The sequence below is a fragment of the Tribolium castaneum genome, chromosome 2 (genome assembly GCF_031307605.1).
Source record: "Tribolium castaneum strain GA2 chromosome 2, icTriCast1.1, whole genome shotgun sequence".
In the NCBI taxonomy this organism is placed as follows: domain Eukaryota; kingdom Metazoa; phylum Arthropoda; class Insecta; order Coleoptera; family Tenebrionidae; genus Tribolium; species Tribolium castaneum.
In genome coordinates this window covers 26516986-26792584 of record NC_087395.1, presented here as the reverse complement: position 1 = coordinate 26792584, position 275599 = coordinate 26516986, and the positions used below count along the sequence as shown (strand labels likewise).

Genomic DNA, 275599 nt, shown 5'->3' with positions numbered 1-275599 from the left:
CGAAAACTAAAAGTCGTAGAGCAATGCGGTTTGTTCCATTGAATTCAGCGGCTCATTTTCTGTATTATACCAACTTTTCACGAGATTTAAAATTTTCAATTTTTTTGCTAAAATTTCCTGAGTAATAATACACTTAACTTCAAAGAGGTGAAAAAAAATTTTTTTTTAAACTCACTCCAGTAAATTTTTATGGACTTCTACATGTCTTAACAACCCACAAAAGTTGTTAAAAGTCCACAAAAAGTCCATATGTTCGATTTTTAGAAGTTTGATTTTTCAATTTTCGTCGCAGTTTTTGTCGATTTTGGGTACCCGGAACTTTTGTCAAGCAATAGCTCCGGAACTATCAGAGTTAACCCTATGAAGTGTATTATCGTTGGAAAGCTCTTTAAATTATCTATCTTTTTCAAAAAAAATTATTGTTCTCCGACTAATAGTTTTCGAGCAAATTGGAGACAAATGCAAAAATTGGTAAAATTTTAAAAAATTCATAACTAAAAAACTATTGGGAATTTGGCAATTTTCTCGATGCCAATCGATTCCCCGGATCATTTTGCATAGGAATGGATCAAAATAGTTCCACTTTTTCGAATAGTTTAGCCAAAAATGAGAAAATAAAAAAAATTAAAAAAAAGTTAACACCCCCCCCTTAAAATCGGTCAATTTTTAAAGTGTCTCTAAATCAAATAAAACCGATTCTATCTTATAGATTTTGATGTGCTCTATCCAATCTAAAAAAGCATTTTCTCCTAGCTCTTTTAGTTTGGCCGTAATCGGCGTTTGAAAATTGAAAAATTTTTTGCGAGATATCGCCTTGAGTCCTATGCCATTTTGTAGAGTTTTTTATTCCGGTTGTCCTCCATTTTTCCGTTTCTCGATAACTCTAATAGTTTCGCCGTAATTGGCGGTTGAAAATTGAAAAAAAGTGAAAATGGAAACCTTTTTTTGCGTTTTTCTCGGAAACTGTAAGACTTAGAGCAACGAACAAAAAAACATCTGATAGCGCTTAATTTTATCTATTTTTTCGACCAAACCCGGAGCCGCTCCGGGCAACGGTTCCGGCTACAGAGACGATCAAAGTTTTTCACTAAAAAAATTCATAAAAAAAAAACTAAAAGTCGTAGAGCAATGCGGTTTGTTCGGTTGAATTCTACGGCTCATTTTACATAATATATCAATTTTTCACAACAATTAAAAATTTAAAAATTTTTGCCTAAATTTAGGGTAGCCATTTGTCATAGTGAAAAATTTTATTCATTAAAAAAATTCATAACTCGAAAACTAAAAGTCGTAGAGCAATGCGGTTTGTTCCATTGAATTCAGCGGCTCATTTTCTGTATTATACCAACTTTTCACGAGATTTAAAATTTTCAATTTTTTTGCTAAAATTTCCTGAGTAATAATACACTTAACTTCAAAGAGGTGAAAAAAAATTTTTTTTTAAACTCACTCCAGTAAATTTTTATGGACTTCTACATGTCTTAACAACCCACAAAAGTTGTTAAAAGTCCACAAAAAGTCCATATGTTCGATTTTTAGAAGTTTGATTTTTCAATTTTCGTCGCAGTTTTTGTCGATTTTGGGTACCCGGAACTTTTGTCAAGCAATAGCTCCGGAACTATCAGAGTTAACCCTATGAAGTGTATTATCGTTGGAAAGCTCTTTAAATTATCTATCTTTTTCAAAAAAAATTAATGCTCTCCGACTAATAGTTTTCGAGCAAATTGGAGACAAATGCAAAAATTGGTAAAATTTTAAAAAATTCATAACTAAAAAACTATTGGGAATTTGGCAATTTTCTCGATGCCAATCGATTCCCCGGATCATTTTGCATAGGAATGGATCAAAATAGTTCCACTTTTTCGAATAGTTTAGCCAAAAATGAGAAAATAAAAAAAATTAAAAAAAAGTTAACACCCCCCCCTTAAAATCGGTCAATTTTTAAAGTGTCTCCAAATCAAATAAAACCGATTCTATCTTATAGATTTTGATGTGCTCTTTCCAATCTAAAAAAGCATTTTCTCCTAGCTCTTTTAGTTTGGCCGTAATCGGCGTTTGAAAATTGAAAAATTTTTTGCGAGATATCGCCTTGAGTCCTATGCCATTTTGTAGAGTTTTTTATTCCGGTTGTCCTCCATTTTTCCGTTTCTCGATAACTCTAATAGTTTCGCCGTAATTGGCGGTTGAAAATTGAAAAAAAGTGAAAATGGAAACCTTTTTTTGCGTTTTTCTCGGAAACTGTAAGACTTAGAGCAACAAGCAAAAAAGCATCTGATAGCGCTTAATTTTATCTATTTTTTCGACCAAACCCGGAGCCGCTCCGGGCAACGGTTCCGGCTACAGAGACGATCAAAGTTTTTCACTAAAAAAATTCATAAAAAAAAAACTAAAAGTCGTAGAGCAATGCGGTTTGTTCGGTTGAATTCTACGGCTCATTTTACATAATATATCAATTTTTCACAACAATTAAAAATTTAAAAATTTTTGCCTAAATTTAGGGTAGCCATTTGTCATAGTGAAAAATTTTATTCATTAAAAAAATTCATAACTCGAAAACTAAAAGTCGTAGAGCAATGCGGTTTGTTCCATTGAATTCAGCGGCTCATTTTCTGTATTATACCAACTTTTCACGAGATTTAAAATTTTCAATTTTTTTGCTAAAATTTCCTGAGTAATAATACACTTAACTTCAAAGAGGTGAAAAAAAATTTTTTTTTAAACTCACTCCAGTAAATTTTTATGGACTTCTACATGTCTTAACAACCCACAAAAGTTGTTAAAAGTCCACAAAAAGTCCATATGTTCGATTTTTAGAAGTTTGATTTTTCAATTTTCGTCGCAGTTTTTGTCGATTTTGGGTACCCGGAACTTTTGTCAAGCAATAGCTCCGGAACTATCAGAGTTAACCCTATGAAGTGTATTATCGTTGGAAAGCTCTTTAAATTATCTATCTTTTTCAAAAAAAATTAATGCTCTCCGACTAATAGTTTTCGAGCAAATTGGAGACAAATGCAAAAATTGGTAAAATTTTAAAAAATTCATAACTAAAAAACTATTGGGAATTTGGCAATTTTCTCGATGCCAATCGATTCCCCGGATCATTTTGCATAGGAATGGATCAAAATAGTTCCACTTTTTCGAATAGTTTAGCCAAAAATGAGAAAATAAAAAAAATTAAAAAAAAGTTAACACCCCCCCCTTAAAATCGGTCAATTTTTAAAGTGTCTCCAAATCAAATAAAACCGATTCTATCTTATAGATTTTGATGTGCTCTTTCCAATCTAAAAAAGCATTTTCTCCTAGCTCTTTTAGTTTGGCCGTAATCGGCGTTTAAAAATTGAAAAATTTTTTGCGAGATATCGCCTTGAGTCCTATGCCATTTTGTAGAGTTTTTTATTCCGGTTGTCCTCCATTTTTCCGTTTCTCGATAACTCTAATAGTTTCGCCGTAATTGGCGGTTGAAAATTGAAAAAAAGTGAAAATGGAAACCTTTTTTTGCGTTTTTCTCGGAAACTGTAAGACTTAGAGCAACGAACAAAAAAACATCTGATAGCGCTTAATTTTATCTATTTTTTCGACCAAACCCGGAGCCGCTCCGGGCAACGGTTCCGGCTACAGAGGCGATCAAAGTTTTTCACTAAAAAAATTCATAAAAAAAAAACTAAAAGTCGTAGAGCAATGCGGTTTGTTCGGTTGAATTCTACGGCTCATTTTACATAATATATCAATTTTTCACAACAATTAAAAATTTAAAAATTTTTGCCTAAATTTAGGGTAGCCATTTGTCATAGTGAAAAATTTTATTCATTAAAAAAATTCATAACTCGAAAACTAAAAGTCGTAGAGCAATGCGGTTTGTTCCATTGAATTCAGCGGCTCATTTTCTGTATTATACCAACTTTTCACGAGATTTAAAATTTTCAATTTTTTTGCTAAAATTTCCTGAGTAATAATACACTTAACTTCAAAGAGGTGAAAAAAAATTTTTTTTTTAAACTCACTCCAGTAAATTTTTATGGACTTCTACATGTCTTAACAACCCACAAAAGTTGTTAAAAGTCCACAAAAAGTCCATATGTTCGATTTTTAGAAGTTTGATTTTTCAATTTTCGTCGCAGTTTTTGTCGATTTTGGGTACCCGGAACTTTTGTCAAGCAATAGCTCCGGAACTATCAGAGTTAACCCTATGAAGTGTATTATCGTTGGAAAGCTCTTTAAATTATCTATCTTTTTCAAAAAAAATTATTGCTCTCCGACTAATAGTTTTCGAGCAAATTGGAGACAAATGCAAAAATTGGTAAAATTTTAAAAAATTCATAACTAAAAAACTATTGGGAATTTGGCAATTTTCTCGATGCCAATCGATTCCCCGGATCATTTTGCATAGGAATGGATCACAATAGTTCCACTTTTTCGAATAGTTTAGCCAAAAATGAGAAAATAAAAAAAATTAAAAAAAAGTTAACACCCCCCCCTTAAAATCGGTCAATTTTTAAAGTGTCTCTAAATCAAATAAAACCGATTCTATCTTATAGATTTTGATGTGCTCTTTCCAATTTAAAAAAGCATTTTCTCCTAGCTCTTTTAGTTTGGCCGTAATCGGCGTTTGAAAATTGAAAAATTTTTTGCGAGATATCGCCTTGAGTCCTATGCCATTTTGTAGAGTTTTTTATTCCGGTTGTCCTCCATTTTTCCGTTTCTCGATAACTCTAATAGTTTCGCCGTAATTGGCGGTTGAAAATTGAAAAAAAGTGAAAATGGAAACCTTTTTTTGCGTTTTTCTCGGAAACTGTAAGACTTAGAGCAACGAACAAAAAAACATCTGATAGCGCTTAATTTTATCTATTTTTTCGACCAAACCCGGAGCCGCTCCGGGCAACGGTTCCGGCTACAGAGGCGATCAAAGTTTTTCACTAAAAAAATTCATAAAAAAAAAACTAAAAGTCGTAGAGCAATGCGGTTTGTTCGGTTGAATTCTACGGCTCATTTTACATAATATATCAATTTTTCACAACAATTAAAAATTTAAAAATTTTTGCCTAAATTTAGGGTAGCCATTTGTCATAGTGAAAAATTTTATTCATTAAAAAAATTCATAACTCGAAAACTAAAAGTCGTAGAGCAATGCGGTTTGTTCCATTGGATTCAGCGGCTCATTTTCTGTATTATACCAACTTTTCACGAGATTTAAAATTTTCAATTTTTTTGCTAAAATTTCCTGAGTAATAATACACTTAACTTCAAAGAGGTGAAAAAAAATTTTTTTTTAAACTCACTCCAGTAAATTTTTATGGACTTCTACATGTCTTAACAACCCACAAAAGTTGTTAAAAGTCCACAAAAAGTCCATATGTTCGATTTTTAGAAGTTTGATTTTTCAATTTTCGTCGCAGTTTTTGTCGATTTTGGGTACCCGGAACTTTTGTCAAGCAATAGCTCCGGAACTATCAGAGTTAACCCTATGAAGTGTATTATTGTTGGAAAGCTCTTTATATTATCTATCTTTTTCAAAAAAAAATATTGTTCTCCGACTAATAGTTTTCGAGCAAATTGGAGACAAATGCAAAAATTGGTAAAATTTTAAAAAATTCATAACTAAAAAACTATTGGGAATTTGGCAATTTTCTCGATGCCAATCGATTCCCCGGATCATTTTGCATAGGAATGGATCAAAATAGTTCCACTTTTTCGAATAGTTTAGCCAAAAATGAGAAAATAAAAAAAATTAAAAAAAAGTTAACACCCCCCCCTTAAAATCGGTCAATTTTTAAAGTGTCTCTAAATCAAATAAAACCGATTCTATCTTATAGATTTTGATGTGCTCTTTCCAATCTAAAAAAGCATTTTCTCCTAGCTCTTTTAGTTTGGCCGTAATCGGCGTTTGAAAATTGAAAAATTTTTTGCGAGATATCGCCTTGAGTCCTATGCCATTTTGTAGAGTTTTTTATTCCGGTTGTCCTCCATTTTTCCGTTTCTCGATAACTCTAATAGTTTCGCCGTAATTGGCGGTTGAAAATTGAAAAAAAGTGAAAATAAAAACCTTTTTTTGCGTTTTTCTCGGAAACTGTAAGACTTAGAGCAACGAACAAAAAAACATCTGATAGCGCTTAATTTTATCTATTTTTTCGACCAAACCCGGAGCCGCTCCGGGCAACGGTTCCGGCTACAGAGACGATCAAAGTTTTTCACTAAAAAAATTCATAAAAAAAAAACTAAAAGTCGTAGAGCAATGCGGTTTGTTCGGTTGAATTCTACGGCTCATTTTACATAATATATCAATTTTTCACAACAATTAAAAATTTAAAAATTTTTGCCTAAATTTAGGGTAGCCATTTGTCATAGTGAAAAATTTTATTCATTAAAAAAATTCATAACTCGAAAACTAAAAGTCGTAGAGCAATGCGGTTTGTTCCATTGAATTCAGCGGCTCATTTTCTGTATTATACCAACTTTTCACGAGATTTAAAATTTTCAATTTGTTTGCTAAAATTTCCTGAGTAATAATACACTTAACTTCAAAGAGGTGAAAAATTTTTTTTTTTTAAACTCACTCCAGTAAATTTTTATGGACTTCTACATGTCTTAACAACCCACAAAAGTTGTTAAAAGTCCACAAAAAGTCCATATGCTCGATTTTTAGAAGTTTGATTTTTCAATTTTCGTCGCAGTTTTTGTCGATTTTGGGTACCCGGAACTTTTGTCAAGCAATAGCTCCGGAACTATCAGAGATAACCCTATGAAGTGTATTATCGTTGGAAAGCTCTTTAAATTATCTATCTTTTTCAAAAAAAATTATTGTTCTCCGACTAATAGTTTTCGAGCAAATTGGAGACAAATGCAAAAATTGGTAAAATTTTAAAAAATTCATAACTAAAAAACTATTGGGAATTTGGCAATTTTCTCGATGCCAATCGATTCCCCGGATCATTTTGCATAGGAATGGATCAAAATAGTTCCACTTTTTCGAATAGTTTAGCCAAAAATGAGAAAATAAAAAAAATTAAAAAAAAGTTAACACCCCCCCCTTAAAATCGGTCAATTTTTAAAGTGTCTCTAAATCAAATAAAACCGATTCTATCTTATAGATTTTGATGTGCTCTTTCCAATCTAAAAAAGCATTTTCTCCTAGCTCTTTTAGTTTGGCCGTAATCGGCGTTTGAAAATTGAAAAATTTTTTGCGAGATATCGCCTTGAGTCCTATGCCATTTTGTAGAGTTTTTTATTCCGGTTGTCCTCCATTTTTCCGTTTCTCGATAACTCTAATAGTTTCGCCGTAATTGGCGGTTGAAAATTGAAAAAAAGTGAAAATAAAAACCTTTTTTTGCGTTTTTCTCGGAAACTGTAAGACTTAGAGCAACGAACAAAAAAGCATCTGATAGCGCTTAATTTTATCTATTTTTTCGACCAAACCCGGAGCCGCTCCGGGCAACGGTTCCGGCTACAGAGACGATCAAAGTTTTTCACTAAAAAAATTCATAAAAAAAAAACTAAAAGTCGTAGAGCAATGCGGTTTGTTCGGTTGAATTCTACGGCTCATTTTACATAATATATCAATTTTTCACAACAATTAAAAATTTAAAAATTTTTGCCTAAATTTAGGGTAGCCATTTGTCATAGTGAAAAATTTTATTCATTAAAAAAATTCATAACTCGAAAACTAAAAGTCGTAGAGCAATGCGGTTTGTTCCATTGAATTCAGCGGCTCATTTTCTGTATTATACCAACTTTTCACGAGATTTAAAATTTTCAATTTTTTTGCTAAAATTTCCTGAGTAATAATACACTTAACTTCAAAGAGGTGAAAAAAATTTTTTTTTTTAAACGCACTCCAGTAAATTTTTATGGACTTCTACATGTCTTAACAACCCACAAAAGTTGTTAAAAGTCCACAGAAAATCCATATGTTCGATTTTTAGAAGTTTGATTTTTCAATTTTCGTCGCAGTTTTTGTCGATTTTGGGTACCCGGAACTTTTGTCAAGCAATAGCTCCGGAACTATCAGAGTTAACCCTATGAAGTGTATTATCGTTGGAAAGCTCTTTAAATTATCTATCTTTTTCAAAAAAAATTATTGTTCTCCGACTAATAGTTTTCGAGCAAATTGGAGACAAATGCAAAAATTGGTAAAATTTTAAAAAATTCATAACTAAAAAACTATTGGGAATTTGGCAATTTTCTCGATGCCAATCGATTCCCCGGATCATTTTGCATAGGAATGGATCAAAATAGTTCCACTTTTTCGAATAGTTTAGCCAAAAATGAGAAAATAAAAAAAATTAAAAAAAAGTTAACACCCCCCCCTTAAAATCGGTCAATTTTTAAAGTGTCTCTAAATCAAATAAAACCGATTCTATCTTATAGATTTTGATGTGCTCTTTCCAATCTAAAAAAGCATATTCTCCTAGCTCTTTTAGTTTGGCCGTAATCGGCGTTTGAAAATTGAAAAATTTTTTGCGAGATATCGCCTTGAGTCCTATGCCATTTTGTAGAGTTTTTTATTCCGGTTGTCCTCCATTTTTCCGTTTCTCGATAACTCTAATAGTTTCGCCGTAATTGGCGGTTGAAAATTGAAAAAAAGTGAAAATGGAAACCTTTTTTTGCGTTTTTCTCGGAAACTGTAAGACTTAGAGCAACGAACAAAAGAACATCTGATAGCGCTTAATTTTATCTATTTTTTCGACCAAACCCGGAGCCGCTCCGGGCAACGGTTCCGGCTACAGAGACGATCAAAGTTTTTCACTAAAAAAATTCATAAAAAAAAAACTAAAAGTCGTAGAGCAATGCGGTTTGTTCGGTTGAATTCTACGGCTCATTTTACATAATATATCAATTTTTCACAACAATTAAAAATTTAAAAATTTTTGCCTAAATTTAGGGTAGCCATTTGTCATAGTGAAAAATTTTATTCATTAAAAAAATTCATAACTCGAAAACTAAAAGTCGTAGAGCAATGCGGTTTGTTCCATTGAATTCAGCGGCTCATTTTCTGTATTATACCAACTTTTCAGGAGATTTAAAATTTTCAATTTTTTTGCTAAAATTTCCTGAGTAATAAATAATACACTTAACTTCAAAGAGGTGAAAAAAAATTTTTTTTTTAAACGCACTCCAGTAAATTTTTATGGACTTCTACATGTCTTAACAACCCACAAAAGTTGTTAAAAGTCCACAGAAAATCCATATGTTCGATTTTTAGAAGTTTGATTTTTCAATTTTCGTCGCAGTTTTAGTCGATTTTGGGTACCCGGAACTTTTGTCAAGCAATAGCTCCGGAACTATCAGAGTTAACCCTATGAAGTGTATTATCGTTGGAAAGCTCTTTAAATTATCTATCTTTTTCAAAAAAAATTATTGTTCTCCGACTAATAGTTTTCGAGCAAATTGGAGACAAATGCAAAAATTGGTAAAATTTTAAAAAATTCATAACTAAAAAACTATTGGGAATTTGGCAATTTTCTCGATGCCAATCGATTCCCCGGATCATTTTGCATAGGGATGGATCTAAATAGTTCCACTTTTTCGAATAGTTTAGCCAAAAATGAGAAAATAAAAAAAATTAAAAAAAAGTTAACACCCCCCCCTTAAAATCGGTCAATTTTTAAAGTGTCTCTAAATCAAATAAAACCGATTCTATCTTATAGATTTTGATGTGCTCTTTCCAATCTAAAAAAGCATATTCTCCTAGCTCTTTTAGTTTGGCCGTAATCGGCGTTTGAAAATTGAAAAATTTTTTGCGAGATATCGCCTTGAGTCCTATGCCATTTTGTAGAGTTTTTTATTCCGGTTGTCCTCCATTTTTCCGTTTCTCGATAACTCTAATAGTTTCGCCGTAATTGGCGGTTGAAAATTGAAAAAAAGTGAAAATGGAAACCTTTTTTTGCGTTTTTCTCGGAAACTGTAAGACTTAGAGCAACGAACAAAAGAACATCTGATAGCGCTTAATTTTATCTATTTTTTCGACCAAACCCGGAGCCGCTCCGGGCAACGGTTCCGGCTACAGAGACGATCAAAGTTTTTCACTAAAAAAATTCATAAAAAAAAAACTAAAAGTCGTAGAGCAATGCGGTTTGTTCGGTTGAATTCTACGGCTCATTTTACATAATATATCAATTTTTCACAACAATTAAAAATTTAAAAATTTTTGCCTAAATTTAGGGTAGCCATTTATCATAGTGAAAAATTTTATTCATTAAAAAAATTCATAACTCGAAAACTAAAAGTCGTAGAGCAATGCGGTTTGTTCCATTGAATTCAGCGGCTCATTTTCTGTATTATACCAACTTTTCACGAGATTTAAAATTTTCAATTTTTTTGCTAAAATTTCCTGAGTAATAATACACTTAACTTCAAAGAGGTGAAAAAAAATTTTTTTTTTTAAACTCACTCCAGTAAACTTTTATGGACTTCTACATGTCTTAACAACCCACAAAAGTTGTTAAAAGTCCACAAAAAGTCCATATGTTCGATTTTTAGAAGTTTGATTTTTCAATTTTCGTCGCAGTTTTTGTCGATTTTGGGTACCCGGAACTTTTGTCAAGCAATAGCTCCGGAACTATCAGAGATAACCCTATGAAGTGTATTATCGTTGGAAAGCTCTTTAAATTATCTATCTTTTTCAAAAAAAATTATTGTTCTCCGACTAATAGTTTTCGAGCAAATTGGAGACAAATGCAAAAATTGGTAAAATTTTAAAAAATTCATAACTAAAAAACTATTGGGAATTTGGCAATTTTCTCGATGCCAATCGATTCCCCGGATCATTTTGCATAGGAATGGATCAAAATAGTTCCACTTTTTCGAATAGTTTAGCCAAAAATGAGAAAATAAAAAAAATTAAAAAAAAGTTAACACCCCCCCCTTAAAATCGGTCAATTTTTAAAGTGTCTCTAAATCAAATAAAACCGATTCTATCTTATAGATTTTGATGTGCTCTTTCCAATCTAAAAAAGCATTTTCTCCTAGCTCTTTTAGTTTGGCCGTAATCGGAGTTTGAAAATTGAAAAATTTTTTGCAAGATATCGCCTTGAGTCCTATGCCATTTTGTAGAGTTTTTTATTCCGGTTGTCCTCCATTTTCCCGTTTCTCGATAACTCTAATAGTTTCGCCGTAATTGGCGGTTGAAAATTGAAAAAAAGTGAAAATAAAAACCTTTTTTTGCGTTTTTCTCGGAAACTGTAAGACTTAGAGCAACGAACAAAAAAACATCTGATAGCGCTTAATTTTATCTATTTTTTCGACCAAACCCGGAGCCGCTCCGGGCAACGGTTCCGGCTACAGAGGCGATCAAAGTTTTTCACTAAAAAAATTCATAAAAAAAAACTAAAAGTCGTAGAGCAATGCGGTTTGTTCGGTTGAATTCTACGGCTCATTTTACATAATATATCAATTTTTCACAACAATTAAAAATTTAAAAATTTTTGCCTAAATTTAGGGTAGCCATTTGTCATAGTGAAAAATTTTATTCATTAAAAAAATTCATAACTCGAAAACTAAAAGTCGTAGAGCAATGCGGTTTGTTCCATTGAATTCAGCGGCTCATTTTCTGTATTATACCAACTTTTCACGAGATTTAAAATTTTCAATTTTTTTGCTAAAATTTCCTGAGTAATAATACACTTAACTTCAAAAAGGTGAAAAAAAAATTTTTTTTTAAACGCACTCCAGTAAATTTTTATGGACTTCTACATGTCTTAACAACCCACAAAAGTTGTTAAAAGTCCACAGAAAATCCATATGTTCGATTTTTAGAAGTTTGATTTTTCAATTTTCGTCGCAGTTTTTGTCGATTTTGGGTACCCGGAACTTTTGTCAAGCAATAGCTCCGGAACTATCAGAGTTAACCCTATGAAGTGTATTATCGTTGGAAAGCTCTTTAAATTATCTATCTTTTTCAAAAAAAATTATTGTTCTCCGACTAATAGTTTTCGAGCAAATTGGAGACAAATGCAAAAATTGGTAAAATTTTAAAAAATTCATAACTAAAAAACTATTGGGAATTTGGCAATTTTCTCGATGCCAATCGATTCCCCGGATCATTTTGCATAGGAATGGATCAAAATAGTTCCACTTTTTCGAATAGTTTAGCCAAAAATGAGAAAATTAAAAAAATTAAAAAAAAGTTAACACCCCCCCCTTAAAATCGGTCAATTTTTAAAGTGTCTCTAAATCAAATAAAACCGATTCTATCTTATAGATTTTGATGTGCTCTTTCCAATCTAAAAAAGCATTTTCTCCTAGCTCTTTTAGTTTGGCCGTAATCGGCGTTTGAAAATTGAAAAATTTTTTGCAAGATATCGCCTTGAGTCCTATGCCATTTTGTAGAGTTTTTTATTCCGGTTGTCCTCCATTTTCCCGTTTCTCGATAACTCTAATAGTTTCGCCGTAATTGGCGGTTGAAAATTGAAAAAAAGTGAAAATAAAAACCTTTTTTTGCGTTTTTCTCGGAAACTGTAAGACTTAGAGCAACGAACAAAAAAACATCTGATAGCGCTTAATTTTATCTATTTTTTCGACCAAACCCGGAGCCGCTCCGGGCAACGGTTCCGGCTACAGAGGCGATCAAAGTTTTTCACTAAAAAAATTCATAAAAAAAAAACTAAAAGTCGTAGAGCAATGCGGTTTGTTCGGTTGAATTCTACGGCTCATTTTACATAATATATCAATTTTTCACAAGAATTAAAAATTTAAAAATTTTTGCCTAAATTTAGGGTAGCCATTTGTCATAGTGAAAAATTTTATTCATTAAAAAAATTCATAACTCGAAAACTAAAAGTCGTAGAGCAATGCGGTTTGTTCCATTGAATTCAGCGGCTCATTTTCTGTATTATACCAACTTTTCACGAGATTTAAAATTTTCAATTTTTTTGCTAAAATTTCCTGAGTAATAATACACTTAACTTCAAAGAGGTGAAAAAAAATTTTTTTTTAAACTCACTCCAGTAAATTTTTATGGACTTCTACATGTCTTAACAACCCACAAAAGTTGTTAAAAGTCCACAGAAAGTCCATATGTTCGATTTTTAGAAGTTTGATTTTTCAATTTTCGTCGCAGTTTTTGTCGATTTTGGGTACCCGGAACTTTTGTCAAGCAATAGCTCCGGAACTATCAGAGTTAACCCTATAAAGTGTATTATCGTTGGAAAGCTCTTTATATTATCTATCTTTTTCAAAAAAAAATATTGTTCTCCGACTAATAGTTTTCGAGCAAATTGGAGACAAATGCAAAAATTGGTAAAATTTTAAAAAATTCATAACTAAAAAACTATTGGGAATTTGGCAATTTTCTCGATGCCAATCGATTCCCCGGATCATTTTGCATAGGAATGGATCAAAATAGTTCCACTTTTTCGAATAGTTTAGCCAAAAATGAGAAAATAAAAAAAATTAAAAAAAAGTTAACACCCCCCCCTTAAAATCGGTCAATTTTTAAAGTGTCTCTAAATCAAATAAAACCAATTCTATCTTATAGATTTTGATGTGCTCTTTCCAATCTAAAAAAGCATTTTCTCCTAGCTCTTTTAGTTTGGCCGTAATCGGCGTTTGAAAATTGAAAAATTTTTTGCGAGATATCGCCTTGAGTCCTATACCATTTTGTAGAGTTTTTTATTCCGGTTGTCCTCCATTTTTCCGTTTCTCGATAACTCTAATAGTTTCGCCGTAATTGGCGGTTGAAAATTGAAAAAAAGTGAAAATAAAAACCTTTTTTTGCGTTTTTCTCGGAAACTGTAAGACTTAGAGCAACGAACAAAAAAACATCTGATAGCGCTTAATTTTATCTATTTTTTCGACCAAACCCGGAGCCGCTCCGGGCAACGGTTCCGGCTACAGAGGCGATCAAAGTTTTTCACTAAAAAAATTCATAAAAAAAAAACTAAAAGTCGTAGAGCAATGCGGTTTGTTCGGTTGAATTCTACGGCTCATTTTACATAATATATCAATTTTTCACAACAATTAAAAATTTAAAAATTTTTGCCTAAATTTAGGGTAGCCATTTGTCATAGTGAAAAATTTTATTCATTAAAAAAATTCATAACTCGAAAACTAAAAGTCGTAGAGCAATGCGGTTTGTTCCATTGAATTCAGCGGCTCATTTTCTGTATTATACCAACTTTTCACGAGATTTAAAATTTTCAATTTTTTTGCTAAAATTTCCTGAGTAATAATACACTTAACTTCAAAGAGGTGAAAAAAAATTTTTTTTTTAAACGCACTCCAGTAAATTTTTATGGACTTCTACATGTCTTAACAACCCACAAAAGTTGTTAAAAGTCCACAGAAAGTCCATATGTTCGATTTTTAGAAGTTTGATTTTTCAATTTTCGTCGCAGTTTTTGTCGATTTTGGGTACCCGGAACTTTTGTCAAGCAATAGCTCCGGAACTATCAGAGTTAACCCTATGAAGTGTATTATCGTTGGAAAGCACTTTAAATTATCTATCTTTTTCAAAAAAAATTATTGTTCTCCGACTAATAGTTTTCGAGCAAATTGGAGACAAATGCAAAAATTGGTAAAATTTTAAAAAATTCATAACTAAAAAACTATTGGGAATTTAGCAATTTTCTCGATGCCAATCGATTCCCCGGATCATTTTGCATAGGAATAGATCAAAATAGTTCCACTTTTTCGAATAGTTTAGCCAAAAATGAGAAAATAAAAAAAATTAAAAAAAAGTTAACACCCCCCCCTTAAAATCGGTCAATTTTTAAAGTGTCTCTAAATCAAATAAAACCGATTCTATCTTATAGATTTTGATGTGCTCTTTCCAATTTAAAAAAGCATTTTCTCCTAGCTCTTTTAGTTTGGCCGTAATCGGCGTTTGAAAATTGAAAAATTTTTTGCGAGATATCGCCTTGAGTCCTATGCCATTTTGTAGAGTTTTTTATTCCGGTTGTCCTCCATTTTTCCGTTTCTCGATAACTCTAATAGTTTCGCCGTAATTGGCGGTTGAAAATTGAAAAAAAGTGAAAATGGAAACCTTTTTTTGCGTTTTTCTCGGAAACTGTAAGACTTAGAGCAACGAACAAAAAAACATCTGATAGCGCTTAATTTTATCTATTTTTTCGACCAAACCCGGAGCCGCTCCGGGCAACGGTTCCGGCTACAGAGGCGATCAAAGTTTTTCACTAAAAAAATTCATAAAAAAAAAACTAAAAGTCGTAGAGCAATGCGGTTTGTTCGGTTGAATTCTACGGCTCATTTTACATAATATATCAATTTTTCACAACAATTAAAAATTTAAAAATTTTTGCCTAAATTTAGGGTAGCCATTTGTCATAGTGAAAAATTTTATTCATTAAAAAAATTCATAACTCGAAAACTAAAAGTCGTAGAGCAATGCGGTTTGTTCCATTGAATTCAGCGGCTCATTTTCTGTATTATACCAACTTTTCACGAGATTTAAAATTTTCAATTTTTTTGCTAAAATTTCCTGAGTAATAATACACTTAACTTCAAAGAGGTGAAAAAAAATTTTTTTTTAAACTCACTCCAGTAAATTTTTATGGACTTCTACATGTCTTAACAACCCACAAAAGTTGTTAAAAGTCCACAGAAAGTCCATATGTTCGATTTTTAGAAGTTTGATTTTTCAATTTTCGTCGCAGTTTTTGTCGATTTTGGGTACCCGGAACTTTTGTCAAGCAATAGCTCCGGAACTATCAGAGTTAACCCTATGAAGTGTATTATCGTTGGAAAGCTCTTTAAATTATCTATCTTTTTCAAAAAAAATTATTGCTCTCCGACTAATAGTTTTCGAGCAAATTGGAGACAAATGCAAAAATTGGTAAAATTTTAAAAAATTCATAACTAAAAAACTATTGGGAATTTGGCAATTTTCTCGATGCCAATCGATTCCCCGGATCATTTTGCATAGGAATGGATCAAAATAGTTCCACTTTTTCGAATAGTTTAGCCAAAAATGAGAAAATAAAAAAAATTAAAAAAAAGTTAGCACCCCCCCCTTAAAATCGGTCAATTTTTAAAGTGTCTCTAAATCAAATAAAACCGATTCTATCTTATAGATTTTGATGTGCTCTATCCAATCTAAAAAAGCATTTTCTCCTAGCTCTTTTAGTTTGGCCGTAATCGGCGTTTGAAAATTGAAAAATTTTTTGCGAGATATCGCCTTGAGTCCTATGCCATTTTGTAGAGTTTTTTATTCCGGTTGTCCTCCATTTTTCCGTTTCTCGATAACTCTAATAGTTTCGCCGTAATTGGCGGTTGAAAATTGAAAAAAAGTGAAAATGGAAACCTTTTTTTGCGTTTTTCTCGGAAACTGTAAGACTTAGAGCAACGAACAAAAAAACATCTGATAGCGCTTAATTTTATCTATTTTTTCGACCAAACCCGGAGCCGCTCCGGGCAACGGTTCCGGCTACAGAGGCGATCAAAGTTTTTCACTAAAAAAATTCATAAAAAAAAAACTAAAAGTCGTAGAGCAATGCGGTTTGTTCGGTTGAATTCTACGGCTCATTTTACATAATATATCAATTTTTCACAACAATTAAAAATTTAAAAATTTTTGCCTAAATTTAGGGTAGCCATTTGTCATAGTGAAAAATTTTATTCATTAAAAAAATTCATAACTCGAAAACTAAAAGTCGTAGAGCAATGCGGTTTGTTCCATTGAATTCAGCGGCTCATTTTCTGTATTATACCAACTTTTCACGAGATTTAAAATTTTCAATTTTTTTGCTAAAATTTCCTGAGTAATAATACACTTAACTTCAAAGAGGTGAAAAAAAATTTTTTTTTAAACTCACTCCAGTAAATTTTTATGGACTTCTACATGTCTTAACAACCCACAAAAGTTGTTAAAAGTCCACAAAAAGTCCATATGTTCGATTTTTAGAAGTTTGATTTTTCAATTTTCGTCGCAGTTTTTGTCGATTTTGGGTACCCGGAACTTTTGTCAAGCAATAGCTCCGGAACTATCAGAGTTAACCCTATGAAGTGTATTATCGTTGGAAAGCTCTTTAAATTATCTATCTTTTTCAAAAAAAATTAATGCTCTCCGACTAATAGTTTTCGAGCAAATTGGAGACAAATGCAAAAATTGGTAAAATTTTAAAAAATTCATAACTAAAAAACTATTGGGAATTTGGCAATTTTCTCGATGCCAATCGATTCCCCGGATCATTTTGCATAGGAATGGATCAAAATAGTTCCACTTTTTCGAATAGTTTAGCCAAAAATGAGAAAATAAAAAAAAATAAAAAAAAGTTAACACCCCCCCCTTAAAATCGGTCAATTTTTAAAGTGTCTCCAAATCAAATAAAACCGATTCTATCTTATAGATTTTGATGTGCTCTTTCCAATCTAAAAAAGCATTTTCTCCTAGCTCTTTTAGTTTGGCCGTAATCGGCGTTTAAAAATTGAAAAATTTTTTGCGAGATATCGCCTTGAGTCCTATGCCATTTTGTAGAGTTTTTTATTCCGGTTGTCCTCCATTTTTCCGTTTCTCGATAACTCTAATAGTTTCGCCGTAATTGGCGGTTGAAAATTGAAAAAAAGTGAAAATGGAAACCTTTTTTTGCGTTTTTCTCGGAAACTGTAAGACTTAGAGCAACGAACAAAAAAACATCTGATAGCGCTTAATTTTATCTATTTTTTCGACCAAACCCGGAGCCGCTCCGGGCAACGGTTCCGGCTACAGAGGCGATCAAAGTTTTTCACTAAAAAAATTCATAAAAAAAAAACTAAAAGTCGTAGAGCAATGCGGTTTGTTCGGTTGAATTCTACGGCTCATTTTACATAATATATCAATTTTTCACAACAATTAAAAATTTAAAAATTTTTGCCTAAATTTAGGGTAGCCATTTGTCATAGTGAAAAATTTTATTCATTAAAAAAATTCATAACTCGAAAACTAAAAGTCGTAGAGCAATGCGGTTTGTTCCATTGAATTCAGCGGCTCATTTTCTGTATTATACCAACTTTTCACGAGATTTAAAATTTTCAATTTTTTTGCTAAAATTTCCTGAGTAATAATACACTTAACTTCAAAGAGGTGAAAAAAAATTTTTTTTTAAACTCACTCCAGTAAATTTTTATGGACTTCTACATGTCTTAACAACCCACAAAAGTTGTTAAAAGTCCACAGAAAGTCCATATGTTCGATTTTTAGAAGTTTGATTTTTCAATTTTCGTCGCAGTTTTTGTCGATTTTGGGTACCCGGAACTTTTGTCAAGCAATAGCTCCGGAACTATCAGAGTTAACCCTATGAAGTGTATTATCGTTGGAAAGCTCTTTAAATTATCTATCTTTTTCAAAAAAAATTATTGCTCTCCGACTAATAGTTTTCGAGCAAATTGGAGACAAATGCAAAAATTGGTAAAATTTTAAAAAATTCATAACTAAAAAACTATTGGGAATTTGGCAATTTTCTCGATGCCAATCGATTCCCCGGATCATTTTGCATAGGAATGGATCACAATAGTTCCACTTTTTCGAATAGTTTAGCCAAAAATGAGAAAATAAAAAAAAATAAAAAAAAGTTAACACCCCCCCCTTAAAATCGGTCAATTTTTAAAGTGTCTCCAAATCAAATAAAACCGATTCTATCTTATAGATTTTGATGTGCTCTTTCCAATCTAAAAAAGCATTTTCTCCTAGCTCTTTTAGTTTGGCCGTAATCGGCGTTTAAAAATTGAAAAATTTTTTGCGAGATATCGCCTTGAGTCCTATGCCATTTTGTAGAGTTTTTTATTCCAGTTGTCCTCCATTTTTCCGTTTCTCGATAACTCTAATAGTTTCGCCGTAATTGGCGGTTGAAAATTGAAAAAAAGTGAAAATGGAAACCTTTTTTTGCGTTTTTCTCGGAAACTGTAAGACTTAGAGCAACGAACAAAAAAACATCTGATAGCGCTTAATTTTATCTATTTTTTCGACCAAACCCGGAGCCGCTCCGGGCAACGGTTCCGGCTACAGAGGCGATCAAAGTTTTTCACTAAAAAAATTCATAAAAAAAAAACTAAAAGTCGTAGAGCAATGCGGTTTGTTCGGTTGAATTCTACGGCTCATTTTACATAATATATCAATTTTTCACAACAATTAAAAATTTAAAAATTTTTGCCTAAATTTAGGGTAGCCATTTGTCATAGTGAAAAATTTTATTCATTAAAAAAATTCATAACTCGAAAACTAAAAGTCGTAGAGCAATGCGGTTTGTTCCATTGAATTCAGCGGCTCATTTTCTGTATTATACCAACTTTTCACGAGATTTAAAATTTTCAATTTTTTTGCTAAAATTTCCTGAGTAATAATACACTTAACTTCAAAGAGGTGAAAAAAAATTTTTTTTTAAACTCACTCCAGTAAATTTTTATGGACTTCTACATGTCTTAACAACCCACAAAAGTTGTTAAAAGTCCACAGAAAGTCCATATGTTCGATTTTTAGAAGTTTGATTTTTCAATTTTCGTCGCAGTTTTTGTCGATTTTGGGTACCCGGAACTTTTGTCAAGCAATAGCTCCGGAACTATCAGAGTTAACCCTATGAAGTGTATTATCGTTGGAAAGCTCTTTAAATTATCTATCTTTTTCAAAAAAAATTATTGCTCTCCGACTAATAGTTTTCGAGCAAATTGGAGACAAATGCAAAAATTGGTAAAATTTTAAAAAATTCATAACTAAAAAACTATTGGGAATTTGGCAATTTTCTCGATGCCAATCGATTCCCCGGATCATTTTGCATAGGAATGGATCACAATAGTTCCACTTTTTCGAATAGTTTAGCCAAAAATGAGAAAATAAAAAAAAATAAAAAAAAGTTAACACCCCCCCCTTAAAATCGGTCAATTTTTAAAGTGTCTCCAAATCAAATAAAACCGATTCTATCTTATAGATTTTGATGTGCTCTTTCCAATCTAAAAAAGCATTTTCTCCTAGCTCTTTTAGTTTGGCCGTAATCGGCGTTTAAAAATTGAAAAATTTTTTGCGAGATATCGCCTTGAGTCCTATGCCATTTTGTAGAGTTTTTTATTCCGGTTGTCCTCCATTTTTCCGTTTCTCGATAACTCTAATAGTTTCGCCGTAATTGGCGGTTGAAAATTGAAAAAAAGTGAAAATGGAAACCTTTTTTTGCGTTTTTCTCGGAAACTGTAAGACTTAGAGCAACGAACAAAAAAACATCTGATAGCGCTTAATTTTATCTATTTTTTCGACCAAACCCGGAGCCGCTCCGGGCAACGGTTCCGGCTACAGAGGCGATCAAAGTTTTTCACTAAAAAAATTCATAAAAAAAAAACTAAAAGTCGTAGAGCAATGCGGTTTGTTCGGTTGAATTCTACGGCTCATTTTACATAATATATCAATTTTTCACAACAATTAAAAATTTAAAAATTTTTGCCTAAATTTAGGGTAGCCATTTGTCATAGTGAAAAATTTTATTCATTAAAAAAATTCATAACTCGAAAACTAAAAGTCGTAGAGCAATGCGGTTTGTTCCATTGAATTCAGCGGCTCATTTTCTGTATTATACCAACTTTTCACGAGATTTAAAATTTTCAATTTTTTTGCTAAAATTTCCTGAGTAATAATACACTTAACTTCAAAGAGGTGAAAAAAAATTTTTTTTTTAAACTCACTCCAGTAAATTTTTATGGACTTCTACATGTCTTAACAACCCACAAAAGTTGTTAAAAGTCCACAAAAAGTCCATATGTTCGATTTTTAGAAGTTTGATTTTTCAATTTTCGTCGCAGTTTTTGTCGATTTTGGGTACCCGGAACTTTTGTCAAGCAATAGCTCCGGAACTATCAGAGTTAACCCTATGAAGTGTATTATCGTTGGAAAGCTCTTTAAATTATCTATCTTTTTCAAAAAAAATTATTGCTCTCCGACTAATAGTTTTCGAGCAAATTGGAGACAAATGCAAAAATTGGTAAAATTTTAAAAAATTCATAACTAAAAAACTATTGGGAATTTGGCAATTTTCTCGATGCCAATCGATTCCCCGGATCATTTTGCATAGGAATGGATCAAAATAGTTCCACTTTTTCGAATAGTTTAGCCAAAAATGAGAAAATAAAAAAAAATAAAAAAAAGTTAACACCCCCCCCTTAAAATCGGTCAATTTTTAAAGTGTCTCCAAATCAAATAAAACCGATTCTATCTTATAGATTTTGATGTGCTCTTTCCAATCTAAAAAAGCATTTTCTCCTAGCTCTTTTAGTTTGGCCGTAATCGGCGTTTAAAAATTGAAAAATTTTTTGCGAGATATCGCCTTGAGTCCTATGCCATTTTGTAGAGTTTTTTATTCCGGTTGTCCTCCATTTTTCCGTTTCTCGATAACTCTAATAGTTTCGCCGTAATTGGCGGTTGAAAATTGAAAAAAAGTGAAAATGGAAACCTTTTTTTGCGTTTTTCTCGGAAACTGTAAGACTTAGAGCAACGAACAAAAAAACATCTGATAGCGCTTAATTTTATCTATTTTTTCGACCAAACCCGGAGCCGCTCCGGGCAACGGTTCCGGCTACAGAGGCGATCAAAGTTTTTCACTAAAAAAATTCATAAAAAAAAAACTAAAAGTCGTAGAGCAATGCGGTTTGTTCGGTTGAATTCTACGGCTCATTTTACATAATATATCAATTTTTCACAACAATTAAAAATTTAAAAATTTTTGCCTAAATTTAGGGTAGCCATTTGTCATAGTGAAAAATTTTATTCATTAAAAAAATTCATAACTCGAAAACTAAAAGTCGTAGAGCAATGCGGTTTGTTCCATTGAATTCAGCGGCTCATTTTCTGTATTATACCAACTTTTCACGAGATTTAAAATTTTCAATTTTTTTGCTAAAATTTCCTGAGTAATAATACACTTAACTTCAAAGAGGTGAAAAAAAATTTTTTTTTAAACTCACTCCAGTAAATTTTTATGGACTTCTACATGTCTTAACAACCCACAAAAGTTGTTAAAAGTCCACAAAAAGTCCATATGTTCGATTTTTAGAAGTTTGATTTTTCAATTTTCGTCGCAGTTTTTGTCGATTTTGGGTACCCGGAACTTTTGTCAAGCAATAGCTCCGGAACTATCAGAGTTAACCCTATGAAGTGTATTATCGTTGGAAAGCTCTTTATATTATCTATCTTTTTCAAAAAAAAATATTGTTCTCCGACTAATAGTTTTCGAGCAAATTGGAGACAAATGCAAAAATTGGTAAAATTTTAAAAAATTCATAACTAAAAAACTATTGGGAATTTGGCAATTTTCTCGATGCCAATCGATTCCCCGGATCATTTTGCATAGGAATGGATCAAAATAGTTCCACTTTTTCGAATAGTTTAGCCAAAAATGAGAAAATAAAAAAAATTAAAAAAAAGTTAACACCCCCCCCTTAAAATCGGTCAATTTTTAAAGTGTCTCTAAATCAAATAAAACCGACTCTATCTTATAGATTTTGATGTGCTCTTTCCAATCTAAAAAAGCATTTTCTCCTAGCTCTTTTAGTTTGGCCGTAATCGGCGTTTGAAAATTGAAAAATTTTTTGCGAGATATCGCCTTGAGTCCTATGCCATTTTGTAGAGTTTTTTATTCCGGTTGTCCTCCATTTTTCCGTTTCTCGATAACTCTAATAGTTTCGCCGTAATTGGCGGTTGAAAATTGAAAAAAAGTGAAAATGGAAACCTTTTTTTGCGTTTTTCTCGGAAACTGTAAGACTTAGAGCAACGAACAAAAAAACATCTGATAGCGCTTAATTTTATCTATTTTTTCGACCAAACCCGGAGCCGCTCCGGGCAACGGTTCCGGCTACAGAGGCGATCAAAGTTTTTCACTAAAAAAATTCATAAAAAAAAAACTAAAAGTCGTAGAGCAATGCGGATTGTTCGGTTGAATTCTACGGCTCATTTTACATAATATATCAATTTTTCACAACAATTAAAAATTTAAAAATTTTTGCCTAAATTTAGGGTAGCCATTTGTCATAGTGAAAAATTTTATTCATTAAAAAAATTCATAACTCGAAAACTAAAAGTCGTAGAGCAATGCGGTTTGTTCCATTGAATTCAGCGGCTCATTTTCTGTATTATACCAACTTTTCACGAGATTTAAAATTTTCAATTTTTTTGCTAAAATTTCCTGAGTAATAATACACTTAACTTCAAAGAGGTGAAAAAAAATTTTTTTTTTAAACTCACTCCAGTAAATTTTTATGGACTTCTACATGTCTTAACAACCCACAAAAGTTGTTAAAAGTCCACAGAAAGTCCATATGTTCGATTTTTAGAAGTTTGATTTTTCAATTTTCGTCGCAGTTTTTGTCGATTTTGGGTACCCGGAACTTTTGTCAAGCAATAGCTCCGGAACTATCAGAGTTAACCCTATGAAGTGTATTATCGTTGGAAAGCTCTTTAAATTATCTATCTTTTTCAAAAAAAATTATTGCTCTCCGACTAATAGTTTTCGAGCAAATTGGAGACAAATGCAAAAATTGGTAAAATTTTAAAAAATTCATAACTAAAAAACTATTGGGAATTTGGCAATTTTCTCGATGCCAATCGATTCCCCGGATCATTTTGCATAGGAATGGATCAAAATAGTTCCACTTTTTCGAATAGTTTAGCCAAAAATGAGAAAATAAAAAAAAATAAAAAAAAGTTAACACCCCCCCCTTAAAATCGGTCAATTTTTAAAGTGTCTCCAAATCAAATAAAACCGATTCTATCTTATAGATTTTGATGTGCTCTTTCCAATCTAAAAAAGCATTTTCTCCTAGCTCTTTTAGTTTGGCCGTAATCGGCGTTTAAAAATTGAAAAATTTTTTGCGAGATATCGCCTTGAGTCCTATGCCATTTTGTAGAGTTTTTTATTCCGGTTGTCCTCCATTTTTCCGTTTCTCGATAACTCTAATAGTTTCGCCGTAATTGGCGGTTGAAAATTGAAAAAAAGTGAAAATGGAAACCTTTTTTTGCGTTTTTCTCGGAAACTGTAAGACTTAGAGCAACGAACAAAAAAACATCTGATAGCGCTTAATTTTATCTATTTTTTCGACCAAACCCGGAGCCGCTCCGGGCAACGGTTCCGGCTACAGAGGCGATCAAAGTTTTTCACTAAAAAAATTCATAAAAAAAAAACTAAAAGTCGTAGAGCAATGCGGTTTGTTCGGTTGAATTCTACGGCTCATTTTACATAATATATCAATTTTTCACAACAATTAAAAATTTAAAAATTTTTGCCTAAATTTAGGGTAGCCATTTGTCATAGTGAAAAATTTTATTCATTAAAAAAATTCATAACTCGAAAACTAAAAGTCGTAGAGCAATGCGGTTTGTTCCATTGAATTCAGCGGCTCATTTTCTGTATTATACCAACTTTTCACGAGATTTAAAATTTTCAATTTTTTTGCTAAAATTTCCTGAGTAATAATACACTTAACTTCAAAGAGGTGAAAAAAAATTTTTTTTTAAACTCACTCCAGTAAATTTTTATGGACTTCTACATGTCTTAACAACCCACAAAAGTTGTTAAAAGTCCACAAAAAGTCCATATGTTCGATTTTTAGAAGTTTGATTTTTCAATTTTCGTCGCAGTTTTTGTCGATTTTGGGTACCCGGAACTTTTGTCAAGCAATAGCTCCGGAACTATCAGAGTTAACCCTATGAAGTGTATTATCGTTGGAAAGCTCTTTATATTATCTATCTTTTTCAAAAAAAAATATTGTTCTCCGACTAATAGTTTTCGAGCAAATTGGAGACAAATGCAAAAATTGGTAAAATTTTAAAAAATTCATAACTAAAAAACTATTGGGAATTTGGCAATTTTCTCGATGCCAATCGATTCCCCGGATCATTTTGCATAGGAATGGATCAAAATAGTTCCACTTTTTCGAATAGTTTAGCCAAAAATGAGAAAATAAAAAAAATTAAAAAAAAGTTAACACCCCCCCCTTAAAATCGGTCAATTTTTAAAGTGTCTCTAAATCAAATAAAACCGACTCTATCTTATAGATTTTGATGTGCTCTTTCCAATCTAAAAAAGCATTTTCTCCTAGCTCTTTTAGTTTGGCCGTAATCGGCGTTTGAAAATTGAAAAATTTTTTGCGAGATATCGCCTTGAGTCCTATGCCATTTTGTAGAGTTTTTTATTCCGGTTGTCCTCCATTTTTCCGTTTCTCGATAACTCTAATAGTTTCGCCGTAATTGGCGGTTGAAAATTGAAAAAAAGTGAAAATGGAAACCTTTTTTTGCGTTTTTCTCGGAAACTGTAAGACTTAGAGCAACGAACAAAAAAACATCTGATAGCGCTTAATTTTATCTATTTTTTCGACCAAACCCGGAGCCGCTCCGGGCAACGGTTCCGGCTACAGAGGCGATCAAAGTTTTTCACTAAAAAAATTCATAAAAAAAAAACTAAAAGTCGTAGAGCAATGCGGATTGTTCGGTTGAATTCTACGGCTCATTTTACATAATATATCAATTTTTCACAACAATTAAAAATTTAAAAATTTTTGCCTAAATTTAGGGTAGCCATTTGTCATAGTGAAAAATTTTATTCATTAAAAAAATTCATAACTCGAAAACTAAAAGTCGTAGAGCAATGCGGTTTGTTCCATTGAATTCAGCGGCTCATTTTCTGTATTATACCAACTTTTCACGAGATTTAAAATTTTCAATTTTTTTGCTAAAATTTCCTGAGTAATAATACACTTAACTTCAAAGAGGTGAAAAAAAATTTTTTTTTTAAACTCACTCCAGTAAATTTTTATGGACTTCTACATGTCTTAACAACCCACAAAAGTTGTTAAAAGTCCACAGAAAGTCCATATGTTCGATTTTTAGAAGTTTGATTTTTCAATTTTCGTCGCAGTTTTTGTCGATTTTGGGTACCCGGAACTTTTGTCAAGCAATAGCTCCGGAACTATCAGAGTTAACCCTATGAAGTGTATTATCGTTGGAAAGCTCTTTAAATTATCTATCTTTTTCAAAAAAAATTATTGTTCTCCGACTAATAGTTTTCGAGCAAATTGGAGACAAATGCAAAAATTGGTAAAATTTTAAAAAATTCATAACTAAAAAACTATTGGGAATTTGGCAATTTTCTCGATGCCAATCGATTCCCCGGATCATTTTGCATAGGAATGGATCAAAATAGTTCCACTTTTTCGAATAGTTTAGCCAAAAATGAGAAAATAAAAAAAATTAAAAAAAAGTTAACACCCCCCCCTTAAAATCGGTCAATTTTTAAAGTGTCTCTAAATCAAATAAAACCGATTCTATCTTATAGATTTTGATGTGCTCTATCCAATCTAAAAAAGCATTTTCTCCTAGCTCTTTTAGTTTGGCCGTAATCGGCGTTTGAAAATTGAAAAATTTTTTGCGAGATATCGCCTTGAGTCCTATGCCATTTTGTAGAGTTTTTTATTCCGGTTGTCCTCCATTTTTCCGTTTCTCGATAACTCTAATAGTTTCGCCGTAATTGGCGGTTGAAAATTGAAAAAAAGTGAAAATGAAAACCTTTTTTTGCGTTTTTCTCGGAAACTGTAAGACTTAGAGCAACGAACAAAAAAACATCTGATAGCGCTTAATTTTATCTATTTTTTCGACCAAACCCGGAGCCGCTCCGGGCAACGGTTCCGGCTACAGAGGCGATCAAAATTTTTCACTAAAAAAATTCATAAAAAAAAAACTAAAAGTCGTAGAGCAATGCGGTTTGTTCGGTTGAATTCTACGGCTCATTTTACATAATATATCAATTTTTCACAACAATTAAAAATTTAAAAATTTTTGCCTAAATTTAGGGTAGCCATTTGTCATAGTGAAAAATTTTATTCATTAAAAAAATTCATAACTCGAAAACTAAAAGTCGTAGAGCAATGCGGTTTGTTCCATTGAATTCAGCGGCTCATTTTCTGTATTATACCAACTTTTCACGAGATTTAAAATTTTCAATTTTTTTGCTAAAATTTCCTGAGTAATAATACACTTAACTTCAAAGAGGTGAAAAAAAATTTTTTTTTAAACTCACTCCAGTAAATTTTTATGGACTTCTACATGTCTTAACAACCCACAAAAGTTGTTAAAAGTCCACAAAAAGTCCATATGTTCGATTTTTAGAAGTTTGATTTTTCAATTTTCGTCGCAGTTTTTGTCGATTTTGGGTACCCGGAACTTTTGTCAAGCAATAGCTCCGGAACTATCAGAGTTAACCCTATGAAGTGTATTATCGTTGGAAAGCTCTTTAAATTATCTATCTTTTTCAAAAAAAATTAATGCTCTCCGACTAATAGTTTTCGAGCAAATTGGAGACAAATGCAAAAATTGGTAAAATTTTAAAAAATTCATAACTAAAAAACTATTGGGAATTTGGCAATTTTCTCGATGCCAATCGATTCCCCGGATCATTTTGCATAGGAATGGATCACAATAGTTCCACTTTTTCGAATAGTTTAGCCAAAAATGAGAAAATAAAAAAAATTAAAAAAAAGTTAACACCCCCCCCTTAAAATCGGTCAATTTTTAAAGTGTCTCCAAATCAAATAAAACCGATTCTATCTTATAGATTTTGATGTGCTCTTTCCAATCTAAAAAAGCATTTTCTCCTAGCTCTTTTAGTTTGGCCGTAATCGGCGTTTAAAAATTGAAAAAAAGTGAAAATGGAAACCTTTTTTTGCGTTTTTCTCGGAAACTGTAAGACTTAGAGCAACGAACAAAAAAACATCTGATAGCGCTTAATTTTATCTATTTTTTCGACCAAACCCGGAGCCGCTCCGGGCAACGGTTCCGGCTACAGAGGCGATCAAAGTTTTTCACTAAAAAAATTCATAAAAAAAAAACTAAAAGTCGTAGAGCAATGCGGTTTGTTCGGTTGAATTCTACGGCTCATTTTACATAATATATCAATTTTTCACAACAATTAAAAATTTAAAAATTTTTGCCTAAATTTAGGGTAGCCATTTGTCATAGTGAAAAATTTTATTCATTAAAAAAATTCATAACTCGAAAACTAAAAGTCGTAGAGCAATGCGGTTTGTTCCATTGAATTCAGCGGCTCATTTTCTGTATTATACCAACTTTTCACGAGATTTAAAATTTTCAATTTTTTTGCTAAAATTTCCTGAGTAATAATACACTTAACTTCAAAGAGGTGAAAAAAAATTTTTTTTTTAAACTCACTCCAGTAAATTTTTATGGACTTCTACATGTCTTAACAACCCACAAAAGTTGTTAAAAGTCCACAAAAAGTCCATATGTTCGATTTTTAGAAGTTTGATTTTTCAATTTTCGTCGCAGTTTTTGTCGATTTTGGGTACCCGGAACTTTTGTCAAGCAATAGCTCCGGAACTATCAGAGTTAACCCTATGAAGTGTATTATCGTTGGAAAGCTCTTTAAATTATCTATCTTTTTCAAAAAAAAATTATTGCTCTCCGACTAATAGTTTTCGAGCAAATTGGAGACAAATGCAAAAATTGGTAAAATTTTAAAAAATTCATAACTAAAAAACTATTGGGAATTTGGCAATTTTCTCGATGCCAATCGATTCCCCGGATCATTTTGCATAGGAATGGATCAAAATAGTTCCACTTTTTCGAATAGTTTAGCCAAAAATGAGAAAATAAAAAAAATTAAAAAAAAGTTAACACCCCCCCCCTTAAAATCGGTCAATTTTTAAAGTGTCTCTAAATCAAATAAAACCGATTCTATCTTATAGATTTTGATGTGCTCTTTCCAATCTAAAAAAGCATTTTCTCCTAGCTCTTTTAGTTTGGCCGTAATCGGCGTTTGAAAATTGAAAAATTTTTTGCGAGATATCGCCTTGAGTCCTATGCCATTTTGTAGAGTTTTTTATTCCGGTTGTCCTCCATTTTTCCGTTTCTCGATAACTCTAATAGTTTCGCCGTAATTGGCGGTTGAAAATTGAAAAAAAGTGAAAATAAAAACCTTTTTTTGCGTTTTTCTCGGAAACTGTAAGACTTAGAGCAACGAACAAAAAAACATCTGATAGCGCTTAATTTTATCTATTTTTTCGACCAAACCCGGAGCCGCTCCGGGCAACGGTTCCGGCTACAGAGACGATCAAAGTTTTTCACTAAAAAAATTCATAAAAAAAAAACTAAAAGTCGTAGAGCAATGCGGTTTGTTCGGTTGAATTCTACGGCTCATTTTACATAATATATCAATTTTTCACAACAATTAAAAATTTAAAAATTTTTGCCTAAATTTAGGGTAGCCATTTGTCATAGTGAAAAATTTTATTCATTAAAAAAATTCATAACTCGAAAACTAAAAGTCGTAGAGCAATGCGGTTTGTTCCATTGAATTCAGCGGCTCATTTTCTGTATTATACCAACTTTTCACGAGATTTAAAATTTTCAATTTGTTTGCTAAAATTTCCTGAGTAATAATACACTTAACTTCAAAGAGGTGAAAAATTTTTTTTTTTTAAACTCACTCCAGTAAATTTTTATGGACTTCTACATGTCTTAACAACCCACAAAAGTTGTTAAAAGTCCACAAAAAGTCCATATGCTCGATTTTTAGAAGTTTGATTTTTCAATTTTCGTCGCAGTTTTTGTCGATTTTGGGTACCCGGAACTTTTGTCAAGCAATAGCTCCGGAACTATCAGAGTTAACCCTATAAAGTGTATTATCGTTGGAAAGCTCTTTATATTATCTATCTTTTTCAAAAAAAAATATTGTTCTCCGACTAATAGTTTTCGAGCAAATTGGAGACAAATGCAAAAATTGGTAAAATTTTAAAAAATTCATAACTAAAAAACTATTGGGAATTTGGCAATTTTCTCGATGCCAATCGATTCCCCGGATCATTTTGCATAGGAATGGATCAAAATAGTTCCACTTTTTCGAATAGTTTAGCCAAAAATGAGAAAATAAAAAAAATTAAAAAAAAGTTAACACCCCCCCCTTAAAATCGGTCAATTTTTAAAGTGTCTCTAAATCAAATAAAACCGATTCTATCTTATAGATTTTGATGTGCTCTTTCCAATCTAAGAAAGCATTTTCTCCTAGCTCTTTTAGTTTGGCCGTAATCGGCGTTTAAAAATTGAAAAATTTTTTACGAGATATCGCCTTGAGTCCTATGCCATTTTGTAGAGTTTTTTATTCCGGTTGTCCTCCATTTTTCCGTTTCTCGATAACTCTAATAGTTTCGCCGTAATTGGCGGTTGAAAATTGAAAAAAAGTGAAAATGGAAACCTTTTTTTGCGTTTTTCTCGGAAACTGTAAGACTTAGAGCAACGAACAAAAAAACATCTGATAGCGCTTAATTTTATCTATTTTTTCGACCAAACCCGGAGCCGCTCCGGGCAACGGTTCCGGCTACAGAGGCGATCAAAGTTTTTCACTAAAAAAATTCATAAAAAAAAAACTAAAAGTCGTAGAGCAATGCGGTTTGTTCGGTTGAATTCTACGGCTCATTTTACATAATATATCAATTTTTCACAACAATTAAAAATTTAAAAATTTTTGCCTAAATTTAGGGTAGCCATTTGTCATAGTGAAAAATTTTATTCATTAAAAAAATTCATAACTCGAAAACTAAAAGTCGTAGAGCAATGCGGTTTGTTCCATTGAATTCAGCGGCTCATTTTCTGTATTATACCAACTTTTCACGAGATTTAAAATTTTCAATTTTTTTGCTAAAATTTCCTGAGTAATACACTTAACTTCAAAGAGGTGAAAAAAAATTTTTTTTTTAAACTCACTCCAGTAAATTTTTATGGACTTCTACATGTCTTAACAACCCACAAAAGTTGTTAAAAGTCCACAAAAAGTCCATATGTTCGATTTTTAGAAGTTTGATTTTTCAATTTTCGTCGCAGTTTTTGTCGATTTTGGGTACCCGGAACTTTTGTCAAGCAATAGCTCCGGAACTATCAGAGTTAACCCTATGAAGTGTATTATCGTTGGAAAGCTCTTTAAATTATCTATCTTTTTCAAAAAAAATTATTGCTCTCCGACTAATAGTTTTCGAGCAAATTGGAGACAAATGCAAAAATTGGTAAAATTTTAAAAAATTCATAACTAAAAAACTATTGGGAATTTGGCAACTTTCTCGATGCCAATCGATTCCCCGGATCATTTTGCATAGGAATGGATCAAAATAGTTCCACTTTTTCGAATAGTTTAGCCAAAAATGAGAAAATAAAAAAAATTAAAAAAAAGTTAACACCCCCCCCTTAAAATCGGTCAATTTTTAAAGTGTCTCCAAATCAAATAAAACCGATTCTATCTTATAGATTTTGATGTGCTCTTTCCAATCTAAAAAAGCATTTTCTCCTAGCTCTTTTAGTTTGGCCGTAATCGGCGTTTAAAAATTGAAAAATTTTTTGCGAGATATCGCCTTGAGTCCTATGCCATTTTGTAGAGTTTTTTATTCCGGTTGTCCTCCATTTTTCCGTTTCTCGATAACTCTAATAGTTTCGCCGTAATTGGCGGTTGAAAATTGAAAAAAAGTGAAAATGGAAACCTTTTTTTGCGTTTTTCTCGGAAACTGTAAGACTTAGAGCAACGAACAAAAAAACATCTGATAGCGCTTAATTTTATCTATTTTTTCGACCAAACCCGGAGCCGCTCCGGGCAACGGTTCCGGCTACAGAGGCGATCAAAGTTTTTCACTAAAAAAATTCATAAAAAAAAAACTAAAAGTCGTAGAGCAATGCGGTTTGTTCGGTTGAATTCTACGGCTCATTTTACATAATATATCAATTTTTCACAACAATTAAAAATTTAAAAATTTTTGCCTAAATTTAGGGTAGCCATTTGTCATAGTGAAAAATTTTATTCATTAAAAAAATTCATAACTCGAAAACTAAAAGTCGTAGAGCAATGCGGTTTGTTCCATTGAATTCAGCGGCTCATTTTCTGTATTATACCAACTTTTCACGAGATTTAAAATTTTCAATTTTTTTGCTAAAATTTCCTGAGTAATAATACACTTAACTTCAAAGAGGTGAAAAAAAATTTTTTTTTTAAACTCACTCCAGTAAATTTTTATGGACTTCTACATGTCTTAACAACCCACAAAAGTTGTTAAAAGTCCACAAAAAGTCCATATGTTCGATTTTTAGAAGTTTGATTTTTCAATTTTCGTCGCAGTTTTTGTCGATTTTGGGTACCCGGAACTTTTGTCAAGCAATAGCTCCGGAACTATCAGAGATAACCCTATGAAGTGTATTATCGTTGGAAAGCTCTTTAAATTATCTATCTTTTTCAAAAAAAATTATTGTTCTCCGACTAATAGTTTTCGAGCAAATTGGAGACAAATGCAAAAATTGGTAAAATTTTAAAAAATTCATAACTAAAAAACTATTGGGAATTTGGCAATTTTCTCGATGCCAATCGATTCCCCGGATCATTTTGCATAGGAATGGATCAAAATAGTTCCACTTTTTCGAATAGTTTAGCCAAAAATGAGAAAATAAAAAAAATTAAAAAAAAGTTAACACCCCCCCCTTAAAATCGGTCAATTTTTAAAGTGTCTCTAAATCAAATAAAACCGATTCTATCTTATAGATTTTGATGTGCTCTTTCCAATCTAAAAAAGCATTTTCTCCTAGCTCTTTTTTTAGTTTGGCCGTAATCGGCGTTTGAAAATTGAAAAATTTTTTGCGAGATATCGCCTTGAGTCCTATGCCATTTTGTAGAGTTTTTTATTCCGGTTGTCCTCCATTTTTCCGTTTCTCGATAACTCTAATAGTTTCGCCGTAATTGGCGGTTGAAAATTGAAAAAAAGTGAAAATGGAAACCTTTTTTTGCGTTTTTCTCGGAAACTGTAAGACTTAGAGCAACGAACAAAAAAACATCTGATAGCGCTTAATTTTATCTATTTTTTCGACCAAACCCGGAGCCGCTCCGGGCAACGGTTCCGGCTACAGAGGCGATCAAAGTTTTTCACTAAAAAAATTCATAAAAAAAAAACTAAAAGTCGTAGAGCAATGCGGTTTGTTCGGTTGAATTCTACGGCTCATTTTACATAATATATCAATTTTTCACAACAATTAAAAATTTAAAAATTTTTGCCTAAATTTAGGGTAGCCATTTGTCATAGTGAAAAATTTTATTCATTAAAAAAATTCATAACTCGAAAACTAAAAGTCGTAGAGCAATGCGGTTTGTTCCATTGAATTCAGCGGCTCATTTTCTGTATTATACCAACTTTTCACGAGATTTAAAATTTTCAATTTTTTTGCTAAAATTTCCTGAGTAATAATACACTTAACTTCAAAGAGGTGAAAAAAAATTTTTTTTTAAACTCACTCCAGTAAATTTTTATGGACTTCTACATGTCTTAACAACCCACAAAAGTTGTTAAAAGTCCACAAAAAGTCCATATGTTCGATTTTTAGAAGTTTGATTTTTCAATTTTCGTCGCAGTTTTTGTCGATTTTGGGTACCCGGAACTTTTGTCAAGCAATAGCTCCGGAACTATCAGAGTTAACCCTATGAAGTGTATTATCGTTGGAAAGCTCTTTAAATTATCTATCTTTTTCAAAAAAAATTAATGCTCTCCGACTAATAGTTTTCGAGCAAATTGGAGACAAATGCAAAAATTGGTAAAATTTTAAAAAATTCATAACTAAAAAACTATTGGGAATTTGGCAATTTTCTCGATGCCAATCGATTCCCCGGATCATTTTGCATAGGAATGGATCAAAATAGTTCCACTTTTTCGAATAGTTTAGCCAAAAATAAGAAAATAAAAAAAATTAAAAAAAAGTTAACACCCCCCCCTTAAAATCGGTCAATTTTTAAAGTGTCTCCAAATCAAATAAAACCGATTCTATCTTATAGATTTTGATGTGCTCTTTCCAATCTAAAAAAGCATTTTCTCCTAGCTCTTTTAGTTTGGCCGTAATCGGCGTTTAAAAATTGAAAAATTTTTTACGAGATATCGCCTTGAGTCCTATGCCATTTTGTAGAGTTTTTTATTCCGGTTGTCCTCCATTTTTCCGTTTCTCGATAACTCTAATAGTTTCGCCGTAATTGGCGGTTGAAAATTGAAAAAAAGTGAAAATGGAAACCTTTTTTTGCGTTTTTCTCGGAAACTGTAAGACTTAGAGCAACGAACAAAAAAACATCTGATAGCGCTTAATTTTATCTATTTTTTCGACCAAACCCGGAGCCGCTCCGGGCAACGGTTCCGGCTACAGAGGCGATCAAAGTTTTTCACTAAAAAAATTCATAAAAAAAAAACTAAAAGTCGTAGAGCAATGCGGTTTGTTCGGTTGAATTCTACGGCTCATTTTACATAATATATCAATTTTTCACAACAATTAAAAATTTAAAAATTTTTGCCTAAATTTAGGGTAGCCATTTGTCATAGTGAAAAATTTTATTCATTAAAAAAATTCATAACTCGAAAACTAAAAGTCGTAGAGCAATGCGGTTTGTTCCATTGAATTCAGCGGCTCATTTTCTGTATTATACCAACTTTTCACGAGATTTAAAATTTTCAATTTTTTTGCTAAAATTTCCTGAGTAATAATACACTTAACTTCAAAGAGGTGAAAAAAAATTTTTTTTTTAAACTCACTCCAGTAAATTTTTATGGACTTCTACATGTCTTAACAACCCACAAAAGTTGTTAAAAGTCCACAAAAAGTCCATATGTTCGATTTTTAGAAGTTTGATTTTTCAATTTTCGTCGCAGTTTTTGTCGATTTTGGGTACCCGGAACTTTTGTCAAGCAATAGCTCCGGAACTATCAGAGTTAACCCTATGAAGTGTATTATCGTTGGAAAGCTCTTTAAATTATCTATCTTTTTCAAAAAAAATTATTGCTCTCCGACTAATAGTTTTCGAGCAAATTGGAGACAAATGCAAAAATTGGTAAAATTTTAAAAAATTCATAACTAAAAAACTATTGGGAATTTGGCAACTTTCTCGATGCCAATCGATTCCCCGGATCATTTTGCATAGGAATGGATCAAAATAGTTCCACTTTTTCGAATAGTTTAGCCAAAAATGAGAAAATAAAAAAAATTAAAAAAAAGTTAACACCCCCCCCTTAAAATCGGTCAATTTTTAAAGTGTCTCCAAATCAAATAAAACCGATTCTATCTTATAGATTTTGATGTGCTCTTTCCAATCTAAAAAAGCATTTTCTCCTAGCTCTTTTAGTTTGGCCGTAATCGGCGTTTAAAAATTGAAAAATTTTTTGCGAGATATCGCCTTGAGTCCTATGCCATTTTGTAGAGTTTTTTATTCCGGTTGTCCTCCATTTTTCCGTTTCTCGATAACTCTAATAGTTTCGCCGTAATTGGCGGTTGAAAATTGAAAAAAAGTGAAAATGGAAACCTTTTTTTGCGTTTTTCTCGGAAACTGTAAGACTTAGAGCAACGAACAAAAAAACATCTGATAGCGCTTAATTTTATCTATTTTTTCGACCAAACCCGGAGCCGCTCCGGGCAACGGTTCCGGCTACAGAGGCGATCAAAGTTTTTCACTAAAAAAATTCATAAAAAAAAAAACTAAAAGTCGTAGAGCAATGCGGTTTGTTCGGTTGAATTCTACGGCTCATTTTACATAATATATCAATTTTTCACAACAATTAAAAATTTAAAAATTTTTGCCTAAATTTAGGGTAGCCATTTGTCATAGTGAAAAATTTTATTCATTAAAAAAATTCATAACTCGAAAACTAAAAGTCGTAGAGCAATGCGGTTTGTTCCATTGAATTCAGCGGCTCATTTTCTGTATTATACCAACTTTTCACGAGATTTAAAATTTTCAATTTTTTTGCTAAAATTTCCTGAGTAATAATACACTTAACTTCAAAGAGGTGAAAAAAAATTTTTTTTTTAAACTCACTCCAGTAAATTTTTATGGACTTCTACATGTCTTAACAACCCACAAAAGTTGTTAAAAGTCCACAAAAAGTCCATATGTTCGATTTTTAGAAGTTTGATTTTTCAATTTTCGTCGCAGTTTTTGTCGATTTTGGGTACCCGGAACTTTTGTCAAGCAATAGCTCCGGAACTATCAGAGTTAACCCTATGAAGTGTATTATCGTTGGAAAGCTCTTTAAATTATCTATCTTTTTCAAAAAAAATTATTGTTCTCCGACTAATAGTTTTCGAGCAAATTGGAGACAAATGCAAAAATTGGTAAAATTTTAAAAAATTCATAACTAAAAAACTATTGGGAATTTGGCAATTTTCTCGATGCCAATCGATTCCCCGGATCATTTTGCATAGGAATGGATCAAAATAGTTCCACTTTTTCGAATAGTTTAGCCAAAAATGAGAAAATAAAAAAAATTAAAAAAAAGTTAACACCCCCCCCTTAAAATCGGTCAATTTTTAAAGTGTCTCTAAATCAAATAAAACCGATTCTATCTTATAGATTTTGATGTGCTCTATCCAATCTAAAAAAGCATTTTCTCCTAGCTCTTTTAGTTTGGCCGTAATCGGCGTTTGAAAATTGAAAAATTTTTTGCGAGATATCGCCTTGAGTCCTATGCCATTTTGTAGAGTTTTTTATTCCGGTTGTCCTCCATTTTTCCGTTTCTCGATAACTCTAATAGTTTCGCCGTAATTGGCGGTTGAAAATTGAAAAAAAGTGAAAATGGAAACCTTTTTTTGCGTTTTTCTCGGAAACTGTAAGACTTAGAGCAACGAACAAAAAAACATCTGATAGCGCTTAATTTTATCTATTTTTTCGACCAAACCCGGAGCCGCTCCGGACCACGGTTCCGGCTACAGAGACGATCAAAGTTTTTCACTAAAAAAATTCATAAAAAAAAAACTAAAAGTCGTAGAGCAATGCGGTTTGTTCGGTTGAATTCTACGGCTCATTTTACATAATATATCAATTTTTCACAACAATTAAAAATTTAAAAATTTTTGCCTAAATTTAGGGTAGCCATTTGTCATAGTGAAAAATTTTATTCATTAAAAAAATTCATAACTCGAAAACTAAAAGTCGTAGAGCAATGCGGTTTGTTCCATTGAATTCAGCGGCTCATTTTCTGTATTATACCAACTTTTCACGAGATTTAAAATTTTCAATTTTTTTGCTAAAATTTCCTGAGTAATAATACACTTAACTTCAAAGAGGTGAAAAAAAATTTTTTTTTAAACTCACTCCAGTAAATTTTTATGGACTTCTACATGTCTTAACAACCCACAAAAGTTGTTAAAAGTCCACAAAAAGTCCATATGTTCGATTTTTAGAAGTTTGATTTTTCAATTTTCGTCGCAGTTTTTGTCGATTTTGGGTACCCGGAACTTTTGTCAAGCAATAGCTCCGGAACTATCAGAGTTAACCCTATGAAGTGTATTATCGTTGGAAAGCTCTTTAAATTATCTATCTTTTTCAAAAAAAATTATTGTTCTCCGACTAATAGTTTTCGAGCAAATTGGAGACAAATGCAAAAATTGGTAAAATTTTAAAAAATTCATAACTATAAAACTATTGGGAATTTGGCAATTTTCTCGATGCCAATCGATTCCCCGGATCATTTTGCATTGGAATGGATCAAAATAGTTCCACTTTTTCGAATAGTTTAGCCAAAAATGAGAAAATAAAAAAAAATAAAAAAAAGTTAACACCCCCCCCTTAAAATCGGTCAATTTTTAAAGTGTCTCTAAATCAAATAAAACCGATTCTATCTTATAGATTTTGATGTGCTCTTTCCAATCTAAAAAAGCATTTTCTCCTAGCTTTAAAGAGGTTCAGGAGAAGCTTCACAGCCAACCCCCGGGTCTTTGGTGTTCTAAGCGACCCGAGGAGTGTGGGCCTTTAACCCACTAAACTCCCTTTCCTCTGCCGTGATTCCAAAGCGGTGATCACCCGATGGGTATTAATCCGCGTACGTAACGTATCCAGCGTACAATCATGCAGGCTGGATCTTTAGGTACCAAATCGCCAAACCCTATAGTAGTCATAGATATAAAAAACGAAATAGAAAGCATCAAAAAACTCCCAGTTTTCCCAAACAGAATGACCTGACCTGACCTGACCTGACCTGACCTGACCTGACCTGACCTGACCTGACCTGACCTGACCTGACCTGACCTGACCTGACCTGACCTGACCTGACCTGACCTACACCGGTTCAAAAAGCTTTTGAACACATTAAACTACACAATGAGGTAATTATCCTTTTTTTAACGGTTAAAATAACAATATTAAATATAAAATAAATATTTTTATTTATAAAAACATTATTCAAACAAAAAAACACAAAAAAAATGTGTAGTTGTATTTTTGTGCTACTTAATTAAATTGAGTTTGTTATTTCACTCGACTCCTGCTTTATGACACTTAAAGTATTTTCATGTACTTGTGGTAATTCGACATTTTGCGGCGGTACAGTTATAACACTTCCATCGTCTTCGGCAACTGTAATACCAATCGTGGCTCCAATTTTATTGGAAGCTTGTTTAAATGTGTCACTTAATTTAACCTGTACCACATTTATACACATAGACATTAAAGCCAATCCGAAAACTAGGTAGGCAATAGAAACAATCATGCAGGCTGGATCTTTAGGTACCAAATCGCCAAACCCTATAGTAGTCATAGATATAAAAACGAAATAGAAAGCATCAAAAAACTCCCAGTTTTCCCAAACAGAATAAATTACAGCACCAAGAAAAATATAGACAACAAGAATAAAAATAGCCAAAGATATTGGCAAATTAAATTCATCATCAATTTCAAAACTAGATATTGCTGGTGTGACAGGAGTTTCCATCTGGATAGATGTCAAATGTTCTGGATCAACGACAGCTGAAGGACGACGAAAAGTTGCTATTTCGTACATTTTTTGAGCACCTTTAAATATATCCTAAAAACAGTATTTGAATACAATATTAAAAACAAATGGTGAAAATAGTTACTTCAACATGAGCAGTTTTACGAGCTCTTCGACAGCTTCCAGTATAGTACAATCGGCGAACAAATGACCAAAAAAATTTTATACAACGTGTGAAAAGCTTACCAAAGTCCGTTAGTGCAATAAGAAAAAGGGGAAGTCCAATAAGTGCATAAACAATTGTAATAACTTTGCCAGACGTGGTTTTTGGAAAAATGTGACCGTAACCTAAAAAATAATACATTTTTTAGCTTTAAGCTAACAATATTTTTAACACAGTTTAACCCACTTTTAGATCAAAAACCAACACGTATGTCCCAAATTAGTTTCGCTATTGCGAAAGCCTAGTCAGAATTCAATTTGTGACAAAATGTGATGTTACAACCGTGGGTTTAAAATATTTTTAACTGGTACATAGATTTTGTTTCCAGCTTTTTCGAGAATGAGATAAATATCTACTCTGTATCTATAATCGTAAACAAGACATACCTATGCTAGTGTACACGGTACCGCAATAAACAATTGCATTAAAAAATGACCACTGTTTTTCCTCTTCCTTTTCTTTATTAATTTTTCTCTGTTCATTTTCAATCAGCACTTCCTTGTGACGCTCGAAGAGCTCTTGTGCTTCTTTAGTCCATTCCTCATCAGATGAATTTAAAGGCATTCGTAGAGACAAGTTTCTCAAATCTATAATCAATCTGTGTCTGGAAGCTCTCACATCAATGGCTTGAACTTTACTTTCGTTAATTTGTTTGTTTTCGTGGGCGCCTGAATTTATAAATGTTTAAAAGAGTTGTACGAATTCTACAAAACCTCACCTTCGATTGCCATAAAAACAAAAGCACCACCGATCGTATATAAAATCAACACCAGAGTTAAAAATGTATGCGTAAACCACTTTCTACTCCATTGTTTTAGTTTGTTGTATAGCCAGAACGCACACTTTTCGCCGAAACCTAAGCCTGATTTGGTCAAATCTTTAATACCGTGCAACTGATCGAAAATAAAAACCGACTGTCTCTTGAAATAAGCAGGATGTGGTGTAAGGCCAGCAGTTTCTGCAGTTGCAGTAAACTGATGAGGATATCTGTTGCATTCTTGAGGAGACGGTATTATTAAATGTGGTCTCGCTTTTGCAAAATCAACTTGCTTCTTCAAGGGATTTAAACTTTTTACTGATGTTGATTTGACAGAAGTCGATTCATTGGGAGTTTCCATTTTATCATTTTCTGTTCACTATCACATTTTAACAGAACGTTTTTCGGCGTACAACTGACGCGACTGAAAAGCCAAAAGATACAAAACGCCGCGACGACTTGGACAAGTTTCCATTTTCTCTCTCTGTCTCTCTCGGTTATGACGCCGTTTATTTCTTCGTCCAAAATTATAAATATCTCGGTGGAACTGACCCGTTGTTCGTCTTCCTCGAACACCGATTTTAATTTTAACAACTCACTGCTCTATTTATAAACTAGAAAATTTATTTAAAAAAAGGATTTAACATCAAATAATGACAAATGTATTTTTAATAGTAAAATTTATTATTGAAAAAAAAATAGGTATACAAGTAGTTGATGAATAAATAGAACATGTCAAAAATTAATTATTATTTTGGAAATGTTATTCAGCTGTCTTTAGTCGAAATTTTGGCCTTGTCGTGAACCGGAACCACTTCAACGTTGTCGGGAACCGCTGTAGTGATGCTGCCGTCATCTTCGGCGACGGAAAGTCCAATAGTGGCACCAATTTTAGTAGAAGCTTGCTGAAAAGTATCACTCAGTTTTGCTTGTACCACATTGATACACATCGACATTAGAGCGAGGCCAAAAACTAGGTACACAATAGAGACCATCATACAAGCGGCGTCGTTCGGTACCATATCTCCAAATCCAACTGTTGACATTGAAATAAAAACAAAGTAAAAAGAATCAAAAAAGTTCCAAGCCTCCCACAGCCAATAGATAAGAGCGCCGACAAACATATAAACGACAAGAATAAAAATGGCTAACGTAACGGGAAGATTAAATTCGTCGTCAATTTCAAAGTTGGACATTGCAGGAGTTGTTGGTGAAGGGGTGTCGGCTTGTTCGCCCTCGGCGAACACTGAAGGGCGACGAAATGTCGCAATTTCGTACATCATTTGTGCTCCTTTGACAATTTCCTAAAACGAAAAAAATTAAATTGTGCGTTTGGGTTGTGTCAGACTAACCTTCACGTGTGCTGTTTTTCGCACTTTTCGACAGCTTCCAGTATAATAAAGTCGTCTAACAAACGACCAAAGAAATTTAATGCATCTTGTAAAGAGTTTGCCGAAATCGGTTAATGCCAGAAGAAAAAGGGGGATACCGATAAGAGAGTAGACGATGGTCAAAGCTTTTCCAGTTCTTGTTTCAGGATAAATGTGACCATAACCTGAAACAACAAAATTTATTTTAATTAAGGGTGTTACCCAAAATATTTAACAAATTATACCAATGGTTGTAACTATAGTTAGACAATAAACAACGGAATTTAGAAAACTCCACGACCTTTGACCACTGTATGTTTTCATTCCGGCTTCGTGTGCAGTATGGAGCTCTTCTTCAAACGTCCTCAATTTATTTCTTGCTAAACTTTTCCATTCTTCTTCTCTAAGATTATGACTTTTAAGCCATAACATCTCGATAAAGTCGCGTTTAACTCGTTTAACGCCGCATTTGTAAAAATGCTCAAAACTTCCTTCAACAAATTTAAATAAAAATCCACCCAGACCACAAAAAGTAATAATAAGAAAAAGTTCGCACATACATCGATTTCTTAAGATACGAATCTTTCGACATTCGTCTTTCATATCGGACTTAAATGCACGAAAATACACCAGCAATTCTTTAATCGTAAAAAGTCGAACAATATCAAAAAGTTGCCTTATATGAAAATCTGCTTTTATCACTGATTTAATTGCAATCACATTCGATGTTTTTGGATCTAAAATCTCTACAATTTTGGAACAATTTGTGGTGCGTTGTTTTTTTCTTTGGCGCACAAATTCTTGCACCTCTGGTCGAAACTGTTTCGAGACAGAAATATTGTCGCTTTCGTAAACATCATAGATTTTCGTTTGGAGTTGTACATTAAATTCATCCAAAAGTTGTGCTTTGCGAAAGCTTTCAATCAATTCTTCTTGTGTAAATGCGTGAGGTGCTGATTGACTTCTTCTCACCTGTTCCTTGTCCAACTTTTTAAATCTCTCGCGGCCTCTTATTGCAGCTGCAGTTAGTCCTTTTTTGGTTTTATTAAAAAAACTAACAACTTCGGCCTGGGCTAACTCACTCAAGGTTTCTCTTTTCTTGTACTCATCTATGACTTGTTTGGAAAAACTGTGTGATTTTTTTATAGTAGCAGATTCCATTTTTTCAGTAAACTCCGGTTCAGATTTCGATTCGTCTTTACTCACGATTTTTTTTCGACGTCTTCTTTCCGGTGTTTTTGGTCGTTGCTCTGGAACATCTTCGTCTGTTGTCGTTTTATCGTCGAGTTCTTTAAGAGGTGTTTTATCTCGACGGCTAGCTCGTCGTTTCGTAAAGTTTCGCCGTTTTTTTGCCACAGAAGCACTATGCATTTGTTCAGGTGTAACCATTGCTTCGATTCTAGCTATATCTACTTCTTTTTCTTCTCGTTTTGAATCATCGTAAATTTCTGAAGGTGCTTGTGATGCCATTTTGTCGAGACTAAGTTAAATTTAGAACTGGTGAAGCTAAGAGTATGGGAGATAGATCGAGCATTGCTGCGAAAAGTATTTTTAAATACAGACCTCGACCAAAATTTTTCAAACGGATGAGATTCATCGATATATTCGACTTATTCGAGACATATTTTTACAGAATTATATAATAACAATGTAATAATAATAAAAAGAAGTACTCATAGATATTTACCTGACCAGCGCCGAAAGCGACATATAGCATAACGAGGCGGAGCGCTGCATGTACTATCCGTTTTTTTATAAACAATTGTCAGTGTCAAAATGTGGTATAAAACTAGGTAGTTCGTATCGCTTTAAAATGGAAGCCCAGAATCTTTTTTCTTCTATATTTGAACCATACTAGAGTAATTCTCTACATCAGGGTTCTGATTTAGAAATTCGCCAATTATGAAACACCTGTGTGGATCATTTTTCACTCATTACAGTGAAATAATGTGAAACGAAAATTGACATTTTCGGTTATTGCGACACAAAGTATATTCTTATAAAAAATGCAAGTGCTTATGTACAATAATTTTCAATTATTTCGGTAATAATATTACAAATCTTCAAAGAGATATAAAATATGTATAATAATCCTTAACTATGAAAATTAATCCAGACAACTTATTATTAGTCTTTAATACATATTTAGCAAAAATGTCAAGGTAGTTACACAATGGCAAAACGAATCGATGACAAAAATTCGTATCTCGAAAATGCATTGTTTTCCCAAAAAATAGTTTTGAACATATACTCCCAAATTTTAGAAACAGCAAACGTAAATAAACTTCTTGGTCCACTTCGTAACTGCTCCATTTCAATTTGTGTGAGGTATGTTATTAAATTTTTTTTACTCCAGAACCTGGATTCGAACCTCCCTCACAAATAAACAAGCTAGCACCACAATTTAAAAATTCTCAAAATTCTCCTGTACTACCAAAATCATTATTTGTCAGCAAAACGTAATCAAAATTGGTACTTTTATTCATTATTTTTTATAGGTATTTAGAGCCGCTTTTACAATCGTCGGATAACTTTATAATTGAGATACATTTTAAAAAATACATTGTTGTAACAATTGTAACTATAATATTAAATTACACCACGAATAACTTATAGGGAGATTCTCTGATCATTGTAAATTGAATTCAATTAAGCTATTACTTGTATCAGTAACAAAAAAGCTTTCACTTGGGCCTACACTCACTTAGGATGTGCCTAAAGTAAAATTTTACCAAACTATGTCACATTTTTCATATTCGTAAAAGCGAAGGTGAAACACCATTGTATTTATAGAATATAGTGGGCTCCACATTTTGTACATGACAATTTTATTAAACGTTTTTGATAAATACAACATTTTTTTACAAAATATTTTCGTAACAGCATAAATGAGAAAATTTAAATTACCTATACTAGTGTACACAGTACTGCAGAAAACGACGGAATTCCAAAACGTCCAAATTTTCTTTTCAATACCGTTAGTAACGGCAAGCTTATGATGCGAATAATAATTTTCTAGTCTACTCTCGTAGCGTTTTTGGATATGTCTTGATGCCTCTCCTATCCATTCGTCGAGAGATTTCTCAACAGGAGTTTGGAGAGAAGTCACTCGAAGTTCTCTAAGAAGTTCATCTCTGGAATCTTTTAAATCTAGTTCTACCGTTGATTCCGCTCGGCCTAAAAAAATAATAATACAACAATCTTCATGTATATCATGTATATATTAATAAAAAAAAGTTTACAAGCGTAATAAAAAATTTTGTAGATTGAAATAATTCGTTAAATAATAAATTCATTATCGTGAGTCACCATGTGTGAATCTGTGTTTTATTTTTGATATAAAATAATATGTGGCGCTTTTCCAATTGTCACCTCATACGTTTGATGTGTACCTAAAAGACGCCGTCACGAATTTTTTAAGTATGTACCTACTTTTTAAAAGCTTTTATTTAACTCACTCCATTGTCTCTCAGTCTGATTTTATATTTTCGGAGGCAAATTTAAAATAAACAAAAACAAACAACAAAAATAGAAGGTAGAAAAAATGGTATATTACCGTTTTATACAACTTAATTGTGGCACTCATTCTTTTGGAACAAGACGAAAGATTCGTGCCACAATAGGACGTTTTATAAAACTCGTATAATAATATACTATTTATTATAACACTCCAAATTTGTATTTTTTCTTAGTTACTTTGAGTATATTATTATTGTTAGGCACGTTCTGTTATTAAATCAAATTATTCTTGGAACATATCAATTTAAAAAGAAGTGTTAACGTATGCGTGTGCTTTTTTAAGTCGATTCGTTTCTCCAAAAAATACTTAAAATAAGCTATAATTTCAAATAGTGCAACGATGGAAATTAGACAAATTATCAGGCGATGTTTTAAAATCTTCTGTTCCGGATTAACTATGATGAAACAATTTTCAAACAAACGTCACCTAATAATTAATTTTTTATAAGAAATGTGAATATTGTTTGGAAAAAGTTATTTTCAGCGCCTTTATGTTTAGATTTTGACTTTTGGAAATTATTCATTGCCAAATCATAAACAAATTATTAATAAACCTATTGCATGATATTCTTACCTTCAATTACCTCGAAAATTAATGCTCCACCAATAGTGTAAAATATAAGCACAACGGTCAAAAACATGTGCGTAAACCATTTTTGACTCCAAAGTTTAAGTTTATTGTATAACCAATAAGCACATTTTTCCCCAAGCCCCAAGCCAGACTTTGTAAAATCTCTGATTCCGTCGATTCCTTCGTAAAAAATTGATTGTTTTCTTGAATAGTCTTGTGGAGTCCTACCGGAACTGGCTGATGTGTATTGAGTCCATTGATCTTGTGGTGGAGGAATAACTAAAGTAGGTCTGGCACGACTAAAGTCCACTTGTTTACGCGATGATATTGAATTTGGTGTTTTTAAAACCGCGTTTAAATCACTCGGGAATTCCATCACATCTCAATATCGATCAAAAGTTAAACTAACATAGCATCCCGGCACAGTTGCACTCTGCTGGTCGTGACGCCGTTTGTTTTCTACTGTCTTATAAATATTTCCGACGCCAGTGATGAGATCCGATGGTTTACGCAGAATTTTGAGACTAAGGTAGTTAGTGGCACAGCCAAAATTATTTAAAAATAGGGCAGTTTAGGTCAAGAATTCTTCACAAATTACTAAAGAAAGAATATTTCTAACGTACTTAGTTTTACCCAACAGTATATTCCTGGAAATTGTTTTATGTAATTTTTGTCTGTATTAAATTTATTATTCACGGAGTTATTTATGTGCATTAAAATATTATAGGGCATTAAATCAAAGCAGCATAACAGATACGGGTTCATGTTGTTTAAATATTGTCGATATAAATTTAGATATTTACGAGCTAGTTTCCTACCAAGATGAAAAATCATTTTTGCTTATTCTACAACGTCATCTTTTCTGCCAGCTGTTTATAAATAGCAACAATGTGCTAATTTCTGTGGGAAGTTGAGTGACTCTATAGTTATTACCTATAAAATCAGTGACATCTTTTTATCGTCATAACAATGACGTACAGTTGCTAAAAATACAAGTTATTTATTTTTATTGTGAGTGATGTGAGATGTCCCATTAAGGATGCTATAATAGGAGAAGTTGTGTTCGACTACCAACTGACAGATGGAGCTCCAAGTTACTTTTTCTTCTTGCCTTTTTTACCTTCAACTTTCTTTTTCTGTTTTGGTTTTATCCAATGTTCAAAAATAGAATGAAAAAAATTGTCATCGGTAGCTTCTTTTAACGGAAATAGCATTCGACGGTTTTCTTCAGCCCTTCTGAGTTCTTCCTCAAGTCGTTCTTGTTCACGTTTTTGTCGGAGCAATTCAGCTTTTTCCTCTTTTGTTAATTTCTTCTTTTTTTGTTTAGCGTTCTTTTTTGCTTTCTTTTTACTTTTCTGTTTCTTACGCTTATCTTTTTTGCTTTTTGTTTTTTTAGTTAGTTTCCTTTTCTTTTTCTCCTTTTTCTTTTTTTTCTTCTTTTCCTTCTTCGGTTTAGGTTTCTTTAATTCCTCTTTCAACACTTTGGGAACGTTCCACTGGGTGTTGATATTCTGTGTAATTGAAGAAAAGTTATTAATCAATGCCAGTTGGATGACAGTATATTGGAAGTTTTCATAAAAGCTAAAAAATTATTGAAAATTACTAAAAATACAACAAATAAGTTTCCGCGTACTAATCATGTACAAATTGTTTAATTGCAAATAGGGCACAACTATTTATCATAATGTTCCTTTCCATATCTTGGATATAATAATCGTTATGTTCATCCAAATAATTTGTCCATTTTTCTGTTATAGTATTAGGAGGAACTACTCTTTGTGAAATAGATGTTCTAAAAATATTTCTTTGTGTCGAACAAGGCATAGAAAACTGTTCAGAAGAAAGTAACGAACGTCTCCATAGAAAATCTGTAAAGCAATATTTATTTATAAACAAACACAATTTTGCAATAATAATATACCAAGTTTGACTGAAGGTAAACCGTCTTCATATGGAATAGAGTAAAATGATGAGAACGATGACGAAGACAAAAATCTCTCAGGAGTATTATTATTTGGTTGATAAAAATCGACAGAATCCTCACATCCACACAAAAAATCTTTAGAGACGTTTGCATCGATCAAACTGTTATCAACTGAAAAATCATCTAAAAATTTTTTTTTACACTTTTTTGGAACAAATTAGTACATAATAAATATACACTTGTAACATTTAGGAACAGGTTTGGGTAATTTAAAAATTTCAGTGTTCTCTTCGATACCAATGGCAACATAACTTTCACCACTTGATGTTAATAAAATACTTGAGCTTTGTCCACTTTGTGAAGGAAAACTTATTTCTTCTCCTTCTTCTTGTACAGCATTTACTAAATTTTCCGGTGTTGGCAACAGTTCGCTTCCAGCTTGAACTCTTTCATTAGCTGCACACACTGCTTCATTAAAAATTTGGAAAAACTGATTTCTAGACAGATTTCTTTGTGGGTCTAAAAAGAATGTTTAAAATCTTGCACTTGCTAAATATTCTAAAAAAAACCTCGTATTAAGTCAAGAACGTAGAGAATCCATTCGATAATAATCTTCTGATAATGTTGGGGAAAATGATATTCATCTTGCAATTTCCAAAGACAGTCTGTAAGAACGTCCAAAAACCAATACTGTACAGTATTCTGAGTATAATCTTGACATGAGAAGTACACACTCAGGATTTCCATACAGCTTTTAATACCAACTTCGCGAATATAGGGAAACTTGATATTATCTAATTTGGGAAAAGGATACACTATAGGATTGATAATGTGCGAGAAGGAGAATTGCGCAGCTGGAGTTGTGGGAGGAACAGTGAAAGGGAAACTGCATTCGGAGGACTCTCCAGTTGAAGCATGTGATAGTGGCAAAGAGGGCAAATTTATTGTTACTTTACTGAAATCGGTCCCTTTTGCTACGTCGAAGCTGTTTTGGAGAGAAGGCTTTGTTGAACCTAGTAAAGCATTCAAAGACACCGTTACGACTTCCATTTTATGATCGATTTCAAATTTAGACATAAAACTACTAGATTCATCAAAAACTCGGTTAGTCTAGGGCACATTCAAATTATACAGCTAAGCATTTTACATTATGCTACTAATTAAAAACTAATTATAATTAGCGTTCCAATTAAGCAAAGCTCGAGTCTAGCTTGGCAAAATACATAAATAAAAACTGCAAAAGAAAATTTTCACGTTTATACGTTTATTATAATGAAATTAATTATTGGATTTTAAATGTAAAGTAAGAGAAAAAGATTTAAAAATCATAAAAACCATAATAAAGTAATTAATGCTTTAATGCACTATCTCAAAGTTTGTAGGTGAAGATGATCCTTTTTATTAGAAAGATAAAAACGGTTGAAACTTTAAGCAAAAAATAATAGAAACAAATACATTTTAATACAACTGCATTAGACAAGCTTGCAACATAATCTACATTTATATAAATACAAGATGTGAATCATCATAAATAATAACAAAAGGATGCCTTTAGAATATAATACCAATAAACCACAGCATGCGTCAGGTATCTTGTGTATCAATCGAATAAAAGTGGCTGAAGTTACCTATTCTATAAATCTTATGGGCGTCAACGAACACGTTTCCGCCAACAATCGTAATAATAGAACAATTAGAAAAGTAAAAATCATCAATCTTAACAGATCACGGAATGAAAATCGAACATCAATTTGTTACCCACTGTTTCAGTTCATTTATTTTCCTATTCAATTGCAGAAAACAGATCGATAATTTGCGACATAGAACCTCACAACTTTTCTCTCAAGAATAAAGAGATGTCAATGTAACAGTCTGCAATCTCTCCTTTTTTCATCTAACAGAGTATTTTCAGACAGACATCCACAATAAATTTCATGCAATAAATGATATTTCCAGTGATATAATCTCGGTAATTCGCTCAACAAAATAACGTCCTTCTTTACTACTTGCCGCGTTTTTTGTTTTTAATTTGTTTTATTATACTTGCTTATGGTATATAACCTCGTTGTCGAGCTTTCAATCGATATTGAGCAAAACGTGAGCAGTAATATAATAAATGTGTTAATGGCGAAATTAATGCGATAGCAAAAAACCTCCTTTTTCGTATAATTGTTTTCTTAATAATTGGACTAGTGTTTGATACTGTCGTGACCTATAACCTGAGCCACTATTTCACTCACATTCATGCGGTGTTTCAGATATTACATAGTCGAATAAAGCACAGCAGCACACGAAACATTGCAATTGTGAACTATATCTTAAGAACGAATTTAATCTCATTCAACACACAACCACCAGCAAAATCGATAAGTAATTTATATAGCTAGAATATACAATGGTTTAGTTCATTCCACCGTTGTTAGGAAGCTTTCTGGCTTTAGGAAGTCGTCTGAAAATTACACTTTGATGGATTAAACCACTTTACACAATGCACGTGTTGGCCGACTTTACAAGTTATTAGAAGATATTCTCACTTTTAAAATTCTCACCCTTACAACGATTTAAATTTTTTAAAAGTAATTGATATCGAAAGAACAACACATGACAAACATTAAAATACTTTCTCGGCAAATTGAGAGTATTAGCTTAATTGTTCAGAAAAAAACGATAAACTTTTAACAATAAATCAATCCAAAATACTATTATACATATAAATTTATAAATAAAAAATTATTATAAATAAGAAGCTTTTTTATAGTTAAATTAAGTAAGCATGTGACAAAAGCTTGTTTTAAATCTGCATGTTATCTTTGGTTTAAACTTACTGTAAAAATTTAGACGTAACGAGATATTTTTACGCGTCACAGTTTGATTAATGGTAAATGGTTGGAAGGAAAAATCCAAGCAACCTTGTGAGGAATCGATTTATTATTACTAAAGTTTAAATACAAATAATTTGTGCCCTTCTAGGTTTTCTAAAAACACAATTTAGTGACTCAAAACGTAAACTTCGATGAAATTCGTTCTAACAGACAATGGTTTTGTTACTTGTGGTCTAACTGAATGAAGCGAGCAAATGATAAAGTGTACGGGTGTTAGGAGCACGTTCATACAGTTAGATAACTACCTCCGACCACAGTTTTAGGCAAAGGAGCAAGTTTGTAGCATATAATGCAAATATTATGTCTAGTTATGCGGTTTGTCTTGGAAACAATGGGGGTAAGAGAACAGATGGCGGACACGGAAATGAACTTAAAAAATCAAATTACTTCAAGCGAGAAATTATTAGACATTGTACGTTTTCATTAATTTTTATTAAGTGTAGTCTATTATAAAATACACGTAAATTATTTTTTCTTCACAAGTTACATACCTTTACCAGCATTCTCAATTTTACAAGTTGGCACTCTAATAACAACAAAATATACTTTACAACTCTCCCATAAAACATTTAAAGTGTAAAAATGCAGTTTCCAAAGCAGATTCTCCATTCAATTTCTTTTCTTCGCATTCCGTTATAGTCTTGTCAATATTTTCTGTTTGAGAAAAATCTTTATGAAACGAAGATTTTATTGCATCAAAATGCATTACGCCGTTCTCGTCTTGAAAACCTGACTTTTTGAAAAAACAGTGAATGTAAGTTTTGAATTTCATATCTTCAAAAACGTCACCCTCGTAGATTGTTTCTAGAAGAGTTTCATCCACTCCAGAGAGTTTTACACATGCCTCGTGATTACTGAGGTAAACAGACTCATCTCCTGTGGCATAAAAATCCTAAAATGTATATAAATAAATAATTGTAAGACTATTTGCTCAACATTAATATTATTACTATGTAATATACTTATTTATTATCTACAGTTTCTTGTAATAAAACATTTTTATTTTTAAATGAAAAATATGATGTTACTTACCAAATAAAAAAAAATTACAAAAATGAATACAGTTTTACTCATGGTTTCTGTAAATATCAGGTAATCAAAAAAGAGAACATAGCTTTATACATTTCTAAATAAGCGAAACGTCATAAACTCAAGAAAATTGTTAGTTATTGTTGTAATGTTTATATTTGATAAAATGAGGTATGTATATGTTACACACTATGTATTATGTTTGTCTAAAGTGCACTTCCAATAACGATTATTCCGTAATTTCACAGTTCCTCTTGTTATGCTAATACCGGGTATTTTGATCCACCCAAATGATTATTAATTTGAATTAATCGTATATAGCGGCTAAAAAAACTCTTGTGAAAATGTGAGATATTTATCCAGAAAACATACTCTTATATTTTCTCAGAGAAAATCTTATTTGTTGTGTGTAATTCGTCAATTCTTTAGCATATTGTTTGCTCACAAAACCCAACACAATATATCTGAGACATCATTTCTTTTAAAAATTAAAAAAAAAAGAATTTAATTTATTTTCAAATCGATTTTCAATATTTCCAAGTTAGACTTAACTAGGTACTCGTATAACATGAGGTAAAGCAGGATTATTTAATGATAGGTACAAGATTACAAAATTATGTTTTAAGTTACAATAATTATTATCATCACTGTAAAATAGAATATTTGTAACAGATTACACTTGTTTGGTGAACATAATCATATTGACATTCATCAAAACATACTAAAGTTACTATATGTTTTGAAAATTTTCTTCATTTTATAGTCGGATATTATGAGTGCTATGTAAAATAAAACTCTAATGTAACTGAATACGGAACACGAAAACTTATTAGCGCAATATTGAATTCATCGCTTTTATTATTATTAACTTGTCAATCGATCCTAATATGATTTTATTTACAGTCAAAAATTACTTTTTTCTGTCATACGCATATTATGTAAAATAGTATTGCATACTTATGACCGGTTTACAGAACGTTTTAATTGCAATTAACTTTTAATTTCGGATTAACTTGACGTTTGTCAATGCAATTTAAACGGTAAATTAATCTAAATTAGTTTAACTCATAATATTTTTGTTTAAGTACGAGAAAGTACACTTATTTTACTTACACTTTAAATCAAAGTTAAAATATAATTATGTAAAATAGTTCGTTAGCCATTAACCGTATTACAATCATATGACAAATTTTTAGCATATTTTTGGGAGCCTCTTCAACCATCCCCTTGATCCCAAAGGTAATAACAAGCAAGTCAACTTTCAACATGAATAATTAATCCTAATATTAGATGCTTTTAGCCCAGTTCTAAGAGCTTTGCACATTTTAAATCCCATCCGCCTTGCATATTCCCAAACTGTAACAAGTAATAGGGAATGATTAATTGATTTTTATGAAAAAAATACTAGAAAAAAATTGCGTCAAGTTTAATTAGAAATATGTACGTTAAAAAAACTGTAAGTATTAACTGCATATGCAACTCCCAATTCGCGTTTGCATCTCTTCTTGAATTTATCGTTTACATACAAACTGAATAATATTCTTGTGTGTCGATAGCGTCATCTACTGTGAAACTGAAATAAAGCAAGCATAAACCTCTAAGGGTTTTTACTGGAGAGGTACATAATAATGTCGTTTATGAAAGTTTTCCACATAGATTCGGATTTTCCAGGGCCACTCACACAACAATTTACCTTCTACCTCTATAACAGTCCTGGATGTTTCTAGCAGCTTATAAATCCTAGAGGGGTAGAAAGTGCACCGATAAATCTTATTTAGTGGCAACAAGACATTAACAGTTGATTTCGCATAAGTCAAAACTGAAATATACTCCCTTTTTTCTTTATCAATATGTTATTTTAATTTTACCATCCAAGTTTCAATTTAATTTAGTTCAAAGTTTCCCCGGCGCATCCACCATAAAATTGTAGCATTATGAATAAAGTACTTATTATAAAGACTGATCCAAAAACTCTGTATATGTTGGCAACACTAGATGTAAATTTTAAAAAATACCAATAGAGTACGCTTTCAGTTAACAACAATTTAACAATCTTGTGAGGTTGTATGTGAAATAATTTACAAGAGAAATCGTATTCGGTTGCAATGTTGCAAATTATGAGCAGAAATACTTTCAAATCTGTCGCCAACAAACTGAGTTTTTCTGGATCAGTCTGTATATTATTTGTAGCAGAAGTAAAAATTATACAAACCATGTCGCTATAAAATAGCTGTTGCAAAACGGTGAATGTAAATAATTAAAGACAATACAAAACCGCCATTAGCTAACACTAGACATTCCTGATCTCAAGAGAACAATAAAGCTCAAGCAGGTCGGTTCATACCTATAAATAACAAAACAGCATGTTAATTTGTTAAAAAACAAAAAGATAAAGTTAAAATTAAACTACATACTACTATGTTCTTATATGTAGAAGAAACTAGAAAATTTAATCGTAAATTTTACGAATCAGTTTTTTCTGTCCTTTAATATGAAGTTACGAGGTTGTTTTCAAACGCCTCGCTATCCCACTTTGAAACTTCTCGGAGACACCAGCCGTTAATTATTTAAATAACAATGTTGCGCCATTTATAATTACCTCTAAGAGGATTCTGACATCGTCTGAGGAGTCATTTTAATTAACGTGAAAAAGAAAAGAAAACTTACTGGTCTAATGACTTGTAGTAAGTTTTTAAAACCATCCACACACATCAAAATAAATTTAGTATTTGTGACAATCTTGTTTGAATGTATGATTAGAAATTAGCAAACCGAAATCTTCAGATTTATTCAGATCATTAAATTTGCGTAAAGAATGCACAAGTTTAAAAGCTCCCAAAAGTTTTCTTGTAACTTTTAAGAATTTTATACCTGTAAAAGCTCATATAAAAGAAACTTTGCCAACGTCTAAGTTTGCTACTTAAAATTTCTATTAGGAAAAATTCGAATTTAAGAAATTTTATTATCTTGCCTTTAACAATACACGTTTTTGTATTAGTAATTCTTTTTCTGCTAATTCTTTAAACTGTCAAACAAAAATATTACAGGTCGGTGTATAAAATTTTAAGTGTTAGATTAAATCTGATGTAAAAGAAACCTTTGTAAAATAATATACACATTTATACGGTATTGTTGGTTCTAACTCAGAGTAATCGCATTAAAATCTGATCATCTATCGGAAACCTAATCGCGTCCGGATTTCGCATTACGAATTAGAATTTAAATTTTAATTAGTCAGATCTCAAGTCTTTTAACACAAAACGTAATTACCGTTTCGTTCGCCACTTCTTCAAAGCCATTGCCTTCCATAGCAAGGTTTACGACATTTAAGAAATCCCTTCAATTTTCTTTTCACCGTTGCGAAAGAAAATAAAGAGTATAGTTTGATTTCCCACGTGCCGTTGGCAATTCACCACGAAAAGCGGGGAAAAACACCTGACTTGCAAATTAACCAAATTGGTCCGATTCGTGCCATATAAGTATAAACATGTACCCTTGAGAGAAAAAAATCGAATTTATTGGGATTGAATAAAACCGATTCGTACTTTTTTATTATTTATTTTATAAATGTTTGATTTTTTAATACAGTTCTAGGTATAATCCAGTAATGAGAATCTGAATTGTTAAATTAAAAAAACAATAAATAAAGAAAATCCTACCCTGTTTTTAAACATTCATTAGCCATCACGCCTTAGAATCTCAATGAACCAAAGTCGAAACTTTCGTGTCAAATTTTACTGAAGAAGTATATTTACAAAAATAATAATTTATAGTAAAAATTGACACGCGACGAGTGTACCAATCAACAAAAAGTTTAGGATTATTCAAAAATTTTTACTTTTAATACTTTGTAATTATTGCTATACATTTATTACCAATTTGTCGCGAAGATATAAAACTGATTGATTGAAAACCAATTTTACATAGATCTCGGCCAAACTTCAAATTTTGATTAAAGTACACTCGCTGCATTAAACTTTATAGATAAGTCTACCTTAAACCTATATCGACAGCCTTGAAGTTTTACGTTTGAAACGCAATTAAGTATAGTATAAAAAGCATAAAAATTGACTAGAAGAGGAACAGATAAAGCTTCATAGTATATATTTGGTTTAAACCTTATTATAGTCGATTGTCTCTTATAGTTATTTAACCACAAATTTACTGCTAAAAACACACGTTTGAAAGTTTATGTACAATCATGACTAGCCTTGCCAGAGAATGTTCCCAAAGTGCCTTTTTTGATCTTAAAACATGTAAACAAAACACATACAAAATCGTACAAGACATTAGTTAGGCTTACATATATTATGTCTCAGCTGTTTCTTACATCAAACACTTTGAGTATTTTGTTGTACCAATACGTATTTGAGCAAAAGACCCACAGCATTATACGTTCCTAACTTTGATGTCTGAATTTTGTCTGAGCAGGTGAACCTTTTCCATTATAACATACCTAACACACAATGTGAATACGGATCTGTGGCTGTATTTTAGCGTTTGCTGAAAATATTGTAAAATGTATTTGTCAGCTTAAAAGAGCCAAAAGCTTTGATTATTTACTTCATTTGTTTTGTGTGTGATTCGTAAAATACAATGCACTAAAATTAATCATCGATAATAATAAATGTAAACTTTTTCTATCTCTAACTATATAATATATACATTACCTATAGAAAAAAATTAAATTAAGCAAATTATTTTTCACGTAATAGTCGATTCTGTCGTTTCTTGACCCTTTGACCTAACCGCAATGAATAGTCAGCAGCAATGATTAATGATTTAGTTCGTAACAGCATATATGCGTGCGGTTTCACCATATATTCATCTTTTTTAGTAAAATCAGATCGATCGTTGCTTTTTCATTGTTTTTAATTTGCATTCGCAAATATAATTTTTTTCTAATTAAACTAAATTATAAAATAGGTTTAAACAAGACATCGGAGGTGATTTTTGTTCGCATCCTCCGGCATGAGACAAGAAATTTATAGACTTTTAACATTTCCATGATGTTTTCCCATATAACGAAATTCAATATAAAATGGAAAAGTCTCGAACCAATATTTGGAGTAAAACTCCTCTGTAAAGCAAATCGAAAAAAAAACAATTTCTGGACGCTGCAAGTAAATTTTTTTGAAGTTATTTTTGGTGTCATCGATTTATGTAGATATAATTCAAAATTGATGTTTTAAATACCGTAAAAGTACCAACTACACAAAAATGAGTCGGTAACAATTCAATGTAAAGTGAAATAAGAGGTTTAAAATAGTTCCACAAAGGAACGTCATAATAGACCATTTACAGACACAAAAGGGTCGAGAAAGGGCTTTCTCCGTGACGGAATTTAATAAAACTTTTCTATTCGATGAACTGCATCGAAATCCCACATTGCAATAGAATTTTACCCAGTTAATAAAAATCAATAATTAAGAAAAAAAATCCAATTTTTCCTGTTCTAATATTCTTTGAGAGAAATAATTTGTTCAATATACTATTCCGTAGATAAATACCGGATTGTTTTAATTAGACGTTAATTATTGTAACTTTTCGAAGTAACGCTTGAATCTATTCTCAAGAAATCATAAAAGCATAGCACACATCCTTTTAATGTTTTTTTGTTATTTCTACATTTTCCAATACACATACGAGTATTATAGATTCATCCTGCGAGTCAGATTTTTATAATTCAAAGAAAACAAAAGCTCGTTTAGTATGGAAGTCAGCTGAAACACGACTGATATTTTTAGGCTTTATACACTCTTACAAAAATAAAAGTGATGCGACCAGATTATTATTGTTCCCAGGGTGTGGATCGATTGGAATTTTCAATTTCAGTCATAAGAAACGAAAGAAAACCAAACTGTTTTTTATTTATTAGAAAACACGTCACTATTTTTCGGTTGGAAAAGAAGACTTTGTCCTCCCACTTGTTAACTAATCGTTCGATCATAGAAACGATTCGTGTGCTGCATTTATTTCAGGAGTCTTGACTTCATCTCCTTCAGCTTCAATATATTCAACTCCCTCTTCGTAATCCAAGTGACATCTCGTGGAAATATGATGGTCTGGATCTCCATATTGGCTATGGTAAAATTCTTCTCTCATCATGTGGTTTAAACTGCCACACCGAAAATAGAGAATGGCTTGGAAAGGCTTCCGGAAGTCCCGATTTAGCGTCGCGTAAATAATCGGATTAAATAAACTATTAGCATAACCTAACCACAAGAAAAGACTTCCTAAAGTCTTCAGCATATGAGTAGTCTTTAAGAACGGCCTTACTAAGGCCAACACGAAAAACGGCAACCAGCAAATCGTAAAAGCACTCATAATGATCCCTAAAGTGGTACTGGCTTTCCGTTCCTTCGCTAGTTGAAAGCGAAGCTTCTTTTGATTTGTGGAGTTGGTGTTCGGCGAGGATTTCATCGATGCCAGAAGGCTGGACTTTTGTTGTTTATCTTTGGTCGTTTGTTTGATCGGTGCTTTGTTACTTAGCATGGGACACTGGGATTCGTTGCTATGTCGAGATTTAAAGCAACGACCTAAGCTGCTCTTGTCCAGACTGCACTGTAATCAAAAGAAATAGCGTCAAAAAGCAGCACTAAAGCCTTCGGTTTTACTGCGCTGCTACAATAATTACACGGCCGGTAATAACTGAAAAAATACGAGCTCGTAATTTTGCCGACCGCTCGCTTTACCGCCGGCCCATTTGAATTTTTAACGGTCCTCGTGATAAAGTTTATGAAATCAATTTTCTCGTTGAAGCCTACACCGATTAAACCCCGTGCCGAAAAATAAAAACTGTAAATAAAACTAACTAATATAGCCTAATATAATAGTTTATACACTTTAGACTTTTTTGTTTTTATGTTTTATGACGTAACACAAATATTGTAATTATTAACATCAATTAAACCAAATTTCTGAAAAAATAATAAACCAACAAAAATTTTAAAATTTATTCCTCAACAAGGATTTATCCTTTGAGAGTTGTAAATAGATTTAATCTTACAAGCGTAAATACAGGCTTTTTAGAATTCCGATTTTCCACCCGACGCAAGCATCTACTCAACGAACATGAGACATGAGATTAGAATCGTAATTAGATAATTTATACCGATGTAGGATGTAAGATAAAGAGATTGAAAGGTGCGATTTTTTTACAGGTAATAGAATATTACCACAGAAAATTCTATACAAAGGAAAAGTTGGATAAAACTCCCTCTATATATTTTAGATACGTACTACCACATTTGGTCAGTAAATAAGAAGTCGAATGCTCGAGGACGAGCTGTTCTTCCTAAAAAAAGTAAGGCCTTCTAAAAGAAAAATTTTGCTTGTTTACCGCACATATTCACGAGTTTACGAGGACCCGTAAAAAGTTCCTGCCGAATTCAATTAAGTATACGCATTTTTTTAGATTATTAAATCAAACGTTCCAAATTATGAATATGAATGTTAAAATTTGACGCAACAGGTTTGCTGTATAAACAGAAATTCAAATTTTTAACATTAATAAACATATTTCTACGTGAAAATGGGATAGATCCATAATGGACGCCGTAAAAATGGAAATGTAGTGCACACAAACAGAGATGTTTTTCGTTTTAACATTTCTCGGAGTAAACAACAAGGTCGGTGATGTGATATCGACCAAAATGTCATATATTATCAGACAATTTAGATTTTAAACTAGAGACTCTACAAATAGGTATGTAGGCAGGTGATAGACAGTGCAAGTGACGCAGTTGGCAGAAAGCTTTGAGAAAATAAACTTCAAAACTTTTGGATAAAAAAATGTACATTTCCATTTTTAGCAATTAAGTATGTGGGTTTTATTAGGTAGGTAGTACAACCTATGTTAAGTTCCACGATCGCAACGACCTCATTAGTTCCATCGGCAACATTTCGAATTAGTCGAAATGACGTTTAATTTCCGTGCTAACCTAGGAGCTACGTCATTCTCATAACCAACCGAATGAAACTTCACCTTTAATAAGTGCCCAACACGCCACGGTCAAATGAGATATCTTTTTCTGTCATGTAGTATTAACTATTAAATATTTGTCTTTTTTTTTAATGAAAACAATAACAATAGAAACTTGTATATTTTCACGGAATATTTATTATTATTATTATTATTATTATTATTATTATTATTACTGCATCGATACATAGTGTTTTTTACAAATTTCCACATTTCTTAGGTAACAAATAATGTAACATACCTATTATAACATCCTAAGAAAGTTGAGATATTTTGAGCTCTACTATTACCTCTTAAAATACTTGCACAATTAACAATTTCACTGTCTTTTCAGTCACTGATTCAATAATCTGTTCACCCATTAATACTTTTCTTGATGCTATAATTATGTCATTATCAACCACATATTCTTCAAAGTTTGACCAAAAGTTCGTTATAAAAGAATTACATTAGCATTATATTTTAACTCAGATCTTATTCATTAGATCCTGAAACTTCCTTATAAGCAAATTATAGCAAACCAGACTCTATTGTATTTACAATAACTTTATAGGTCATCAAATATTCGAAATCTTGATCAAAACAGTAAATTATGAATTTTCTGTTCGTGCTTCAAGTAAAGTTATAATGATAAAAAAATAAATCAAATTAGATCACAAATAATCAAAGCTAAAAAAAGTCAAGAGATCATTGATTTACTTCGTATCTGTTAATAAATTTACTTTAAACGCTCATAAAAGTTTATGTTTACCACTTTACACTGATCGCCTTATAACTAGAATATAAAGAGCCAGGTTAACAGATATAAGGCTTCCGAGCATAAAACATACTAAAAACAATAAACTAAAATTAAAATTACTACGAATATTGAAAAAAAAAACCTTACCATGGTGTTTGTGCTAGCCGAACTAGATCTATGATTAATTCTCGAGGGATTAGCCGGTGAAGGTGATTGACTAGAAATCTTATTTTCTGGAGGTCCTCCGCCATTCTTCACACTAATCTCTAGATAACAATGCGATTCTAGATGACTTTGGGCCCTTTTCTCTTCCATAACAATTTTCCTCGCAGCCCTGAATATTTTATAATACACCACCATCATCACAGTCAACGGTATATAAAAACTACACAAAGTCGCATATAACTGATAACCGAAATCCTGCGAAACTAAACAGACTTCTTTATTTATATCGCCGTTCTCTTCCTTCTCGGAATGTTCATTTCCGATGATGAGAAGTGGAGGAAGCGAAATACAGGCAGCGAAACACCACACCACGATCACCCAGAGAATCATTCTCTTAGGAGTACGTTTGACGCCGTATTCCAGCGGCTTGGTAATGGCGTAGTAGCGATCCACACTGATCATGCACAAGTTGAGAATAGAAGCTGTGCAGCTGAGGACGTCGAAAGACACCCACAAGTTACAGACCACTTCGCCAAAGATCCACCGGCCTTTAATCTCGTAGATCATGGCCATGGGCATGACAAGGAGCGCCACGCAGAGGTCGCTCACAGCCAAACTCACCAGGAGGTAGTTGGAAGGACGGCGCAGCTTTCGCACCAGACACACAGCCACACACACCAAAATATTGCCCACGATTGTTCCAACTATTATTATCACTAAGATGATCGTTATGATGATGCTCTCGGCTTGGTTATATCCGGATTCTTGATAAGAGGTTTCATTTGTTTCGTTGATTCCCAAATCTTGAGTTATATTGGCCGCCATACGAGATTTTATTGATTTTGGGGCATAGTCATTGAGGTCCGCTACATTTCCAACTTCTGAAACGATCGTCTCAAGCATTCAAATTTCGGAATGTTTTATTCATTTTGATGGAATTCTGTTATTTATAATATTTTTTGGAAACCATTTAATTTATAGTTCCGCGTTTCTGCCAGTCCAAAACACTTCTTGGCAAAACCTGAAAAAAACATTAATAATATAATATAAAACAACAGATATCTATTTTTGACTATTTCTAGTTTGACTTTTATTTCTTTGTTGAGAGAAGAAGATTGCAACCTCCTAGTATAGGTATAGCATAATCGAGACAAATGAAGCTTCCAAATAGAATTTGTCTCGTTTAATTAATAGAGAATTGAATCGGTAATTGCAGTAGTCAAACAATTCCTGAAGTATCATTCTAAGTAGTGTAGTAACTCGTAACTACTAGTTAAACATCTTTGTCCTATAAATACTGGGTCTTGTGGTTATCTGATAATTTTAGAATAAAGGAACCACACAAAATCCGGATTATACTATTATGTAGATGCACAATGTCCTGCCGAAAATACATTCTTGCAATTAGCAACGAAGCGAAATTTGTTGTTTTGTTCAAGTTTGTAGATTTAGGAAGGATTTGTTTGTAAAGGTTTTTGCGGCTTTAGTGTGTGCCTACAGTGAAATTTTAATAGTTTGTTTTTTTTCATTTGAAATATACGAAATAATACAATTTCATTAAATTGTCGCAAATAAATTACAACATGCCTGTAAGCAGAATAATTGTACGTTGCAAATTACGTCGACGCCTGCTGATTGCTATATGCACGGTGCATTGTAAAACTGTTCAATAATTTGTGGTTAATTACCTAAGTTATTACTTGAAAGTGACTGACACAACTACTTGAGAATTAAAAATAAAAGTTCAATCTTTTCACTATTGAACTCTGAACACTTGGAATTTACAAATAGCAATAATTTTATAACTATACTAAAAACCAGTTATCGGAAAGCTTCAACTAAGGAACAGTTTCACTTAAATTACTGGTAAACAGAGATAAATTGTTTCGTGTTTCTTCATGACAAACAGAGCATCAAAAACTCTTATCACAAAAACGAATAAAGTATACTTTATTTTAAAAATGTAAGTAGGTAAACAGAAATAAGACAAGACATCAGAAATGTACGTTCTTTAATAAGCACAAAACATCAAACTTTTATTTTTATGCCTTACATCTAAGTATGTATTTACCTGTTTAAATAACTCATAAAATAAAGTAGAAAGAAATACTTTTATTCTATCCATAATTTGTGCTAAAGACGATCAATGTCGTGATGTTTGCATTAATAATGGTATTCCCTCACTTAATATACCTACCGAAAAAATGCCATATTAGTTATAAGTTCACACTGCAGAGTTATGTAAGTATGCAGAAACACACTTTTAGAATAATAGTGGAATTTCATAAATCCGGCACGTTTTCAATGGATTTTGAAGCTTAAGGCGTTAGAAGTTATGAAAGGAAAAATTGGAGTAGAAGACGAAAAATTGCACAGTTAAGCGCAGAATTATGGAGGTTTCAACAAAATGGGTTTAAGGGAGTGAATGTCGATGATAATACTCCATTGTTGTAAGGAAGAATGGAATTAACGAGCACAATAATTATGTGAATCTTTTATAAATATGTCTTCTATTTTGCGAAAACAACAAGTTGTTGTCATCAGGAAAATCATAATTAGTGTCATCAGTATACTTTTATAAGAAAAAACAATGTCATACCCAAAAATTATTGAGAATTTTAAAGACATTAAAACTTATATGTATGTATTTTATAGCTTATTACATCTTCTTCCATCTGGCGATTATTTGAGAACGAAAGAAAATAGAACATTTCGGACACCGTTGTGAGTGGTCAAGTGTCATTTTTCATGTCAGCAACCCTTCATATAACTTATCTCCCGTTTGTTAATAATTTGTTAACGTTTCTTGAAATTTGTTATTCCGGTTATCTACTGCGAGGATATAGAAACATCATCCATCGGCTTAATTTAAGAAAAACACTTATACAAACTGTCGGTTGATTTAAACAATATTATCGTTTCTACTTGCAACAATGAAACTTTCAAGTTGAATACACATCTGTAGATTTTCCGGTCCAGGTATTCAACGAAATCAGATGCATCAATGTAACACGATACAACCGTAAGTCGTCTCATATTTTTGCGCTAGTTCTGAATTTACATTTTTCTAAAATAATATTTACATATGAGCGACCATCTGTTGAACTCACTTTTAAATAAACCAAAGAGATCGTTTTGGAAGTTGAAACTGAAACCAGTAAATCGGGCTCCACATCCCTCACTTCGATTTAGTTTGTTTTGTTTCAATGTGCACACTCTTTGCTGCTATTTTTAAGCTCGCCCGGAATGAATAAGCTCCAGCTAAAGCTCATTAATAATCTTTAGTTATTGCATTCATAAATTAACTGTTTCTCGTCGTGACTAGCTCAACAATACATGTCAAAATATTCTTATTAACTAATTAAATTTTAATTAAACTGTATTATAGTTGGTAAAGTACTGTAATCAAAATTAATTTCGGGCTGGAATATAAAGCAAGGGTACCAACGTTGTTCCTAATATCGTTATAATTAACATCTCGATCTTCACGTTGGTGGTAATTTTAGTTTAACTTATCGGATTAACTCGACTTGGATGGCCCGCATCAGCCAAACCTACAGAAGCTTGTCGTAATGTAATTACTAATTACGATATGTGTATTTTGTGCACGTTTATAAGTATCAGCAATAAAAACACTTTTGCTTTTTACCATCTTCAACGATTTTTGATTAAATTTCTGATCAGAAATAAATAATTAAACCTGTTGGAGAAGCGAAACACATTTTCATACATTGATTAGTTCAACATTTCACATTTATTAGCTCGTTCATATGTTTTTGTTTATTAAAAAAAAACTTTAATCAGAAATATAGGAAGGTTAGATGATGGTTAAATATAATTACAGTGTAAATCAATATACTGTTAGAAACGAATCAAAGATACTTTTAACTGTAACACTTTTATTGATAAAATTGCTCGAAATAATTAACATTAAAAATAGCGGCAACTTCCCCCAGCGTCTCGTGATAACTGATAACTGACTCATCAGACTCATCACGATCTGACCAGCAGCAGATATCCAACACTTCCATAACATCCCTTAATGTGTCATATCATATCATCAAAAATGCATACTCTGAATAATAATTAGTTTAAATCTTTACGAACATTGTTTCTTATTAAATGATAAAATGATTCACATAATTATCCAACCTTTTTATCTAATTCAGCCTCAATCAACAAATTTTAATCCTTATTAATTTCCATTTTCTAACAATACATACATACATATAAACAACCGCTAAAAACTCATTTTAGAGTCGAATTTATGCGTTTAATAATAATTTAAATTTCATATACGTTTCAAATTAGTTATCACCATTGTTGTCGTACCTACGAGTATAAGACATAATAATATGTACTAAGTAAATTAATCATCCAAGTTTTCCTACACCATAATTTGTGCTTGTCTTAATTACCATCTCTTCAACTATCACTCATTCGCCAAACGGCCGTTAAATAATCAATCGGAAAAAATAAATTCTCTCATCGCATCTCAACAGAAAAATATTCATCCTACGAGGAAATAATGATTGTTATCATTTACAATTTTACCCGAATATCCTGAAGAATTGACACGCACCAAATAATATAAGGCAGAGCCAAAAGAAATAATTTTCTTGTGGCAGTTAGCGAATAATTGGACAAAAAGATCTATGACGTATTCTACTCCGGAAAAACAAGAAATGTCGTATTACGTTGAATTTACCAGGCAAACTAAGATCAAAAATAAATAATCTTGAAAAACGAAAAGACCAATTATTTACTACGGACTTGCATAAATAAAAATAATCTTATTTAAAAAAAAAAGAGAATGCGTGGTCCTCTGAACAACAAATAAAACAAGTAAAACTCAAAAGTTTTACGTTTGATACCGACTTTTATTGACGTAATAAATGCATATTCATGTATATTTCCAATACAAGTGATTTTATAATTAGAAACTTCTTGTTCTCGTCAATTATTACTACATTATTCCGTCTGTAAATTATACAGTAGAATAATTTTACTAATTAGAATTACTCACCGGAACAATTTCAGCTCTTGTTTATGTATTAAATAATTTTCCCACTTGTTACAATGCATCTTGCACCGTTTCCATTATTTTACTAACAATAATAATAACCATTCTATATTAAATTATTTTTAAACAAATTTTTGTATCAAAATATTTTTTTGTATCAGTCTTAATTTTTGAATAAAAAAATAATTTACGCAGAAGTGTCAAAATTGCAGTGTTCGCCAGGTGTTAATTTTTAATTTAAAAATTTATTTATTTTAATTATTATAATTGTAATTATAAGTCCTACTTTTCTAGAATTCTTAGTTTTTGTGTAGAAAATAAATAAAAATATAAAAATATAAAAAGGCGATTGAAACGTTTGTTATTGCCTATGGATGGGATATTTCACTCCCAATTATAAAACGGACCAATCATAAGACGTTCACGTTCAAACAATCTGGAATGTCGCTATTTTCTAAGAAAATTTCAAGTTTTCTATTACACTTAGATTAAAAAATTGTGGATAAATTGTGGATCGATTTGTTTTTAATAAAGATTGATTCTCGCAAATATTCCCTGTTCAATCTCATAAATTTTTCCTCTTGTATTTTCCGAATTATAGTCAAAGTTATACATATATTTTTCAGCGTTAATTTTCATTAAACATATAAGAAAAAAATATTTGTTGTGCATTCCCTCCAAAAAATTACAAGTTGATACGGTATGAATGTAACAATGATAATAGTGGAGTACGTCAGAGCGATCTCTCAATCAACGCTCGAGTGCTAATTATCTGTACTTATAGGGTCTACATGTGTGAAAATGACATTGTTTGTTCATCAATTTACACCCATTGTGCACCATTTTAGAAAACATTTACGCCTGTTACACTTCTGAATTGTTTGTAGAACGTCCGACAGTTGTTGATTCTTGTACTCGTTTCGAACCGGAGAGAAAATCCAGAGGAAAAGCAAGTAATTATGCAGCCCTTCTGCTGGTTTTATTAGGTCAACTGGAAACTAAATCTCGACTGAAACAAGAAACTTCCACTGTTAATATTGACTTTTGCCACTACAGTTTTTAATCGATCGAACCAAAAGAAAATTGGTAATTGTGTTTGAATGGTAAATTATAACATTTCTACACTAGATACAATAATATTATTCCCTGTGGCGTTTGAGAAACAAGCATGAATATACACTATTGTCAAATACTGACCCAGCAGCAGCTACTATAAATACCACCGAAAGCGTCGGAGAGACTAACTGGCTAAATTATAGAGAAATATGTACAGGAATTTGCAGTGATTGTGCAGTAGTGTGACGGTTTAACAACAATGGTACGATTAATTGTCGAGTTATTTGGCCAAGAACTCTTAACAAACCCTAAAATGAAAAGCAAAATATCGACAACAAATAACTTTTTTGTCTAGAATTCCTTTAAGTAGAAGAGCAAAAGACTGGAAACAATTCTCTTAACTATTAACTCTAATAATACGCGTTACACCTACAGCCCAGTAGAAAATTTTCAATTTTTTTTTTGTTTTGTTTTAGTCAAAAAAGGAAAAATTTAGTTACAAGAGACCACTTTTCTAATCTTTCCAACTCATATTGCAGCAATTCTTTATTCTTAACGGAATTAAACCGAATCTTAGTAAATCACGTGTGTACGTCCAGGATTGTTAAAACTATCCGAGAATAATCCGTTTAGATTGAATTGGTATCGGTTGCCTGCGGCGAATTGTGTCTCTCGAATAACAATATCGAGGGTCACCCTAAGATACTGAAAATAAGTAATTCATCTTTGTCTGTCCAGTGTGCATCTTAATTACGGTCTTGACTAATTTTCCGTAATATACCGAACAAAGAGATCATTTGTTGTTATGTCACGACGATGCCGCAAAGATACATCCATCAGTCCAAGTTTTCATTCCTGAAAGCCACTAATGGACGATAAAGTCGGATAGTTTCTGTTCAATTCAAAGCAAATGCGATTAGTCGAAACCTGACAAATTTTCACGTACTTAATAGGAACGAAGCGCCGTAATCATAATAACTAATTAGTCGAGGCTTTTATTGAAAAACGATGCCAAATCACTGATTAAATTTAATTAGTTTGTTGAGGCACGGAGCATTCTAGTTTTCTCACTGACAAAAGGGGCGCCTGAAATAATGTTAATGGGGGACGACTGCTTGCTTACCTTCAGCCATTTCCGGAGATGTTAGCGTGCATCCGCTTCTGAAAATCAAACAGAAATTGTTAGTTGAAATGCATAAAAGGGAGGAACGATTTAATATAAACCTCAAATTCTCACTTATTTCAAATAGTCAAACGAGTCACATATACCAAGTACATACATATTCAGACTAATATGCTTTTCATTGTGTAACGTATTTTTTTAAGACATTTATTGATGCATTCGCCTGATTGGTCACAACATGTCAATTTTGGTACGTTACTCTACCCTGATTGGTTTCGACACAATCCCATCACGATTTAGCGTCACGAATGAATGCATCTGCTTTTGATCTTAAACGTTCGTCTCAATTGTCTGCAGGTATACGTACATAACCAAGAACATTTTGCATATTTTATTAAAAAAAACTTTGTCGTTTTTCTCCTGGTCATTCGTTCCTCGAAACTGAAAACAAATTACTTTACAGATTACCCGTTGAGTCCCCTCGTTTTAATAAGAGGCAACTCATCTTAACGACTCTCTAGCAAAATCAATCCTCCTTTATCCTCATAAACTAGTTACTCTTTCGGTAATTAAATACTTAATATAATATGTGAGGCACGTCGTCCGAATGTAGGGTGTGTCGTTACCATTCAACATCAGAAACGTGTTCGAAGATGTTCACAAATCCTCTCTAACTAATGTCAGCGTTCCCTGAAGACCGCTCAGATCGGCATGCGACACGAATATATTTTCTACTCCACTTGCTCGTATCCGTTGGAGTAAATTGATATGTTCTAAACAGTGTTATGCCGTTAGATAAAAGCCACAGCGTCCTGAATTATTACCGCTAACACTTATGCAAAGAAAATCGAGCTTTAAATAAGAAAAGAGGCACTTGTTGGTCTTAATTCTACCTATAAGAAAAAATATATAGACGAGTTAAAATTGTTCGCTCGCAAACTCTAAGGATGCAAATGCATCTAATGTCCTTGCCGCAAACTGATAAACCTCCTTCTCTGGTATTTTTGATAAGGCCATACTGGAAATCAATTAAGGCGCGCCTAACATTGCGTACTCAATTATTCCTAGCATGGCATTTACAATATTGAAGCACAAAAGCTTCCATCATATTCTACGCCTTCTCGATATTAGTTGGGTACGAGAAAAAGGTTTGGTCTTTTTAATCAATTCAAGTTTGAAATCGTAATTGTTTGAGTTATTGATAAAATGTCGTCGGTACATTAGTAACCCCTATTATAAAGGACAAAATTTATTACAAACTGGAATCTATTTATAGAAGAGCTTCATTGTCAGTTTCTTTCAGCGACGAGTTTCCGAAGGCACTTTGCTGCTTTTACAGCGAAATAAACGCTTTTAATCGAAAGAGAATTAAAACTTTTTTAGAAAAATTTTATCGACAGCTTAAAGCGAAGTAAATGCTCAGTGTGATGACCGTTAAAAAAAGGTAGACCTAAAATCAACCTTTAGAGCTTTGACTGTCTATTTTCTATCAAAATCGTGACTAACGTTTCTATTAGTTGGGTAAATATAAAGGAATGGACGACTATTTGTATCTTAAATCGTCACTAAGAGCAAATCAAATAGCGAAATAAATTTCAATCGTATTTGTGTGTTTTCCTACCATCATAGCTGTAAGAAAATCGATTCAATAAGAAAAATACTCCAGGCACCTACTATTAAAAAAATATAAAAAAGTTGTAAAATGCAATTGCATTTTTACTTATGTCAATAGAATGCAATCACTACAACAAACATTTCTGCCATTTCCATGCAATGTTTAACTTTTCCGACTTTCCATCGTAAAACGTCACTCGTTTGATTTTTATCACCTGAAACATTGTTGTAACTTTACGACAATTCTAAAACTCCAATTACTTTGATAAAGTTTTTAAAAATAAAAACTTCTCAAGATCAAAGGCATTCTTCGCACATAATGAAAAGCAAATCGAATGAGACCCTAATACCTATATATCTCAAATCGTTTTCAAAAGCTTTTAATATAATAAACAAAATATCTTTCAGTCGTGAAACAACCGAATTTAGGCCAAATAGCCCCAAACCTTTTCTGTTGAAGAAAATAAAGCAAATACAGCTTTCTCTATAGTGTTGTATGTAAACCTTGTTCCCTACTCAGCGTGTCCGAAAATAATAATTAAATGTAGATGCTTCTTTTATATTCCTTACACCTTAGTAGGTTTAATATTCAAATAAATCTAAAGAAACGTAAAACATAATAATAGTGCAGACGAAAGTACAAAAAGTTTTATAAATCTCGGAGATAACCCAAAGTCCTCGACCACAGAACGACAACATTACTCAGTTTTTTTTCCCAAAAGAACAATCAATCAAAGTGACGATGCAAATTCGCACCCGATAATACAAATTAAATTCTTTCTCCAATATTAATAAACCTAAGGCATCGATTGCGACAGACTTACAGTATACACAAAAGCGAGAACGTTATCTTTCTGTTTTAATTGGGTATGGTAAGAGGATTATGTTCCTCATAAGCCAAATCACAACACCTTCATCCTGTTGTACGCGATCTAACCGTACCTTTGCTGTTATTACTCCCTCTAGAGTCATCCAAATGGAATTCGAAACAGACCACTTCTGAATCCCTAAACACTACAATGTGGTGTGTTATTAAACTGTCCCCTTTTAGAAATCCTTATAAAACACACCTAAAACTGCAGGCTAATACATAGGTTTCTTGGAGTAACTTAATCGTTTCTAGCAGACTTACATACCGATTTTCTTAAAAATTAGCTTTTATAAAAACAGAACGAATTAATTCCAAACATACTAACAGGTATTTTACACCAAGCTACAACCGCGTAAAAGATGAACCAATCAAAAGTGAACGTGACGTGTTTACCAAACGAGCTTTCGCATACGTTTCCCTCGGTAAAACCTGTCAAGTTGTCCAAATAAAAGCCACCAAACCGTTTAAAACGTCCCAAAAAATCTCAGCCCTAACAAGAATAGAACGTACTTAACTTTGTTTACTTGTTTACAACACCTTACTTTGAATATTAAACAAACTATCGAATAGATCCTCCATTTTTATCCTGTCCAGCACGTTCCACACAAAACACAAGCTTTACGTAATTTTTAAATTACCTCACACTTCGAGTGTAAGATTTTAATAACAATACCTTTTTACATAGACATTTTCCACTGGTCGGTACGAAAACGTCAATAAATGTAAGTGGAAATTGCCGGTTTCGAAGGTCCATCAATATTTATTCAAACTTTATGAGAGAAAATACATACAGGACGATACGAAATTAAGACACCTCAGATGCGATGATCAATAATAATAATAAAATGTGGAGATAGAAGCACACTTAAGGATCAAATTGAAAAACTCACTTTACAACGTCTTTGCCACATGCCGAAAAAATATTGCAATAATTTATATTATCAAATCCACGTTTATGAAGTCATATAAAGTATTTTTCAAAGAATAATATTTAACAAGCACGTTTTACTCCATTGATTTTACTAAAAACGATTCGCAGTAATTAATAAAAACAATGAAATTTAAAATTTTCACCGCCAGAAGGAGGAAGCATCAGATCAAGTGTTTGTTCGCTAGACAGTGTTTGCTTGGACCAAACATGCCTTTTAGTAGGAAGTTATATAAAAGTTTCACATCGTTTAAGTACGGAACTCCTAAGTAAATTTGTTTCTGAAGCAGGTCTGAATGGATGTACATACACGTATTGTTAATTATACACCGCTCCGATTGGATTAACATTATTAATTTTATTAGAGAACGAAGCAAATTTGCAGCAGCTTCTGTCTCAAGGACTTTTATTCAACTGCCTTAATAGAAAGACATGGAAAAGAGATAGGAGCCACATTTGCAATTATATTATCATATTATCATATTTATATGATGACGAATGAGCCCAAATGAAATAATGGTTCAAAGTACCCCTTCAACAGTTCATCTTTTTATTTCTTATTCTGCTAGCTTCGTCACGAAACATTTCCGGTTTTATCTCCTCTTTTCTTGTAAAGGTAAAGCAGTAAACTGCTCCGGAACGGCTTTTACTTAAATGAAACCAAAATATTATTATTTTCACAAATCAATGTTTATCAAAGACAGTAAATCGAAAAAACCTCGACGCGCGATAAGAAAATAAACACGTGCTCATTACTCTAATTAAAACTACGAAGACATTATAAACATTTGTGGTAACGTACCTACCTACGTGGTTCGTGTTTCCGACAAAACTTTTTGAGTTTTTTTAATTAAATCTTACTTGTTAAAAGAATTTAATTTAATTTATATTCGCTTGAAATACAAAAAATAGAATAGACAGCAAATAATGCCTTTTGACCCACGAGTTTTCCCTCGTTTTATTTAAGTATTTTTTATCTCTGTCGTGTGGCTTAATCTCGAAAAAATGTATTTCTTAAAAGCAAAGCACGTGATATATCTTATTTAATTGCCACCGTTTTCTTCCTTAATTATCTATTGTTCTCTGTGGTGTCCGGTTTCATTTCCTTTCGGAGATCGTGGCGACGCCTTCACCAGGATATCGAAGATTACTTTCTCAACCTTAACGTCCTGATAGATTTATGGCTGTTTTTATTGCGAGATTCGCACTATAAAGACCTCTTTTGATAGCTAATTCCGATCTATGTTGTTTGATTAAGAGATTAGAATAATATTAGATTTATTAATATGCTCTGTTTGCTTAACACTTTAAATATTAATAATATTTAATAAAATAATAAGAATAAACAGACTTTATTAAAGATATGATTAAGTCAAGTGTTATTTGAATTTGGTTGTGGATTTATCAGTGGGTGGTATGTACATATAATAGGAATTTAAAAACGTTACAAGTTTAAAAAGAAAAAGTCGAGCACGAGAGGTATTTATTTGGGTATTCACGAGAGGAATTTTAATATTAATTTTAAAAAAGAAAGGCAACCATTTGTAACGTACATAGTTATTTATGCGACGTGTAGATAAAATTTCCGTAAGTTTAGAACAAGATTGCTTGATAAAATAGTTTTTCCCTTCTCTAAACATCAAAAATTTTATACTACAGTTGGCAGGACATAATTGTATTTTATTTAGAAATTATGAATGAATGGTTAGTTGCCTTTCCGTTCCACAATTATTTTATTGTCGTGTTTCGCCTGGCTCTGTTCATGACAAATAAGTAAAGTTTTATTGTTTGTGATTATGTAAAAATATACGATAAAAGCTCAAGTGTGCTATTTTAAGAAAAATTTGTACCGGATTCTTCCGGATTCATATCTAAAGTGTGCTTTCGCCAGATTTATCGTCCAGTCCGAACGTGACTGTATTTTGTATGCGTACCCTTTCAGTTTCTTATTTTCAAACATTGCAATAAGAAAATAACATCAACATGTGCTTCATGCTATACTCTGATATATGTATGTCCTGTAGATACAATTTTTAAATATGAAATGAATTTTATTATCCTAATCATTCTGAAGTATATTTGAAATTAATCAAGTCTAAAATGCGAGACATTTTGACGTAACATGAAAGAAACAATGTAACATTTTAATCTGCGACGGTTGATAGTTGCGTCTTTTGTGTGATAGATATGATATTTGACAGGACTGTGTGCTAGTTTAATCGTTGAATTTTCATTGTTTATATTTCATGATGACATGTATCGATTAAACGTTTTATTTAGGCTGCTGGTGCACGTCAGCAACAAACAGCGATTATGGTTCTCTTTTATAATCATTATTAATGCTGAAAATAATGGACACCGTAAAATACAGACAGCGTTTATGTACTACGTCGCTACTTAACAACTGCTTATCTCTACCTTTAACAATTTGGTCTTAAATTAACGATTTTTAATTTTTTTAGTAGTAATTGGAGAAAATTTCACGAATCGATACAAGTGATTAAATTTCATTAGCCTCCAGCTAACTCCTAGATCACCCATCCCATTTAACTAGAGAACTTTGACATAGTTTACATTTAATTTCCAAACAGCTTGTTCAAAATTTATCTCTGTTCGATAATACGCTACAGAAGGACTAACATTTTCTTAAATATCCTTGAACACATTTTACATGTTTTGTTTTGTCGATATTTGGTGAGTATAAATAGCTCCAGACTTCTAAAATCAATGACAGTACGTTGTTTAGAGTTCTAAATTTAATTATCGCAACTTTTAAATAATTAATAAACATGACCCATGCCATCTTTGTTATATTCCCTTTGTGGTTCTTTTTAAGCTTTGTGTAAATATAACGTCGGAATTAATTCCCAGCAAGCTTTGTACCTTTGCTTATTATTAAATTTTGAATCTAGGAATGAGGTTCGCACTTGTCGATTAAATAATTTCAAAGACCTATTTTTTACATTAGTAGATTCCCACATTTTAACTGTAATAGCAAAGCAAAATTACATCTACTGAATTCAGTTGCTTCTAAAATACATCTCTAAGGTTTCTGTTTTCCATTTGTTGGGATGTAGAAAATCGTGAAAAAACATAAAAGTCCAAATCGCAATTAGAATGCATGGAAACACCTAAAACTCTGAGCTTTTTTGTTGTTGCTGTATTTCAGGTGATACGAATGAAATCCAAACTTGCTCAAACGCCACTACACTCAAATTTATTGTTGACATTTAAAATTCGAGCAAGGGGAAGTAATAAGCGACTTCCGTTTGGTACATGGTAAATAATTTTTTTACGTCGAGAACAGATATTAAAAAAGTTTTTCGTATGCTTTGTGCACATAAATACTGTGCAATGTTCATTAAAAATTTAAGCGGTGACAGTTGTATGTGACGAATTTGTAATTTGCGAGATAATCTTTTGTCGTCCAGATTACGGGGTGGATTAGCGCACGAGAGTAAAAAATCCAGCGCTTATATTAGATCGAGGAAACTTTGATGAAATTTTCCGACAAGTATACGCACGAACGACGAAATTATCAAGTGACAATTACACGACAGACTTGTAATTTAAGAGACGAGGATATTAGGTGTAATATACACTTTGCACCAATTAGAGTCCAAGGGCTGATGGCAGTTGGTTGTAATTTGCCCACATACTAATTCGCACTATTCGAAACTTACAGGTTTCGACAATTATACTAATTACAGGAAACGTGGAAGGCTTTTGCAATTAAAAAGTCGACAGGCGGTCTCTTTTGAACTGCTTTTCAACACAGAAAGGGCTCTTTGTTAAACTGTGAGAGTGTGCATCATACACAAAACTCTTTCAGAATAACTGTACTTTTTTGCTCCTACGGGTTTTATCGAATTAACAACTTGAAAATTAAAAAAAAACTTTTCACTAAATTGTTGTACTATGTACCTTCAATCAATACGATACACAATCAAGGTAAAAACAAGTTTTCTGAAAAGTTTATGTGGGTAATAGCATCCTTTCTAATCATAGTATCATTAGAGTGACAAAAAATATGTTGGCGTACTTTTCCAGCAGATATGTTGTTTGTCACAATATTACGTTACGTGTCTTCCAAATTTTATTTAATTGAATCGTTACTCACTTGTGTGCTCTAATCAATCGCTTTAACTAAGCACGCACATGCTTTGTTTTGACATTTTAATTGATAATCAATAAAGCAGGGGATGATTTGTGATGTTCTGTGTCACAAGAGACTCGGTTCATGTGACCCCCCACAAATGCAATGTTGCAAAATAGCACTAAAGTTTCATTTAATTATGGCGGTCGTTCCCAGAGCGTTTCGTCCGCATCAAGCCGACAAATTTCGTAATTATTGTAAATATGATTCGGTTCAATGTTTGATTTGATTAAAATTTAATTACACAACCGATGCGGAAATCGGTTATCAATTTGTGTAGGCGTGTCTGAATGTATCGGCGCGAGATTTAAACAATTTTTTTCAGAGTTTGTACAACAATTATGACATTATGACATTAGTTCATATTTACGAAATTGTTGATTTTTTCGGTATGAATAATTAATGACATCGAATCGGAAAAAATTCTATTTGAAGACCAATCAAATATTTAATATTCCAATGCACACATTTATTAAAGCACTTGCGTCAGAAGAGAATATTTTTTTCGATTTGAGTGTCGCGGATATTACCATAATTTGTTAACAATAAAGCAAAAAACTTGAACATTGTGATAGAAAAGTGATGGATAGCGTTGTAGTTTGTACAACGATCCAAATTTTTGTTGCGTAATATCAATCCCAAAGGACAGTAGTTGATTCGATTCTGAAATTTTAGAACCCTTATGGCTCATCCTTATAATAATTTACACGCAATTTCGGATTAAATGGAGTCGCACGAACCCATATTCTGCCCGTTCATAATTAAATTGAAACACTTGTGAGTAAAGGGCTCAAAAATCTGACGTAATTGTTTGAGCGGCGTCTAATTTGTTTGAAGATCGATCAGTTATTTTTAGATGCAAGTGTCGAAGATCATATTATAAATAATTAACTTGTCTATTATTCCACGCGTTCCGTAATAATGTTTACCACATTAAATGTGCGGCTTTGTTCCATCATTCATCAATAATTTTTATTTTGTTGAAATTATTGAGACGTTGAGCAGGCGCACTGCGTCAAAACACTAGCTTTTTTATAAAACAGACAGCTTCTTGATCGAAGAAAAATCGGTAAAATTCTGCGCCCTTAACATTAATGTAAAACATTCAAAATATCATTCCGGGACGTTCTCATTAAAATTCACTTAGTTGATGTGGATGTGACATGACGGTATCTCTGTCAAAAAGAAATGAAATTTTATTCCAATTTTTATTATTAGAAAAAAAAAAAGACGAAAATTTTATGTTGAAATGGCAAGGTATGAATAACAAAAAGTATACATCTACAAAATAGGTACTATATTCGCTCAGCAGTGTCCAACTGGAACAACCGTTTCTAACAGCTCTCAGGAAGACTGATCCAAGTTAGAAAAAGGCGCCGAAAATAAATAGGTATCCAGATGATGGATGATAAGTCGTAGAATGTAGTTTATACGAGTACGAGTATGCTATCATGCCTAAGATACTTAAATAAAATAAAAGTCAGACAGTGGCGTGCAAAATGCGATCTTGGGGATGCTTTTCCTGTAGAATAATTTATGTCAATTGTATCGACGGAAGACAAAAGAAGCAACGTTTCCGTGAAAAATCGACTTTCATATTTTGAATTCGAAAGAATGCATTTCTTGCGAGAAACTCGAAGATAATTAAATAATAGACTGTGGATTTAATGGACGAAACAACTTCCTGTTTTCGCCGATAATTCATCGCTTCCTGTCAATACAATGCACTCTTCGCTATAAATCGGCGCTGAAGCGCGGCTTTTTACAGTTATCATCAAATTGTCCCCACAGTCATATTGCTATTTTAATTTATTACTAATTTATATCGAGTTTATATAATAGCTTGATGAGGGCTATTGATTGTGAATTATTTACGTTTAATTATACCATTGTCAGTAAGGTGACTTAACTCTATAACTGGGCAAATCTCATAAAACTGAACGTGTTAACATAAAAACACGCATTAGGTCAATCGCTACGTCTGTTAAGCCACAATAAATTAGTTATTTGTTATTCTTCCATTCAGTTTTTTACATCTCATATAACAATACAACAAATTATCTGGTAATAATGATTTTAATTCACCTAGATGGTACGATGAAGGACAGCGCTAAAAATTCTTTAATAAATAATTAATTACTTAAAACTTTGACAATAGGTAGGTATAGGTAGGTGTACATTTATTAAAAATTCTTTTCGTTGTCTATGCCACCCGCTAAAATAAAATACCCAAGTTATTTTTCTTTTTTCTATCCAGAGTTGATTGGATTATGGTGAAAGAATCAAAGAAATGTTTTGAAAAGAAGCGACTATTTTAAAATGTTTGCGATGCAATATGAGCTTACGGAATGAAAGAGTTTATCTTTCTCTACCAGAACGTTGCGAATATTCGACTAGAAATTTCAGAGGTGCAGGGCTTTTCAACTAAATACCCTGGAGTTTTAATTTACGTCTTTGAAACACGTTTGCGATTTATACGAAGTATGGGTACATTCAATTTGATGTGAAATACATACAGGTATAAAAGTCAGCATATCTTAGAGCTTTAGTTAAATGTTTAGTGTTATAATTTTGTGTGTCAAATTCTTCGAAAATACCGAAATGATTTATGGCACGTCGGCAACGAACTCGGTACCTAAGTAATAATTACCTTTCCATTTACACATTGAAATTAACCGATTCAGAGCAAAGTACACAAACACGCACCCATTAATGGCAAAAAACTGTAAAAGTGTTTATTTGGAACTTTGTTTGAACATTTATTTCTCACCACGCCGATAATCATCACGCCAAAAATGAGTCAAGCATTCCGTTTTGCTATAAATTTCGTACCATTTTGTCTGTCTTAAATCAAAAATTTCAATATTTATGCAAGGATCGTTTAAATCATCAACAAATACTCCTCCTATCTTCCAGGCGCAAGTATCAAAAATGGAGTAGTTCTCCCATGGCGCCAAGTTTAAAATTTGCACCATAAACGCATGTAATTTACAGCTTCTTATCTATGTTTTTTCACTAAATATTTTGGCGGAAAGTGACAGTGACGAAGGTCGCGAATAAAATTCCTGTTTGGGTTCGCTTTCGTAATACTTACGATGTGATGCATCCGATTACGCGATGCCACCGGCTGTACATAGAATCGTTCCCTTTGTTGTGGCAGTTTAATTACGTGCTAATTTAGAGGAAACCAATCCATACTCTGGCGGTATCGTCAAAACACATTAATTTACACGTTCACTGTGGATTTTTGTTGTGAGAGAAACGTAGGTAACTTTGGCAACCAAATTTCCAGCACCAGTTTTTTGATCGTTTACTTCCGCACCATTACGACAAAACCTCACCTCGGTGTTCCCCCGAAATCACCGATTTTTCCTCTCAGCGCCTGAACGGAAGGAGCAAATCCTGAGCGGGGGCGACGCAGTTCAGCATGCTCACGAAACGGACGCCGGTAGTCAACTGTTCCGTCCGTCGCCTCCTTGCTACCATGTTTTCACATTGGCCTGCGCGATTTTCACCACTCAAATATTAAGAATAAATGTAATGATGGCAGGGTGGCAGGTTGGGGTGTTTCGACAATTTAAATTTGGTGTGTGTGTGTGTGTGTGTGATTTGAGAGAGTGCATAAACGCAACAACACACCTGAACAACATTCATCCTCAGAAAGTGTTGGCAGTCGGATTTCAACTTTTTCAATTCACAATCACATCGTATATTAAACAATTACGTTGGGAAAATTGAATTAACACCAACTTGTTAGTATTATTACTTAGTAAGTCAATTTGATTATCATTTAGCGGTGAGTGCTTTAAAGTTTCTCTAAATTTAGTGGCTAGAGTTATGCAATTATGTACTTCGACAAGTGATGGATGATTGATTTTTAAAAGCAGCTTCTCTAGCTGTAAACGCAAGGCCCTCGTGAGCTTTCCACACCACTTTGTAATTTTGTAACTAATTTGATAGGATCTCCAAGGTCACACGTTTAATTGAGCCAATTCGGCTTGTACAGAATAAATTAGATTTAAAACTGTTAAAACAATTTAATGGCATTAGCTTGAGTTTTTATTAAATTTTTATCCCAAGTGTAGGTACATACATGAAATCTAATTGCAATACCTTTTATTTGCTGTTGGCTTAGTGTTACAAACATAATCGTAGAATTTCCTTAATCTAGACGTGATAAGACTGTTGATGTGTCGAGTTAAGGCAAGTTTATGGGATTCACACATTCGAGATTGTGCGCAGTCTATCGATTTATGAGTTTGGCTGTAATTTAGTGCATTGGTTCACTCTGTAGACTTTTATATTGAGAGGCAATGGAAAAATTTTCTCAATGGTCAGACAAATTTTTCCACTTATCGGACAAAAACGCTGTTGATTTATTACCAATTAGGCAAATTCGCTGTAAAAGTCCCTCGCTTTTATTACTCCAATTTCCACTTAATTGCACGCAATAAGTCGTAAAATGATCTTCCTTACCGTATTTATTCCAGCAGTAGACATTTAAACGAGTCATCAGAATTAGAAAAGTGTAAACACATTCTCTTTGAAACGAGTTGTAAATCCTATGTTTGTCCACTATAAGCCCATCTATTATCCTAAATTAAGTAAATTCGTTCCCACACATACACAATGCAAAGTTATAAAAAAATTATCAGAAATTCACCCTATTTGTCTATCTTTGTTTTCTCTCTGTGAAGAACTACATTAATTGCTGTTATAAAGAAGTTTCGACTGTCCTGTTTTAGGGCTCTCTCGGGGAGCCTTATATCGACTAGTCGTTCAAATTTGAGCAGTAAGTTAATCACAAAGCCACGGAAAACTCCTCTGAGAATGTTATTCACATGTTGTCAACTCAAATCACCTAGATAAAGTTTCATACTAAATGACGACGAGTTATAAAATGTTAAAAAGTTTGTGTTAAATGTTTTAATTTGCGGCTCCGAACGTCTTTCGAAAGCGCACCATCAATCAATATACGGATGCCCATATCATTAAATTCGCTGACGTCTTTGAAAATCCTTCCCGGATATTAAATTTTTCATGTGACAACTCTCAGTTAGGATAAAAAACAAGTTTCAATGAAGGTGAAAAAATTGAAACAGAAGATTATTAAATAAAAACCTGATGATCAATTTTCGGTCGAGACTCTCGTTGATTCTATTTGTTAGGTTCTTGTTTGTCTCTTTTCGCCAATATCAAAAATACAGATACTGGAAAAGATTAAAGAACTACGGGCCATGTATCTGGACGAATACTATAAAAAAATCTACCAAAAATATATAAATGGCAAATTTCACTTATCTCGCTTTCCCATTTCCTTTCAACTTTCCTCTAGGGTTGGATAAATGTGAGCGATTATAGTGTTCGAGATGGTAATGCACGTTATCGTAAGGTTTCTTTTGAGCCTTTTTAATGTTGATAAAGTTTGTTTACGGATGTGTTTTGTAAATGGGGCCTCCACCCAAACTATGCTGAATATGTACAACGACAATCATGTGAGTCTGCAAAAGAGTTCAGTTATCCATTAAATAAAAAAACTTCAAAATCTCTCGTCTCTCCTTCTCGCATCATTTTTAAAATTATAATGTAAAGAAACCGACGTTGAATTAATTTTCTCATTATATGTAGATGTGCCGTAATTTAATCTCTACAAAACCGAGAAGCTTTAAAGAATTCCAGTACACAATGCAGATCTCTTGTAATATTGCAATTTAATTTCAATTTAACTTCTATCCAGACTCAAATTCAATTTTAATATTGTATACAGACTTAAATTCTCTCGAAGTCTCCTGTTGATACGAGAAATACTTGCCAGTTTAATGGTCACAATGTATTTACATTCCAACTACATTTTATACATTTTGCCTATTCTATTGTTAGTAGGTGACTAGGCGCTTTGTTTGAGTAATACATAGTTTAAAACAATTGGGTCTTGTTAATTTTTTGCACATTAAATTCGACATGGCAAAATGACATCGATGACATCATCTTTTGCTTTAGATTCACAAAGATGTTAATTTTTTTACGATCCTACTCGGATCAACTGGAACTCTGCACCTACGTAAGGATGACAGAAATTATTCTCTCCCAGTGTCTGTACCTACTCCACTTCTGAATTAGATTATCTCTGTTAATACTGAAATTTAATGCTCGTGACGTTAAATCAATAATTTATAATTTAAATTAGATTATTAAATTCTGCCTTCGATCTAAAAATATTAATTGTGTTGATGATGTTCGACAAAAGAAGGATCCGTAACGTAATAAAACTCCTAATTCACCAAACGAAAGTGTCACTGTTCCAATTACGATAGAATCTAATAATACTATCCGGGATGATGAACGGCTTCATTATACTTTCGACATGGCCGATTAACCCACGAAATATATCAATGTGGGAGTGTTAAACAAACTCATACTAATCATCGCTAAATAGACGAAAACTTTAATTACAAATGGCACCTGCGCCGATGAGATCAATATTCGAAAAAACTGGAATCGTGAGAATGCGGCTAAATTTTCGATAATTATAGATACACATTATGGAAACTCGTCTGTCAGCCAATGACAGAAATAGCCTCGAAATGTATTTACTCTAATAATAACGCAGAATTAGGCGAAATTCCGCCGACTATTATATATTACGCAAAGTCGCCAGTCATCCTTTTCAGAAATAAAAACCATTAAGAGCCTGCCACACATCATTGTGGAAGTACTACATAATGTATAAAAATTATTATTCTGTATATACAATACATAATGATTTCATCAATACCTGTTTCTAAAGTTTGGTGAAACAAGCTAGATTATGGAAAAAAATTCACTTGAAACTTTTAAGAAAATATCGGAAGCAATCTACCACCTGTTTGTTTTCAAAACTTGATCCACTCAATCATTAGCGAAAGTTTGCTGAGGCCACTTTTGCCAATTTTATCCGTTGATACTTGAGGTTGCAAAGTTTTAAAAGAATAAAACTGCATAAAGGAATTAATTTCGTGTAGTATGCAAAGCAAAAAGCACAACGTAAAGATGGACATGATAATTGTTCAAGTTAATGACATAATAATTTTAAAGGTTTATAAATCGGTTTCAGCAAATCCTTCACAAGTATAGCGTTTAAATTTTAATGATTCATCGAAATCGTTTTTCAATTTGATGAGTAATCCTCAAATTTAACTGAGCCATTTTAAATTCAGCTAAAACAATAATTCATCTTTTACAGAATAATTTTTTGACCATCAAACCTATTAATCTTCCGGATTGAAAATCTCATACGAATGCATACATAAAAAGTATATACTATATTTTAGAGGCAACAGTTTGGAAACGATCAAAGAATCAGATAAATAGCAGATGATGAGTGAAACCATCAAGCGCATGTTTTTCATTCATTTCTTTTCATTCTGGCAACAATACAAGTCGATTATTGAGATTTATGTTGCGAAAAAGATTTTCAGAACCGAAATGAAAATTCAGCATTAATTTTTTTGTGGTAATTGGAACAGTGAAAAAAATGCAAATGAACGATTTGTATAAAATCAGTGATGCACTCGTAATTACAGAGCTCTAAAGTAATGACAGTAATTATTATCCTTGCGTTTAAATGAATGAAAATATTTAGGTAATTTTGGCGCCAATAAATCAAGTCCATTTTTCCAAAGTTCCGCATGGCTTCTTTGAAGATCGCCAATCGAAAAAGAAAATCTCTTGTCTTTGTCCTGATCAGAGCTTAATTTCCCGGAAAATTTCCCTTGTTTATGTCGTCCCCAATCGCATCAATACCGCCCGTAATGAAACATCAACCCCATCTATACAATTTGATTTTTTGCGCACCGTTCTGTGATTATCAGGAGCTTTTTGCGCTCTCCTCCATCGGTTAGTTGTGCTGGTGACGTTGCGGCTACGGTTGAAAGGTGGTTTTGATGGTATAATGCAAGAGGTTGCAACTTGGAAATTGATGATTTCGGAAATTTTAATTGGAGAAATTGCGAACGCCACTGCAAAACTCGGAGGTATTCGTCGATCGAACGGTGCCAATTTTATGAAGCCCTTAGGATGCTCAAAGCTTCCTCTTTTGAAATGAGTTTGCTCTCTTGGTACACTTCATCAATAAGGGCGGTCAAGCGCAGGGCATTTTTACGCCACTCGCTCACTATTTACATTTTTCTTTGTGTTATAAACCAAAAAACGGCAATAAGTTGCTGCTACTTATTGGAATTAATTAAAAAGGGTGAAGCAAACATTTAAGTTTTTTGCCATCAAACGATTTCTTTATTTACAAATTCTAAAACCTTTCGTTTCCTTCGCGATCGATCCAGAAATAACGAACTCGGTTTTTCTTTCAAATATTTGCGATCTTTTATATTAATATTTAAAACATCTATGTTTCTTATCGGTTCTTTTGTCGATTTGTCTAATGAACAAAAAATCATTTTCGAAGTTTTGCTCCTGTTATATGCTCGTTTAGATGTTTGCATTTGATTCTTTAGGAACTAAACTCCTTCCCCAACTTTATAGAATGGTAAATTCAAAAAGAATGGAACCGAAAACAATTGCTTGTTAAAGTAGAACGAACCTTTATAATAACACTGATAACACTGATAAGTGATAACATGTCAGAGTCTCTGAACTTAGTTTTATTTTAATTTGGTAAAGAGCTACTAGTTACCGAAACAATGTGTGGCTATTTATGATTGTGTGCATTCATTATTATGTATTTATAGGTCTTATTTGATGCTTAAACAAGAAAAAACGATATCTAAAACCAAACAATTTTCTGCTACGCTGTAGTTTGGTTGCAGAGTTGCTTATTTTCAATTAACCGTCCCGGATTTATCTTCAAATCCGTTAATTTTCTCTGATTAAAATTCATCACAAACACGCTATTGTTGATCGGTGGTATTTTCGCTTTTCTATGGCTAAACACCCCGATCGAGGGTTAAACAGGCAATTAAAATGAACATGAGGGTGTCAGTGGTTTTAATATAGTATGTCAAGTTTTATTTTATTACTGAGGGTTCATTGTTTCTCTCCATATGGACTCGTAAACAATATTATTTTCACTGGAGAGAATATAAATATACGTTAGTTTTATTTTACATTCATATTTCATCGAATAACAGGTTATAAAAATTTAAACAGAATTTCCTGAAATTAAGGAAGCGGTTAGTTGCAATGTTTTATTGTGGTCCAGCGGCTTAGTGTTTTTTAAAATTTGATTAGATACGTTGAAGATGCGCATACTTCATGTTATTGTTTCTAGATGTAAAAATTCTAATGACAAAAAAGGTTCTCTGTGGAGTAGGACAATTTTTGATGATACTAACTGATTGAAACGTGAACTGAGCCGTAAATTTTTGATTACAAATTCTAAAAAATTCGATAACCAATCAAAAATAATGACCGGTATGGAAAGTGTGCTTGTTTTAATATCTCTGTATCAAATGATCACGCTGAAATAAATCTTGTTTGTTCAGTAATTCATTAAAAAATAAAAGTTTGAAAGTATGTTGAGCCAAAAACAACATTTCTCGCTGAAACTTCAACACCTGTTTCCTTTTCGTCTGATTCTTTTAGATTATCATCCCAAAAATATGAATTATTCATAATTTATTTTAGTAAACTGTGAAAATTGAATAACCCAAATAAGTTGAGTAAAGACGAGGCTATTGAAAAGATAAACAGCTTCAGTAATTTTTCGTCGAATTGCCTTCTGGTTGCTTAGTTATAAACCACGGATTAACTTCGTTAGCGAAATATTTACTTGATTTCCTATTAGACTCTGGCTACATAATATTAAAAAAGAACTTTGCGAAATTTCATCAAAAGGTAATGAATTACACGAAAAATACAAGCAGAATTTTTTGCCGTTAATAAATCCTCTAGTCGTAAATTCCCCTCGGATATTAAACGAGAAGCGCACTTTGGATTAAAAACGTTTTAAATAAATACATTATCTAGTCGCGGATTCTCATCCGATCAAAAGAATAATATTAACACTTGTACTAATTAAAAACAAAAATGTTTTTAGGAGGGAAGGATGGATGTTTACTAAATTAATTAGGTAGGTGGAAGAAGTTTTTGTCAAAGGAACCGTTTTACGTCCTCGAGAACTAATTAAAATTCTACAATGACTCGAGATTGAAGCAATTAAAATTTTTATAATAATTATTTTAAGATGACTTTTGATTTATAAAAATTAAGAACACAAATAACTATTTGTTTTTCTTAATGTAAGTTGTAAATGTTGACGAAAATTTTCTTCTTTTTATTTTAACGAGCTTCACGTTACGTATCTGTCACCGAAACCTATAACCCATCATGTTTTTACACGGCGAGTGCCAACAGAATCAAGTAGATGACATTCACATCTCTCACAAGATAAATGCTGCTCGTCGTAAATAAAAATTTGATGTCATTATTATATGACACCCTGGCTTTAGCTCATGGATGTGTAAATTAAACAAGGTAAAAGAAACGTTTACGAATAAAATTTATTAATGTGAACCCCGAAATTAAATAACAGACATCATTAACAGACTATCGGCCTCGCAATGATTTATCTCGAGGACTTCGAAGATAAATCCAGGAGGTAATAAGTGGATGTGCGCAAATCCTATCGGATCGCAAGGACCATTGTTGTACCGTTGCTAAGCAAAGCCGTAGAACAACCTCGCCTACGGCTCGGGTGTTGCGCCCCTGGCGCAACCTCTCCCTCGTCCACCTTGCCCCCCCTTCAACCCCCTTAATTTTATTTTGTCACGAAGCACAACTTTGAAGCACTAAAAAGAAACCAAATAGTGCACTTAGAGTTGCCTCTGACTGTCTAAAGAGGGGCATTTGATAGTTGAAAAAAAACACTCACTCCCCTATGCACAGACTTTATAGAAATGTTCCTTTGGTCCAAGTCAGAAAGTTTGGAAAAATTGTATTTTAAATGGCCGTCAAACTGACGATGACGTCACAATCACGCCATAGTCCGATGCAAATAAAATTAACGTTCGAATGGGTTTTGGACCGCAAAGGTGTAGCACCTACCTTTCTTAAATCGAAAAATGTGTCTAAGGCAGTCATTTGAAACGGTATTTCCTAGGGTATGTCTGGGGTATTCCATCATAAACGCGCGGGTGGTTCGTGGCGCCGGCACGTCAACTTACCGCTCGGACATTCAAATTCACAAATATTTCACAAAACAGATTGCGCATTTTGCACTTTTGGACCACCCAGCACGACGAATCTCTAGTTTCGTTTGATTTTCTGAGAGATAACAACAACAACAACACCGACTGTGACAATCCCGCGGTGACAACTGTCAAAAGCAGCGCCCAAATTGGTGCAAAATCAAAGCACTTTTGGCAATTTTTTCAAAAGTGTTATTTCAGGCATTTATCAAACTTTTTGAGCAAAATAACTCTTCTTAATCTTCTTAAAGAGTTGATTTTAATGACGTTTCACATCTTTGAATCGAATCTATAGTTTATCGATTTTTTTTTCTTTTAAAGTCACGCAAAATTTGAATCGCGGAGTGTTAGTAACTTGTTTTTCACTTAATTATTGGCTGGAAATACTATATCAAATAATAATTAATGAACTGCTTTCAAAGCCATCTTGAACTGCGAATCATTAGACGACAAAACAAGACAAGCACGTGGGAGAAAAATTTAGATAAGTATTGATCAAAGTTGGTAAAGTTTCAAAATAAAATCAAAAACTTTATTTGCCGCGAAACTTTAAAGCACTCTGATACAGATTTCAACACTTTTATTTATATTTTTCGCTACTGCGATTTTATTTCCCAAAACTATAGAATCGAGCATAAGCTTTAAGGAAATTTCTTCTTTTTCTACCCCCCGATGTAATTCAAACCGCCCGTGTTTTATTGAAAAGTGCATACCCCTGATACCTAAGTTTCGCTCGCTTGGCAAGTTTTTGTCTTCCATTATTATCAGCCGGATATTAATTAAGGACTCACAACTTCTCATTAATTATTAACATCAAGCGCTGTCAGCCGTAATAACTGGATCGTTTTATTATTCCAACAATTTTAAACGACTCACTCAAACATCCGATGGAATATGATACTTCAGTCATGAGATCTGATCACTGAGAGACAATTTACATTCGCAAAAATCTCAGCTATGCCACTCGAGTTCGTCTCTACTCTCTAATCAAACTGAATCGTTGTTTAAACTATTCAATCAAATTTATGCAAAAATGTATCGAAGAATTTATAAATACATCAATAAGCAAAATTATATATTTTGGCCTAATATTGCCTCACAGAGGCCGCCACCAATGACAAGAGTCAGAGTTATGCCCGGAATGGGATCGATATGGAATACCACTTGACGCTCGGTTCTTACCTCAAACGAAAATGTTCAGGTGGGCTTTGTTGTGCCTGAAAAGAATAACAAACAGAATGCGTATTGATTGACTCTCGGCCTGGTTAGTGAACTTGTGGCCCGGTTTATTATTTTTAAACTTCCAATAATATTCCAGCGTAGAATACATAATAATCTCGCGATTATCTTGAAAGCATGACACGGCTTGAAGATTAAGAAGTTAAGCCTAAAAATAAACGTTAATTAGTTCTCATAATATGACCAAAGTTTGCTTCGTAAATATTTTGATTTGAGATGAAGTTTCTAATAATCATTTCAGGGAATAGAATTTGGAGGAGTCGTGAAACTCCTTCGCCACCTCTGTAATTTAATTTTGCTTAATAATGTAGGATATTGGGTGGAAAAAGCCACGATATATCGGTTTTAGTGGTCTCAGGAGTACTCTAACCATATTTCCATTGTCATCTCGTCGTCGAAGAGTAGGTATGTCTAAAATATGTGTGTCCCGGCACCTTTTCATTTTAAAAAATCAATTCTTAAGCATCTCCCAAGACGACCGAGAGCTTATGTATACCAACATATATGTATTATTATTGATAGTAAAACAGCCCAGAGGGAATAAGCATTGTTATCATTTTGGAACCCCGTGCTCTTATCAGTAATTATTATTAGAACAGCTGGTTGAGACTTTACTGGAGGGTCCTTACTGACTAAACTTTCTTTGTCGCAACATCTGCCAATCATAATATCCTCCTGACACTTCTCGTTCTACTCGAACGCACATCGAAAAATATCCTTTGTGCTCTCCTCGTCATAAAATATTAAAAAACTTTGTCTTGAGAGTAATTTCCATCTCAAAGTGTCGCGCTTCGTTCATAAATCATTTATACAGTATTATTACTATCAAAGACTTGTTTTTGATATTTTTGGCTTTTAGTAAAGATCCACCTTAGGCAACTATCGACTCGCGTTATGGGCCGTCCCTTGTCAAATTAAATGCACCAGATGAAACCGTACCCAAGATAAACCGAATTGACCTCAAAGCGTCTCCTGTCACCAAGAAACCCAATTAAAGAGCGATTTTACATACTGATTTGGATCCAATCTAAGGTCAAAACAAAACAAGATTTATCTCAAAAAACATTACATGAATAGTATTTTAAAGTTCTCGCAACTTTACGTGCTTATTTTATGTCTAAAATGGACACAATCTTTCTTATTCGATTACATAATCCTTCATAAATATTCAAATACACAGACGGAATGAATTAAGCTTGAAGAAGCTTGAAATAAGAGAGGAAAAGCTTATGCAGAAACACCAGACGAAATAAGAATTATTTATGTATGACTTACCGCATTACTGGCATTAGGTACTAGAAAAGAAATTATTATGTCCACATTGTAACAATTTGGATAGGTGACTAGTAGTAAAATTTTATTCTGATCTGCAATAAGAATTTAATATTTCAAGCTTGAGCTGATTAGAGATGTCATAAAAGTGTTTTCATGCTGTTCGGGTGGTATTAAAGTAAAAATTGTAGGTAAGGTAAACCGATATCGCATAATAAAACCGCCGTGCTTTTCGACGAAATGATAAAACTTTTACCTGTGTTCTAGAATTGAACAAAGGAAAAGATTGTTTCCTTATATTGAAAAATTTACTACCTACTATTTTTGTTTAAATTGAGAAATTATTCAGTGCCTAATGACTGCAACAACGTATTTTTGAGACAACGTAGATGGACCATAGTCTAATCCTGCTTGAGACGTGCCTGAAACCCCTACGAAACCGGAGATCGACCTAATTTAACCGGTTTTCAGTTACTTCTTTGCCATGCTTACGCTTCAAACATGTTTATAGCAAAAGGTTGGTTTTCCTATTATCTTGTGTTTGTTTCGGCTTCGATGCACAGCTAAATTAAACAACTTTCGACAAACGCTAGCCAAAAAATGCCTCAACTTTGACTAATGCTTGATTTATCACGAAACAAAAGCAATGGGCCATTCAAGCCCTACAATAAACGAACAGTAAACTTGACCTCATAATCGTAATCTGCCCATCTCTACACAGAGCCCAAAATTAACCGACTTCCGTTTATTTTTAACGTAATTACGCCGTTACAAACGAAGGAATTATCAGCAAATATATTGTTCTCAGAATCCAATTTGACATTCCATTATAATCAACAAGTGGAAAATTTCTATTTAAAATTCCAACTAATGCAATTTTCAGTAGAGATAAAACGTTCAAAGCAAACCGAATCTTGATAAAAAAAAAAGAAAAGGACGTTTCTGTCCCACATTAACTTGTTATTCATGGCGTTTTTGTGGAACATAAAATAGGGGATGTTATTGTTAGAAATAGTGGAGTTTGGCAGACCGCAAGTCCCGGGGGCTGAGAATTGTCTGGTCATACCTCCTGGGAGACAACCTTGATTATAAAATTGATTCGATGGATTCGCAGGTATAACAACTATATTATTTATTTAAGGACAAAAGGAGAAGAAGTGACGGGCTTTTCAGGAATTTTCAATAAATTAGCGGAGCCGTTTGCTTGTTGACATTTCAACAAGCAAAACGAAATTAAGATAAACGCAATGTTTGACAAAAGTAATATCTACAAAGAAAATTTAATTACTTAACTCGTACTACTATACAGTATGTTTTTGCCATGAGCAGAAAATGATAGACATATAATGTTTGCGAATAAATTAAATAAAAAGTGTCTCGGCAAAATCATAAATCTTGAGTTAAACGACAGAAACAGTTTCGTAACTTTAGCCGTAGTGTAGCTGCTTGTATCTCGGCAGAAATGAAGCAGATACGACTTTCATTATTCCAAGCTTTGAGCTGAATATGATAAAACTTTATTCAAAGTGTCACAAAATGCGAATTAGTAAAAATGCATTAGGTGTCAGTTGTTGTTCGGACAGCCTCAATTAAGATGAAATTAATGAGTCGCTTGCAAATGTGTCGTCCATCAAAAATGTCCATCACTGTCAGTTGGAATATTGCATCAACATCAAAGCAAGCACCATCTCGAAGAGAAGCAGGCTTCCAAACAATCTCGGAACCAATTTAACAATAAGGAAAGTCGCAGAGGTAAGTTATTTATGTGTGTATATGGGAGAAGCTACGGTCTGCTTTCGAGTTCCGGTTCCGGTCCTGGTTCCGCTTGATCAATAAAAGCGGAACAGGTTTAGTCCATTAGAATCCTGTTACCAAAAACCGGCACCCAAACAAATCGCATTAATTATGGTATTGTTGGAGAAACTGCATCGTATATTTTCATTAGCGCAAAACTTTTGTTTGGACGGTTTTAATTAACCGAAAAGGTTTTTAATTTTTTTTGAGCTTTTAGCTTTTATTTCATCTAACTGCTTTTCAAATTAATTTCAGACACGTGAATGAAACTGAGTACGAGAAGGTATAGAAAACGTCTGAAAGGATTTATTACCGACAAACTTCTTACGCAGTGACATTACTTAAGCTTTTCAGATTGGAGTTTGAAACAAATTGCTTTTCTTTTTGATACAAGATATGTAAAATTTCAATGTTAAAAGAGCCTTTATGTGTTTACAAATGTAAAGAAATGAAATCAACAATAATTTTTTTTTTACCCGGCGCCTCCACCAAAAAGCAACATTTCTAAATTAGACAGAAATTAACTTTGATCAATAAATAGTATTTCCCCATGTTCATCCATCAGTCAGAATGGTAATTCTCCACTCCAATTTGCCGCAAGACACTGAATGTCCCATCGATCCCGTAAATCTGGCGAAATTATATTGCTGCGTCTCTCTACCATTTCAATATTCGAATTAACCAAAATAATGAGGTTAAAATCTCTCAAGTTGTTTACAGTTAGATGAACACATCCCCCACCACTTTATTTCATTTATTTTAAACCTTGTTTATCATCGTTTCAAAAATAGAAAGGTGTGCGTGTGAAAAGTTAATTCTTTGTCATGATTAATTGTTCAAATTAAATTCATGAAGGCTTTAAAAGCAATAATCACCTACAAGCATTTTTTGCATTTTTAAAAGTAAAAATTTGGAGCAAGTGCAATATTTCACGCGCAATTTCACCCGGAGATAGGAGCTTCTTAGGTGGGTTCGTAAACATTCGTTTGACATAAAATACGCGCTAACAGACGGAAGAGAGCACCGGAGATGTCAATGCAATTACTTTAATGGTCCTCAAGAGCGAGATTATAGTTGCAGACATGACCTTGCTTCCATACAGGTGTATTATCCTCGAGGAGTATTTCCCAAAAGGCCCGCACTCATTTATCAGAGTCATTGTTACAACAACCCCACTCTTGTCATTTATTAATTACATCGTTGCAAAAGTCACTTTACACTCTTTGTTGGTATCTGACCAAAGTGTCTTTTTTGCTCTAAATTCTTCCACAGGGAGAAGCGGATAAAAAATGCCAGCCATTTTTCGCTTAGGATTTAAAGCGTTTAATCTTACGTCACGAAATCCTATCTTATGCAGATATAGGAAACGTGATTCGCTTCTTACCCTAATGCACCAGCAAATTCACTTATTCCAACTATACTAGTTGTGAAATTGCCTCGACAGCCAGTTACGACGTTTACTACACAAATTTGGGACGGAAATGTTGAGAAAAATTCCATACCGGGTGTTTATTACCACAGATCCATCTATAAAGGGAAGTGACCGTAAAAGGAATTATAGCCACGTCTTGCAAGTGTCACATAAACCATATGGAGATACATTTCGAAACAATGTGCATTTCAGCAATTATAAAACTGCTTCAGACGTAAAATACTACTGTTACGATTTTATATCTTTCTTCAGAAAGAAACACAGTTAAATATTTCTCTTCGCGCAGACATGTTATTACATGAGTCCTCTTATAAAATATTAACCAAATAATCTCGAAATCCTGAAATGCTTTGATAAATAATGAAAATAAACAACAAAAAATCAGTGCTTTTTTTGTTACTCGTTTCTAACCCGGCGCATCCACCAAATTAGGTGCATTTGCATCCCAAGTTACTGTAAAAATGAAGTAAGAGTAGAAGAATACATCAAGTGGCCACTTCATAAAGAAATACTTAATTGTTCACTAGCTTGAAAAATAAAAGTTTTTTTTTATTTCGAAATTGTTTGTCTAAAATTAAGGTAGTCCTCGAAATATAGGAATAATAGTGCAACTTCCATATCGTTAGATCTCAAATTTTGATTAAGATCACACATCTTTCATGTTATGATACGACTTCTCCATTATTCCAGACTCAACAGTAGATATCAGGTATCGACGCTTCCGGTGTAAGCGTGCATAAATAGCTAAAAATGTGTTCGTTAAAATAACGTCGTTTTAATTGCATTTCGCGTATGAAATATTTTAAGAGCGGATTTCGTTCCCATCTCATGCAATTACGGCAGTTAAATCGAGTTTGTATCGCAGCGAGAGGTAACTTTTTAAAAAACTTTGCAACGTGTTTCGAGTAAGAAAAAAGTTTGGGCATTTTAGTAGCAAGACGCATCTCTTCTTGTATTTAATTAAAACGATAGCAAGACAAAGACTTTGTAGAACAGACACGTTACTAGTCCTATAATGAAGCGTAACCACTGTCAGGTGCAGTTGAAGGGCTTTCTGCCGACTCGAAGCTAATTGGAAAATGAAGTGACATACACGGGGGATATGTGCGAATCTTGGAGAATAACGACGCTTTGACTACTGCCAAATGGCAGAGAAGATACAGGCGTATTATTACAGGCTGTTTCTGTTTTAACAACCGCACGAAGATTAAAAGATAAATCTTTGGTGGTTTAAAACTTAATAATTATCCATGTAAAATCGGATCAATCAGCAGTTGCGTTGCGTTTCGCTTCCAAGGATCCATCGATCATGGTTTATCGAGACTTGTCCCATCTGAAAGCGTAATTTTCGGTGAAAGAAACCCGCAAGGAGCATCGATCCGTTCCGATGTTTGATTAATTCGTAAAAAAATGCCGCAATATTTAGGGTGATCATCTTTGTGTTTTTCTTTTGTGGCGTAAACCTATTCAGGTCACGTTCTGCAGCTTATTCATTTTCTGCGACGATCATTTAGATCGGTTATGAATCGGCAGATACGAAACGAGGTTTGTTCCATTGGACTTTTAAAAAATCCATAGCTATACAAAATTAAGTTCCAACTGGGAAATCTAACGTCGTTACGGTTTGTGATGAAAGACTAAAGCGTTATTGGATTCGGGAATTTCGCAAAATAATTTCGCTACGCAGACAACCAATTACACAGCTCGATGCACTTAACCGTGTATTTATTTCTTGATGAAGAAGCGTCCCAAATGCAAATTTCCTATTGGATGTTATTCTCCGTCGTGGAAAAACGTGTAAAGTTTCTTTTAATTCGGTTGGGTTCCGAAGCTTTCAAGAGCAACAGATTTTCTTCAACAACAATCAGAAGCTTTCGTAAAAGCATTATTTATACATTCAAAAGGCTCTAGTCGAAAACCTCCCGTATTTAAATATTCAGTAGTTTGTTGCAAACAGGTGGACGAAAGTTGTTTTTCGTTCCAATTCGAGAAAATTTCAAACCGAATCGAATTAATTAAATTCCTGTCTTTAATTTCGACGAAACGTCGATCCACTTTCAGTCAGAGTGCAAGCGTTGTAAAATTATCGACAAACATAGTGTTTTTTTAACGGGTTTACCGAGATGCATTATCGCAGATTAAAACTTGTTCATGCATGTTGAGGGAAAATGAATTTAAAAAAAAAATATTTTTTACTGCTTTATGCAAATTCGGTTAGAGAACGCTAGCTGATTAATTGAGCGAACACTGAAAAATTCATTCACGGCCAAGGAAACATCTCTCTGACAATGAATATTTTACAAACAATTAAATAAATTTTCAGCGCGAAAATTGAGCTTCCAACTCCGACGTGGAAGAGCAAATTAAAAAATTTACAAGGCCGGATATAAATCATGTCACGTTGAATGACAGTGACAATGCTGTAACATGGCCACCACCGTCTTTTTTTTTAATTAAACACTTTTTGTAAGCTATTATTTTATTTTCAATTAGCATACACATCAATATCGATATGGCTCAAGTAGAACATAATAAAGGAAAAACAATATTGTCCGAATTGATGTACTTGATCTTAACATTAGCTTCTATTGACATATATGTTAATTCTGGGGAAACAGGGGTACAACCTCTATACTTTGCATTAAATAAATGCTCCCTTTACACAATATAAATATGTACAACATGTTATATGGGGGCACCCAACATTACAACTCAAGTTCTAGTGCCTATATAGTGGAATGCTAAAGCTAGGTACCTAAACATCACTACTCTTAATAATAGACACCTTTTAAAAAATCATTTTCTGCTTGAGTGCATTAACACACACACAAACACAAAAATATAAAAAACGACATACATAGTCTCGAAAAAAACCACTAATTCTATGCAAAGTATAGCTTGTAAAATTAGGTGCGTTCCTTCTCGTTAATAAGTCGCACAGTTTTTATTGTTTCGCATTTGAACAATACACAATAAAAAGTGCCCAACTGACTGTGATGTATGTAATCGTAAAATTGTCGACGCCGCCCAAGATTCATCCATCACGTGTTACCAAAATGGCGCCGATCGAGAAGAAAAGCAAAATGCATGTAGGGAAAGCACATGCATCTTGATACATTTTTGTTTGAAAAAATGACTCGGCTACACTTAAAAACATCTCAACATGGATTAGCCTAAATAAGTATACACAATAAAAACAAATTAAATAAAAAAGTTGCAGATGTTTGAAGTGTAAACGATCATAAGCTCGAAATTCACTTCTTGCTCATTATTCTTAAATATTCGAGTGCATTCAAAGCAGCCGCTGATTGCGCTTCCTTCGGTGTCGCTCCGGCACCGTAACACACCGCTACCGGTAATGTAGAAAGCTGTACTAAGCACTGACTTTTGCCAGATAGTGCTTTCTCCTCTATATCGACATAAGTTACTTCAAATTGTTGCTCGGACGCAATTTCATGCAAAAACTGAATGAAGTTGAAGTCTTTGCTGTTGAGAACTATGTTCTGGAAACGATTTATACAAATGTAAAAACGATACAATTTTCGCATTTTTGCTAAATCAAGTAGTTTACCTGCAACTCCTTTAGCTTCGGCCCATTGGACTGCTTGAGGGCTTTGTGAAACTGTGACACCTTTTGGGTGTGTTGTATGTTGAGTGTCGGTATTTTACTATCTTTCAGACCACTGTAGCGTCCTTGTAAGTTACACATTTTCGCCGCCAACTACAAAATACGTCATTGAATTGAGACAGATTTGCTCGGGATTATTTTTACGAATTTTATTCATTTCAATTTTGTACAGCGCGCTCTGAAAGATCGTAAAAATACCTCAGCAAGATCCAATTTTTTATTAACAATAAGCAAACACAAAAAGCATCCATGTCTGAAGAAGGAAAGCCAAACGAAAAAACTAAACTAAATCAACAGAAACGTCTTACCTCTTCATCGTCGTCGTAACCTTGCGGCAGATTATTGCCCTCTAGAGGCATATCTTGCAGGGCCTGCCACATTTTGTGTGCTGCCATTCTTTTAGCTAATTTTTTTGACTTGCCAGTACCGACTTCTTTGAATTTTAACACTTGACAAGCTATCGTGAACTGGCGTTCGTGTGGAAGACCTTCCTCATGTTCCATCTCATAGGACGGTGGAGGCCATCTCCGAGACATGCACATCTCCTGGAGCCAACCGATAGGGTTCCCCATAACTTTATCATCAAACGGAGACACCACTTGAGCTGTACTGAATACAATATTTCAAATGTTAGACGTTGCGATTTATTGGCCGTACGGATACCTAAAAATTAGGATACGACACGACGTACAAATAAATTCTCCTTTCGTTTTCTTTAACAGCAGTAAATTTAATTTGGCAGTATTTATATAACGCAAAAAAAATGGGAGTTTACGTAAAATACGTAAAGAAATTTTCAAATTTTACGTAAATAAATTTTTTTGCAAATATTTGCTTTGATTTACATAATAACCGTATAAGTATATTAATTATTGCGATTTAAATTTGCGTTTTTTGTTAAAGAATAAATTTTGTCAAATAATGAAACATTAGGAAAAATACAAACTGTATCGACAACAAGAAAGAAATTTTCTTAAATGAGACAAGTTTTCATTTAACAAATCGGCCAATATGTGGAACAAATCAACAGAAAAAGGACAATAACTCTATTAAAAAATTCCAACTTTTTCATTAACGTTTTTTTATAAAGATTTTTGTTAAATAGTAAGTAAGCTAAATCGATCAAAATCAGCCAAAGAAAATGTAAATTTAAAAACATACTCTTGTGATGTTCTTCAATGAGTTCATAAAATTCTCTTACAATATGCGACTTTTCTTTGCAAAGTCATGTGTATGTGTGTGTGTGTGTATGTGTGTGATTTGTAAGTTCATCAAAATATAGCCTTATTTTCGTATCAATTTTAAACTAAACCTCAAGTAGTTCACAGACTAATCTAACTATATTTCATAAACTTCTCGAAAATAGTAAAATGTGCAACAATAAAGGAAAGAATATGTTTTTTAGCTCCATTTTATGTTTGATTGAATCACCAGCAATAGATATCCAAAAAAAAAATTGAAATTCGTTTCGCCTCCTAATATTTAGTTTTCCGTAGTTATATGCTGATTTATTTACATATCGTTGGCTCCGGGAGTCCCGTTAGAAGCGTTGGCTTGTTCTGGACTCTGTTTGCCGACCAAAACATCAAGCAGATTCTTCGCAGCAGCGTGTTTGGCGTCTTTTTTCGACCTCCCTGTTCCAGTAGCAACCAAATCGTTATTAATAAACACCCTGTAGCGGAATATAGGTTCGTGAATAGCCCCCTCGATTTGGACTAGTTCGTACTTAGGCGTCGCCCCACGACGACTTAATAACTCCTGAAGTACTGAAACAGGAGTTTTGGTCGGCAACGACGCCATCTCCTAAAACTCAGTTAGTATCAAAAAAAAATTATAATAATAATTAGAAAAATCGCACCAATTTAGCCTCTTCGCTCAGAGACAAGCGTTCAGCCTGCATTCCGTGTAAAGTATTTCTGTTGTTTTTCCTCCTAGGATGGACGTTGTGTATTTGACTTGAGGAATGCAGAAGCGTCATATTTGGGTCCATGCGAAATTGCTGAAAAGAAAAATCGTTGCAAGGTTTGACAATTGGAAAACTGGCGCGAATAAAAAACCGACCATCACCACGAGAATAAAGGCATAACAAATCCTCGATTTTTTTAAATTTCTTTACCTGTTCAACTGGCGGAGGTACAAACATCTCGCCGCTTGTCGGCCCTTAATTTCCGCTTCCCGTACTGAAGAAAACGAGCAAATTATATTCCATTCGCCCTACACAACTCAAAGATTTTAAATCAACAACACAAAAGAAAAGAGAGAGAAACTGGTAACGGTTTCAACAAAGCGACCCCTTCGCATTCACACCCCTAAAGCAACGGTCAAAATTTTTAACTAAAACTATTAGTTTCGGTACTTAAAATACAAATTTACTCCAAATTTTTTTGTTATTATAATTTTTGTAAAAAGAGCCGGTAAAGAAGGTTCATAAATATTCCACTAACAACCCATAATTCGCAATAGACAACACAACTCTATTGTAGCAAAATTATATGTAAAACAGTAAAATTACTTACAATTATTTAGAATTTTTTATTACACTTTGAAATACAATCGTCGCTATAAACACTGTAATGGCGACGTTTTTTGATGGACACAAACGTCAAATGGTTAAACAGTTCGCATGCGAAGAAGTAACATTCTACAGTAGCGCCACTTAGCGGGAATTCGTTGCTACCAACTTTTGTTCTTTTTAGAAATCCATAAACGACGAAAAATGTGGTTACCAACATGAATTTTGGTCATTTCACTATTTTTTAATATTTGCAAGATAATAATAATAAATTTGATCCAAAAACAATAATTTTTACTTTTTACTGATGTATTTTATTTACAATTACACATCTCTTAACATCCTCTTGTCAAAGTAATCACAAATCGCCCAATTTTCCGCTTGAAAACTATTTAAAAATGTGTAATTTTAAAATTGTCATATTCTTAGCCTATTTACGACCAACTAGACTGTAAAAAAATCACACAAGATCCTCATTTCTGACCAAGATGCGTTTACGAACGCTTGTTTTGGTATTTGTATTTTTGTTAACATTCTCTCCAAGCTCTGAAATTATCTTCGACAGTTTCATTGCTACAAATGGTAAGAAAACTTAATAAAAAAGTTACTGTATACTATTGTGTAATTCTTCTAATTTAAAATTTTAGAAATGGAAGGAGCGCGTAAAAAGAAAAAAGGAGGTGGCAGCAAATACACTGTACCACTTCTTTTCGGAGCTTTAATGATCAAATCTATTATTTTTCCGTTAGCTTTTAAAACTATGGCCGTAATGTCAAGCATTGCAATACTTTTAAGTACTATGAGTTTAATTATGTCATCAATCGTGGGATACATCAGAATGGGACTTAAGTCTGCCCCTGTTAAAGTTGTTCATAAACAACCACCATCGCCCTTCAATAATTGGGCCAAAGATGATGATGGTAAAAATTATTACACACTCGGAGATAATTATAATTATGATTTGGTGGCACCACCACCCAGATAAGTAAAAAATATGTTATGTAACATTTATTTAACCCAAATAAAATGTTTTAATAACAATCACTTTTTCCCTTCTGATTATTAAAATGTACTGCTTCTCTGTTGTATTGTATGGCTATAACTGGTAATTGTTTGGAAGCTACTGATTTCTAGGAAACGTGAAACGTCAGACTTGACGTTTTTAGGTTATTCCTTTTAACCTCGCATTTTTTTGTTAAATATAAAAAAATGACTAAAAACTATTTCTTTATAATAAAAAATGACTAAGTAAACGCGTGACTGAACGTAGTAATTATAAATTAAACTTTATCAGTGTCAAATTTATAAATCGCTGGATTTTATCAAAGAAGTGTCAAGAATATGTAAACAATGGCTACATTTCACGTTTTGCAAGAAGGTCCTGTAAATGCTTTAGCCTTAAATAGAGACAATACTCAAGTGGCAATTGGTGGACGCAATGGTAGCACAAATTAAAAGGAAAAATTGTTCATTCATTACAAAGCACTTATTTTTGTAGTGTTCAAAGTTTACACAATTGAAGAAGACAAATTCCGCGAAGTGTGCAACTTGCGAGCATCCAAACACCTCAATCTGAGCTTTTCTTGCAACGATGTTTCGTGGAGTTGGACTGATGGTAGTACTTGAAGGTGCATACAGTTTGTTCAATAACTGTTCGTTTTCAGACCATTATTTGGCGACCGCCGCCACCAACGGCCATGTCTGTGTTTGGAATCTCACAAAAATGGGCAAAGCAATGCAAGAACAAGATTATCAAGAACACAAACGTACAGTAAACAAAGTGAATTTTCACGCCAGTGAACCAAACAGACTCATATCCGGCTCTCAAGATGGCACGATGCGTTATTTTGATATCCGCGCCAAAAACGCAGTTGCTATTTTTTACAGTAACACAGAGAGTGTCCGCGATGTGCAGTTCAGCCCTCATAATCCATATACTTTTGCGGCCGTTTCGGAAAACGGAAGCGTCCAACTATGGGATGTAAGAAGATCTGATAAATGCCAACAGCAATTTGCTGCACACAGTGGACCCATTTTTGCCTGCGATTGGCATCCGGAGAACACGTGGCTGGCCACAGCCAGTAGAGATAAAACTATCAAAGTTTGTATTCTTTAAAAATGTCTTTGAAAGATGGGGAACTTTGTTTATAAACGGCTAGTTGCATTATGAAATTTCACGGCTTAAAAAAATAGAAATGGGACAAAATACATGGGGTGATATTTGAAAATTGCTGAAACTTTAATTTGAATAATAAACTGTCAGTTTGACTTTAAATTTGATGTATACCCTAGATGTATACTAACTTCAGAAATAATGTCACATTGATACATAATATGTATGTATTTAATCCCAATCAATATAAGAGCCGCGAGGTAAAAATGAAATTCTCTGTCCATTAAAGATGTTTTGATTTAAATATTTATAAAATGCGCGTTTTATTAGGTCTGGGATTTGACAAGTAAACTGACTTTAGAATATACCATTCATACTATAGCTTCAATAGGACATGTCAAATGGCGCCCTCAACGGCGGTTTCATATAGCTTCATGTGCTTTAGTTGTTGACTGTAGTATAAATATTTGGGATGTGAGGAGGCCCTACATTCCTTATGCCTCTTTCAATGAACACAAGGATACTCCAAGTGGAGTGGCTTGGAAAGAAGATCCTCATGTTTTCCTCAGCAGTGGTCGGGTATGACTTTTTCAGTAAATAGTATTTTATATGTTTTAATAGCCATTAAATGCGAACAGCGTACATTACGATCCGCCCAGTTAATATAAAAAAAATACGATTTTAAGTGTCAAATTTATTTTTAAATATTAGCCTATTGTCAAACGCTCAAGGAAATCTAAAAATAGTTGCTGCCATATTACATTCTCATTGGTCACAAGTTGTCTTTGTGGTCGCCACACTTAATGAGTTTCATTAAAGTACAGGTCACAACCATTTAACGAATCATTTAAAGTATAATCTAGTAGAAAAAATTTTAAAAAAACTACCGGGAGCCTATTAAAGATTGTGAATTCTTGTCGTTAGATTGGCCAACAGATTTGAAATCTTAATTTGGCAACTTTGACTATCAAATTTATATGTTAAAGTTTTACCATTTTGTAACATTTCGAGTGTGATTTACCTAATTTCAATTAATAAAAATTGGTTTTTATTTTTTTATCATGTAGGCTTTGGAAGTATTCAAAAAACAAATAGTGTGTTGTACTGCTTTTGAAGTACTCTTGACATTCCGTTACATTTGAAAAAAAAAGTTGAAGGTGGTAGCGCATCCTTGGCAGTAGATAAACAAAAACCATATCCACCAATAAGCTCAATGTTGCCAGTAGATTTTTTTGCCCCAATTTTTAAGTCACCCGTTGTGTGTCATTAATACCAACTTTAGAAATAATCAGGCTAATCAATACAACTATATTTTAAAATATAACTTTCTGTATACAATTTTTGTTTGTTTAGGATAGTACTTTGTATCAACATTCGTTCGATTACGCTAGCCGGCCAGCGAAAAAAGCTAATCCCCAAGGTGTCTCGTTAAATAATCGAGGCGAGATTTTGTACGCTCACAAAACCAATGTTAGCACCTTGGTTAAAGCACCATCAGTTGGTATAATAAGGTAAAAAATGAAATAAAAAATTATAGTATGAAGCAAAATGTCATTTTGAAGGAAAACATCAACGACTCAAGCACCTGATCTTTTCCATCTAGCGTCTAGTTTAATGCATCAGTTTACCTTGTCCACCGAAAACAAATCCGAATCACAGATTTTTATTGGCTTAGCCAAGAATTACATATTGAGTGGACGGAGTTTATCCGAAATGTGCGAACATAACTCGGCGGTGGCAAACCAATACGGAAAAAACCAAATTTCGGTCGTATGGAAAATAATGAAAACGATGTATGGCGAAGAGTATTTACAAAACAATAGCAATAATAATAACAATAATCGAGAAGATGTGATTTCGCATAATAACCTACCTCTGAATATGGGTTTGGATCATAATAATGACAACGATCAAAGATCGCGTGGTGGTGGCGACACTCCTGCCGCTCAATTCAGCGACGAGACCGAAAACGAAGATCAAGTCGATCACATCGCCATCTACAATAACGGCTTTCCCACATATCTAAATATCAGGACAGGGTTGCCGAAGGGAGATTTCTCTTTCGGAGAGAACGAATTGGATATGGAGTTGGACGGGATTATGACGGATTTTCAGAGCGGTTATCGCAATTTCGTGACGCCTCAACAGGATTTTGTTCTTCCGAACGAAGCGTTTCATATTAGACACGAAATCAGAACTCGGTCCCCGCCACCCGACAAGTTCCCAAATAATTTTCCCGTGCTGAGTGACGACCAAAATATGCCGTTTGAAGAGCAACCCAATAATCTTCTCACAGTGTCCTGTTTGCCAAAAATGCCCTTGTGGGACCCTTCGAGTATCGTTTTGGATGCTTTGAAACATCACGCAATGTTGGGGGACGTCCAAACGGCCGCTTGTGTCTTGATTGTTCTCGGCGAGCAACGAAAATGTTTGAGTGATTTAGACGAAAGCACGCAAGAACATTGGCTTTTGGGTTATATCGAATTGTTAAGTCGATTTCAACTGTGGAATATCGCCACACAAATCATCAAGTTATCATGGATACCGGCCGTTGAACAATTGAATCAACAGTCGACTAGATTCAACACGAATTGCAGCAAGTGTAGTAAAGCGCTGCAAAGAATTGGATGGCTTTGTGACAGATGTCATTCGTCACAATATGCGGCTTGCAGTGTATGTCATCAAGTTGTTAAAGGATTATACGCTTGGTGCCAAGGTTGTTCACACGGAGGACATTTATTACATATGAAACAGTGGTTTGCTGTTAACAAAATGTGTCCCACAGGGTGTAGACATCTGTGCGAATATAAGTGATTTTATTTATTTTTCCCACAAAATGAAGGTCATGAATGTGCGTGATTAAAGTGAGATGTATCGCAGTGTAATTATAAATAATAATAAAGTTTTTTATCGTCGTATTACTGGTGTTTAGTTTAGTCCGGAAAAGAAAAAAAATGAAATATTAAAAATGATTTTATTGCTTATATCTTACATGCGCCGGAAACAAGTCTTTAGTGTCGTTATTCTTCATGGTTAAATTATACAAAACTATTAGACAAGCTTTTGAACTAATTTGAAGTAATTTTCTCTTCTAAGAAACGTGATACATTAAAATACATAATTGCTGATATTAATTAATAAAAAACATCTATTTTTAAGAAACCATTGATTCATTATTTATTTTCTAATCTACGTAAATAAATAAAATAAATACATGAATAAATTGCACTAATAATGCCCTCCGCCGGTTTTAAGTCCCATAACAGCAGCGAAGAGGGCGAAAAAAAATCCTGCTAAACCAGTGGCTCCCGTTAAAAGGATAAGTCCACCGATTAAAACTGGTATTAGGGTGAAAAACTTTAATTTGTAGGCTAAAAGTAACGGCAATAAGAAACGCTTAATTTTTTTCTTCACTTTGAATTTTCCTCGTGTTTCCCGCTTCCTGGCGACGTCGAATTCTGAAAAAAGCGCTTGAGAAAAGTGAATGCTGATGATAAGATCTAAAGTTTTTACTGTTTAACATTGGTATACGTAGGTATTTTTTGTGGCTAAAGAATGCTAATTCACATTTTTGAATTTGTTTAAAAAGTAGTTAATGCTGTACTAAGTGTGTCGAATAAATAGTGCAAAAATTTTTTAGATCTAAACACAATTGCTGTTAATAACATACGAGAAAAAGCTCAACTTCTAACACGTCTCTCTTGTACGTTTTGCACTATTTGATCGTATTTTTCTTGACATTTCCTGAAAACCTACTTCAATAAATACACGTACTTTGTCCAACTAGAAGCATGTCGAATCGAAATAATTACAGATCGAGTGTTTACTGACTTGAAAAAAAAGAAGAAAAAAAGTCATGTGTGACAATTTATCAAAAAAAAAAATAGTAAACTGGAGGTAATTTACCTGACGTCATGGGTATCCTGTTTTGTAGCGACCACTGTTTCGGGTAAATCCCCCAGGACGTCGATTGCACTTCATCCAGTTCGTTCCCGTCACAGCACTCTTCGGCACGAACGAAACTCATCCAAATTATCAATAAAAACGCAATGTTTATCATTTTTTCGTTTTCCCAAGTACCGAAACATCAAGGAATCATTTTCGAAATGAACGCGTTTTTGATTTGAGTAAGTGCGTTACTTAAGTGCTGCCACCACGACCGTTTGCAGTAAACTCAACGTTTCCATTTCCTCGTGCTTCAGACCCGTGTAATGATTCTGCTCTAATGTTAAATATTATCTACGTTTCCGCATGAATTCTTTAGAAACAACGGACCAAGCGTGCAATTTTGCGGTATGACATTGGCGTGGCGAAAAATCGGCCGTGGGCTGAGATTTTTGGTCACAGTCTGGTTGCCCGTTTTTTGACGGGGTGGACTACAGGAAACGGACCATTTTCGCAAAGTGTTAATTGATGGAATAGGGAATTATGGTAACAGTTGCGTGCGTACGTAAGGATCGGTACCGTTTTAGCTTCATGCGTACACAAGAGGAACACGACAATTTATTTCGGGTAGCTGGAGACATTATAATTTGGCGGATAAACAAGTTTTTAGTGTCACTCAGGGAAAAAGTTTTTCGCTGACGATGATAATTCGAGAATGACGCAATTCAGGACAAATTTTTACATGGTTCGATATGGTTTTGATATGCATCATCAAATTTTCGCAGATTTTTTTTACATCACGCGGTTCTTCTTCGGTTTGGTGGTTTAATTTCCATCATCAAAGCTTTGGTGTAATTGAGCTCATCCATTTGTAAAATTTAATGCTAATTATTTCAACTTTTGTTTATTATTATTAAAAGATTACTAATTGTTGAATTAATTAATAAGAAGCACTGGGCTTTAATTGAATTTTAATAAGTTTGCTAACTGTTGCGTATCCACTGTTGTCTTCTCTACTAATAATATTTAGATAATTCAGATTTTGATGATTCACTTTTAAATCGAGCTATTTTTATTATTTCCATTATTAATATTAAAGCAAGAAAAATATTTCTTAAGTAAATGAAATTTGACTCGAATTTTTGCAGTGTCTTCTACAGTGTAGTAGTAGTAGTAAGTAATAATGCACAGTTTCATTCCATCATAATCTAGAGTTCTGCTTGGCAATTATTTAGGCTTTTCCTATGGTCTAGAAGAGGTCGCTGCTCTTTTTTTGTCCGGCGGTTTTTGGAATATTTAAAACCAATGTAAATTTTAAGGTCATGATCATGATCCGTTGTAAGACACCGGAAAGTGTGAAAACATGATTAGTCAATAAACAAAATAAATAAACACGGGTGAAGATGCGCAAATCTGAGATATTTTTATAGTGTAACGGTAAAATAGAAATTCCATCAAACAATCCTCCACACGGCCGGAGTTGGTGCGATAAATTCCATCCTTCGACAATTAAGAAAGAAGGTTGCGTGAAATCTCATATGTCACGATGGTGTGTATGCTAATCGAGCACAATGTGCTACAAGCACAACCGTTCTCCTCACTCATGTTAAGCACTCTAATTACGCCATTTACACCAACAATGACTTGCCACAAATTCGTAAAAAACAACTTTATTGAAGAAAAATCAGGACAATACTGATTGGTACAATAAATAACATAAATAAAATAAATAAGAATAACAATGGCCTGAAGAAGAAACGACCAAAAAATTGGTCAATAATTTTCAATTTCTACGATTTTGGACTGTAGGCTTTGTAGGCTAATTTGTGGGGGTCTTCAAAGGATCTCTTGTCCCAACCGCCGCCGCTTGATTGCCAGCCGCCACCGCCGCCACCACCAGACCATCCATGGCCTCCATGACTATGTTTCGCGGCAAAAAGTTTTTTGATGGCGATTATTCCAGAAATGAGAAGTGCTATTTTCGCAGTGATGAGAGCTTTTCCAGCTAAGAGAAAAAGTCCAGCGATTGCGACAGGGACTAGAGCGGCCATTTTGGCAGCCATTCCCATCATCATACCGCCCATCATGCCTTTCATTTTTTTGCCACGACCTGTAAAAAATTTAATGTCACTCCAGTTTTTTTTTATTTTTTTTAATTAAATATACCTTCTTCGAGAGCTAATTTAGGGAAGGTGACTTCTATTGTTCTCGAGCCGACAAATTTGGCAACTTTGTCGAGAAGAATATTGGTCAAAGCTGCGTCTTGGGCGTCGGAAGCTCTTGGTAGCGTATTTTCGAGTTGTTCTTCTGAGATGCTGGGTTCAGGAGTGATTTCGTTGGATTTTGTGACCATTACACCTTCGGCGAGGGTGAAATGGTCCATTCGGCTCAATCTGTCCAAAAACGTGATGGCTTTTTTCTTGAGACATGGCGAAAATCCGGAGCTTTTGCTGCAGTCATCGTAAATTTTTAAAACCAGACGTATTCCGGTAGTGTCAAAGGATGAGTCTTGAGCTAAGGCCACTATGGCGAAGGCCGCCACTAACACTAACGTCTTCATCACTCCAAGAACCGACAACGACTGATAGCAAAACCTTCATTGGGGGATTTATATACAATAGGATTGACACTGACTGTGACCTTTTCTTCCGTGACCTCCTAAGAAGTTCCCATAGAGAGAGAGACGTCTTGTGCGCCCACACCCGGTTTCATTGACACATTTGCCGACTACCCTAAAAGCGTCATTGGTAGAACGATGACCCACAAAAGTCTTCTTCTTGTCTCATTGGTCCGTACTCTACTACGGAACCCCTCCAGGTTTTACGCTCGAGTAATTTGCTTCAATCTGAGAGAGATTGAAGCGGCCGACAGTGAATCTGGTTTGGTTTATTTGAAAAGTGATGCTTGAAATTGAAACTAAAAATGTTTTGGTTTATTTGGTTGATTCGTTACAATGATAGCGAAATTGCAAGTGATTTGGGGATTTTTTATTTCCCGCTTCGATGCACAAACGGATCAATGGATAACAAAATCAACCGCTTTGTCGCTTATATTAACTAAATATTATTCTTTAATAGTAGTATTGTTTGCCGTAATTAACTTATTTTTATTGTTCTTTGTTCTGAATCGGGCCGTTCCGATTCTAAGTCACTAGGCACAGAAATTGGGTTTCCAAAAAATAAAACACACATTCAATATTATTATTTATTTTAAGACAATAATTCCAGATCGGACCTTAATTTCTTTTCAAACATACGAATTTTCCGTAACGACAATATTTTGCTTACTTGTTTTTCAGGTTAGTGTTACTTCGGTCATTTTAAACTTAGTACACTTATTAGCATTGCCATAATTCACTTAAAATTACAGAAGACTCTTGAGATTGCAATAATTTCAGTACGTGGTCATCAAGCATCGTTTCCTCTTGGAACGTAATTACATATTGCAGTAATTAATTGAGACATTATCTCCACATTGTTCATTTAACATTTGTGACTGATTTTTTTACTTGTATTATTTATACTAAATTAAATAAAAATTTTGGCGTTAAAAGTGTGTCAGAAGATGCGTAAACAAAACCACAAACTTGCTGTTGTGGTACACCGAAAATATTTGCGTAGTGTTTGGCAATGGGGCCAATTCCGGAATGTTTTCAATAGATTTATATGAGGAAATGCATTACAATAACCCAATTCTCAACGTTCGATAGTGGCCGTTGTATAAGAAGCTGGTTAAGAGTGACAGTGTAATGTAGAGTAGAACATCTTAATCTTATAATAAATTCTTCTTTATCTGAGGTGAACAATAAAGCGTACGTCCTACTTTAGACACATACGCGCTCATTATATAGATTGACGTTCTTAATTATGAGCAAGATGCAATCTTTTCAATTAGGTGTATTTCGACATCTTTGGTCTTGTTTTTTCAAGCGGAAATTGTTTATAAATTTGCTCATTATCATAGTTCTACTTGTCGTAAAGCATATGGTCAATGTACAAATATCTACAAAGCGATCAAAAAGTCCTTCTATCAAGACACTGGACACACGTTCTCAAGTGATACGCCTACTTGATAGAAGGACTTTGTGATCGCTTTGTATTTCCAGTCAATAATTAAGTTAAGAACAAGTTACTAACATTCCGTGATTCAAGTAGTACCGGACCAAATTTTTGTTTTTCCTTTTCCGTTTTGATGAATCACAATGTTTAGGATGAAGGCCCTATTATAAATAAACTAGGAATATTTGCATTTACCTGAGACAAATTGCAAAAATTCTTCAAAATCTTCGTCTAGTCAATATCTTCAAATGACCAAAAAAAATCCCGTATCAACAATAAATAATTAGGAGAACACAAACTAAAAACGATTATTAACACTTTACAAACGCCGTTAAACGAAATTAATCCTAAATCTTTAGCACAACACGTTTTGAATTCAGATTTGACAGGTCCACAAAACATTACAGGTGCAAAATCGGCGGATTACAAACGCGGGAATACTACCAACCTAACAGTACGCACTAAAATTTAATGTTTCCAGGTTATTTAAAAAAGTCGAACCAATCGCTGGAAAATGTATATTAATTATATGATGGGTTGCACACAAAATCGTCAACAGGTGTTTTTTGTCACTGTTACCCTTAACAACACAATATTACCCTTGACGACACAACTTTGGTTTTGGAGGGAAGCAGATGACGAGACTTTTGCGTGACTTCAAAGAAAAAAAAAACGATAGACTATAGATTCGATTTAAAGATGTGAAACGACATTTAAATCAACTCTTTACAAATAAGGAAGAGTTATTTTGCTCAAAAAGTTTAATAAATGCCTGAAATCACACTTTTGGTAAGACTGCCAAGAGTGCTTTGTTTTAGCACCAATTTGGACGTTGCTTTTGACAGTTGTCACCGCGTGATTGTCACAGTCGGTGTTGTTGTTATCTTTCAGAAAATCAAACGAAACCAGTGATTAGTCGTCGTCCTGCGTGATTCAAAAGTGCAAAGTGTGGAAACTGTTCTGTGAAAAATTTGTGAATTTGAAAGTCAGGGCGCGCGTGGGCTCTGACTTTGGCGCGCACAACGACCTGCCCCTTGATTGTGTTTATGGAGAATATTCGGAGAAATACCGGCTCAAAACACTGTATTACACACATTTTTCGATTTGAGAAAGGTAGGTGCTACACCTTTGCGGTCCAAAACCTATTCGAACGTTAATTCTATTTGCATCGGATTATGGCGTGTTGTGACGTCATCGTTAGTTTGACGGCCGTTCGGCCATCAGTCACAGTTTTGACATTTGTCGTTAAGATTGCTACAGTCGGTGCTGTTGTTATCTTACAAAATCAAACGAAACCAGTCATTAATCGTGCTGGGTGGTTCAAAAGTGCAAAGTGTGTAAACTGTTTTGTGCAATATTTGTGTGTTTGAATGTCCGGGCGGTAAGTTGAAGCGCCGGCGCTGGCAGTCAGAGACAACTCTAAGTGCACTATTAGATTATTATTTATTTCTTTTTTAATGGCTCAGAGGTGCGTTTCGTGACAAAATAAAATTAAGGGATTTGAAGGGGGTCAAAGGGGGTTAAATCGGACAAAAGGGGGCGAGGGGAAGATTGCACCACGGGCGCAACAATGGCTCTTGCGAATCGGATTGGATTTGCGCACATCCACTAGTAATTTGTACTAATTGTTTTCATATTTAGACCAAATGGTCATTCATTTCTTGCTTATTAGAAGATTTTTCTGCTTGGTGGACCAAAGAAAACGGAAGTTGCGTGCATTTACAAATTCTACTAAAGAATCAAGTGTAAAAATCACGCTCTAGAAGTAAGCAATAAACACGAACTTGTCTAATATATAAACTCTTGCAAGAAATTTTCATCTTTAGTACTGAACTAGCCATGAGTAATTTTACAGTTTTTTTCTTAAGTTTGTTAACCCTAACTTGTGCAAATCCGAGTTTCAATGTTTTTAAAAAAGTTTACATGCAATGTTCACACAAATCGGATATTTTTAAGTGTCTGAAAATCCAAGGATTGAAAGTAGTGGATCGAGCTCTTCATTCCAAAACTTTCAATGTTATTAACGGTGTGACTTTAGTGAGTGATAAACAAAACTTCAGTAAACCTCTAAACGAATCTAAATTAGAACAACTCAAATCCGAGGAAGTGGACGAGTTACTGATAGACACCACACGACGATTTTTGGATAGCCACAAGTTCGTAATTAAACTCCCTAAACTGGTAGAAGAAGGACGAAAGAAAGGAAACAAAGGAGGAGGAGGAGGAGGAGGTGCTTTATTGGGAGCACTAGCAATTAAGGGGACTTTTTTGGCGATGGCTTATCAGGGAATTGCTGTGATGTCTGGAACTGCAATTATTGTCGGAAAAATGGCTCTAATTTTGAGTGCAATTTTGGGTTTGAAAAAACTAGTTAGTAGTGGCCAAGAAAAAACAACTCTTGAAATCGTCAAAATTCCCAAACATTCCGAAGTTCACACCCATTCGACTTCGTACGAAGAAGACGACCACTACCACAGGTCGTATGACGTTTTCGGTCGGAGAATCGAGTATCCAAAAAACTACAAACATTTTAATGTAGCGATAAATTAATTTATTATAATTTATATTTGTAATAATGAGTCAGTAAAGAATGCATTAAACCTGGTTTACGGACAATTTATTAGGTTTACTAAAAGTGAAGTTAAGTAGGTGTTAAACTACTGATCAACACTTATGTTTTTTCACACCAATGCACAAAATGAAGATAATTAGCTAATTTATTATTACGTTTACTAACAACTCGAATATACTTCATAATTGAGAAATTTTACGCACTTTTAAAACTTGTCTCCTACTACAAGATCTTGACAGTGACATTGCAGTTATGTAAAGAATGTCCCACTTACCTTTGACAACTCTAAATAAAGATATTTGTGTAGGAGGACTTAAAATTTAAATATAATTGATTGCGCAACTCGATCAATTGCTACCGAAATCGGTAAAAGACAAAAGCTACATCTAATAGATAAAACAAGGTTGATCTTGACCGACGGTGTTCACTAGGTCGACCAATTTCTCACCATCTTCTTCAAAACTTTCACTCGTATATGGTACACGCACGTTGCTCTATTTGTGAGAAATTTTTTTGTTTGTTCTTTGTTTAGTGTGCATTACCTTTTCTCTCAAACAGTTGTGCTGATTGTAATCGGTGTTTAAACAAGTGGACACCGGAATCTCCGGATTAAACATTTATCTTATGACGTCATGATTGAGAGCAGGTTCTTACGCAACGATCTGTTACGCTATATGCATAAATTACGCATTCTAGATCTTTAATCGAATTACTACGCATGGTTGTAGATGGTTTATTTCATCATCATTTGTACAGTTTTCAGACCTTGTAATTATTTGACACTATAACTCTAGGAAGCATCTTTTACAAAACGGTTAGTGAGTGTGACGAGATAACAAGTTACCTAATATTTGAACTTGATTTTACTCAAATATTACAGCATTTGCAACAATTGTACTTTTCAGATTAGTATACAAAACACAAATAAATAAAATAAATTAATTAAAATTATTGCTACTTTAAACGTTAATATCCTGAACTAGCGTCAGTAATATGCGCCTTGTACGCAATATTATGAGCTTCATTGTTCAAACTTCTGTGCCATCCGCCGCCCCCATGACTGTGTCCGTCGCTGCTGGCATACACCACGTGTGATGTTTCGCCGCCTCCGCCGCCACCACTTGCCAACTTTTTTAACCCAACAATAGCCGAAAGGAAAAGTGCCAATTTGGCGATGACTAGTGCAGTTCCTGCCATGAAGGCAATTTTGCCCATAAACATCTGTGCAATCATACAGGCCATTCCACCAACAGCCAACATCATCATTCCACCTTTGCCTTTGTCCTTCTTGCCCCTAGCTGAAAAAAAAAATCAAGTCATCAAAATCAATTGACCCAACTCACCTTCATCAAAAGCCGGAGCCATATTAAATTTGATAACTCTCGATTTAAAAAATTCCTCGATTTTTGAGTACAACAAGTCAGAAAGTTGTGAACTTCTGGCGGAAGGTTCTTCGGGTAAATTTTCGGAGGTGTTGTAGTGATACTTGGGATTTTTGGCGACTTCGATGATATCAAAAAGGATGAAGGGCTTATCGGTCATAATAGTGGTGTTGAGGGCATCTAGGGCCTTTTCTTTGAGACACAAGCTGGGTTGTTTTTTGCCGAGGCACTCGCGGAAAGGGATAAGGCTTCTGTAAGTCTCTCGATCCATTGAGACACACGACTTGACGAAAAACAGAAGCACAAATGTGAAAAAACGTATGGTGCACATGGTGGACGTTAAACGGACTGATATGGAAGAGAGCATTTTGGGATTTATATAAAAATGAGAATTACCAAGCGTGGCGAACGTTCCACAGAAACAAACTCACGAATTTGGTGCATACATATTTAAGAAAAAAATTAGGTGAATTTGATGCCTCGCTTCTAATGGCGAAATTTACGGTCTCTTTACTTTGGTGCCAATGTTGTTACTACACAAAGTGCGTTAAATAATTAAAATTGTGATTAAAAATTTTGATTTCTTGTTTGAGGAAAAATTCCGCCCTCGTTTCCACTCGGCTTGTAGTATCAATTGTATATTATTTTCAAACTAACTTATTGGGTCATATTTGAAGAAGGCGGTGATTATTTTTCTAAAACAAACTACTGGTTTCAAATGCATCGCACAATTATTTCTTTGGTGCGACCCAAATTTGTTCCAACTATGGTTTTATAGCGGTGTTGTGACAATTACCAACTTAAATTCGTAATTAGAAACCTGCAATTACCGTAATTAAAACGCACTTTTTTACGGTTCAGTTGATATTTTAACTGTCAATTTCCTGTAAAAGCTATAACTTGAATTTTGAAAAGAGAATTTCAAAAATCCAACTCATACACTTAGCGCTAATGTATTCAGCAGGTTTGTAAAAACTGTTAGATGTAATTTCTCTTGCATCCGTGTTTAAACTTTCCTTGGTCAATGTCAAGCGAGACATTACCGGTTGCGGAAGCTAAATTACTCAAGAGAAAACTGATCTGTCTTTATGGATTGTGCTTCAAACAAAAGCTGTAAAATCTTGATTAAACAGAAACGTTTTTACTTTTAATAATCGAGCGAACTGGATAAAAAACAGCATTCCTGAGTCACTCTTATCGCTCCGAGCGGCGTGCTCTGGTAGACATTTAAACTTACATAACTGTAACGGAATTAATTGGAGTTAAACGTAGACTGTAGGAAGACAAAAAAATAAACATTTTTTTATACGATATGCTTATTGAAATTCCTAGATCTATACCTACCTGTACGTAGAAAGTTAAACGAAACTGTGCTGAAGGTAGCTTCAGGCCGAAGAATTCAGGTCGTATCTGGTCATCAAAGAGATTATCTGATACGTGTCTAAGCTGGTTAGGCAGTAAAGCACCTAATTATTTTATTATTATTTATTTGTTTAAAAAAATACAAAATTGAGATTTTTAAGTGGATTTTTGAATTTTTTCGTCTTCACTCCACGCGAAATTTCGACCTTGAGTGGTTTTCTCGTCCGTATAAAGTTTTTGGATTTTCCCATGAACTCGTAATTGGTCCACATTGTTATTTTCTATGGTCCCACGGTAATACACCTCCGGATACTCATCTTCGGGAAATCTGTAATCGCGAATTCTAAAATTTCTCCAACAAATAAAACCAGTTCAGTAAAACTTCTCTAACTCTAACTTGTTGTGATCCAAACTCGTGCATCCCTATTTTTATTATTTTTACAAAATTAAAAAAAACGACTTATTGTCCATTTTAATTAAAAAAAAAAAGTTAATTCTATAATTTTAAAAATAGAAATCCACTTAATTGGTTCGGACTATAAAAGTTTTACTATAATATGCATATAAAAAAGTTACCAACTGTTATAGAGGTACTTGTAGGTGATCTTATTCTTGTTTATAGCTGTTTAAAAACAAGAGATAAAAGAAAAAATATTTTAGAATAGTGAATCACCTATTGTGGTGGTGATATTGGGAACCTCCGCCAAATCCAGGGTTAAAACCGCCCATTTGGTAATGATTGGGCACGCGGTTGCCGTTACTTCCCAACAATAAAGTTCCCAAGCCATAGGCACTGCTAATGACCAGTGCAATTTTACTCAAAATGATTGCCTTTTTGGCCAGTAGCGCCAATAATCCGAATATAATCGGAATAAGAGTGGCAACATTGAACTTGAACCCTAATAGAAACGGTACAAGAAACTGGCGCGCAAGTAGTCGACCTACAAAAAATGATTTATCAAAGTCATGCCTAACCCTTGAACTTGAGACAAGTCTATAAAATTTTATACCATCTATGTATTTGCCGCGATCATTGGCACTTTGAAAGTTTTACAGAAATCTACTTTTAGTCTAGACTTGAACCTACCTGTACCGAACTCTTTGATCGAGTGTTTGTTGAGGATTTCGCGTTGTGGATCTAGCATAAACTCTAATTGGCCTCCAGGATTGGTAGAGGGCGCCACGCGCATAAAAAGTCCAGGGTACAGAAATCCCATATCCCATTGTAAACTCCGGTGAGAGAATACATGGCTGAGAGAGTCGATCCACGTTCTAAAAAGAGTTTCATTTCTATTGTTGCAAAGTGCAAAAATTATTAAGCTTTGTAAAATTCGAGATTTGGTTGCCTAAAAATATTAATAAAAACTTTTCTCAAGTTAGTTTTCAACATTTCTTGTTGTTGAAGTTAAATCAAACTGAAAAAGAATTGAGAAGTTAATTGACCGAAATTTCGTTCAAACAAAAGATTAATTTCTAAGCAAGTTTTGTACTGAAACAAAAAACTTTTGGCGCAAAACTTCCAACTCAGTTAATTTATTTGTTTGCCAAATAATTAATAATCTTATTGTGCCTACCATTAATTAATTGTCAACATTTGAAAAAATGCTTTTACAATAGCAGGACTCACCGAAAATCTCCTGGATCTTTATCAGCAAAACTGTACGTTTCTCTGTATTCCTGCTGGTTCCTGCTCAAAGTAACACCGTCAATTAAATCAAATTCTTGGTCACTGTCCAAACTTCGTAATTTACTAATAGCCCCCACACCAAAACAATGTCCCAAACTAACGGAGGGTTGCGAAATAAGACACTGTCTAAACGATTCGCCCACTGAAGGGTGACTAACACTATTACACGACGCAGAAATAATCACAAAGAACCAAATTATGGAGTATGTGTGTGTGTATAGTGGCATTTTTCTGAAATAAGAGGGAAATTCGCAGAGAGGATCATATATACTAGACAATAGTCATGTCTGAGTGAATTTAAACTTTCAGTGAAAGTGCTCCGGAGGTAATTACCATTTTTTCTTTTGTTAAAGATAGACATCTTTTGTCTCCGAGTGAACTACTTTACATGCCAAGTGTCAATCTTACATTGGAAATTTTACACTTGGGGGATTAGGATTTCCTGACGACTGTGCTTTTAATTAAAATTTTTCTATTCGTCCTGGGGTCATCCTGGATCGTCCTTTTTTGATCAGGATGCCTCTACTTTCTCTTTCTCTAATGTTCGGAGCGTGTTTCCTGTACAGTTTTTTTCTTCGTTGCACAATATCAAGTCGATCGTGTGACAACTTCCAACTTGTGTGAATGATAAGATGAAATTAGAAGCGCACCAGTTTGTAATTAGTTCAAACGAGTTTCTTTAAAAATTCATTCGTGACGAAGGATCGAAGGTACAAATTACAATGAAGGTTATTGCTCGTCGATATTAAGGCCGAAGGGTGTCTTGTATTCAAGTCTTTGTTTGGACAAGTTTGTAGGTAATCGGAATTGAAAAATACAAGATGAGTCTGCTAAAAGTATCTAGTTTCACAAATATCTATCTGGAAAACTAATAATCCTATGTATAAAAATTTGCGTTTGTTATTAAATACTTAAATTTTATTACATATTTTAATAGTTAAAACGAAAGATACTTTGAGCAAAAAATACCTAAAAATTTTTTTATTCTCAAAATTACGTGTAGTTGAATTTTTAATTTGTATTTAATTTTTTTGGTGGTAGCGACACTTAAAAATCGTTTGTTTTAGAACGAAAACAACATAAAAAGCAGTATTATTTTGCACAGGCATAATATTATCTAGAAGAGATTATAGAAAAAAATTTAAAATATTAACATGCAATACAGTCAATAGGCAACTCTAAATTCTGTTTGAATATTATTAGCTTTTAAGGTACGTAAAAGATATGTTTAAGCAGATTCATCTTTTATAACAGAAAATGTTTTTAAATTGTTTAACTCAAACTTTTAAAAACCCTGTTTGCCACCATTCGATACTTTAATGTGTTTTTTGTGATCTGAAAACAATAAGAACATATGTGACATTGTATAGAATGGTGGACAAACGATTGAATTGTCTGAAATCAAATACTTTTCCAAACAATAATACTCTTGTCAACATGTTCTAATAAATAGAATTCGATTTTTTTTAATACCCAGTATGTTACAAGAGGAAAATTTTGTTGTGAAATTCTCGCAAGAAAATCAGCCACCTTAGCAAATGTCGACTTTATCAACTTTAGATCATCTGTGCAAGATTATCTTCCTTCTTACTGAATCTTACATAAAAGTAAACATAAAATTTTAGTAGTTCTGGTATATATTAGGGCTTGTTTACTCTTTACTTTTCCCTGCTTGCATATAATTTCAGTAACTATTTCAACTTGAATAAGTTTCCAGTTTAGTTTCATGATTTTTTTTTTTGTACTTAATGAAAGCTTTGATGTTGATTCACCATTCTAAAGCTTTGGGTTTTCCTACTAAGAAATCATTAATGGTTCCGATTGAGAAACCACAAATTACATGATAGTCGAAGAGGATTATCGAATAACGGATTAGTGTAAGAGGAGATTTTGGAGGGACAAAGGAATAATTAATATCGGGAAAACGTAAATAATTAGATAAAAACCAATTTATTTCGCAAACATTTCAATAAATAAATAAATAAGTTAAAGCTAAGACCGTGTCAATTTCAGGTACCAGTTGAGGTCATCTGACATAAAAACCTGAAACTCTAATACTGTACTAAGCACCGTTAGAGGTTAAGAAGGCCGTCGTCTAAGAACCGATTCGGTGACCTTTGTAAACCAATTCCTGATTGAAAGCTCGATCGTAATGACTGTAATCATCGCCGTGTGAAACGGGATGTGCCACAACTTCATAAGTTTGCGTATGATGTTTCGATTCGACGAGCTTTTTCAATGCTATAATTCCTGCAATAGTCAGAGCGATTTTGGCCGCGAGCAGAGCTTTGAAAGCTATCATTGCAACGACTTTGAGGCCTATGGCATACATGGCTGCAGCTTTCATGTAAAACATCATCATCATCATTCCCATTCCTCCTTTTTTGCCTCCTTTCTTGCCGCCTCCGCCGCCGCCGCCACCGAATCCTCCTTCTCCTCCTCCTTCCTTCTTGCGAGCTGTGAAGAATATTTTTCCAGTGCAAAAAAAACATATGGTGCGTTTACCTTCTCCCGACGACATGTCCAGATCCGAACTGATTGGAAATTTAAATTCCAGCGTATGTGATGACAAGTAATCGGTGATGCGCTCCAAAAGCATTCTATCCAGGATTGCTTCTCTCTCCACTGTTTCATTCGGCAAACTTATTGGAGTGTATTCTCTGGCAAGTCGGCCTGAATCACTTTGTTTGATTCGTATTCCATTTCCGATATCGATATTGTTCGGAAGGCGCTCGATGAATTTGAGGGCTTTTTCCTAAACAAAGAGAAGCTTTTTTACATGACAGATGGACGTTTATTGATGTGAGGAGGTACAGTTACGAGAAAACGTGACGCATGATGAAAGCAATGATTATTTAATTTGATGGGTCAGGAAGAATCGTCTAACGGAAGAGATGACATTGTTTTGGTGAATGGGAGCAAAATTTGCGTGCGAATTGTGGGAACTTGCACAAAAATAGAGAATGGAGAAAAAACTTTTCAACATATTTCTTTCGTCCAATTTGGATTTTTATGAAAATTTATAACCGCATTTTATAAAGCTTATATTGTACATGCCAAATAAATTAACATCGTGCTTCCAACTGAAAAATAATAATAAAACAAAAAATATAATTTAAACGTAAGATAATAGGTAGTCTGATTAACTTTTGTTGAACTCATAAAATAAAAATTTTGTAAGGAAGGATTTTGAAGTGAAAAATTAACTTATCAAACGGAAAAGTCTTAAAAAAAGTAAAATGTGTGTTCAATATAATATTGCTAAAAATATATTTCTAATAAATAAATAAAAAGAAAAAAATTAAAAGCATGCTAGTAAAATTTCCAGTTTCAGTAATTTCAGATGAAGTTACCAAAGTATTGATTTTAGTTAAATGAATTTTTTTAAATAATATTTTTGCTAAATAAAAAAATGGGATTGCATAAAGTTTGGAAAATCAAGTAATAAGTCTTATTACCTACTTGTAATAAAAAAATATTAATTTTTTGAAAATATTTGCCAAGCTACTTACGGTAAAACAATGGTCAAGTTTGTTTTGGTTCAGCCGCAGTGGAAATATTTACAAATTCGTTTATAATAACAGCCTTTGAAAGAATGGCATTGACCGAGCAAAAGGTCGAGCAAAGGTTTAAAAAAAAAGTAAAATACGGACCTTGAAACACAAAGTGAGAGACCTGGATCCACACTCATTGACGAAGACGATGGCCTCTCTGTAGACGTTATCTTCATATAGACTGTCGGCGAAGACATCCGTTAAGAACCAAAAGAAGAAGAAGAACACGTAAACCTTCATGTCTGCCGCACGAAGACACACTGTGATCCTTGGCTGATTGCGTCCTGGTTATATCAGGAGGAGCAGGCTAGGACTAGCCATTAAAAAAAAATTTATGATATCTGTGCTAGTTTAATGACTGTCTATGTTCTAGTTTGTGTAATGATCGTGTACAATACGCATTTATAGTAATTTGAAGTCTAGGATGGGTTTGAAGACCGGAAGCGCTATTTTCGGAGTGTTTTTATCGAAAGAAAGAAGAATTTGAATCGCTATTTTTCCCACGAATGCATGCACGAACAGACCTCGAGGCTATACGAATGTATGTGATGTGCAAAATAAAATTAATTATATTTGAGGAAATCAGGATAAGACATTAAAATAACTGTTTTGCTACTTTGAGAGGCAAAGTGGTGAGTTTCTTGGAAGTCTGTACTGGACAGTTAATAAAAATTGTATTTCTGTCACGACGAGAAATAAATTCATTTTAAAACTGTCAATATTGTTTAAAGCTTCGGTTCGTCTGAAATTACTCAAACTGAAAATTCGATTTCTTCCTGTCTTTCAGTGATTTGCATTCAATTATTTATGCACGTTGCTCATTTTCATGCTTCTCACATTTAAACGTGACTATACAAATCTACACGTTACCTACCTACCTTGTTTCAGCCACCTGAAATCACAAGTACTCGTATTTTCAATTGTGTCGAGTACGTCGACTACTTGACTCGCTTAACAGCTAGTTTGAAAATTATCGATTTTAAGAAACCGTTTCAACTGTAAAGAGATATTGAGAATCTTGTCACTCGACTCTATAAATGTTTGATAACGTCAATTTCTTTCTCTATTAGATGCGGCGTTCTTCAACCCATCTGCCACATGCTCAGAGCAAATCGATACGATTACACTTAACTAATTATAATAAATGCTGACTTAATTTTATTCTAAATGTAGCTGTGAAGTGAATCACCGGAAATAAATTAAGGTTAAAAACCACAAAGCACCAAAGGCGTCAAAATGCGTTAATTTATTTTTAATGTAGAAGGTCACAGGTATATAGTCTAAATTTATACATAACAGATTTTAAATTTTTAATTACAAGGCACAAAAGCCACGCTACGTTTTCATTATAAGCAATTTACTGTTAATCTTTTTCTGAAAGATTTTTTCACGTTTTTACAAATATTTGGTAACCTTTCACATTTATGCAAAAAATTTAAACGCCAAATACGAAATCTGGGTTTTAGCCTCAAAATATTAAACATACATGTCCCTAAAAACTTATATTCCACATTTCAATAAGCAAGTAATTAAACAAAAAGCTTTTTCAATTTTTTTATCACGTAACTATGTTGCTCTCAGGATGCAATATCTAATAAAATTAATATTATATACTGCTTTCCAGTTCTCCACAAATTTCCAAAATAATACCTATAAGATCTTCTGAAAAGAGGTGTTATTCGACTTTAAAAAACATCGCTTGATTTGACTTATTCATTTATTTATTTTCGAATTACAATTCTGTTAAAGTATTTACAAAAAATATCGGTAGGTGCGTACCTACATTTAAATTAATAGCCGTTTAGGTACTGTTGTTATTATACAGGTATGTACCTATACGTACAAGCATCTTGGGAAAAAACAATAAACCTACTCAAATTTTATTGCAAACTTTTTGATTTTGCTATTTTTTTTCCTTTTAACTTCTCTGTTTCGTTAGACCATGAGTTACCGTTCGTATTAGTTAAACAAAATGTTCCTGATCATGACCGCTGCTTTAAAAGTCAATGTAAGGTTTCGAAACGGAACTAATTATCACTTTCTAGCGTCGGCAGTCGTGTTGTTACATTAATTATGGCACAAGCTCTTCTATTAAGTCACATAATCCGCTAGGGAAAGTATATATTTTTTCCATCCGCTCCATTTGACGTGATTACATTAATATCTCATCGGCATAACGAATCATTAAGCCGACCGCGAAACAAGATGACTGATATCAGGCCATCGTGCTGGTTTACTTACACCCAAAGGCCACACTTTGAAAGTAAAATCTAACGTATACGTAATAATAGACCAAAGACGAAACTTTATTAAATAGGTACAATAAATAGTTGCAATAAATTAGAATAAATTAAATCATGTTGTTGTTTTGGGAACGTAAGCACTATAAGCCAAATTCTGGACTTGGTCTTTATCGTAAGAGCGTCCCCAACTGGAGCCATGACCTCCGGAAACGACAACTTCGTGTCCGGATTCGTGGCTACCACCGCCACCACCCAACAGCTTCTTCAAACCGATGATTCCAGCAAGGACCAATGCTAGCTTGGAAACGATCAGAGCTTTACCGGCCAACAAAGCCAAAGCTCCCAGAGCTAAGGGAACGAGAGTACCACCCAGAATCAATGGGATGAGAAGAAGACCCATTCCTTTTTTGCCCTTCTTGCCACGACTTTCTTCGCTCAAAGCTGAGGGCAATTTGACCTAAATAACAAGCAATTGTTAAGCCAAAACTAAACTTGGGTAAATGTCGTACCTGGAGCGTGTGAGTGTCAAAGAATGATGCGATTTTATCAGCAATCATGTTGTTAAGGGCCGTATCACGTTCGTTGAGTGCCCTTGGAAGGGTGGCATCGTATTCTTCCTCAGTCTTTACTTCGTTCAAAGTCATCGCTTTTGGGTCTTTGACGAACGAAATTCCATCGAAAATGGGCAATTCGGCGTAATTTCTCGCAACTCTGTCCATGGCCGAAATGAGTTTCAATTTGAGACACGGTCCTAAATCTTTGGCCGCACATTCTTGATACACTTTATACACGTAACGTAAGTCACCTAAGTAGGAGTTTTCTTGGCTGCTTCGGGGCGTCTCTTCATGGACGATGGTGTTTTGCTGGGGGCTGGCTGATCGAGCCCATGCCGAAGCAACAATAGCCAAAACTAAGCACTTGAACAACATGTTGCCGGTAACTGATATAAATTCACTTAAGACTAGTATATATAGTGCGGTCCCACCTTTGGAATTTCTTTTCGTGGTAGGTTTATCCCCTCTGCGGTCAGCTATGCGTTCGTGACATTGACCGAGACGAAAACAGATCGAATTGAAAATACGGACATATCCTAAGCGTGTCGTCACAGCTTATGGCCGCGATGCATCCGACCAATTAACATGCGAACGCAGAAACTTCGCAAGTAGACCAAAACTGGACAGGAATGCCAATTAGAGGTCCATAGGACTTAAGTGGAGTAAGACGGAAGGATGGACAGTGTCAAGGTCGCCGACTTAACCCTCACCTACTTACAGGGACGAACAGTCACGTGTCGACACACCTGTCTCAAATCACACTTGTGAATGAAACAAGTTCCTGGACTGTTCCTGTTGACCCAAATATTTACAATTTAATTGAAAGACTTAAGAAAGTGTGCTTTCTCTCATCGATAGTTCTGAAACAAGTATTGATAATAATCGTAAACATTTTACACCATTTTTCCAAAAAATGAAATTTGTCTATATATGTCGAGCAAGTTAAGCATGAAACCTAGATGACGAATCCCTTGACCTGAAAGCTCTAGAAAGTCCTATTAGGGTGGGTCTATTCGTCATACAATCAGCCCCGCTAATTCATGTGCGAAGACAGATCCGCGAGTTGTAAACTTTCTCCGATACGTAATCACATTCGAAAGTAATTCAGATCTTGTTGTTTCTCTTCAGCGTCTAGTACAAGTTCAAGATCCTCGTGACCACAAATACTCTGTAGGGCCTTGGTCCTGAAAGCGGTCACTAGGCCGGAGCAATAACCTATATGACGACTATTTAGTCGGGGTGTTCAGGGCCGGATCGAGAAGAAACCGCTAAGAATTTGCTCTTAGTCACTGGCCGATAATTAATCCAAAAGTTGAATTTACTTAACTTTCTTCCATTGTTTCCTCTTAACCGCTATTTGGATGAGTAAGCCATAAAAATGATTAATTAATTGTGGAAATATAAGGTCATGCCTTTTTATTAATTTGTGCATGTGTACTGATTTTACTCAGTTTATCTTTTTCATCTTTTTTTCTTCTCTCTGACTCGGGGAGGTTACAAATTATAAAAAGTTGATGACGCTGGGTCTAATCAGGAGAGTTAGACACAAAAATAAAACATTTTTTTGTTGCTACAACTCGAGAGTTGTGATGCTTTCGAGAAATTTTATTGTGACTTTGTTATTAACATTTCTTTACATTGTTAATTGGAATCTTTTGTTCCGTTAGCCAATTACAACATTATTCACAATTTATGTTTTATTATTATTAAGAATTGTGATTTCACAGCGCATATGTTAAACATGTTGGTGCTGTCTTTACGTGTATTAACAGTTGAGTTGTCTTTTTGTTTTTATAACAAATGTTTCAAGTATGTCACACATTATAATTAATCTTAATGAGTAAATAAGTCCAGTTTTTTTTAAGAAATGTTTCAGTCACAAGCACACCTTTTGCATTTTCTCCTAATTTTTAAACAAATTTAATCAAAAAGAATTGGTTAAATAACGTGCTCCTCATCTCAAATATTCTCACATAATTGTTATTTAAAACATTTCACGGCTTGCAATTTTCCACCAAATTAATTCCGAATCTATTAAACGGAAATCGGAATAACACAGGTGTGTGTGTCTGAACTAAATACCGCTTAACAAATATACATTTTTCGATAACTAAACGCAAAAGAAACATTTTTCAACTTACACAACGCTCATTAGAAATAAATCGAGCATCGAAAGTGATTCGGTCGGAATAAACGAAACGAGACTGCTTAATGAAAGTTACAAATCCATACTACAGAGCACTTTCGTCTTCAAATTTATGCTAATTTGCAAAACTATTTTAATTAGTAGAATGAAAACAGTTACGTCACTTTTTCATTCTCTGTGTTATATTTGCCCAATTGTTATTTTTCTTTAAAAGAAACTGTGCCATCGTGTATGTGGTTTAATGTGTCACAAAACTAATACATGATTATATAGATAACAATTATTAAATTGGCTCATCGGAAGCATGAAAATGAACTCGTTGGTTTCACTTTGTTGTTTTCGATAATTTGACAAAGTTGACCAAGTTGGATGATTATACGTTTTCTTAGCCAAAAGATGAGTGAGTAGTGACATCTTCACTGCAATAACCACACTATGCATTTGAACTAGCCCCACCACTGTTCGTCCTACTTAAGTCGCTTATAAAAAATTGTCACCAGGTAGGACCTCAGTGTAACAAGCTTTGGAATTTGAAAAAGATGTAATCTATTGGCGAAAAAGTGATTCTTTGATATAAATTGATTATAATAATTAGTCTATGATGCAAGACTTCCTCTTTTGATTTCCTCACAACCTGCATGTTTTAAAGCGTCAAAACAAGACAAAACTGATTGCATGTCTTCTACTTTTCCGTGTTTTTGCACACGAGTGCACACTCACAAGCGGTTCCACTATGTTCCGTCTAATTTAAACAAAACAACTGTCAGGTCTAGTCATATTTCAGTGGAAAATTTTATTTTTTAAGGTTCTTAATGTTACATCTGTTGCGATTTAATACAAAATTGCCCTTTAGTATAAGAGGAAATTTAAGTAATTTCTTGTGACTACTGGATAAGACTGGTAGTTAGTTACCTATAAAGTGTTTCAGGCCAATCGATTTTTCTAGTAAACTTTAATAGAAACACAAAATTCTATTAAGGCGAATAACATTTTTGTGTTTACAGTGATGATCGTAAAATATACAGTTTATTTTATAATTGACATAAATTTTCATTACCAGGATAATAATATGCGTTTCATTAATAAATATTATTCATCAAATAACAATAGCACTATTGAAAATCTTGTGCGGATTAATTGTCCTCGTTTCAATTAACAATTCTGTTGACAAAACAAAGCAAACTCCGGGTTTCGCGATTCTGGCGAGTCTTCCTAATCCTGTTAAAACATTATTAAGCAGGCCTATAATAATACGTGTGTGAGAGTTTAAAAATTATTATAGTACTCCCGAAGATCGATCGATTTTTTTCCGGAAATGTAGCCCGAGTCATCGTCCTCGACATCTGGTATCCCGTTCAACTCCTACTTAAATAAATCAGTGATTGACCGAGAAAGTCAGGTGTGTGTGTGTACTTAACCTTGAGCAGTATCCCTTGACCGAATAAAACTCTCTCAAAGTGTTTACAATTTTATTGACTTGACAAAAATAACACTTAAAACTTAATCCTAATCTAGATCTAGTATGGTATTTTAGTCTTTGTCATCGTTAGACTAATAAATACATAAATAAGATAAATAAGAACGGAACTAGATGCTCGCTGAGAATTCGCAGGTACGGGACCGACTCGGCCGGTTACTGGGCTTGAGGGTGTCCTCTGTAGGCGAGCTGTTGGGCATCCAAAGATCTGCCCCAACCTCCATGTCCCGAAGAAGAATAACCGCCTCCAACGTCTCCGCCATAGCCGCCGCCTCCACTACTGCCCCCATAGACGGTTTCGTGGCTTGCGACGTGACTAGAAGAATGTTGAGGGTGCGAAACCACTTCATAAGTGACATGTTTGCCACCTTGTCCAAGTAGTTTCTTCAATCCGATAATCGCCGACAACACCAAAGCGATTTTACCGATGAGAAGTGCTTTACCAGCGATTAAGGCAATACCAGCAAGAGCCAACTTCCCCAAGACTGCAGCTTTAAGGGCGGCCGCTGCCATCAAAGGTCCGAGAATTTTCTGTGCTTTCTTCTTCTTTCCACGTCCTTCTTCTTCCAAAGTCTCTTCTTCCGAAAGGACATCGTTGAAGGATCGGGCAGTCGAAGTGACAGCATTCACAATATCGGAGCCCTTGAGATCAACCTTGATCGTATGTGATTCCAAGAAAGATTGAATCCTGTTCCAAATGAGACTTTCAATGGTTTCGTCTCCGCTTAAAGCTCTTGGAGCTCCATCCGAATCACTTCCTGTTTTGATAATTTGCACTCCTTCCGTCACTGTGATGGTATCCTTGTGTCCCAACATCTTGTCGACGAAGGAGAAGAGCTTGTACTTGAGACATGACGTGGTGTCCTTTCGGAGGCAGTCGTTGTAGATGGTGTCCAAGAGGTCGTTTTCGGTCTGGAGGGCGTTTCTGGCGTTTTCTTGGGCCGGCAAAGCGGCAGCGACCGCGATACACAACAACAGGATTGCTGGCTGCATGATGCGTTATCGGTGTGTGATGTCGTGAAGATGGTACGCCTGTATATATGAGTCTTATCCCTCCTACTCAGAAGCTTAGCACAATTTGGGTCCGGAGACTATAATGACGGCCGCGGGGCGATATCTTGGACCGCTTTCTCATTGTAGCTAACCTCGTTTTGGACCTGTGCGATATGCACCTAGGGTCTATGCGCTTGGTAGCACCCACAATTACACATTGCTTGTTCCTGATGTCCAACACCGGAAATAGGGGGCGGATTGGGTCACTATCGGGTCACCGTACCTGCTGACCCGACACACATAAGGTGCTACCTACCAACGTAATCTAGTTCAATTCTCTCTTCTCACAGCTTCACTCTCGCTTACTGACATGCATCGCAGATCACAACTCTAAAAGAACAGATTACAAAAAAAAATTGAATTTGGATTACATCATTTATCGATAGAAAGCAAAATTTTGTCTAGACTTGAAAAAAATTGGAACGCATCACAAAAACACCGAAAATTACAATTTAACACACAATTTGTTACTTTTTGTCTGGAATCTAATTTATAAAAAAAACTAAAACACGGATAGGTCAAGCAACTGTACCGTTTCCAATTTAATAAATAATATATCTAGCTAAATTTAAAAAAATATGTTTTTGATATAAATTGGCGAGCAGGTTCAGGAGCTTAATTGGGTGTTCCGCCAGGCCACAAAATCGAGGTCCGCTTTTTCCGATTGAAAAAACGGCAATTAGTCTTATTGTTTTATTTCTGTTAAAGTTGTTTCAATGCAGGACAAGTCTGATGTGGGTCACTTTATCCTTGATCACTTTTACTTTATTTACGTACCGGATATGTACGCATCAGTGAAAAGTCTGATGCTTTCTTTTCTAGGAGGATCTTGACCGTTGACAAGTATTGTGTTGGGGTACAACGACGTCTCAATGACCCACTTGCTTCAAAATCCACATTTTGAATTTGTAGTCAAAAGTAAAAGTTTCAACTAGTTTAATCGTTTTGTTAGAATAATTTGCAAGTTGGAGTAGTACTTGGCAAATTGGAAGGTGCGTACAAGCAGTAAAAGTAAAACCATGTCAAATCGTAGCCACATACCAAATGGGTTATTAATTCAAAGTCTAACTGTTTTTCATCGGGGATTTGTATGTATCGATGTCAATATATTACAGGGCGGAGGTTTTCGCAGGTTTGCGTGAAGCCTGAATATCATTGACTGAGTTTTACAAACCGGTTTCTGTGAGAGTTGATGTTTACTTTTATTTTTTAATTTTTAGATTTATTGAATAATTTTAGTTGTTTGCATTGATGAGAAATCTGTTCTGAATGCGTGTGCTTTAAAGCGGCCTTTGACCCTAACATTCTCTTGGTTATTGGCTTACTTTAAGACTTGGAAGCTTAATTGTTTCAGTTTTTTACAAGTTTGTAATTTACGTGCAAACGTTATTACCGAGTATTTAAGTTAGTAAAGCGGCGTAAAGTTGGTTGTCTTTAGCGTATTTTTAGTATCACACAAAAAAAGTTAAGACTTTTAAAGCTCATCTAAGTGAAAAACAGTTTCATCGCCGAAAAACGGAACTTCTGGCGATGACATCAACTGATCAGAATGCGATCACAGAGAGAACATGCAAATATTGTCCTCAACACCTGAGCTTGTCGTTTCAATTTGAACAAGAAAAAAATTTCCCTAATTAAATTTCTTGTCTTCTCTAATTAGACCAGAAATTCAAACCTTTATCGGTTCTTAGTCAGCATGAAATTAGCTCTGTCATTTCAAAATTTAATAGGCCATATTTGCTCCATTAACATTACATATTGCTGTCTCTCTATAAAGCGCACAAAACTCACCTAACCAATAATCAGAGAAAAGTGATAGCAATTCCCAGTTAAATAACTGTTCCTAGCAAAAAATTTGCCGCGGGATAAACGAAACTAAGAGTTGCAAACTGGAATTGCATCCTATGTGAATTTCACTCTAATGTCTGCTTTTATATTTTACCTACTAATTGAAAATCTCGAGAGAAGCTGAAATTTTGTCACCGCTCGATTGGTTAATTGAAAAAGGCGACATCATTTTTGGCCGCGAGTAATTTGGGATAATTAATTGGGACGAAAATTTATGTTATAAGGAACATTTAGGACGTGCGTAATCCCACTGGTCCTGATGAACCTAATAAACGTTTTTACTTTATAGACAATTTTTTATGTGTCGAGCATTGCTTTCGATACATATTTCCATTAATATTGATTGGTCGGTGCCTTTTGTAACAACTGCTGACAGATATGCCAATGTTGTATCTAATTTAAGATCCATGATGTATCAAATCTATCTTATTTATTGAAACTTTTCGAATTCAATCAAAATGCAAAAGAACAAAACTCAAACAAGAAAATTGTTTAAAGCTCTTTTCGTTTTATATTCTCGCACCCTTATATCGGCATACCACATAAACCTCAGCCAAATTCAATCCCGGAATCGTTTACAGAAAATATAAATCCGGGCCCGATTCCGGTTCTCTTCCTAATTTATTCAATCAACGACTAGACGAAGTGAGTGCGTTAAAAGTTCGCCAATAAAAAACCTCCAGAAGCGTCTTTAATATTTATTCGAGGGCTTTGATGGAAATTGGATGTGAAAGACATTAAAGTCGGCAAAACCACATAAATGTCTCCTTATTAGAAACGAAATAATGCGAACTTTATAATATTAAAAATGTGAGAATCGATAAATGTTTTAACATTTTCGGTTCGAGTGTTTTCCAGAGAGAATCCTTAACCGGAGCTGAATTCAATATTTGACTTGCTGAAACGGCTTTCTGGTCTTTTCAAAGAAATTCAAAGTGATGATACACGCACGTAAACACTTGTCTTTGATCAAATATGAAAAAGGCGCAGTTGTAAGCTCAACTAAACAAAAATCGGGTCGACAATTGAACCGAATGATCTTCTGACTCAATCATCGACCTCGTTTGAGTTTCGATTTTCTGCCTGATATTAGTCTGGTGTTTTTGGCATTCCGGTGTGACATTAACTCTATTTGTCTCTTCCATAAACGGCGCTAAAATCGAAGCTTGCAATACTCGTCACGTCTAATGGTTCCATTAAAAAGAAACTCGTTGTAGACATTTTCAAAGCGGTTCAACGAGCAGCTGAGAGCAATTGCAGCATTAATTTGACGGATGGATCTTGTCTGAAATAAAATGTTACTGTGTATATAGCTTTTGCATTTTATTGAAAATTCAAGTGTTTTCGGGGAAGAAGCAATACAATGAATGCGTAGGAATTGTGTGCGAAATATCTCCGACACGGATATGCAGATCCTGATTTCTACAATTTGTCTCGATGATAATGTTATAGTTTAAAGGTAGCATTGCATTAGAGGTCAGCGCTTCTGGTATGTGAGAAATTCTATGTTGAGGTCAAGGTCTGAAACAAATCTAATCGAGGTAGGCAACCCAATAAACACGACTTTGATGAGGTGGAAATATTTTAATTTCTTACGGATAAATATTTAACTTTGATTAATTCAAGGCGGTAAAGTGGACCCGCTTGCTACTTGATGCTAATTGCGTGTAGAGCGTCACTAACCAATTTACTTTGATGTGAATCAGTAAGAGGTGAGGCGGGACCATTAGAGCAATTTGGGGCCGTATGAGCAAAATACACGAGTTTAATGTTTGAACCGAGGGGATTTATTGAAACATTTCGAATTCATAAATCGAATTATGAGTTCCATCAACTCTTTTTTTTTAATTGGAGGAAAGCTCCACAAAAAATTTACCTCGTGAGCAAACGGTCTTCTTACTGTTTTCGGTGTGTCAATATTAGACACAACTTCTAAAGTAAAATTTTGTTTAAAAATGCCACATTAGCAAAGTTAATATTGTTATTAGCATTTGAACTTTGATTCCATTCATAAAAACCGCAATTCCGGAATTCTTCTCATCCCATGTGGAAAAAATGTGTCGTTTTTGAATCGCCTTGCCCGTGATCTTTGATGAATATTCATTGATAATAATCGTCTCGTGTAAACAAGTTCATGAGCACGCATAGCCGCGCTGCGTCTCGCTGATGGTGCAAATGTAGGTCTCTGGGTCTTGATCATATCCTTATAAAGCCCGAAGAAGTCCGGCGAACAGCGGCAGAAGCACTCGATTCGTCCAATGCAACACTTCGTCCAATTCTTCACCTTGACCGTAAAGCTCATTAAAGATTATAAGAGAGAGCAGAGCTAAACACTTGATTGACCCAATGAGCTCGATTCATTCCCGTCTCGATTCAACACTTTCTATTTTCCCACCGAAAATGTCGACATCTTTTGAACCTGTTGTTGTTGTTTTTTTCTTCTTTCAAGTTCAATATCTTTCTCTCAAGTTCCTCATTCCATAAAACCAGTCTAATGGATCGGGGTCAGTGTATTTCTAGGTAATGACCATTCATTGAACTTGAAGATTTCCAAAGAAGAAAAAAACTGAGGAATGGATGGAGAAATTGGTTGTTGATTCGGGTCAATGTTAATAAAAAGCCGGATCTTACGATTCAGGTCTTTATTCGACCGATAATTAACAAAACATAAATTAAATAAATAGCACTGAGCGGTAAAACTTGTAAATCTGGTGACTCAAGACTTACAAATAATGTAAATCTTAGCTACCCCAAAGTTACTCCTTTACAGAAACAGAAAAGTAAGTACTAGAAGAAAATACTAAAGGAAAGTAAAATCAAGAGCAACTCCGAGATCCATCGGTCACCAATCGATTCACTCAAACTGAATAAATAGTCAAAAGAGCACTTCCACTTTAGCTGGAATTGTAAGCATTATTCCAGGCTCTGTAGGCCATGTCGGCTGCTTCTCTCTTCTTCCTATATTCATGACCATGGCCGCCATGTGTGGCATGGATGACAGTGTGACCACCTTCATCATGTCCTGAATGTACCAACTTCTTCAAACCGATAATAATGGACAACATCAAGGCCAATGCGGACACCATCAAAGCTTTCATTGCCAAAAGACCGACACCACCAAGTCCGATAGCAGCCATCATTTTTCCCATCATCAAACCCATGATGAGGATGCCACCCATACCGCCGCCTTTTTTGCCGCCACCACCGCCGCCGCCGCCACCACCGCCTCCACGGGGAGATCCTACAAACATTACAATTTCAAAAAACCATAGGCAACAAACATACAACAGTCTAGTTTTAATGGTTGCATAGCCAACGTTAAAGTCGACACGATTTGTTCAATGGGTTTGCTCAGTGAATGGAGTGGCTTCGGCTTAATAATTGTATTTAATCAATTCTTTTTCGGTCTGGTTCGTTAAATGTTCTAGCAATTAATTCAAATATTAATTATTTCGAAAAAAACTTGATTTTTTTTTAAACCAATTAAAAAAATGTTAGTTTCTCAATTTTAATTAAAGTTAAATAAACGTGTAGGGGGAAAACCTCTCAAGATTTCCTCTGATTGTCTTTGATTTCCCCTGATTTCTTGATGATGTCCCTAAATGTTTTAAAATGATTTTCTCTGATTTCCTCAATTTTTAAGTGAATTTTGTACACCGATTTCCTTCTGTGGTGTACCCCTTGATAAATGTTTTTTAATCGCAGTTTTATTTTGCTTTCTACAAATGGGTCTTTATTATTCAACTTTTTATGAACTTGAATAGGTAGGTACTTAAAAAAATGTTTGAAAAGTATTTGCATACGCTTATCACTGTAGCTTATATGTTTGAAAATCAAAGTAGTTAAAAAAATTAATCAAAGTTTTGATAATTCTTTTGGACTTTTTACAAAAGTATTTTTGAATCGTTAATTCGTATCAAAGTATGAGCATTAAAAAAACAAAAACAAAAACGAATCATACCTGCGTCGTTGCCTTCGATGTTGTCCAAGGCGTCCTTGAAGGCCCTTCCGAATCCTTCTCCTGGCATGAGTTCAGGCAGTCTGATCCTGAGTTCATGGTTCTGTAGGTAATTTTCAACGGCTCCAAGAACAGTTTTGTCGTCGGTGTTAGCCCTTGCGTCGTTTTCGCTCCTTACACTGACCAGATGCACACCATCGCTAATCTTAACATCCTCCGGTTGGGAGTTAAGGTATTGTCTGACGATTTTGCCCAGGATCTGCATCCCATGGCCAATGTCCGCCGTTTCGGCATTAGTCGCTGAAACCGCCACAGCGGCCAAGAGCAACACCAGAAGCTTGCACATGATGTTGTTGCGGACACTGAATGTGGCTTCCGATGGTCAAAACCGCGTTTATATATCCTAGCAAAAAAAGTGGCTGCTTTTCATCTAGAAGAGCTTAATGGAGCATAGACGAGGAAAAAATAAAGCAATAATTTAGATCGACTAGTCTATCTGACCCGGTTAAGCGAATTCCACAATCTCTCTGTGTACAAGTGCGATTCTTGTATGGCCGCTGGTGATGGTCTTCATCTCCTGATTTTTTCTCGATGATATCTAGAGCGAGTTAAGGTCAGCTGATACGAGATTCTAACGCCTTTTCGCTAATTAGAACGCAATCAGAACACATCCGGACGGGCCTTTCGAATCTACATCCTCTATTTAAATACAAGCCATTCAAGGATTCTTCTCACTTGCACTCTGCATCCCTCCGGAGACGGAACACCACTTAACGGTCTTTCAAATTAATTCAAACGGTATTCGGAATTTTTCAAACAATTATGCAGAGTAGTTTTTTGCACGGAATTTTATAGCGACCTGGTTCGATTATTAGTTATTACTACTAGACGAGTTTAGGGGACGACTCTCGCTCTTTGGTCGTTTTATATGTGCATTGTTCAATGTGGAAGAGTGAAGAAAACACATCGAATAAAATCAATAGTGAACACAATACTATGAGCAAGTGCTGTGTTTCGAAAACATATCATTTCTTTCAAGTGTTTCAGTATTATTCGTTATCCTTAATTAATTGGAACGGAAGCATTGAACTCTTCAATCCGTGATCTGTAAAACGATGAAATTCTAAGAATTCAAACCTTAAAATTATTCTTAATTAGTCGGATACGTTTTATGGACTTTATACATTTTAAATTAAGTGTTTTAAACTAGTTCTCGCATTCTTTAATTAAAAACTTGATAATTTTTCTTGTTTATGATCTTGCTTTCAACCGCGTCCACACGTCTTTTGTTGTGAAAGTAATACATACTACAATACTCTCAGGCTTTGTAAAGACAGCAAGGTAAAAATTTAAAGATGTTTACAGCAACATAAAAAAAATTATTGTTGCTTACCATTTGTGAACTAATTAAAAAAAATGTGGTTTAAACTTTTTCGCGAAAAAAGTGCGTGGTACAGACTCAGTTTTGCGTGACTACAGTTAACTTGAACTTCAATTTGATTCGATAATTAATTTTTTCCATCAGGTACGGTTTACCGCCTACCGATTTTTTTGCAAAAGAATTGCCGATTTCAAACTTTTTGTTTCAGCAAAAGCAACCAAAGTATTTTTCCCAAGCTTTAACCTTTACGTCTAACATTTTATAAACTTGTAACCTTACTAACAGGTGTCTAATTAATCCTCGCTTAAATTTAACACCTAGTTAATTAAATTGCTGGCAACGCTTGTGTGGTTATTACGTTATTTTCGTGCACAAGACATGAAATTTTGAGATAACCATCTCAATTCTGCTTTTGTGTATTAAAAATTCCGTCGCTTGTAAATAATCCGAATAGAGTTAGCAAAATGTGGAATTTGTTCGGAAACTGCTTCAGATTTAATCAAGTTTTAGGTGGATTACACAAAAGTTTAATTAGTCGATTGTTTCGCCAAGAATTTAATAAATGGCAGCGTGACATGTATCAGAGGAAGTATATATTTATTGCTGGGGAAATTGGATGGCGGTTTTCATTCAAAATGAGACGTTTCTTTCGGTAAATTAGTCACAAGAACCGACACAATAAAATTAATTAGTGTTAAAGTGGAATAAGCTGCTTAACGATTTTAATGAGTGCAAGTATAACAGATCCGCGATGGTTTAGAAATTTTCCGGATTCAGAGGCATCTTGCATATATGGTTGAGAGTCCTACAAAACCACGCGACTTTTCAACGTCTGGTCAGATTCAACCGAGTGCGAGAATTTCGTAATTGCGTCGATTAGGGTGGACTGTGTAATTCCTGTCTTTGGTCGCTCTGGTTTAGGGAAGTTTCCAACTGTTTTCACAAGACTAACTGTTATATTAAAACAGTGGGGAAAAGTGTTGCTAAATTACTAATGAGTTACAGACTAATGATTGTTAAGTTCACTGGTTTTTATGGCCAACTTGCAGACACATTATTAGATTAATCAGAATCGGGAATTAATGCAAATCTATTCACACTGAATTTAAAACTGAATTTAAAATCAGCAAAGAAATTAACAAAAGTTCTTTGATGTCGTAATGAACAAAAAAAAACATTTATTAAAAACGTAACATTTTGAAACAAACGAAACACACACAATAGTTGTTTTTAAAACAAATTTTATTTTGTTAGAAATTGTCTATTAAACTGTAAAAACAAGATGCATTTTTATTAAAACAGTTTATAAATTTGTCATCAGTGTTATCATGCTGTTGGTTGCACTACAGGTGAGTGATGACAACTGATTAGGTATAATATTTAAAATTTACTTAATAATTTATGCGATTTGTAACACAATATTCTGTTATAATTATAAAACTAGATTTTAAAAAGTTAGAGCTAAGCCTCAATAAACAGTTTACCTTTTTTTGAATATTATATTTGTACGCTTTAGAATTTTTTAAGATAAAATATTATTACTAAAATTTGACAGAGATTGATGTTTATTTAACTAACACACACATTTAATATTTGAACAAATGAATAGGTATATTTACTTCACGTTACAATACATGGGCACACAGTGCTCACTTTGCTAATAAAATACGTAATATGCAACCAACTTTACACAGTAAAAGTTTTTGGTTCTACACGTGAAGAATTTTGATAAGTCACATAAAATACCAAATGTATAAGTGATTTAATTTTTTTTGCAAACACGAATTTTTTGTAGTGTTTGATTTATGAGTTAAAAACCCAAAGTCGAGACTGTCTGAAGCGCACGACAATAAAACAAAATATGATAAAAGCGAATTGCTTTTTGTCGAGCACCAATATCATTTTTCGTCTGCTACTCGCTTCCAAACGCATGAACCATTAATAATTTATCAAATATCCTGAAAACGTCCTTTGCGACATAATTTCAATATTTGATTAGGATTTTGTGCAGTTTTTCATTGCCACTAAGTAGCGCATTACCTACATTAATTAATCGCGTCGCATGTTTCTTCAATCAAGCTTTGCTTTGCTGCACGCCACTGCATCTTGCAATTAGATGCATCCGTATGCACAAAGCACGCAACGTTAGGGTTGGTTAAGTTTCTTTAATATAAATGTCAGAGCAAAGTCTTCTCTTTGCCATAATGCAGCTTACTCTTGTTAGTGTCTTGTGTGTCATCAAAGTCACAGCCGGTGGCTGGTTGAGAGATTTAATTTCTCCTAAAGGATGGGACATTGGGGATGGAGTTGTTGTTCATTTAGTCGATTCAAAACTCCCCAACACCACTTTTTTGCAAAGACATTCTATGGTTATGGATTACGGCGGATTGGCTCTTAGTGTGAGTCAAGCTCTTGATAAAGAAGCTTTACGAGTTGGTCTCCACCCTAGCGGTAAGATTCCTTTTCCATCAAAATTCAATCTTGAAAAAATCTTTGAAGGACGAGGTTATAAGGATTACACAGAATCCGCTGCTGTTAGTATGATCATCGGTTATAAGCTCGCAACGATGGCAACTCTTGCCTTTTCCGCTGTGGGAGCTTTAGTTTTGAAAGCTCTCAGCGTTGCTAAAATTGCAGCCGTGCTTTCGATGATCCTTTTAGTATCGAAGCTTTTCCATCACAATCAACACCAACAGCAACAACATCAACTTCCGGCTTATATTGAAATTGAACCAGAATTTGCTGAAATTTCTCCTGAAGGTCAGTTGTCCGTAATGGTTGTTTGTTGAAAGTTTTGGTTGTGGCATTTTAGAGTATTTTCCGTCAGCATCGAGTGATTATTATTCGTACGCGAGCTTTCCTCCGGGGATTGATTACGTACCAGAGACATCTGGTGGCAATTCGACGCCTCCGGGCGATCAACAAGTGTCGAGACGTCGAGACGTTTCAAAACGAAGAAGAGTGCCGTTGTTGACGATACATCAATATTCCATTAAGTCTTGAAGCGATGACATTTTTCTCTTATTTAAGTGTATTAGGTATTATTGAATAAAGCGTTATGAGATTTTTTTTCATGAATTGGCAGGGGCCTCTTTCAGCCTACGCTAATCTTCTTTTTCCGAATAGAATTTCAATTATGCCGATCTCTTATTAAAATTAGTGAGTGCTAAAGTAGAGAGCAAGATCTCACTTCAAATTGTTCGAATTACAATTAGATGAGAGCTGCTGCAATTAAGCAAAACCGTATTGTCTTTTAAAGCTGAAGCTTTTACAAGATATGAGAGCTTGAACTTGAAGGGCGGAACTCTCCTTTTGTTCGCTTTGTGTCCGTGATAATACAAATCTCTTGTCTTGTTACGATTTAAAAACAATGCCTTTCTCAAACAGTGCAATATTTATTACAAAAAAAAACATAACTACAAAAACACGTCAATAAATACACATAAATATAAACAAGAGCAAAAGGGCCTCCAATATGGCGCCACTTCACCATTTTCTCTTAATTCTGTGGAATTTGTGCTTTGTAAGCCAAATTCTGTGCATCAAAGTTTCTTCCCCATCCTCCATACGAATCGTGTCCTCCTCCACTGGTGTGATGTTCGTGATGTTCGTGATGAGGATGAGCCACAACTTCATACGTTACATGTTTTTCATGATGGAGGAGCTTTTTCAAGCCGATGATTGCAGCAAGCACCAATGCGAGCTAAACGTGTAACAATGAGAAAAATGTTGGCAATAAAAACGTTCAACTTACTTTGCTCACAAGGAGAGCTTTGCCGACCAGAAGAACTAAAGCTTTGAAAGCTAGCGCTTTCAAAAGACCGATTTTCATAACAGCAGCAGCGATAATTGCGCCCATGCCGTTCTCTTTCTTTTTACGGGCATCGCCTTCGGAGGATTTACTTGGATGGATGGAAAGACCGACGTTTAAACCACCGTCTTTCTCGCTTTTGCCGGATATTACAACGTCGGCACCATCCAAAACCTAACAAAAAATTGCACCACATCAGTAAAATTATTCATTCTGTATTGATTCCAATACAGTTTTAATTTGGTTTCAAATTTTAGAAAAAATATTTCAAGAGGTAAAAACACCTCGAGTGCTAACTGTTGTAGGCGTGGGTTTCCACGCCTGAAAGAGTTTGAGGTCAGGGGTTACGAGATAATGAACCCACCTTCCATTTTAGTGACCTAGTCCTCAAGAAACCATAGATTTTATCAGCAATAACTTCACTGAGTAAAGCTTCCTCCGACATGTTTTCAGTGTTGAGGGATCTGGAAGTATCCGCTGTGATGGTTTCAGTAGATGTTTGGGTGATTTCAACGTCTCCGAACTCGATTGATTGTTTCTTCATCATGCGGTTGAAATAAGTTACAAGTTTTAACATCATGCATGAACTTATGTCGCGATTCAGACATTTCGAGTTTAGTTTTTTCATTAGAGATTCCTCCACAGTCGATTCTCCGGTGTGTACCTGAAGAATTATACGAATGAATGGGAGAATAAATAAGCAATTGTTGAATATTAGCAAGAAGATGCTAAGTTATTGTTGTAAATGTCTTGAATCAATAACTTTATGGAATTGAATTTATTAGTCAAAACTATAAAAAAGAGTCATTTTTTAACCATCTGTCGAGTTTTATAACGGTGGTAACATATTTTTCATTCAAACTGTTGAGAATAAAGAATTTCCGGAGATTTTATTCAAGTTCACGGTTACGAGAACCGGTTATGATGCGTTATTAATTAATACGAGTATATCATAAATTTTTACGACACATAATTAAGATGAAAGTAATAAGTTGAGAAAAAAAGGATGAATCACTTTTTTGATAAATTGGTAAAGCTTCTCGACTAGTCATAAGTCAGAAATAAAAAGAAAACCGAATAATAAAGCAATAAATCTCACCGAGTTATCTATATGCCCTTTGGTGTCGTCAACCACGGGTCCTGCGGTCGCCAGGATGGCGAAGGATAACACAACACAAATCACTTTAGCGTCCATTTTCTCACTTTATTTTTCTATGAAATAAAAAAACAAACAAAATTTATTTAAAAAAACTCAGAACATGACCGTGGTTGCAAAAGGAATGAGGAATCGGAGGTAGTGGTAAAGATTTTATATCGTCGGAAGCGCCTTTACAAGTGTGTCGTATGGACCAGTTAAAGAATTAGGGTTATGGTAAGTATCTCTTGTGGCGATGGGAGTCTTGTTTGTTTGGTCTTCCGAGAGTAGTAAGGTCAACACTATGATTTACGCCGACAGTGAAAATTCTAACAGCGAAAATTCCGGGTTTTTGGGTTGACACCCCAAATTTCTCAGGGTTAAGTGATGCTTACCGATAAAACTCTTAATTTTAAATTACCTAATCATATTTTTTTTTTGTTAGAACGTCATCGACTAGTTAACCCAAATATTGTTGCCGACTAGTCTAGTTATGGCGGCACACTTTTTAATTATCTGATTATCTGATGGGGTTTCTCTTGAAAAAAACATTGAGAACTTTCGATGGGATTACGGAGCTAATGAAAGTTGGGCGGGCAAAAATTCAGAAAAAGATAATTGGACGTAATAAATTAAGTGCGGAGCTGGTTTCGATTCCTGTTCTCTGTTTCACAAAATTTCATTGTGAATTACTTGGGGTAGTTTAATCGACCCGTTTGTAAATTTCTCATTCTCAGCATTGTCAGCGCCAATCTGGCACATTCCATTCGAATTATCTAATCTCATATTCCGATGTGTGCCAAGAGGCATTCGTCCGGAATTAATCATGAAATTCATGCAGTTTCGAGGTCGCAGCATCACCGTCCAAGAAGAAACAACCCGAACACGTGCACATGTCCTTTTATAACACTATCGGCTTTCTATCTATATCCAATAAAGTTAGATATGTGCTTGTACGCAGCTTTCAATTGCCGGAGAAACGAGACCGGATACTTCGTGATTCGTGAAAGCTCATCGCTCGTTTTTTTTCCTATTACGACTCAAAAAATAAAAATAGAAAGTGGATTAAGAAACCGTGAGATTGCCGTTGTGTCGCGTTTTTGAGAGATCGCTTTCGCCGATTTTGATTCGATTCGAGATTAACGCAATTTCCGGTGCGTACTAAAGCCATTCAGCATTAATTACAGTGAGTAATTGTAGACGGACGTGCCCGATGGCTTCGGACTGATGCGTTTTTTTTAGGTCGATTCTTCGAGAATGTGGGACAACATGGTCATTTCTAACGCGACAAGAAATTTCTTCGACTAAAAATTAGATTCACGAATATTTTTATTGGGAAATGTAGGTTTAATTTATAAGCTAATGGACAAACAAGAAAGTATAGACAACAGGTGGTTTAAAAAAAACGTTCCATTTGAATATTTTAGAGAACTTTTTTTTACAAGTAATTTGTGTTTGCCTTTTTTTTTGTCTTCCGAATAAGAACTACAATGTCTAGTTGCGTAATGTATGGAGAATAATCCCTTGAAAGAGGATGAATAATTCATGTTTGTCACCTTTTTTCGTCTTTATGGTATGTTGCGACGTTTTATAAATTAAAGCGGTGGCACCCCTTTGTGCACTGTTGAGCGTCAAGTAAATTGTGCATGTTTTATTCACAAGACATGGAAAAACACCAAAAAAGTGGTGTTCTGGATTCTTAAATGTAACAACAACTGATTGCAATTATTATCTACATTGTTTTGGTAGCGACCATCTGTACAATTGTTGAAGAAAGCTATTGTTTGTAAAAGCTACTGAAGCTATCAACAGTCAATAAATGAGTAATTTTCCGAGAGAATTAAAGCAATAACAATAAAGTAATTATGAAATGATTGTGCTTAGTGTTTGTTGTAAATCATTGGGTGAATCAGTTTGACTGATTGACCCTGATTTTGAGAATGTGGGTCTAAGGTCAATGTCGAAAGGCACTGACATAATTCCCATTATAATACTCTCGACAATATGATACTCATTTCCTGAAATAAACAACACCGGTGTCGGTTAATTATGAGAAACTATACTTATGGACACACGTTGATATTGTTAAATGTTTAATGAGACGATCGCAATTGATTTGCATAACTCGTCCAATCGAGCGTTGAATATTACATAAAACCAATTTTTAAATATCCGTTCCAATTTCACTAGTTTCCGGTTATCCGATCCGTCGATAGCGACATTGAGAAAATAGAGGAGGTTTGACCGCAACCTCATTTCTCGTCAACCAGATGCTCTTCCGTAAATACTAGTAAGAAAGTTTTGGTGTCTTGCTCGCCTATCAAAGTCTCTACGAAGAAGAATTTCCCAGAGACCTTAGGGCAACAGGGCCGTTATATCCAGCGATAACCTTGACCGTGCGTAGGGAGATGACGCACTAACCCACATAGCCTATCATTCCAGAACCGGTGAAAATCTAGTTCAGAGAAAAATATCACATTTTCGTGATTGATCAGCAAAGAGGCTGTGGCCTGGATTCGGATGTGTTTCCGGTTATTTACCGGAATCACCTGAGAAAAATATTGATTACAGCAACGGTTTCACAATTAATAATGCACGAGCTAACCGTTGATATAAAATTTAATTTTTTATGCGACCCACTTTCAATATTAATTTATTTTTATGGAATTAATAAAACTAAATAAAAAGTTAAGTATTATTTTATTTTCTGACACGATGTAATCAAATTCGAGATTTCCCAAATGAAAAAAAAAAAACGTGAACGTAAGATCCAAGGGGTGGCAAAAATGGGTAAAAGGAATGAAATGCCCGAATCGCTCTTAATTGAACTTTCCTCGGGAAATTTATTGCCTTTAAAGGATAACCGGGTCGTGATTCAGCCGCTTTCAACTAAAATTTTCAGTTTTTCAACCACACGCTCTACTTATGTTTCGAATTTCGTACGAATGTGAATGAAAATCAACATTTTTTATTATCGCACTTAATTTTATTTACATTTTTTACATAAATTATGGCATAAATATTTACAAACTAAATTATTATTTACACGTTACGAGTCAGGTAAAATAGACTTCTTCGAGGTGGTTTCTTCTGCTTTAATATCTTCCCCATTGTTTCTGTAATGGCTCCATCCATTATATGCCAAATGTTGGGCATTATTATCATCACCGAAATGAACGGCACCATATTGTGCATTATTCGAGTATTCCGCTTCACCTCTGAAATGCCCCGGATATCCTACTCCCGCCGGAGAATAATGAGGTCCCGTATAGTAATTACTTGATTGTAGATTAGGTTTGCAAAGCTTGAAGAAACCAATTAAGCCCGGAATGACGATAGCTAAGAAACCCAGCAGTTTCTTAAACGAAGCCAGGCCCAAAATCAAAGGCAGAAACAGCAACAGTTTTAATTTGAAAAGTTTCAAGATGATCAGCATCGGGATGAATAATTTCTTTAATTGCTTACGCTCTAAAAAAAAAATTAAGTCAGGCAACCAATTATACAATCTTTTCCGGTCAACTTACTGAAAAGTGAGTCTTTCTTGTCTTCAATGACGTCGATTTCGTCGGCGATTTCCTCGATGAATCTTGGTGCATATCGACCGCTTTCGGTCACTTCGTTATCAAACTGCACTTCAATGGCCGAAGATTTAAGGAATTTTTCAATCTAAAATTTAAAGGGTATGGAAAATTTGTTCCTTCATGATGCGGTATCTAGCTTACTTTTCTCAATCCAAATTTGACAAGTTGGTCCCATTCGGGTTCGTCAGCTCTCGGTGCTGAAGAATATTCAAAGGGTTCGTGGTTCAGTTGTCTCAACTGCGTTTGAGGCATTCGTAAAATCCTGACGTGTTCAGTGAGGGAATATTGGGGCTGAAAAGACCGAATCGCTAATTAAAGCTGTTGTAGAGTAGGGATTAGCATTTTTGATGATTCACAGATGAATTTAATTGAAAGGATAAAAATCGAGATTTAATTAACTCAAAGATTATTGTGGGATTACACTTTTATATAGATATAGAAAATCTTGTGGTTTTAGCTAAAAGCTTTCCATTAGCTTTTAATGAAACTGTTTCAAGTCATATCTATTTGGGGACTTTAGAAAGATTTGTATTAATAAAAAATTGAATAAAAAGCAAAATCTGGTAGTATAGAGTGACTCACTTTATTGAAGAAGTCATCAAGTGACGCCAGCGCTCGCGATTTGAAACATTCCGCGAGGTCTCCTTCAAGACAAGCAGCGTTAGTTTTAGCTAGATAGGGGTCAGTGTCCGGTCCTGTCCCGAGTCCTATCCAATCCAGGATCGTCCTTTCTACAAATTGCATTTAAGCCAAACAAGTTTTAACAACGTCAAGAGCTCACCTTCGGCCTGAGGCCGGAAACTTCTTTCGTCGGCCGATTGCTGCAGTGCTACCAACGAAATTAAACCGGAAAGAAATAACCACTTGGCGGCGGCCAACATGATCACGGTTCGGATTGCTTTTAAATCGGATTTTCGACGACGGAATCTTAACAATTATTACGTGGAACACCGCTAGGTAGGTCACTAACTGTACACAGTGCCGTAATCGAGCCGGCTGACGAGTGCACAGATCAAGAAGTTTGACTTGCATTTTATAAGAGGGTGTGATTGATGCATGGGGGCTGGAAAGCCCAGGATTAAGTAACAGTTGGGGCAATGCCCAGTGAAAGTCGATTTAGACAGAGATGATGAGAAACTTGAAAGGAAAAGTGATTTCGGTAATGCGATGAAAGAAATAAAAAGATATGCAAGTTTATTATAACTCGGGATGCGATTTGATAAGTTAAGATCTGATGGTACTTTATTTAAATTGCAATTGCTGAATTAAAAAATAACTATAAACATAAACAATGACTCATGAAGTGGGTGAAAGCATCAAGAGAGAAAGTAAAAATAAATCCGGCTGGAAAACCCTTGTTGATGCGTTTATTACGGAACGGAAACACCGTTTTATGTAACATTTATATCACTGCACTTGAATAGATAGATAATGGTCGTTAACATAAGTGTTTGTCTTAGATCTTTTCTGTTTAATAAAATATTAAAATTATTTTTTTGTGAATACTATTTTCAACATATTAATTTAAATATTATTAGAATTTACTGGATTTATTTATTTTTGGAAACCATTAAACTTAGTTTTAATAACTCAATTAGCAACGCCACATCAATCCAAATAACACGGTTCGAATCAAATATTTGTACAATATATTTCGTGTGTTTCAGTTTATTACTATTTTGCTAAAAGTGGTATAAAACTGTATTTTCAAGCCTCTCCGAACCAAATCTAAATATACCTCTTGGAAGCCTTACCCTTCATAGGAAATTGAAATTAATACAAACCACAAAATTTATTCAACCTGACTTCCACATCCTCATATTTATCTTGACATCGACAGTTCCAATATTTACGTAGTTATTGGAACATCGAAGATTGACTAGACGTGCCCTATCCTGTTTCTCAAGTGATTTAACTCGGAAATAAATGAGAAATTTGACCAAATTCGTGAGGTCTCTTCATTTGTCCAACTGTCGGTTTTTTTATTATAAAGTAAGCGTCCAAATGGCTGCCTCTTTTGAAATTTAAATAGCGAAGACGTCTCGCGACGATAATAAAATCTCTGCCAGTATTTTGTTAGCAAACAAGGGTAGAAGTCTGAAAATTTGGTAGAGAAACGTGAAATATTTATAGATAGCGAAACCTACGAATTTACACTCTTGCTTGCTGCAAAACAATTTAATTATTATTTGGTTCGGATTCGCAATCAATAAACTGGCAACGTTTGTCATGTGAGAGATGAAACAAACCTAAATAAAGTTTTATTGGTAATAATAACAAAAATCGGAAGCGAGTGGCGTGAAAAATGGACGATTTTGTTTTCGTTGCCTCATCAGTTGGAAATGATAAGTTTTGAATCAAGTTGTGACATGTGGTCCTGTCCCATGAGACGGAGGTTTGTTTAACATCAAGGATTCAAGTTTGAGAAAAAGTTTTTGCAGTTTTAATCCACAGAATTAAGCCGTGACCCCATAAATACCAAATTTTTTTCAAACAGCGATATTATTAAAATATTAGTAAAGAAAAGATAGAGAAAGAACACCACCCAAATTCAGAAACTATTTATTATATGTAAAAATTTTTTCGGAAAAATAATTTACAACAGACACATAAATAAATAAATAAAATAAATAAGTAAATAAATAGATAGTGTACGGATTGAGCAACTACAACAGAAAAAATGTCAATAAATTAAATAAATAAATAAATTAGGCTTAAAATATCAATATGACTAAGATACAAAATCACTCAATTGATCTTTCTGGCTTGCACCAATTTGTTAATTTCATTGTACGTAGTAAGAATAGCTGGACTAGCTTGACTGGTAGATAAGGTCGAGCACCCTTTATGTGCCAGACATTCCTCTCCATCTTGGCCATCTTTTGCCGCTTTCATATACCGGAAGAACCTGAGAATATCCGGATTGTCCGAAGCCGGCTTCCGCAACTCGTTTAGCTCCCTGAAAGCAATTATCAGTGCTTATCAAGAAAATCCCTCGGAAGCTTAAAGTTATCGATAAATGTTACCTGCTCAGCTGTGCTGAAACGAGGTTACTATATGGGGCGTATTTCGCTGGATTCGCGTACATCATGCAGACAAGTCTCTCGCGACATTTTTCGATTTCCGGTGATTTATCGTCACCGAGGCCTAATTGCTGGAAAACGGCATCGAGACGCGAAAGAAGAGGGCTGTAGAAAGGATCATAACTTGTGAGAAGAAGCGAAGAAGACGGAATTTTGTGGAACACCTTATAGTCAGTCTTCTTGTTGGGCTTTCGCATGTAGTAGTTGTCGTTTTGGAAGGAAATCCGGTTGTGGCCGATTCCAAACCTGCAAAATCAATTAGGAAATGGTTGTTTATAAAATAAATCAGAATGTAAAAGGTGAAGCCGCACCGTTGCATTTTGCATTGCTTCTTTAATTGACGTATGAAAAACTATTCGTTTGGAAAATATCGTAATCTGTTATTTATGCATGAATTCTTTTCAAATGACGTGGTAGAGAATCAAACGTTGGACTTGTCTAGTCTCTACTTAACTTTATTAGAGCAAAACCGAATGGGGGCGGTATTAACTCAAGGCTTTATTTATGTTCGAGTTCATCCCTGAACGCACGAAATTTGCATACATCATCTTTGGAAAGAATATGTCGTTGCTAATCTGTATTAGCAAAGTCATCATTACATTTGCATAACACACGCACTATTACAAGCATTAGGTTTAAGACTTTGTCTTTTGTTTCACTTAATTGCCTACTCTTTTACAATGTTGTCACTCAATATCGCTAAAGCCCTATATCCTTGCACTTAGCCGATGAAATTTTTATTTGGCCAATAGAAGCTGACGGAGAAAGGAGCGAGATAATGAACTGACAAACAAAATTTTTACAAAACAAAAACTGTCGGTTGTTATTCTGACGGCGAAAAGAAAAATTCATATTGTATGTGGTGGTAACGTTTTGTTGTAATATAGACGTGCTCTGAAACAGTTTCAATACAACACAGGTAGTTTTCATCAAATGCATTCGATCGATAATACCCTCAAGAAACTAAGATAATGAAAAGTTACTGCTTTGCAATCCAAATGTAGATCCACTCTAACAATCGCACCCGTTCTCAAACTAGCGTGATTTAATTTTGAAATTTAATTTATATTTTTTTTCACCTGCTGTTAGCTGTTGACGGCGTTGTGGAGCCCACCACAGTGATTCCCAAGTTGCCATTATCGGTTCCCTCAGCGTTGAAATCCTGGACTGTTCCGTCATTGTTGTAAGGATCAGTATCTTTAAATTCGAAATCTTCAACTTGTCCGTGGTTGTTGTTGATTCCCGCTGACGCCCCAGAGATTCCCGAAAACGTCGATAATCCCTTTCCAAGTACCTTTCCTAAACCTCCGAGAATTGATGGCAGGAACATTGCGATCATCACCGATTTCACCAACTGAGCCCCGATAAAAACCGGCAAAAGGAGTTTTTTCAAGGCAAAAGCTAAAAAGCCCATACCGAAACCGGCCATGAACGAATTTCTGCCGCCGCTGTCATCTGATGTTGTAGCCGCAGCTAAAAAATAAAACACGAAAATTAACTCGATGAGAGTTTGTTTAGTGGAAGCAAGGATAGTTGAGACACAATTGCTTTCAACTAATAAAAGGCCACAAGAGCTTAAAAGCTTTTTTCACGTTATAGTGAAACCGGGGGAAAATTTTGTCGTTTCGTTTTTACCACGACGAGATTCGATTACTTGTAAAATGCTGATGTAAGTGATAGCTTTAAAATAACACGATAAATAAAAATTGAAGTTTTAACGCGAAAATATTAAGTAGTTTGGGAAACTGCAAAAAACTCATATTAAATTCGTCCTTGCCCACACACGAGTAGAATATATAAAATTGAATCCTTCAAGGATGTCAGATTAAATCCAGGATAATAATGGATGCAAAACACGTGTCGCTCATGTATTGATTCGCAAAAATTTCCGTGTAATTAATGAATTCAAACCCAACCCTTGATGAGTTGCGAAATAAAAGGATTAAGGACGAATTTAAAACACACTTTTTTATTCTTTTCATGTCAATATTTCTAAAATTACTCACTTTGGAAAAACCGGGCCGTGACCGGAATGTCCACCGAAAGCACATGAGTCTGGCTGTACTCCTCCAACTTTTTTTTGACGTACTCTTGAATACTTCCAAAACTCCTTGAACTCACGCACGTTTCATCGTTTTTCTCATTTTTGATGCTAAGATTAGCCACTCGTTCGATTCCAATTCCCGGCAAAATGGAATATTTATCGATACTCAAGACACTATCAACATATCGTTTTAATTCCCTATCAATCTCACTTTCACAGTTCAGTTTTGAAGCCCTCAAAGTCGACACCAAACACAATACGTACAGAACTTTTAGCATGTCACCTGTTCTGTAACGCCATATCTCGTCCATTTTGAGGCCATCTGAAAAAAATCGAACAAATTTGATCGAGGACGGACGCAAGATGAATGCTTCAACTTTCAAAGAGTGAATGGATTTTGGCTTTTAAAAATAATAATAACGATGGCGGAAAATGAAGACTTTTTCGACCATTCGTTCACCCACTTTCTTTTTTCTTCAGGCGTCTTGTTTGTTCTCGTTTTTTACCGGTTTTTTCCCTTTTCTATATGTGGAGCATCTCATACATTACTCTTAAATTGTCCATAAAGTTGCAAGGCCACCGAAATAAACTTTCAGCCATGAAAGATATACTCATAATGCGGAAAAATCCGGTAAATAACAATAGCGCATCGCTATTATTATTAATTACATGGCAACTTGATAAAATTAGCAGTATCTATAGCGAGCTTTTTTACGCATACCGATTCGATATTGTTTCATGTAAGCTCACGTTCATAGCAACGTGATCGAATTCAGAATTACAGTCGTCTTTTGTCGAATCTCGAGCGTCTTGATTGGAGGTTTTTTGGCACGCCTACTACAATGAGTGTGTTAGTGGAATTAGGTGTCAGAGTGTATTTATTACTTGTAAGTAAATTTGAGACGCTTACGGTGGAATTTATCTTTTAATCGCTAGGTTAGTAGGTCTGATGCGTTGGACATTTGCTTTCTTGTAAGACTATATGCAAATTTGGATTACTTTTAAAACAAGAAATTTTTACGAAGAAAATAAACAAACTGATCCGTTTCAATTTTTGTTTATTATTGTATTGGTGGTAATTAGGTCAGTCTGGAGTAAACGAAGAAAATTCCTTACACAACAATGTTCCAATTATTTTTAATTACATTAGCTTTTACAGCCATACTAAAAGCTATCATGTTGATTCGAGATAACTACCCCATCCTTAATTGAATGAAAAAATTCGTCTAATTAAATATTTATTAAAGCGTCACAACACGCGGCGTCTTATCAATAAATTAACAAAATTACGTGTGTGTCAACGGATGCCATAACAATTACGACTTTCTATTCAATAACTGGCACATAAAACTTGATTTCAATAGCAAGAAAAAGGAGCGCCGAAAATCCGTCGTGAATTTTACAAGCCGATCAATCGCGATTAGCTGTAATAGTTCGGACAAGTTGTAAAATCTGGCAAACTTTAAACAACGGAGTTTGCAATAAATGGGCTCAAAAGTTACAGCAACTTCGTTAGATTAAACGTCTTGATATTATATTGCAAATAGGGTGGCTAACCGGAAAATGAGGAGGTGTTTTTGGGGAGACACGTGTAGCTTGATTACTTTCAAGGATGAGATAATCTAACTTGTAACAATATCGACGTGCAAACTTGCTAAATTAATATTCATCTCGGTTCGAAGCGGGTCAGCTTTTTAACGATGACACACTTTGGCATTTTTCGGATGCAATTTGATTGATGACATGATGAGACAAACATTGGGGCATTTTTTAGAAAAAGACAATTAAAGTTTTTTGGCACGTGTTCAAGCTAAATAACTATGAGTGTTATTGGAACCAATTTTCAGCTACTGATGAGTGATGTTTGAGGGATTTGCTTCACATGTCTTGTTTATTTTGCAACAATTTATTATTTATATTTCAAACAGCAATTTTGTAATGTTTAACGTATTTTTGATTAATGTTCATTTTTAAATGATTTATGTTCTTAATGCAATCTAGATTGTTTGTTTACCAAAAATTATTATACAGATTAAAATTAATTATGACTATTACGAGTTATTAAATTTTCTAATTATGCTGTTCTGGTTAAAGAATATAAAAAACACATTTCTTTATTAAACTGAAAGTGTCATGCAACAGCATAAAATTACATGAAATTAATAATTACTTTTAATAAATGCAAACAAGTAGATGAAAATTATAAAATCATCTCTAATGTTTTTTTTTTCAATTCTTGTATACAAATACAATGACCACATGCTAATTAAATGATAAAATATAAAATCTTTGATTTAAATATCTAAAAAAATTACTAAAAGCTTTTATGTACTTTGAAGAGAAATGTAGTAGGAAAAGTGCCTGTTTGTCGGTGTAAATCTTGAAGTGGTTTTAAGTAAACAAATTTTTGCTCTATATATGCTTGTCACAAAGACAATTTATGTTAGCCACACACGCACCAATTTATTTGAGAAACTTTATATGTAGTAATCAACTAGTTGAGCTTTTTTAAAATAAAATAAAATTTTTGAGGACAACCGGTACCTGCTATGATCGCACCGTTGCAGCTCTAGTTCACCAGTTTCCAATCAATCTTGCTCTCGGACATCGTAAGAAAGATCTCCAGCACCTGCTGATGTCAAAGCGTATTCGCCCAACTATTTGCTTAAACTTGGAAAAACTCAATTTTCCACTCACAACGTATTAATCACCGGATTTGTGCACTCTCTGAAACTTACCTGTTGTCAGTCAGTATCTTCTATCCATTTTGGCACGAACGTGTGGGAACTCTGAACACCCAGAGCACGTGTTCACAAATTCTTTGTGTTGAAGAAATAATGAATACGTCGCAAACTGTCTGGCACGATTCTTGTATAACACTACAAGAAGACGGTCTCGCTGCATGCACCTAGAGGTGTAACAGGCGTGGACTGTTGACTCGGAGAATTCAGGCCACGAGGTCACTCGTCCGCGACGGTGTTGTTGCCCACCAAGTTTCAGTGGACGATGGCTGAATTTACGGACTTTCTTTACTTCAATCTGCCTAAGAGATGTCTTTCGAAAATTAAGCCGATTATTCGCATTTTGATGAACAAAACGACTTAAACACCATTCGTTTCGTTGCTTTTTTTATTATTTTCGTGACCGTAATTATGTGAATTTTACGACAACAAATGAGGAATACCAACGGGACACATTCAATGGGTCGTTAAGGATCGGTCCCATCGCACTAACAAGACCAAAATTTACCTACATTCATTCACTTGATTAAGATCATATTTGGTCCAAGTTCATCCAAGATGATCAGTCTAAAAGGAGAAAGTTCCAAGGTTGCTCTCGTATTCGTCACAAACAGGACGGGTCAAAAAATAGCCACAAATTAAATTTTGTAGTCCGAATAACGGAACTCGAACATACTTTAAATTGATGTGGTGTGATGTGCATTTCTCAATTAGGGTAATAAATATTGAAACTGGTTTCGCATTTCCTTCGTTAAGTAGCAATTAAATGATAAATATACCGAGGCTAAAAAAGTGAAAAATAACTATGACTTTTACTAATATTTTGTTGGCTGGTTTGAGAAAATTAAGACAACTATTTTTAGAAAAGACTGATTTTTTATTCTTTTATACAGACACTTTAATCATGTATTATTGTGTTTTCTATTTTTGTGCGATCGCAAGTCGCGACCTTTCATTTCGCGTTGAAACAATGGCAAAGCCACACCGTTTCACATAGCATCGCTAATTGAAATAAATTGTTTATTTTTTGCAAAAGTCCAGAACACATTTAATTTACGGAACATAATTTAATTTCCAATAAACAGAGATTTTCATACAAAACCTTAAAGAATTCCATTTAATCTTAATTACAATAAAAAGAATAAAGTGAATGATATACTACAAAAATAATTCTGGTTTTAGTGGAAGAGGTCCAATGAAATACACACGAAACGAATAAAAGATAAATCGAGACGGTTGCATGGGAACGTGAATTGGGTGTGAGAGAGGAAAATAATTATTTCCTGTAATGAAATTGTGAATACTCTTGAAGTGAAGGAGTGAAGCAAACCTTTTTATTGAATATTGAAAACTGAAATTTTTATTATTCATTTCTCATCCTTGGAAGAAAATTCAAGTCTTTCGCGAAATTCCTTTTAATTAACCCTCTCGCGTTAACTGACGCGTTAAAATGATCAACAGCCCCAAAACTGAAACTAAGCAGCAATCAATTGTAATCCATTGACGTAATAAACGCGGTCAATCGGCTATAACCATCCTGTCCTTATTCCAGCAGTGACAATCGGTTCCGCTTAGACATTTTTTTTTCGTAAAGTCTATGTTTAATAAGTTACATTTTTTCCACATTATTATAATCAGAAAGTTTTCGCGAAAAAAATCCCTGATGTAAACTTTCTTCAATTAAATCCGACCTCCAACCTAATGAAATATTTCGACTTGTCGACAACTTTTCCGGGACATTCCAATTAAAATAAATTGTTCATCAAGTTGATGTTTCATTTTGCGTTCATAACTTTATTAAAACTGAACGACTGGGCCCTTTCCTGTCATAAAGGGCGTATTTTTTCAGAGGTATTAGATGCAAGGAATTTCATTAAAATGTGATCTAGCGTAAAGCACAGTCGATTTGGTAAATGTGGAAGACTTAAAGTGCTTTTGCTAAGAAATGATGTAAAAGGTGAAATGTGACAGATGGTTGCAAAAAGTGGAAAATCACTCGTAACTTAATCGTAATCAATCGTTGAGGTCGTTTTCTTCTTATTTGTTTGACTTTTCCGATAAATTTACGTCCGAACAAGTGAAGACTAATCGCTTATCGGGATTCAGTTTTGTCTCATAAATCACGGTTTGTTGCAAAAGCGAGCTTTTTAACATCTATTTACTTACCAAGCAGGAAAGTTTACGATTTAGGGGACGTCAGGGAAATATTCTCTGTGTGCGAAACCGAAAGCTATAGAGCTTTTTATGCAGAGTTTGCTACTTCCACGCTAACGTGCCCGAATTTATAGTTTTGTCTTCTACGCGATTAAGCGTTTTCACCTAACACGAGCAAATGAAAACGCAAGTTGTTTCATTTTTCCGGCGCCTCCACCATTTTTCCAACGGTGTTGTGTAAAATAAATAACACAAAGTTTATAAAACAAACTATTTATTTCAAAACATTAATAATAATTTATACAAACATCACATAAACTTTATTTTTAATAATACAGTGGACTAGGATATAAATTGACAGCGTTCACAGGCATTGTTAACACAAATTCGAGTTAACTATTTGACATTGAAGAGTTGGTCTCAAGCCTAGACCATTTCATGTCACTTGACACCGTGGACTCGCCGATGTCGTGACCTTTAATCCTGCACAAATTAGATTTGCTGTAAAGATGGCGTCACAAACCGCCATCTTTCCAACATGGCGCCACACCCCTCTAATTTGTCTGGACTGTAACAGGATCTAGGCTCAAGTCCCAATCACACACGACACAAATTACTTCCTAAAAAATCAGTCACATTTGTTGCGTTCTATTTACACTCGACTCTCTCCCGTTACTCCTCGTCCGTAAGTTCCTTAATGGCTAGCACTTGGTTAGTACCGTCATATCGCTGCTCGCGGTGTTACAAGGTTGGTATTCCGTCACACCGGTCACTAAATCGGGCTTACTCCGACCCAACACTTTATTAAACTTATTCCTAATGGACAACTTCTGGGATTCCCCGCCGGACGCGTCGTTTTTTTCCGACGAAATGCACAAAATGTCTTTGAATTCTTTCCAAAAGTTTTCGTTGAGACAACCATAAAGCACCGGATTTGAACATGCCGAGGACATGCCCATCATGTGGCAAACGGCGTAACCGATCATCATGGGCTGAGATGTGGTTGGGAAATTGTTCAAGTCTGCGATCAAGTTGAAGAGGTTGAGGGGCAGCCAACTGATGCAGAAGATGATGGCGATTGAACCCAGAAGGAGGTTGGTGCGTTGGAGGCGGCGACCTCGCAGTTGGCGGCGGCCTTTTTGCGACGATTCGTCACTGCTGACGAAACCAGCAGCGAAGCGGTAGCGCAATTTATAAGAGATGCGCAAATAGGCAGCCTGTGGAAAGACAAATTATGCAATCAGCAAAGCGAAAAATTTATTCCGACTTTCGCTGGTTATGCCACCAACAATACAACAATAAAGAATTTAAACGAAACGATAACAGTTAGTGACACTAAATCAAGTTAATCAAAGATGAAAAATATTTGGATTGTGTTTATCAAACAAATAATGTATTCCCCCATTTTGTATCAGGCGAAATCCGCTTGAAAACGCATCAATCATTATTAATTTACTTTAGACATGGCTAAAAGCAAAAAACACTCAAACCATGCAGATATGTAGCTGTCAACGTTGATATAAAAAATTACAAACATTTCTGCTCGTTTCTAATCAGTCACAAAAGGTTCCGTGAAACAGGATTATATCGTAAAATGTGCACAGTTATTGTTTTATTGAAACATTCTCGAAAGCTTAACGTATCAGAATAAATTCGTTGCATTAAATTCAGCAATTGAGGTGCGATCGTTGCAAAAATCTATTGTTTTGTTTGGAAACAAAAGCTTGGATGTTTGCCCGATCTATGTTTACACGATCTTTGATTCTGTTTTATAACACGGCGAGATTTTATTGCATTGCAAAAATTCGGTCGTTTCATTGAACAAGACTTGACGTTAATAATGTTATTGTTTCTTAAGTTATAACAACACGATATTGCTGCTTCCATAAATTCCAAACATTTCGTAAAAATTCCCGATAGTAATTGCACATTTGACCGGTACTTGATTTATGTCGACATTATCGAACTAACGCAATAATTATTTCGACCATAAATTAAGCTCAAAAATGGTTCGAATCGGGTCAAGGATGCATATTTGGCTTCCCAATCCTCGGATTTATACAACAAGACTATAACTCTGTGTTTGTGTAATTCTCACGTATCCTTTGAGGATATTTACGCCCCCATACGAGTCACGTATCGCCCTCCGAAACCCAATCTCGAAGCTGGTGTAACATTTAAATAAGGCCTTACCGAAACGGTAATGATGGGTACGATGTACTGGAAGATGAGGGAGAAGACGGAATAGTAAGCCCTTCCGTGGTCAAAAGGCCAGTCTTCGATGCAAAAGTTGAGTTCGTCGATGCCTTTCCCGAGAGAGATGTTGTGGGTGTTGAGCTGCTTCACTATGTACAAAGGAGTCGAAAGGAAAAGGGCCAAGAGCCATATAAGACCTAGGATGATTACAGCCCCAAAGAGCTGGAGGCTTTCTTTGGTCGGGTAGACGATTACCTTTGAATAGAACGAGTTGAATTCGTTTAAATAAATAAACGGAAAGATTTGTATTCATTAATAAACATAACGTTGAATGGCGTTGGGAAAATCGGCCCGGATTAAGGAAAATAGACAGGTGGAAGCTAAGGGAATAAACGCGAAAGCTTCTTAAATGTTTCGTTAGGCTCGGATTTAATTCTGTTATCCGGTCGTGTTTCCAAGCAGAATTTATTACTGATCAACTTTCAAAAATAACAAATATTTCACTACATCGATCGGACAAAAGACAGACTCTGAACATACGTTCACTAAGCCAATAAATAACCAAAGGTATGTATAGTTTTCAGCGTCAGAACATAAATACTTCCATCACAACGAAAACCGACCATAAATTTCAAACACGCACTTTTTACTGACGTTTAATTCACCGCAAAATTTAAGCATTTAACAACAAACAAAAAAAACACAACCATACCTGGTACCTGTCCAGCGCAATGGCCGTTATTGAAATCGTTGATACGAAGATACTGGTGGCTTGTAAAGGTCCCACAATTTTGCAAATAAACACGTTATTTCCTAGCGGAAAATATTTCGTGATGATCTCCATCAAAGTCAAAGGCATGGTTACAGTACACAAGAGAAGATCAGATACAGCCAAATTTAAAATAAACATATTTCGAGGAGTACGCATTGCTGGTTTGCGAATTACTGAAACTATCTGAAACAAGAAAAACTTTCAGAAGAGGAAAAGTCTTGCTTTGATATTTGCATAAAGAAAAGTTTATTTTCCACATAATAAACGAGACGTGTTTACCGGAGAGTTTTCTAGGCTTCTTGTACGGGTTTGAAGAAAAATATTTGGTGTGACGTTATTGACTCTTTCTGCTTTTAATTGAATGCAGTATTTGAGTGTTTGACAAATATTAGGCGCGTGATAATGAACTGATACTTCATTTGACCCTTTTTAGTAGTGGGTTGAACGTTTAGTAAGAATAAAAACATAAGTATAGCTAACCATGTAATGTAATAGCTCGACAATTACTCTTTTTATGATCTTCCATACGTAAACTTTGTAGTTGCTCTAATTAAAGCTATACACAGTCAAATTCCCATTCAAATTTTACAATTCTACTCTTCGCAATGAATTTATTAGCCCACGCGGAGCTACAATTTCTATTCACTTCGTCGTAACCCTAAATCCGGACCAAATCCACACGAAATGACCAATAAATGCTTCTAACTTACCTGATTTATCTGTTAACCTAATCTTTGATCGGTCCAAATTAGCCTTAACTTTCTACGACTCGACAAAGCTTTCAATGCGAATTATGACTAATAAAAAAGTCGGGAGTGAGTTCTCGTGTCTGAAAATCTAATTTCGGGAATTTACCCCAAAGCCGGTAAAATGTTAAACAACTGACATGACCCGTTAAGTTCCGATATCACGAGCTTTTTCCTCGTTTACTTCTTATCCTTGCGAACGTTTAGTCATTTACGGCGCTGCGACGCAAATAAAGATATCGAACAAGGGGTATTTACCAGCTAAACTTTAATTAAAAGCTAGTTTTTTTCGAGCATAATAGACAAAGCATTGTTATCTTTAAACTCACCACTAAAGTGTTTCCTAAAGCTCCCAAAACAATGAGCACACTATACATTGCTATAAGGGCCGTACAAGCCGGTTCATCAATGGCCCTGTTTCTTAAATATCTGTCATAGAGTTGAGGATCAACTTTTCGACTCTCGTCCAAAAGGGACGAGATATTTTGAGGGATTGTGTGATTCGGATCCATTGATTCAACACAACATGGCACACCTGAAAAAATGAATGGAATTTCATCAAGTGGATAATTACACGCAACACGAAAAAATAACCAGGGAGTTGTTGATAAAATTTCATTAAATTTAATTAGAATGAATGAGCCTCTCCACGAAACAATGTTTTTCCCCCAATTTTTTTCTCTGCTTAACATTATTTCTAAATAAGTAATGATGAAGATGTGGAATTTTCCTCAGTTGTTGTTTTGTCTCAGCTTCCAACCCCAAAAGCTATTAATAGTCTCGCCACCAAAAATATTTACTCGATCCCGACAATTATTACAAACCGACCCTCAAATTACAAAGTTAACCAAAATCACAGTCTACAAACGAAAGTTTCGTTGCGAAATCCTTCAATAAATTAAATCGCTCCTTTTATCCCACAATATTTTTTTAAAAGCCGATAAGCATCTCGCGCGATAAAAGCGCCAACTAAGAGAATAGCCGGCTCGAAATGTCCCTAAAATGATATCACTCGAGCGATTTATCACCCCTTAAAACGTTATTATGGCAATATTCCGTTTCATTTTTTCCGCGACATTTGCCGTAAAAGCTTTTTTCACTCGGACAATTAATACGTTTTTTGGAACCGCCCTCTAACCCTGTTTACGATTGTATATAAATGGGCGTGGACAATTTACGACCTAAAAAATGCAAATTTTATTCGTAATTGTAGACATCGTGAGATAAATCGCGAAAAAGTCGGAAAAAACATGCGATCTATATGTCGTTGGAAGTAAATAAACCGGAGTTTGCTTATGGAAAATCGGCCAGGAAAGAATTCCCTGGTCTTTAATTCCCACAACTAGAGAAGAAAATGGTTGACGGAGATAAATCGGGTTAAATAATGTCCTCATTTCTCCTACCAAGCGAAATATACTCGAGTTCGTCTCTGGCAAATTCGTATAAATGATTACCTGTATTTTCTTGTTATTCACAAAGGAAAGTCTAGGATACGTTCAGGTTAATTGAATAAATAATAAGACTCAATTGAAAACATGATGTTTTCAAAACAGAAACTATTCTTTATTTGCTTCCATTACGTAATTTTGAAACTTGTTCTTTGAGAGAGCGATTCATTTCGTCTAAATCTGGAAGAAAATCTGAAAAATTGCTCTTCAAACTGAAATATTTCTTTGTGGTGGCTTGCTTTCCTTTAACAGTTTTATTAAAATTCCAAATTCGATTGAGTTTCAGATCCCTTTTATGAAACTGCAAATCAGTACAAGTTTAATTTTCCTGAAAATAAATAATTCATTGTGCTGCTCGGTAATTATGCAAAAAACCTGTGTCCACCTTTTTTCAGTATCTCTCTTCACCCACAATTTCATTACAAACTATCCGAAAATTGTTTAGCGTCAAAGCCCATCCTTCAGGTAAAAAGGATTATCGATGAAAGCTTTTATTATTATAGACTTAATGGAAGTTCGATGTTAAACAGTTTCAAGTGTACCTATCGTTTCCCTAAATTTACAAAAGGACTGTATGTTTGATTTTCGACGGAAAAATCCCGGTTTTATCAGCCACATGTCATGTTGATAATTAAAAACGGTAAATGGACGCGAATACAACCCGGAAATTGACAAATGTCGCAGCGGCAGCGACTTAATTCGATTTTTCAATAGGGTAAAAGTGGCTGCCGTAACAATGCCGACACTTTAATTATGTTAAGCACAAAGGAACATGAAGAACTTGGTTTAGGAGCAAGTTTAAGCCAAGTAAGTGACAAAAGCTTTACTGCACCGACACTGATAATAAATTACCAAACAGGAGCTAAGAGAGCCCTACGACAATTCTAAATCACTGAAATTTAGCCAAAATTTTCTAATTTTCTATTGATTCAATTAATTATGTTGTTTTGGGTTTAGGTGACACCTCTGCGATAATAAATCGAGCTTAATTTCCATAAAACCCACCCAAAGTTGACAAAAACTCTCCCCGAACTATGTTATAATAAAAAATTCAAGAAACATTAAGCGCATTTGAATAACCGAATGTTGTTGTTGATCGTTATGCTCCACGAGACGAAAAGCTGCAAAACCACGAAAATCTAATCAAAATGTAAATCTACAGGATGTATCATCTAAAGAGGTCCAATTATGTAAATCTGAAAGACAACCGTTACGGGACCTAATCGTTCCATTTCTCAAATTGCTTCGCATTCATTTTCACGGATTCATAAATCCCCTCTTGAAAAGAACTAATTTTAGATATGTTCGCTTCATTAGTGGTCGTAAAATGACCACATTATTAATAATTTTCAAAATCGGATTATTTATCCAATTAGCGATATTTATTTTTCCGATCGGGAACCGTTCCAATAAATACACTCTTGCCAAAATATTACAATTTTTATGTCTAGAAAAAACACAAAACAAAAGAGGATTCCTCGAAACGTTTATTTGTTTGGCGCGTTTAAATAACTGCTCTGGTGGAAATAATTACAAAATTACGCAACTTGCAACTGACATATATTACTTACAAATCAAGTTATATTCAAAAGTTCCACGTAATTTATGCCACGAGATATTAAAAGATGAAAGTTGGTTTTTCCGGATCGATCCGCAGATTTAATACTTTTTTTTGGACGTATTTTGAGCGACGGATTGAATGTTTATGGTGGTGATTAGGGTAATCAGAACGAGGCATTACGACAATTTTTTGGCAACACATTTAATAGCATGTTCAAAATATTTATTTCAAAGATTAAAACCCACCTAAATAAAGTATTAAGGTTTGTTTCAGCTCCTTTTGCTTTTATCTTCCCAACTCTTTTTAAAAGGATAATTAAAAAGACGGAAAGCTTTGTATATACATATTTGCGTTAGTCCTAATTTAACTTTTATTTAGTTTAATTATTTTTTTATCTTTTTATGTCCCTTCTGCATCTTGTTTCAGTCAAAAATTTATTTTTCTAATAATTTTTTTCACGAAACGTTATTTTGGTAATAAATCTAACAAACAATTTGCTATAGTAAAAACTTGCGTATTGCTTTTTGCTTCTGTTTTGTGTTCTTTCGTCGCCAGATTATAATTTTACAACTCGTTAAACTTCAAAAAAAGCACAAGCATTAGCTTTCCTACAAATAAATCTACAATAAATCTACTTTTTTCATGTAAAACAAAAAAATCGACAGAGTTTAAATTATTAGGAATGGTATTTTTAATTTTTGTTTATTTATTCCTTTTCAACTCCTATTGTCAAAGAAGTAATTAAAAACTTTGTAGGTAGAAAGCATTGCGTAGATACTTGGCGTTGTTCTTAATGTTAAATTGTTTTTGTTCTTTTGTTTAATATATTTCGAGAATTGCCTTGACCAGATATAAATGAGAGCGAAATAATAATAAGAAAACTTTTTTAATAACAAACTTTAGACATTTTTTGTTAATTTAAAATATTGATTTTAATTTCTTTCGAAAATTTTGCATAAGCCTTTCATTTTCATTCAAATTAATTACTCTGCAAAACTCTAGAGCTTCAGCCCCCACAATTCAATTAGCATTTTGCTACACTTGTAATAAAGTTTCAAATTGAATTTTGTATTTTTTGTCATACGTACCGGTAAATTTTTCACCTTCACCACCTCACAACACTCGCTGTTATAAAGTTTGTAAAGTTTTTGGCGCGTCTAAAATCTGCGTGACGCCGCCACAAACACTGCGCCTTCTTCAGCGGGTTGTAGCTTTATAAGAGGCGGCGGCGGCGCATCCGCCCTCCTCTTGCACATGATACTCTAATAAATAGCAAATTTTATTGACATTTTTTGGTGTTCATTGAAAGGAAGCAATGATTTATCATGCCTGCTGGTTAGGTGTTGCCATTAAGCGATTGTTTGCTTTGTGGTCTGTGATAATTGATCGTGTCACAATTCGATAATATTTACCCAAATAAAAACTCATCAATCATCTTCGAGTGGACGAAATGGCGAAGGCGGATGTTCTTAGCTGATGGAATTTTAACAATTTTCCAAGAGGAAATTCGCACAGCGAAAGTCGGGCGCGATCGAAGGTGCCACATATGAGACTTTCAGAAAATTTCATTTTGTAAAGTGACGACGGAAAAACAGATTTTGAAAAGTCTCATTTATAAATAATTTCTTCATCACAGAATTAGATTTAGCCGAAAAAATCAATCAGTTGTAACATCATTTTGAGCTACCCACAATTTTATTAGATTAGATATAGTTTATGCCGGATTTCAGTGTTATCATCAAATAGCGCTTATTGTCATTGATAAAGCTCATGAAGGCCGAATCAGATCTACTTATAACTACTAGTTCTTTAAGGATTTTTACGCACAATTTTTCCAAACAGAGCCACATACTATAAAGGTACCTTAGAAACCGAGGTAAATTTTATAAAAAAAAATGGTTTGTGCTAAAAGTGCCTTACTAGTAGTTGCTTATTTATTACCTAAGCTTCGAGCGTGTCCTTCTCAATGACCCTTCACTCAATTACATGTTATAAGACCTTCTAAGACTGAAACCTAATTATACAAAAGCTTTCAGCATATAGAATTGTTGCAATTTCGTAATTAAATCAAAAACAAAATTTAATATTGGAAAGGATTTCAAAAGCTTTGGACACTTTATCGATTGTTTATTTATGTTCAAAGGCATAGAAGAATGTATTTGAATTTTATAAATATCCAAAGACTTCTCGTTTTTTTCTCGGTTCAATAAACACACAAAATTTAATTGAAAAATAATTTCGCAAACTCCAACTAATGTTCAATGTAATTGCAAGTGAAGGTGGAGCTTTATCTCCAAACTTTATCGCACTACTCGAAAGACACTTATCATAAACTAAGAACTAAGATAGTCCCACATAACATTAATTCAAACTGAAGGCACATAATTAACAGTTGCGAAATTACTCCGTTGAATAAATAAGCCCTGTTTTCATTACATTCGCAGTTAAATTTTTCAGGTAAATATGAACGCATTAAATAATTAATTTCTCGTAGCTTGCGGCCACACAATTTTCTTCAAACGCAACCTTATTTAAATCGAAAAACTCTCGTCCCTTAATTCGACCATTATAAATGTGGGAGCATCTAGGGCTCGTAAATATTCAAATCGAATGTATCAAGAGTGGAATTCTTCGCAGGGTTAGCCTAAGCCGGAATTCGGATTATGCTTTGAGCAGAATTTGAATCAAATTGGGCAAAAATTTTGGAATTTTTTACATGTAACGACTTGTTTTCACGACCTCTAAAATATTATTTACAATTTTTCATAACGGTCTCATGAAAACAGATACTTATAAAGCTGGCAAACATCAATATTTCGTCGTCGTAACGGCTATATTATTCCTGCAAGACAAAGATAAAATTCCTGTTAAAAAAGGGATCGTCAGCATCAGCTCACGTTTTAATTAGATGTTCTCGAAGAAAATTTTAAATTTCAGAAACCTGAAAAATGATTTGTTACATACATAAGATATGCAACCATCATTACACCGCGGTGAAATACTAGTCGTCTAAATTCATATCGTAAATGTTTTATTCGGATAAGTTTACAATAAATTAAGTTAATCAATAAATAAGTGTTAGTATTATTCAGTCTTGTACTATTTTGTGAAAATAAATAAAATGTTAAGTCCTACTTGTCCAACCAATTAAAATTTTCTGTTACGAAAAAATTCCATCTTCAAATTCTTCTTTTTTTGAGTGCTCCGTCTTTGGGATTAATAAACTATTGGACTAGTCATCAAAAAAAGTGGCAACCGTTACTTTGCCTCCAATTTTTCATAATCCATTATAGAAATGAATATCGCTTCTTGTCCCAGAAATGTTTGTCACCTCCATAGCCCGAAATAGCATATCCTTCGTCTTCGTGCTCATGGTCGTGGGTGTAATGATCCTCATTGACATGATATGGTACCACATGGAACTGTTGCGCTTTGCAATGTGCTTTAATCGCTGCTACAACTCCCGGCAAAATGAAAGCGGCCACTAGGAGCATTTTTTTGATGAAGATAATTCCGGCTAACGCCAAAGTCACCAAAATTTTAACTTTGAATAGTTTGATCAAGATTAAAATTGGCAGAATGATTTGTTTCTTCTCTTTCTTGCCTCTACCGGATCCTGCAAATTAATAACTAGTTGAGTCCGTTATGTTTTTTTGGATTGAAATGTGGGTTAGCAAAGTATAGAATTTATCGTTTTTCTTGCGTAATGAGGTGACTGGAAGACGATGTATCAAGCCAAATTTTGAATGTGGAACAAATCTGTTTTGATCATTTTAAATAATAAACAGTGATGAAGCCTTATTATGTCGTTGGTCGTCTTCAAACTAAATTAATTAAATTGTCGGCAAAACGTGCCGGGCTTCAAACGGTTTATTTATTTCTTTTAGGCTGCTTCTAAGATCTGTAATTACCTGCACAAAGACGTAATTGATTTGGTTTTAATTAAAACACTGACGTAAGCAAAATGACGGGTCTCTCAGCTTTTTTACCAATGGAATAATTTCGGGTTATAAAGGAGAAAAAAGTAGAATGATAACTTGTCAAACAAATTATAGGTTTTTTAGTACACCGGTTCTGGTACATTAGAAAGGAAAAAAACGATTAAACTGATAAAACCGTTAGAAAAAAACACTATTTCAGAATACTAGAAACGATAAAATACAAATTGATTAAATTGACTACTTTTATTCATGTAAATATGAATTGGAAAAAAATTAAACATTGTAAATAATTTTTACTGTTACGAGAACCATCAGTTTTATCAGACTCTTTGCGTTTATTATGCGGGTCGTTACATGTACGTACGACACAAACAATAGAAAACGTATAAATAAACATAAACTGTGTTTCTAATTGTTATTGTTCAAGTTTTTGCAATTGTTGCCAAAAATTTGCTCATTGTGCTAACGAGTTCCCAGATTAATTTTTCTAGAAACAGGAAATCTCAATTTTTTAGAGTTTACGCCAAATTGCCGTAGTTTCGTTTAGATATCGTGTTGATCCAATTTCTTCCCCAGGTTTGAGACGCACTGTCGACCGGAATAATTCAACTCCTCCACACTTATCTCAAATAAAACAAAATGAAATAATTGCCTCGTATGTCTCATAAATATTCCGGAAATTCGAGTGAAAGCGGAAAATTATCCGCGTACCTACTCTAATTAGTCTTATAATTATCATATGCGTAATTAAAATCTAGGCCAAGATTCACCAGAAATTCAACACTACTTCTGTTTTCAAACGGTACAATTCGATAATTCTTACTATCAGAGAGGTCATACTCACCAACTGTTTTAACCACTTGCGCTTCTTCAGGCAAATCCACTGCCAACCCTTGCTCACGTACAAATTTCGCTACTTTTCGTTTCAAATACTTAAACAATTTCACCCCTTCGGTGTCGGTCTCTAGGTATCTTCCGGCGTGGACGGCACTTACGTTTGCTCCAGGTATCGAAATCAGTTTCACTTCACGCGTTAAACTCCACTCCTGGGGACGATAATCGTCAATGTATTTAACGAGTTGGTATTTGGCACAGGAGGAAGATTTGGGGTTGGAGTAACACTGGCCTTGGACCTCGTCGACGTAGTCGTCGCAGGACGCACCAACGAGGAATAGAACGAAAGGGAACCAACGCATGGTCAAGGCTAAATGACGGAATTCACGACACTTCACTGCTTATATGAAGGATAATTGGAACGAAGAACTGGAGGGACTGCAATATACGCCTCCAGGTGCAGATATGTTACCGCATTTTGAGAAACTTTATTGATGAGATAATAAATGTTTAGATACGTTTTTTCTGTTTTCCCGTTCGATAAAATTTAAAAAATGCTTCAGGATGGATAAATTTATTTAGATTTAGATTATGACTTGTTGCTCCTTTTGTTTCTCCTTCATTCGTATAAAATAATAAATCAAAATATCTTAAAAGCACCCGCATCATTGCTAGTATGTCATTTTGAGTAAACATTTCAGAAAATAATAATTGGTGAAAGACAAAGTCTTTAAAAGCATTTTTTGAATGATAGATTTCGGCGGAAAATAAAATAAATTTTGTTAAATTGTTTTCCAATAATTACTCAAAAAAAGTTTTAAAGTGATTGCAGCATCCTAGAAAGGATTATTTTTCGAAATGTTCGAAAAAATAACGCTTTGTTCCGTGCCCGAATAACTAATAATTTTTGTAAATATTGTAAGAATTAATTTTAATTAAAAGACACTTTCACGGATTCAAATATAGATTAATTGGAGGAGAAGCGAGGCTTAAATTATGGAAATAAATAAAGTCGTGAGCTTTCGCCGTTTCCAAAGCAATTTTGTTGTTTTTCGCCTCTTTATGACCACATTCGTATGCAGTGACATTTAACCAAAGAGAATCAATAAGTCTAAAATGCAATTGTGAGTTATTGTCCTACTGTACGACATTTGCACTATCATCAGACACATTAGACGCCCCAGTTTCACGTAATTTGATAAGTTATAGTATTTTTTTGTGGTCAATGTAATATTCTCACGAGAGATACAATTTCATGTCATACGAAGACACATTAAAATTTTCTGGAACGAAAAAAATCACTTTTGATTAACGAGGAATCGTAATTAAGGACGCCGCCGACTCGTCTAGCTTTTCCTAGATTATTAGGCGACAGGGCTGTGATTTGTGCCGATTCTTGTGATTGTGGTCGATGTAGTTTTGGTTCACTTAGTTGGAGATTTTTTTTAATCGATTATCAGATACCTAAACTTGACCGCAGGCCGCAGGTTAAATTACTAGTTTGGAAGAGGCATAAAAATGTTATGTCCTGCTCTGATATTCCACTTTGGAAAAAATAAATTTTCAGTAAGTAAAACAATCAGTGTTCTACTTAGCTGGAAATAAAATTTGTTGTAGGCCGATTAATTATTTTTACTCTTTAATGAGTGGAGAGTTATTTAGGTCAAGCAAAGCCGATTGATTTTGAAAGAATTTATTTCTATTCTATCTTCAGGTGGGACGGGACTCAATGATCGCCAATAAAATAACACGATAATAACAGATGTCCGACTCTAAAGACATGCAACCTTTTAACAGATACAAATCTTCTTATGTATTGTATAAAATTTCTGATACGTGAAGATAAAGTCATAAATTTCGTTCTAGTATCGGTGAGTAGATATTTCACCGGAACGACGTTTTGGGAGCACCCTATCGCTCGATATATAGCCAAATGGGACCAAAGCAATCTATAATTACTAGGACGGGATGTGAAATTTACTGAAACTTAATTAGAAGAGAAGTATCTCTAAAATACCTCGGAAACAAGCAACCGTCTTATTACATCGCGCACAATCCAAGATTTGAGATAAAAAATTTCCATATTTCGCAATACTGTTATTATAATAAGATTTTTGACATGGTAAAGGTGGAATTTTTACATTCAAAAATGTTTCATGGAACAAAACAAATTTACATACTTAAACTAAATTAGAGCAAAAGAAAGCATGAACTTGTTTGTGTTTCAAGTCCAGTTTTTTTTAATTTAAAAAAAATAGCTCTAACAACATTACCGGCAATGTTACTTTAATTAAAATAAAATTTCAAGAGCGAGATGTTTATTTTACATCAAAAGTGTGTTCGAAATTCAAAATTAGCGCTTCGCTGGTGCCGTCACTCGTCCCATGTTGGCCAACCTGTTGAAGTGACAGCTAAAATGGAGGTGTGTTGATATTAGTATAATTTGATCTCGTCTTTTGCATTTTCTTTTCCTTATAACTAATTAAGTCACGATGAGTAATCATCACAATAACGGCTCAAGAGCTGGTGAGACGGAACAAATGGCACCGTCTCAATGTTTGAAAGTTTTCATCCAAAGGGATTATAGTGAAGGAACTGTAGTGAAATTCCAGACTAGATTTCCACAAGAATTAGATGGCAGAGTAAGAACGATCACAATTTTTATTAAAATATTTACAAATCTCGGTTTATTGTAGTTAGAAAGGCAGGCTTTTGAAGCCACAATCAATAGACTGAATGGCTATTTCGCAGAGGCTGAAAGCGCCACTTGCTCCACGTATTGTGAAGGGTGTCTAGCGTGTCTCACTGCCTATTTAATTTATATTTGTAAAGAAACTCACTATGAAAAGGTAAGTTTACGCAAAAACGGCCAAATTCATCAACAGTGAGTGGTATTCATTTGTTTCTGGCGCTATTGATCCTGTCATGTTGGTATTATACAATTTTTTGACATTATTATGTATACAGAGTGTTTAATTTGTGCCGTAATTGACGTTGGAATCTCAAGGCCGCGCTAGTAAGTTTGTTATTTTATTTATATAATCCTGAAATAACCTGAATTCGTGTTTAATGAATGATATCAATGACCTTACAAAAATTTAAACATCTTTTTTATTAAAACGTCTCATCAGTGCTACACCGAATTGGCTATAATCACTGCTGAAAAAACGTTTGAGGCGTCAGCAAAAACTTATAGAATTATATTGCATTTCGTAACACAAAGTAAAAGAGAAAACCAACTGTGAAAAGTGGCAGTTGTTTTTATGGTTTTGAAACAGATATTAATAGTGTATGTTCAATTAGTGCTTTTTGTTGCAGTGTCTCAAAAAAGTGTCAAAGTTTGTAGCGGAACAAAATCAGACTGTATACGAACCACGCGGTCTAAAATTGACCGATCCCAGCATGAGAGGACTGAGAGTGATAGAAATAAGTTGTTTAGATAGGCCACCAAACGCATGACTTACATTGTCGCACTCCACTCAGGAGTTTTTTATGTAAGAGAAAAACCTAAATAAACTTTGTCTACAATCCTATATCTAATAACTTTAGACTGGTACGTTTTATGTTGGACAAGGTGATAATTTGTTTAGCCAATTTTTAAGCAATATCACGGAATTGATCCGTCTTCCACTTATTTTCGGGTCAAAATTGCGCAACTTTTTTTGTCCAACTTGTGTGTAAGTAACAAAATGGGAAGAATAAGTGTATTCATGTTTTCCAAATTTACTTTTTATTTTCTATATACAGTTTATTTGCTGTTAGATACAAATATAATTACAAAATGTCTTTTTTGGATTCAAGCATCACCATTCTGCTCTTTTCTTTTTTGTTGTTTGTAAAAAAACCATCCCTGATGTAACATATTATGAGCATTTTTTTTTCTCTAGAATATCAATGACAATGTGTAAGAAAACACTAATTAATGACACTTTATGGGGGGTATGTCACAATATGCAACATAACTTGTGTTTATTACGTTTCAATTTGTGTCCCAAAGGAGGCAATTGCTGACATGCTGGAGCGGTGTGTAGAGTTTGAACTGTTAATTCTATATCTTTGGTCTCTTCTGTATCTGAAACAAAAAATATTTTTGCGGGTGGTGCTATTGTATTACTTGTCAGTTGTGTTAACTAATATTATTTTTATACTTGTCTTATTGTAAAAATGGTTTTTATTATTGTGTATGTTTATTATTTATTACTTAACAGGTTTTTTTTGAAATTCTAATAAATATTTTGTCTATGATTTGCGTTTTGTTACTGCCCTCACCAGCGAACGCTTCAACCGGTTTATCAATGGTATCGTGATCAATCCACGTAAGGCCCATTTCGACTTTTTCGGCCAAATCCTGCCAATGCTTGCGATTCTCCAAAGTCCCTTGATACAAGGGTTTAACCCAAGGAAACGTTTCCGATAAAACTCGGTAAAGCGGTAAACAAATGACGTCGATAAATCCCACTTGCATCTGAGGCAATTCGTCTTTTCTTTCACGATCCATCATCGCCTGAAAGGAAAAAACTGACAATAGAATCACAACAAAGTCGACGTACGATTGGTTGTTCTTTCAGTTGCATTTTTTCCATATCTCCCTGGTCGAAAAACTCATCAGCGACTAGTTTCGCCACTCGATGTTGCACTTCCCAGGGTTTTGCGATCGCACTCACATCGCAAGCAGTCATCATCATTCCGGAAAGTACTGAAAATTGTGTGAGATTAGATCTATCGTTAAAACAGTCTTTAATTAAGCGAAGCTCTTAAAGTGCTAATTACACGGACTTACGGTCCTTTTTATCGTCGCTTTGCCAATCGAATTCGCCGTTTTCAATCAGTTCCAGAAATTTGTTCCTCTTTTTGAAGTACATGGCGAGATCAGTCGATAAAATCGCAGTTTCTACGAGCTTCATCACCCTCCGGTAGTCCTCCGTTGATAAAGCCTGAAATTAATCGAAATTATCACACTTGAAACGCTCTAACATAACGCTGCTTTGAAAGTCCGTTCCTGAAATCTGAAACTAAACCCACCTACTTGGAATATATTATTGCTGTCGGTATTGAGAATCATGACACACTGGTCAAAGTGATGGTGCTCCATAGTACTGGTAGAGTACAAAATCGCAAGTGGAGACTCGGTTTTGGTTTGGAAAGCGTTATTTGTACCTCGATGGTCTAAATCATGACACAAACAGGCGACCAAAAGCCCCAACATTTCCAAATCGCTCATAAATCGCTCCATTTTTCCCGTTTTGAACATGGCAAACATTGTCTGGGCCACGTTTAGAGCATGTCTCCAATTGTGGTATTTCACCGGACGATAATTCTTTTTTACGCTCAGGATCCAACGACACAAGACCTGCGAAACACAATGATTAAGTGAAGCGATCGATAGCGAAACTCCTTCAGAAATAATCATTTCAAGTTTGATGCAGTTTCCACAATTTCCATTTAAAATGAAATCTTAAATCAATAGTGATTTAGACGGAGCACTTTGAAACTAGTTTCGAGACGATTTAATTACTTTGGAGCTGAATTTCTGAAATTACCAATTAATTGCGGGGTACATGGAGGGGAGTTTTTTCAGAGGTCTCAAGAGGTTTCATGTGCAAATAGAAAAGTCTCTATATTGCGCTTTTCACAAAGAAAATATTTCTTAATTGTTTTTTTTTTTCAAAATTAGAATAACTTTATTGCAAAACTGTCTCAGCAAGCTGGAAAATGTCCATTATTGACCTTTGTAAAATGTTAAATATTAAACTATTTTTGCAATTGTCGTAGAAGATGATACAGGGTGTTATCTGTCTATAGTTATTTCCCACAAGAATTTTGTGCAAAAGTGTGAATAAAAAATTGAGATAGGTAAATCGGGATTTCCGGCAAGTTTTTTAGTAGCATTATTGCTTTATCGGTAAACCCCATGTTGGATTAGTCAAGCGTTTATTACCCGGTTGAGAGCACAATGGGACAACAACCGCTTCGCCATTAACAATAGCCATCCCCCCATTAGACAGCCTTTCAATATCCAATTATCCAAATAATCATCAAGTTTAGCGTTTCGGTGCAAGTTTATCCTCGAAATTAATTAATAGTCAAGTTTGTAAAAACTATTGACTTTTTTTTTCAATTTAAAGAAGTTTGCATTAACAAGTCACTCGTCACTTGCTCATTTCCGGCTTGCGAAGAAACGTTTTTAATTCTCGCATTCCGTTTCAACGTTGAAATTTAATTTCCTGTTGTGACAAGTGCCACAACGTTGGAAAATTAAACAAAACCCTTTCAGTAGCCGCAACTATCACAATATTGATAGGAGTCGCTTTCAAAGGCAATATTGTTTCAAAGACGAGTAAAGTGTTGTTTCATTTCGAACAATTGATTGGAGTTGAAAAATCCACTTACCTCGTAGGGAATGTGAAATTGTTGCACCAAGTTGCATTCTAAAAACATCCGTATTGTGGCTTTGCAAGTATCGTCGTCTGAAAGTTCGAAATCGATGAACGTGAAGCTATACAAGTTGTAAGTTTCAGCTGAAGGGATATCCTCTTTGATCAGTTTTTCCGTAGCGTCGTTACTTGCCGTCGCGTGATAAGAAAGACATTCTAAAGCGACTTTCTGCTTCGCCATCAACTTGCAAGCGTTTTCGTACATCTGGGTATTATGAATACCCAAACCGCAAAAAATCGCAAAAGCTTCGAACAAAGAAACGTCACATTCGGTAAACGGGGCGCCGTTTTCCTTATTTATTAGCTGGGCAACACCTGAAATACCCAACCTTCAATGTTTCAAATTGAACAAACATAAATCTTTCATTGTTTCGATTCCTTGGCCGCTATTTAAGGCAGGGATAAATTATTAAAGCTCTTTTATGGATTCGACGATATATAAATTTTATTGACAATAATTCTCGCTTTAGTAGGGACAGCAAAATAATACAATACTGTAACCTACGTACCTATGAGATTTCTTTGGCCGTTGAGTATAGGCATACAGAGGATGGTTCTGGCCGATTCGGCATCGCCTTCACTGTGTTGTTCACTAAGCCACGTTTTAACATCTCCGATATTGAGAATTTGACCGGTGGAAGCGGCATAACTTGCAATTTGTGCCAAAGTGGAACATTGCAAATCGAAGGAAGAAGGTCTAGATACCAAAGTATTACTCCCTCCATCTCTCAATTCGAAAATTGTTGTGAAAGAACAAGGAGTTTTTAAGCCACTCACTCTCATGTCTTCAGCCGTCACCGATCCACTTTCGACACGGTTTAGAGGAGCATGACGTCGAATTATTCTCCCCGGACGTTCTAAAATCCGTTCCAAATGATTCTGCAAAGATCCAGTATTGAAGAATCGACCCAGAAATGATTTTTCGACGACTATTTACCGCTTCTCCACAATCCAGATCCATTAAGTACACGGCGCATCTCTCGCACTTTAATAAATCTTGCGCTTCTCTCATTATTTTCGTCACCAGACATTCTAAATTATTCTGTTCTTCGAAAATGCTACGTGCCAGGTTTAGCAAAATCTGTAAGAAAGTCAAGCATTTCTGGTGAAATTAATCCAACCAGCCTCACCTGATTCCTCTTGTACTCCAGCACCGAGACTTGGAATAGCTGGGCGTTTTGTATTCCAATCCCACAGAAAGTCAAATACCTCCTGAAAACCTCGACGTCGTGCGAAGTAAACTCCTGACTATCGTTGGTCTTGTTAATAATTTGCGCGACTCCAATAACTTCGCCTTCGTAATTGCAAATAGGCATGCATAGTATCGAGTTGGTCTTGTAGCCCGTTTTAAGGTCTATGTCGCTGCTGAAACGCGGATCCTGAAAATTCGCGTGACTTTTGTTGATTCAGTGGCTTATTTCGAGAGTCTCGAGGGAAATCGAAGGATAATGGACGGGACGGACGAGTCGGAAGAAATCGATTTATTGTTTTTTTTTTCAGCTGCAATCAACAAATGGTGGAGCAAATCGACGACATTAACATACAAATTATTTCATTAAGGATCGATCGCCGAAACCACACTTTTGCATACAATAAGAAAACGAGTGCAATGAACGATTGAGACGTATTTGGGAAAACACACCTGACATTAGTTTTTAATCTCGTCGGTCGGTGGTATATTTGCGCACAAACAAAACTCTTGCTATTTATTTTTAGAACGTTTCTCCGAGAGCAAATTCAAAGAAATTGGATTTTTTAAATGGGTCAAAACTTCGATCTCCGAAGTAAATCTAGTTTTGTAACAGGGTGCTCTAACCGGCGTGATTTAGTTTTCTTTAGTTTTCTATTACCGCCAAGACACTTTAACCTTCCCCTATTTAATTAGCCCAATTAGTATTGTATCAAAAAAATCAGTAGTACGTAATAGTTCCCAAGCAATTTTAATCCGGAATTATAATCGTCTCTTGTCAATAGTCGATACTTCCGGTTTGGTGTTAATTTCCTTTCGACACATTTCCACCGCTAATGAGCGAGTGTTTAAAACACAGAGGCGTACTCTATTTATTTATTCATCCCGAAAGTTTTAAAATCGATGAAACCGAACTTTTCGAGATCCTACTCCAACTCAAATTTCCTCTTCACGAGTTGAAATTGCATTCGCTGAAAGCAGTTTAATTTCGTGGAGCATAAAGGTGGCTTCCAACTTTGATATTTTTGCCTGACATATTGTTAGATTTTCGAGTCAGTTATCATAAAAATTGATAATCGTTTTGCACTCTGCGAGAGGGGTGACCCATTTTTTCTCGTTGACGTACTTAGAGTATGTAGATACGTCCATGACGTTGTTTATTTTACGAAACAATCGCATCAAAATTGTTTGTGTTTAGTTTTCATATAAAATATTATAATCACGTTAAATCATGACTAATTTTAGAGGAGGTGAAATTACGGATGATTTAAAAACGAGGCATTCATTAAAAAGTGATTCGTGTTTTACTACCCTTATCTCATGTCAAATTTACCGCATCAAGAGGACGAGATCGAAGCTGATTTTCGAAGGGTTATTATGACACGACGCTGTCTGGAGAGATTTCATAACGCCACATTTTCGACAACATCGGTTAATTATAAATCACAACAATTTTCATTTATTTTTTGTCAAATTTTTGGGCCTGACGCACTTACATTGTAGGCATCAGTGATGTTGATGAGTATTTTATTTTTGGCGACGGTCCCCGCAATGCCCACCCCAAAGGGAATCCTAATTTCTTCGGCCTTTGCCATTTTGACGGCCTCCTCCAGTGAGGTATCATGTCTAACATCAAACAGCTTCGCCACCAGATACTTGCCGTCTCCATCTCCCCTAGCGAGAAACAAGGACCCCCTGTCGGCTCTTGTCAACAAGCTCACATTCCTCAATATCTTGTGGCACAGCACGTCAATGTCTAGCTCGTTGGCGACGTCCCGTATCAACTCCATAAACAATTCGTCCTCCTCCATAGCCTCCAGGTCGCGTCTGGGCCGCACTGCAGGTGGATGCACCAGCCATCGCTGGAAAAGATCTGGAGCGACGGAGACGCGTCTGGCATCTGCAACGGCTTCCTGGACGCGTCTACGAAACTCTGTGGAGGCGTGCCGTTTAAGCCACTGCTCGACGACGGCGGCGTTCGATTCCAGCCATTCGCCCGCCGACACCAGGTCATCATCGGCGGCAGGTGGCGTCATCATCGTCCCGCATGTCCTTAGAGACACCGCGAGGATGGCGTCCAGGTGTTGGAGGACTGAGAACTGCACTGGCTCATGCCGACTGGAAGCACCACACGCACATGCTTCGCCCGGACAGAGATGCGTCGAGGTATTGATCAAGGATGCGCAAAACGCGATACCTGACGCAGGATCAAAGACGGAAGGATAATTCAAGACGCTTTTTCAAAATTATGTTTAAAAAAAAAACGAAATATATTTAATTTCTTCCAAAAGTACTCAATTTTACGAAAATTGTTGCAAACATTTGGAGCTATTTTTTCAACACTTGGCTCTCTGGACACACATAGGTCGTTTAATTACCGTAATTCGCGGCTACAGGCCACGTAATACCACTATAAATGCTAACTAGACATTAGCGGAGATTGCAAAAGACACTCAATTTGTAAATCGATTCTTTTGGTTTACCAGAAATTTAACCGACTTCGAATTGTATAACCGCTGTCGTTCCTATTTATTTTTTATCCGTAGATGTCTTCTCCAATAATTTATTTATTTATTAAAGTTATAAATTAATTCCTCCGCCTCTGTAAGTGTCACCAGTGTGCCTTTAAACTGTTTTTTTAATCTACCTGATTAACATGCTAAAGCGCGTTTATTTACGCTGTTCTACGTACATTTATTTATTGCGATTTATCGACACGTTGGGTCGCATTTTTTCGCCTCACAAAAGCCCCAAAAACGGTACAATGCGCTTCGGAATGCACATCGTAAGTTAGACGTAAAACCAAATTGGTTTTATTGGATGCCATATTAATGCCAAATGTGACCGGTTATTATAATAAAATTTCGCATTAGTGTCGTGTGATTATTTTTGCATAATGAATTTGGTCACGTCAGAGACCAAAAATGGCTCTAATGTGTTACGTTACCTAACGCCCAAAATCCCTACAGGTTGAAGGCTGGACGTAGATTTACGCCGAAATAAGGATAGGAAAATAAACCCCAGTTTAGGACTTTATTTTTTTAGTAATAGGAAAATACATTTTTGTAATATGAATTGTGCATCAGGGCCTTTGGACGGTGCAATTCGTGACGGTTCCGAACGTTTCCGAATAGATAAATTGACAAACGGCCGCGTTATTTTCGAAGGTAATTTCAGGCACTTTGAATTCGGGATTGATGGCGACTTTGAGCGTGTAAATCCCCGGTTCGAGTTCGGATATATCGACCCATTGACAGTCGACAGTGTACTTGTAAATATCGCTACAATTGACTGAAATCCCCTGATCACCGTAATTCGCACAAGCATATCTCGGTTTGACTCCAGGCAGACATTGATTATCTTCGAGACAAAAAGACGCTTTATGACCTTCGGCCACTCTAAGACCCTTCGTGTCGTAAATATCAAACGTCGCGAATACCTCCATGCTGTGGTAGTGCCTGAAACATATTAAATTTTACGACCTGTCATGCAAGAATGTTGTTATTGCATCGAATAATGGTAACTCATAAATGGATATTGTTATTTGTGTTCGAAATTAATGTTTATTCGGGCTGACGTCAGTAAAAGTGCGCGGCCGGTAATTAACCGGAAACGGCACTATTTGCCATTTCATTTTTTAGTGAAGTAATAAACTATATTAAAACTTACATGTGGCACATGTGCCATTCCCACAAATGTTTGGGTATAGTTGGCCTGAAATCGGCCGTCCCGGCGTTAAAAATCCTCGCCGTAAATCTGAGAAGTCTTCGCGTTTCCAAATGCCAAGAACCGTCTTCTTTTTGGATTTTGTAGGCTTCAGATGCGAGACAATTTTCTTCCATTGCACACTGAAGAAAAAATAATTGTCGGTCCTCTAAATGTGCTGTTCGCATCAGATCGATGTGATCGATGACCAAATCGGACATTTGAGAAACACACGAAACGGCTGCAACATCTCTACTTTGACATTTTCCCCTCGAGGTCAGGTCGTGAACACACTGTCCGAAAGAAGTTTCGTTTCCGCGACATCTCACACCGGAATAACTACTATCGGTGATGTTTCCTCCGAAGAAATCGGTTTGAGGTGCATCACTGGCGTATCCTACATAATGAATTTTTGTCTTATCTTGTGAAAAAAAAAGGATTTTTTTAACCTAATCCAAGGTGTTTACAGACGACCAAGCCCTCGAGAAGTGACCACCCGTCTCCGCAAATACTCGCCCATTGACCCTTTTCATTTTTTATCTCGACGCGACCTTCACTTTTGACCCTTCCGCCCTTTAGTCGAATCTCGTGTCGGGCCAGCGGCGCCCTTTAAAATTTAATTAAATCAAGTTGGAAATTATTAGCGAGATCAAAGGTCGCGTCGACTTACTCCACCTTCTTCGTCGTTTCCTCTTTTGGCTTTTCTTCGTGACAGATAACTCCAGCTGCTTCCGTCGAGGTACAATCATTGTTGCCCCAACCGTCGAAGCGACAATCGATTATTTCACTCTCGTTGCCGCTACAAAAAACATTATCCATCCAAAATTTGCCTAAAAGTTGGATACGTGAAAAATTCGTATTTGTTTTGAGTTAGTTTACGTTTCGCGGGACCGAAATATGAACTAACAGTAGCTTTTCCGGAATCTTTGGGGTAACCCAGTTGTTGGCAAACGACATGTGCCTCAGATGAGTCCCATTCATCGTCACAAATAGCTCCCCATTGGCCCTCATGCAAAATTTCAACGTTACCTAAAATAATCCATTTCGCCTCCTTAATTTTTTTATTATTAAGAAAAGTGATACCTAAAATGTTTTTTTTACATTTGGATGTTGTTGCCCAATTGTATCAAGGTACAGGTCTGTAAATAATTGTAACCAAATTTAAATAGATTAAATGAAAATTGGATTGAATTTTTTTAAAACAAAAATGACGTTCAAGCCGCACGAGAAAATATCGTTACTTTCTGAGGGACTTAACAATAATAAATAAATTTGGAAAAAAATACGTGTCATTTAAAAATAAAATGAAAAGGCTTTTTTTGATCATTTAATTTGTTATAGTGGTCTTGATACTTTGTTTTTCTTACCATTTGGACCTTAGAATTTTCCATAAAAACATTAAAATTATTAAGCTGTTTAACCCATTAATTTGGTTACAAATGCTTAAAAAGAGATAAGAACTGGTCTGTGAGGTAATGATTTAACCTAGGAACAACATCTAATCGTAAGTAAAACCAATCATATTTATTATTTTTCTTAAAAATTGTGTTTTAGAATTGTCCATTATAGTTCTACCTTAACTATCAAAATAGTTACCTTCAAATTCATCCCTTCCTCCAATTAGTTTAACCCCACCTTCGACTTTTTTAAGTCTTTTGAGATGTTTTTTCACGAGAAAAGCTTTTTTGCGTTTTGAATTATCAAAGTTGGAGGCAAATAGAAGACTGGGAGACGATAAAACCATTAAAAGAATTGTAACATTCATGATTTTATTATAAATGTGATTGAGAACAACCCAGATTTGTGCGTGCCACTGACAGTTGACCTCTTATCAACGCCTCTTACTTAACTCGAAATAATGACGAAAACAATGCCGAGGCATTTGGTTTTGTGGTTGACAATAAAACGCTGTTATGATTTAGATGTTTAATTAATTATCAAAAATCATTTCAATACAAAGTCAAAACAGGCATAATTTAAAAAAAAGTTTGGTTGGACAGTCAACGTGAGTCAGGAATTGTTTCCTGGAGTATACATACAAACGTTTGGACGTTTTTTTTTAAATTCACTCTGTTTAATGATCTCACAGTGACGGACCAACGAATTTACAAAAAACAGTCGCTCAAAAAATGTATAAATTAAATAAAAAAACAATACAAACTGCTTATACATACAATTGAAAGTTAATGGATTTCTATCCTAATATTTGAGCTTAATGTAGACAAATTCTTGGGCAAGTTAAAATCTGTTTTGAACTTTATTATTGGGCCGTTGAAATCAAGTCCTGGTAGACACAAACACACAGATAAAATATCACAATAAAATAATATAAAAGGTCTTTTTTCTTCCTTCTTGAAATACATCAATTATCTAATCCATTAGGTGACGTGATTGTGGAATGAAAACAAAACAACATTCAAATACGTTTTTGAGACAACTAACCACAGCCTTCATGATATATAGACGTTTTAATTAACTGTCTATCTATCACGGAAGCTGTGTAACTAACCGTTTCCACATCAGTAGATGACTCCCGAAAGTAATCTCACGCAAAAAAATAAACTTATAAAAAATATATCATCTACCAAAATGGCATTGTGCATGCTTTCAACACTTAAATATATACAAAAAATGTAACAATCGTCGTGCGTAAATTTCAGGGAAGACGAATATGAGACGTTGGGGAGGAAAGTGTGTTGACATTGAATTAAATTATTAGAGGCATCAGCTCTCTGTCATTTGAGGTAACAAGGAGGGGTTTATGGGGATAGGCTTGGTCCTAGGCAGCTGTTTCTTCTGCAAAGAAAAAAATTGTAAATTTGGTTTGCAACCAGGCTAAACTAGACCCACCTTTCGTCGGAAAGGAAAGCAACCTTCGTTTTCTGTCGTCGTGACGGGTTGAAGTATTAAATCGCTGCTTCTCGTACTGTTCGCACCAAACACATTTAATTGTCTAAAGCAGTCTGTTTCTATCATTTCATTTTGCCATGGTATGGACACACAACCACTGTTGAACTTGCTATAAAACGAGGAATCGTTCTCGTCAATATTCACGCCTTTGACGGTGGAAAACTGCTCGATATCGAGCACGTCTTTGGCGTAAACCGCATGAGGCTGGAATCAAAACGTATTTAATAAGCAAATTCAATTTTCGGTGCGAGAAAATCACATCTGGTACGAAAGGGGGTTCGACCATCCCTGCCTCGAGTCTCCTCCAATTAAGACTCTGAAAAAAAGCGTGTTGTTTGACTACAGCAGCCCCATATCGTCCCGCTTTGCCCCCCAGTCTCTGTGCGGGACTTTTGGCTAGTAATTGTTGGCACAAAGATTTGGCATCTTCACTGAATTTCGACGAGTATTTCTCCTGGTCGGACTTCACTCGTCGATCCACTTCTTCACGTTTAACTTTTTCTTTACGCGCTCGGAACGGTGCCTGGCCTTCAATCATTTCGTACAACAAACAACCGAAACTGAACCAATCGGGACTGAATGTGTAACGTTCGTTATCTATAACTTCAGGTGCTGAAATACCGGAATTTTATCACAAGTGATAAGTGAGGGGCTTTGAATTATTTACCCATGTAGCCTACAGTGCCGACTCTACCTCTAACGAATTCTCCTTCAGGGATGTCTACGGCTAAACCTAAATCTGAGATCCTTACGTGACCTGCATCGTCGAGAAGAATGTTTTCGGGTTTACAGTCTCTATATACAATGCCCTGGAAGAAAGTTTTAGGGGATATTTAAAGCGTCTTAAACACTCTCAGCAGATAAACGCAGGGTTAACAAGATTGCTAATTCTATCTTATCTCGCGTCTCATTACGTTGGAAAAACCGAGCAAAAATAACTGTATTGAAATTCGGGATTAACTAACTCCCTGCTCGATTTTATCAACCTAAATAAGCTTGATTTCAACAAAAATTATTTGTAAATGAAGAAATTTTTGCGTATTAATCTCATTCAACAAGGCAAAAATCAATAAGGGTAATAAAAAGAAATCATGTCGGGAACAACCTGAAAGCGTACCTACTACGAGAAAAATCCAATATCGTGACACCCGCTCTTTTCGCAAAAATCCCACTCACTCGACTTATTATCAGCGCGTTTTTCCTGTTTTTGTTGCCTTAATCAATTGAAAAATACATTCGACTGATAAACACACATCCTGCATTATACACGACATCCCCCTCAAAAAAAACACAACGTCTAATATCGCCTGTTCCATATTGCTGTGAAATTAAATGCAAATAACAGTCCAGTCACATAAGCTTTTAAATGAAAAACTTGTATTTTTGATACAAGTTACTGTGAAATATATAAAAAAAGTTTAGTTAAACTAAACTAACTAGTGGACGTACGCAAAACCTATCGGATTCGCAGGGGCCATAATTTTTTTAAACAAAGTCTTACGGGACTTTACTTTTTTTAAGGGGTAGAAAATTTTACATAAGAAAGTGGTTATGATGATTTTTTAAAATTGTACACACCATCAGTCTTATTTTATTTTTTATGTAAAATTAATACTTAATTTTTGTTTTTTATTTTTTCAAAAATGGAAGTTTTTCCCTATTATTTTGATTTATAGGCTTATTATTTGACTGGACTACAAAGTTTTAGTCGAGTCAAAGCTTGAGCATCGTTAATTTCCCGTCGTAATCAAAGTGTTCAAGTGGTGCAATCGAGTAAAACAAAGATCTAATTACCGCCGCACTTTTCCCACGCTCGAGTTGTTTCCAACAAATCGAAATAAAACTTTGTGCAAAGTCTTAATTTTCCGCAACAATTACCTGCTGATGCAAATGATCAAGTCCACAGACGACTTCAGCTGCGTAAAATCGCGCCCTCGCAATGTCCAGTCCCGGTTCTCCACCCATGTTGTAGATGTGAAACTTTAAATCGCCCCCATTCATTATCGTCAACACTAAACAAAGGGCGTCTTTCGTTTCGTAAGCGTAGGCAAGATTCACAACAAATCGTGAATTGATCTTTTGCAATATCTGCTTCTCGATCAGAACCATCGCTTCGCCTTTGCGTTTCTTTATCCGTTTCTTTTCCAGCTTTTTACACGCGTACATTTTACCAGTCGCTCGCACCTGAAATCAACGAGCCATTAAAGCATGCTAAATGTTATTTATTACAACCAGGAAACGTTTATTTTCGGATAACTTATATCACAAAATTGATAACCTTGATAATCTGGCTATAGTACTTTCAACAAATAAATTTTAATTAGTGCCGGACACAAATTTCAATTAAGCTTCCAATCAGAGATGCACCACCATAAATTCACATTGAGCCAATCGCCGCGATTATTGATTTTGCACACCATCTAATATCTGTCCCAAAATGCCGCAAACTAACAGGGCAAAATTTTTTGTTGCTAGATAATAATTAATTAAGTATTCAGTGGGCCGCAGCGAGTTTATAAAACTCATTATTGTGATCTAAAATTATTTCCAGTTATACAGCATGTTTCAGAAATTTGCTACAATACAAACTTGTCTTTTTTTTAATTAAACACCCTAATATTTTTGCATTTTTTGGATGTAGCTTTTGTAAAAAAAAAACAATTATTTAAAGGTCAACTTGCTGGAACTTAGTTACAATTAGCCATTGCAACTACAACAGATATTGCCAAATTCGCGCCCTCGTTTATAAAAATTTCGAATCCGGTGATTCATTCAAGGTCAAAAGTACCGGACAGTCCGGAATATTATATCAATTATGAAACATTAATCATCGTACATGTTCGCGACCAAATATGGTACTTTTACGCTCTCCGAAATTGAGTCAACTATTCATTATGAACTCAATATTTGCCAGATTTCGCATTAAAATCGCGTTAATTAATGCGTTGGTGGCAAAGTTTCTTTTCTTTGACGATTTTCCACGCCGTCGCTCTAATTGGACGAATTTCCACTCCAATCAAATTTGCGATTAAACCACGTGTATCATGTGTCAGTTTCATGGTGCCATAAGCATGATTTTGGTTTATTATGAAAAAAAAATTCTGCACAGGGGTGCAAACTTTGAATTTTTCAAATTCGGAAAAATAAAGATTCGAACTTGAAGCAATTTTCTACATATTTATATATCATCATTTAACGTTGTCCACGCTATCTGTTTTTACAACCCGTCAAAATGATCACATAACCGTTCATTTCTTGCAACCTTCGACATTCTAAAAAGCTCTTTTCACGAAAACCCGCCATATAAAAATATGAACAAGCGGCCGTAAAAGCTGGGGAAAAAATTTTAAAGCAGGTTTTTCATAAGAAGCACACTTTTACAACCAAAATCGTTCCCGTCAGCACATTATTTAATACCCTTCTCATCCGAAGATATTGATGTGTGAATCTCCATTACAAAGGCGTACTACACACGGTGCGTTTTCGGATAAACAATGTACAGATATTAGGTATGCAATATTGTCGTTGAGCGAAATTATTGAATAAACATGGGCCAATAAGTGGCTTGAAACACACAGTATGGATTTTTTTTTTCAGTAGACGTGGTGAAATATTGAAAAGCATTGTCGTAAAAATTGAGTTGAATCGATTGCAATTTTTGTATTTCTGATTTGCTCACCTGACAAGCGCAGACCTCTCCGAATCCGCCCTTGCCCAAGACGCGATACATCCTAAAAGTCTTGTAAGTGACCGGTTGCGCTTCCAGCCACTTCCACTGCAGGTACCGATGAAAATACATAGAATTAGTGAATTCCCTGAAGGGTTCGCCCGCTAGACAGGCCTTAACCGCTTGCACGCACGGTGCGAATAAGTCTTTATGTCCGTTTGTTAGTTTATCACTCATGGAAAGCACAAGTCCGACTTCCGGAAGCGAAATATTTTCCTCCCCCTCCGCGCCGACCATGAATTCTTTTTTGATGGCGTTTGCCAACTCCAACCGTTGTTCGTCCGTTTCGACTTCATAGCGTTTGGCGATGTCGAGGAACTTGACACAGCGGTGGTATTCATGACGCTTCACTTCACACCACTGCTCGAACAAGAGCTTTCCGATGGGCTGCTGGTCCACCACGTACTCGTAGCGAACATCTACAAAGTTTTTATTCTTAGCTTTTAACACATTCGATGCCACAGCGGTCACCAGTGTCCACTCATTACTTTGATTCACGCTCCCCAGCGGACACCGGTCTCCGCCAGTTGAAGTTTACTACCGTTGGAAAGCTCTTTAAATTATCTATCATTTGCAAAAAAGATTATTGTTCTCCGACTAATAGATTTCGAGAAAATTGCAGATAAATGCAAAAATTGGTCGAATTTTAAAAAATTCATAACTAAAAAACTATTGGGAATTTGCCAATTTTGTCGATGCCAATCGATTCCCCTGATCATTTTGCATGGCTAAGGATAAAAATAGCTCTACTTTTTCGAATACTTTAGCCGTAATTGAGAAAAAAAAATTGTTACCAAAAAAAGTGAAAATGGAAACCTTTTTTTGCGTTTTTCTCGGAAACTGTAAGACTTAGAGCAACGAACAAAAAACCATCTGATAGCGCTTAATTTTATCTATTTTTTCGACCAAACCCGGAGCCGCTCCGGGCGACGGTTCCGGCTACAGAGGCGATCAAAGTTTTTCACTAAAAAAATTCATAAAAAAAAAACTAAAAGTCGTAGAGCATTGCGGTTTGTTCGATTGAATTCTACAGCTCATTTTACATATTATATCGATTTTTCATAAGAATAAAAAATTTAAAATTTTTTGCCTAAATTTAGGGTAGCCATTTGTCTTAGTGAAAAATGTTATTCATTAAAAAAATTCATAACTCGAAAACTAAAAGTCGTAGAGGAGTGCGGTTTGTTCCATTGGATTCAGCGGCTTTTTTTCTCTATTATACTAATTTTTCACGCAATTTAAAATTTTCAATTTTTTTGCTCAAATTTCCTGAGTAAGAGGTGAAAAAAAATTTTTTTTTTAAACTCACTCCAGTAAATTTTTATGGACTTCTACATGTCTTAACAACCCACAAAAGTTGTTAAAAGTCCACAAAAAGTCCACATGTTCGATTTTTTGATGTTTGATTTTTTCAATTTTCGTCGCAGTTTTTGTCGATTTTGGGTACCCGGAACATTTCTCGAGCAATAGCTCCGGAACTATCCGAGATAACCCCATGAAGTGTATTATCGTTGGAAAGCCCTTTTAATGATCTATCATTTGCAAAAAAGATTATTGCTGTCCGACTTATAGTTTTCGAGAAAATGCAAACAAAAGCGAAAATTAGATCATATACTCAAAAATTCATAACTAAAAAACTATTGGGAATTTGGCGCTTTTTTTGATTCCAATCGATTCCCCGGATCATTTTGCATAGGTATGAATCAAAATAGTTCCACTTTTTAGAATAGTTTAGCCGTAAATGAGAAAATAAAAAAAAATAAAAAAAAGTTAACACCCCCCCGTTAGAAATCGGTCAATTTTTAAAGTGTCTCAAAATCAAATAAAACCGATTCTATCTTATAGATTTTGATGTGCTCTTTCCGATCTAAAAAAGCGTTTTCTCCTAGCTCTTTTAGTTTGGCCGTAATCGGCGTTTGAAAATTGAAAAATTTTTTGCGAGATATCGCCTTGAGTCCTATGCCATTTTGTAGAGTTTTTTATTCCGGTTATCCTCCATTTTTCCGTTTCTCGATATCTTTAATAGTTTCGCCGTAATTGGCGATTGAAAATTGAAAAAAAGTGAAAATGGAAACCTTTTTTTGCGTTTTTCTCGGAAACTGTAAGACTTAGAGCAACGAACAAAAAACCATCTGATAGCGCTTAATTTTATCTATTTTTTCGACCAAACCCGGAGCCGCTCCGGGCAACGGTTCCGGCGACAGAGGCGATCAAAGTTTTTAACTAAAAAAATTCATAAAAAAAAAACTAAAAGTCGTAGAGTATTGCGGTTTGTTCGATTGAATTCTACAGCTCATTTTACATATTATATCGATTTTTCATAAGAATAAAAAATTTAAAATTTTTTGCCTAAATTTAGGGTAGCCATTTGTCTTAGTGAAAAATTTTATTCATTAAAAAAATTCATAACTCGAAAACTAAAAGTCGTAGAGGAGTGCGGTTTGTTCCATTGGATTCAGCGGCTTTTTTTCTCTATTATACTAATTTTTCACGCAATTTAAAATTTTCAATTTTTTTGCTCAAATTTCCTGAGTAAGAGGTGAAAAAAAAATTTTTTTTTAAACTCACTCCAGTAAATTTTTATGGACTTCTACATGTCTTAACAACCCACAAAAGTTGTTAAAAGTCCACAAAAAGTCCACATGTTCGATTTTTTGATGTTTGATTTTTTCAATTTTCGTCGCAGTTTTTGTCGATTTTGGGTACCCGGAACATTTCTCGAGCAATAGCTCCGGAACTATCCGAGATAACCCCATGAAGTGTATTATCGTTGGAAAGCCCTTTTAATGATCTATCATTTGCAAAAAAGATTATTGCTGTCCGACTTATAGTTTTCGAGAAAATGCAAACAAAAGCGAAAATTAGATCATATACTCAAAAATTCATAACTAAAAAACTATTGGGAATTTGGCGCTTTTTTTGATTCCAATCGATTCCCCGGATCATTTTGCATAGGTATGAATCAAAATAGTTCCACTTTTTAGAATAGTTTAGCCGTAAATGAGAAAATAAAAAAAATTAAAAAAAAGTTAACACCCCCCCGTTAGAAATCGGTCAATTTTTAAAGTGTCTCAAAATCAAATAAAACCGATTCTATCTTATAGATTTTGATGTGCTCTTTCCGATCTAAAAAAGCGTTTTCTCCTAGCTCTTTTAGTTTGGCCGTAATCGGCGTTTGAAAATTGAAAAATTTTTTGCGAGATATCGCCTTGAGTCCTATGCCATTTTGTAGAGTTTTTTATTCCGGTTATCCTCCATTTTTCCGTTTCTCGATATCTTTAATAGTTTCGCCGTAATTGGCGATTGAAAATTGAAAAAAAGTGAAAATGGAAACCTTTTTTTGCGTTTTTCTCGGAAACTGTAAGACTTGGAGCAACGAACAAAAAACCATCTGATAGCGCTTAATTTTATCTATTTTTTCGACCAAACCCGGAGCCGCTCCGGGCAACGGTTCCGGCTACAGAGGCGATCAAAGTTTTTAACTAAAAAAATTCATAAAAAAAAAACTAAAAGTCGTAGAGCATTGCGGTTTGTTCGATTGAATTCTACAGCTCATTTTACATATTATATCGATTTTTCATAAGAATAAAAAATTTAAAATTTTTTGCCTAAATTTAGGGTAGCCATTTGTCTTAGTGAAAAATTTTATTCATTAAAAAAATTCATAACTCGAAAACTAAAAGTCGTAGAGGAGTGCGGTTTGTTCCATTGGATTCAGCGGCTTTTTTTCTCTATTATACTAATTTTTCACGCAATTTAAAATTTTCAATTTTTTTGCTCAAATTTCCTGAGTAATAAATACACTTACCTTCAAAGAGGTGAAAAAAAAAATTTTTTTTAAACTCACTCCAGTAAATTTTTATGGACTTCTACATGTCTTAACAACCCACAAAAGTTGTTAAAAGTCCACAAAAAGTCCACATGTTCGATTTTTTGATGTTTGATTTTTTCAATTTTCGTCGCAGTTTTTGTCGATTTTGGGTACCCGGAACATTTCTCGAGCAATAGCTCCGGAACTATCCGAGATAACCCCATGAAGTGTATTATCGTTGGAAAGCCCTTTTAATGATCTATCATTTGCAAAAAAGATTATTGCTGTCCGACTTATAGTTTTCGAGAAAATGCAAACAAAAGCGAAAATTAGATCATATACTCAAAAATTCATAACTAAAAAACTATTGGGAATTTGGCGCTTTTTTTGATTCCAATCGATTCCCCGGATCATTTTGCATAGGTATGAATCAAAATAGTTCCACTTTTTAGAATAGTTTAGCCGTAAATGAGAAAATAAAAAAAATTAAAAAAAAGTTAACACCCCCCCGTTAGAAATCGGTCAATTTTTAAAGTGTCTCAAAATCAAATAAAACCGATTCTATCTTATAGATTTTGATGTGCTCTTTCCGATCTAAAAAAGCGTTTTCTCCTAGCTCTTTTAGTTTGGCCGTAATCGGCGTTTGAAAATTGAAAAATTTTTTGCGAGATATCGCCTTGAGTCCTATGCCATTTTGTAGAGTTTTTTATTCCGGTTATCCTCCATTTTTCCGTTTCTCGATATCTTTAATAGTTTCGCCGTAATTGGCGATTGAAAATTGAAAAAAAGTGAAAATGGAAACCTTTTTTTGCGTTTTTCTCGGAAACTGTAAGACTTAGAGCAACGAACAAAAAACCATCTGATAGCGCTTAATTTTATCTATTTTTTCGACCAAACCCGGAGCCGCTCCGGGCAACGGTTCCGGCTACAGAGGCGATCAAAGTTTTTAACTAAAAAAATTCATAAAAAAAAAACTAAAAGTCGTAGAGCATTGCGGTTTGTTCGATTGAATTCTACAGCTCATTTTACATATTATATCGATTTTTCATAAGAATAAAAAATTTAAAATTTTTTGCCTAAATTTAGGGTAGCCATTTGTCTTAGTGAAAAATTTTATTCATTAAAAAAATTCATAACTCGAAAACTAAAAGTCGTAGAGGAGTGCGGTTTGTTCCATTGGATTCAGCGGCTTTTTTTCTCTATTATACTAATTTTTCACGCAATTTAAAATTTTCAATTTTTTTGCTCAAATTTCCTGAGTAATAAATACACTTACCTTCAAAGAGGTGAAAAAAAAAATTTTTTTTAAACTCACTCCAGTAAATTTTTATGGACTTCTACATGTCTTAACAACCCACAAAAGTTGTTAAAAGTCCACAAAAAGTCCACATGTTCGATTTTTTGATGTTTGATTTTTTCAATTTTCGTCGCAGTTTTTGTCGATTTTGGGTACCCGGAACATTTCTCGAGCAATAGCTCCGGAACTATCCGAGATAACCCCATGAAGTGTATTATCGTTGGAAAGCCCTTTTAATGATCTATCATTTGCAAAAAAGATTATTGCTGTCCGACTTATAGTTTTCGAGAAAATGCAAACAAAAGCGAAAATTAGATCATATACTCAAAAATTCATAACTAAAAAACTATTGGGAATTTGGCGCTTTTTTTGATTCCAATCGATTCCCCGGATCATTTTGCATAGGTATGAATCAAAATAGTTCCACTTTTTAGAATAGTTTAGCCGTAAATGAGAAAATAAAAAAAATTAAAAAAAAGTTAACACCCCCCCGTTAGAAATCGGTCAATTTTTAAAGTGTCTCAAAATCAAATAAAACCGATTCTATCTTATAGATTTTGATGTGCTCTTTCCGATCTAAAAAAGCGTTTTCTCCTAGCTCTTTTAGTTTGGCCGTAATCGGCGTTTGAAAATTGAAAAATTTTTTGCGAGATATCGCCTTGAGTCCTATGCCATTTTGTAGAGTTTTTTATTCCGGTTATCCTCCATTTTTCCGTTTCTCGATATCTTTAATAGTTTCGCCGTAATTGGCGATTGAAAATTGAAAAAAAGTGAAAATGGAAACCTTTTTTTGCGTTTTTCTCGGAAACTGTAAGACTTAGAGCAACGAACAAAAAACCATCTGATAGCGCTTAATTTTATCTATTTTTTCGACCAAACCCGGAGCCGCTCCGGGCAACGGTTCCGGCTACAGAGGCGATCAAAGTTTTTAACTAAAAAAATTCATAAAAAAAAAACTAAAAGTCGTAGAGCATTGCGGTTTGTTCGATTGAATTCTACAGCTCATTTTACATATTATATCGATTTTTCATAAGAACAAAAAATTTAAAATTTTTTGCCTAAATTTAGGGTAGCCATTTGTCTTAGTGAAAAATTTTATTCATTAAAAAAATTCATAACTCGAAAACTAAAAGTCGTAGAGGAGTGCGGTTTGTTCCATTGGATTCAGCGGCTTTTTTTCTCTATTATACTAATTTTTCACGCAATTTAAAATTTTCAATTTTTTTGCTCAAATTTCCTGAGTAATACACTTACCTTCAAAGAGGTGAAAAAAAAATTTTTTTTTAAACTCACTCCAGTAAATTTTTATGGACTTCTACATGTCTTAACAACCCACAAAAGTTGTTAAAAGTCCACAAAAAGTCCACATGTTCGATTTTTTGATGTTTGATTTTTTCAATTTTCGTCGCAGTTTTTGTCGATTTTGGGTACCCGGAACATTTCTCGAGCAATAGCTCCGGAACTATCCGAGATAACCCCATGAAGTGTATTATCGTTGGAAAGCCCTTTTAATGATCTATCATTTGCAAAAAAGATTATTGCTGTCCGACTTATAGTTTTCGAGAAAATGCAAACAAAAGCGAAAATTAGATCATATACTCAAAAATTCATAACTAAAAAACTATTGGGAATTTGGCGCTTTTTTTGATTCCAATCGATTCCCCGGATCATTTTGCATAGGTATGAATCAAAATAGTTCCACTTTTTAGAATAGTTTAGCCGTAAATGAGAAAATAAAAAAAATTAAAAAAAAGTTAACACCCCCCCGTTAGAAATCGGTCAATTTTTAAAGTGTCTCAAAATCAAATAAAACCGATTCTATCTTATAGATTTTGATGTGCTCTTTCCGATCTAAAAAAGCGTTTTCTCCTAGCTCTTTTAGTTTGGCCGTAATCGGCGTTTGAAAATTGAAAAATTTTTTGCGAGATATCGCCTTGAGTCCTATGCCATTTTGTAGAGTTTTTTATTCCGGTTATCCTCCATTTTTCCGTTTCTCGATATCTTTAATAGTTTCGCCGTAATTGGCGATTGAAAATTGAAAAAAAAGTGAAAATGGAAACCTTTTTTTGCGTTTTTCTCGGAAACTGTAAGACTTAGAGCAACGAACAAAAAACCATCTGATAGCGCTTAATTTTATCTATTTTTTCGACCAAACCCGGAGCCGCTCCGGGCAACGGTTCCGGCTACAGAGGCGATCAAAGTTTTTAACTAAAAAAATTCATAAAAAAAAAACTAAAAGTCGTAGAGCATTGCGGTTTGTTCGATTGAATTCTACAGCTCATTTTACATATTATATCGATTTTTCATAAGAACAAAAAATTTAAAATTTTTTGCCTAAATTTAGGGTAGCCATTTGTCTTAGTGAAAAATTTTATTCATTAAAAAAATTCATAACTCGAAAACTAAAAGTCGTAGAGGAGTGCGGTTTGTTCCATTGGATTCAGCGGCTTTTTTTCTCTATTATACTAATTTTTCACGCAATTTAAAATTTTCAATTTTTTTGCTCAAATTTCCTGAGTAATACACTTACCTTCAAAGAGGTGAAAAAAAAATTTTTTTTTAAACTCACTCCAGTAAATTTTTATGGACTTCTACATGTCTTAACAACCCACAAAAGTTGTTAAAAGTCCACAAAAAGTCCACATGTTCGATTTTTTGATGTTTGATTTTTTCAATTTTCGTCGCAGTTTTTGTCGATTTTGGGTACCCGGAACATTTCTCGAGCAATAGCTCCGGAACTATCCGAGATAACCCCATGAAGTGTATTATCGTTGGAAAGCCCTTTTAATGATCTATCATTTGCAAAAAAGATTATTGCTGTCCGACTTATAGTTTTCGAGAAAATGCAAACAAAAGCGAAAATTAGATCATATACTCAAAAATTCATAACTAAAAAACTATTGGGAATTTGGCGCTTTTTTTGATTCCAATCGATTCCCCGGATCATTTTGCATAGGTATGAATCAAAATAGTTCCACTTTTTAGAATAGTTTAGCCGTAAATGAGAAAATAAAAAAAATTAAAAAAAAGTTAACACCCCCCCGTTAGAAATCGGTCAATTTTTAAAGTGTCTCAAAATCAAATAAAACCGATTCTATCTTATAGATTTTGATGTGCTCTTTCCGATCTAAAAAAGCGTTTTCTCCTAGCTCTTTTAGTTTGGCCGTAATCGGCGTTTGAAAATTGAAAAATTTTTTGCGAGATATCGCCTTGAGTCCTATGCCATTTTGTAGAGTTTTTTATTCCGGTTATCCTCCATTTTTCCGTTTCTCGATATCTTTAATAGTTTCGCCGTAATTGGCGATTGAAAATTGAAAAAAAGTGAAAATGGAAACCTTTTTTTGCGTTTTTCTCGGAAACTGTAAGACTTAGAGCAACGAACAAAAAACCATCTGATAGCGCTTAATTTTATCTATTTTTTCGACCAAACCCGGAGCCGCTCCGGGCAACGGTTCCGGCTACAGAGGCGATCAAAGTTTTTAACTAAAAAAATTCATAAAAAAAAAACTAAAAGTCGTAGAGCATTGCGGTTTGTTCGATTGAATTCTACAGCTCATTTTACATATTATATCGATTTTTCATAAGAATAAAAAATTTAAAATTTTTTGCCTAAATTTAGGGTAGCCATTTGTCTTAGTGAAAAATTTTATTCATTAAAAAAATTCATAACTCGAAAACTAAAAGTCGTAGAGGAGTGCGGTTTGTTCCATTGGATTCAGCGGCTTTTTTTCTCTATTATACTAATTTTTCACGCAATTTAAAATTTTCAATTTTTTTGCTCAAATTTCCTGAGTAATAAATACACTTACCTTCAAAGAGGTGAAAAAAAAATTTTTTTTTAAACTCACTCCAGTAAATTTTTATGGACTTCTACATGTCTTAACAACCCACAAAAGTTGTTAAAAGTCCACAAAAAGTCCACATGTTCGATTTTTTGATGTTTGATTTTTTCAATTTTCGTCGCAGTTTTTGTCGATTTTGGGTACCCGGAACATTTCTCGAGCAATAGCTCCGGAACTATCCGAGATAACCCCATGAAGTGTATTATCGTTGGAAAGCCCTTTTAATGATCTATCATTTGCAAAAAAGATTATTGCTGTCCGACTTATAGTTTTCGAGAAAATGCAAACAAAAGCGAAAATTAGATCATATACTCAAAAATTCATAACTAAAAAACTATTGGGAATTTGGCGCTTTTTTTGATTCCAATCGATTCCCCGGATCATTTTGCATAGGTATGAATCAAAATAGTTCCACTTTTTAGAATAGTTTAGCCGTAAATGAGAAAATAAAAAAAATTAAAAAAAAGTTAACACCCCCCCGTTAGAAATCGGTCAATTTTTAAAGTGTCTCAAAATCAAATAAAACCGATTCTATCTTATAGATTTTGATGTGCTCTTTCCGATCTAAAAAAGCGTTTTCTCCTAGCTCTTTTAGTTTGGCCGTAATCGACGTTTGAAAATTGAAAAATTTTTTGCGAGATATCGCCTTGAGTCCTATGCCATTTTGTAGAGTTTTTTATTCCGGTTATCCTCCATTTTTCCGTTTCTCGATATCTTTAATAGTTTCGCCGTAATTGGCGATTGAAAATTGAAAAAAAAGTGAAAATGGAAACCTTTTTTTGCGTTTTTCTCGGAAACTGTAAGACTTAGAGCAACGAACAAAAAACCATCTGATAGCGCTTAATTTTATCTATTTTTTCGACCAAACCCGGAGCCGCTCCGGGCAACGGTTCCGGCTACAGAGGCGATCAAAGTTTTTAACTAAAAAAATTCATAAAAAAAAAACTAAAAGTCGTAGAGCATTGCGGTTTGTTCGATTGAATTCTACAGCTCATTTTACATATTATATCGATTTTTCATAAGAACAAAAAATTTAAAATTTTTTGCCTAAATTTAGGGTAGCCATTTGTCTTAGTGAAAAATTTTATTCATTAAAAAAATTCATAACTCGAAAACTAAAAGTCGTAGAGGAGTGCGGTTTGTTCCATTGGATTCAGCGGCTTTTTTTCTCTATTATACTAATTTTTCACGCAATTTAAAATTTTCAATTTTTTTGCTCAAATTTCCTGAGTAATACACTTACCTTCAAAGAGGTGAAAAAAAAATTTTTTTTTAAACTCACTCCAGTAAATTTTTATGGACTTCTACATGTCTTAACAACCCACAAAAGTTGTTAAAAGTCCACAAAAAGTCCACATGTTCGATTTTTTGATGTTTGATTTTTTCAATTTTCGTCGCAGTTTTTGTCGATTTTGGGTACCCGGAACATTTCTCGAGCAATAGCTCCGGAACTATCCGAGATAACCCCATGAAGTGTATTATCGTTGGAAAGCCCTTTTAATGATCTATCATTTGCAAAAAAGATTATTGCTGTCCGACTTATAGTTTTCGAGAAAATGCAAACAAAAGCGAAAATTAGATCATATACTCAAAAATTCATAACTAAAAAACTATTGGGAATTTGGCGCTTTTTTTGATTCCAATCGATTCCCCGGATCATTTTGCATAGGTATGAATCAAAATAGTTCCACTTTTTAGAATAGTTTAGCCGTAAATGAGAAAATAAAAAAAATTAAAAAAAAGTTAACACCCCCCCGTTAGAAATCGGTCAATTTTTAAAGTGTCTCAAAATCAAATAAAACCGATTCTATCTTATAGATTTTGATGTGCTCTTTCCGATCTAAAAAAGCGTTTTCTCCTAGCTCTTTTAGTTTGGCCGTAATCGGCGTTTGAAAATTGAAAAATTTTTTGCGAGATATCGCCTTGAGTCCTATGCCATTTTGTAGAGTTTTTTATTCCGGTTATCCTCCATTTTTCCGTTTCTCGATATCTTTAATAGTTTCGCCGTAATTGGCGATTGAAAATTGAAAAAAAAGTGAAAATGGAAACCTTTTTTTGCGTTTTTCTCGGAAACTGTAAGACTTAGAGCAACGAACAAAAAACCATCTGATAGCGCTTAATTTTATCTATTTTTTCGACCAAACCCGGAGCCGCTCCGGGCAACGGTTCCGGCTACAGAGGCGATCAAAGTTTTTAACTAAAAAAATTCATAAAAAAAAAACTAAAAGTCGTAGAGCATTGCGGTTTGTTCGATTGAATTCTACAGCTCATTTTACATATTATATCGATTTTTCATAAGAACAAAAAATTTAAAATTTTTTGCCTAAATTTAGGGTAGCCATTTGTCTTAGTGAAAAATTTTATTCATTAAAAAAATTCATAACTCGAAAACTAAAAGTCGTAGAGGAGTGCGGTTTGTTCCATTGGATTCAGCGGCTTTTTTTCTCTATTATACTAATTTTTCACGCAATTTAAAATTTTCAATTTTTTTGCTCAAATTTCCTGAGTAATACACTTACCTTCAAAGAGGTGAAAAAAAAATTTTTTTTTAAACTCACTCCAGTAAATTTTTATGGACTTCTACATGTCTTAACAACCCACAAAAGTTGTTAAAAGTCCACAAAAAGTCCACATGTTCGATTTTTTGATGTTTGATTTTTTCAATTTTCGTCGCAGTTTTTGTCGATTTTGGGTACCCGGAACATTTCTCGAGCAATAGCTCCGGAACTATCCGAGATAACCCCATGAAGTGTATTATCGTTGGAAAGCCCTTTTAATGATCTATCATTTGCAAAAAAGATTATTGCTGTCCGACTTATAGTTTTCGAGAAAATGCAAACAAAAGCGAAAATTAGATCATATACTCAAAAATTCATAACTAAAAAACTATTGGGAATTTGGCGCTTTTTTTGATTCCAATCGATTCCCCGGATCATTTTGCATAGGTATGAATCAAAATAGTTCCACTTTTTAGAATAGTTTAGCCGTAAATGAGAAAATAAAAAAAATTAAAAAAAAGTTAACACCCCCCCGTTAGAAATCGGTCAATTTTTAAAGTGTCTCAAAATCAAATAAAACCGATTCTATCTTATAGATTTTGATGTGCTCTTTCCGATCTAAAAAAGCGTTTTCTCCTAGCTCTTTTAGTTTGGCCGTAATCGGCGTTTGAAAATTGAAAAATTTTTTGCGAGATATCGCCTTGAGTCCTATGCCATTTTGTAGAGTTTTTTATTCCGGTTATCCTCCATTTTTCCGTTTCTCGATATCTTTAATAGTTTCGCCGTAATTGGCGATTGAAAATTGAAAAAAAAGTGAAAATGGAAACCTTTTTTTGCGTTTTTCTCGGAAACTGTAAGACTTAGAGCAACGAACAAAAAACCATCTGATAGCGCTTAATTTTATCTATTTTTTCGACCAAACCCGGAGCCGCTCCGGGCAACGGTTCCGGCTACAGAGGCGATCAAAGTTTTTAACTAAAAAAATTCATAAAAAAAAAACTAAAAGTCGTAGAGCATTGCGGTTTGTTCGATTGAATTCTACAGCTCATTTTACATATTATATCGATTTTTCATAAGAACAAAAAATTTAAAATTTTTTGCCTAAATTTAGGGTAGCCATTTGTCTTAGTGAAAAATTTTATTCATTAAAAAAATTCATAACTCGAAAACTAAAAGTCGTAGAGGAGTGCGGTTTGTTCCATTGGATTCAGCGGCTTTTTTTCTCTATTATACTAATTTTTCACGCAATTTAAAATTTTCAATTTTTTTGCTCAAATTTCCTGAGTAATACACTTACCTTCAAAGAGGTGAAAAAAAAATTTTTTTTTAAACTCACTCCAGTAAATTTTTATGGACTTCTACATGTCTTAACAACCCACAAAAGTTGTTAAAAGTCCACAAAAAGTCCACATGTTCGATTTTTTGATGTTTGATTTTTTCAATTTTCGTCGCAGTTTTTGTCGATTTTGGGTACCCGGAACATTTCTCGAGCAATAGCTCCGGAACTATCCGAGATAACCCCATGAAGTGTATTATCGTTGGAAAGCCCTTTTAATGATCTATCATTTGCAAAAAAGATTATTGCTGTCCGACTTATAGTTTTCGAGAAAATGCAAACAAAAGCGAAAATTAGATCATATACTCAAAAATTCATAACTAAAAAACTATTGGGAATTTGGCGCTTTTTTTGATTCCAATCGATTCCCCGGATCATTTTGCATAGGTATGAATCAAAATAGTTCCACTTTTTAGAATAGTTTAGCCGTAAATGAGAAAATAAAAAAAATTAAAAAAAAGTTAACACCCCCCCGTTAGAAATCGGTCAATTTTTAAAGTGTCTCAAAATCAAATAAAACCGATTCTATCTTATAGATTTTGATGTGCTCTTTCCGATCTAAAAAAGCGTTTTCTCCTAGCTCTTTTAGTTTGGCCGTAATCGGCGTTTGAAAATTGAAAAATTTTTTGCGAGATATCGCCTTGAGTCCTATGCCATTTTGTAGAGTTTTTTATTCCGGTTATCCTCCATTTTTCCGTTTCTCGATATCTTTAATAGTTTCGCCGTAATTGGCGATTGAAAATTGAAAAAAAGTGAAAATGGAAACCTTTTTTTGCGTTTTTCTCGGAAACTGTAAGACTTAGAGCAACGAGCAAAAAACCATCTGATAGCGCTTAATTTTATCTATTTTTTCGACCAAACCCGGAGCCGCTCCGGGCAACGGTTCCGGCTACAGAGGCGATCAAAGTTTTTAACTAAAAAAATTCATAAAAAAAAAACTAAAAGTCGTAGAGCATTGCGGTTTGTTCGATTGAATTCTACAGCTCATTTTACATATTACATCGATTTTTCATAAGAATAAAAAATTTAAATTTTTTTGCCTAAATTTAGGGTAGCCATTTGTCTTAGTGAAAAATTTTATTCATTAAAAAAATTCATAACTCGAAAACTAAAAGTCGTAGAGGAGTGCGGTTTGTTCCATTGGATTCAGCGGCTTTTTTTCTCTATTATACTAATTTTTCACGCAATTTAAAATTTTCAATTTTTTTGCTCAAATTTCCTGAGTAATACACTTACCTTCAAAGAGGTGAAAAAAAAATTTTTTTTTAAACTCACTCCAGTAAATTTTTATGGACTTCTACATGTCTTAACAACCCACAAAAGTTGTTAAAAGTCCACAAAAAGTCCACATGTTCGATTTTTTGATGTTTGATTTTTTCAATTTTCGTCGCAGTTTTTGTCGATTTTGGGTACCCGGAACATTTCTCGAGCAATAGCTCCGGAACTATCCGAGATAACCCCATGAAGTGTATTATCGTTGGAAAGCCCTTTTAATGATCTATCATTTGCAAAAAAGATTATTGCTGTCCGACTTATAGTTTTCGAGAAAATGCAAATAAAAGCGAAAATTAGATCATATACTCAAAAATTCATAATTAAAAAACTATTGGGAATTTGGCGCTTTTTTTGATTCCAATCGATTCCCCGGATCATTTTGCATAGGTATGAATCAAAATAGTTCCACTTTTTAGAATAGTTTAGCCGTAAATGAGAAAATAAAAAAAATTAAAAAAAAGTTAACACCCCCCCGTTAGAAATCGGTCAATTTTTAAAGTGTCTCAAAATCAAATAAAACCGATTCTATCTTATAGATTTTGATGTGCTCTTTCCGATCTAAAAAAGCGTTTTCGCCTAGCTCTTTTAGTTTGGCCGTAATCGGCGTTTGAAAATTGAAAAATTTTTTGCGAGATATCGCCTTGAGTCCTATGCCATTTTGTAGAGTTTTTTATTCCGGTTGTCCTCCATTTTTCCGTTTCTCGATAACTCTAATAGTTTCGCCGTAATTGGCGATTGAAAATTGAAAAAAAGTGAAAATGGAAACCTTTTTTTGCGTTTTTCTCGGAAACTGTAAGACTTAGAGCAACGAACAAAAAACCATCTGATAGCGCTTAATTTTATCTATTTTTTCGACCAAACCCGGAGCCGCTCCGGGCAACGGTTCCGGCTACAGAGGCGATCAAAGTTTTTAACTAAAAAAATTCATAAACAAAAAACTAAAAGTCGTAGAGCATTGCGGTTTGTTCGATTGAATTCTACAGCTCATTTTACATATTATATCGATTTTTCATAAGAATAAAAAATTTAAAATTTTTTGCCTAAATTTAGGGTAGCCATTTGTCTTAGTGAAAAATTTTATTCATTAAAAAAATTCATAACTCGAAAACTAAAAGTCGTAGAGGAGTGCGGTTTGTTCCATTGGATTCAGCGGCTTTTTTTTCTCTATTATACTAATTTTTCACGCAATTTAAAATTTTCAATTTTTTTGCTCAAATTTCCTGAGTAATACACTTACCTTCAAAGAGGTGAAAAAAAAAATTTTTTTTAAAACTCACTCCAGTAAATTTTTATGGACTTCTACATGTCTTAACAACCCACAAAAGTTGTTAAAAGTCCACAAAAAGTCCACATGTTCGATTTTTTGATGTTTGATTTTTTCAATTTTCGTCGCAGTTTTTGTCGATTTTGGGTACCCGGAACATTTCTCGAGCAATAGCTCCGGAACTATCCGAGATAACCCCATGAAGTGTATTATCGTTGGAAAGCCCTTTTAATGATCTATCATTTGCAAAAAAGATTATTGCTGTCCGACTTATAGTTTTCGAGAAAATTCAAATAAAAGCGAAAATTAGACCATATACTCAAAAATTCATAACTAAAAAACTATTGGGAATTTGGCGCTTTTTTTGATTCCAATCGATTCCCCGGATCATTTTGCATAGGTATGAATCAAAATAGTTCCACTTTTTAGAATAGTTTAGCCGTAAATGAGAAAATAAAAAAAATTAAAAAAAAGTTAACACCCCCCCGTTAGAAATCGGTCAATTTTTAAAGTGTCTCAAAATCAAATAAAACCGATTCTATCTTATAGATTTTGATGTGCTCTTTCCGATCTAAAAAAGCGTTTTCTCCTAGCTCTTTTAGTTTGGCCGTAATCGGCGTTTGAAAATTGAAAAATTTTTTGCGAGATATCGCCTTGAGTCCTATGCCATTTTGTAGAGTTTTTTATTCCGGTTATCCTCCATTTTTCCGTTTCTCGATATCTTTAATAGTTTCGCCGTAATTGGCGATTGAAAATTGAAAAAAAGTGAAAATGGAAACCTTTTTTTGCGTTTTTCTCGGAAACTGTAAGACTTAGAGCAACGAACAAAAAACCATCTGATAGCGCTTAATTTTATCTATTTTTTCGACCAAACCCGGAGCCGCTCCGGGCAACGGTTCCGGCTACAGAGGCGATCAAAGTTTTTAACTAAAAAAATTCATAAACAAAAAACTAAAAGTCGTAGAGCATTGCGGTTTGTTCGATTGAATTCTACAGCTCATTTTACATATTATATCGATTTTTCATAAGAATAAAAAATTTAAAATTTTTTGCCTAAATTTAGGGTAGCCATTTGTCTTAGTGAAAAATTTTATTCATTAAAAAAATTCATAACTCGAAAACTAAAAGTCGTAGAGGAGTGCGGTTTGTTCCATTGGATTCAGCGGCTTTTTTTTCTCTATTATACTAATTTTTCACGCAATTTAAAATTTTCAATTTTTTTGCTCAAATTTCCTGAGTAATACACTTACCTTTAAAGAGGTGAAAAAAAAAATTTTTTTTTAAACTCACTCCAGTAAATTTTTATGGACTTCTACATGTCTTAACAACCCACAAAAGTTGTTAAAAGTCCACAAAAAGTCCACATGTTCGATTTTTTGATGTTTGATTTTTTCAATTTTCGTCGCAGTTTTTGTCGATTTTGGGTACCCGGAACATTTCTCGAGCAATAGCTCCGGAACTATCCGAGATAACCCCATGAAGTGTATTATCGTTGGAAAGCCCTTTTAATGATCTATCATTTGCAAAAAAGATTATTGCTGTCCGACTTATAGTTTTCGAGAAAATTCAAATAAAAGCGAAAATTAGACCATATACTCAAAAATTCATAACTAAAAAACTATTGGGAATTTGGCGCTTTTTTTGATTCCAATCGATTCCCCGGATCATTTTGCATAGGTATGAATCAAAATAGTTCCACTTTTTAGAATAGTTTAGCCGTAAATGAGAAAATAAAAAAAATTAAAAAAAAGTTAACACCCCCCCGTTAGAAATCGGTCAATTTTTAAAGTGTCTCAAAATCAAATAAAACCGATTCTATCTTATAGATTTTGATGTGCTCTTTCCGATCTAAAAAAGCGTTTTCTCCTAGCTCTTTTAGTTTGGCCGTAATCGGCGTTTGAAAATTGAAAAATTTTTTGCGAGATATCGCCTTGAGTCCTATGCCATTTTGTAGAGTTTTTTATTCCGGTTATCCTCCATTTTTCCGTTTCTCGATATCTTTAATAGTTTCGCCGTAATTGGCGATTGAAAATTGAAAAAAAGTGAAAATGGAAACCTTTTTTTGCGTTTTTCTCGGAAACTGTAAGACTTAGAGCAACGAACAAAAAACCATCTGATAGCGCTTAATTTTATCTATTTTTTCGACCAAACCCGGAGCCGCTCCGGGCAACGGTTCCGGCTACAGAGGCGATCAAAGTTTTTAACTAAAAAAATTCATAAAAAAAAAACTAAAAGTCGTAGAGCATTGCGGTTTGTTCGATTGAATTCTACAGCTCATTTTACATATTATATCGATTTTTCATAAGAATAAAAAAATTAAAATTTTTTGCCTAAATTTAGGGTAGCCATTTGTCTTAGTGAAAAATGTTATTCATTAAAAAAATTCATAACTCGAAAACTAAAAGTCGTAGAGGAGTGCGGTTTGTTCCATTGGATTCAGCGGCTTTTTTTCTCTATTATACTAATTTTTCACGCAATTTAAAATTTTCAATTTTTTTGCTCAAATTTCCTGAGTAATACACTTACCTTCAAAGAGGTGAAAAAAAAATTTTTTTTTAAACTCACTCCAGTAAATTTTTATGGACTTCTACATGTCTTAACAACCCACAAAAGTTGTTAAAAGTCCACAAAAAGTCCACATGTTCGATTTTTTGATGTTTGATTTTTTCAATTTTCGTCGCAGTTTTTGTCGATTTTGGGTACCCGGAACATTTCTCGAGCAATAGCTCCGGAACTATCCGAGATAACCCCATGAAGTGTATTATCGTTGGAAAGCCCTTTTAATGATCTATCATTTGCAAAAAAGATTATTGCTGTCCGACTTATAGTTTTCGAGAAAATGCAAACAAAAGCGAAAATTAGATCATATACTCAAAAATTCATAACTAAAAAACTATTGGGAATTTGGCGCTTTTTTTGATTCCAATCGATTCCCCGGATCATTTTGCATAGGTATGAATCACAATAGTTCCACTTTTTAGAATAGTTTAGCCGAAAATGAGAAAATAAAAAAAAATAAAAAAAAGTTAACACCCCCCCGTTAGAAATCGGTCAATTTTTAAAGTGTCTCAAAATCAAATAAAACCGATTCTATCTTATAGATTTTGATGTGCTCTTTCCGATCTAAAAAAGCGTTTTCTCCTAGCTCTTTTAGTTTGGCCGTAATCGGCGTTTGAAAATTGAAAAATTTTTTGCGAGATATCGCCTTGAGTCCTATGCCATTTTGTAGAGTTTTTTATTCCGGTTATCCTCCATTTTTCCGTTTCTCGATATCTTTAATAGTTTCGCCGTAATTGGCGATTGAAAATTGAAAAAAAGTGAAAATGGAAACCTTTTTTTGCGTTTTTCTCGGAAACTGTAAGACTTAGAGCAACGAACAAAAAACCATCTGATAGCGCTTAATTTTATCTATTTTTTCGACCAAACCCGGAGCCGCTCCGGGCAACGGTTCCGGCTACAGAGGCGATCAAAGTTTTTAACTAAAAAAATTCATAAAAAAAAAACTAAAAGTCGTAGAGCATTGCGGTTTGTTCGATTGAATTCTACAGCTCATTTTACATATTATATCGATTTTTCATAAGAATAAAAAATTTAAAATTTTTTGCCTAAATTTAGGGTAGCCATTTGTCTTAGTGAAAAATTTTATTCATTAAAAAAATTCATAACTCGAAAACTAAAAGTCGTAGAGGAGTGCGGTTTGTTCCATTGGATTCAGCGGCTTTTTTTCTCTATTATACTAATTTTTCACGCAATTTAAAATTTTCAATTTTTTTGCTCAAATTTCCTGAGTAATACACTTACCTTCAAAGAGGTGAAAAAAAAATTTTTTTTTAAACTCACTCCAGTAAATTTTTATGGACTTCTACATGTCTTAACAACCCACAAAAGTTGTTAAAAGTCCACAAAAAGTCCACATGTTCGATTTTTTGATGTTTGATTTTTTCAATTTTCGTCGCAGTTTTTGTCGATTTTGGGTACCCGGAACATTTCTCGAGCAATAGCTCCGGAACTATCCGAGATAACCCCATGAAGTGTATTATCGTTGGAAAGCCCTTTTAATGATCTATCATTTGCAAAAAAGATTATTGCTGTCCGACTTATAGTTTTCGAGAAAATGCAAATAAAAGCGAAAATTAGATCATATACTCAAAAATTCATAACTAAAAAACTATTGGGAATTTGGCGCTTTTTTTGATTCCAATCGATTCCCCGGATCATTTTGCATAGGTATGAATCACAATAGTTCCACTTTTTAGAATAGTTTAGCCGAAAATGAGAAAATAAAAAAAAATAAAAAAAAGTTAACACCCCCCCGTTAGAAATCGGTCAATTTTTAAAGTGTCTCAAAATCAAATAAAACCGATTCTATCTTATAGATTTTGATGTGCTCTTTCCGATCTAAAAAAGCGTTTTCTCCTAGCTCTTTTAGTTTGGCCGTAATCGGCGTTTGAAAATTGAAAAATTTTTTGCGAGATATCGCCTTGAGTCCTATGCCATTTTGTAGAGTTTTTTATTCCGGTTATCCTCCATTTTTCCGTTTCTCGATATCTTTAATAGTTTCGCCGTAATTGGCGATTGAAAATTGAAAAAAAGTGAAAATGGAAACCTTTTTTTGCGTTTTTCTCGGAAACTGTAAGACTTAGAGCAACGAACAAAAAACCATCTGATAGCGCTTAATTTTATCTATTTTTTCGACCAAACCCGGAGCCGCTCCGGGCAACGGTTCCGGCTACAGAGGCGATCAAAGTTTTTAACTAAAAAAATTCATAAAAAAAAAACTAAAAGTCGTAGAGCATTGCGGTTTGTTCGATTGAATTCTACAGCTCATTTTACATATTATATCGATTTTTCATAAGAATAAAAAATTTAAAATTTTTTGACTAAATTTAGGGTAGCCATTTGTCTTAGTGAAAAATTTTATTCATTAAAAAAATTCATAACTCGAAAACTAAAAGTCGTAGAGGAGTGCGGTTTGTTCCATTGGATTCAGCGGCTTTTTTTCTCTATTATACTAATTTTTCACGCAATTTAAAATTTTCAATTTTTTTGCTCAAATTTCCTGAGTAATAATACACTTACCTTCAAAGAGGTGAAAAAAAAATTTTTTTTTAAACTCACTCCAGTAAATTTTTATGGACTTCTACATGTCTTAACAACCCACAAAAGTTGTTAAAAGTCCACAAAAAGTCCACATGTTCGATTTTTTGATGTTTGATTTTTTCAATTTTCGTCGCAGTTTTTGTCGATTTTGGGTACCCGGAACATTTCTCGAGCAATAGCTCCGGAACTATCCGAGATAACCCCATGAAGTGTATTATCGTTGGAAAGCCCTTTTAATGATCTATCATTTGCAAAAAAGATTATTGCTGTCCGACTTATAGTTTTCGAGAAAATGCAAATAAAAGCGAAAATTAGATCATATACTCAAAAATTCATAACTAAAAAACTATTGGGAATTTGGCGCTTTTTTTGATTCCAATCGATTCCCCGGATCATTTTGCATAGGTATGAATCAAAATAGTTCCACTTTTTAGAATAGTTTAGCCGAAAATGAGAAAATAAAAAAAAATAAAAAAAAGTTAACACCCCCCCGTTAGAAATCGGTCAATTTTTAAAGTGTCTCAAAATCAAATAAAACCGATTCTATCTTATAGATTTTGATGTGCTCTTTCCGATCTAAAAAAGCGTTTTCTCCTAGCTCTTTTAGTTTGGCCGTAATCGGCGTTTGAAAATTGAAAAATTTTTTGCGAGATATCGCCTTGAGTCCTATGCCATTTTGTAGAGTTTTTTATTCCGGTTATCCTCCATTTTTCCGTTTCTCGATATCTTTAATAGTTTCGCCGTAATTGGCGATTGAAAATTGAAAAAAAGTGAAAATGGAAACCTTTTTTTGCGTTTTTCTCGGAAACTGTAAGACTTAGAGCAACGAACAAAAAACCATCTGATAGCGCTTAATTTTATCTATTTTTTCGACCAAACCCGGAGCCGCTCCGGGCAACGGTTCCGGCTACAGAGGCGATCAAAGTTTTTAACTAAAAAAATTCATAAAAAAAAAACTAAAAGTCGTAGAGCATTGCGGTTTGTTCGATTGAATTCTACAGCTCATTTTACATATTATATCGATTTTTCATAAGAATAAAAAATTTAAAATTTTTTGACTAAATTTAGGGTAGCCATTTGTCTTAGTGAAAATTGTTATTCATTAAAAAAATTCATAACTCGAAAACTAAAAGTCGTAGAGGAGTGCGGTTTGTTCCATTGGATTCAGCGGCTTTTTTTCTCTATTATACTAATTTTTCACGCAATTTAAAATTTTCAATTTTTTTGCTCAAATTTCCTGAGTAATACACTTACCTTCAAAGAGGTGAAAAAAAAATTTTTTTTTAAACTCACTCCAGTAAATTTTTATGGACTTCTACATGTCTTAACAACCCACAAAAGTTGTTAAAAGTCCACAAAAAGTCCACATGTTCGATTTTTTGATGTTTGATTTTTTCAATTTTCGTCGCAGTTTTTGTCGATTTTGGGTACCCGGAACATTTCTCGAGCAATAGCTCCGGAACTATCCGAGATAACCCCATGAAGTGTATTATCGTTGGAAAGCCCTTTTAATGATCTATCATTTGCAAAAAAGATTATTGCTGTCCGACTTATAGTTTTCGAGAAAATGCAAATAAAAGCGAAAATTAGATCATATACTCAAAAATTCATAACTAAAAAACTATTGGGAATTTGGCGCTTTTTTTGATTCCAATCGATTCCCCGGATCATTTTGCATAGGTATGAATCAAAATAGTTCCACTTTTTAGAATAGTTTAGCCGAAAATGAGAAAATAAAAAAAAATAAAAAAAAGTTAACACCCCCCCGTTAGAAATCGGTCAATTTTTAAAGTGTCTCAAAATCAAATAAAACCGATTCTATCTTATAGATTTTGATGTGCTCTTTCCGATCTAAAAAAGCGTTTTCTCCTAGCTCTTTTAGTTTGGCCGTAATCGGCGTTTGAAAATTGAAAAATTTTTTGCGAGATATCGCCTTGAGTCCTATGCCATTTTGTAGAGTTTTTTATTCCGGTTATCCTCCATTTTTCCGTTTCTCGATATCTTTAATAGTTTCGCCGTAATTGGCGATTGAAAATTGAAAAAAAGTGAAAATGGAAACCTTTTTTTGCGTTTTTCTCGGAAACTGTAAGACTTAGAGCAACGAACAAAAAACCATCTGATAGCGCTTAATTTTATCTATTTTTTCGACCAAACCCGGAGCCGCTCCGGGCAACGGTTCCGGCTACAGAGGCGATCAAAGTTTTTAACTAAAAAAATTCATAAAAAAAAAACTAAAAGTCGTAGAGCATTGCGGTTTGTTCGATTGAATTCTACAGCTCATTTTACATATTATATCGATTTTTCATAAGAATAAAAAATTTAAAATTTTTTGACTAAATTTAGGGTAGCCATTTGTCTTAGTGAAAAATGTTATTCATTAAAAAAATTCATAACTCGAAAACTAAAAGTCGTAGAGGAGTGCGGTTTGTTCCATTGGATTCAGCGGCTTTTTTTCTCTATTATACTAATTTTTCACGCAATTTAAAATTTTCAATTTTTTTGCTCAAATTTCCTGAGTAATACACTTACCTTCAAAGAGGTGAAAAAAAAATTTTTTTTTAAACTCACTCCAGTAAATTTTTATGGACTTCTACATGTCTTAACAACCCACAAAAGTTGTTAAAAGTCCACAAAAAGTCCACATGTTCGATTTTTTGATGTTTGATTTTTTCAATTTTCGTCGCAGTTTTTGTCGATTTTGGGTACCCGGAACATTTCTCGAGCAATAGCTCCGGAACTATCCGAGATAACCCCATGAAGTGTATTATCGTTGGAAAGCCCTTTTAATGATCTATCATTTGCAAAAAAGATTATTGCTGTCCGACTTATAGTTTTCGAGAAAATGCAAATAAAAGCGAAAATTAGATCATATACTCAAAAATTCATAACTAAAAAACTATTGGGAATTTGGCGCTTTTTTTGATTCCAATCGATTCCCCGGATCATTTTGCATAGGTATGAATCAAAATAGTTCCACTTTTTAGAATAGTTTAGCCGTAAATGAGAAAATAAAAAAAATTAAAAAAAAGTTAACACCCCCCCGTTAGAAATCGGTCAATTTTTAAAGTGTCTCAAAATCAAATAAAACCGATTCTATCTTATAGATTTTGATGTGCTCTTTCCGATCTAAAAAAGCGTTTTCTCCTAGCTCTTTTAGTTTGGCCGTAATCGGCGTTTGAAAATTGAAAAATTTTTTGCGAGATATCGCCTTGAGTCCTATGCCATTTTGTAGAGTTTTTTATTCCGGTTATCCTCCATTTTTCCGTTTCTCGATATCTTTAATAGTTTCGCCGTAATTGGCGATTGAAAATTGAAAAAAAGTGAAAATGGAAACCTTTTTTTGCGTTTTTCTCGGAAACTGTAAGACTTAGAGCAACGAACAAAAAACCATCTGATAGCGCTTAATTTTATCTATTTTTTCGACCAAACCCGGAGCCGCTCCGGGCAACGGTTCCGGCTACAGAGGCGATCAAAGTTTTTAACTAAAAAAATTCATAAAAAAAAAACTAAAAGTCGTAGAGCATTGCGGTTTGTTCGATTGAATTCTACAGCTCATTTTACATATTATATCGATTTTTCATAAGAATAAAAAATTTAAAATTTTTTGACTAAATTTAGGGTAGCCATTTGTCTTAGTGAAAATTGTTATTCATTAAAAAAATTCATAACTCGAAAACTAAAAGTCGTAGAGGAGTGCGGTTTGTTCCATTGGATTCAGCGGCTTTTTTTCTCTATTATACTAATTTTTCACGCAATTTAAAATTTTCAATTTTTTTGCTCAAATTTCCTGAGTAATACACTTACCTTCAAAGAGGTGAAAAAAAAATTTTTTTTTAAACTCACTCCAGTAAATTTTTATGGACTTCTACATGTCTTAACAACCCACAAAAGTTGTTAAAAGTCCACAAAAAGTCCACATGTTCGATTTTTTGATGTTTGATTTTTTCAATTTTCGTCGCAGTTTTTGTCGATTTTGGGTACCCGGAACATTTCTCGAGCAATAGCTCCGGAACTATCCGAGATAACCCCATGAAGTGTATTATCGTTGGAAAGCCCTTTTAATGATCTATCATTTGCAAAAAAGATTATTGCTGTCCGACTTATAGTTTTCGAGAAAATGCAAATAAAAGCGAAAATTAGATCATATACTCAAAAATTCATAACTAAAAAACTATTGGGAATTTGGCGCTTTTTTTGATTCCAATCGATTCCCCGGATCATTTTGCATAGGTATGAATCACAATAGTTCCACTTTTTAGAATAGTTTAGCCGAAAATGAGAAAATAAAAAAAATTAAAAAAAAGTTAACACCCCCCCGTTAGAAATCGGTCAATTTTTAAAGTGTCTCAAAATCAAATAAAACCGATTCTATCTTATAGATTTTGATGTGCTCTTTCCGATCTAAAAAAGCGTTTTCTCCTAGCTCTTTTAGTTTGGCCGTAATCGGCGTTTGAAAATTGAAAAATTTTTTGCGAGATATCGCCTTGAGTCCTATGCCGTTTTGTAGAGTTTTTTATTCCGGTTATCCTCCATTTTTCCGTTTCTCGATATCTTTAATAGTTTCGCCGTAATTGGCGATTGAAAATTGAAAAAAAGTGAAAATGGAAACCTTTTTTTGCGTTTTTCTCGGAAACTGTAAGACTTAGAGCAACGAACAAAAAACCATCTGATAGCGCTTAATTTTATCTATTTTTTCGACCAAACCGGGAGCCGCTCCGGGCAACGGTTCCGGCTACAGAGGCGATCAAAGTTTTTAACTAAAAAAATTCATAAAAAAAAAACTAAAAGTCGTAGAGCATTGCGGTTTGTTCGATTGAATTCTACAGCTCATTTTACATATTATATCGATTTTTCATAAGAATAAAAAATTTAAAATTTTTTGCCTAAATTTAGGGTAGCCATTTGTCTTAGTGAAAAATTTTATTCATTAAAAAAATTCATAACTCGAAAACTAAAAGTCGTAGAGGAGTGCGGTTTGTTCCATTGGATTCAGCGGCTTTTTTTCTCTATTATACTAATTTTTCACGCAATTTAAAATTTTCAATTTTTTTGCTCAAATTTCCTGAGTAATACACTTACCTTCAAAGAGGTGAAAAAAAAATTTTTTTTTAAACTCACTCCAGTAAATTTTTATGGACTTCTACATGTCTTAACAACCCACAAAAGTTGTTAAAAGTCCACAAAAAGTCCACATGTTCGATTTTTTGATGTTTGATTTTTTCAATTTTCGTCGCAGTTTTTGTCGATTTTGGGTACCCGGAACATTTCTCGAGCAATAGCTCCGGAACTATCCGAGATAACCCCATGAAGTGTATTATCGTTGGAAAGCCCTTTTAATGATCTATCATTTGCAAAAAAGATTATTGCTGTCCGACTTATAGTTTTCGAGAAAATGCAAATAAAAGCGAAAATTAGATCATATACTCAAAAATTCATAACTAAAAAACTATTGGGAATTTGGCGCTTTTTTTGATTCCAATCGATTCCCCGGATCATTTTGCATAGGTATGAATCAAAATAGTTCCACTTTTTAGAATAGTTTAGCCGTAAATGAGAAAATAAAAAAAATTAAAAAAAAGTTAACACCCCCCCGTTAGAAATCGGTCAATTTTTAAAGTGTCTCAAAATCAAATAAAACCGATTCTATCTTATAGATTTTGATGTGCTCTTTCCGATCTAAAAAAGCGTTTTCTCCTAGCTCTTTTAGTTTGGCCGTAATCGGCGTTTGAAAATTGAAAAATTTTTTGCGAGATATCGCCTTGAGTCCTATGCCATTTTGTAGAGTTTTTTATTCCGGTTATCCTCCATTTTTCCGTTTCTCGATATCTTTAATAGTTTCGCCGTAATTGGCGATTGAAAATTGAAAAAAAGTGAAAATGGAAACCTTTTTTTGCGTTTTTCTCGGAAACTGTAAGACTTAGAGCAACGAACAAAAAACCATCTGATAGCGCTTAATTTTATCTATTTTCTCGACCAAACCCGGAGCCGCTCCGGGCAACGGTTCCGGCTACAGAGGCGATCAAAGTTTTTAACTAAAAAAATTCATAAAAAAAAAACTAAAAGTCGTAGAGCATTGCGGTTTGTTCGATTGAATTCTACAGCTCATTTTACATATTATATCGATTTTTCATAAGAATAAAAAATTTAAAATTTTTTGCCTAAATTTAGGGTAGCCATTTGTCTTAGTGAAAAATTTTATTCATTAAAAAAATTCATAACTCGAAAACTAAAAGTCGTAGAGGAGTGCGGTTTGTTCCATTGGATTCAGCGGCTTTTTTTCTCTATTATACTAATTTTTCACGCAATTTAAAATTTTCAATTTTTTTGCTCAAATTTCCTGAGTAATACACTTACCTTCAAAGAGGTGAAAAAAAAAATTTTTTTTAAAACTCACTCCAGTAAATTTTTATGGACTTCTACATGTCTTAACAACCCACAAAAGTTGTTAAAAGTCCACAAAAAGTCCACATGTTCGATTTTTTGATGTTTGATTTTTTCAATTTTCGTCGCAGTTTTTGTCGATTTTGGGTACCCGGAACATTTCTCGAGCAATAGCTCCGGAACTATCCGAGATAACCCCATGAAGTGTATTATCGTTGGAAAGCCCTTTTAATGATCTATCATTTGCAAAAAAGATTATTGCTGTCCGACTTATAGTTTTCGAGAAAATTCAAATAAAAGCGAAAATTAGACCATATACTCAAAAATTCATAACTAAAAAACTATTGGGAATTTGGCGCTTTTTTTGATTCCAATCGATTCCCCGGATCATTTTGCATAGGTATGAATCACAATAGTTCCACTTTTTAGAATAGTTTAGCCGTAAATGAGAAAATAAAAAAAATTAAAAAAAAGTTAACACCCCCCCCGTTAGAAATCGGTCAATTTTTAAAGTGTCTCAAAATCAAATAAAACCGATTCTATCTTATAGATTTTGATGTGCTCTTTCCGATCTAAAAAAGCGTTTTCTCCTAGCTCTTTTAGTTTGGCCGTAATCGGCGTTTGAAAATTGAAAAATTTTTTGCGAGATATCGCCTTGAGTCCTATGCCATTTTGTAGAGTTTTTTATTCCGGTTATCCTCCATTTTTCCGTTTCTCGATATCTTTAATAGTTTCGCCGTAATTGGCGATTGAAAATTGAAAAAAAGTGAAAATGGAAACCTTTTTTTGCGTTTTTCTCGGAAACTGTAAGACTTAGAGCAACGAACAAAAAACCATCTGATAGCGCTTAATTTTATCTATTTTTTCGACCAAACCCGGAGCCGCTCCGGGCAACGGTTCCGGCTACAGAGGCGATCAAAGTTTTTAACTAAAAAAATTCATAAAAAAAAAACTAAAAGTCGTAGAGCATTGCGGTTTGTTCGATTGAATTCTACAGCTCATTTTACATATTATATCGATTTTTCATAAGAATAAAAAATTTAAAATTTTTTGCCTAAATTTAGGGTAGCCATTTGTCTTAGTGAAAAATTTTATTCATTAAAAAAATTCATAACTCGAAAACTAAAAGTCGTAGAGGAGTGCGGTTTGTTCCATTGGATTCAGCGGCTTTTTTTCTCTATTATACTAATTTTTCACGCAATTTAAAATTTTCAATTTTTTTGCTCAAATTTCCTGAGTAATACACTTACCTTCAAAGAGGTGAAAAAAATTTTTTTTTAAAACTCACTCCAGTAAATTTTTATGGACTTCTACATGTCTTAACAACCCACAAAAGTTGTTAAAAGTCCACAAAAAGTCCACATGTTCGATTTTTTGATGTTTGATTTTTTCAATTTTCGTCGCAGTTTTTGTCGATTTTGGGTACCCGGAACATTTCTCGAGCAATAGCTCCGGAACTATCCGAGATAACCCCATGAAGTGTATTATCGTTGGAAAGCCCTTTTAATGATCTATCATTTGCAAAAAAGATTATTGCTGTCCGACTTATAGTTTTCGAGAAAATGCAAACAAAAGCGAAAATTAGATCTCAAAAATTCATAACTAAAAAACTATTGGGAATTTGGCGCTTTTTTTGATTCCAATCGATTCCCCGGATCATTTTGCATAGGTATGAATCAAAATAGTTCCACTTTTTAGAATAGTTTAGCCGTAAATGAGAAAATAAAAAAAAATAAAAAAAAGTTAACACCCCCCCCTTAGAAATCGGTCAATTTTTAAAGTGTCTCAAAAATTCAAATAAAACCGATTTTATCTTATAAATTTTGATGTGCTCTTTCCGATCTAAAAAAGCGTTTTCTCCTAGTTCTTTTAGTTTGGCCGTAATGGAACCTTTTTTTGCGTTTTTCTCGGAAACTTAAAGACTTGGAGCAACAAACAAAAAATCATCTGATAGCGATTAAAATTATCTATTTTTTCGTCTAAACCCGGAGCCGCATCGGTCAACGGTTCCGGCTACAGAGGCGTTTAAAATTTTACTCTAAAAAAATCAAAAACCAAAAGTCGTACAGCAACGCGGTTTGTTCCATTGCGTAAAATTTTAGTGATCTACTGACTTACCTTCGAAAAATAAAAAACATGATTGTTTTAAACTCGCTCTAGCACAGTTGTATGCCTCTACGACTCTCGCGTGTTCTCAAAAGTACAAAAAAGTCAAATGCTTCGTTTTTTTTTGTTTGATTTATTTTGATTTAAAGGCGTATTTGACTGGACTATCTGATGAATCGAATGAAAAAACGACAAACGAGCGAATTTTGCACGGAATACTAAACACGACTCGACTCATTTGCATAACTTTCTACAATTTTTTCTCTCCCAAAATAAATGACTAGTTCAGCTGGAAAGTGAAAAACATGATAAATCCACCGAAGAATTTTTCCAGCGAAAAAAACAAAGGCCCAGAGTCGTATTTATAAACAAAAATCTCGCGTCCAAGTGGTAAATCTGTAAGCACGCGTCTTCAAAGAGGAGATAAACGAACCGGCTTCAAAGCACTCGAATAAAAATAATTTTATTGCGGTGAAAAATCGAAGCTTGCCGTTGCCGGTGTATATCTCCATCGATCAGAAACAAGCCACAAGTGATTACAAAGTCCGCATTTTAATTCCGATGATGTCAATATGTATATGCGAAATTCGCGAGGAATTTTTCAACGATTCGAAGGAACAAACAGATCCATAATCTGTGCGCATCTGCGAGTTTACTTTCGGTTTTAGGAGGGTAGTTTCCGGGATATCAATAAAGAAACAGCTTGCGATTACGTGAGAGAATTTCAGCGAGACGCATACAACGGAAAAAAAAGATTTCAAGGGAAATTGTTTCGTTATCAGAATAGGACGTCCAGCCGCGAATTGCCGATTGACGTCGGACGAATTTCCCATTTGCGGGTTTTTCGGTGTCTTGCCTTGAAAAAGCCGGAATTGAATTTGATTTCGCTATATTCAAATCTCAGCGCGAATAAAAAATCATTTTCAAAATGACGTAAAATAAATTAAAAATAATTACAGAAAGCGTAAATATATAAAGTATCACAAACTTGAGGTTAAATGAAACTGTTAACCTTGATATCAATCGGAAATTAACTCTAATTTGTTTATTATTTCGTGATTATTTTCGAACGGGATTTAAAGTTTTTCGTCTCTTCTTCACGGATCCAAAGTTTTCTGAACGTCTAGACTAGACTATCCAACTCGTTAATCTAAATCAAGGTTTCTTTTAAAATCAATTTCTTTTTGAGAATTATGGTAACTATTATTTGTTTAGGATAGTTTATAATCTATGAATGGTGACAAACGAGTTTTGCATAAAATGTCAAAAGTGGGTGTTTAACTGATAGCAAAGATTTACTGAAATTTAATTCCACTTTTTCCTTTAAAAAAAATGTCCGCTACTGACCTGTCTGAAATAATTAAATTATGCAATTATCAAGTTTGTTCTGGTTGAGTGATAAGTGTCAAAGGATTTCCTTACATTTAGAGAAATTGTGATAAACTGATAATTGTAAATAAATGAATGAGAAAAGTGTTTTCAGATTGTAAATGTGTAAATTTAGTAATATTTCTGTTATAATTGATTTAAATTTGCGTGAGGAGTAATGGCAGTTGCACCTAACCTCACTTTGGTGCAAACGTCAGGTATTGGGGGTCCCCCAAGTGTTAGAAACCGAGCTACTCGCCTATTTTGTTGATAAGATCTATACACTGCGAGATATGGGGAAACTGCAGAATCTTCCTCCACTTTTTGCTCTTGCCTTTATTACTATCGGAACCACCTGCCGAAGAAGAAGAAGAAGAAAATCGTTGATTTGGAGTGTTTGAATGCGTTCGATGTGTGACCTTACCCTCTCTCGCTTTTAGATAGACTGTGTTGGCGACGATATTTTCCAATTCCATGAGTTCCAGTTTGGTGGTTGTTTTTACCCGGGGGGTCGGGTCGTGAACGACCCGTTTCCATTAATTATGGGGGTGGTTGGGGGTCGGGCTGATGCACTTGCACCCTCGATGCGCACCCAAGGGGATGCTGCCGCCACTTCGGGGTGTGTCTGCGACCCTTGGAATGCCACCCTGATGCACTCAAAGACGACTTTCTCAACAAATTTCACCGACTTTACTAGGTACACACAGCTACCGACACGCGTCTATCCACCGAACAGAGCGACACCACAACGAAGAGGACGAAAACAGAACTACGGAGAGGTTCACACGAGGAGGCGATGCGGCGGTGGTGACGCTCGGGTGGGGATCCAAACGATCGATCTTCAAATGAAAAACCAAAAATCTCGCAGATTTTTTTCTATGGAAGAGCAAAACAACTAAGACAAACTACAAGCTACATGACCAAGAATTGTAGATTTAATAAAATTTTGATGAGAAATCTTCAAATATACCCAAAATGTAATTTGTTATACCTATCAAAAAATAAATAAACTATACCTACAATACATTTTTCTACTTAGCTAGGTTACCTGGTTTAACAATAGTCTAATTAAAAATTAATTGACGATTCAGTGTTAAAAATTAATGCCCAATTAATTATCACACATGAGTTTGAGCATCCGATTCGTTGAATTTGGTCACATGACCAGTTATATGATGTTTGATTGCAACTTAAAATTTACTTAGTTTCTATATATAGGCTATATAGGCTGTTTTGTCCAAACCAGGCATTTAAATTAAAGTTCTGATAAAGATATCTACCTATCTGTAAATTGGTGCGTTTTACTGCATTTTTTGGATAACCCGAGTTATTATTTCAAGGATTTAAAGGGATTTTCATCAGCACTAATTAACTAAATCTTAAAAACTGTTAAATCTGTTAAATTATTTTTCTTTCGTTATAAAATTAAATTTACTACAGACAGCACATTTCAGAAACCTTGGATTCTCCTAATGAGCGATGCAATAAATTTAGTGTAAGTCACACTTACTATAAATACAAATTGGGTTTCACTTCGTGTAACTGCGTTGCGTTTCCTTTGTATTCACTACATGGAAGGAAGGTAAAATTTATTCGATAAAGGTTACTTATCAATAAGGAATCAGCGATTAGATTAAATTACAATCTTTCGGCCATTTCACCTAATTTAGTATTCGATATAACCAAAGGCTGTTCCCCTCAAGAATCAACAAACGAACCATTTCTTTCCCACAAAAAGGTTATAAGTCGCATTACGAACTTATGATAACGTCGATAGTGGGACTATTAATGTAATTAAAACGACGAATAAGCTTGTATTTACTTTATTGATAAAACGTAACACGATAATATTTACAAATTACAAAGTAAATGCATTGAGTAAATAAAATTTGATTTGTAAAAAATTAGAGTGGAATAAAATCAGGTCCCTCCAGTGACCACAACAGCTTTATACACGCATACATTTTGCACAACTAAAGCCGGCCAGAGATAGGCTTTGACCACATCACTCGTCCGATCAGCCGAATGATGCCTCTGATGTCTGTCATTCTTGAGCCTCACAGGCGTCTGGAAGTCCGTATCGAGCTCATATCCCGGCACCTGGTTGACCAAAAGCCAAGCCACTCTGGTGACGTCCCCCACGTATCGTCTCAACGCCGTACACGTCTCCAAACACTTGTACTCTTTGAGAGTATCGCACACCAGAGCCCGCACCTGGTGCTCGGCTTCACCGAGCGGATACGTCTCGGCACAGGCGGCCAAACACCGGACGACATCGTCACGGAGGTGCTGACCGGCGGCCGTCCGACAATCCAAATGCAAATTTCGAAATGTCTCTTTCAGTTTCGTATCGCGTAGATTCTTGCAGGTTCTGAAAGCGAGCTGCGAACCCTCGTTACTTTACGCCCAATTTGCTAATCGAGTTACTTACGACAACCACCGAGAAAAGGATTTTCGATTTGAGTTGAGTGGCGTGAGCTAACTCGGGGAGCGAGTCGAGGGCTTCAAGGGCACGAGGACGGTGCTGGTAGTACAGGGAGGCGTAGCGGCCGATGAGGTCTTTCCTGGGAAAAAAAAAATCAACGATTTCGAACAACCCGCTTTCATTATTAATAACAGTTTCCACAAAAAATAGCGGGGTTACTAGTGGCGAAACATTTGAATTCGATGTTGCCATGACGACGAGGCAATTAGAGACAGGTCTAGCGTTAGTGGAAATCGGTTTGATTCGATTGTTTCGATTCTTTGCTGTTTTTTAATAATGCTCACTGCGACCAGAAATCCGATATGTATTCACACGAATGGCCGTCGTTACGGCTCGAAGCAAATTTTACGACAATCATTTTTTTTTTTATTATAGTAATTATACCAAAGATGAAAAACAATGTAAAATCTGACTATACTATGTAATATTAAAAAAAAAACTAATTTTGAATTAATGTAGTCTTCTCTATTATATTATTATTACGTTTAATTATTTAAACTTTTACATTTCTCGCAATTGAGGGCCGTTTATCAGTTTATTCCGATTTAGGAGGAAGTAAAAGTTAGTTTTTAATGACCGGTGTATATTGAAACGAGTCGGTGAGATAGTATTGGTACCTACTAAAATCGTTTCCGTATTTGTTATCAATTTATAAAATAGAGCAAGCCAAGATCGTGAATTTCGTCACGAAATCGTGTAAAATTCAATTAAATTATTTTAAAGACAAATTATAATTCGCATGTCGGCTTGTAATTATCGAGCAACTCTCTATTTTATCCATTTAATTTGTCAATTCGAGTACCGCCAATTAGTTTGATTAAGCCTCCAAGACTCACGTGTAATACGAAACGTTTGATTAAATTATTCAAAATGAAAATCGATTTCCTCTAAAAAATCATCGCCCTCACCCTCGATCGTTATCCTGCTCCGACTCTGAATGATACCCATCGCTGCTGCAAGGACTTTCCGGAGTCTGCATAAGCTCCAAGAGGGCGCCACATCCTCGTGCAAAAGCCATAAGCAGAGCAGCTACAGGTTTCTCCTCACAACTCGGATGCAGCCTAAAATCAATACATAATACACATTTGCAAAACTCAAATTCAGCTAAACCTTTTTAGTTGCGAAACGCAAAAAAGCGCCTCTTTGTCGTTTTGCACTCTGGTGGCCAACGTATCCACCAACGGTCGCAGCTGCTTCAAGTCGGGCTTGTCGAGGATGGTGAGGAGCGTTTTATTGTCGATGAGTCTTTGCTGCACTTCGGAGTGGTGCAAGGCAAGAAGTCTTTGGTGGGAAGCATCCACAGGTTTTTTGGAATTGGCTGCAGCAAGGCCGAGCTCATCAAGCCGGTGCAGCGCATTTTTGTAGGCGTCTATGTGCCGGTGCAATTCGGCCTTGATGGCCACATGGAGGTGGGTCAGGCCGCTGGCGTCGGGGGTCAGCCCGTGGCACCCCAAACCTGACAAACGCTTTTATGTATTTTTTTTGCTAAAAAATGTACTAAAATACAAGAAAATGATTTTTCATAGATGATTAGGAACAGAGATAAGGGTTTCCTCTGCGCAATAAATCTGTCTTTGCTATTGTTCCAGTGGATTTCACCGTCCGTTTCCCATCACACAATGCTGTTTGTACACTTTCTAATTATTGTGGTTGTGCTAATAGTTGCTAATTTTCCAAACACAAATTGAATGAGTATTTATTTGAGGAGAGAAAGTTTCTTTTTTTCTTCTCACCTTGTATAGCATGTTCCAGAGCTTTTTTCTTTGTTGCTAGAATTCGATAAAATTCCGGCTGATAGTCGACGAGGATTTGTGTTAATCTTGCAACTTTAGTCTTGAGCGTTGGGTCTTCGTGTGAAGCGAACAGTTTAACCAATTGCCAGAGCACCTGTTCAGCGTTCACATTTGGCCTTTGGCCTGATGTTATTAACCTAAAAAGTAAAAACCAGAGCTTTGTCTCAACCCAACTAATTAACAGTAAAAAAATGAAACAATTCTGAGATTCCACGTGTGAAAATAACGGAGTTTTATGAGTCTGTCAGAGTGTTAAGTATAAAATAATGATATAGTTGCGAGTTTATTAATATAATAGAGATTTTTTCCAAGCTACCAGATGACTATTTCGAAAAAGAAAACACGCCAAGTGAGAAATAATCGGGTCTAGTATAACTTGTTTGTTTTTGATCGATTGAGGTCATATATCATATCGGACTAAAGGAAACCGAAGAAAGTAAATCGTTTCCTCTCCGTATAACGGTCGTGCTGAAAAAGCGATCATATATCAAACCAATGCTGAAATTAAAACAAACTGACAATTCTTCCAAATACCATTTGAGCATAATTTTTTCTTCCTTCCAAGTACGTGATAAAATCCCTCTAACTGTTCACCAAAACGGTAACTCAATGCGTGAAAAAGCCATGCAAATTGCCATTGCAATAAAATCGTCCGACACACTTCATTCCTCTTCGCTAATTGACGAAGGCACGCAGAGACAAACAAAAACATCGTCCTTCTTCATTAAACGAGAAAAAGTTGGAATGGCACGCTATTATTCTTCTCCAAATCAAATACATCTTGATAAGTTAAATGGGATAACTTTTACTCTATTCGAGAGGTGCGATCGACTTTAGAGGGTTCGAAAGGGAAATTAATCTATTATTAACATTTAGATTTAAAGCACTGCGTTTTCTATTAAAACAAACGTGCATTTCATGAAACTTTTAAAGGAGAAATATACATAATATCCCATCTAAAATTCTTTCAGTAAATATTATGCATAGCGATTTGAAACGGTCATTATTGATCTTTAAATCTTAAAAAATGAACCTTTAGTTTTTAAAATCATTTGAAACATGTTAAAAAAAATATTACAAAAAACTAAGAATCTTAGAAAAGTAGGACTTCCACCAGTTCAAAGAAGAAACTTCAAACTATTTTTTTTAGTTCATTGCACTTAAGAAGATAAAAAATTAAGAGGTTTGTTACAAGTTGAATCACTTAAAATTTTTAAATAGAACACCCTTTTTTTTGAAAAATAACTCACAACAAAAGTATGAATTTTATGCGTTAGTTTAAACTACCTAAATATTTTTTTCATTTTCTTTCTTATGTCCATACTTTCTATGTTTTTTCTAGAATTAGAAACGTTAGTTTAATTTTAAGGTGCGTTTAAAATTTTCGTTCTTTTGTTACAAGATATGAAACAATAAAAAAGGAGCAAGAGCAAAGGATGTACTGAAAAGGACCCAATAATTCATAGTATTTAATCAGTGGTAGTACTGGTATACTTTTTTACAATCACAATTTCAGCTAACCATAATTTTTTATCCCTATTTACCTAGGTAGGTACATAATTAAAATCGTGATTAAAACTAATGAAACAATTTTTCAAAAAACTTAAATCTTTTGTGTTATTGCGGAACGAAAAGTATTTGTTGGGAAAACATGACCTGGAGGTGTTGGAAAAAAATGTTTTTTTGGTCCCCGTGACTCACTTGTTGAAGAGCGTCTCCAGCAGTTGCGCCGAGTGTGGCAACCCCTCTGCCAAGAAATCAAGGGGCAGATCAGCTGCCACCGCCGCCACACTATTACAATTGAGCTTTTGCAGAACGGCCGCCGCCTCTCGGAACTGCCGCCCCTCGGACAACACCAGCACTCGCCTCAACACTGTTCGTGAACTCGTCGGAGAAGTTCTCTCGCGACGGATCCGATCACCGGAGTCCCGCATCGCACCGGAGTTTCGACATGAATGCAACAAGATGCTGCTGCCGGCTGAAGATCCAGCAGCGGCACACTGACACACTTCAAGAACCGGAGGTGCGTCCGAAGAGGTGGGAACATGGGGAGATTGGACGAGAGAACATTTGGAGTGAGTCCACCTGGTGGAAATCAACTTGAAGGAGTTTCACGGCAAGTTGGCCGAGCTGAGCCGGAGGGTAGTTCTCTCTTCTGAGCTGGTCTCTTTCATTCTTTGGCGGAGTTCGCCAAAGGCGGCTGCATTTTTTAGACGCGACTGGTATTTTTATAGTGCGATTATTCGTCGCGAGTGACCCGATATGGAAATCGGGAGGAAATGTTGTGGCGGAAATTTAACAACTGTAAAAAATTGAGAGTTGAAAAAGTTTCAATCATTTACTTTTACTCGAAATAGCTATAATTATTACCAATTTGTGGATTATAAACACATAATGTAATCACTACTAAACAATATTTTAATATTTTTATGTTTAAAATAAAAAAATACCATTAAGTACTTCAGTTTTTTGCAAAATGAATTACCTCCAAAATTTTGAAAACTAATAAATTTCCATTCTCGTACGTACGATGTCGTATCAAGATTTTATTATAAAATTTTGTAATGCTAAATTTTTTCTGTTTGCAGTTCTATAGTTTTTTTAATATATCACTCTTTCAGTCACTTAGATCTACAAAATTTTATTCTGTTTTGTTTTTTTCGTAGATGAACATATATTTTGCTGATGTTTATTTTTTTAAACGCTGTTTATCGCAAATCCCTAACTGAAGGCATTATTTTTTATAACTTTGAGATGAATGCTGCGTTTTATCATGCGCTCGAAACACCAGAATTCTTTTTCCAATTCCTGAAACTTGTCTGTCTTTTTATTGTAGCAATAAATCAGTAACTTTCATCGACCAGATAGGCGCTTTGAAGTCGTTTTAATTATGTTTTTCGAGTCGTTAATGAGCGAATGTTTCATTGAGAAATCTAGACCAAAGAAATACCAAATAAGAGATGAGTTTTAATGACTGGAAACTTTGTGCATTTTTTTCCAAGTTTTGCAGTTCCGCCTAAATAAAAAATGAGACATCAGAGATTAAGAACAACGATATTAATGGATTTGTCGATTTTTAAATATTCAAACAACCTGTTTACACACATTAGTGGTAAAAGTTTTACGATCTCGATTCTAGTTTATCTGAAATTTTCATTTCGATGACCCGACATATTGACTGTTGACACTCTAATGGTCCAGAAACGAGTTTACCTAATTCCTTCGTAAAAGGAAAAATCATGGAATATTTATTTAATTGCTTACTAAAAAGATAATTATTAAGAACCGCAACTCAACGTTCTATCCCCTAGCTAATAGATGCCGCTGCACTTAAAATTTTGACAACTTTTTGTTTATTTTGATAATACATTTACATTTTCCAATACGAGCAAAAAAAATGGTTATTTTGCAACGAAATCACCTCAGTTTACAAAAAAATGATAAAATTTGAACCCCAACTCTTCACCAAGTCGGTTAAAAATGTAAGTATAATGGAAACATCAAATTGAGGTTATGTGAATCGTTCATCCCTCTGCTTATTTTGTGGGGTTTGCTATTTTCGTTAATCCAGTTAGAGCCTAATGAGAAATCAATTGAAGTTTTATCGTAAGTTAATAATTTATAAAGTCGAAAAAGAAAAAAATCGTTTTGCGCGCAAGCGTTTCCATTGGCTTTAAAAGAGGGTTGCGCGTGTTTGTCGCCGATAACATTTCCCACAGTTTCTCATTCAAGTCGCGCGCTTTAAACGTAAAGTTTGAATTCAGAGCATTTTATTCAAAATTATTGTTACATTTTTAGGGCCAAGATGGAGATAATTGTCAGCTTTTTACTGGTTTTAATCACTGTCTCAAGATTGGGTAAGTTTAACAGAAAATAGACAATTTGTAAATTTTAATTTTTTCTTATTTTTAAAACACACTGTATTTCTTCCGTCGTCATTCAAAGTGTAAAGTTGTGTTCGCGTCACGTCCAAGTTGCACACTTCTTGTTTTGACTTTCTTATCGATTTTATCTCTATGACATTTCAAAGTCTTGACGAATTTTTCTCACACCTCACTCTAATTACTCTTGTTAAAACAAGAGAGAATCCTTGTTTATCCTATGTTACTTGGTCTGAATGCCTAATTAGAGTGTTGCCAGAGTGTAAACTCTCGAAATTTACTGTCCAATAAACTCTGAACGAATAAAACGAGAAACGTTCGCCGATCTCGTAAAAATACGAAGAAATGACCTTAAACGGCCACCGTATCGGATCAGAGATTGCTGTGACAAGTCACGTGCTACGATTGTCAAATGTTTAAGTGACACGAGGGGGATTTGCGAAACGATGATTTGTTGCTTAAAAGTAGAAGGGGTTGGGTGGGTGGAGACATTACGTATTTATATGGAGGTGCATGCAGAGCGAGCAGCTATTGGAAATAGATAAAGGGAAAGAAAATTATATTCGAATCGGAGATTCACCGAAGTTGTATTTTAAAGTGTGTTAGGGAAAACACGTCCAACTTGCGGTTCGAGCAAATTACGACTTTCACAACCGAGAACAGAAAGAAATTCGTTATAGTTTGGGCGATTTATGTTGATGGAAGTTACTATACCCACCTGAGAAACTTAATTATTCGCGGTTGAATCAAGGACGTAACAAACGAGAAAAACAAGATAATGACGAGAAACGGTAATGAAAGAAAAAATCTGCAAATAATTAGAAGGAGAATAAGTCGGCAAAATCGGCCAGAAATTAAATTCCAAGTCGTATAAAAATTCCATTCAGCCTCGCTTTAAATTTAAAATCTCTTCAAGTGGCGTAAATGTAATAAGCAGCTACATGTCGATCGTTTTCGTTGTCTCTCCGATCCGAATAAGAAATTCAATACCTCCAATTTGTTGAATCGCATCACGTAGTTTATAATCCGGAGTCCGGACCGTCGATGATCCGGTAACTAGCCCGGAGCGAGAACCAAGAGCTTTTCTCTTTTGCCTCGAAACTCGCGGAAGAAGTTTGTTTGCGGTGTGATTTATCTTACGTCTGACTCGTTTCCGGTCGGCTAAATTCTCGGCTCTAACGAGCCAATGACAGAGCTTTTTAACCCAACTTATTTAATTAGGGGAATTGATATATCAGCGGAATTGTATTCAAGTTTTGTTTGTTGTTGTTTTTCGCAATCTCAAGTTTTAATCGATCATTTTTTTTCTTCTTGTCTTTGGGGGGATAATTTATCACGGAGACAGCTGTATAATGGATGACGCGACTAATTAATAAAGCAACTAGCAATTTTTGTTACGTTCTTCCAATATTTTTTGATCTATTGCAGCAGAGAAACGTTCTGACGGCTAATTAGTTACAAAGTTTCCAAAACAAGAATCCGATCTTTGCTCCAATTGCTAGAAATGTATGTTTACAATGATGAGGAAATAATTAATTAAGTGCAACCGACCGTAACCGAATTATTTCATAATAATATAAAACGAAATGTTTTCATTCAGTAAAGTGCTCGGCGAGATTAATATCGCTCGAAAAATTATTACACAGTGGAAAGAGATTTCTAGTTAAAGCAATGTGTTATTTTAGGAATGTATCAAATTAATTATAAATATGTAAATAAAACAACAAGACAAGTCTATTCTTATTTTTGGTTTAAATTAAAATCCTGTTGGTCGTTGGCGTGAAAACACCTCATTTCCCGGTGTGTGGATCAACACATGGATATGAGCTTGTTCATAAAACTGTTGCCATCACGCGACCAAGTATCGAATAAATAAGTTCCAGTGAAGATATGGCGTCAGGAAATAAGTGATTTATGTGTATTTTGTGTCACTCGTTGAATTTTTCATCGAATCAGTTGTATCAGTTATTCGCGATATGAATCTAAATTCGATCGAATTACAGCAGCGCTCCATTAAAGCTGTCGAAGAATAATTTGCAGCTGTTGTTCGTCGAATTTATGTCGAATTGATTTCAGGCATCGCGAAAGATATCGTTATAATTATATTAAGTCAACCGAACGAACACCATCTGAAAGTCGCTGAAAATTTAAAGAAGGAACTCAACGAACAAGCCGAAAGCTTACAGCAGGTGAGTCCAGTTAATTCGCTCTTAATTTTTAACAGCTCTCGGATCGATAAGACTTAATTATGCCCCCTTTAATGTACGATTTACGATAGTTGAATTCGTTTCGTGTTAAATTGAATGCGGAAAACGTTTGTTCTCGAACTTTCGATTACGATAAGGAACGGAAATTTGAGTGTCTATTTTTGAATTATTTGCAGGAAAAACCGGTTGTTTATTTCTCGCATAAAGATTTTCCGCATGTCGGACATTGGACTATTCTTCCATTGATTCCGCAGCTTTACGCTTTACACAAAGACAATACTTCGTGGTTTTTCTTCGCTGAAGATCGAACTAAAGTCAATCTTGCCAATTTACGCAAAGCGCTAAGTAAATACGATTCTAACAAACCATTATGGCTTGGCCATTCTTTGCACGACATGGAAGCCACCATTATCCATCATTTCGCGTTCTATGACAATCCGAACCAATTCAAATTTCCAAATCCGGCTTCAGGAATCGCCGTTTCAGCAAATTTGCTCAAAAGGTCCGTCTTGACTTTTCGAGCAACCTAATTAATTTTTAATTCAGACTGGCCGACAGGTTGGCTCAACAAAACACCCCACAATCCGATTTTGGAATCGACAATGCTCACGAATTCGCGCTTTTTGTATGGGATAAAGGTCTTGGGGAGGTTTTAACGAATGAACCGACTTTTTGTATCACACAGTACAAGGACTGTGCCACTTATGCACAACCCTTCCAACAATGCGTAAGTTGGGAAAAAAATTGAGCACGAAGAAAATGATTTGGTGATTTAAGGGTGAGTTGGTTGAAACTGAATCGATCTATTTCGCGGTCAAAACTTGCGCCAAATTTCATAAAGAAAGAGTACCAGTGGTACAAAAAACTTGGGCCAAACATGTCGCCACTATTGAATTTTTTAGCGACACTACAGGTAACCCATTTTTTAATGTTTGTTCTCTAAGTAATTTTTTGATAGATAATTCAATTCCCACCATTAATCTTGGAATTCCAAACACTGAACAAGGCCATTGTGCCAAAACTCTGGCAATTTTTCACCACATCCGTAAAAAAATTACACCCCAAATCAAATGGATAGTTCTAGCAGATGATGATACGATTTTAGGGTATGGTATACCATTCACTTCAGTTAAAAGAATGGCAAGCCTTGTGTAGAGTTTCCAGAATCCGGCAATTGCTCACGTGCTATAATTCCACCAATCAGGTGGCTTTAGGTGAACGCTACGGTTATAACGTCTACGATTCCAGAGGTTATAACTACATAACCGGTGGCGGTGGCATAATTTTTAGTAAACCGTTACTAAAAAAATTAACAGAGCCTGGCTTTTGTGAATGTCCATCTATCAACACTCCTGATGATATGTTTCTAGGGTTGTGTATTGCCAGTTTGGGTGTGAGTGTTACACACTCGCCACTTTTTCACCAGGTTATTTATTGGTTGTAAATTATACAAAATGTTTTTGAAAAGTGAGTTTTAGGCAAGACCTGTTGATTATCCGCCTCAGTATTTGCAAACACAGGATGCTGTATCGTTTCATAAGCATTGGATGATTGATCCGGTCAGTGTTTACAATAAATGGTTTGCAGAAGATGACAAAAAAGTTTCGATAATTCGTGATGAATTATAATATTTTTGATACTGTATTAATTTTGAGAATATAGTTTATATTTTATTGCCTTTGATTTTCTTAATTCCCTCGAATTGAACAAATGACCTTTTCACTAGCTGTTTTTATTATTCAAATCCAATTTACATGGGATTTTCGTGTTTGAAGTGTCAGTCTCGAAATGAATCTCGTACTGTTGGGTGCTGTCTTTTTGGTCAGTTATTCTTCGCAAAATAATAACTCTAAAATTAAATCACTTTTGCACAATGACGCGACTGAAGATGAGCATAATTTTCAATTACTTTTAGAAGAAGTGATGATAAAAAACTTGCTTCCGTACAAATGTGTTGTTCTAATAAGTGACGATATTTACGGTGGTACTTTTACAAAGTCGTGGTACCGCAGATTTGGCCCTTTTATCACTTTTGTTGTGGTACTTATTGCTAAATCATTTGTATTATCTTAAATCCAGTTTTAAGATACGTGTGGATGAATATGAAGATTTGCTTTCCCCATTTGAAGAAACTCAGGCTTGTCTAGACACTGCAAAAAACGAAGGTTGTCAAATGTACCTAATTCTCCTATCAAATGCCCTTCAAGTCTCGCGTTTGCTACGTTTTGGCGACAAGTACCGTGTTATCAACACCCGTGCGAAATTTGTTCTCCTTTATGACAACCGCCTTTTCGACAAACCCCTTTTCTACCTTTGGAAACGCATAATCAATGTGATTTTTATCCGGCGATACAGTGGTCAAAAATCAGACACCAAGAAAAACATGCCTTGGTACGAAATCACCACCGTACCATTCCCCACTCAAATCACCTCAATCCTCATCCCTCGTCGATTAGACATTTGGACCAAATCGAAATTTCGCAAAGGAATTGATTTATTTCGTGACAAAACCTCCGATTTACGCAACCAAACTCTCAAAGTTGCGGCTTTTAGCCACATTCCAGGTACCACCAAAAGTTTGCAAGAGAAGACTGCAAGAACAGTCATTGGGAATTTCTCAGGGACTGAAGTTGAAGTGAGTTGTCAACGAATTGATGTTTATTTGTAGATTTTGCAAACGGTTTCAGCCGCCATGAACTTCCATTGTGAGCTTTACGAACCGGTGAATGTTGATGTGGATTTGTGGGGTGGGAAACAAAGCTCAGGGAAGTACACAGGCTTAGTGGGTGAGATGGTTAGTACCAACGCCGATATAGCGCTAGGGGATTTGTACTACACTCCGTACATTCTTGATTTGATGGATTTAAGCATTCCTTATAATACCGAGTGTCTCACGTTTCTAACACCTGAGTCACTGACTGATAATTCGTGGAAAACACTGATTCTACCTTTCAAGTATTTTAGGTTTGAATCTATACTTAGAATTAGTTTAAAACAAAAATTTTAGACCGGCAATGTGGGCTGCAGTCCTAGTTTGTCTTTTAATTTGTGGTGCCGTTTTTCATGCTTTAGCACGGTTTCATGAAACTATAAGCCAGAATAAATCGCAAGTTTTAGAAATTCATACGAAACGCAAAAAAATCATAATTTTATCAATTTGTCCCGAAATCGAGAAACTTGATTCTAATCTTAAATACACAAAAATGAGGGAACAATACAAACCTCCACGATTTGAAGGCCAGTCAATCGGACTCTATCAATTCAGTGAACCTTTCAATAGTGTTTTGTACACCTATAGTATGCTACTTTTAGTTTCTTTGCCCAAATTACCAACAGGTTGGTCGCTTCGCATGTTAACAGGGTGGTACTGGCTTTATTGTTTGCTACTTGTGGTAGCTTATAGGGCCAGTATGACTGCTATTTTAGCACGACCAACTCCTCGGTACTTCGGTCCAACTGCATTTTCCTTTTTTTAAATAAAATTGTAGCGTCACAATTGACACTCTTCAAGAATTGGTAAACAGTCGGTTGAAATGCGGCGGTTGGGGCGAAATAAATCGCCAGTTTTTTAAATCATCTCTCGACCCAATAACGAAATTAATCGGCGAAAATTTCGAACTAGTTAACGATTCAAACGAAGCAGTTGATCGTGTGGCACAAGGCGTGTTCGCATTTTACGAAAACAGCTATTACCTGAAGGAAGCTTTAGTAAAAAGACAATTACGATTTCAAATCGCTAGGACCACTCAGAATCAGTCCGAAAGAGAAATGCGCGATATTGCACGAGAGGATCGTAATTTGCATATAATGACGGACTGTGTCATCAAAATGCCCATTTCGATCGGTGAGATTAAACTAAACCGGAAAAATGCTTGACTGGGAGTTTTGCAGGGTTGCAGAAAAACTCACCGATTAAACCACGAGTTGATAAATATATTAGGCGAGTTTTGGAAGCTGGATTGATTAAAAAGTGGTTGCAAGACGTGATGGCGTCGATTTTAAACGCCGAAGTACAAAGTACGCAAGAGGAAATGAAAGCGATCATGAACATGAAAAAGTTTTTTGGGGCAATTGTAGCTCTATTTATTGGTTATTTCATCAGTGTTGTCGTATTAATTGTGGAGAATGTTTACTTTCATTTCTTTGTCAAAAGGAATCCGCATTACAACAAATACACCAGAAGCATTCATCACGTAAAAAAAGCGGAGTAATTATTACATGCATTCTTTTAGACTGTTCTTGTACTTCATTACTTTATTAGGAAATTTCATTTGACTTTCTGAGAGATAACAACAACATTAGTACTAACCACGATATAGAGACAGACAGGTAAACCAACTCGCTATTATAATTGATTCTAACGCTGGAGCAAGTTGATAGACGGCAGCACGGTAGACTGGGACTGTCACAATTTCACAAATTTTCTTTGTTTTTTATAAAAAAAATGATGCGAAATTAAAAAATGTTATCTCAGCACCCAAGTTAGTCATCTTGTAACAACTTCTGCTTTTTTCGCGCTGAAATAATAATATTTTCTGAATAGTTCTAAACTTCGGTTCGATGCATTTTCGGCCGCGAAAGACATCGAAACATTGAAGTCAGAATAAATGCTTTCCAGAAAAAAAACTCCACTACCATTCGGTGCTGGCATCCTTCAGGTATTAATTGTTCTTCATAAATGTCGTATTTTTAACAACGTGATGCGTGTATCTTTTTTCTTGTAAACATTGTGACAGTCCCAGTCTACGCTGGTGCCATCTGTCAGATAAAATAAAAGCTCCAACTTGCTCCACATTTTGGTTTGCGCCCGACAATGGAAAATAAGGGAAGTTGGTTCACCAGGACTATCTATACATGGTGGTACTAACTGTGACAACTGTCAAAAGCAGCGTATTGGTGTAAAGTCAAAGCCCTCTTGACAATTTTTCCAAAAGTGTGATTACAGGCATTTATCAAACTTTTTGAGCAAAATAATCCTTCCTATTAAGAGTTGATTGAAATGTTTCACATCTTTGTCTTTGTCGTTTTCTCTTTGAAGTCACGCAAAATTTTCCCCATCTGCCCCCCTCAAAAATCTAAGTTGTGTCGTTAAGGGTAACTGTGACAAAAAGACCTATGACGATTCTGTGGGTGTAAGACAGCGCGCAACCCCTTATATATTAGTATAGTCATGTATAGTATAATTTATTAAATAAAAAACACGGTTTTCGCACTTTATTTTTAAATGATTTGTGAACTTGGCATTATTCAATTTCGCGCATGCGCCTTACTTTTGGCGCCAAAATTATTGAGGTTATTCAAACGTGAAAAATCTTCGACCATTGAAAAATGGATCCTGAAGAGGTTGAATTTTTGGGTGAGAAACAACTAGTCACGATTGTCCCACTGACCACAGACGATGACTACCTTAAACTAATTTCGGGTGATTTTGGCCCATTTCGTATGGGTATGCCTGTTAAAGTACCGTTATGGGTTGCTGTCCAATTAAAGCGACAAAAACATTGCAAAATACAACCCCCTGATTGGATGGAAATCGAGACTTTGGAGGCGATTAAAAACGAAGAGAAACTTTCTAGGTGTGAGTACTTTTGTTAGCCTTTAAGTGCAACAAAATTGTAGGAACTTTACGAAAATGCCCAGTAAGTTCTACATGGTCGAAGCGAAACAAATTTTGGGGTGCGCCTCTGATGATATTTCACGTGCGGATGAAATAAGAACGATAATTAAAGATATTTGGGACATAAGAATGTCAAAATTGAGGTCTTCAATTGATTTATTGGTTCGGAATAATGGGGCTTCTGCTGTCGTTACAAACTTAACTTTGATGGAAATTAATTCGATTAGACCGATTTTACCACACACTTTAGATCAGATACGCCGAATGAAAAACGTGAGTGATTTTTTCTAGTAAAAAAGGGAGGTTATGTGAATTTTTTAGTTTAAACCGTTTCACGGCTGGCGTTCCCAGGACACATCCTTTGTATCAGATTCACGGAGCTCCACTAGTTTTCACTCTTGATTATGTATAAAATCCAAATAAAATCTTTGAAATCTGTCTTCTGTCAAATTATTAAGGTTATGTCACCCGAAAGTTGGGTTATGTATTTTTAGAAAATTTTACATTTTTGTAAATAGAAATGTTTTAAATTGTTACAATGTCAGAGACTGAGCTTCAGGATGAAGAGCGCGAAGTTCTGTCGTCAATTTACGACGGAGACGACTGTTTTAAGCAGATTTCGTCCAACACCTTCCAATATAAAGTGAGTCATTTGGGGGCCCAAAACAATTACAATAACCATTTTTTCAGTATGGGGAGAGTGATGCTACGAAATCATTTCTATTGGAAATACAATGGGGTGAAAAGTACCCCAACGCAGCACCTAAAGTGAACATGGACACTTTTTACAATAAACACATGTAAGTGCTCCCCTTTGTTCAAAGTTCGTTCTCAAGTCGTGTGTTTAGTATCAAGCCTTTGAAAGACAAGATTGTGTCTGCGGTGGAAGAGGAGGCGCAACAGTATTTAGGAATGTCAATGACTTACTCCTTGTTTGAATTTATCAAAGAAAAATTTGAGGTGCTTATGTTGGAACAACCGGAAGAAATTGCGGAAACGGTTGAGAAATCACCTAGCCCCGAACTTGAACAAGTTAGTAATTTCATATTTAGTTATCCATGGAAATGAAAAGGCATTACTTTGATTGAACCATTTGTGGTAAATGTCAAAATAGTGGTGGTTTTAATTAATTTCATTTACATGGATGACTAGATGACGACTTTTTTTTATTATACGATATATTTTTTTTTAAAGGCGACGAGTCAGAAAGTTCCAAAAAAGGAACACTTGACCAAAGCCCAAAAGCGCCGTCAGTGGAATCGAATTGACAATAAAGGGGAGAAGCCCCGAGGCTGGAATTGGGTCGATATTATCAAACATTTATCGCAAACAGGGCCTAAAGAACCAACACCCACGTCATAAATAACTGTATTTTTATTAAAAATATATATTTTTTATCAAAAACTGTTATTCATTCAACCATAAAAACTGTATAAAAATATTTATAATGACTTTTTATCAAAGTCTTTCCATTGCGCTCGCCACTCGTCCACGTAAAGGCAGTGACTGTCGGTTTTCCACCCTAAAAAAAAAGAAAATTGTTGGTAATGAATTAATTTCAATTCTTTTTACCATTGACTTGCAGCGCTGTGAAAAACATTTCGATTTCTTGTCCCACAAATTCGGTAAAAGCTTGTAGGAGGGGTGGGGGGAGATTACTAGCTATGTTATTATTTTGGTAGTTTTTCATAAAAGTACTCAATCTGGTGATTGGAGTGGAATGATGTAATTGTCGCTTTGAATAAATTTCCTACAAAAAAAATCTAAATTTTTTTGGTGATTTAAATAACTACATACAAGTGTAACTCTATTATAAATACAAGTGGCAAGTCCAAGTAATACTGCATGATAAAAGCCTGCTATAACTTCTTGAGGCGTTTCACCTTTTTCAAAAGTTACATAAATGGTTCTCGTTTTTAAATCAGGTACAATCAGATATTTTTTGTCTTTGTAAATTTCCGTCAAACTTTTCAATTCATCTGAATTATAACGTCGCAAAGTCTTTCCAAGTGCCTGTCCCAGAACTATCTTAAAACCACAAAACTTCTCAACGCTTGTCCCAAATCCCAAAAAAACTGATTCAGTTTTATTGATACATTCAGGGCCTAGCACTGCATTAACAGCCAGATAACTCTTCAATATCAAGGTCATTCGTAAATTATTCAAATTCTTGAAAATGAGGGCAGTGACGGCTTGATAATTCGAATACAAGTGGAGAAAAATCAAGAGAAATGTCACAATCCATTGAGTGGTGGCATCCGTAAAGTAATTAATTAGAAAAATTCCAGTGAAACTTGCAATCAAGTTGACGAGTGTCTCTTGGCTGCCATCTTTGGCGGCAATCTCCGCCATGTTGCCTTTAATCGCTTGGTGATTGGTTATGGAAGCACGAGTGGCGCCACCTGCAACTCCCACCTCAAGTTTATTGTGACAATTTAGTTGAAACACCCTATATCATATATTTACCATCGCTTTCATTAGTGTTGAAAGACAAAGAATTTCAGTGGAGAGGTGCGTGACGTGTGGTATTGACAGTTCTAGAATCATGGCTCCATCATTTAATAAGTCGGCGAAAAGTCGCCACTTTTTACAATTGGAGTCTAGGGATTTTCTGTAAAAATATAGTAACAGTTGGTAGGGGTATTTTTGGTTTTGGTGGGTGGTTTACCCTTTCCACCATGCGAAGATGATTCGTCCGACCATTCCAGTGCCGTCTTTCATGATCCAGGTGATGGTGGCAGAAAGGGCCGAAGCCTCGGCACTGCCCACCCCCACACCCTTTAAAATCGCCTGCGTGGTAAAAATCCCAGTGATAGTACTACAAAATGCTTGGACCGTGTCCCATAGTTGGTACTCAAAGTAATCTTCGCTTACACTGTCTGGATAGCCATGGGGCAAAAGGACTTCTCGGAAGAAGCCCAAAACGCTTTGAAGCACGGAATCCGCGACGGATTCTTGGCTTATTTCGCGGTTGCGGATGATACCGTTCTGACCTTGTTTTCGAAAGAGAAATTCAGGGAAATTCGAGAGAATTTTTTTCGTTCAAAGGACTTACCTTGACGGGTGTATTTGATGGGGTTGCCCAAAGAGCCACATCGTTCGCTGATTAATAAATCTTCATGGGGCATTATACACGATGACGACGGGATGGCTGACCACAAACGTTATCTGACATCAATAGAAATTTGTTGTGGACACACTTTTGACAAACAGCTGATTTTGACAACGAGGCGATGGCAATGGACGAGGTCGAGGACGCGCCAGATTTGAAATACTACAAGAAAAGGGCTTGGTTGGTTTCCTTGGTTTTCGCTTATCTCTGAGGATGATTCATTTAAATTCTCGAATGATCGCCCGCGAACCCAACTTAGAGCTATTTTCGGAAGTATTTGGCACTTTTCCAAGGCATGTGTGCCCATGGTGATACCCGCGTGTTCCTTCAGAACTGTCGCGTGTCTTTGATTTATCACACAACAATGAAAATTCTCTCCCAAAACGTAATTTGGCTCTTAATTTTCGTCGCTTACAATTATCTCTTCTGTCTCGCTGATGACAAAAATAAAATAACAGTCGGTATGTAAACCACGCACGTGTTTTTCGCACGTCATCGCCTATTTCAGGTGCATTTTTTGAACGTGAAGACGTCCAATCTAAAGCAGCCCTCAACTATGCCATAGATACCACAAATATGATGCAACAACATTTGAAATATGCCCTCAAAACCCAAATTTTAGCGCAGAATGATTCGTTTTACTGTTGCAAACTTTGTAAGTAGCAATTGGAGGATTAAAACAAGCTTGAATGGAAAAAATTGTAGTATGTAATGTGACGCAAGAAGGGTCGGGATTGGCTGCAATTTTCGCCTCAAAACCTATTTTCGAATCATTAAGTAATCGACTAGAAATTCCGTTCATCTTGACAAAATGGCGCCCCGCCTCTTATTCAAATAAACAAACGACGGTCAACTTCTTCCCCGATTCGTATTTGTTTTCGCACGGTCTAGCCATCATTGTTAAAAATTTGCAATGGAAAAATTTTGTCTTACTTTACGACAGCGACAAAGGTCTTGTAAAGTTGCAACAAATTTTAAAATTGAATAATTTCAATTCCGGTTCTGTGATTGTAAGGCAGTTGGGGCCAGGACCGGATCACCGTCCTTTATTGAAAGAAATTAGGGCTTTGAATCACAACCGGATTATTCTAGACTGCGACACTGAAAACATCATCGAAATTTTGAAGCAAGCCAAAGAAGTCAATTTGATGGAATCGTCATACTTTAATTACTTTCTAACGTCTGTGGACGCACACACTTTGGATTTTTCCGTCTTGAACACTACTGCCAACATTACAACAATCCGAATTTTGGATTTCACACAAACCCAATCAAATTACTCGACTCGGGTATAAACTTTGACGTTTTTTTGGCATCACACTCATTGTGATTGTAGACCGAAACGGCTCTCATTCAAGACGGTATTCATTCATTTATCACTTCTGTGAATACTCTCCACGTGACCGAACCAATTGTACCATCACCAATGGCGTGCGATCAAAAATGGTCACACGGGTTCAGGATTAGTTCGTTCATGAGAGTCGTAATTGTAAAATTTTGGGTTTGGTTGTGATGTCTCGGATTTTTTTTCCAGAGAGAATTTTTTGGTGCTAGTGGCCCTATTGGGTTTGATTCATCAGGTCGTAGGCTCAATTTCACGATTTTTGTTGTTGAAGGCAATCGGGAAAATGTTGTAGCTAAGTGGAGACCCGAAAATCCAGAAATTTTGATCTACATGCGGGGGGAAAATGATAGTTTTGATGCGTTGGTTAAAAACATGCAAAAGAGTGTTTTGATAATCTCTTCAAGGTTATTTTTGTTGCTATTTGGGGTGCCGTTGTAACTTCTAATTTGCACCGTCAACGAAAACCATCAAGACAGTCCGATTTAAAAGAAAATGTATTTTAGGTATTATATTTCTTTTCTATAAGCAAGATGAAATGAAAAAAAGCTGTATTATCTTTTTCGAATTTTATAAGCAAAAAATACTGTACAGAGAATCATATTGGCTAAATTTGTATGTGGGACGACCTAGAAGTTGTAACGGCACAACTAATCAGACTTTTTTCTTAAATAAGTAACTCTAGACTCGGTCCTCCATATTTAATGGAACGCAAGCCTCGTTTCGAGGGTGAAATTCTGACAGGGAACTCCCGTTACGAGGGTTTTTCCATGGACCTCATAGATGCCATAGCCGGGATTTTAGGTTTTAAATACGAATTTCGTTTGGCAAAAGACGGCAAATATGGCAATTATGACCCCGAGACCAAATCTTGGAACGGCCTGATTAAAGATTTATTGGATCGAGTACGTGTCCCAAAAATCATGACTTATTGCTCTAATTTGTAATTTCTTTAGAAAGCTGATTTGGCAATTTGCGACCTAACTATCACTCATCAAAGGCGAGAAGTGGTCGATTTTAGTATGCCATTTATGCGACTGGGGATAAGTATTTTGTACAAAAAAGCCGAAGAGAAAGATGTCAACATTTTTGCTTTTTTGGAGCCTTTCTCGCCCGAAATTTGGATTTACACGGCCACTTTGTATCTAGTTGTTTCAGTGATTTTGTATTTGGTAGCAAGGATGGCCCCCGGAGATTGGGAAAACCCACACGCTTGCAACCCCAAACCTGAAAAACTTGAAAATATTTGGAACCTCAAAAATTGCTTGTGGTTGACTTTGGGGTCCATAATGACCCAAGGTTGCGACATTTTACCAAAGTAAAAAAATCATTTTGTAATTAAATCATTTACAAAATTATTTAGGGGAATTTCATCACGACTGGCAACTTCAATGTGGTGGTTCTTTTCCCTAATCATGACAAGTTCATACACAGCCAACTTGGCCGCTTTTCTCACAATGGAACGCCTGGAGCCAACCATAGACAGCGCCGAGGCTTTAGCCAAACAAACGAAAATCAAATACGGAACAGTTGAAGGTGGAGCAACCCAAGCCTTCTTTCGCGAATCGAATTACTCGACGTATCAGAAAATGTGGACTACTATGATTCAAGCAAAACCGGGCGTTTTTGAAAAAAATAACGCAGATGGCGTGAAACGAGTCCAAACAACCAAGAATCGCCTCTACGCCTTCCTGATGGAATCGTCACAGATTGAGTACGAGATCGAGACGAAATGCGATTTGAAACAAGTCGGCAATTGGTTGGATAACAAGGAGTATGGGATTGCTATGCCCATTGATTATCCATACAGAAGTGCCATAAATACCGCAATTTTGAAACTACAAGAGGAAGCAAAATTGACCGAACTGAAGGACAAATGGTGGAAAAAAATGCGCGATGAGCCCTCTTGTCCCGTGCGAACACTAGGAAAAAGTTCCACAGAGTTGGCGTTGGATAATGTTGGGGGCGTTTTTTTGGTACTGGGGGTAGGAATGGCGGTTGCTTTTGTTTTAGCAATCCTCGAGTTTTTGTGGAACGTTCGAAATATTTCAGTGGAGGAACACGTACGTAGGTTTTTTGGCTGTGCTTTTTTTTCGTGTCAGTTATTTTATTTTAGATGACCTATTTTGAAGCACTCAAGGTCGAATTAATATTCGCTTTAAATGTTTGGGTCACGAAAAAGAGAACCAAACCGAAAATTAATTCGCTAAACTGCGTTTTGCGCACCGAGTAATAAAAAACCAAACTAGAAAATCGTGTTTATTAATCAAAAATATTGTTTTCATAAATAATATGAATAAATATGACAAGAAATTTACATCCTTTATCACTAATTGTTATATAAAATAAAAAATTGGTTTAGGTAACACAGATAAAGCAATCACAAAGATCTCTATGACTTGCTTCAAATTGCTGTGCGCTGACTAAAGTCCGTTGCTAGGAGACGAACAATCGAGCAGCCAATTAAATTTGAGATTTTCACTGTCACAATTTACGGTTGCTAGGGAACAACATGTGATTTTTGCAGCAATTTGAAACCGACATTACGTATTATTGGACTAAATTGAGATTATCATCAGTTTTGTAAAAGCTGTTCGTTTAAAATCGAAACTTCGGCCTGTTTTTTGATTTGTAATTGATGCATATACGCTAAAAAGCAACACCACACCAAACTACAGACGCTTACGTAGGGAACTCGATTTTTTTCAGGTACGAAACAGAAGTTAATCGTTTGCAAAAACGGCCAGAAGCATATCGCCACCTGCAAAAATGTTGATTAGTTGAAACCGTAGTAAGATAATTACACAATAATCATCTAGAGACTTGTTGTTTACAATGGAATTATCCATGTGATAAGCTTAGTCTGGCCGTAATTCCACGTTCCAAAGTACTCAGACTTTGAATTTGCTCCAAACTTACTTTGTACGATGGCCAAAATTTCAGCTCGACTTGATGTTTAGCTTCTTGCACCGATTTTCCCTCCATGAGGCTCATCCCGAAGAAGAAACAGGCCATAGCGGCCGGCCCATAGCTCATTTGCTCAACAACAGCCTTCAAAAAACTTTAATCACAATTGTTCCATTATTGAAATAAGTGACTCACTTTAGTGACTGCCGTTTTCAGATTGGTTTTGGGCCAAATGATGGTCGATAATCGCACCCAGGCGTAGAGAGTGGGGGCGGTAAAAAGGCCCCCATAAAGGCTGAACCTGAGGGCTTGCATCCAGTCGTAATTTTCGAAATTTTTCCCCGCCATGGTTTGCTGAATGATGCATGATGTGGGCCAGATGGTCGCGTACGAAATCATCCCGCGGACCACCGGGTGTCGGTTGGTGAACGCCACAAAACGGGATAATACTGACATTGTGATAAGGCGGTTTTGGCGAGACTGGCCGTCGCTGGTTAACTCATTTTTATTTGACGGTTTTCGAGCCAATTTGGCGACCTTGGAGGAATTGATTGCGTCACACACGTGGAGATTTGCGTGTGGAGTGCGCGCAAACGCGGATTCATTCATAACAAAGACACACACAAAAAGGAAACAATTTATTGGTAGAAATAGTAAAAAAATACATATAGTGATCACTCGTCGAGTTCTTGGAGTTTCTGCATAACGAACTCTAGGGGAATTTTTTTGTGGGTTTTCTTAGTCCGACTTTTGGCTTTGCGTTGTCTTTTTTTAACTTTTGCACTGTTTTTTGCCGCAACTTCGTTGAAGTTGATTGAACGTTTGAATTTTCTCGTGCTCATCACTACTGCTTCGTTATTTACAATTTGGGGTTCTTCAAAAATCGTTTCCAGACTTGGGTTCAGTCTTTTTACTCTCTTATCAAGGTAATAGTTTTCTATGTCTTTGGGGCTACTTCTTTCAGTCAATTTTACCGGTTTATTTAACACTCGCACTGGTTCTGGGACACTTGTTCTGATTCGCTTCCTACCTGACCTACGCAGTACTGGGGCTTCAGGCACTGAGTCTTCATTTTCTTCTAAAGGTTCCTCGTTTTCAGGTATAGACTCTTCGTTTTGAGGTAAAGACTCCTCGGTTTCTTCCATAGGAAAAGGTTCTTCATCTGCTTCGGGTACTCTGTAGAACAAACCCGACAATCTACGTGTTGAACGGTTTCGACTCATTTCTTATTTATTAGACTTGAAAACCAACTGAAGTTACAACAAAAGTTTGACATAACCTCAATCTGCTCTTTAAAAGCAGAACTTTAATAATAGGTATCAACAAATATACCTACCCAATCAATATTTACAAATTAATTTTACTTAGAAATAATATGTACACAATATACAAAAATAAATCTAGGCCACTGGCACGGTTAAATAATTTAGGTTAGAGGTCAACAAAAGTCCCCAACTTTAGGGCACTTGAGTCAAAAAAAGTTTATCATGAATATTTTTTAAACCAAATGAGTATTTTACATGAAATACCTAAATGCGTAAAACCTTTAAGTTTAAGTTTTAAACTGGTAACAATGACAAACACCAGCGTTGCCACCGTTAACTAAAAAAAACAAACATAATTTACTAAAAAAACAATTTTTACTTTAGTTCTTTATTAAAATAAAACATAGATAATACACACCCTGCACCAGAAAGCAGTTGCAATAACAATATAAAAAAGTACGGTGATTACAGTCTTGCGGTGAGTCAACACCCCATGGCCTTCTTCAAATTATCGGCCAATTTTTGCATAAATTCGAACGTCTCCAAATAATCGGATCTTTTGACTCCGTTCATGCCTTTAATACAAATGGCCAAATCTTTGGTCATGAAGCCAGATTCGATCGTATCAATGCAAACTTTTTCCAAAGTGTTGGCAAACTTCTCCAATTCTTTGTTATTATCAAGCTTGGCTCTGTGCAACAGCCCTCTAGTCCAAGCGAAAATGGACGCAATGGGATTAGTTGACGTTTCTTGTCCCTTCTGGTACATTCGATAATGGCGCGTGACAGTACCATGAGCCGCCTCTGATTCCACTGTTTTACCATCTGGACAAATCAGAACCGAAGTCATGAGCCCCAAAGACCCATAACCTTGAGCGACTGAATCCGACTGAACGTCCCCATCATAATTCTTGCAAGCCCACACAAAGCCCCCTTCCGATTTCATGGCATACGCGACCATGTCGTCAATCAAACGATGCTCGTACCAGATGCCCTTCGCTTCGAATTGCTTCTTGTACTCGCGATCGTAGATATCCTGGAAGATGTCTTTGAAGCGTCCATCGTATTTCTTCAAAATGGTGTTTTTGGTGCTCAAGTAAAGAGGATATCCTTGATTGAGGGCAAATTTGAAGGACGAATGAGCGAAATCTTTAATGGATTCGTCGGTGTTGAACATTCCAAGGGCTACACCAGCCCCCTTATATTCGTTGACGATGTGTTTGATGGGTTGCCCCGAGATTGGCGTAAACACCAATTCGAGTTTCCCGGGTCCGGGAACCACGAAATCGGTGGCTTTGTATTGGTCAGCGTGGGCGTGACGACCGATTATGATTGGCTTGTTCCAGCCCGACACCAATCGGGGGATGTTTTTGCAAATTATGGCCTCGCGGAACACAGTGCCCCCTACAATTACAATAACAAAAAATTATTTAAATTAAATTAAATACGACAAAACATTGTGCGTTTTTATTATTCCTTACCCAAAATGTTTCTAATGGTGCCGTTTGGGCTCTTCCACATTTGTTTCAAGTTGAACTCCTCAACCCTCTTCTCATCGGGCGTAATAGTGGCACATTTAATTCCAACATTGTACTTTTTGATAGCTTCGGCACAATCGACGGTGACCTGGTCACTGGTTTTATCCCGGTTTTCAATCCCTAGGTCGTAAGTGTGCAGTTCGACGTCCAAAAAGGGCAGAATCAATTTCTCTTTGATGGAGTCCCATATAATTCGGGTCATTTCATCCCCAAGGATGTCGACAACAGGTCCAGCTTTTATTTTACCCATTTTCTTTATGACACACACACTTGTAACTTTTAAAGTGAATGAAAAACACCCAGGAGCTAAGTTATGTTAGGATTGTAGAGAGTTTATCACGAAATGACTTGCTTTTGCTCGAAATTGAATTAATTCAGGGCCGGCGATTGACAGAACAACGATGACGTTGACAGTGGTGTTGGTCAAAGATCAAGTTTCAGAGGAGGGGCTTTTGTTAAACTTGAAAACAATAATAATAAATTATCACAAAAAGGCTTATCAAGAGCGTTACATGTTTTTCTTTTTATAGAAAAAGTATGACCTTTAAAACTCACTGTTTTTCAGTAGGATGACAGGTGACAGGTTGAGGATTGAGGTTGTGTAATAAATGTCAAAAAATAATTTAATAATTTAATAATAATAAATAAAAGATTGTAATTTTTTGTGTTTTTATAGTAAACAATAATAGAAAGTATGACCAAATTATTTCTATAATTAATTTACAAAGATAAGATTATTGTGTATTATTCTAATTGCAAAATCTCTAAGGTCATAAAAGAGATTATAAAGGATTTATCAATAATAAGAATCGCCACACGCAAATAAACGGATATTTTGTAATTTATTGTTATTAATGTCACAATTGTATTTCAAAGTATTTACCAAACCTAAAACCGAACAAATATTGAAAAAATGTATTGCAATTTCGAATTTAGTAGTAATTTTTTAAATGTCGCTGGTCCAAATTATGCAACCGGTGTGAGTTTTTCCACTGCTGTATTAAATGTTGCTTCATACTTCGATAAAAAATAATATCTTGTGCATTTTAGGGATATTGGGGTCGAGACTAACATTCCAGGTTCATTTTTTAGACTGTTTATGAAAAATAAACTTTTTTGAAAAGTTTTGAACTTTTAAAAAATTTTACCTAAATGCAAAAAAATATATTTGAAATAATTTGATAAATAGAAAAAAAAATAGTCCAGTACTTATTAAGCCCAACAAAGATTTTTTTCCAAATTAAGTCGATTTCCTTAAGCTCAATTTTCTGTAAGTGTTTTACATAATATCTGTTTATTTATTTAAACACTAGTCATTTTGTTTTTAACTCCAAAACTTTTGTTTGGAATAGAGCTTTTTGTTACTGGTTTCTTAATTTTCCACATTTTTCAGATAAATTTAATTAAATAAAGATGCATTAAAAATTGAAAATTTTATGAATTATTCGGTAACGGTATTTTAATAATTATGCATAAAAATGGTTTAGGGAATGCATTTAGGAGTGCCATCATCATCAATGACCGTTAAAAATCTTTACGCAACTAATTAAAATGTTTTTGGAAAATGCTTCGCTTCTATAAATAAGTTTAGCTATGTTCGATTTTATTCAGACTGATAGCAGACATTCTAATTATGGCCATCGAAGTCGTATGACCCAGTGGCCTCGACCACAAACACCTAAAATTTTTTAAATTTACCACTGTCGATGACCTCAATGCAACACGTTTTCCGGCATATTTGGCGATTTCCAGATTTATTACACCGCTATAAAGCTCCGTCGCGAATCCACAATAAAATGCTAGCTCACATCGATGAAGTTACAACAATAATTCTACTTTTCTCCCGCAATGAAAGGTCGCGTCTTGGTTGTGGAAATTAATTAATTAATTTCGTAATTCTCCATTCTAGTAAAAACATCCGCCTATGAGGATTACTAATGATCTGAATTCGGGACTGAAAGTGGGCCAAATTTCGTCCACAGATGACACATGCTACATACAAATTGCTTATCAACATATCCCATTTTATGACACGTTAATTACGTGATCAATTATCTAGACAAATACCTACTATGGTCTGTTTATTAATGTGATCACAAAATTACGATCAACACACTTATTTACTGCTGTACGAAAGACATTAAGCTTTTATGGGTTAGGATGGCTTTATGCTAAGTAGACATCGAGCAGAAAAAATAGCGTTAACAATTGGAATTTTGTAGACGACTGGAATAGTAATCCATTGGCCTAATAGGGACCATTGTTTACAAATGAGAGGTCAGAAGGTGCAATTTTTTTGATGACAGAAGCAAAAAAATAGTATCACATGTCGTGATGAAAAAAAAGTGATGTAAAAAAAGATAAAAATGATCATTTTTAAGTGGGTTAATACAAGCTGGGTATTCTTGTTTGCGTTTTTTGTACACTACGGTTTCCTTTCACACACTCGTGTCATTTAATGAAGTAATAAATATGATTGCAGGAATCTTTATAAAATATGTACCAAAAAATTCTTTACGTAAATATTTATTTACATGAATTATATCGATAAATTGTATTTATATTGTATTTTTGTATGAGAAAGCAACAATACGAGTATGCATTTCAAAGAAGAGATAAAAATTAAAATTTAATATTTCATGTTACATCAGAAACAACGTGAAAGCATTTCTATGAAAGAGAAACCCAAAAAAATAAACAAATAATTCTTCAGACAATGCCTGAAGCCCTAAAGCCGAATGAAAACTAATAAAATGTGCTAATTGTGGAAGAAAGCTCTTGGTGTACATTTATTTGAATCCGATAATTAAATACTTATTTCTTAAATAAACCATCTTCAAGTAGATCACACGAGAACTTCAGCCGGCGCCCAAATGACCTAAAACGTGTCGCAATAATTATGACAAAGTATCACAATTTTCCCTTAAACGACCCAAACTAATTACCTTACTACTTTCACCCACACGACTCTTTAAATTGTCAATCTGAAATAAGACACTTTTTGCATGCTGCTGCAGCGTTTTATGAATATCTGGTGCATATCGTCTCATTTTCATGTGCATCAGTTACAGAGAGTGAGAGAATATGTGCAAAAAAGCGTAAACAAACCGAAAGGCGGAGCTAGAGGCGGGGCTAATCAATCGTAACGATTTAGGAAAAATCCTAGATGGAACGGTTTATCCCAGAAAGTGAACACACCTCATTGTAATCCGTTACTTAACTCTTTTTACTAAGGTGTGGCGTCTCCTAGCACTAATGAAAATTACTTTAAAACAACATTGGTCTGCAAAAATGAATTTTTTTGGTTAATAAATTTAAGTCAGGATTAAAAAAATGATGTTTTATATTTTAGACCTCTATAAAAAAATCTCCAATGATTCTTGGTAGTTCTCAGCTTATTTATCTTTTCCCATCAACTGAAATCGTTTTTATTTGTACGTACACAGATACAGTTCAACTGGATTAAAGTAGAGTAAATAATAACAAAACACAAGAAATATTGAATTCTAAAAAATTTAAAAAAAATCTGTACGCGATAGCAAAAAACTGAAAGCAGATATAGGTCAGTTTGAAAAAGACTGGTGAATTTGGTGAATTCGCCTTAAAAAATGGCCAAAATTTTTTTTTGGTTTTAACATTGACAAAATTTTCTCAAAAACAGTTAAAAAGACAAAAAGTTTTTTTTGAAAATTTTCCTCGCGAAAATGTGATTTTTCTTGAATCGTTGGCCATCATCGTGGCCGCTTAAGTGGGGATCCGCCAGGAAAGTGTGTCAAGAAATGATAAGTCGATCGCTGGCTCTCAACTTCTTGTATTCTCTCGTTGCCGGCCAGCAGAGAACGTCACTATGCCCTGATTGTCATGGTGGTCCAGTTTCGGTGTGTGCTAGGTGGACTTTCGGGATGTGATAGTGTTTAATTGTGGACAAAAACTTTAAATCCAAAGACATGTTAATTTTGCTATTGGTGCCACTTTTGACCGGAGCGAGCGCGACCTCCAACGTGACCATCGACGAAATACCAGAGACTTACCTCAATCTATCAGCAGGAAATTCCTTATGGACGGCACTGCTGAAGAACTGCCGCCAGCCGACGATGGCCTGCGTCGAAAAAACCGTCTACGAGTACTTGAAACGTACGGTAGAGACTCGGGAGGATTTGCACGTGGTGCCATTTGTTAAAATGAAGCGGAACCAAGTGGATTACGACCGGATTTCCGGGCCGGAAATCGGAGACTGGGATGAGGAGGAACCCGAGAGCAGTCTGGAAGCAATGTCCAGAGATTTGCATGGGAAAAGTGTCAAGTTTTTGATGACCCATGACATGGAAGTGCAATTACCAGAAACGATGTTTCAAGGCAGTGTTTTGAAAATCTCGCCGAGGGCTTTTGAGGGAAATGGGGCTTTAGTCAAGCTGGAAATTCAACCGAAAGAAGTACAAGGGATTGCAGAAGGAAGACTCTTCAAGAAGTTGAGTAAGTGGGAGTGAATTGCGCATTGTTTGGTAATTTGATGGGACTGAAGATGGCCAAATTGCGTAATTTGGGTTTTTGTTAATTTAATTATATCATGTGAAGAGAAATTAATTTGTAAACAGTTACAATTAGTAAATCATGAAATTCCATTGGTGCGCTATAAAAAGAAACATTATGCTAATATCACCCTAGATTTTATGCGCATCATGTTTGTTTGGATTTTATCTGTGAAAATTTGAGTTATTCAATTAAAACACACAATAAACAATAACAACAATTAACTATATCACTATTTAAAAACTAAAAACTGTCTAGTAATTGCTGTTGAATATTTGATTAAAAAATAGTACCACAAACATTTTGGAATAATAATAGGTTTCGTTGTATTCAAATTATCGATTGTGTGTTCTACTTATCTTCATTCATCGGACTTCCTCTCCTCAAAACAGCAAAAACAACAAATCTAGATCACTAATTGAAAGAAAGTAAATTCGTGCCAAAACACCTCTATCTACTTAGCACTTTTTTGTGAACACTTCCTCTTCCAAATTAATTCTTCCCATAAATTACCCAATTAGAGTGACACAAAAGCCACCAAATTCCATTCACGACCTGCACAATTTTTTAATAATGAATCGCACAACCGGAACCCAAGCTTAGTCATTCTAATGAGATGGTGCAAATTAACGGTACCACGTTTTTTCCTTCCAGAAAACTTCATCAGCGAGAAACTCATCTATGCCCTTTTGGCGATACTTTTAGTCATTAAACTTCTCGCGGCCAAGTTTATGTTTTTTATGCCAATGGCCGTGGGTGCAGTAACGGCAAAGAAACTTTTAATCAAAGTACTACTTTTCCTCTTCCCTGCATTGCATCACTTCTTCAAATTGTGCGCTTACGTACCACATGGTACTAAATACCATCACCACAAGCACCACATTTCCCATATCCATCATGTTGCGCCCCATAAGCACCATCATCATGGGCACCATCACCCACACCCTCATGACTCTGTCGAGGTTATCCACCCACATGCCGAAGGGCCTCCGGTGGTTGAAGGGCCCTGGCACCATGGAGGCGCCTCCTTGCACCATTCCATCGAAATCGAAGAGCCCCACAAGACCTACTACAAACCCCACGAGCAAGAATTGGAGTACTACTCTGGAGGACCACACTTATCTCACCAGTAAGTGGGTTAACGAAAGTAATTAAAGTCTAATAAGGTACTTAAAATAATTCGGTTCAGTAGGTCTGACCTACCTCACTTATCGTGTCTCAAACACGTTTAACCAATTTGCAGTTTTATCAACCATCGGCAAGACAGCCAAGAAGATAACGAAGTGCAACCGGCTCAAGGCCACCGCAATAAGAAACCATCCAACCGTCCATTAACACCCAGCGAAATCGAAGCAATGGTACTAAAAGCCGAAAAAGAAGCCAAACTGAAAGTTCGCCTCCAGCAGGAACGACACCGCATCCAAGAGGAAAACGCACGCTTGCAGGAACAATTAAAACTGGCCTTGAAAATACAAGAAAAACTCAAACAACAGGCGGCCGTGGTCAAGGCAAAATTACCGGTACCGCCGAGTACTAATCTACAAACGCCAGCAAGCGAGCAAAAACAAGTCTATTCGGCTAAAGTGAAACAGCCGGAAGTTGTACAACCGGAAACGAAAAAAGAACCGACGCCGTTTGAAACGGCTCTACACCAAGCCGCTGCGATAACGTACGACCCGTTCTACAGCCCCATTTTAGAGAAAATTGATAAGATCTTGGTCGGCTTGGGCTTCAACGAGGAGCCGTGCAGGGAAAGGCTCATTTGTAGCATGTACAAAAATCCGGTCAAGTTCAGTCCGCACAGTAATCTCCTATCAGCGGAATTAAGCAGGTGAGCGATGGTACTATTGATAGTGTGGCCAAAGTACCGAAAACTGGAGCAAATTCTCTTCCTGAAAATACACCACAATTCGGAATGTTGACCAGTTTGTCGTTAGTTTTGCGTAAAAGCCATTCATAAATTAGGCATAAGTGGTACCGTTAGCACGTATCAGTGTGTTGGAAGATTACGCAGGTGGTACTAGTGAACCGGTTAAGAAGTAAACCACGCAATCGTGTCGATGCACCATTTTACGTCCGTCCAGCGAAATTTTGCTGCTTGTCCGAACTATTCACTCTCTCCGCGTCTTGTTTATGTCCATATCCGGAGCAATCCGGACCATGACACCATTTTTTGCCAGAGTGAAATTCGTGGAGGGTGTTGGGTTTTTTCCAAAATTTTTGATACAATGACTAACTGTTGATCTTTATCTCATATGGATCGTGTACCATACATTCACCGACACGATTTTTATGCATCGTAGTTAATTGCCAGGCATTCAATTTGAGATAATAATGGCTCAGTTTTTTCGATACGAACACGGTACTGTTAAATAATTAACAAATATTGCCTTGTTTGAGCAAAGCTTTCTATAGTCTCCGACTAGAAAACCGAGAGAAATCTAAATATTTAATGTTATTTTTCAGAGATTCCAAAGAACTGCAAAAGCCCACAACAACCAACGCTGCCGTGATCCGATTCTATCGCTACGTGCAAGCAGCCAGAGACGGCCAAGACAAACGTGAATGCCTAAGACTTTATCCATCATGTTCCATAAATACAGAACAATAAGTGCAGTGCAGTGTAAATAAAGCTCAGTCATTTTGTAAATAATTAGTTGCTTTAAGAAATCATTATGTTATTGCTCAATAGTGACGCTTTTGTAAAAATATTAATAACAAAAGCATGAGTAAATCTAGTGTATGCTGCTTAGTCTAATTTCTAAGGAAAACTCTGGCTAGTCAGAGTCGGAATTGTCGAGTACCTAAATTGTTTTTTACTTTTTTAAGCGCTAGAGACTGTGAATGGTTGATCGATCGATTGATAGTAACTTTATTTATTTATTTATGTAATTTATTTATTTAATTATTTATTGCCAACTGTAAATTTGTAAAGTTATTTATAATAAATACATGACTACAGGTAAAATAATAAAATAAAAACTTATACATCAATTTTCATTTTTTTACCCTTTCCTTGACGAAACAATTAACTATAATTATTTGTAAATTCTTACTTTAAAAAAGCATTTGTTATTTGAGACTAAGTAATTTAGGACAGTCGACAGTCGCAAAAATGATATTACAATAAAAAGCAAGGTCACTGGTAACTATTATTTTTATTTAATAATAATTGATTGTAGACATTTTTCCATACGTTTAAACCCACAGAAATATTCTACTTTACAATTATAAAAATAAAATTTTAAGTAAAATTGCCAAAGAAAAAAATTACAATAAAGGATTACCTATTTAAATTGTATTAATAAAAAAAGATAGTAGGATAAACAAAATGCAATGAGAAAAATCTCAGAAAATTGTTGGAATTAAATAGAAAATGCTTAGTTTTAAAGTGGGGCTACTAAACACCAATTATACATAGAGAGTGATCTAAAATTATTGTCAGATCTACAGTGTTTTTGAAATTTGCTACAATACAAAGTTTTTTAATGGAACAGCCTATAATTTTTTGAAGCTACGTACATACTTTTCAGCTAAATTAAGCAGTCAAATAAAGTATTGATTTGAAATTTACATTTTTATGAGGTATAATTGTTTTTACTTTCTTCAGTAAATGTTCTGTCGTCATTCTTTTGGTGTCGTTAAATATTCCACTTGAACTGTTTATTTGGTTGCATAATGTATTTTTTTAATTGTTTTGATATTACAAAAAAACAAATATGCGTTTTACGATCCATAAAAAATATGGGCATTTTTTTACGTTTTGTGTGACCGTTGAAGAAGCCGGAAAACTCTCACCGTCCGCTTTTCCGCCTCAAATAAAAGATGCCATCGCGGCCAAAATCGGGCCATTCAAATCACGTCCAACCCGATTGAAACGCATTTGGTTTCTGTTTCCGTTCGTCAATGTATAAAACGTTTCCCTGGCCTAACTTCCCATCAAATTCCACCATGAGTTCGAAGTTGGTGTTGGTGTTGACAGTCGTGGCTTTGGCCCATGCGGACCCTTCAGCCGTCGACGTCCTCCAGGACATTTACCATTCGTGTCTCAAAGACTTTTCCGTTTCGTGTGCTAAACCCAAAGCTCTAGCGTGGATGAGTTACATTGCGGATAAACCCGAGATTAAAGTAACTGAAGATTTGGTCATTGTGAAGAAGAGGAGTATGGAGGAAGAACGGAGCGAACCTGAGGATATTTTCGACAAATTTGAAGATTTCCTACAGAGTCATGATGTCGTGGCTAAAGTACCACAAGTGTTACAACCTGGAGGGTTCCTCGGTGGGTTAGTACCGAGGAGTTTGCAACCGGAAGAAGTCAAAGTACCTCTCGCAGTCACCGGTAATATAAATAATAACCAAAAGCCGTAACATCATTTTATGAAAATTATTTCAGGACGTTCAAAAATCGTCAAAAAAGTCATAGTGCCGTTCCTTTTGGGTCTCAAATTCAAGACTGCAGTTCTTGTCCCTCTAGCGTTAGCTTTGATCGCTTTGAAGACGTGGAAAGCACTCACTTTGGGACTTTTGTCTCTTGTTTTGACTGGAGCTTTATTGATTTTCAAACTCTCCAAACCTAAAGTGAGTTTTGGAAAATTATTGCGGAATTTTCATTTTGATTGTTTCAGATAAACTACGAAGTTGTACATTTCCCGCATCACCATGATCATCATGTTGATCATATTGTTGATCATCATGAACATCACGTTGATCATCCACCTGCGACAGGATGGGATCATCCAGGATATGGAAGGGAGTTGAGTGCACAAGAAATGGCCTACAATGCGTACTTGTAAAAATAAAACACCGTTTTGTTATTTATTGATTATTTAATAAATTATTTTGTTGTACAACATGTTTTTTATTAGTAGAAAAAATATAAAACAAAGCAAAATAAAATGCTAAAAAACTAAGAAAAAAATAAATCTTGCAGGAAATATTACAAATGAAAAATGTATGTAATGTGCTGTACGAGTACTACATTTTAAAATTATTTAGACATACCTACACTAATTTTTACATTAAGATTCTCTAACGATAAATTGTTTGAATTAACGAAATAATAAATTATTATCCGCATCACAAACCTTTGATTAATAAATTCGATACCTCGCTATTATCAGTAACAAATTTTTTTCTTAAAGCGTACTTTTAAAGCTTAATACCGTCGGCATTTTATAGTATAGAATTTTACAGAAAAGAAGTTAAAAATTGTCACAAATTAGAAATAAATTATACGGAAAATTTTGCTACGAAAATGTGTTAAAGAACAACCTATTTTCAAATTCTCAAACGTTTTTTTATTCGCCATTTATTCGCATCGAAGATGAAATCAAGTTTACTAGAAAGGGCGGGCGTTAAAGCCTGTTTATTAGCATATCATTTGTTCGTCGAATGGTTTGACCAATAAAAATTGTCTCCGTCCTATTTATCTATCTCACAAAAAATGCAAGGTGTTTGTCATTGGATATTGATGTATTAATGCACACCCAACAATAAAACGAACCAATTAGAGCACTTTTAAATAATCTGCGAAAACTGGTATTTGTTTATATTGTTGATAATTATCAAACCATCGGAAATTTGGCTATTTTCTGTGAAAATGGATATTTTTTTGTGATTTTTCAAAAACATTAAAGCAAAAACGTCAGATCAATTGTGACTAAAATTTAATTATGGGCCGTTTTATCGCAGCTTCATTATGTTATTACGATTAAATGACGTAATACGTCACCAAACAGAACCAATCAGATGCCCAGATGCACGATTAACGACGAAATAACTTTAAACAGCAAACTAAATTTGCACCTTTGTATAAACTGACTCTTAATATTCTTGTTCCTGTTAATAAACATTTTGTCCTTTGGCTAAATTGATCATGAATCTCATTTTATTAAAAAATCTTTCTTTTGGTTAAAAATCGCTTCTGACCGCCTAAACGAAAGCAACATCGTTCTAAATTCCTCGAAAGCTCCGTCCTGAATATAAATCCCGTCCTTGTTTCCTCCTGAACCAAAATACGTGAAGAATCCGTACATAAACACAATTATTATTCAGCTGAAGAACAAAGCGTCCGGTTCAATTTCAATTGTCCACTTTTTAACACTTCCTCCACACTTATAAAAAGCTAGGGTGTGTTCACTTCAAGCAACACACAGTCTTCGACCATGACAGCCTTCAAAGTGTGCGTGTTTGTAGCTTTTGTGACACTTTCGAGTGCTTCCCCGACAAAACCTGCCTTCTGGAAAGGCACTTCCTTTGATTCAAGTGTGGAAGAGATGAGATCGTTGTGTGCGGAAGACGATCCGATTGCTTGTCTCAAATACAAAGCGATTTCGTTCCTAGACTCGATTTTACAAAAGGACAATTTCCAAGTAAAAAACTGCAAATTTTGAGGAACCAAGCAAAAAATATGTGTTTTTGTTTTTAGATTAGTGATGGAGTTGAAGTGACGAGAAACAACAACGAAGTTGTTACAAGCCGCAGCGAAAATTCGATCGAAGACAACATTGAAGGTTTCATCAAGACACATGATGTCAAAATTGATGCTCCAATGTTCGGAACCAAGGTCACTCTTGGTGCCAGAAACTTGGACAGTGATGAAATTGATCTTAAATTGAATTTCGGAAGTCCAGTCGAAGGTAACTTGAAATTTCAACCAAATTGAGTTACAAAAAATTGTTTCAGCACGTAAATCAAAATTGAAGAAAATTGTGATCCCAATCCTGGTCTTTGTCCTTCTTAAGGCCATGACTTTGGTCCCTCTAGCTTTGGGTATTTTGGGTTTGAAGGCCTGGAACGCCCTTCAATTATCCTTCTTCTCGTTCATCGTGGCTGTAGGTTTAGCCGTTTTCCAACTTTGCAAGAAAATCGCCTCTGAACATGCACCCCCGCAAATCTCAGCTCACCCACCATGGGAGGCAGCTGCCCATTACGCAGCCAGAGCTCTATCAGACTCACAAGATGCCCAAAATTTGGCCTATTCCGCACACAAACCCTAATTTATTATATTTATTATGAAATAAAAAACCGTTTTGTTGACTCAAATTTATTAAGCTAAATTCTGAAACCCTACAACTATCGAATGTATCGCCATATAAATTACAATCCCAACACCTGCAGTGAACAAAATCATACGACTTGGCTGAGGCGCAGCTAAAAATGCATAAACTATCGTGTGGAAAGTCCGAATTACGACGAAACCAAAATAGAGAAAACATGCAACTGTGATCGAAGGTTTGGTCCAGAGATAGGCGAAAGCGCTTGTCCAAAAAATTGGAATGTTTTCCAAATCGTTCAAATGCGCCCTAAAATGCACAATTACCACCAAAAAAACTAGAAAATTGTAAATACAAACCTCCGAACCCGTTCAACTTCATCGTGCGTTTTCACTTGACCCTTATTAAAATCAGCATCTTCCGGCGACAAATAAACCTAACAAAATTTGCAAAAATTTTTAAAAATTAATAAAAAACTTACTTTATGAACGGCTCGTTTGTATCCAGTGAAAAAAGCCAACAGAATCATTTTAACAACGAGAAAACACGAACTGATCAAGTAGGCGCAAAAAACAGGATTTTTCAGGGAGAGAACCTCGGCTTCGACCATTTTATCCGTTGCATTTATCATTACTGCAAACTTTGACGAAGCTACGAGTGACAATAATAGATTGATCGTCGATACGAATCAATATTTAATGACTGAATGTGTAGGAGGACTATAAATAAGTGGGTAAAAGTTTTCAATGAATTATCACAAATCAATCGATTCACTGGCGAATTTGTAAATGAGAATTGAATTTATTTTAAAAATGGTTAATTTGTAGGAAAAAAACAGAATTTGAACAAAGTGTATCGATTAATCACGTGACATAATTAATTTTGAGCGAGCAAGATGACCGCGGTTGCTTATTTACGGAAATAGAATTCATGAAAAATTTATGGAAACACATAATAATGGAATTCCCAGTAACTGGAAAAATTAAATTATATTTAGGTAAATGTCAGACAAAGTTATTAATCTTTACATTTTTACGTAAAAATGAAGGCCTTACAAAATTAATTAAAAAAATTCTTTCATCTTAGTTATTTTGGATGGTTTAGTTTCGTTTGATTTCTTTATAACATAATTCGCTGGATCAATAAAGAAATCGCTAGGTACATTATTTTAGAAAAAAATCTGCTTTCTTCGATACACAAAATCGATGAACAAAAGGTAAATCAAGGTTTACAAGCTCGAGTAACTTTAATTTTTCAGTTAATTTAGTTTTCTATGAGTCTCTTTTATTTAAAGAAAAATGTTTAAGATAACACTTATATAGTCTAATGATTGCTAACTGTCAAAAAATACTTTTTTAGATTTTTTAAAAAAATAATGCTTAGCGCTAATAAAAGAGCTCTAGTTTATCTGTATCGTTCCTTTGGTTCGCCCGATTTGAGTCCAATTGAACTTCCTTCGACCCTAATAGCGTCCACAAACAAGGATTCCGTCGCCTTTTTGGTTTGCTAAAACCAGCACACTTACTTTCCATCAGTACCGCTACCGCAAACAATGGTATAAATAGTTAGGGTGTATCATAAATTAATCATTCCACACTGACTCCTAGTGCGATAAATCACGATGAGACTGCTCGTAGTTTGTGTTTTAAGCATCGCAGCTTTCGCTGGTGCTGAAGAGGATTTCAGTTTCTCAGACTACATCCAAGTGACGAAAAACGGCAATGAAATCACCACCGGCAGAAGTGATGATTCGTTCGAAACCACCGTTGAAGAATACATGAAAAGTCACGATGTCACTCTGAATCTTCCAGTGATTGGCTCAACTTTGAGTTTCACAGGACGAAACTTGGATCAGGATGAAGTCGATGTTAAGTTTAAGTTCAACACCGGAAGTCAAGTTGAAGGTAAATTAATTCAATTGTTTTGGTGAATTTGTGATTAAACTGCATCCACAGCTCGCAAGAAATCCAAACTGAAGAAAATCTTCGTCCCCATCTTTATCTTCATTCTTATTAAAGCCATGGTGATGATACCGTTAGCTCTCGGTATTCTCGCGATCAAGACGTGGAATGCTTTGCAATTATCCTTCGTTTCGTTTGTTGTGGCTTTGGCTTTGGGTGTTTGGCAGTTGTGCAAGAAAATCTCGGGTGATAATGCGCATCCACAAATTGTTGCAGCTCACAGTCCATGGGAGGCTCCAGTTGCTCGAGCTTTGGGAGAAGAGGCACAGAAAATGGCCTATGCGGCTTATGCGCCTTTGTAAAGTGTGTGATATTGTTGTTATTTATTGAGCGTTTGTGAATATTATTTAATAAAAATTTTATTAAAAAAATGGTTTTGTGAGACTTGTCCGCAATAAAACACGCGTTGAGTGTGTTTAGACTTTTAAAGAGATTACAAAACTACTACTATTATAACCCCAATAGTAAACAAGATGATTAAAATCTTGTATTTTGACCGATACTTAAGTTTAAGTATAAGATTAAGTTTAAAAATGGTCAAAATGAAACAACTAAATCTTAGATTTATAACTTGAGAAAGGACTTTAATTTTTTTGACTTTTACGAAAGCTCTGAAACTGCAAGCAGCTGCAGAAGCAATTAATAAAATTTTGAACGGTAATACTATTTCTTTAAACTATTTTTTATTTTAATAGTTTTTCAATCACAAAGACAAAAAACCGCCTACTGTAATTATAAACTCAACTAAACGCATGGCACATATACGAAGCATTAATAGACTTTTTAATACTTTTTAATAATTTTTAAAGAGAAAAAAAGTATACATAAAATATTTTACATTAAATTTTAACTTAAATTGTCAATGTGAATGAGATATTAAAATAGAAAAGTTAAAGAAACAAATTTAATTAAAGAAAATTATGGATTTTGGAAATTACGAGTAATATTTAATTAATCTTTTAAATTCGGTATAAGTTATTAAAATATTTTTTCTATTATAAAATGCGGATAAAAAAATTGTTTTCTATTAAATGATTAAGCAAAAAATAAACACAAATTTAGCAAAATTCTGGTTTTCTGAAATCACATCTCCTACAATATTGCCGATAAATTTATTTACCTACATATTTATTTCCAGTTTTTTAAATGATATACGACATGAAGTAAAATTATATTTATTTTGTTTTTTCCACTTTACCTGAATTACACTTTTATTCTGTACTTGAATATTAAATTAATAATAGCAGTTATAACTTCTGATTACAGTTTATTATAGATATTTAATTCATAACTTTTATCTATCATACACCCAAGAAATCCTTTAACATTTTCAATAAAATTGTTTTGAACACCTCCTGTTTTTAGTCTTTAGTCTTACTTTTTACTCTTTATTGTTTACTCAAAAATATCACTTTTGTACAATTTGAATTTCAGAAAATTTGAATAAAATCCGTGTTTGCAGTCTGCTCATGTGTTTGATTTCCCTAAAAGACCGCCTCGCTTGCATGCTTAAAACCGCGATAATCCCTTTAGATAGCAGCAAATATTCTCATCCCGAAACAATGTCAGTGAAACCAGACGTCCCACATCCTTAAAAAATTCACTTCCTTATCTACTTCCAGCCCGGACACGGATTCTTTAGCGGAACCGCTCCATAAAAGCTGTACTATTTAGGTATCAATTAACAATCAAAACACTTGCGATCCCCTGACCGCTATAGTCCACTATATAACCGCGCCCACACTCAATCATCAACATTCATCAACATGTGGCGTTTGACAGTTGTTGTTTTAGCCCTTGGTGCAACTGCTGCACAAAATGTTTCACCCAAATCGGGAGATGAACTCGTCTCATCTGTTCTGAAAAACTGTGCAGATATGGACTGTGTGAAAACGAACGTTTTGGGCTATTTGGACAACATTTTGAAAATCGATAGTGATGCAAGGAGCGCAAAGGTGGTGAAAAAATACAAAAAAGTTGTTTTTTAATCAAGTGTTGCAGAACATCGACGCTGCGATCTTCAAACGAGCGGCTAAAGTACTGAAAACGCACGAGTTCAGGCTGAAATTGCCTGAAATGATCTTCGACAAGACTGAAATTGTTTACAACCCCAAGACTGGTCTAGATGTCGCAACTACCGATGTTGAATGTAAGTCGAAGACGAAAATAGACAGTCCAGTGAAATGGAAATTTTCAGCTCGTGGCCTCTTCCTCAAAAAGAAGATTCTCCTCCCCTTCCTTCTCCTTCTCAAGCTGAAAATGAAAGCTCTGATGCCGATTTTCGTCGCTCTGATCGGCTTGAAATCACTCAAAGCTCTCATTCTCAGCAAATTGGCCATTCTTATCGTTCTTGGTTTCATAATTTACCAATTTGTTGGTAAAAATGGTATGCCTATGCCCATGTCCATGTCCATGGCACCGGCGGAACCGCCAGCATCCATGTACGGACCTCCGACCACGGCTCCACCAAGTTCGTACGAACCAGGATGGGAACCCAATCAAGGTGGACCATATTCCAGGGTTTGGACCAACGACAATTCAGCACAAAACTTGGCCTATTCGGCCTATTATCCTGGCCCTTCGTCGTCCACCACCTCACGTCCTTGATTTGTTGTCGCGAGCTTTAAGTTATTTATTGTTGCACTGTTGGAAATAAATTATTTTGTACATAGTGACCCGTATTTGTTGATTCCTTGTCAATGTCAACTAATGCCCAAAAGAAGACGATATTCATCTTGGTGTAAAGAAAGATAAAAAATTCAAAAATATGAAGTCAAAAAAATATTTGCGCGTTTAAAACCTGGTAAGTGGCGTCCTCTAGCGCCTAGTGCGCAAATTTAGCGCTTATTCGCTCAGAAATCTTTAAAGTCCGTTCCGGTATATCACCCATCCTTGACTTGCTGCTGCCTTATCACGATAAAAACTCAAACCTCCCACTCTTCAATTTCTCAAAAAATCCTCAATAAAAACACTCAACAGCAGTAAAACCGTACGTTTCTGAGCGCCAACATGTCCTCCAAAGGGTAAATCGGGCGAAAAATTGCTTAAAACGCATCTCCAGTTCTTTTTTTAGACCTCCAATCACGAAACTCATCGTGGAAACTTCGCTCGAATCGGCCGATTACGACGGAGTTCTTTTGGTTTCATCTCCTGGTCAGGAAATCAAAGCGACGAAACTTGCTGGAGTCCTCCGGGATGCCCTCCTCCTGGATCCGACCCTGGAATCGGAAATTGCAATTCTGCCGGTTCCGGGTCTAGCGGCGAAGCGATTGGTGCATTCGCCCACCGGAAAAATCGATCCCGATTACGATGACGTCAGAGTGTTGAAAAATGCAGCTTTGAAAGGCATGAAAAGGGCGCTCAAAGCGGGAATTTCGAAACCGTTGCTTGTTTTGGAGGAGACGACCAGATTCGAAAACGGGGATTTGGTGACCTTGTTGGGAGCCTTGGAAGCGGTATACGTGGTAAGGGATTAAAGAGCCACTTGACTTTATTTGCTATATTTTGATAAAAAAACAATTATCTTATCACAAAAAACTTGACTCTAGTGATGATTATGTTGCCAACGAAACAGATTTGTTTTGCTTGTTTCAGCCAATTCAAGTGCGTGAGCACGACCCGACCAAACCACCAATAAAACACCTGGGGGTCTTCTCCACAAACCCGGACAAAACCAAAGGTTTGGTGCACCTGGCCACCATCCTTGAAAGTGGCCGGCGGGTTGCGTGCGATATTGGGGGCGCAGACCCGGAACGGATGTCACCCCCCAACGTCGAAAAGTACATCCTCGACGTCTTTTCCGGAAGCAATATTAAAGTCCAGGTGGTTAAAGACCCGGAACAGTTCACTCGGGAGTATCCGCTCTTTGAGGCAGTCAACCGGGCCGCTTCCGGAGTCACACGCCACCAAGGACGTATCGTTTTCCTGGAGTATTCGCCTCCGGATCCGGCCCAAGTCAAGGAAACTGTCTACCTTGTCGGGAAGGGTGTCACTTATGATACGGGGGGTATTGATGTTAAGATTAACGGTGCCATGGTGGGGATGTCAAGGGATAAATGTGGCGCCGCCGCCGTCGTGGGATTCCTCCAGGTGGTCAGATTACTACAACCGAAAAATGTCAAGGTTGTGGCTGGGGTCAGTCTAGTCCGGAATAGCATAGGGTCAAATGGTTACGTCGCAGATGAGGTCATAACGGCCAGGTCCGGAGCTCGAGTCCGGGTGGGAAATACGGACGCGGAAGGAAGAATGGTCATGGCCGATGTTTTGTGCAAGGTTGGTTGCCTATTGACAAAGTTTATTATTGACCTTTAAAAATGTTACTTTTTTACTGTCAGCATACTAGAGCTTTCGTAAAATTTATTATTCATACGTACGAGTTACCAGAAACTCTGTCTGTGTCAATTTGTCGTAAAAAAACAAATTGTTTTTGCAAAAAAAAAACAAACTGGTACTGATTACACAAAAAATAAAAGTAAAATATTTTTTTAGTTCTTAATTTTTGACATTTAAGACTTATGTTATAAGGTAGATAATTTGGTGATTTTTGAGAAGCAAGAACAAAAAATAGGGTGTTCCATTCGCAAGTTATTCAACTTTTAACAAAATTCTTAATTTTTTTACGTTCGTACGCTACTTTTTTCTTTAAAGTGATAAAAGTTCTACTTTTTTAGGACATTTAGTTTTTGTATAATAAATAATTAAAAAAAAACGTGTATTCGTCAAAAAAATGTGTATGTTTGGTTGCCTACGATGCAAAACTGAAACAGGACCTGAAATATTCGGCTGAAAATCCCACATTTATTGCATCATTGTTTGAAAAAAAGTATTTTGGTCACGTTTCTTGTTGTTTCACTGCTGAAAATCTATTTATAGCGACGCCTTGACAAATAAGACAAATAATCACTTCGCCCCGGGGCTGAAAACGCCTGAAAAATGTGCATTATCCGAAGCACGTGCTGGTGCATTACGCTGCAAGTGCGGCTCACGTTTTTCGTTACGTAATGATATCGTATCGATGATTTTAACAAACACGTGTGACATTTAACCGGTAAAAATACAAATAAATGCATAATGAGGAGTATTAAAATGAGAAGTTATGCAGTTTTTGTATCGGTTATTATGATTTTTTTCCATTTGTCTAATTAAATCAAACAGTTTGAATATAGTTAACAATAATAAATAACGATTATCGATTAAAGAGTGAAAAAAAGTGATCATTGGTCGATTGTTTATTCACATTTTTATGCCGTGAAGAAGGAAATGTTGTGATTACAGTAATATAAATGTTAACAGTTAAAAAATACAGTTGAATCGAACGGTGATGATGTCGCCTTTAGTCATTCATGATGCTTACCAATAAACGCGATTTTTCTCGAAGATTTCAATCGCGGATCTTGACGCTAACACTGAAAATCACTGGCGCCATTTAACACGAAATTAAATGAAAACATTGCTAATTTCATGTAATTGGGCAAAAAGCCGTGTCATTAACCACCATTTACAGCATGGATAACGAAGTAAATTCTTTTTTACTAATAGTGTTAATTATGTCATATTTGTTATTAATTAGTACCCATTAAGCCATAAAAAATGCCCCAATGACGAGAGATTCCATCAAATCAATAATCTCCGGGAGATTTCAACGCTGGATGTAGCGAGCAGTTTGAGGTAAACGAGTAGAATTTGCGAGTTTCAAACGCTTAATCCACATTTGAAGAACAGGAAGACATGAAGCAGCAAGTAATGTAACAAATTCAAAAGTGCAATAGTTTCTCCGGGGCATAATTAATGTTCAATACATCCACATACCCCACGACCAACCTTCGTAATATTTCAACCACGCCTTAAACATTTGAATCGATTTCCGATTCTTGCGTCTGATGTAAAAATGGAATAAAACCTCTTCCGTCCGAAATTTCCGTCGATAAATCGCGTGTGTAATCTAAATAACGATCGTTATGCGCGGCTTTTCGCCGCCATCTTAATTGAAAATTAATATAAACCGATCGCTAATTGAAAAATTCACAGATAATTTATCGAGATTTAAAGTAAATTTACACAGAGGAGAAGAACGTGGATGACCTCACGATTTCGGTCTCTCTTTCACGAGCTTTAATTGGACGTCCTGTTGCAGATGAAGGAGTTGGCTGTGGATGCCGTCAATCCGCATCTTTTCACCGTCGCGACGCTCACAGGACACGCTTTTCTAACAGTCGGCGAGGGATATTCGATTGGTAATTGTCTTTTTTTTCAACGTCGATAGCGGTAATTTAAACGCGAAATGAGGACGCATAGCGGATAATTTATTCGATTGCACAGGTCAGATGTGTGTGCGTTTTTTTACAGTTAGCGAGGCCGCATTTGGCATAATGAGAACGATACAATAAAAATCGTGCACGAAATTTACCAATGTTCCGTTAAACCTTGGTTTACTGTTAGGGAAGCGAATTCCAGAATGATACGTAACCGGATTCTGAGGGAACAAAGGTGACGCTCTCGTTATCCGGGACGAAATCCTGCTCGCAAAAAAAATGAACAATAAACACTGCCCAATTATTACTCTTAAATCGTAATTGCATTCGGAGACTTCAACGGTCCATCAAGACAGTAACCGTTTCAGGAAAAACGCTCTCAAATTTACAGTTTTGGGTAATTCGCCGAAAAAACTGTTAATTACGGTGTGATTTGTCACCCGCAATTATCGCCTCGAGTTTGAGTGTGAAATTTCGATTATTTCGCGGAGACTTCAATGCTTGGTCGAAACACATTTCCAAAAGAGTTTAATTTATTTTCTAACCTAATCCAGCCTTGACTTTTCTTTCGATTCACTCTTTGCGAAAGGTCAGCTCGCATGCAATAAGTACATCGTAAACACCTAACAGTTTAGTGTGTAATAATCGTTTTCTATATTTATCATCCTGATGTCAGTGATGGACAACGGTCCGGCTCTAAAATCCGGAAATTCGATCCGGTTGCAAACCGCCGGCGACTTGATCGGCGACATTTTCGAAATCTCCCGGATCCGATCCGAAGACTTTGCACAGCATCGTGGCGAAGCTTTCGGTGACGATATCAAGCAGGCCAACAATCAGCCATCATCAAGGACACCGAGAGGACACCAAGGTAGGCGTAATTCTTATATCATGTTGTTACATATTATTGCATAATTCTCGCGCGGTGCATTGAATAAATTAGAAAGAGGCGCAAAAAACGGTTCAATGTTATTGATCTGTTGTCACAAAAAATTTGCAGGACCTGCCGCATTCCTGATCCTCGCAGCTGGATTGGAGACGCACGGATCAGGAAGTGGGAAGCCCCTGAAATACAGCCATCTTGATATCGCCGCTTCGGCGGGGGAATTCCCCAAACCGGCCACAGGGGCTCCGGTTTTGGCACTGGCTAAGGCATTTCTGTTGAATTAATTATTCGTACTTAATAAAGCTCATTTTCATGCAAAAGCTCACGTACACTTTGGATTCTTGACTTTTGGGTGCGGTGGCACTGTGTGCTATTTTTAGGTCGAACTATTTTAATTAATATTAAACGTTTTTTTTCTTTGTTGTTGGGTTTGATTTACTATGTTTGACCTTAATTATTGCAATTAGTATGGCTATCGTGTCAATCAGGCGCCGGCTTTTTGTGAGAAAAAATTTACAAAAAAAAAAGTATAATAATATTGTTTTTATTTCCAACAGGTGAAAAAAGATACACCAAAGTACAGGAAATAAAAAATACAATAAAGAATTGTGCTCAACCTTAGAATTATAGATTATTGAGTATATTTCACACAACTTTATTAGTAGGTAAGTTCATTGTAAAGGTTTAGAAAATACAAAAACAAGTACCTAATTTTTGTCAGTAAAATAAAATTTGATTAAATGCTTTTTCAAGTCAGGCTATTAGTGCTCCTGTGGAGCACTTTTAAGAAAAGCTTCTAGTTTTTTGTTCGTTTTTAAAAATCGATATTTTTATGGGAGTAGGTACCAAAAAAATGGTCAAACATTTATGGTAATAGAATTCGTTTGCATCCTCGATCGAACCAATTTTTACAACATTATAAAACAAATTACGCAAGTCCTTTGTCGGTACCACCCTCATTTCAGGTACGTCTAGTTTTTACGATTCTCGGAAATATTTTTTACGACCTTTTCGTCCCGATTTGAATATTTTTGCAGCGTGAGATTCGCAAACAACTTCTCGGAAGTTTTTTGGCCCTAAACTACTGAAAGGGCGTCATAAATCTTGTTGCAAAAAGCTCTCATAAATCAGAGATTTTTTCGCGAAAAAAACGGTACTTTCACATTGACTTTCTCTTCGAAGGGACAGTGTATGTTAATAGAACATTGACACGATGTAGGTTAGAGGAATAAATTTCTAGGCATTTTATATGCTGCGAGGATAATTCGCGGCATTGTCTGGCCACAATGGCCAGGTTAAATCCGTGCCGTGCATAAACGCAGACTTGGCTCAGCTCACGCTACAAATCGAGCCTTTTTCCAGGCCCAAGTGCACTCCTGGAGTCCCTCTCTGCGCCGGCTTCTACGTGCACTAGGTGCGTAATATATGCGTGAGCGTGATACTGGTCTAATTGGCAACATCACCAGGAAATAAACGCAAATTGTGTGCTTCTAAAAATAACGCCATACGTGCATCCTCTTAGAGAGTGATGTTTTAGCATTACTGAATTACTGCCATAGTTCGAATTGTGTTTATATGCAGTCGGTATACTAGTTCTAGGAAAGTAATGACATTGCAGTGCATGTCCGCACTTTCATTTCTGAATGCATCACGCACTTGACTTGCGAAATCTAATGCGTAAAGCATCCTCGAGGTCGAGCTAGACATTAACTCAAAAAATCGAAGTTATATTGAACCAAGTGGTTGAAAAAACAAAAATAATGTGCTTTTCAAGATCACTCAAAATCGGTAGGAACTAGAAACAAGTTTGAAGTAAAAATTGTAAAGCGTAAAATTTTACTTACTCTACTTTAAAACTTGTTTTTCACTTAATTATTGGCTGATAAAGCTAGAAACTTTATGTTTTTTGCAAAATATTTCTCAATGAATGGAGATTTTTACGTAGTTACACAAGGCTAATTTTTGGGGAAACCGAAAAAAATTACATTTTCTTGTAACGTTGCATGTTTGTGTACTTGGCGAAATTTTCGAAATGCGAGGTAGTTTTTTTAATTTAAAAGATTTCACGAGACCAAATGAAGCTAATACTTTAGAAAATAAATTTTTGCTTCAGGAATTATTTCTAGTGCTATATTTGCCAATTTTTTTTCCTTTGTAAGCCCCAAGTGGTGCGGTTTGTCGCTTCCCTTTTGTCTTGTGCCCGATTTGCATATCCCGGAATATTGTCGCAATAAAGCCGCTTTGAGTGTTACCGCCGATTAATAAAATGCAAATTCCGGGAAAGTGCCCTTATTTCTTTTCAGCAGGTAGTAAAAAGTATGCGAAATTGTCGCACGCCCACTGGTGGAATGTCCTCACGAACGAAATGACGCAAATAATTGTTGTTGTTCGGTTATCCTTGACCAATTAATAATCTAGTGCATTGCTGGAACAGGATTTCGATTTAAATCAGGGGAGCAATGCGGTACTATCCTTGCGGTTGAAATGCAATAGAAGTGTGGCCTTGAATTGATTGCATTAGTTTTTATCGATTTATACTTTATTTTTTTATTATTTGCAATAGTTGTCACGTATATAAAGTAATCTTATTATTGCCTTGAACTTTATTAAATGATTCATTTCCTATCCTATTATAATATCTCTCCTCCGGAATTTTCTGAAATCGATGTAAATAACGTGGAAACTTGCGACTGCTTCGAGAGAGGAAACTGTAACCTTGCGATATTTTTAGAATGGCTTGCGTTTTTGGTTTTGGAAAATTGCAAGCGCCTCGTCATGTTGAAAAGTAAATTAACTAAAGTGCAATAAAATAAAAATTTACATAGATTAGTCTCATTTCCGGCAAAACCAGCTATTTGTAAATAAAAAACTTTAAGAATGTGCCTATTAATTAGTGTAGCATCAGACGGCAAAAAAGCCCCACTTTGAATACGTATATTTTTTTCTTTTGTGAAACCCCTTATTTGCGTTCCACCGTAATCACTGTCAAATCTTGCGCTCCAATAAATAAAATTACCATCCCACACATGCTTGAAATGATCGATTCCGATCGATCCTATAATTTTGCATTCGCGTGCAGAAATGCGAGCAGTTTTTGGCCGGTAACGAGCCGAGAGAAAACAGTCAGAATAACGTGTGAGAGATTTACGAATTAGTGAAACAAAGAGGACCTAATTAATTCACCTATTCAGTGTCTTAATGACGTTCTGCAGTATTAAGAGGTTCACTGACACCGGATTTTTTCGTTTCCCACGTATCTATCGATCGCTATACCTACCTGATTGAAAAAGTAAAAGGGAGCAAGGGTTGAAAACACAAAAAACGCATCATTTCCGTCATTTGCAAAGTGACAGATGGCGAAGCAATAAAATGACCTCGAAGAATATTCAAAAGCCGCCCTTGTGTCCGTTCATTTCGAGGAAATGAACGGTAAACCATAAAAAACCAAGACATAGGGTGCCTTCCAACACGGAAGAACTTGAAACGACCTAACGGTAAAACAGGCTAACAAATGGTCCATTTTGAGCTCATCTACATGATTGGTAGTTGGCCCTCTGACTCGGTCTCTTTTTTGAGGACGTTGGTTGAACAGAGAACAGCTTTTCGATGCATTCCGGGGTGCGTTACGTCAAATCGGACGTTTCTTACACGCACCTGTCCAACTCAAGGGTCTCTCTCACAACACATCAAAATAAAACCGTGTAATTATGTAACGAGAGAAAAAATCACTCCTCAATGCTTTTATGACGGTTTAATACAGATAGTGTATTGACCTAAGGTATGCTTGGACTGGATGGGGCTCCGGATTTAATTTTGTGATGAATGGATGGCACTTGTTCCCAATTCAACGAGGAAATGCTAATATACTCCTCTTCAAACCAGTTTGATAATAAATTAATTTCACCAAAAGTTTAAAACCAGTCTCTGATTTTTCCAAAATAGATTCGTAGTTTGTTTACGTCGTCTATGCCTTGCGAAATAATTCAACGATAGTGATGCAAAGGTGAACGAACTGACAAAAACACAAATTCAGCAATTGTTGCCAAGGACAGCGTTTTTGCAACACCGAATTTCCAACGAGAAAACTCTCCGAGTTTGTGTTTCGCATTCACCGACTTAAATAGAGCAGTTTCGTTTGTAAATCATTTAACATTATTGTAATGTTAATTGCTTGTGCCAACATTATCATTAGAGGTGTTAGGCAACGCTTCCGCATGAATCCACCGTCTGTTCCATCATGCTTTATTGCTCCACTCATTCAAACGTCGTCGTATTTTGGGAGATCTATTAAAACATCGTTAACAATACTTCTTCCTCATTGTCTCCTATGATGTGATTCATCCACAGAAACACTTTACTTTTCCATAATGTTCATTAAAATTTCATACAGCAAGTTCAACAACTTCTCCTTGAGGTCACTAATTTTTAATTATAGAGCCAAATAACGCAAATGAAAGTCTACAATAATAGATTTGACTAAATCTAAATACAATACCAATCGACATAAATCAAAACAAAGGTGCAATAATAAGCCAACCTTGGACACCACGAATTGCAAGGATAATGGCTATTTAAAGACAACTACCTCCAAAACAAATCCTCAACGATAAAGATTTTGCAATCTTCAGAGAACTGATTAAAAAATATCCATAGTTTAGTAAAATTTTCGCTTAAAACAGACTTTCGTATTTCTGGGCAAATTACAAAAAAGTAGTGACGTAAATGTTTTTACTTTTTTAAATTTCTGATTGAATATTTGGTTCAAAATTGGCAAGAAAATATTGTTTTCTAGATGGTTTTATACTAAGAAAATCAAAAACTAAAAGTTGTAGAGCAAAACGGTTTGTTTCAGTGAATTTTGCAGCTCATTCTCCGTATTATACCAGCTTTTCATGAGATTTAAGATGTTGAAATTACAAAAAAAGTCAAAAGGTTCGACTTTTTAGAGTTTAATTTTTCTTATTTTTGTGAAATTTTTGTTGATTTTCGGTACTCGGAACATTTATCGAGCAATAATTTCGGAACTACTAGAGGTAACCCTATAATGTTTATTGCCGTTGGAAGTAAGTATCCTGTTTTCATTCTTTTCGAGAAAAATTGCAAATAAAGGCAAAAATATTAAAACAAAAAAATCATAACTAACAAATTTTTGGGAATGTGGCGATTCGACAAACCACAAAAAGTGACCAAATTGATATAAAACTGAGAAAGGAGAATCAATGTTTGCATGTAAATTGTAAATTGTTACAAGACTGAAAGCTGAAATAAAGTTGGCAAAGCTTAAAATCTGGGTAAATCCATTTTCAGGGGCTTGTAAATGAACTTAATTTCAGTTGGTCGCTCGTCCTTTTTCAGGATCGTGAAGCTGAATGTTTAGCAACAAAGCAAGTGATTCAATTAATGCAATTTGCTTTGCAAATAAGCGGCGTCTAGACAATCCAGCGTCCGACTTATCCATCTTGTGATTGTTTGTAAACACGGATAAAATGGCGCATATCGCACGTACGTCCCTGAATCCTTTCGGGATTGTTTTGTCCACAGCTGACTGCGATGCGCGGCCACAAACGTGACGTCACAGGTGAATGACTTGCTTACGTCACATTAGTTCAATGGCAAATCGCGACCCAGATCTTCTGACTGGCTTCTCTCAGAGAGCTTTGCTGATCAGTTTTCCTCTGTAGCCAAAAAGCCTTGATTTGTGATTTGAATGTTTAGCATTTCAAGACCGGAGGCAACGATTCAACCCTGACTTTATTATCTCTCCTCCTCAAACTCAAACACATTCCGTATCTCTATAAGTAATAAAAAAAAGGAAATCGGCAAAGGCCAACAGATGTGAAAATATTGAATTTCAGCAAGCGCACGTGCACGATTTTTTAAGCTTGCACCTATCTACACACAATCGCTTTTTTGTCAATTTTCATAAAAGAAAACGAAAGCGGAAGACTTGGGCACGTGGCCAAATATCATCGAACAAATGTTTGGATCGATTCTGAAACCAGGAAGCGACCGCCAGCTTGAGCGGAAGAGGAAATATTGCAACTTGCAGTTAATAAGATAAGTGCAACGTATTGTTCGTAATTGAGCGTTGGTTTTGATTGAAATTTTAATTGCACGAAACGGCCAAAACCAGTGACAATAAATCATCAAGTTTGACAGCTAATAGCTACCGCTAAATTTCCAATAGCAAAAATCATAAATTGTCAAGCTGTTGACATAAATAGAAAAGGATTAGTACCTGGCAGTTCATTAGAAACGTTCTCTCTACCTGATGAAGATAATTCCTTCTGCGGTCGGTAACGTCAACCCAAAAGGGTTTATAATTCATCGTGACTAAATAACTTCGCTTAAGCTTCTTCTGCCTTCTTGGAAGCGCTGCGCCGAGGCTTGACTTTACACAAAGACTTACTCTTATCAACTGAATTTGGAGAATTTTCCAAAACCATTTTACCATTTTTTCTCTTTCATTTTGGAAAGAAACAGTCACAATCTAGAATTGCTGGTTTAGCAGAAACCGAAAATCGAAAATCTTCTTCTACCATACTTTCGGCTATAATTGCTTTTTTTTAGATGGAATTGTTTGGAGTTGTATATTTTGTGTGATAATTTACTGACCACATGGCTTTACATTTCGAGATAATGTTGTTTTTGTAAAAGTTACATATGGAAACCAAGTTAGTCTTTTCTTCTCTTTTGATTTAGGTTTAGTTTTTTTCTTTTAATTTGTTGTAATGTTTACGAAATCGTAAAGAATCGTGGAAACTGAAACAAAGATGTGGTGTTCTTTTCGTCTGCCAGCGGTTTAAGTGATAAACGGTGATTTTGCATCCTGTCCAAAATCTATTTTTACCGTAGCCAAAATGTGCAAAGTCAACATTCAATTTCGGTCAGGCTTATGTACAAATTAGCACTCACTTTTGGCAGTGTTTGCAAATTGACTTAACCCGAATTAGTTGTCCAAACTGACAAAAAGTTCATAGCGTGTGCAGGCGAAGCCAGCACCCTTTTGGTAATTTTTTGGAATAGAAGAAGTGTAGATCGAGTTCATCGTCCTCGGTTAGTCACCCTTTACCCCAGTGAACCGTCGGGCAGTCGCACACTGACCGCCTGTTGTCCTCCCCTGCGCCCCCTCAACGCGGAACCGCGACACATACCCGACCTGACCCACATTGACCAGGAAGCGTCGCGATGTCGTGACGTTGCTCGATCGAGAGAGATGTCATCGAACTCGCGAATCAGCTGAATTCGCGGTCGTTGACTCGTTCTTTCGATGATTCGGCGTTTCTCGCCATTTCGTAATCGCCGCCGAATGCAAATTAGTCAGGTCAGGTCATTTCTACGGGAGGTAGGTGCATCTGGCAGCTGGGGTGACCGAAAAACTAGAATGGCGGATCATCGACCTCGCAAAGTTAGTAGGTCAGGGCTTGCGGCGGTCAAAGACCTCCCGATGCCGGTCATTTACTCATTTCTACTTTGTTCGGTGGCTTTTGTCGACTGATGAGATGAGAGAACAAAACGACCAAACATTTACTACTTTTTTTGCAAGCGCTTCCCAAAGACAAATTCACACATTGCCTTGGAATTATTACACGCGCGGGGCACCAGACGCACAGATCCACAGACACACAGACATATAGACATAGAAATATGCAGGCGGAACATTAAATCCCTAACCGAGCTTCGACTACCATTTTTACCAATGTTGCAAAACGAGCCCATAATATTCACCCAACTCAATCTTCAAAGAACCAATCAATCTACAGAGGTTTTGCCAATCTTTTGATTTGATTCGTTGAAGTTTTTCGGCAAAACTTACGCCTTTCAAACTAAATTTTGCGATTTTCTAGCTTCTTTTAACCAAATTTAAATTAGTAAATTAAGTTAAAAAATCTAAATATCGAACTTAATTCTGCGATTTTTTGTATACCTACTAAAGTTCAGTTTTTAAAATATTCGTATACTGGCATGCACTCGAGATGCACTACTGACAATTACTGTGGAAAAAATTGGCCCTTGATAAGTGGGAAGGTTTTTAAAAAAGTCAATTGGGTCTATTGATTAGTTATTTATTTATTTTATTTATTGATTATGTATTCATAATTAAAAGAATGGACACCTCCGAATAACGGACACCTCTTTACAACGGACATTTTTGTAGGAACGTAACAAAACCTATATTAAAATTTACCTCCCATTAGTGGACACCTCTCTACAACGGATACTTAAAAATTTCCTATGGGTGTCCGTTGTTGAGAGGTTCTATTGCAATAGCATTTTTCTTTGGTGTGTAATCGGTTCATAACTTTTTTGTTATTATAAATAACGTTTTTATTATCCGATAGATCAAAGTCCATTAACTAAAAATAGTTTTATTACAGGGTGGAGAACCAAGTTATATTTTTTTAAGGGGAACATATTTTTGCATGATTAGATTTTATGCAAAAAACTAAGGTAACTTTATTAGAGTCGCTCTTTCATCTTTTCGGAATTATTCAACTTTTCATTATAAAAAGACCAATTTTTTAAAAAACACTGCTAAGTCGCCTACTAAGTTTTTCCGACAACTTTGCGACAAAAAAACTCAGAATACTTTGTTGTTTTAACAATAGTACACTTTTTCTGAATAGCAAATTTGAGTAATATTTCCTAAAGTGTTCAAAAAAATAATTATTTTTTTTATATTATTATTAATTCTTGATGAGTGAAATGCATTTATGTATTTTTATGTACATTCTTTTTGAAAAATCTCGAAAATTATTTTAAATTTGTTAAGTATAAGAAGAAAAAAGTACTCGAATGATTTCTGGTGATTCTCAGCTTTTTTATCTTCCAATCAACTGAAGTCGTTTTTATAGATACATATGTACATAAAGAAATATACTATAAAAATCCGTAAGCAAAAAACTGAAGGCAGGGCGTTTAAGTATAATTTAATTGAAAGGGGGATTTGGTGTAATTGGTGTGCAGTCGCACAGTTTGCATGAATTCGAGCGCCTCTGAAGAAGGTCGCGTCTTGGAATGAGGCTCTGTGGCCTTTGGTGGGGTTCCATATGGAAGTGTATCTTAGTTCCACCGTGGGAACGTCGCGAGCTCTGTATCCGCATATGGTGGTGTCCGTCCGTCCGATCTGCGCTATAATTAGCGACGACCGAAGCAACGTATTGATTTGGTTTTTTGGCCCAGGTGCAGGGATGGGTCCGATGAATGGCCCCATCACCATCATGTAGTGGACGAGAGCGTCAAAAGCGCAAACCTCCTGTAACAAATGGTTTTATAAAGACATGAGACGACCCCCTGGTGAAGGGCTTGTGTTAATTGGGGCGACAGCAAGGTGTGTGTCCGAACTCTTCAAGGCGGCTTGGCACATGCCGCCGATGACGGATTAGCCCTTGTGTCCATGTCCAGCTAGCAGATGGACACACGACCAACCAACAGTTTGTTTTGTTGCCGAAAAAAATAATACGCCAAACGAAAGTCTGATATGATGTGCTTGTACTTTCCCGGAAGTGTGGCGTGAAAGCAGGAAAATGCGGTGAAAGTCGACGCGAATTTATACAAGGAGTGGTCGATGACTCGCGAAAACAATGTGAAAGTCGGCAATTCCGCCAAAAATCGGCGCTGATGATGAGTGCTACCAACCAAATGACAAAAATATAGTATACAAACAAGTTTATTCACCTCGAAAATCTGTTGGTTTTTTTACGCTATTTATGATTTGAAAAGTTGATACTACCTGTTTTGGCTCCTCTATAAAATTGCAACGGATGGACCGACTGATAATTCCACAAAGAAGCAAAAGAAAAAATTTATAGATACGTTTCGAAAAAATTCACACATCATTAGAATACCATTTGGACGAAAAGAATTGGACCCTGAGGCACTGCAGCATGAAAAAGACCAATTCGGTTTGTGGTGGCCTAGAAAAGTGTCATCGGCCAGTGAATGGCAATAGAGCACATTTTTAATTTTCACCAACTCGACTTTTTTCCAAGAAGTGATTTCTAATCTCAATAAGTGAAAAACAAAACATGAACATTAAAAAATCGCTCAATTCCGGAATTTGCACAGCAAATAAAAATGGAAACTTTGTTTTGTGAAATTCCATAAGAAATTCCTTAATTTTTTCGTAATTATTTAGGTTGGGAAATGGAAATATCGTTTTCCACCCTTTAATCTTATGAAATTACGTCAATTCCTCTCGAGAAAAGAAAGATTTTCCTCTCATGAGAGGAAAGAACGGTTTGTCTTGGAATATTACTGAGGTGGAAAGGGATGATTTTTGATGAGGACGTCGAAAAAATCAAATGTATAACACAGTTACTTTTCTGTTTATTTATTTAGTTATTTTTGTTAAGGGGATTAAGTCTGAATAGCAGTTGCTATAGTTCGCCTCCCCATTTGTACTACTTACACAATTCGAATAAAAATTTATTATTGTATATAATATAAGAAAATAATTTAAAAAAGCACATTTTTTTTGTCTTTCCTTAGCATTAGCGTAATGATTTATTTCAAAAACATCAATAATGTTTCAGTTTTGTACAAATTGATTTACAAACTGCATTTTACTATTAATTAAAGAAATCCATATTAAAGTAAGCGTTAGCTATGTGACCTAACCCGAAATAAGATGAAATGAACAGTTACTCAAAGAAAAAAGTTGGTAAAATGTGAGAACATAAAACAAAACGAAAAAGTCGAAAGAACCAACTCTCCCAAGTTGTGATTGGTTCTAGAAATTTCGTTTGGAAATATTCCGTCGAAAACATTCCAAGTTTATGAATGAAATGAATGGATTGTTTTCCTAGCTTATCGATTAGGGGTCAGAGTTTTGGTTGTCAAGAAAAAAGTTTAGCGTTTTTTTTTTGGAAAATTGCTTGAGTAAGGTTAAGCAGTGGTCCAGACCCCGGATGAAGAATGGTAAATTATGATCTGAGAGAAGCAGAAGAAGAAGAAGAAGAAGAAGAAGAAGAAGCAGGGGTTCAGTGGCAGCGTGAGTGGGTCAGGGCTGGCGTGGCGTCCCGACGACGACCGACTCCCACTCTAGTTCTTATGCTCTGTCCCATCACATTTAAACGCTGGTCGTTCCCACTTCGGTTCATTCCCAGCGCGAGTCGTGCCAAGTTATGTCAGGTCTCGATCCGACCGGTCTTTACTAAAAGAGCGACAAAATTCGTGTTTTCCAATTCAATATTCGAAAAGAAAAAATTAAAAATCGACGACAATGGACGGCGGCAAATTGGACCCCACCGGACAGTACTAGAAGTGTTGGTGGTTAGTGGTGCTCTAAAACTCCGGTAACAACCATGAAGCTGAACGGCGGCAAGAGTCTGGACCCAACCGGACTTTACTGATGTGGCACCGGAACAGAGGCGATGGCGGGCGTCCGGAAACGTCGAGCGGTCGACGCCGGAGACTCCGGTAAGTCCAGTTCCACTTCCGCGTGTTTTTCTCCGGTTATTGACCCACGTTTCGCCCACCACGCATCATCATCATTCCACACACGAATTTACATTTCCAAAATTATTGCCAAGATCATTGACCACTCTCAAATCCAACCTGACTTAACCTACAAACGCATAACCCTTTCTTCTTCCTGCTGCTGATGCTGCTGCTGCTGCAATCAATGACATGGGTACATTGACCGCCCGTTTCGACTCTTCTGAGCTCCTCTTCAGGGTTGGACTCGCCGAAAACACGCAACCTTGCAAGGCCGATATTTGCCCTCAGAACCAATTCCTAAGTCACTAGGTCACTCTTTTCGACTAATGCAATGTCAACGAGTGGCATTTAACTGATGTAGGGTTAGATGGACCATTTTACTCACTCTTTTCTCACACACATTCATTGTTTCCGGATTGCAATCCATCAAGGCCACCGTTCTAAAGCTTTAGGCTATGCAGTAAACACTGGAATCATCTCGACGATTGCGACAGGTAGAAGGGAAATGACCCAAATTAGGAGCTTTTGGTATGCATCTAATAACGAGGTCACTTTTTGCCCAATTCATTCTGCAAGGTTCAATCATGGCCAAAACAATCACCAATCAACCGTTTTGCTCTCCTTATTAATAACATTAACGTTTTGTTGCAGATAAAATCGCCTCTTTGATAAAACAACACACTGCCACATAAGTTACCACCTATTCATTCATCTGGATGTATCAAGACTGATGTTTGTTGATTTTATTAATTATTAAGATATTTTGTTTTTTTATTAAATTATATTAGGTTAAGTTCCTTAAGAATGACACTCAGTTTTTCTTAATTTGTTGTATATAATTTTTTAAAAAACATTTCTCAACTTGTATATTTTAAGCTTTGCTTTTTTATATTCTTGGAAATGAATAAAATATTTTTTATTTAAACGTACACTGCCTTTTCTTCCCCTCCACCAACACTCCATTATTTTTTGTTCAATGCGTTCATCTAGGCTAAAGCCTAATTTCCAAACAAAAGACTAAAGTATTCTTACTTGGTATAACTCGAACGGACCATGCGTGATTATTATAAAATTTTTTCGAAATTCAATTAAAAAATAGATATCACAAACTTTTTTTGTAGGTTTTTCCTTTACATATTTTCCGTGAATAGAAATTCTTGAATGGTTTCCTGGGAGTTCTCAGCTTTTTAATATTACGATCAAATTCATTCAGATTCAGATGGATTAAATTAGCGTAAATGAAAAAGAATTTTGGAAAATTAGAATAATCATAAAAAATCTATGCGTGGTATAAAAATTGAAGGATATAAATCAGTGTTACTTGAGATTTTTTAATGAAAAAAACAACAACAAAATTTATCATTTATCAAAGTGTAGAACAAATGATTTAAATCTAAATAGAACAAATGGTAAAACCATTATCCTTTTTTTCTTTTTTTTTGTTGGGTAATCCGGCCCTGTCCCCACAAAAAATTAAAGTCGAGTGTAAATATCCATCATTTTCCCATGTTTTTGGTGGCTATCCTCCCACACGCTTCAAGTTTAAATAAACACGCGAACCGCAGAGCCATTAAAACACTCCTTCGCACTTGTTCGTAGCAGCAAAGCAAGCAGTGGGAGCTTTAGGATGTCGAAATCCTCAAGTTCAAGGTTTGAGTAATTTTGTGCAAGGTTACTTAAAAAACGAAAGTTATAATAATATCTAGTCGCGTTTAGGTAGAAATCATGCTAATAATCCGGTAAGACCAGAAACGCATTCTGCATAAACAGAGAGGTTGGGGTCTATTTACTCGTCTTAATTTCGATGCGATTAATAACCGGAGCTTAATAGAAAAGTCTCCTCCACCTGTGTTGTGTAAATTATTCGAATGGGTGCAATTAGCATAAAACTGGATCCTTGACCTTTATTTGTTGTGACTGATATTCCGGTGGTTTCGCCCAAAATATTATTATGTCATCTGATGGCGCGATCCTGACCTAACCTTTAGCAAAAACTACAATTAATTCCATTATTATCTGCATGCTGGAGGAGAGAAGGTTTTGTATGGTCGCACCTGACCTCAGCTGTAAGAAGCGAGGTTACAACTAATTTTCAATTGATATTAGATACAATTATTATTGCAAGAAATTGTTTTTGCTATGATTAATACGAACTTGCTGATTACGAATAAGGAATTTTTTTGTAAATTGCAAGGATGTAAGATTATTAAATAGGAGACCTTCGGTCGCGCATAAATAATTCAATTGGAACTGAAGATAATAAAAAGAAACGTTCGATCGAATTTTAATCTTATCATTTGTTTATCATTTCGCATTCATGGAAAGCCGGGTCGTAAAATACCAAGTGTATGAAGTGGATAGGTAGGTGGCTCGTATAAGAAAAAACAAAAGGGTAGCATCGTCTTTTGCACGTAAATTAATTGGAAGAGCCGAAAAAAGTTGGAGCCAAGTCAACAACCTATTATGCAGACAGAAACTCGGCTCAATTTCCTCGAGTTTTAATTAGTTGTAAATTTTGAGCGACGTTCCTCCGGAGGAGTCGTCCGTCGTCCATTGTGTCTAGCGCGCTCGCATCTCCCATATTTAGCTTGATCGGATAACCCTTTTATTGGTTTCGTTTTGAGGCAAACGCGGAATGTGTATCAAATTTGGCTCGAATCCAAATTAGTAAATGCAGTTTTCAGCCGGCTATCAAATGTCAAATATGGTACGGCATGCGGCCGTTGGTGAACACGTGCGTTTCTTCCACATCTTCGTGGAGAAGAGAGGGAGAAATCACGACCCTTGACCTTGAATCGCTCCTGCAAAGATGATTACTGGTGTCTCGGATTCGGAGTGTGCCATTAGACATCGTAATGAACCGATCGAGATTGATCAAAAGTCTTGTTGTTCTTCCATCTCGATGACTCGACGATAACTCCGAAAAATAATTAGATTTCATTTCCCGGACGACTCCGGAGGTCATGCATCCATATTCATTTACTTTATATTATTATCTCGAGTTTAACGACCCAAATGACACCAACTCTAATAAACAATAGCTAACCTCCGATGAACCTCAATCACTGGATGGATCTTGGAGATGACACTCCGAATGGCCGCATTTTACCTAATAACCAACACTTATTAACAATTCCACAAATAAACCATAACATATTTAATGATACGCATTCCCTCGGTTCTTATGATTACATGATGCAGACGCTGAATAAGTAAACAAGGAAGAAAATTAAATTGTTCCACACTGATATAACTCATGACAGTTTCTTTAACAAAAAACCACTGCAACATTTTCTTCACAGGTGAATCCGATTTACCAATTTAAATCCCGACTAAATCATTTAAATAAACGTTTTTGCCATGCAACCTTAGTTTTTATATAACCGTGACTAATTCTTGCATGCACCTTCCTTGTTTACATTTAATTATTTGCAACGATTTCTATAACCACCAGGAAGCTATTAATGGTGCTTTTATGGGAGGGGATCCGCCGAGTCGGATTTTCAACAGCCAGAGAAAATGCGGATGGAAAATGTTCAGTTACGCACTCAGTTTTCAGGAATTTCTCCAAATTTAACATTTTTTTTAAGTAAAAATTTACTAGGTACTGTCCAGTGAAAAATGTATCAATAACTGAAAGATAAATATTTTTTTCCAAAAGGCGTAACATTACCAACTCTTGTTAACAATTTGTTTTTACAAGAGAAATTGGTGCAGTCGGTAGGTTTCTGGTAATATTATTTCCAATTCTTACGGTTGAACAAATAATAGACGCTTAATGAAATGGCACTAATTTATTCAACTAATTATTTTTTAATCAAAAGCTTAAATGTGAAATGGTAAGTTTCGTTTTTGTCCAGTTGTGTGTGTGTGTTGTGAAAAACTGCGCGTTTTCTAATGACCCCGTATGCAAATGCGGCCACACATCGCGTACTCCTCTTCCAAATTTGGCCGATTTAACCTTCTTGTAGGTTCGACGTCCACACAGTTGGCTTCTCGTCAACCTTCGAATAGGTTCACTAACATCATCCAACTAGTACCAAAAAGAAAAGCTCTGGTACTTTGCTCGAAATGAGAACTGATGTTAGTTTGTACTTTGTTTAAAAGATTGATTGCTTCATGTACTCTTCCAAGTTTCCAAAGAAAAATAAGGAAAATATAAAAAACCTGTTTCACAGCACCATCTCGAGTGTAAACGAAGTAAGTAAATAGACTATTAGATATCGTAATTTGTATTCTTGAGGTGAGGACAAATCAACGAATCTACAATAAATGGAATTAATCGAATGTGTAATAAAATTGAGCGAAGCTCTAAACTAATTTAACTATGGGACCAAGGAGGTCCGTGTTCATTGGATAAAGATAAAAAAACGTAAAAAACAGAGGCATGTTTTGCCGGGCCAACGACCTGGGCCAGGTTAGTTTACATTGCCCTTACGTACTTAGGGTTTGGCCGTTTATGAGTCGAGGTGTAAAGCTGTAGTCACTCGCTTTTGGTCAAGTGGAACAAAACGATCTTTGATGGCTAATCTCTTGTAATCAACAGTCATTAATGCAGAAAAAATCGCTGACTGGTAATGTAAGTAGGTAAGTATGTATTACACCTCATTATTGATCATTTTTGAGGGAAATGGATCATTTCTGCATCGATCCTTAAGTAAAGGGTGCCACGTATTCATTAAAAAACTCCTCTTTTTCTCCTCTAATGGACAATGGAAACATTGCAATGACCTAAAGAAACTCCCATGCAAATACTGGCAATTTACGTGCCTTCTTAACAACCTAGTAGAAGAGCTTGAGATTAATTGAAAAAATGCTGGGTTTGGGAGCCGGTTAACCCATTGAGAGAATGGAATGCGGAAGGTTCGTTCGATAACAGGGTGAAATAACGGGATGCCCTTTAGGGTAGGTTAGTTCAACCCTTCCTCATCTATCCGCTTGTGTGTTTCTTGTGCAACAGCCGCCGGCCTTGGGCAATTTTTTATCGGTTTTTTTGTCCGGGTTTTTTGTACTACGTTTGGGTCGCTCTTTATTAGATTTTGATGGAGTGTAGGAGAATAACGTGGGAGAGGTGGCTTTTTTAATGCATCATCTGCCCGATATTTGTGCGTAACTTTTACCGTTTTTAATTTGTCGGCAGACACACAGACAATAAGCAAATTGTGTCTTTAAAACATCTCAAATAAAACTAGAACGAGCTAGAAAAAGTTTTAAACAAAAATTGGAAAGCATAAAATTTTACTTGCATAAAAATTTTCTCATATGTGAAATTTTATGCTTCAAAATTTTTATTTAAAACTTATACTAGAAATGCAAGCTGGTCCCCAACATTTTGATTTAAAGGCTTATTTGACTAAAATAATTAGTCAAGTGTTATCGGTCGATTTGTTACTTTATTCCAATTAAGTTTGACACAAATATGAAGGAATGGTAAAACACCGTCGTGTGGTGGATTTCCTTGACCTATCAACAACGAGCGTACAAATAGTGGAATATTAAAGCGAGAAACAGGAATCGAATTTGATAAGATTTGGCAAAATCTCAAGGTCGCGTTAATTATTGATGTTAAAACAGTCAATTAAGTTGCACTTTAATCGAGTAAATTGCGATTCTGGTTATGATAGGTAATTGCTCAAGACACGGCATAGACAATTTTAAAGCAATTTTCACGTTACCATTATTAGATGGTTGATAATACCGCAGCGGTGTGATTAAATATTCTCGGATATAGCATTACTTTAACAACATCTCGGATTGCTTCTGCAACAATTATTTTTACGTTACGCGGCTTTGAGTAAAAAGCGTCCAATGTCATAACTCATCTTTTCCATAATAGTCGAATCGCGTTGAAAAAATCGATTGGTTTGACTCGGTCTCCGCCAAATAAGGTCTTGAAAACACTCGCGATTCAAATAAATAAAAATATATAGCACGTGCCCATATACAACTCCACTTTCGGCCGTTGCAGAGAGTCTCCTGAATAATGCATCTTTCGAAATTAAAATCCAACTTGTTTTTGCGGCCTTCTTCCACGTGCTGACGGCCTCCTCGAAAATACCGCCTTTTATTTTTATTGCAATGCCTATTTAGAAGCTCAAAATCTATAAATGGTATTCATTTGCTACATTTGCCAAATTCAAATGCCAATCAATCGTCTGCCGCTCAACACATGACCA

The 275599-nt window shown here is 35.0% G+C and overlaps 37 protein-coding genes, 4 long non-coding RNA genes and 1 other non-coding gene across 66 annotated transcripts; 19 read left to right on the top strand and 23 right to left on the bottom strand.

The window, feature by feature from the left end:
* Positions 1 to 38094: 38094 nt before the first annotated feature.
* Positions 38095 to 42652, bottom strand: LOC100142617 (uncharacterized). Its single transcript, XM_015983813.2, has 7 exons — positions 41254 to 42652; positions 40991 to 41193; positions 40411 to 40942; positions 39600 to 40016; positions 39268 to 39549; positions 38804 to 39006; positions 38095 to 38751 (listed from the first exon to the last, which is right to left on the bottom strand). The coding sequence occupies exons 1-7, from the start codon at positions 42476 to 42478 to the stop codon at positions 38182 to 38184; spliced, it is 3432 nt and encodes a 1143-aa protein (XP_015839299.2). The 5' UTR covers positions 42479 to 42652; the 3' UTR covers positions 38095 to 38181.
* A 3430-nt stretch (positions 42653 to 46082) lies between these two features.
* LOC135265331 (uncharacterized) lies at positions 46083 to 48329 on the bottom strand. Its single transcript, XM_064354719.1, has 5 exons — positions 47592 to 48329; positions 47260 to 47541; positions 47020 to 47205; positions 46732 to 46966; positions 46083 to 46679 (listed from the first exon to the last, which is right to left on the bottom strand). The coding sequence occupies exons 1-5, from the start codon at positions 48097 to 48099 to the stop codon at positions 46193 to 46195; spliced, it is 1698 nt and encodes a 565-aa protein (XP_064210789.1). The 5' UTR covers positions 48100 to 48329; the 3' UTR covers positions 46083 to 46192.
* A 6146-nt stretch (positions 48330 to 54475) lies between these two features.
* 5-HT7 (5-hydroxytryptamine (serotonin) receptor 7) lies at positions 54476 to 85766 on the bottom strand. 3 transcript variants are annotated; one of them, XM_015983437.2, is made up of 4 exons: positions 85630 to 85766; positions 67024 to 67061; positions 59804 to 60842; positions 54476 to 57497 (listed from the first exon to the last, which is right to left on the bottom strand). In XM_015983437.2, exons 3-4 carry the CDS (start codon positions 60722 to 60724, stop codon positions 56880 to 56882), a joined length of 1539 nt encoding a protein of 512 aa, XP_015838923.1. In that variant the 5' UTR covers positions 60725 to 60842; positions 67024 to 67061; positions 85630 to 85766; the 3' UTR covers positions 54476 to 56879. The 3 variants fall into 3 exon arrangements, with proteins under 3 accessions (XP_015838923.1, XP_008198427.1, NP_001280535.1); XM_008200205.3 differs by lacking the exon at positions 85630 to 85766 and adding an exon at positions 77687 to 78350; NM_001293606.1 differs by lacking the exons at positions 67024 to 67061; positions 85630 to 85766 and having other exon boundaries at positions 56880 to 57497; positions 59804 to 60646.
* Positions 85767 to 93970: 8204 nt separating this feature from the next.
* Positions 93971 to 97805, bottom strand: LOC655083 (RISC-loading complex subunit tarbp2). 5 transcript variants are annotated; one of them, XM_008200206.3, is made up of 7 exons: positions 97654 to 97798; positions 97254 to 97351; positions 96996 to 97136; positions 96654 to 96940; positions 95446 to 95746; positions 95081 to 95230; positions 93971 to 95012 (listed from the first exon to the last, which is right to left on the bottom strand). In XM_008200206.3, exons 2-7 carry the CDS (start codon positions 97278 to 97280, stop codon positions 94764 to 94766), a joined length of 1155 nt encoding a protein of 384 aa, XP_008198428.1. In that variant the 5' UTR covers positions 97281 to 97351; positions 97654 to 97798; the 3' UTR covers positions 93971 to 94763. The 5 variants fall into 5 exon arrangements, with proteins under 5 accessions (XP_008198428.1, XP_966668.1, XP_008198429.1 ...); XM_961575.4 differs by having other exon boundaries at positions 97254 to 97317; positions 97654 to 97797; XM_008200207.3 differs by having other exon boundaries at positions 97254 to 97359; positions 97654 to 97774.
* A 978-nt stretch (positions 97806 to 98783) lies between these two features.
* On the top strand, positions 98784 to 102680 carry Wdr24 (WD repeat domain 24). Its single transcript, XM_961663.5, has 6 exons — positions 98784 to 99090; positions 99148 to 99264; positions 99314 to 99750; positions 100093 to 100341; positions 101116 to 101273; positions 101325 to 102680. The coding sequence occupies exons 1-6, from the start codon at positions 99000 to 99002 to the stop codon at positions 102574 to 102576; spliced, it is 2304 nt and encodes a 767-aa protein (XP_966756.1). The 5' UTR covers positions 98784 to 98999; the 3' UTR covers positions 102577 to 102680.
* Positions 102681 to 102722: 42 nt separating this feature from the next.
* LOC103314358 (uncharacterized) lies at positions 102723 to 104511 on the bottom strand. Its single transcript, XR_010332931.1, has 2 exons — positions 103669 to 104511; positions 102723 to 103220 (listed from the first exon to the last, which is right to left on the bottom strand). It is a non-coding gene; the product is annotated as an uncharacterized LOC103314358 (transcript).
* Positions 104512 to 105301: 790 nt separating this feature from the next.
* On the bottom strand, positions 105302 to 118524 carry Osi12 (Osiris 12). The gene is made up of 5 exons (XM_064354998.1): positions 118362 to 118524; positions 117214 to 117463; positions 116808 to 117165; positions 105814 to 106241; positions 105302 to 105757 (listed from the first exon to the last, which is right to left on the bottom strand). The coding sequence occupies exons 1-5, from the start codon at positions 118500 to 118502 to the stop codon at positions 105438 to 105440; spliced, it is 1497 nt and encodes a 498-aa protein (XP_064211068.1). The 5' UTR covers positions 118503 to 118524; the 3' UTR covers positions 105302 to 105437.
* On the top strand, positions 108499 to 136000 carry LOC103314361 (uncharacterized). Its single transcript, XM_008200225.3, has 4 exons — positions 108499 to 108818; positions 135147 to 135373; positions 135422 to 135682; positions 135735 to 136000. The coding sequence occupies exons 2-4, from the start codon at positions 135289 to 135291 to the stop codon at positions 135923 to 135925; spliced, it is 537 nt and encodes a 178-aa protein (XP_008198447.1). The 5' UTR covers positions 108499 to 108818; positions 135147 to 135288; the 3' UTR covers positions 135926 to 136000.
* On the bottom strand, positions 110995 to 112104 carry LOC107398673 (uncharacterized). The gene is made up of 2 exons (XM_015983650.2): positions 111621 to 112104; positions 110995 to 111575 (listed from the first exon to the last, which is right to left on the bottom strand). Exons 1-2 carry the CDS (start codon positions 112024 to 112026, stop codon positions 111244 to 111246), a joined length of 738 nt encoding a protein of 245 aa, XP_015839136.1. The 5' UTR covers positions 112027 to 112104; the 3' UTR covers positions 110995 to 111243.
* Positions 113130 to 114993, bottom strand: Osi10a (Osiris 10a). Of its 3 annotated transcripts, none has more exons than XM_015983648.2 (5): positions 114649 to 114992; positions 114109 to 114293; positions 113695 to 113962; positions 113602 to 113643; positions 113130 to 113349 (listed from the first exon to the last, which is right to left on the bottom strand). In XM_015983648.2, the coding sequence occupies exons 1-4, from the start codon at positions 114933 to 114935 to the stop codon at positions 113628 to 113630; spliced, it is 756 nt and encodes a 251-aa protein (XP_015839134.1). In that variant the 5' UTR covers positions 114936 to 114992; the 3' UTR covers positions 113130 to 113349; positions 113602 to 113627. The 3 variants fall into 3 exon arrangements, with proteins under 3 accessions (XP_015839134.1, XP_015839133.1, XP_015839135.1); XM_015983649.2 differs by having other exon boundaries at positions 113244 to 113349; positions 113598 to 113643; positions 114649 to 114993; XM_015983647.2 differs by lacking the exon at positions 113602 to 113643 and having other exon boundaries at positions 114649 to 114983.
* LOC655464 (osiris-like protein) lies at positions 120541 to 121434 on the bottom strand. The gene is made up of 2 exons (NM_001167837.1): positions 121015 to 121434; positions 120541 to 120962 (listed from the first exon to the last, which is right to left on the bottom strand). Exons 1-2 carry the CDS (start codon positions 121432 to 121434, stop codon positions 120618 to 120620), a joined length of 765 nt encoding a protein of 254 aa, NP_001161309.1. The 3' UTR covers positions 120541 to 120617.
* Positions 124661 to 125711, bottom strand: Osi7 (Osiris 7). The gene has a single exon (XM_962104.4). The coding sequence runs from the start codon at positions 125673 to 125675 to the stop codon at positions 124839 to 124841; it is 837 nt and encodes a 278-aa protein (XP_967197.1). The 5' UTR covers positions 125676 to 125711; the 3' UTR covers positions 124661 to 124838.
* LOC655798 (uncharacterized) lies at positions 130211 to 138023 on the bottom strand. The gene is made up of 6 exons (XM_962359.4): positions 137833 to 138023; positions 137098 to 137397; positions 136677 to 136907; positions 136425 to 136625; positions 131545 to 131923; positions 130211 to 130824 (listed from the first exon to the last, which is right to left on the bottom strand). The coding sequence occupies exons 1-6, from the start codon at positions 137926 to 137928 to the stop codon at positions 130478 to 130480; spliced, it is 1554 nt and encodes a 517-aa protein (XP_967452.2). The 5' UTR covers positions 137929 to 138023; the 3' UTR covers positions 130211 to 130477.
* A 2797-nt stretch (positions 138024 to 140820) lies between these two features.
* Positions 140821 to 142467, bottom strand: Osi2 (Osiris 2). The gene is made up of 5 exons (XM_962443.4): positions 142231 to 142467; positions 142032 to 142180; positions 141591 to 141740; positions 141393 to 141534; positions 140821 to 141336 (listed from the first exon to the last, which is right to left on the bottom strand). The coding sequence occupies exons 1-5, from the start codon at positions 142328 to 142330 to the stop codon at positions 140918 to 140920; spliced, it is 960 nt and encodes a 319-aa protein (XP_967536.1). The 5' UTR covers positions 142331 to 142467; the 3' UTR covers positions 140821 to 140917.
* A 1528-nt stretch (positions 142468 to 143995) lies between these two features.
* On the bottom strand, positions 143996 to 149515 carry Osi24 (Osiris 24). 3 transcript variants are annotated; one of them, XM_008200220.3, is made up of 6 exons: positions 149315 to 149515; positions 149121 to 149256; positions 146539 to 146898; positions 145612 to 146005; positions 144476 to 144778; positions 143996 to 144408 (listed from the first exon to the last, which is right to left on the bottom strand). In XM_008200220.3, the coding sequence occupies exons 3-6, from the start codon at positions 146885 to 146887 to the stop codon at positions 144198 to 144200; spliced, it is 1257 nt and encodes a 418-aa protein (XP_008198442.1). In that variant the 5' UTR covers positions 146888 to 146898; positions 149121 to 149256; positions 149315 to 149515; the 3' UTR covers positions 143996 to 144197. The 3 variants fall into 3 exon arrangements, with proteins under 3 accessions (XP_008198442.1, XP_008198444.1, XP_008198445.1); XM_008200222.3 differs by having other exon boundaries at positions 149121 to 149246; XM_008200223.3 differs by lacking the exon at positions 149121 to 149256.
* Positions 149516 to 151728: 2213 nt separating this feature from the next.
* Positions 151729 to 161153, bottom strand: NPFR (Neuropeptide F receptor). Of its 6 annotated transcripts, XM_064354901.1 has the most exons (7): positions 161092 to 161153; positions 160985 to 161036; positions 159607 to 160935; positions 155515 to 155720; positions 154380 to 154622; positions 153665 to 153922; positions 151729 to 152688 (listed from the first exon to the last, which is right to left on the bottom strand). In XM_064354901.1, the coding sequence occupies exons 3-7, from the start codon at positions 159620 to 159622 to the stop codon at positions 152173 to 152175; spliced, it is 1239 nt and encodes a 412-aa protein (XP_064210971.1). In that variant the 5' UTR covers positions 159623 to 160935; positions 160985 to 161036; positions 161092 to 161153; the 3' UTR covers positions 151729 to 152172. The 6 variants fall into 6 exon arrangements, with proteins under 6 accessions (XP_064210971.1, XP_064210972.1, XP_008198438.1 ...); XM_064354902.1 differs by lacking the exons at positions 159607 to 160935; positions 160985 to 161036; positions 161092 to 161153 and adding exons at positions 156640 to 156961; positions 157019 to 158828; XM_008200216.3 differs by lacking the exons at positions 160985 to 161036; positions 161092 to 161153 and having other exon boundaries at positions 159283 to 160978.
* A 51-nt stretch (positions 161154 to 161204) lies between these two features.
* LOC103314359 (uncharacterized) lies at positions 161205 to 163381 on the bottom strand. Its single transcript, XM_008200212.3, has 2 exons — positions 162980 to 163381; positions 161205 to 161810 (listed from the first exon to the last, which is right to left on the bottom strand). The coding sequence occupies exons 1-2, from the start codon at positions 163329 to 163331 to the stop codon at positions 161482 to 161484; spliced, it is 681 nt and encodes a 226-aa protein (XP_008198434.1). The 5' UTR covers positions 163332 to 163381; the 3' UTR covers positions 161205 to 161481.
* Positions 163382 to 165355: 1974 nt separating this feature from the next.
* LOC656123 (uncharacterized protein) lies at positions 165356 to 167214 on the top strand. The gene is made up of 3 exons (XM_962672.4): positions 165356 to 165611; positions 165666 to 165818; positions 166288 to 167214. The coding sequence occupies exons 1-3, from the start codon at positions 165462 to 165464 to the stop codon at positions 166426 to 166428; spliced, it is 444 nt and encodes a 147-aa protein (XP_967765.1). The 5' UTR covers positions 165356 to 165461; the 3' UTR covers positions 166429 to 167214.
* On the bottom strand, positions 166677 to 172758 carry Pde6 (Phosphodiesterase 6). Its single transcript, XM_015983641.2, has 10 exons — positions 172089 to 172758; positions 170534 to 170782; positions 170341 to 170484; positions 169913 to 170282; positions 169360 to 169718; positions 167996 to 168319; positions 167750 to 167903; positions 167520 to 167665; positions 167239 to 167473; positions 166677 to 167041 (listed from the first exon to the last, which is right to left on the bottom strand). The coding sequence occupies exons 1-10, from the start codon at positions 172629 to 172631 to the stop codon at positions 166914 to 166916; spliced, it is 2652 nt and encodes an 883-aa protein (XP_015839127.1). The 5' UTR covers positions 172632 to 172758; the 3' UTR covers positions 166677 to 166913.
* LOC135265421 (uncharacterized) lies at positions 170917 to 172186 on the top strand. Its single transcript, XR_010333080.1, has 2 exons — positions 170917 to 171778; positions 171838 to 172186. It is a non-coding gene; the product is annotated as an uncharacterized LOC135265421 (long non-coding RNA).
* An 848-nt stretch (positions 172759 to 173606) lies between the features above and the next one.
* LOC656295 (lysyl oxidase homolog 3) lies at positions 173607 to 176188 on the bottom strand. Its single transcript, XM_015983770.2, has 6 exons — positions 175894 to 176188; positions 175177 to 175326; positions 174968 to 175127; positions 174747 to 174904; positions 174262 to 174694; positions 173607 to 174050 (listed from the first exon to the last, which is right to left on the bottom strand). The coding sequence occupies exons 1-6, from the start codon at positions 176060 to 176062 to the stop codon at positions 173675 to 173677; spliced, it is 1446 nt and encodes a 481-aa protein (XP_015839256.1). The 5' UTR covers positions 176063 to 176188; the 3' UTR covers positions 173607 to 173674.
* Positions 175447 to 176738, top strand: LOC135265423 (uncharacterized). Its single transcript, XR_010333082.1, has 2 exons — positions 175447 to 175801; positions 175852 to 176738. It is a non-coding gene; the product is annotated as an uncharacterized LOC135265423 (long non-coding RNA).
* On the bottom strand, positions 176209 to 212819 carry Gprk2 (G protein-coupled receptor kinase 2). Its single transcript, XM_008200229.3, has 9 exons — positions 212723 to 212819; positions 211637 to 212088; positions 211472 to 211567; positions 180887 to 181353; positions 179086 to 179391; positions 177875 to 178016; positions 177467 to 177819; positions 177148 to 177411; positions 176209 to 177093 (listed from the first exon to the last, which is right to left on the bottom strand). Exons 2-9 carry the CDS (start codon positions 211686 to 211688, stop codon positions 177022 to 177024), a joined length of 1752 nt encoding a protein of 583 aa, XP_008198451.2. The 5' UTR covers positions 211689 to 212088; positions 212723 to 212819; the 3' UTR covers positions 176209 to 177021.
* Positions 211108 to 212234, top strand: LOC135265420 (uncharacterized). Its single transcript, XR_010333079.1, has 2 exons — positions 211108 to 211279; positions 211328 to 212234. It is a non-coding gene; the product is annotated as an uncharacterized LOC135265420 (long non-coding RNA).
* Positions 212820 to 213019: 200 nt separating the features above from the next.
* On the bottom strand, positions 213020 to 217424 carry LOC656542 (uncharacterized protein). Its single transcript, XM_008200230.3, has 6 exons — positions 217192 to 217424; positions 215431 to 215627; positions 214808 to 215153; positions 214606 to 214758; positions 213644 to 213776; positions 213020 to 213594 (listed from the first exon to the last, which is right to left on the bottom strand). The coding sequence occupies exons 1-6, from the start codon at positions 217422 to 217424 to the stop codon at positions 213133 to 213135; spliced, it is 1524 nt and encodes a 507-aa protein (XP_008198452.1). The 3' UTR covers positions 213020 to 213132.
* Positions 214990 to 217949, top strand: LOC135265422 (uncharacterized). The gene is made up of 2 exons (XR_010333081.1): positions 214990 to 215106; positions 217305 to 217949. It is a non-coding gene; the product is annotated as an uncharacterized LOC135265422 (long non-coding RNA).
* An 864-nt stretch (positions 217950 to 218813) lies between these two features.
* LOC656626 (uncharacterized protein) lies at positions 218814 to 223251 on the top strand. Of its 3 annotated transcripts, none has more exons than XM_015983689.2 (9): positions 218814 to 218972; positions 219289 to 219347; positions 221448 to 221560; positions 221755 to 222080; positions 222137 to 222305; positions 222356 to 222491; positions 222537 to 222684; positions 222734 to 223004; positions 223057 to 223251. In XM_015983689.2, coding segments are annotated over exons 1-9 (1374 nt in total). In that variant the 5' UTR covers positions 218814 to 218970; the 3' UTR covers positions 223207 to 223251. The 3 variants fall into 3 exon arrangements, with proteins under 3 accessions (XP_015839175.1, XP_008198454.1, XP_008198455.1); XM_008200232.3 differs by having other exon boundaries at positions 222125 to 222305; XM_008200233.3 differs by lacking the exon at positions 218814 to 218972 and adding an exon at positions 219033 to 219237 and having other exon boundaries at positions 222125 to 222305.
* A 59-nt stretch (positions 223252 to 223310) lies between these two features.
* Positions 223311 to 226559, top strand: LOC656706 (glutamate receptor ionotropic, kainate glr-3). Its single transcript, XM_015983686.2, has 8 exons — positions 223311 to 223618; positions 223665 to 224213; positions 224247 to 224533; positions 224586 to 225020; positions 225067 to 225422; positions 225470 to 225785; positions 225840 to 225875; positions 226447 to 226559. The coding sequence occupies exons 1-7, from the start codon at positions 223367 to 223369 to the stop codon at positions 225859 to 225861; spliced, it is 2217 nt and encodes a 738-aa protein (XP_015839172.1). The 5' UTR covers positions 223311 to 223366; the 3' UTR covers positions 225862 to 225875; positions 226447 to 226559.
* Positions 226560 to 226899: 340 nt separating this feature from the next.
* Psf2 (Partner of Sld Five 2) lies at positions 226900 to 227633 on the top strand. Its single transcript, XM_963296.4, has 3 exons — positions 226900 to 227154; positions 227198 to 227468; positions 227517 to 227633. Exons 1-3 carry the CDS (start codon positions 226907 to 226909, stop codon positions 227595 to 227597), a joined length of 600 nt encoding a protein of 199 aa, XP_968389.2. The 5' UTR covers positions 226900 to 226906; the 3' UTR covers positions 227598 to 227633.
* A 4-nt stretch (positions 227634 to 227637) lies between these two features.
* On the top strand, positions 227638 to 228599 carry LOC656880 (uncharacterized protein). Its single transcript, XM_963380.4, has 4 exons — positions 227638 to 227838; positions 227886 to 227995; positions 228044 to 228227; positions 228390 to 228599. Exons 1-4 carry the CDS (start codon positions 227734 to 227736, stop codon positions 228555 to 228557), a joined length of 567 nt encoding a protein of 188 aa, XP_968473.1. The 5' UTR covers positions 227638 to 227733; the 3' UTR covers positions 228558 to 228599.
* LOC656970 (uncharacterized protein) lies at positions 228552 to 230391 on the bottom strand. 2 transcript variants are annotated; one of them, XM_064355166.1, is made up of 7 exons: positions 230251 to 230391; positions 230070 to 230188; positions 229864 to 230013; positions 229662 to 229806; positions 228993 to 229610; positions 228768 to 228945; positions 228552 to 228717 (listed from the first exon to the last, which is right to left on the bottom strand). In XM_064355166.1, the coding sequence occupies exons 2-7, from the start codon at positions 230084 to 230086 to the stop codon at positions 228638 to 228640; spliced, it is 1188 nt and encodes a 395-aa protein (XP_064211236.1). In that variant the 5' UTR covers positions 230087 to 230188; positions 230251 to 230391; the 3' UTR covers positions 228552 to 228637. The 2 variants fall into 2 exon arrangements, with proteins under 2 accessions (XP_064211236.1, XP_968556.2); XM_963463.5 differs by having other exon boundaries at positions 229864 to 230188.
* Positions 230392 to 230602: 211 nt separating this feature from the next.
* Positions 230603 to 233966, top strand: LOC657048 (glutamate receptor ionotropic, kainate 3). Of its 3 annotated transcripts, XM_008200236.3 has the most exons (10): positions 230603 to 230768; positions 230816 to 230962; positions 231013 to 231596; positions 231644 to 231790; positions 231842 to 231887; positions 231945 to 232056; positions 232335 to 232554; positions 232606 to 232967; positions 233013 to 233712; positions 233766 to 233966. In XM_008200236.3, the coding sequence occupies exons 1-10, from the start codon at positions 230603 to 230605 to the stop codon at positions 233880 to 233882; spliced, it is 2601 nt and encodes an 866-aa protein (XP_008198458.1). In that variant the 3' UTR covers positions 233883 to 233966. The 3 variants fall into 3 exon arrangements, with proteins under 3 accessions (XP_008198458.1, XP_008198457.1, XP_015839171.1); XM_008200235.3 differs by having other exon boundaries at positions 231842 to 232056; XM_015983685.2 differs by having other exon boundaries at positions 231842 to 232056; positions 233013 to 233716.
* LOC103314362 (mpv17-like protein) lies at positions 233896 to 235102 on the bottom strand. The gene is made up of 3 exons (XM_008200234.3): positions 234752 to 235102; positions 234569 to 234700; positions 233896 to 234410 (listed from the first exon to the last, which is right to left on the bottom strand). Exons 1-3 carry the CDS (start codon positions 235010 to 235012, stop codon positions 234225 to 234227), a joined length of 579 nt encoding a protein of 192 aa, XP_008198456.2. The 5' UTR covers positions 235013 to 235102; the 3' UTR covers positions 233896 to 234224.
* A 1091-nt stretch (positions 235103 to 236193) lies between these two features.
* On the bottom strand, positions 236194 to 238017 carry Idh (Isocitrate dehydrogenase). 2 transcript variants are annotated; one of them, XM_963757.5, is made up of 3 exons: positions 237914 to 238017; positions 237302 to 237818; positions 236194 to 237224 (listed from the first exon to the last, which is right to left on the bottom strand). In XM_963757.5, the coding sequence occupies exons 2-3, from the start codon at positions 237606 to 237608 to the stop codon at positions 236305 to 236307; spliced, it is 1227 nt and encodes a 408-aa protein (XP_968850.1). In that variant the 5' UTR covers positions 237609 to 237818; positions 237914 to 238017; the 3' UTR covers positions 236194 to 236304. The 2 variants fall into 2 exon arrangements, with proteins under 2 accessions (XP_968850.1, XP_015839177.1); XM_015983691.2 differs by having other exon boundaries at positions 237871 to 237947.
* A 3147-nt stretch (positions 238018 to 241164) lies between these two features.
* On the top strand, positions 241165 to 244882 carry Osi17 (Osiris 17). The gene is made up of 4 exons (XM_008200241.3): positions 241165 to 241831; positions 242543 to 243017; positions 243132 to 243719; positions 244355 to 244882. Exons 1-4 carry the CDS (start codon positions 241306 to 241308, stop codon positions 244497 to 244499), a joined length of 1734 nt encoding a protein of 577 aa, XP_008198463.1. The 5' UTR covers positions 241165 to 241305; the 3' UTR covers positions 244500 to 244882.
* A 939-nt stretch (positions 244883 to 245821) lies between these two features.
* On the top strand, positions 245822 to 246738 carry Osi18 (Osiris 18). The gene is made up of 3 exons (XM_963899.5): positions 245822 to 246227; positions 246282 to 246466; positions 246514 to 246738. Exons 1-3 carry the CDS (start codon positions 245840 to 245842, stop codon positions 246679 to 246681), a joined length of 741 nt encoding a protein of 246 aa, XP_968992.1. The 5' UTR covers positions 245822 to 245839; the 3' UTR covers positions 246682 to 246738.
* Positions 246739 to 248025: 1287 nt separating this feature from the next.
* On the top strand, positions 248026 to 248932 carry LOC657519 (osiris 19). The gene is made up of 3 exons (XM_963975.3): positions 248026 to 248259; positions 248316 to 248526; positions 248573 to 248932. The coding sequence occupies exons 1-3, from the start codon at positions 248053 to 248055 to the stop codon at positions 248884 to 248886; spliced, it is 732 nt and encodes a 243-aa protein (XP_969068.1). The 5' UTR covers positions 248026 to 248052; the 3' UTR covers positions 248887 to 248932.
* LOC657595 (microsomal glutathione S-transferase 1) lies at positions 248918 to 249543 on the bottom strand. Its single transcript, XM_964046.3, has 3 exons — positions 249365 to 249543; positions 249243 to 249319; positions 248918 to 249192 (listed from the first exon to the last, which is right to left on the bottom strand). Exons 1-3 carry the CDS (start codon positions 249512 to 249514, stop codon positions 248937 to 248939), a joined length of 483 nt encoding a protein of 160 aa, XP_969139.2. The 5' UTR covers positions 249515 to 249543; the 3' UTR covers positions 248918 to 248936.
* A 925-nt stretch (positions 249544 to 250468) lies between these two features.
* LOC657675 (uncharacterized) lies at positions 250469 to 251259 on the top strand. Its single transcript, XM_964122.4, has 2 exons — positions 250469 to 250787; positions 250839 to 251259. Exons 1-2 carry the CDS (start codon positions 250505 to 250507, stop codon positions 251144 to 251146), a joined length of 591 nt encoding a protein of 196 aa, XP_969215.1. The 5' UTR covers positions 250469 to 250504; the 3' UTR covers positions 251147 to 251259.
* Positions 251260 to 252583: 1324 nt separating this feature from the next.
* Positions 252584 to 253519, top strand: Osi20 (Osiris 20). The gene is made up of 3 exons (XM_964191.4): positions 252584 to 252799; positions 252846 to 252993; positions 253042 to 253519. Exons 1-3 carry the CDS (start codon positions 252611 to 252613, stop codon positions 253449 to 253451), a joined length of 747 nt encoding a protein of 248 aa, XP_969284.1. The 5' UTR covers positions 252584 to 252610; the 3' UTR covers positions 253452 to 253519.
* A 187-nt stretch (positions 253520 to 253706) lies between these two features.
* Dip-B (Dipeptidase B) lies at positions 253707 to 258401 on the top strand. Of its 2 annotated transcripts, none has more exons than XM_964265.5 (6): positions 253707 to 253867; positions 253918 to 254308; positions 254439 to 255116; positions 256978 to 257077; positions 257772 to 257966; positions 258096 to 258401. In XM_964265.5, exons 1-6 carry the CDS (start codon positions 253854 to 253856, stop codon positions 258263 to 258265), a joined length of 1548 nt encoding a protein of 515 aa, XP_969358.1. In that variant the 5' UTR covers positions 253707 to 253853; the 3' UTR covers positions 258266 to 258401. The 2 variants fall into 2 exon arrangements, with proteins under 2 accessions (XP_969358.1, XP_015839287.1); XM_015983801.2 differs by having other exon boundaries at positions 253741 to 253867; positions 253906 to 254308.
* A 10680-nt stretch (positions 258402 to 269081) lies between these two features.
* Positions 269082 to 270352, top strand: Mlpt (mille-pattes). 3 transcript variants are annotated; one of them, NM_001114384.1, is made up of 2 exons: positions 269082 to 269402; positions 270075 to 270352. In NM_001114384.1, exon 1 carries the CDS (start codon positions 269108 to 269110, stop codon positions 269138 to 269140), a length of 33 nt encoding a protein of 10 aa, NP_001107856.1. In that variant the 5' UTR covers positions 269082 to 269107; the 3' UTR covers positions 269141 to 269402; positions 270075 to 270352. All 3 variants share the same exon structure in this region, with proteins under 3 accessions (NP_001107856.1, NP_001127954.1, NP_001127955.1).
* The last annotated feature ends 5247 nt before the right edge of the window (positions 270353 to 275599 follow it).

Coding starts and splice junctions, on each gene's coding strand:
- Gprk2 (XM_008200229.3), bottom strand. CDS start 211,688: ATGGAATTGGAAAATATCGTCGCCAACACAGTCTATCTAAAAGCGAGA. Junction 178,017..179,085: donor TTGATCATTTGCATCAGCAG/GTAATTGTTGCG, acceptor ACTTTCTTCCAG/GGCATTGTATATAGAGACTG. Junction 177,412..177,466: donor AACCCCCTTTCGTACCAGAT/GTGATTTTCTCG, acceptor TTTTGATTCCAG/CCTCATGCGGTTTACGCCAA.
- LOC657048 (XM_008200235.3), top strand. CDS start 230,603: ATGTGTGCCCATGGTGATACCCGCGTGTTCCTTCAGAACTGTCGCGTG. Junction 232,968..233,012: donor GGTTGCGACATTTTACCAAA/GTAAAAAAATCA, acceptor AAAATTATTTAG/GGGAATTTCATCACGACTGG. Junction 233,713..233,765: donor ATATTTCAGTGGAGGAACAC/GTACGTAGGTTT, acceptor ATTTTATTTTAG/ATGACCTATTTTGAAGCACT.
- LOC657595 (XM_964046.3), bottom strand. CDS start 249,514: ATGATAAATGCAACGGATAAAATGGTCGAAGCCGAGGTTCTCTCCCTG. Junction 249,320..249,364: donor ACAAACGAGCCGTTCATAAA/GTAAGTTTTTTA, acceptor AAATTTTGTTAG/GTTTATTTGTCGCCGGAAGA. Junction 249,193..249,242: donor GAAGTTGAACGGGTTCGGAG/GTTTGTATTTAC, acceptor TGTGCATTTTAG/GGCGCATTTGAACGATTTGG.
- LOC656970 (XM_963463.5), bottom strand. CDS start 230,323: ATGCCCCATGAAGATTTATTAATCAGCGAACGATGTGGCTCTTTGGGC. Junction 229,807..229,863: donor ATCTTCGCATGGTGGAAAGG/GTAAACCACCCA, acceptor ATATTTTTACAG/AAAATCCCTAGACTCCAATT. Junction 229,611..229,661: donor CAACACTAATGAAAGCGATG/GTAAATATATGA, acceptor AATAAACTTGAG/GTGGGAGTTGCAGGTGGCGC.
- LOC656123 (XM_962672.4), top strand. CDS start 165,462: ATGAGTAATCATCACAATAACGGCTCAAGAGCTGGTGAGACGGAACAA. Junction 165,612..165,665: donor CACAAGAATTAGATGGCAGA/GTAAGAACGATC, acceptor GGTTTATTGTAG/TTAGAAAGGCAGGCTTTTGA. Junction 165,819..166,287: donor AAGAAACTCACTATGAAAAG/GTAAGTTTACGC, acceptor TTTTTGTTGCAG/TGTCTCAAAAAAGTGTCAAA.
- Osi12 (XM_064354998.1), bottom strand. CDS start 118,502: ATGAAGGTTTACGTGTTCTTCTTCTTCTTTTGGTTCTTAACGGATGTC. Junction 106,242..116,807: donor AAAGGTCACCGAATCGGTTC/TTAGACGACGGC, acceptor CCCCCAATGAAG/GTTTTGCTATCAGTCGTTGT. Junction 105,758..105,813: donor TAAATTAGCTCTCGAAGAAG/GTATATTTAATT, acceptor AATTTTTTACAG/GTCGTGGCAAAAAAATGAAA.
- Osi7 (XM_962104.4), bottom strand. CDS start 125,675: ATGCAGCCAGCAATCCTGTTGTTGTGTATCGCGGTCGCTGCCGCTTTG.
- LOC656295 (XM_015983770.2), bottom strand. CDS start 176,062: ATGAATGTTACAATTCTTTTAATGGTTTTATCGTCTCCCAGTCTTCTA. Junction 174,695..174,746: donor CTGTAAACACCTTGGATTAG/GTTAAAAAAATC, acceptor TTCATTATGTAG/GATACGCCAGTGATGCACCT. Junction 174,051..174,261: donor GAATGGCACATGTGCCACAT/GTAAGTTTTAAT, acceptor AATATGTTTCAG/GCACTACCACAGCATGGAGG.
- Osi10a (XM_015983647.2), bottom strand. CDS start 114,935: ATGCCACTATACACACACACATACTCCATAATTTGGTTCTTTGTGATT. Junction 114,294..114,648: donor AAAGATCCAGGAGATTTTCG/GTGAGTCCTGCT, acceptor AACTCTTTTTAG/AACGTGGATCGACTCTCTCA. Junction 113,963..114,108: donor GATCAAAGAGTTCGGTACAG/GTAGGTTCAAGT, acceptor CATTTTTTGTAG/GTCGACTACTTGCGCGCCAG.
- LOC656626 (XM_008200232.3), top strand. Junction 221,561..221,754: donor AAGCCGAAAGCTTACAGCAG/GTGAGTCCAGTT, acceptor AATTATTTGCAG/GAAAAACCGGTTGTTTATTT. Junction 222,306..222,355: donor CACAACCCTTCCAACAATGC/GTAAGTTGGGAA, acceptor TGGTGATTTAAG/GGTGAGTTGGTTGAAACTGA.
- Pde6 (XM_015983641.2), bottom strand. CDS start 172,631: ATGATGACGCCACCTGCCGCCGATGATGACCTGGTGTCGGCGGGCGAA. Junction 170,783..172,088: donor ACATCACTGATGCCTACAAT/GTAAGTGCGTCA, acceptor GCGAATTTTCAG/GATCCGCGTTTCAGCAGCGA. Junction 167,474..167,519: donor AACTGAAAGAACAACCAATC/GTACGTCGACTT, acceptor TTTTCCTTTCAG/GCGATGATGGATCGTGAAAG.
- LOC655464 (NM_001167837.1), bottom strand. CDS start 121,434: ATGTTGTTCAAGTGCTTAGTTTTGGCTATTGTTGCTTCGGCATGGGCT. Junction 120,963..121,014: donor TTGACACTCACACGCTCCAG/GTACGACATTTA, acceptor CTTGTTATTTAG/GTCAAATTGCCCTCAGCTTT.
- LOC107398673 (XM_015983650.2), bottom strand. CDS start 112,026: ATGCTCTCTTCCATATCAGTCCGTTTAACGTCCACCATGTGCACCATA. Junction 111,576..111,620: donor GGCTCCGGCTTTTGATGAAG/GTGAGTTGGGTC, acceptor TTTTTTTTTCAG/CTAGGGGCAAGAAGGACAAA.
- Psf2 (XM_963296.4), top strand. CDS start 226,907: ATGGATCCTGAAGAGGTTGAATTTTTGGGTGAGAAACAACTAGTCACG. Junction 227,155..227,197: donor AACGAAGAGAAACTTTCTAG/GTGTGAGTACTT, acceptor ACAAAATTGTAG/GAACTTTACGAAAATGCCCA. Junction 227,469..227,516: donor AGATACGCCGAATGAAAAAC/GTGAGTGATTTT, acceptor TGAATTTTTTAG/TTTAAACCGTTTCACGGCTG.
- LOC100142617 (XM_015983813.2), bottom strand. CDS start 42,478: ATGGCATCACAAGCACCTTCAGAAATTTACGATGATTCAAAACGAGAA. Junction 41,194..41,253: donor AACTATAGTTACAACCATTG/GTATAATTTGTT, acceptor TTGTTGTTTCAG/GTTATGGTCACATTTATCCT. Junction 40,017..40,410: donor CAAAATTTCGACTAAAGACA/GCTGAATAACAT, acceptor AAATGTGATAGT/GAACAGAAAATGATAAAATG.
- Wdr24 (XM_961663.5), top strand. CDS start 99,000: ATGGCTACATTTCACGTTTTGCAAGAAGGTCCTGTAAATGCTTTAGCC. Junction 100,342..101,115: donor TTTTCCTCAGCAGTGGTCGG/GTATGACTTTTT, acceptor TTGTTTGTTTAG/GATAGTACTTTGTATCAACA. Junction 101,274..101,324: donor CCATCAGTTGGTATAATAAG/GTAAAAAATGAA, acceptor GTCATTTTGAAG/GAAAACATCAACGACTCAAG.
- Osi2 (XM_962443.4), bottom strand. CDS start 142,330: ATGTTGGCCGCCGCCAAGTGGTTATTTCTTTCCGGTTTAATTTCGTTG. Junction 142,181..142,230: donor TTTCCGGCCTCAGGCCGAAG/GTGAGCTCTTGA, acceptor TGCAATTTGTAG/AAAGGACGATCCTGGATTGG. Junction 141,741..142,031: donor TTGATGACTTCTTCAATAAA/GTGAGTCACTCT, acceptor CGGTCTTTTCAG/CCCCAATATTCCCTCACTGA.
- LOC656880 (XM_963380.4), top strand. CDS start 227,734: ATGTCAGAGACTGAGCTTCAGGATGAAGAGCGCGAAGTTCTGTCGTCA. Junction 227,839..227,885: donor CCAACACCTTCCAATATAAA/GTGAGTCATTTG, acceptor CCATTTTTTCAG/TATGGGGAGAGTGATGCTAC. Junction 227,996..228,043: donor ACTTTTTACAATAAACACAT/GTAAGTGCTCCC, acceptor TCGTGTGTTTAG/TATCAAGCCTTTGAAAGACA.
- 5-HT7 (XM_015983437.2), bottom strand. CDS start 60,724: ATGCTTGAGACGATCGTTTCAGAAGTTGGAAATGTAGCGGACCTCAAT. Junction 57,498..59,803: donor CGGCTAGCACAAACACCATG/GTAAGGTTTTTT, acceptor TTTTGATTACAG/TGCAGTCTGGACAAGAGCAG.
- LOC103314359 (XM_008200212.3), bottom strand. CDS start 163,331: ATGCGTTGGTTCCCTTTCGTTCTATTCCTCGTTGGTGCGTCCTGCGAC. Junction 161,811..162,979: donor GCAAGTGGTTAAAACAGTTG/GTGAGTATGACC, acceptor ATTAATTTGCAG/GATCCGGTAGAGGCAAGAAA.
- LOC135265331 (XM_064354719.1), bottom strand. CDS start 48,099: ATGTCTAAATTTGAAATCGATCATAAAATGGAAGTCGTAACGGTGTCT. Junction 47,542..47,591: donor CGTTCTTGACTTAATACGAG/GTTTTTTTTAGA, acceptor CATTCTTTTTAG/ACCCACAAAGAAATCTGTCT. Junction 46,680..46,731: donor AAACAATTTGTACATGATTA/GTACGCGGAAAC, acceptor ATAATTTTTTAG/CTTTTATGAAAACTTCCAAT.
- Dip-B (XM_015983801.2), top strand. Junction 257,078..257,771: donor CGGCGAGGGATATTCGATTG/GTAATTGTCTTT, acceptor TCCTGATGTCAG/TGATGGACAACGGTCCGGCT. Junction 257,967..258,095: donor GACACCGAGAGGACACCAAG/GTAGGCGTAATT, acceptor AAAAATTTGCAG/GACCTGCCGCATTCCTGATC.
- LOC103314362 (XM_008200234.3), bottom strand. CDS start 235,012: ATGTCAGTATTATCCCGTTTTGTGGCGTTCACCAACCGACACCCGGTG. Junction 234,701..234,751: donor TGAAAACGGCAGTCACTAAA/GTGAGTCACTTA, acceptor AGTTTTTTGAAG/GCTGTTGTTGAGCAAATGAG. Junction 234,411..234,568: donor AATTTTGGCCATCGTACAAA/GTAAGTTTGGAG, acceptor ACATTTTTGCAG/GTGGCGATATGCTTCTGGCC.
- LOC656706 (XM_015983686.2), top strand. CDS start 223,367: ATGAATCTCGTACTGTTGGGTGCTGTCTTTTTGGTCAGTTATTCTTCG. Junction 225,423..225,469: donor CAAAATGCCCATTTCGATCG/GTGAGATTAAAC, acceptor GGAGTTTTGCAG/GGTTGCAGAAAAACTCACCG. Junction 225,786..225,839: donor CATCACGTAAAAAAAGCGGA/GTAATTATTACA, acceptor TTACTTTATTAG/GAAATTTCATTTGACTTTCT.
- Osi18 (XM_963899.5), top strand. CDS start 245,840: ATGAGTTCGAAGTTGGTGTTGGTGTTGACAGTCGTGGCTTTGGCCCAT. Junction 246,228..246,281: donor AGTACCTCTCGCAGTCACCG/GTAATATAAATA, acceptor AAATTATTTCAG/GACGTTCAAAAATCGTCAAA. Junction 246,467..246,513: donor TCAAACTCTCCAAACCTAAA/GTGAGTTTTGGA, acceptor TGATTGTTTCAG/ATAAACTACGAAGTTGTACA.
- LOC655798 (XM_962359.4), bottom strand. CDS start 137,928: ATGGACGCTAAAGTGATTTGTGTTGTGTTATCCTTCGCCATCCTGGCG. Junction 136,908..137,097: donor CTAGGTCACTAAAATGGAAG/GTGGGTTCATTA, acceptor ATTTTTTGTTAG/GTTTTGGATGGTGCCGACGT. Junction 130,825..131,544: donor CATCGAAGGCAACGACGCAG/GTATGATTCGTT, acceptor TAATGTTTGTAG/GATCTCCCCGTGGAGGCGGT.
- Osi20 (XM_964191.4), top strand. CDS start 252,611: ATGTGGCGTTTGACAGTTGTTGTTTTAGCCCTTGGTGCAACTGCTGCA. Junction 252,800..252,845: donor GTGATGCAAGGAGCGCAAAG/GTGGTGAAAAAA, acceptor CAAGTGTTGCAG/AACATCGACGCTGCGATCTT. Junction 252,994..253,041: donor CGCAACTACCGATGTTGAAT/GTAAGTCGAAGA, acceptor GGAAATTTTCAG/CTCGTGGCCTCTTCCTCAAA.
- LOC655083 (XM_008200206.3), bottom strand. CDS start 97,280: ATGTTTGTACCTCCGCCAGTTGAACAG. Junction 97,137..97,253: donor TACCTCCGCCAGTTGAACAG/GTAAAGAAATTT, acceptor TTTTCTTTTCAG/CAATTTCGCATGGACCCAAA. Junction 95,231..95,445: donor GTTACGACGACGATGAAGAG/GTAAGACGTTTC, acceptor CGTATTTTGTAG/TTGGCGGCGAAAATGTGTAA.
- Osi24 (XM_008200220.3), bottom strand. CDS start 146,887: ATGGACGAGATATGGCGTTACAGAACAGGTGACATGCTAAAAGTTCTG. Junction 146,006..146,538: donor CACGGCCCGGTTTTTCCAAA/GTGAGTAATTTT, acceptor TTTATTTTTTAG/CTGCGGCTACAACATCAGAT. Junction 144,409..144,475: donor GTTTCAGCACAGCTGAGCAG/GTAACATTTATC, acceptor AATTGCTTTCAG/GGAGCTAAACGAGTTGCGGA.
- Osi17 (XM_008200241.3), top strand. CDS start 241,306: ATGTTAATTTTGCTATTGGTGCCACTTTTGACCGGAGCGAGCGCGACC. Junction 241,832..242,542: donor AAGACTCTTCAAGAAGTTGA/GTAAGTGGGAGT, acceptor TTTTCCTTCCAG/AAAACTTCATCAGCGAGAAA. Junction 243,018..243,131: donor GGACCACACTTATCTCACCA/GTAAGTGGGTTA, acceptor ACCAATTTGCAG/TTTTATCAACCATCGGCAAG.
- LOC657519 (XM_963975.3), top strand. CDS start 248,053: ATGACAGCCTTCAAAGTGTGCGTGTTTGTAGCTTTTGTGACACTTTCG. Junction 248,260..248,315: donor TACAAAAGGACAATTTCCAA/GTAAAAAACTGC, acceptor TTTTGTTTTTAG/ATTAGTGATGGAGTTGAAGT. Junction 248,527..248,572: donor TTTCGGAAGTCCAGTCGAAG/GTAACTTGAAAT, acceptor AAATTGTTTCAG/CACGTAAATCAAAATTGAAG.
- NPFR (XM_064354900.1), bottom strand. CDS start 155,877: ATGTTAAGCAGAGAAAAAAATTGGGGGAAAAACATTGTTTCGTGGAGA. Junction 154,623..155,514: donor CTTTAGGAAACACTTTAGTG/GTGAGTTTAAAG, acceptor TTCTTGTTTCAG/ATAGTTTCAGTAATTCGCAA. Junction 152,689..153,664: donor TACCCATCATTACCGTTTCG/GTAAGGCCTTAT, acceptor GTCTTTCCACAG/GCTGCCTATTTGCGCATCTC.
- LOC657675 (XM_964122.4), top strand. CDS start 250,505: ATGAGACTGCTCGTAGTTTGTGTTTTAAGCATCGCAGCTTTCGCTGGT. Junction 250,788..250,838: donor CACCGGAAGTCAAGTTGAAG/GTAAATTAATTC, acceptor CTGCATCCACAG/CTCGCAAGAAATCCAAACTG.
- LOC656542 (XM_008200230.3), bottom strand. CDS start 217,424: ATGCGGGACTCCGGTGATCGGATCCGTCGCGAGAGAACTTCTCCGACG. Junction 213,777..214,605: donor GAGCAGGATAACGATCGAGG/GTGAGGGCGATG, acceptor TTTTTTTCCCAG/GAAAGACCTCATCGGCCGCT. Junction 213,595..213,643: donor TCCTTTTCTCGGTGGTTGTC/GTAAGTAACTCG, acceptor GAGGGTTCGCAG/CTCGCTTTCAGAACCTGCAA.
- Idh (XM_963757.5), bottom strand. CDS start 237,608: ATGGGTAAAATAAAAGCTGGACCTGTTGTCGACATCCTTGGGGATGAA. Junction 237,225..237,301: donor CACCATTAGAAACATTTTGG/GTAAGGAATAAT, acceptor TTGTAATTGTAG/GGGGCACTGTGTTCCGCGAG.
- LOC103314361 (XM_008200225.3), top strand. CDS start 135,289: ATGGTTATGGATTACGGCGGATTGGCTCTTAGTGTGAGTCAAGCTCTT. Junction 135,374..135,421: donor AGTTGGTCTCCACCCTAGCG/GTAAGATTCCTT, acceptor AAATCTTTGAAG/GACGAGGTTATAAGGATTAC. Junction 135,683..135,734: donor TGCTGAAATTTCTCCTGAAG/GTCAGTTGTCCG, acceptor GTGGCATTTTAG/AGTATTTTCCGTCAGCATCG.